The 261,055-nt window shown below is 62.6% G+C and overlaps 8 protein-coding genes across 10 annotated transcripts in view; 5 read left to right on the top strand and 3 right to left on the bottom strand.

Moving 5' to 3' along the window:
• Positions 1 to 14,844: 14,844 nt before the first annotated feature.
• PRDM12 (PR/SET domain 12) lies at positions 14,845 to 27,940 on the top strand. The gene is made up of 5 exons (XM_004613452.2): positions 14,845 to 15,067; positions 16,650 to 16,840; positions 18,547 to 18,702; positions 26,585 to 26,696; positions 27,525 to 27,940. Exons 1-5 carry the CDS (start codon positions 14,845 to 14,847, stop codon positions 27,938 to 27,940), a joined length of 1,098 nt encoding a protein of 365 aa, XP_004613509.2.
• A 139-nt stretch (positions 27,941 to 28,079) lies between these two features.
• On the bottom strand, positions 28,080 to 29,986 carry LOC129400876 (uncharacterized). Its single transcript, XM_055124141.1, has 3 exons — positions 29,980 to 29,986; positions 28,499 to 29,111; positions 28,080 to 28,464 (listed from the first exon to the last, which is right to left on the bottom strand). The coding sequence occupies exons 1-3, from the start codon at positions 29,984 to 29,986 to the stop codon at positions 28,140 to 28,142; spliced, it is 945 nt and encodes a 314-aa protein (XP_054980116.1). The 3' UTR covers positions 28,080 to 28,139.
• A 3,425-nt stretch (positions 29,987 to 33,411) lies between these two features.
• EXOSC2 (exosome component 2) lies at positions 33,412 to 46,502 on the top strand. Its single transcript, XM_004613269.2, has 9 exons — positions 33,412 to 33,540; positions 35,266 to 35,367; positions 36,917 to 36,962; positions 37,149 to 37,238; positions 37,984 to 38,049; positions 38,306 to 38,374; positions 39,582 to 39,758; positions 39,967 to 40,095; positions 40,513 to 46,502. Exons 1-9 carry the CDS (start codon positions 33,419 to 33,421, stop codon positions 40,591 to 40,593), a joined length of 882 nt encoding a protein of 293 aa, XP_004613326.1. The 5' UTR covers positions 33,412 to 33,418; the 3' UTR covers positions 40,594 to 46,502.
• Positions 46,503 to 47,284: 782 nt separating this feature from the next.
• Positions 47,285 to 143,125, top strand: ABL1 (ABL proto-oncogene 1, non-receptor tyrosine kinase). 3 transcript variants are annotated; one of them, XM_055132731.1, is made up of 11 exons: positions 47,285 to 47,905; positions 122,628 to 122,801; positions 123,159 to 123,454; positions 131,651 to 131,923; positions 135,342 to 135,426; positions 135,850 to 136,027; positions 137,496 to 137,680; positions 139,334 to 139,486; positions 140,458 to 140,547; positions 140,692 to 140,856; positions 141,274 to 143,125. In XM_055132731.1, exons 1-11 carry the CDS (start codon positions 47,770 to 47,772, stop codon positions 142,989 to 142,991), a joined length of 3,453 nt encoding a protein of 1,150 aa, XP_054988706.1. In that variant the 5' UTR covers positions 47,285 to 47,769; the 3' UTR covers positions 142,992 to 143,125. The 3 variants fall into 3 exon arrangements, with proteins under 3 accessions (XP_054988706.1, XP_054988716.1, XP_054988710.1); XM_055132741.1 differs by lacking the exon at positions 47,285 to 47,905 and adding an exon at positions 83,082 to 83,160; XM_055132735.1 differs by lacking the exon at positions 47,285 to 47,905 and adding an exon at positions 106,771 to 106,940.
• A 3,124-nt stretch (positions 143,126 to 146,249) lies between these two features.
• QRFP (pyroglutamylated RFamide peptide) lies at positions 146,250 to 146,639 on the bottom strand. The gene has a single exon (XM_055124136.1). It carries the CDS (start codon positions 146,637 to 146,639, stop codon positions 146,250 to 146,252), a length of 390 nt encoding a protein of 129 aa, XP_054980111.1.
• A 3,592-nt stretch (positions 146,640 to 150,231) lies between these two features.
• Positions 150,232 to 170,871, bottom strand: FIBCD1 (fibrinogen C domain containing 1). Its single transcript, XM_055136768.1, has 8 exons — positions 170,340 to 170,871; positions 169,700 to 169,812; positions 165,460 to 165,939; positions 163,402 to 163,561; positions 163,151 to 163,287; positions 156,212 to 156,308; positions 151,359 to 151,538; positions 150,232 to 151,032 (listed from the first exon to the last, which is right to left on the bottom strand). Exons 2-8 carry the CDS (start codon positions 169,769 to 169,771, stop codon positions 150,773 to 150,775), a joined length of 1,386 nt encoding a protein of 461 aa, XP_054992743.1. The 5' UTR covers positions 169,772 to 169,812; positions 170,340 to 170,871; the 3' UTR covers positions 150,232 to 150,772.
• A 34,645-nt stretch (positions 170,872 to 205,516) lies between these two features.
• LAMC3 (laminin subunit gamma 3) lies at positions 205,517 to 249,769 on the top strand (the record flags this gene model as incomplete). The annotated part of the gene is made up of 28 exons (XM_055124076.1): positions 205,517 to 205,901; positions 216,689 to 216,993; positions 219,245 to 219,375; positions 221,183 to 221,349; positions 223,147 to 223,335; positions 223,408 to 223,525; positions 224,592 to 224,690; positions 225,742 to 225,878; positions 227,974 to 228,087; positions 228,708 to 228,897; positions 228,992 to 229,095; positions 230,784 to 231,002; positions 231,878 to 232,063; positions 233,548 to 233,793; positions 234,639 to 234,798; positions 234,941 to 235,083; positions 235,544 to 235,722; positions 236,740 to 236,881; positions 237,633 to 237,838; positions 238,109 to 238,191; positions 239,270 to 239,404; positions 240,129 to 240,273; positions 241,586 to 241,735; positions 243,444 to 243,546; positions 245,922 to 246,121; positions 247,465 to 247,611; positions 247,697 to 247,796; positions 248,663 to 249,769. Coding segments are annotated over 28 exons (4,746 nt in total), but the record flags the coding sequence as incomplete, so codon positions are not given.
• A 5,561-nt stretch (positions 249,770 to 255,330) lies between these two features.
• Positions 255,331 to 261,055, top strand: part of AIF1L (allograft inflammatory factor 1 like) — a 19,589-nt gene continuing 13,864 nt past the window's right edge. Inside the window, exons 1-2 of the mRNA XM_055140326.1 lie at positions 255,331 to 255,445; positions 255,546 to 255,607. Coding sequence (XP_054996301.1) covers positions 255,415 to 255,445; positions 255,546 to 255,607 — 93 coding nt within the window. The 5' untranslated portion in view covers positions 255,331 to 255,414. The remainder of the gene's footprint in view (positions 255,446 to 255,545; positions 255,608 to 261,055) is intronic.

Raw genomic sequence — 261,055 nt, 5'->3', positions numbered from 1 at the left:
TGCCAAAACAGCATTTGGCATGGTTCACAGGGAGCGACTGTGTGATAATGAACCCTAAGGTGTCCCTTAATTGAAGACTGAGCATTGCGGTTTGTGCCAAGAGTCATAAATGGTGCCGGCTTGCGGGAGGATGCATTTTCTTAAATGTATCGGTAAGTACAGATTAGCGTGCGTCCCCAGTGAAATGCCCATACTATAAATTATGGAGATCTCTCTCTGATGCGGCCTTTTATGGGGGCGGGGGAGGGGTAGCGTGCAGCAGGAGCGGGGGCGGGGGGTGGGGGGAAAGTTTGCAGGCTATGAAGTTTGGCCTCATCACCATGGCGCCCGCCCATCAGTCTGCCGGCCCAGCGGCTAAAGTGCTTGAAATGCACGGAGTTGAGCCCTGGCGGAGGGCCATTAAGGATCCTGCGTGGTCATCACGGAGGACGGGGCAGGGCGGGCTGGGGCAGGGCCTTCTGAGGACTCCTCCGGCCAGCACCCTGCAGGGCCCCGGGTGTTCTCTGGGCCACCTCCCTTCCGGTCAGCAGGAGGCGCTGTGACCTTGGGGGGGGGGACGTGTCTCTGCTGGGGGGGAAGGGGCAGCCCCCACGTTCCTTGGTACCCCCCCAGGCGGTGCCAGTTTGGCAGGGACACGGAGCACTTCGCCTGCTCCCCGAGACCCTAGCTTCTAGCAGTTTCTGGGCCCCGTTCCTGGTCCCCTGGGGCCCAGCTGGGGTTTTGCAAATGGGCCTGATGGACTCTCAGAGATTAATGGCCAGAAAGTGGGTTGACACCCGATTCCACAGGGGCCACGTCCGATGTCGGGCAGGCCCCGCCGAGACCTAATCGGGCTCCTCCTGGCCAGGGCTGGGAGCCCTGGGTGAGCCTGCGGGCCGTCCCCGGCTTCTGCCCAGCGTCAGCGGGGCCTGGGAGCAGAGGGCCGAGAATCGGGGACGGGCCTGTTCACAGAGCCGAGGAGGCCACGCGGAGCCACGCTCGGGGGTCAGTGGAGCTGGGGCAGGCGCTGAGGGCCCAGCCAGGGGCGCACGACCACCCTTAGTGCCTGGCCGCCCTGACGCTCCCGGGACAGCTGAGTGAACGCCGCGCTGGACAGAGGCCCTCGAGCAGCACCCCCGCCCTGTCTGGACGGTGCCCGCCCCATCTATGACCGGCTCCGGGGCCCGGCAGCAGCTGGCCATGGCCAGTCCCTCAAAACTGAGACTCCGGGAACCTCTGCTGTGAGCCTAGCCAGGACGGGGAGCAAGTGGCCGCCTGCCCGTGTGGTGCCACCTGGGGGTCATGCTTCTGCTTTCTGTGCCCCTCGACACTGAGAAGGACCCCCAGCCCGGTGCTGCGTGCCTCTCCCTGAGTCAGCGGAGATGGTGAAAACGCGAGGGCAGGAGGACTGGAGCGACCGTGCAAAGGGAGGGACTGGCCTTGCACACGGCCCGCCTGGGTTCAATGCCCAGAGAGATCCCGGGCCCGGCCAGGAGTGATTCCTGAGCGCAGGGCTGGGAGGAAGCCCTGAAGAACAACACAAGGCAAGAAGGAAACGCATGTGGGGTCTCCAGAGAAGCTGCGTCGGGCAGGGAGGGCGCTGGCCGTGCGTGTGGCAGACATGAGTTTGCCCCCCCTCCCTCCGCCCCACAGCCGGGTCTCCCGAGCCCTGCCAGGAGTGATCCCTGAGTCTGGAGCCAGGAGTCAGCCCTGAGCACTGCCAGGTGTGGCCAGAAAGGCAAAAAGAAAATGCATGTGTTTCGAGAGCTTCGCTCAGGCCGCAGCCGCCGTGCCGTTGGCCGTGAACTCCAAGTGAATGAGCCAATGATACAGAGTGAGGGAGCCAGGAACGGGAGGGGCCTCCACGGGGCGGGGCACGCACTCAGCTTGCGGAGGGCCCGGATTCAGCAGCAGCATGGAGCCTGGCCAGGGCAGCCCGGCGGCCTCAGAATAGTAGTAATAATAATAATAATAATAAACAACTAAACAGGGTTGGAGAGTACAGTGGGCAGGGCACTCGCCCTACAGGCCTGCAGGTGGCTGACCCCCGGGTTCAGTCCGGATCACATGGTCCCGGAGCACAGAGTCAGGAGTAAGTCCTGAGCACTGCTGGAGGGAACTCAACGATCAATAAAACAAAATGATCCGTGTTGGGCCAGAGGTGGTACCTACCCGCAGCGGAGCACGTGGGAGGTCAGGGTTGATCCCAGCACCCTGTGGCTGCTCGGGCACTGCAGGGAGCGACCCCAAGCACCCTGGTCTGGCCCAAAGACCACAGCGGAGACGCAGCTCCGGGCCTGGAGATGGTCGACCAGCCACGCACGAGACAGGGGCTCGCCCCACCAAGGGGAACAGAAGGGGGAAGTGGCGTGATTTATTCATGTGGGTTCTGGCCCGCACCCAGGGGTGCTTGGGACGTTTCCAGCTCAGGGCGGGGGGTCTCTCCTGGCCGCGCTAGACGACCAGACCCTGGCCTTCTGCGGGTGATGCCTGGGCTCAGCCCCTTGACCTCTGGCTGGAGGGCCCGGGGACAGCTCGGTGACCTTTCGCCAGCGAGGGCGCCAGCTCACTCCTGGCCCGGCTCCTGCTGCCTGAGCTGGACCTGCAGCCAGCAGGCTGGCCAGGCCCCTGGGCACAAGCAGGCGTGCGCGAACCCCACCGACACTGGGCAGGGGAGGGGGAAGGAAGTGGCCTTCGTGCCCACGTGCGCCCGGCTCTTCTCCTGGTGGGCTGTAGACATGGGATTGATTGCAGGGGGGCGGGGGCGGGGGCTCACACCAGCGGTGCTCAGCGCTTACTCCTGGCCCTGTACTCCGGGCCCCTCCTGGCCACGGGACCCTAAGGGACGCCTGAGATTGAACCCAGGGGGGCCGCGTGCAAGGCAGGCTCCCTCCAGTCCTCTCTCTCCACACCCCAGAGTCTGTTTCTGAAGACCGACCTCGAGGCCGGCAGCCCTGCGACGGTCCGTGAGACCTAGCGGGGTTTCGATCTCTCCCCAGAGCCAGCCCGCGAGTGACCCGGGGGTGACCTGCCAAGCCCTTCTGCTGCTCTGCCTCATGGCCCACACCACCCGCCGTGAGAATGGGAACTCTGGCCTTGCTGGTCTCGAGAGGAAATAGTTCAGCCATCCTCCGCTCATGCTACACACACACATACACACACACACAGCACACACGCATGCACACACACAGTACACACACGCACACACACGCATGCACACACACAGCACACAAACGCGCACACACATGCACACACATAGCACACAAACGCGCACACACACGCATGCACACGCATGCACACACACATGCACACACACAGTACACACATGCACACACAGCACACAAACGCGCGCGCGCACATGCACACACACACATACACATGCACACACATGCATGCGCACACACGCACGCACACATGCATGCACACACATGCATGCACACACACACACTCTTTCTGTATGATTCTGGGGTCACACCCCAGAGTGCTCAGGGCGTACTCCTAGCTCTGTTCTTAAGAATCACCCTGGCAGGCCCCGCGGGTCGTGTGGGGTGCGCGGGATCAGACTGGGCTGTCTGTGTGCAAGGCGACCCACCCACTGTGCTGTCACTCCAGCCCTGTACACACACTCCTTTTGTTTGTTCATTTTTGGGGGGTTGCTGTTATTTGGGATTTTGGCTTTTTGGCTTTTGAGAGGTTTTTTGGTTTGGTCTAGTTTGGTTTCCAGGTCATACCCAGAGATGCTCGGGACTCACTCCTGACTCTGTGCTCAGAGATCACGCCTGGCAGGCCTCCGCGATGCCCTGCTATGTGATGCCAGGGACTGAGTCCCGGTCGACCACATACGATGCTGCACCCTCCCTGCTAGATTGCTCCAGCCCCCAGAGATCCCTTGGGTAGTATGGGGGCAGGGGGCTTGCCTTGCATGTGACCAAGCCCAGTTCGATCCCCCCACCACATACGGTCCCCCAAGTGCCACCAAGGGTGGTCCAAATTCCCCCCATGCCCCAAAAAGAAAGTTTCCTTTTTCTTCTATCTCACCTGGTTTGTCGTGAATGGGCATCAAGCTGTTCAAATGCCTTTGCCAGAGGAGACACTGAGTGACAGAGGGTGACACTGTGTTACAGAGCATGACATCGTGCCCCAGAGGGTGACGCCATGCCCAGAGGGTGACACTGTTATAGAGTGTCACACCATGCCATAGAGGGTTACACCATGCCCAGAGGGTGACACTGTTATAGAGTGTCACACCATGCCATAGAGGGTTACACCATGCCCAGAGGGTGACATTGTTATAGAGGGTGACACCATGCCACAGAGGGTGACACCATGCACAGAGGGTGACACTGTGCCATGAGGGTGACACTATGCCACAGAGGGTGACACTGTTATAGAGTGTGACACCGTGCCACAGAGGGTGACACCATGCACAGAGGGTGACACTATGCCACAGAGGGTGACACTGTTATACAGTGTGACACCATGCCACAGAGGGTGACACTATGATACAGAGGGTGATGCTGTTATAGAGCATGACATCATGCCACAATGGGTGACACCATGCTATAGAAGGTGACACCATGCTATAGAAGGTGACACCATGCTGCAGAGGGTCACACTGTGTTATAGATGATGACATCGTGCTACAGTGGGTGACACGGTGTGACAGAGATTGACATCATGTGACAGATGATGATACCGGTGACACAGCAGGACACCATCACCTTGTCCTTTGCCATCTAGTAAGTCCCACGGATTCTGAAATATTAAAGCAACTGAGGGGGCTGGCACGATAGCACAGTGGGTAGGGCGTTTGTCTTGCACGCGGCCGACCCAGGTTCGATCCCCGGCATCCCATATGGTCCCCAAGCATCGCCAGGAGTAATTCCTGAGTGCAAAGCCAGGAGTAACCCCTGAGCATCGCTGGGTGTGACCCAAAAAGCAAAAAATATATAAATAAATAAAAAATAAAGCAACTGAGAATAACTGCATTCTGAGAATAAACTTTCGTACCTATTTTATAGGTGTGACTTGGCAGGATCATGCGCGTCAAGGCCATCGGGTTGATTTTGCGGCTATTGTGTGCGGGAGTTGGGGGCTGGGTCTGTGATGGGCCTGTCCACCTGAGGGGCTGCACCTGTTCACCCTCCTGCTGAGGAATATTCTGATTTTACTGTTTTATTTTTTTTGGGGGGGGGCTGGAGCGATAGCACAGCAGGTAAGGTGTTTGCCTTGCACGCAGCCAACCCGGGTTCGATTCCTCCGCCCCTCTCAGAGAGCCTGGCAAGCTACTGAGAGTATCTCGCCTGCATGGCAGAGCCTGGCAAGCTACCCATGGCGTATTCAATATGCCAAAAACAGCAACAACAAGTCTCACGGTGGAGACGTTACTGGTGCCCGCTCGAGCAAATTGATGAGCAATGGGGTGACAGTGATACAGTGACTTGGGTGGGGGAGGGCTGGGCCACACCCAGGGCTGCCCTGGGTCCTGGACTGCTCGCCGAGAATGCTCTCACTCGCCACTCATCTTCTTTTTTTTTTTTTTTTGCCTTTTTGGGTCACACCCGGTGATGCACAGGGGTTACTCCTGGCTCTGCACTCAGGAATTACTCCTGGCGGTGCTCAGGGGACCCTATGGGATGCTGGGAATTGAACCTGGGTCGGCCATGTGCAAGGCAAATGCCCTACCCGCTGTGCTATCGCTCCAGCCCCTCCACTCATCTTTGAACCCGGGATACACTGGTCTCCACTGGCACCCACAGCCCAGTGCTCACTGCTCGGCTCACTCCTGAGCTCAGTGCTCAGTGCTGTGCCACAGTGCTCCTGCCGGCCTGCTGGGCCCTTGGCCCCGCACAGAGCACTCATGAATGTGGGGAGCACTTGCCGCTTCTCTGACCGAGCCCGGCCCCCTGAGACGGCAGGTCGGCGTCTTGGGTCAGCCTGGGGTGGGCCCTGAGCACCCCAGCTGGGGGCAGCGGCCACCCTGCGCCGCCCTGCAGGGCACAGACGCTGCTCTCGTGGGATACTCGCCACGGCAAGGCAGAGCGTGTCACTGACAACCGTGTGTTTATCCGTCTCGGGCCCACACGGTGCCAGCGGCTCAGAAACAACCAGGACACGGGGCTCCCGGGAAGCCGTCACCCCGCCCCGCTGCCATCCGTCACCGCCTCGCTGCGGTCCTGTCGCAGCCCGGCATCTGCGGGCGGGCACCGCAGCAGCGCAGACCCCGGGCTGAGGTCGGCTTGGCTGTTGCTCTCGTGCTTGTCTTCTTTCATGGCGTATTTTATTTTGTTTTGGATGGTTTGGGGTTTTTATTTTGGGGGGGCTGCCACACCTGCTCTGGGGCCAGCCCTGTGCCTGGGGACCACTCCTGGTGGTGTTTGGGAGTGACCGGTGCTGGGGATAGAACCAGGGCCGGCCACGCGCAAGGCAAGCACCTTACCTGCTGTTTGGTCTCTCTGGCCCTTATTTTAAGTGTTTTGGGCCTCCCCGGCGGCCAGGGGTCTGGGGAGCCCCCCCCCCAAGATACTAGCCCAGCTGCTCAGGCCCCTGGTTGTGGCACTGATCCACCCAGCAGTGCTCAGGGGCTTCGAGGCCCTCACAGAGTGGCCCGGAGCACTGTGAGGGGGGTCCAGGGATCAGACGTATACACTGGGAACACCAGGCACGGACCTCAGTGCCCAGACTCTGGTTGTTTTGCTTTTTGAGGCTTCTGGAAGTTACTTCTTCTGGGCTGGAGGGAGCACAGCAGCTCGGAGCCTGGCCCTGGCGACTGTCTCCTGGCCGAGGGGGGGCAAAGGGGGAGAGGAATTCCCTCCCAGCTGGCCTGAGCCTGGGGCGAGACTGACTCCCCGACAGCATGTTGGAGAGAAGGTTCTGGGGCTTGCCCCGCCCGCCCCAGGGATACTGAGGTACCGAGGATCTTCCACGCTCCTTTTGGGGTGTATGTGGCGGGAAGTCCGCTTAGCCTGGCAGTCCCAGGAGTTTCCCCCCGCAGTGCCAGTCCACGCCCCGCTCCCTGCCACTCTGCAAATCCCAGCGGAAGCGTTTCTCTCTGCCCGTGACCCCCGCAGCGGCCGAGGGGCGCAGAGGGGGCCGTGGTGGGCCCGACTCCCATCTTCTCCCTGGATTGCAGGGGACAGGCTGCCCTGCAACCTCTATTCTCTCAGGGAGTCGAGGCAAATTATTGCTTTTCAGTTCGTCCCGCTTGCTCCCACTGCCGGGCCCAGACTGCTGACACACGAGTCCGTTACCTGGCGGAGGGGGCGGGGCGTCTGCGGCCCTGCGGTCTGCTTCCGAATCCAGCGGCTTCAGAAAACACCCTCCGAGGGGAATTGCAGGAGTCACCCCCATTGGAGCGTCGATCCCTGCCTCAAGCGGCGTGGGGTGCTGGTCCCTGATCCAGCAAGGGGGTGGGGGGCCCCGGGGACGCCTCACTGAGAGCTGCAGGGGACCCAAGGCTGCAGCTGGGGCATACGAGGTGACCTTTCATCCTTTTCATTTATTTCTGTTATGTTTTGATTTGGGGACAGTGCTCAGGGATGGCTCCTGGCGGGGCCCCGTGAGGGTCTGAGGGTGGAACCCAGGTTGGCCATGAGCAAGGCAAGCACCATCCCCGCTGTACCACCCAGCACTGTAGCACTGTCATCCCGTTGTTCACCGATTTGCTCGAGTGGGTACCAGTAACTTCTCCATTGTGAGACTTGTTGTAAGTTTTTTGCATATCGAATATGCCACGGGGAGCTTGCCAGGCTCTGCCGTGTGGGCAGGATACTCTCAGTAGCTTGCCGGGCTCTCCAAGAGGGACGCAGGAATTGAACCCGGGTTGGCCATGTGCAAGGTGAATGCCCTACCCGCTGCGCTATCGCTCCAACCCGTTACCTCCCACCTGACCCCTTTCTTTTTCTTCTCTTTTTTTGGTTTTGGGGCCATATCCGGCGGTGCTCAGGGGTCCCTCCTGGCTCTGCACTTCAGGGGCCATATGGGATGCTGGGAATCGAACCCGGATTGGCCGCATGCAAGGCAGGAGTCCCACCCACTGTGCTATCTCTCCGTGCCCCCTTTCCTTTCTTCTGTCCCCCCCCCCCGCCCACCTTCTTTCCATGGTTGTTGATGTTGGCGTGAGCGGGGTCGTGTGTATCCGCCTGTCATGGTCACACACTCGGCCCTGGGCTCCTCCAGGGTTGTTCCACCCTCAGTGCCGGCATCTGCACCCGTGATCACTGGAGGCGGCACTCTTTAGGCGAGGCCGGGTCAGGGTTGCAGGGCTGGCCGGGGGCCGCACCCTCCCTGCGGGTGGAACTGGGGCTCCCGGGGCTGTTCTTGGCACGTGTGGGAGCGCGGAGAGCTGAACGCCTGACCATACGCTTGTCCAGCAGGTGTGCCCAGCCCCGGTGCTGTCCCTCTGGACGCAGAGCAAGGATCTTCTTCTTGAAATTTCAAAGGGAAAAAAGAAACAAAAACTGAAAGAAATGTCAAGGAGAGGGTCCTGAGACCCCGGGCAGCGCCTGCAGCCTGGCCGGGCCTCTTCACTCAGGACATCTCTGCGGATGGACACCTGGTCCCTCACTCTCACGCCGGCTGCCACCACATGGTCCTCGCAGCTGCTCAGTGATGGCTCCCCGGGAACCCAAGTCTCCAGGGACGGAAGCTGCCAGGCAGAGGCGGGGTCCCAGGGACCCCTCCCCTCGCTGGGACTGCAGGTTCAGCCCAGCTCTGTGTGCAGTCAGTACCCGCTCAATTAACACAGCAGCTCTGCCCTCGCCAGGCTGCAGGGATGCGGGGGCGAGGGGGTGCAGGGAGCAGGGCCCCAGCCTGCCTTGCACGTGTGAGGCCTGGGGTCCGATCCCCCAGACGGCAAACTGTGCAGGCCACCCATGCAAAGGAGGACAGGGCCACCGAGCTCTGCTCGGCACATGCCCGTCCACCAAGCCCAGCCGAGCTGCCCCTGGCACAGGCCCCCGGGGCCCCAGCCTCGAGTCGGCACCCCTGGCTCTGCAGCTCAGCCCTGCTGTCTGCCCGTCACGCGTGGCCCTGGACCTGCCACTGGAGCCCCGTCTGCCTGGAGCTGGTGACAAGGGGGGGACCCCGGGCACCCCGGGCAGGGCACGTGCCGCCTCTCACCTGTCTCCAGCCCCCCTGGGCTCCGCAAGGCCTGGACCCCGGCTGACTCGTGGCTGGGGTGTGCACAGGGAGTCACAGCGAGTCTCCATCTTCCGCTCCTGTCCCTGTCCCTGCGGGCCGCCTGGCTCTCCCCGCCGACCTCCACGTGGTGCCCTAGGACCCAGGGCTCAGGGCAGGAAGCAGCCGGGATTGCGGGAGCTAGGACTGTGCCCCAGAGGCAGGTCACCGAGGCCGCCAGGTGAGGGTGAGGGTCTCTGGAGTGGGGGGCGCATTGCACAGACACCTGCCCTGTGGGTTCACTCACCAGCTCCCCAGGCTTTGGAGCACAGGCTGGGTATGGCCCCACTTTACAGAGGCCCTGAGAGCCCCGTGCGTGGAAACAGAGCCACAGACTGCCCGGGGGCTGGGGGCCGCCTGCAGGCTGGTGTGACAGAGCAAGGAAGAAGCAGCCTCATTGGGTCATCCTGATGTGGCCAAGGCCATGCACATGGCCTGGCACACAGCAGGCGCTTAATAAATGTTTGCAGTACCTAATGGGGGGAGGGGGCTGGGAGGGTTCCCAGTGGGAACAGGGGCAGCGTGGACGTCTGTGCAAGGATGGACTTGTGTGCATGTGTGCTGTGCATGGGTGTGTGTGTGTGTGTGTGTGTGAGCATGTACACATGCCTGCACGTCTGTCTGTGTAGGCTGACCTGTGCATGTGTGAATATGTATGAATGTGTGTAGGGGCATATGTGTGAGCGCATGAGCATGTAGATGAGTGTATGTGAGAGTGTGCATTGTAAGCCTGACTGCGTGCATGTATGTGTGCATGTACTGCATGAGTGTGGATGTGAGTGTGCGTATGTGTGACCATGTGCATGCATGTATATGTTTGTGAATGTGGATGTGTGTGTGTGTGTGTACGCATGTACAGATGTGTGCTCAGATCTGCTCCAACTCTGTCTGTCTCTGCGTTCTGGAGGAGCTGGTGGGAAGGGGTGTGAGGCCTTGGGGTTCCTCCCGCTGCCCCCAGGGGCCCGGAGAGCAGTGGGCAGGGCCAGAGGTACCGGCCGCCCCTCTTCACCCTGCCTCGGGCTTTAACCTCCATCTTGGCCTCAGTGCCTCACCCCCTCGTCTTCGTGCCACCGCAGCTCCCCAGTACTGGGCCCCCAGCCCCCACCCAGCAACCGTCTGCCCTTCGTCCCGCCGCATTGATCGCCCCGACTCTGCGCAGCTTTCTGCGGGCCTGGGGCGGGGAGGCGGCGGCCGGGCGCACAGGGACTCGCGTGCCAGTCACCTGCCAGCCGGGCTCCGGCTCCGCGCCAACGCGCTGGACAGGGACGCCCCGGGGCGCGCCTTTGTCTCGGCGGGCCGCCGGGGATAATTAGCCGCGGGGAGGGTGGGGTCCCCATCCAGCGCGAGGGGCCCCGCGCGGCCCGGCCCAGGCACGTGCATGGAGGCCCGCGCCCCACACTTCCCACGCGGCCTCCCCTTTGTGCGCGCCGGCCGGGCCACCCTGGGGGCCCGAATTGTGCAGAGACTGGGGGGGAGGGTGCGCTGTCCCCGAGCGGAGGAGTAATGTCCCCAGACCCCGAGGGCACGGGCACCCGAGAACAGAACCCGAAAGAAAACCGGAGCGAGGAACCCGGAGGAGGAAGCAGGGGGGAGTGCGGCCGCGGGGAGGGGGCCGGGGAGCGTGTGGAGGTGCGGGAGGGAAGCGGGGTGTGGGGAGCCGGGCGCCGACCCGGGCAGCGCATCGGCGGCGGCGGAGGGAGAAGATGGGAGCCGCGAGGGAGCGAGCGAGCGGCGAGAACGGGGGTTCCGGCGCCGGAGGAGAGAGCTGGCGGCCAGCCGGGACGCGGAGACGCGGAGCGGCCGCAGGGACGACGGGGCGCGCGCACCGCGCGGGGGGCCCCAAACCCGCCGCGGGGCTGGGGCGCAGGGGCCTGGGGTAGGGGGGCCGGGGCGCGGCGGGTCCACATTCCTCGTCTTTTCTTCCCCGGCTCTTTCGGGCCGATCGATACCTGCGCGGGACCTGCACCTCCCACCACCCCGCTAATATCTTTTTAATGAGTTCGCGGGGCTTAGGCGCGCCCTGCGCTTAAGGGCGGATTTTTCCCCGGCAGATGTTTGGGGAGGAAGGGGGCGCGCGGGCCCCCGGGAGGAGGGCGGGGGGACACACAAATCTCTCGCTCCGAGAGGCGAAGGCACAAGACTTTCTTCTAAAGTTCAAAAGAAAGACGGGCTTTCACTCGGCCCCCAAAAATGTATATTTCTCAGCGGACAATGGGCTCCTTTCTGCGCCTCCCCGGGGCGCATGGGGGCCTGGCAGGGGCGGGGACCGGTGCTCCTGGGCCGGCCTGAGCGACTCGCGGCCCCCATCGCCTCCAGCTGGGCCGGAGCCCCGAATCCCGCGTCGCTTGCGAGCGCCCCACGGCCGCGCGCTCTCGGGATCGGGGCGGATCCAAGCGCGGCGCGATGAGGAACGAACACGCCCTGCGGAAGGGGCCGCGGGGCCTGGGGAGTCCTGGCTGCACCCCCCCACACACACGCGGCTGCTCGAGGGTGCGGCCGTCCGGGGCGCCGGGGCTCGCGGGAAGGGAAGACAGGACAGCGGGTGCGGCCGGGGACCCCCGTTCCGCCGCGCTCCGCCAGGAGCCGGGCAACAAGTAGACGGTGCGCGAACAACGGCGGCCCCGCGCACCCGCTCACCTGCCCTGCCCGCGCCCCCCATGTCTCTCCCGTGGGCTCGGGGAGCAGGAGGACGGTGACCTCCGAGGAGCCGCGGCCGATTGATTCGTTCCGCCCGGAGCCCCGGCGGCGTGAATGGGGCCCGGGCGGCGGCGGCCGCGGCGGGGATAAAGATGTTGTCCCCGGCGGGGGGGAGGGGGCGCGGGCGGGAAGCGGGGCCATTCACTCCTGGCCCGGCCCCTCGGGAACCCGCGCCGAAGAAAGGGGACCGGGGCCTATTCAAGCCCTACCAGCCGCCCACAATGGGCCGATATACTGGGGGCCTCTCTATTAACGCCCATGAATATTAAAGAGATCGCAGAGCCGCGGCCCGCGGGCGCGAGGGGGCGGCGCCTGCGAGCCGGCCCGGGCGGCCTGGGGAGGGGGCGCGGGCACACTGCGCCCGAGACCGCCGGCCGCGGGGACGCCCCGATCGCGCGCGTCCCCTCCTTCTCCGGGGAGAAGCAGGCGCAGGGTGGCTGCTGATTCCGTCGGAGCCGATTCCATCGGACGGACCCCGACTCGGGGAGATCCCTCTGCTCCCCGTTTCCTGCGCTCAGCATTTCTTTCCTGGGATTTGGGCTCCTGGGAAAGCAATCGAGGCAGCCCGAGTGTTTCCACCTTCTGACCCCAAGTCTGGGACCTAAAAACAGCGGGAACTTTTCTCTGTCAGGGGGGTGGGGATTGGCCTCTTGACCGGGCGATGAGGAGAGTGACCTAAAAGATGAGCGTGGGAAAACGGGGACACCAGGCCCAGAGAAGCCAAGGGCCCCTCTTCACTCTCCTAGAGGCATCGGGAAGCCGTGGGTGCAGGGACTGAGCTCACCGTGGCCCCCAGGCGCATCCCCCATCCCCAGTCTTCTGAGAAGCTCCTTGGGACTGCCCATTTCAGCAGTTGGTGCTGGTGCCCCCCCACCCCGTCCCCATCCCGCTCCCAGATTCTGGGAGGAAGCGACCGGTCTCCAGCCCTGCTCAGCCTGGGGCGCGCTCTGGACCCCTGGAGGGAGCGGATTGCCGGGGCCCTGCGCATCCCGCGCCCTGGCTCCTCCCAGCGCCGCCCTCTGCTGGCGCTGCGGCCCGGCCACCCTCTCTCGGCAGCTTCCCCGCAGCCGGCGCAGGCCGTGGCGGCCCAGGCTCCGGGCGGCATGCCTGCGCTCTCTGCCTTCCTCAGCCTCCCCGGCTCGCTGAGCCAGGCGCACCTGGGCCGCCAGGCCGACCCCCAGCACGGGAGCGAGAGGCCTGGGGCCTGTGAGGACTGAGAGTCCTGTGGGTGGACGGAGGCTGGAGTTTCTGCTCCCCACCCCCAAGTCTCCGAGTGCCCAGGAGGGGCCTGGAGGGCTTTTTCCAACGAGCCCCCTTGGAGCCCAGCGCGAGCCCCAGGGTCCAGAAAGCCCAGCTGCGTGTTCGAAATCTGAAACGTCGGGGCAGGTGGGAGAGGGAAGCCTGTGGCCCTTTTCCCGTCGGGGCTTGAGGCCGCTGTGCCTGCAGGAAGGGGGGTGGGGAGGAGGGAGGCGGCCGAAGGGACTCTGCTCTTTTTCTCCGCAAAAGGCGCTTGCAGTGGCTCTGGGTGTCTGGAGGGGGTGTGGGAGGGAAGGGAAAAAGGGGTGGGGGGAGGCCGGAGAGAAAGGAAGCGCCGAGAGGCAGGCGGAGGAGTTACCGCCGGCTCCCGCGTCCTGCCTAGCAAAGGGGCCGCGAGCGGAGGTTCGAGCCCCGCCAGCCCGTTCAGCGGGGTTTGCTCCCAAGCGCGGCCGCTCCACTCTCGAAGGTGGGGGGTCCTTTCCGATAACCCCCGTATAGAGCAGAAAAGCTGCTTCCGAGAGGGCGTTTCCGCGAGCCGGAGAGAGCCGCGAGTGCACCACGCGGCCGTCAAGCGTCTCCCCCGGGCTCAGCCCTGCAGCGCGCGGCGCCGGGTGCGACTTGCGCTCGGGCCGCCTCGGAGATCCGGACGGAGGCGCCGGCCCGTGTGAGACGAAACGCGGGCGCCGCTGCGCCAGCCGCCAGGAGACCAGCGCTGCCCGCATCCCGGGCGGGGATTCTTCGGGGCGGCTCTGGCAATGTGGGGGTTCGGAGCGCCCAGAAACTCTGGAACCAGGCCCGACCCAGAGGCCCTGCTAGCGGGGAGGAAGGAGGCGAAGGCCTGCGGGACTGGGAAGCGCAAACCAACCTGAGTCGGTGGGTGGGCGCGGCCCCCGGGGGGTCGAGACCTGGAGTCCCCCAATTACCCGGTGGGGTTCTGGGAACCTCAACGAGGCTCGCTGCCATCCCCCTCCCTGGCCCGGCTCCCTCCTCTCCTCGCCGCGGGCTGAATCCCCCCTCCCTGCCCCGGCGCTTCCCACGGAGAGAGAGGAGGAGGAGGAGGAGGGGGGAGGTAGGGCCGCGATGGGCAGGAGGAGGAGGGGACGGTGCCGAGTGGCCCCGCGCCCCCGCCCTCTGCGCTCTCGCCGCGGAGCCTCCTCGAGCCCGGCCGGGTACTCCAAGTCTGTCGTCGGACGTCAGGGGGTCATTAATAACCAATTAGGAGGGTCGCTGCGGCTCCTATAAAGGCGCTGAGATTTTGCCAAGGGGGAGACGGTCCGGGCCGGGTGTGCGAGAGGCGAGCGCGCGTCCGAGCGCCGCCGCGTCTCCGCAGCCGCCCGCCTCCCGCCCGCCCGCACCCCCGCCCCGCACCCGCCTCCGCCTCCACCCCTGTCTGCAGCCCTCGGCGCCGCCTCTGCCTTCGCGGCTGATTCCTGCCTCTCTCCCTCTCTCTCTCTCTCTCTCTCTCTCTCTCTCTCTCTCTCTCTCTCTCTCTCTCTCTCTCTCTGGTGCGCTCTGCCTCGCTCCCCCTCTTCACCTTCCTCCCTGCCACCCCCTCTCCTCCCGCTCCCTCCTGCGTCCCCGTCCTGATCGCCCCCCGCTCCGCGGTTGCCTGTGGTCCCCGCGCCACAGCCCTCGGCTCGCGGCGCCGCTGCCCGCGCGCCCCGCACCGCCCCGCGAAGGCGCGGCCCGGCCCTTCCCGAACCGCCCGGTGCCGGCGAGCCCCCCGGGCCGCCCATGATGGGCTCCGTGCTCCCGGCGGAGGCCCTGGTGCTCAAGACAGGGCTGAAGGCGCCGGGGCTGGCGCTGGCCGAGGTCATCACGTCCGACATCCTGCACAGCTTCCTGTACGGCCGCTGGCGCAACGTGCTGGGCGAGCAGCTCTTTGAAGACAAGAGTCACCACGCCAGCCCCAAGACCGCCTTCACGGCCGAGGTCCTGGCGCAGTCCTTCTCGGGCGGTGAGTCGTCGCGCCGTCGAAGCTGGCCGCGTCCCCGCCGCCTGGCGGCCCCGAGTCCGCGGTGCGCGCGAGGCTGCGGAGGAGAGCGCGGGGGGTCGCGACGGCCGCGCCCACCCGGGCATTGCAGAGGCTCCGCGGGCCTCCGCGTCCGCGCCGGCCCGAGCCGGGAGGAGCGGCCAGAGCCGGCAGGGCCGGGAACGGCCCCGCGCGCCGCGCCCCGCAGGCCCCGCGCGCCCCGCAAAGAGGAGCGGGGATGACGGAGGAGGAGAGGAGGAGGAGAAGGAGGAGAGGAGCCGGAGCGGGGATCCCGGCCCCGGCCGGCCGCCCGCCGCCCCCCGCGTTCCCTTGCCCGCCCCTCGCTGCAGCGAGACGGCGGTTCCCGGCGCTCACTGCTTATAGGCGTGTAATAGCAGTTGACTGAAAGAGAACGGGTTTTAAATTCATTTAGTTAACTTGGGCTTGACCCGCGAAAGTTCCCACTTAAAGCGAGAACTTTAAAAGACAGCAGGGGGCCGGGGAGGGGGCGGAGGGCGGGCGGCCAGAAAAGGCGGCGGAGCGAGCCCGGGGGGCGAGGAAAGTTTCTTTTCTCTGCGATGTCTCAAGTGCTCGCTCCTCATTCATCAGCCGGCGAACAATATCTCTCGCGGGCGCTGGCATCTCTGCCCGGCGCCGGCGCCCCCCGCCCCGCGATCTCTGTTCCTCTCCTAATTCACCGTGAACACTGAATCCACTTCCATTCACGCTGTGTCGACCATCTGATCCCCGCTTTTTGTGAGGGGAATTCCTCGGCCCCTTTTAAACAAGTCCCCTCCGCATTGAGCTACGATTTACTGCTACAGCATTCTTCCCGGGCTAATGAATTTAGAATTAACCATTGCTTTCGAATGGGGCGCAGTGAATAAGATCACGTTAACAGCGTGACGAATCGCCGGCCGCGCCGCTGTGGGCACCGTTTAACCCCGCTTCCAGCGCGCTCTTTTCCCAGGTAGCTTAGAGGGGAACCTTGTAAGACACGGGGCCGCCCCCGCCGCCCCCCGTGCCGCTCCCTTCCTTCGGGGACAGGGGGACCCCGGGAGTTGTGCGAGGTAACTGCACCGGCTCTTCTTCGTCCAAAGAGGCCCCTGGAGGGCTCGCCGGGGTCTGGGCTCCTCGGCTGCCGGACACAGGATCCGATCCCGATCCCGGGCGCAGAGGAGTCGTGCTCGGACCCGCGCCTCCGGCGTCCTGCCGAGCCCGAGATGGCTTTTCCCCTACGCAGCCGCCCCGGGGCAGCGCTTCCTTGCCGGCCCTTTCTGGGTGGGGGTTCTGGGCGGGGACTCTGGGGTGGGGGTTCCGAGAACTCCCAGCAGGGAAACCACCTGGAGTCACCTAGCGCCTCCGACCACGGCCTTGGCTGTGCACGGTGCACCGAGATTTTTCCACGGCTCACGAGTCCCTCGTGAACCATCAGTTCCTTCTCATGGAGCTGGCCTCAGTTTACCGGTTTCTAAAACCACGCCCTGCTGCCTTGAAACCCTTCTGGGAAGGAAGGCAGGGGCCGGCCGTTGGCGAGGGACTGACCCAGCCTCCTGCTCCCCTCCAGAGGTGCAGAAACTCTCCAGCCTGGTGCTGCCCACCGAGGTGGTCATCGCCCAGAGCTCCATCCCCGGAGAGGGCCTGGGCATCTTCTCCAAGACCTGGATCAAGGCGGGCACGGAGATGGGTCCCTTCACCGGCCGAGTGATCGCCCCGGAGCACGTGGACATCTGCAAAAATAACAACCTGATGTGGGAGGTACGGGGGGGCCCAGACCACCGAGGGTCTCCGGGACGGGGGGGGGGGGTTGTCTGAAGGTCACTGTCCAGGCCAGCTCCAGAACACCGGCCCCCCTTCTCATGAGCAGCCCGCTGTGGCCCCCATTGCATGAAGGAGCACAGACATCCGCAGCAGCCTTGTCCTCCCCTGCACGCCCCACCCCTGCACAGCCCAGGGGCCTCCCCAGCCTCCTCTCTCCCCTTCCCTGAGCCTGCCCTGCCGCAGGAGACTAACGGGATGCTGGAGGCGGAAGGAGGCTGCCTGTGGGGCCGCATCCTTGGCCCAGGCCACCGGTGGGTAATGAGTAGCGGTAGCTCAGCGGGAAGGCACTTGCCTTGCACGCGGCCCACCCGGGTTTGAGCCTCAGCATCCCATGTGGTCCCCTGAGCACTGCCAAGAGTGATCCCTAAGTGCAGAGCGTGGAGTAAGGCCTGAGCACTGCTAGGTGTGGCCTCAGAGCAAACAAATAATACAGTTTTAAAAGGAGCAGGGAGGAGGGCTGGAGTGACAGACAGCACAGCGGGGAGGGCGTTGGCCTTGCACAGGGCCAACCCGGGTTCGATTCCCAGCGTCCCATAGGGTCCCCCGAGCACTGCCAGGAGGGATTCCTGAGTGCATGAGCCACGAGTAACCCCGGAGCATTGCTGGGTGAGACCCAAAAAGCAAAAAAAAAAAAAAAAAAAAAAAAAAAAGGACGGGGGGAGGAACTGGCCCTGAGGTGGGCCCTGAGCCTTGTGTCTGCATCACAGCAGGAAGGCTAGTCCTGCCCCCAGCAGTGCCAGAGCAGGAGGGCCCTCCCCGGCCCTTCCCCGGGGCACTGCCCCTGCTGACCTAGGCTGGCGCACCCCTTCCCGGAAACTAGTTTCACCCCCACCCCTCCCTGCAGCCCCCACCTGGCGCACACACACACTGACACACACACACACACACACACACACTCACACACACACACACCCCAGAGACAAAGCCTGCAGCTGGTCAGGGCACCTGAGGTGGACAGTCGGAGCCCCGGGACTGGACCCCGCTGGCCCAGGCCGGGCAAAGCTTCTGCTTCCTACAGCCGTGACCAGGGCTGGACGTGGGGACCAATGGGTCTCTGAGGCTTTTTGTTTGTTTGTCTGATTTGTTTTGTTTTGTTTGGGGGCCACACCCAGCAGTGCTCGGGGCCTCCTCCCCTCCTCCTGACTGTGCTCAGGGATCACTCCCGGAGGGGCTCTAGGGATCCTGTGTGGTGCCCGGGGTCCAACCCCGGTCAGCCACACGCAGGGCAGGTGCCATCCCTGCTGCTCCGTCTCTCCTGCCCCCCCCGCACCCGTCCCCCTGGTGGCTCCCACCAAGAGGCTGACATCTGGCAGAGGGCCACAGCCGCCCCCTCCCCCTACGGCGTCCTCTACGGAGGCCATCGTGCTCCCGGGAGCACTTTGCATCCTGTGGGAGCTCGTGGGCGCCAGGCTGTCTGGTCAGCAGCGGGCACCTTCCCCGGGGGGTGGGGAGAAGGTGGCACCAGGGGCCCGGGGGGCCTGTGCGCGGGTACTCCTGCCCCCAACCAGCCCTGGACGTGGAGGGGAGAAGAGCCGTGCTCCCCCCTCTGGGGCGGCTGGCAGAAGGAGAGAGTGTGATTGTGAGGGGCCGAGGGGACAAGACCCCCCCCCCGCCCCGCTCACCCGGCCGTGCCCTGCGCCCAGGTGTTCAATGAGGACGGGACCGTGCGCTACTTCATCGACGCCAGCCAGGAGGACCACCGCAGCTGGATGACCTACATCAAGTGCGCACGCAACGAGCAGGAGCAGAACCTCGAGGTGGTCCAGATCGGCACCAGTATCTTCTACAAGGCCATCGAGGTGGGTGTGCGTCGGGCACGCAGGGTCCTGCCTGGGGCAGTGGTGAGCGGAGGGGCATGGCCCCGGGGCCAGAGGCCACGGTGAGGGTGAGGGTGAGGGTGAGGGTGAGGGTGGGGACCGCTTCCGCCCTGAGGCCCCAGTTCTGCTGAGAGCGTCCTGGGCTGGACGTTGGTCTCCAGAGAGCGAGAGGCGGCTCTGTTGGGCCAGAAAGGCCAGTGCCTTGGGGGACCCTCTCGGCCTGTGGGGCGTCACCTTCCTGCCACTGGCTGCTCTGGATGTCCTGTGTCCCCTGGCCGCTGGGTGTGTGCGTTCAGCCCAGGCTTCAGCCCACGGCGGGCCGGGGCCAGGATGACCTCACAAGCAGGCAGCCCAGTCGGGAGTGGGTGCTCAGGGCAGGGGAGTAGCGGATGGGGAACTGCAGGGCGGGGGCTGAGCAGGCCCGGAGCAAGGGACATGCAGGAGTGGACAAAGGGGCGTCAGGATGGGGAGGGGCTGGCCGGAAGCCGGGACAGGGGCCGAGTACAGCAGCTGGCCGAGTTCTGGCTGGGGGCCGGGGGACCTGGACAGTGGTCCGCAGAGGGACATTTGCTTGGCACCTGGCCCTGGACTGCAGACCCCGACTCCCTCCGGCAGGCCGGGAGAGGCGCTGAGTGTGGGGCTGCCCCACTTTCCTGGCCCTTCTGGTCCTCTGCAGGGGCAATCGCGTGTCTCTGGGTAGGGGTGAGTCTGGAGACTTGGGGGACCTGATGAGCCCCCACCCCAGGCTGGAGAACAACCTTCCTTTAGTCTGTTCACCCCCCAGAATGCAGAGCCCCAAGTCTTTCTAAGGGCCTGAAGGGAAGGTTCTAGAACCAGGGTCAGACTGTCCCCAGATATCCAGAGCCCGGGATTCCCTCGGTCAGCGCCGGTGGCTGAGTGGGTACGAAGGTGGCAGGTAGAAAGGTGAGAGTGTGGCTCCTGCGAGTGGGACAGGCACGAGGCCGTGAGGGCAGCTGGAAGGTGGCCCCAGCCGAGAGAGAGCTCGCCGTGACCACTGCCCCGGGGCACGTCCTCCGCGTGGCAGTTGGACTGTCCCAGCTCACACGCTCCCTCTGCTTCTCAGCCTGACACTTGTCCACTCACACGCACATCCCACTGCCCGCCCTGCCCTGGCACACTGCACAGGCACACAGTGCCCCACACGTGTGCATACACAAGGCACACGTGTATGTTTGCAGACACGGGACACGCATGTATACAGACACATGTATGTACACAGACCTGCAATATACATGTATACAGGCACATGCGTGCCTCACACAGGGACATATACACAGGCAGACATACAACCATATGGCCACACACATGTATGCACACAGGCACACAAAAAGCCATGCAAGTAGAGTCGGGGAGATGGTACAGTGGGGAGGGCCTTTGCCTTTCACACTGACCCAGATTCGATCCCCAGCGTCCCATCTGGTCCCCCGAGTCCATCCAGAGTAACTCCTGAATGCAGGGCCAACGGTGACCCCTGGACATGCTGGATGTGTCCCAAGAAGCCACACAAGGAAACACACAACCACGAATGCACAGGCACACACGCACATAAACCACAGGCACACAAGCACACACAGCACAGATACACATGCTCACACACAGGCATACATATGCACATGTGCATGCATGCAGACACACAAGTGACATACACGCACACATATGCACATACCGACACACACATATGCATGCACACAAGTGCACATATGCACACAGGCACACTGATACACGTCTGGAGAAAGGACAGAGGCCGGCTTCCTGCTGCACCACCATGGGGCCCCCGGGCCCGTTTTGCCCTGGGCACCGGGACCACAAGGTGGGCGGAGGATCGGCCGAGGAGCACCAGCGGGCGCTGTGCAGAAATGCAGGCCCAGCGGGCTGGCGAGTGAGCGTCTCCCGGGAGGGTCGGAGTCCAGCAGATGGAGAAAGAGGGTCGGAAACTTCCGCTGATAGCAGAGGGAGAGGGAGGGGTCCAGGGCACAGGCCCTGTGCGGGGTGGGGGGGGCGCCAGGCCTCTGCCCGTCTGGGGAGTCTCCTCAGCAGACTCTCCGCGAGACCCTGGCCACGGCTCTCACACTGCGACCCGCCTCCAGGACAGACGCTGCTCGTGGGGCGGGAGTTGGGGAAGAGCACCAAGCCAGGGGCCCTTCAGGAGCTCCTCCCCCTCCTCCTCCTCCCCCATCCCCTCCTCCTCCTCCTCCTCCTCCTCCTCCTCCTCCTCCTCTTCCTCCTCCTCTTCCTCCTCCTCCTCCTCTTCCTCCTCCTCCTCCTCCTTCTCCTCCTCCTCCTCCTCCTCCTCGTCTTCCTCCTCCTCTACTTCCTATCCTCTTCCCCTTCTCTTTCTCCTCTTCCTTCTCCTCCACCGTCTCTTCCTCCTTCTTTTCTTTCTCCTCCTCCTCTTCTTCCCCTTCTCCTCCTCTTCCTCTTTCTCTTCTTCCCCTTCTCTTCTCTTTCTTCTCTTCCTCCTCCTCCTCCTCCTCGTCTTCCCCTTCTCTTTCTCCTCCTCCTTCTCCACTGTCTCTTCCTCCTTTTCTTTCTCCTCTTCCTCCTCCTCTTCTTTCCCTCCTCCTCCTCCTCCTCCTCCTCCTCCTCCTCCTCCTCTTCCTTCTCAGCTTGGTTTTTTGGTTTGTTTTGCTTTGTTGTGGGCCACACCCAGCTGTGCTTCCTCCTGGCTCTGCGCTCCGGGATCATCGCTCCTGCTAGGGCTCAGGGGGCCACAAGCGATGCCAGGATGAACCCGCGCCAACCACGTGAAGGCGGCTGTCTTAGCCGCGGTCCCGTCTCTCTGGCCCCTGGCCTCTGTTGTTTGTTTCTCCCCTGGCAGTTCTTCCTGTTTTGTAGCTGCTGTCTCTGTCTCTCCCGTGCCCTGGAATGGGGAGAAATGTCTTCGTTCCATCCGCAGGCTTCAGCTCTCTCCTGTCCCACAGCTGCACCTCGACCCCCTCCAGCCTGATTCATGCCCAGGTGGGGTTGGGGTCGGGGCAGGCTGGGCAGAGGCTCACCGAGGCAGGGAGGTGCTCAGATGGAGGGGGAGTGCTTTGTGTGGGCCAGGGAGCCCTGGCTCCATCCCCGATTGCCCCATAACAATCAATCCATCCATTTCAAAGAAAACATGGACCTGCATCTGATAACTACAAAGAAAGAAAGAAAGAAAGAAAGAAAGAAAGAAAGAAAGAAAGAAAGAAAGAAAGAAAGAAAGAAAGAAAGAAAGAAAGAAAGAAAGAAAGAAAAAAGACTGTTACCGGCTGCCCGCCTCCCCCAGAAAAATGGACTCTCAGCCCAGGTCCCTGAAGGATATTTCTGTAAAGTGCCCACTAAGACTGAGTGGGCGCCAGCTGGAGAATCATAAGAGCTTCCTGCAGGAAAGGGCTAGGAGATTTGGATTTTTTCTCCCAGTGTTTTTATTCTGTTTGGGCCACATCTAGCAGTGCTCAGGGCTTCCTGCTGGCTTTGTGCTCAGGAATCACTCCTGGCGGGCTCAGAGGGTGCGAGGGACAGAACCCAGGTCTGCTGGCACAAGCTAGCACGTTAAGCCTGGACTATCTCTCGGCTCCGGTTTAGGATTTAGCAACTTTCCAGGGCTGGAGTGACAGCACAGCGGTGAGGGCATTTGCCTTGCACGCGGCCAACCCGGGTTCGATTCCCAGCATCCCATACGGTCCCCTGAGCACCTCCATAGGTAATTCCTGAGTGCAGAGCCAGGTACCACCCAAAAAGCTAAAAAAAAAAAAAAAAAAAAAAAAAGGATTTAGCAACTTTCCATTTTTCCCCTTTTCCTTTTCCTAGTCTGGGTGTTTTCTTTCTTTCTGTTTCTTTCCCTCCGGTGTGGGGCCATTGAGATTCTGGTTCCTGGTGTCCCTTCGCCGTATTTGCTTCTCTTGGCTGGGCCAGGCCAGGGGTGCCTGTGGGTGTTCTGGTTAAGGACTGGCTCAGAGATGACGCAGCCTGGGCAGAGGGCCTCGGCGCCGCAGACTCGCAGCCAGTGCCCTGGGTACCGCCCCGGCCTGATGGACAGAGCGCAAGGGTCAGGTTGCTGGTAGGAGGCTGATCCCGCGCCCTGGGGCCTCCCTGTTTGCTGAGTCTCTATTAATTGGTGTGTCAGGACATCTGAGCTACAGTGGCAATTGATACTCGTCCAGATGACGCGGACTCCTTCTCCGCTCCGGCTGCTGTCCCGCCGGGCCGGGGAGGGCCCTGGAGTCTCGCGGGAGCCTGATCCATCATGTGCCAGGAATTTCTATTAGGGAAACAGCCCCCGGACCCCATTACTTTGAAAAAACCAGGAATGGGGCTGAGGCAAACTTGTAGCCTGGAGGCCGGGTTCGGAAGTGCCCGTTGAGCACTCACGTCATTATCCGGGAAAGGCGCGGGGTGAATACCGCCCTCCCCCCCTCCCCCCGCCCGGTCTTGGGGACACATGATGTGGGTGCTGGGGTGGGCTCTAGGCTGCTCGGCCCTGCATAGCATGACCTGAGCCAGTGCCTGCTGCTTGCGGGAGAGCCTGGGCACTCGCCCGGTTCTCTGAGCCTGGGACTGAGACCCTGACTGGCTGTAGCGCAGACCCTAAGGAGATTGTGTCCTGGGGGACCTGGGGGCGACAGCCACTGCTCTTAGGAGTTAACTGCGGGGAGCCGGGAACCACCGGATAATAGTAATCACAATCCTAGGAAAAGGTTGTTGTTCCCTAGGGTTCCTTCCCCGGAGTGGCGGGAGGGACCCCCAGAGCAGTCTGCAGGGGCAGCTGCTGCTTCTCAGAACTCCGAAGGGGTCTCCTCTCCCTCGAGAGACCCCAGTTCTGGGCCTCTGTGCAGACGCAGCTGCCTCCAGGACCACTGGCTCTATCCCACCCTTCTCTAGCTCAATTCCAGTGGGGTCGGGTCCCAATAGACTTTCTTTAAAAATGCTTTGGGGGCTGGAGCGATAGCACAGAGGGGAGGGCGTTTGCCTTGCACGCGGCTGACCCAGGTTCGATTCCCAGCATCCCATAGGGTCCCCTGAGCACCGCCAGGGGTGATTCCTGAGTGCATGAGCCAGGAGTAACCCCTGTGCAACGCCAGGTGTGACCCAAAAAGCAAAAAAAAAAAAATGCTTTGATTTGGGGGCTGGAGCAGTAGTCCAAGGGGGAGGGCATTTGTCCTGCACACGGCTGACCCAGGTTCGGTCCTGGTATCCCGTGTGGTCCCTGGGGAACCGCCAGGAGTAACTCCAGATGCAGAGCCAGGAGAAACCCCTGAGCATTGCTGGGTGTGACCCAAAAGCAATAACAAAAGTGTTAAAACTTGGGGGTCAGGGAGAGAGTTCGGAGGGTAAGGCATCTGCCTTTCATGCAGCTGACCCAGAGTTGATCCCCACCACCCCCTCCGATCCGCATGTCTGCCAGGAGTGATCGCTAAATACAGAGCAGGAGTAGGCTCTGAGTGAGCTTGAAGGACCAAAAAAAAAATATGTTTAGGGGCTGGAGCAATAGTACAGCGGGGAGGGCGTTTGCCTTGCACGCAGCCGACCCGAGTTCGAATCCCAGCATCCCATATGGTCCTCTGAGCACTGCCAGGGGTGATTCCTGAGTGCAGAGCCAGGAGTGACCCCTCTGCATTGCCAGGTGTGACCTATAAAGCAAAAAAAAAATCTTTAAAATAATTTGGTATAAAAGCAAACAATTTTTAAAATTAAAATTGTTATTATTATTATTATTATTATTACTACTATTATTATTTTGGTATGGGGACTACACCTGGCAGTGCTCAGGACTTACTCCCAGCTTCCCACCAGGGCTTACTCCTGGCAGCGCTTGGGGGACCGTATGTGATGCCAGGAACCAAACCCGCACTCTGGATCTCTGGCCCTGCTTATTTGGTTGCTGTTGTTTGTCTGTTTTGTTATGTGTGCCACACCAACTGTACTCAGCGCTGACTCCTGGCTCTGTGCTCAGGGATCGGTCCTGGAGGGCTCAGGAGACTGTAGAGGCAGCTGGGGGTTGAATCCGGCCGGGAGCCAGGCCAGTGCCCTCCCCAGCCCCCGGCCCCCTTGTTCTATATTTATTGGTCTGTTGGACACATCGGTGGTGCTCAGGGCTTATTCCTGGCTCTGTGCTCGGGCTCGGGGGACCCTCGGGGGTCTCAGGGAACAAGCCTGGGTTGGCCGTGTGCAAGGCGAGCCCCCTGCCCGCTGCAGGTCACCTCTGGCCCCAGGCCTTATTGTTTTTAAAAAGTCAGATGCATGGGGTAGGGACAGAAGCTTTCCCGCACCGTCTCACTAGCCCTGAAAACAGTATTTGGTTTTTCGGCCACCGCAGGGCTCCGGGCTGCCACGAGCCGAGCCGACAAGGGCTCGGGCCCCTCTCGCGGGAGTCACATGATCCGGCTGTGTGTCTGCCTCAGTGGGGTCATTACTTCAAATTAGCGGAATTCATCTCCGTCTGTTTAGAAGCAGGTCATCCATAAACGACGCGCTCCCGGGTGCAGTTACGGCCCCGGCTCTGAGAAACGGTCTTCCCGCTCACTGCACGGAGTTTGATTCAGGATCTGGGCCGAGCCATCGGCACCCGCCTCCTCACCCCTGCGACGGTCTCTGCGAGGCTTTGACAGGCCCCGGGACCCGCCACTTTACTGGCAGTGAAGACGCTGTGGGGAGGGGCCTGGAGCGACAGCAGTGGGTGGTCTGTGGTGCTCACTGGACCCCCCTTACCTGTGCTGACCTGGGGGAGCAGGAGGGTGTGGCCACTCGGGCTGCTGAACCCCAACAAGCATGTGGGGAGGCTGAGGGGGCCCCCCAGTGCAGCTGAGTGCATCCCAGTGGATGCAGGGGTCCCCTGGCCCCGGCACCTCCACTTACACAGGGGGTCTCAGAAATAGTTTCCTCTCTTTTCATCCCTTTCCTAAGGGGTCCGACCAGAACTCTCCCTGTGCCCCGTCCCAAACCTCCCTGCACCCCGACCAGGCCACCAGGCCAGTCTCTCCTGGGCTTTGCCCCCGGCCTGGCTTCTCCCTCCCTGACCCTGAGGCCTTTGGGAGCACTGGGCAGGGCTGACCCAGCCCAGGTGGGGTCAGGAGGGGCAGCTGCGGGGCACCCTGGCACCTCTTTGGCCATCGGGGTCCGCTTTGGGCTGTGCAGGGCTCAGGGGCTCAGAGCCACTCGGCTGAATGGTGCAGACCAGAAGCTTCTAGAAGGTGGGATACCTGCAAGCCAGACCAGAAAGAGGGGCAGGGCCTTCTGGCAAGGGGCACTTCTGGGGGCCGTGACACCCCGATGGAATCCTGTGTGCTTTCGTGCCGTCACTCTGGCGGGCGCCCCCTCTCCTCTGCCCCCCTGGACTGGCACTGCGGGCCCACATGTGGGAGTGTGGCCGGCTCTCCCTGAGTGCCTGGTGGGCCCCTTTAGGGTGGCCCAGGCTGCAGGGGGGGCGGTGATCAGATCCCCCTCTGAGCCCAGTCACCCTTGATGGGGCCATCTCCATCCAAGACAAAGTGCCACCGATTCTGTTCCACGCAGGCCCTAATTTCAGCAGCGTTTGCTAGTCTCTGCCACGCGTGCGTCACGCGCCCCGTGGCTGGGGACAGAGGGACAGATGACAGGCTGCCGTGTGTGCACCAGACTGTGTCCACCACCCAAGGCCCCCCGGATATGCCGCCCACTTTAGCTCCAGCCCCCACCTGGGGCCGTGTCAGCTTGGAGCGGGTTGGGTTCCCAGCAGCGGGGCGAGGAGGCGGGCGGGGTGGCGGGCTGCACAGCTCCTCCCCACGCCCCTGCTCCTTGCCAGCATGGGGGAGGGAGTATTGGGCTGTTGGCTTGGTGGAGGTCGCCCTGGGCCGGTTGGGAGGCGGAGCCCCCTGACCTCTGGCCTCTCCCGTAGATGATCCCCCCGGACCAGGAGCTGCTGGTGTGGTACGGGAACTCTCACAACACCTTCCTGGGGATCCCGGGCGTGCCGGGGCTGGAGGAGGAGCAGAAGAAGAACAAACATGGTAGGTGGCTGCAAGGTGATGGGGGGGCAGGGAGCCCAGGTTTGGGGACACCCACCCCCCCTCCCGGATCCCCGAGAATTCAATCTCTAGCACCATGGAGCAGCTTTGACTTTCTTTTTGTGTTTATTTCTGGGCCACACCCGGTGCCGCTGACTCCGAGCTCAGGAATCACTCCTGACAGTGCTCAGGGGACCATATACCTGTGTTCCCAGCAGCCTTGATAGTGTCCCCCGGCCCAGGCAGGGGTGGGAGCAGGCTGGGGGCAGGCAGTGGTGGCGAGGGGGCGGGTCCTCAAGCAAGGAGCCGGGCGTGGGGGGCCTGGAGAGGCGAGGAGAGCTGAGACGGTCTGGGAGCTTCTTCCCGGCCCCGCCCTCATGCCGTCTCCCGGGAAGCCGCCCCCACGGGACCCACCTAGCGGGTGCCAAGTCTTGGGCTCAGCCTCGCCTTTCCACGGCACGACCCTACTTGGGGACTCGGTGCAAGTCCCGTGGGAGGGGGTGACCCCCTCTCTTTCAGAGACGGTTCCCGGGACCCTCCGCAGCGCCAGTGTCTCCCGTTTCTCCGGGAGGGGGAGCTCGTGGGCTGGTTCTGTGACCGTCTCCCACCCAGGGCTGAGAAAAGGGGGGCGCAGCTCCCTGTGCAGAGCGGGGCGGTGGCGGGGGGTAGACGAGTTACCGGGAAGGGCAGGGAACCTTCGAGAACGTCCGGGGGGTGGTGGTACCCATTTCACAGCTCCGGACGTTGGGGTTGCGTGAGTCCCGGGAGCTCCCCCGGCCTGGCTGTGGGGTCCAGCGGGCTCTAACGCGGCTGCCCTTTGTCCCCCCCCAGAGGACTTCCACCCCGCGGACTCGGCGGCGGGCACGGCGGGCCGCATGCGCTGCGTCATCTGCCACCGCGGCTTCAACTCCCGCAGCAACCTGCGCTCGCACATGCGCATCCACACGCTGGACAAGCCCTTCGTGTGCCGCTTCTGCAACCGCCGCTTCAGCCAGTCGTCCACGCTGCGCAACCACGTGCGCCTGCACACGGGCGAGCGCCCCTACAAGTGCCAGGTGTGCCAGAGCGCCTACTCGCAGCTGGCCGGCCTGCGCGCCCACCAGAAGAGCGCGCGCCACCGGCCGCCCAGCGCCGCGCTGCAGGCGCACTCGCCCGCGCTGCCCGCGCCGCACGCGCACGCGCCCGCGCTCGCCGCCGCCGCCGCCGCCGCCGCGGCCGCGCACCACCTGCCCGCCATGGTGCTGTGAGCGCGCCCGCCGCCCGCGCGCCGCCGCCGCCCCGCGCGCCCCCGCCGCCCCGCGCGCCCCGCCCCGCGCGCCTCGCCCAACGCGCCCCCGCTCCCGCGCACCCATCTCGCGCGCTCCCGCCCCGCGCGCCCCCGCCGCCCCGCGAGCCCCCGCCCCCTGCGCACCCATCTCGCGCGCTCCCGCCCCGCGCGCGCCCATCTCACACCTCGCGGGTACACCTGCCCGGCGCGCGCCCATCTCGCGCGTACCCGCACCTCGGGCACACCCACCGCCCCGCGCATCCCCTGCGCGCTCTGCCTCGCGCGCCCCCGGCCCGCGAGCACCCCTCGAGGGCGCACCTGCCCCGCTCGTACCACCTCGCGCGCACTTTCCACGCGCCCCCGCCCCGCGCGCTCCCCTCTCGGGCGCACCCGCTTCGCGCACCACCAGCGGCCACGGAGGCGGGAGCGCGCCCCCCACCGCTCCGCTGTTTTTGCTCTTCTGCCCGGTCCTTTGGCCCCCTCGTGGCTTCGGGGGACCCGCACCTCGGGGGGACCCGCACCTCGGAGTGACTCGCACCTCGGAGTGACCCGCACCTCGGAGTGACCCGCTCTTCCGGGCAGACGCTCTTTGCCCCAGGTCTCAGAGGAACCACTCCCTTCCCCGGCTCTTGGGAAGGGGGGTGTCCCCCGGCTGATCCAGGGACGGAGCCCCCACAGCCCCGGGGGGAGCTGGTGAAAGGAGGGCTGGGGCAGGCAGGGGCGCAGAGCGGCCCCTTTCCATCCTCCCTGCGGTGTGCAGGGTCCCGTCGACCTTGCCAGTTGGGGGTTGCCCGCGCAGGGGCCGGCGGGCGGGGCGGCGTTTACACCCTTTCTGGCCTTCGTCACCCCCCATGTGTCACCCGGGGCAAAACGGACATTCACGGCGGGATCTCGGGCAAGTCCCGCCTCTCCCTGGGCCTCAGTTTCCCCCTTTCTAACGGTAAAATGAAAGCTGGACCAACGCGCCTCCAGCTCTGCCGTCTCGTTTAGAAAGGGGACGTTTCCCTGCTTCTCGCCACCCTCTAGCCAGAGGCGGGCCAGATGCACCTTCCTAGCTGCAAAGTGCTCCCGAGCCGCGCGGGGTGCGCAGGGGCGAGACCGGAGGGGTCCGCCGTGCGCGTCCACGCCTGATCGGACCCTTCCTGGGTCCCCTTACTCCGGCTGCGCGCGCCCTCTGGTGGCGGGTACCCCACATTGCAGTCATTTACCCGAATTCTCTTCGGCGTTTTGTAAATTAAAAAAAAAACTATAATAATATTAATGAAAGTATAAAGTGTATAGAGTTTTCAAGAAACTGTGTTCTACTTCCATAAAATGGTCACTTTAACCTTGTAAATATTTATCTAAAATGATATTTACGAAACTGTGATATATATTATTTGATTGTATATGTACAACTGTAAATACATTTGTACCTCTCTTGTATCTAAAATAAAAATGACTTGGAACATTTATCGCTGTCGTCTGAGTGGAGCGAACCCTGCTGTTTGGAAAGGAAACGGCATGGGAAGGTTCTAGAAGCGCCAGAGGGAGCGCCTTTGGTCCGGAAAGCCATCCCTCATCCCCGAGCAGATGCTGTTACAGCTGACGTCAGCTCCAGAGCCTGTGGCAGGAGGCAGCAACCCCGAACCTCAGGAGGAGGGGGCTGGGAAAGTCCTGGGGACTTGCAGCTGACTTTCAAACGTCTGTTCCCCCTTGCTCCTTCTACCCCGCCCGCCAGTTTTGGGATTTGGGTCCCATCCAGCCATGCTCAGGGCTTCCTCCTGGCTCTGCACGCAGGGATCACTCCTGGCCGTGGTCAGGGGCCATACACCGGCACTGGGGATCGAACCTGGGTCGACCACGTGCAAGGCAGTGCCCTCCCTGCTGTGCTGTCGATCCAATCCTTCCCCGTCTTTCCATGGACAGCATGAAGGACGCCAACCAGCAGTGGCGGTGGGTCAGGAGGACCCTTCTCCAGTCTCACTGTTCCCACCTCTCCTGGTCCCCACTTCTTGACTCTCTGAAGACCAGCCGCACCCGTCATACCTGACCGCTAGGGGGAGCCCCTTCCCCACAGACCTGGATTCACACTTATCCACAGCATCATTCCAATTTGTAATTTCACATGCATATTCCCAAAGCCGCCTGTGCTTTTTATTTTATTTTATTTATTTATTTTGCTTTTTGGGTCACACCTAGTGATGCACAGGGGTTACTCCTGGCTTGGGGACCACATGGGATGCTGGGAATTGAACCCTGGTTGGCCACGTGCAAGGCAAACACTCTACCCGTTGTGCTATCGTATTGCTCCAGCCCCCCTGCCTGCACTTTTAGTTAAGTCTGGGGCCGGAGTGATAGTCCGGATGGAGGAAACTTGCCTGCCATGTATGTGGCCGACCAGGTCCCATCCCTGGCATCCCATATGGTTCCGTGAACCCTGCCAGGAGTGAATCCTCAGTGCAGAGCTGGGGATAAGTTCTAGGCATCACTGGGTGTGACCCCCCCCAAATAAAGCAAAAATAAAATGAAGGAATATAAGTTTGACTTGGGGGCGGCAGAGCTAAGACAGGAGGGGCCCAGGCACCGACCTGCATGCTTACAGTGTTGGTTCCACTCCAGAACTGCATGTGGACCTTGGACCCAGAGCCGGGAACAGGCCCTGAGCACTGCTGGGTGTGGTCCCAACTCCCCAAAACATTTTATTTATTTTTGTTTGGGGTCCCACACCCAGACGTGCTCCGAGCTTGCTCCTGACTGTTCAGTGATCACTCCCAGTGGGGCTGGAGGGACCCTGTGGGGTGCGAGCAATTAAACCCGTTTGCCCTGTGCAAGGCAAGCATCTTGCCTGTTGCACTATCCCCCAACCCCTTAGTTGGGCATGGTGACCGTGCTAGCAGTGCTCGGGGACGGAGCCCAGGCCTCCCACGTGCTATCAAGTGCCTTAGCCTTCCGCCTATGCCCTCGGCTCCACCCTTGTTTTCTCACCTTATTGCCTACGACAGGGCCTCCAGGGGTCCCTTTTATGGGGGCCACACCTGGCACTGCTCTGGGCTTACTCCGGGTGGGCACCAGGGGACCATATGTGTTATGTGTGTGTGTGTGTGTGTGTGTGTGTCTTCTCTGAGCCACATCTGGCTGTTCTCAGCACTTATGCCTGTCTCTGTGCTCAAGGACTCATGGGCTCGGGGGCCATATGGGTACCAGGGATCAAACCCAGGTTGGCCTCATGCAAAGCAAGCCCCCTGCCTGCTGGACTATGGTCCCACGAGCTTATCTCTCTCTCTCTCTCTCTCTCTCTCTCTCTCTCTCTCTCTCTCTCTCTCTCTCTCTCTCTCTCTCTTCTCTCTCTCTTTCTCTCTCTCATCTTTTTTGGGTCACACCCAGCGATGCACAGGGGTTACTCCTGGCTCTGCACTCAGGAATTACTCCTGGCGGTGCTCCGGGGACCCTACGGGATGCTGGGATTCGAACCCCAGTTGGCCGTGTGCAAGGCAGACGCCCTCCCCACTGTGCTGTCGCTCCAGCCCCACCACGAGTTTATTTCTGACTGCTCAGTTTGGGGGATGTTTTTGAACAGTTTGAGCTGATATTCCTAATCCCAACCGTGACCAACTCCAGAAGGGCGACGAAAGTGCTCGGGAGCAAGAATGCAGGTTGTGTCGGCCTCTGCGGGGAGAAAGCTGACGTCAGCCCCTCTTCTGTCCTTCCTCCCCAAGGACAGGGCTTCGGGGCTCGAAGGACACTACCGCCCTCTAGTGGCCCAAATCGGCCTGACAGCTAGACTCATTGCACGGGCCCTAGGCTGGGAGTCGCTGGCCCGACCCCTCCCTGGAGCCGCTCCGGGGACACAGACTTTGCATCGTCCACTTCAGCAGAGGGTTGGTGGGTTCTACCCAGGGCACACGAAAGAAAAGCTGTCCTTTGGACATCAACCAAGCCACTGATGCCCTTGCCCAGCGTTCGGGGCTGGGGCAAGTTCTTTAATTTATGCTTCTCTAAGTTCCTGGCGAATTGCCATCAGCGGGGGGCACTGGGTTTGTGATGGGCAAAGGCAAGGGAGAGGACGGTGGGAGGCAGAGAGGAGGGAGGGGGCTCCTGAGACCAGGCCGCGGTGGCTCCCCGCCCACACAGCTAGCGCCTGCCCCCTACTTCACTGGGAGAGCCGGGAGGGAGCAAGTGTGGCGATGCTGTCTGTCTCCCCTGCCAAATACACCTGCATCGCCAGCCTTCAGTGTTCCTTTTTTTCTGTTCTATTTTTCTTGTCATTATTTTTTGGTTTGGGGGCCATTCCAGGGGGTGCTCAGGGATTACTCCTGGCTCTGTGCTCAGGAATCACTCCTGACAGTGCTCAGGGGTCACTTTGTGGTGCTGGGGATTGAACCCGGCTCAGCTGTACTATCTGCCTACCCTCACCCCAGTTTCTTTTTTTTTTTTTTTTTTTAATTATTATTTTTTATTTTTTTTATTTTTTGCTTTTTGGGTCACACCCAGCAATGCTCAGGGGTTACTCCTGGCTTTGCACTCAGAAATTACTCCTGGCCGTGCTTGGGGGACCATATGGGATGCCGGGGATCGAACCCGGGTCGCCCGCTTGCAAGGCAAACGCCCTACCCGCTGTGCTATCGCTCCGGCCCTCACCCCAGTTTCTTTTTTTTGAACGAGACTTTTAAATTTAATTTTATTTTTTGCTTTTTTGGGTCACACCCGGACATGCATAGGAGTTACTCCTGGCTCTGCTCTCAGGAACTAACTCCTGGCGGTGCTCAGGGGACCACATGGGATGCTGGGATTCGAACCCGGGTTGGCTGCGTGCAAGGCAAACGCCGTACCCGCTGTGCTATCGCTCCAGCCCCTGAAAGAGATTTTTTTTTTTTTTTATAAAGAAACATCTTTAAATCAGCTCACTAAAAGAAACCAGTTAGGAAGAACAGAACCAATACTTGGAGCATTGTTAGGAGCAATAGGTGACGGTGTACCCCTTAAGGAGTGTACTGCAGATTACCGGGACCATAAGGAACAGCTTGGAAAGGACTTTTCTTCCGGTTCAAATGCTTCCTGCAGAGCCCACCTCCCACCCACTTGTGCGCTCTCATGTAAAATATCAGAGTTCAGCAACTTAGAAGAAGACTGACATTTCTCAATGGCTTCTCAATGACTTCTAATAACTGGTAAACAATAAATGGGATGATAAGTGCCAGGCAGTTTTGGTAGAAAATCATTCACTTGACATCCCTAGATTTTATCAGTTCGCAGATGCACCCTTGCCAAGACTAAACATGGCCACCTGACTTTCTTCGTCCCTGTTAGATGCCCTAGTGCTTGCCAAGAGTCAGCATGGCTGCCAGGCCCTGCGTTTCTATTGGCGGCTTCCGTGAGGCCCCGCCCACCCCGCGCCCCCGCGCGCCAATGGGGACTCGCCGAGCCTATCCCCGCGGGTCGTGGCCGGGCTGCGCCTGCGCAGGCCCTTGGCGCCAAGATGGCGATGGAGATGCGGCTCCCGGTCGCTCGCAAGCCTGTTGGCGAGACCCTGGGCCGCGACACCAAGAAGCACCTGGTGGTGCCGGGGGACACGATCACCACGGACACCGGCTTCATGCGGTACGCGGGGCGTGGGGGCCTCGGGCCCGCGGGGCGCCGCGGCCTGCACGTGGCCTGCCGGCCAGACCCGCGCGGGCTCGTGCGTCCTGTTATTTATTAAGAAGAACGTTTTGGTGGTGGTGGGGGGCTCGGGGCCGGCAGGGCCCGGCGGGGTCGCCGGGGGTCTTCCGCGTGTACGCTCTGCCTCCCGGCGGCGGCGACCCGGGTCCGAGACCTGCCCCGCCCGCGCCTCCGCGTCGGAACCGGTTGTTTGGGCTCGGGTTGGACCGGCAGGCGGCCCGCCGCCGCGGGAGCCCGAGGGGGCCGTTGGGGGGTCGGGCCGCTGCCGGTCAGTGCCCGCCCGAAGGAGACCGGGGGCAGCGGTAACGGGTGCGCGGATGGACGAGACCGCGGCCAGAGGCAGCCACACCCCCGCCCCCTGCCGCAGGGGTCGGCCCCGGGGAGCGCCCCGGTGTTCCAGCTGCTGTGGTTCTTAGTTTTATTCTGGGGGGAGTGATGGTACGCCTGCAGAGCACCGCCCCTCCGCCTCCGAGTCTGAGATGACCGGAGCCAGGAGCCCTTGACATCCAGCCTCCTTCGTCCACGCCTTCGAGATGGGTTTGTAGGGCCCCCCCGGAGTGGCAGGAACCAGCCGGCGCTGGGCTGGGAGACTCCCCGGGCACCCCACGGAGAGTCAGCGTAGTCAGAGTGCAACGTGTGTGTTTATTTTTATTTTATTTTATTTTTTTTTGCTTTTTGGGTCACACCCGGCGATGCACAGGGGTTACTCCTGGCTCTGCACTCAGGAATTACTCCTGGTGGTGCCGAGGGACCATATGGGATGCTGGGAATTGAACCTGGATTAGCCGAGTGCAAGGCAAACTCCCTCCCCGCTGTGCTATCACTCCAGCCCTGTGTGTGTTCATTTTGTGTGGCTGGGGTTCAGCAGAAGACAGAGTCGGTGCTGGAGAGCGCACAGTGGGCAGCGCCTTGCCTGTATGAGGCTGACCCGACCCCGGGCGGCCCCCTGAGCCCCGCCGGGAGTGATCTCCGGGTGCAGAGCCAGGAGTCAGCCAGGCCGGGCTGCCTGCACCCTGAGCCATCTCTCCGGCCCATGGCTGGCGGGGGCGGGGAGGCCACAGGAAGTAAGTGCTGGGCTCGGTCTCCGGGGGTGTGTAGCCGAATGGTGGTGGAAGGAACAGGGAAGTGGAGGGTCCTGAGTGTCGAGTGGGGGGCACCCTGCGGGGTGGCAGGAAGGACGGCTGCTTGAAAAGGCAGTCTGGGCGGACTGCTGGGTGCGGAGGCCTTCGGGGTGTCAGGGAAGAACTCCCGCGGCTCTGGAGGAGTCAGTTGCTGAGCATGTTGGTTCAGGGGCGGGAGGGGCCGACCAGTGAGTACTGTGCTTTCTCTGCACGCGCCTTGAGCACAGGACCCTTGAGCACAGAACCAAGAGTAAGACCTGAGCGCGGCCAGGTGTGCGCCTCCTCCAAGGTAACCGGTGTGCAGAGTTAAGGCTTTCCAAGAAAGCCGCCTGCCTGTAAATAAAGCAGGGGGGCTGCAGGGTCTGGGTTCCGTCATTCTTTGGTGGGGGGTTTGCACCGCACTCCGTGACCCTGGGTGGTAGCGGGCGTCGGGCCGGGAGGATGGGCTGCAAGGCAGGTGCCTCAGCCTCTGCTCTCCGGCCCGGAGCATGTCATCTGTGGTGGGACCGTGTGTCACCCGTCCTCTCTGCCTTCCCTCTCACAGGGGCCACGGGACCTACATGGGGGAGGAGAAGCTCATCGCATCTGTGGCCGGCTCCGTGGAGAGAGTGAACAAGCTCATCTGTGTGAAGGCTCTGAAAACCAGGTGAGAACGCGGAGTGTGTCTCCCCCGGGGCCACGCGCTCCCCGGCCCAACCCAGCCTCCCCGCCCCCCCGCCCCGGCCTGCCCGACAGCTCACGCCTGGGTTTGAGCATCGCCACCGGCTGGGGGTAGTGAGTGCGCTGTGTGTGCCTCCGAGATGCCCCCCGCCGTCCAAGCTGTGCAGACCTGCCTGTCGGGCCGCAGTTGCTGGTCCCAAGGCGCCGGTGAAGGTCAGCCCCAGCCAGTGGGGTCAGGGACCTCATGGGCCCGGGGTCATTCGGGTCGGCCCACTCGGCCTAGGCTGCAGGCGGGTCACTCGGGCTGCCGGCCTGCGGGGCAGCCGAGGTGAGTGGCGGCGAGTCCTGCAGAGGTCTCGGTCTCCGGGGTCCCTCGGGAGGGAGCAGCCACGCGTGTCCTTGCCTGTGTCCTCGGGCAGGGGAACCCGAAGCCACAGGCCGGCCCGGAGCAGGACGCTCGAGGCGTTTTCTTGCTTCTTAGGTTGTTGTTTGTTTATTTGTTTGTTTGGGGGCCACAGCTGGCGTGCTCAGGGCGTACCCCTGGCTCTGTACTCCGGGATCACACCTGGAGGGGCCCCGGGGGACGTGTCGGGTACCGGGGATCTAACCCGGCTGGCTTGTCCAGGCTAGTGCCCCGCCGCTGTCCTGTTGCTCGGCCCCGAGCTCTCTCCTGAGGTGGTTCACGCTTGGAGAGAATCCGTCAGTGATTGGGGAGTAGGGGGGCTTTGGGCAGGGGTGGGGGTGCTGGCCAGCGGCGGTGGGGCTGCCAGCTCAGGAATGGCACATTCCCGAGGGTTGCGGGAGGGGGTTCATTAAGTCACATGGGCCCACCAGGGGCCGAACTGCACCAGGTCCGGGCTGGACTGTGCTAGGGCCCCGTCATGTGCACTGCGCTTAGGAGCTAGCGGAGGGTCCGGGGTGCACGGGCGGGGGCGGGGCGAGGCTGGCTGTTTAGGCGCGTGTTCTCTGTCTCTGAGCCCCAGTACGCCAGACTTACCACGTAGGCTTTGACTTTTTGCGGAGGGGGCGGGTTGGCGCCACACCTGGCAGTGCCCGGGGACCCCGGGACCATACGCGGTGCTGGGGGTCGGAAACCCGTGTGGGCCACGTGCAAGGCCAGTGCTCTCCCCGCTGTGCTCTCCGGCCGGGTTCAGGTGCCCCTTCAGGCAGTGTCTGGCGCTCACCACACACAGGACTCTTTGCTTTTACTTTCTGTTTTTGTGTCACACCCAGCGGTGCCAGGGCTTAGCCCTTAGGGATCACTCCTGGAGGGCTCGGGGGACCATGTGGGATGCTGGGGATAGAACCCGGGTTGGGTACGTGCGAAGCAAAAACCCTCCCCCGCTGTAAAACTGTCCGGCCCCACACCCAAGACTGAAGCCACCGGCTGCTGAGAAGTGAGTTGGAGGAGCGTGGTTCCGAGTTTACTCAGCGGGGGCCCCGCCAGGGTCCGCTCCTGTCCAGCCGGAGCCTCCGATGGCTCCTGGACCCCCCGAGATGCCCCCGCGTTGACAGGCCCCCGTCTTCCCTTTCAGGTACAACGGCGAGGTGGGGGACATCGTGGTCGGGCGGATCACCGAGGTAATTGGCTCCCGGGTCGGTCTGGGCCGAGCCAAGGCCAGCTGGTGACTGGATGAATGCGGTTCTCTCTTGCCTACGGCACGGTGGGCGCTTGTGTGGCCGTGGGTGTCGGGCCCGTTTACTGGGGGTCACGTGCGTTGGGAGCGCTGCCCGGGCTCCGTGGCCAGGCGTGTACTTTCTCTGTAGGTCCAGCAGAAGAGGTGGAAGGTGGAGACCAACTCCAGGCTGGATTCGGTCCTGCTCCTGTCGTCCATGAACCTTCCTGGAGGGGAGCTGGTGAGGGCCAGCGGCGGGCTCCGGGCACCACCCGGCTAGCTCCAGTCCTGGGGTCCTTGGTGCCACCAGGGAGCTCAGCTGAGCTTTGTTTTGGGGCCACATCCAGCAGGGCTCGGGTTACTCCTGGCTCTGTGCTCAAGAATCACTCCTGGTGGTGCCCGGGGGACCGTGTGGGATGTGGGGATGGAGCCCGGGTCGGCCGTGAGCAAAGCAAATGCTGTCCCTCTGCACCCACCGCTCCGGCCCCAGGGAATGCTTTGTCCAGAGGCGGCCCCCTGAAGTGGGCGTCTGGGGAGACCCACCTTCAGGCCCCTCGCTTGGCCGGGCTCCTGCCTAGGCTGCAGGCACCCGCGCGGCTCCCTCTCGGGGCAGCAGCCCTGGGGGGGCATTGCAGGCCTCCCTGAAAGGTGGCGCCCCGTGGCTCAGGCCCGTGGAGTGGCTCAGTGCCCGGGAATGCGGCCTGGCCGGGCCTCCAGGTACAGTGCCGGACCGCCGGACTGTTGATCCGAGGAGACGGCGGGGTGAGGCGCCCTGGCTGTGCCCGGGCCCCCGAGAGGCGAGGTCCCCCTTCCTGTCCCTGAGGGGCACCCGGGACCCGCCGCATTGCATTGTGGGAGTCCAGTGGCTGCTTTCAGAGCGTTCACAGAAACGGACGGGGCTGGGGACGGGGCTGCAGAGGGGCAGGTGGGGGGCGGGGCCTTTCCACCTCTTCCGGTCACATGCGCCTTCCGCGCGTGTATTTCAGAGGCGGCGATCAGCGGAGGACGAGCTGGCCATGAGAGGCTTCCTGCAGGAAGGGGACCTCATCAGCGTATCCTGCGCGGCCCGTCCCGGCTGTGGGGGGGACTGGGGCGTGGCGCGTCCCGTGCGGAGGCGCTGTCCAGCCTCTCCGGCTCGCGCTCGGTGCTCCGGACTGTGCTTGGGTCGCGAGCAGGACCAGGTTTTCCAAGTCGCGGCCCCTGGGAGTGGAAAGGGGCTGTTCTGTCCCGGCACGGGGGGCCCTGGGCCAGGAGGGGCGGCCGGGGAGGTGGGGCCCTGGAAGTGTTTGCTCCTTCACCCCGGGCCAGGCCGAGGTCCAGGCCGTGTTCTCTGACGGCGCCGTCTCCCTCCACACGCGGAGCCTGAAGTACGGAAAGGTGAGTCGGCCTCTGCGCGGCCTGGCGCGGCCCCTGCTCGCCCAGCTCCCATCCCGGGGGTCGGCAGAGCCCCAGGGTTGGCCCGGAGTGCCTGCTGGGCCCGGGCTCCCCGAGCACCCCCTCCCCGCCACCCGCGGCTGTGGCCCCAGCACCAGAATACAGACAAGCAGGCGGGTCCCGGGCTGGTGCTGCTCCCCGGCGTGCTGCTCTGTGGGGACGGTGACCCAGAGCAGCCAGCTGCTCGCCTGGGAAGCCTCGCGCTGTGCTCTGCAGGCCGCCCGGTAGCGCCGGCCAGAGCGGGGCTGGGCCTGGGGCCGCCTGGGCCACCCCCACCGTGCTGGGCCCCCCAGAGCCTCACCCAGGTGCTGGCAGCTTCCAGGGCTGCACCTGCTGCTGCTCAGGGGACCCTGCAGGGCCAGAACTGGACCCAGGCGGGTGCCCTCACCGCTACCCTGCCCCTGGGGACAGTGGGCGTGGCCTCGGGCGCCCAGCGGTGAGGGGACGTGGAGGCAGCAGCCTTCTGAGCAGACCCCCGCCTGTCTCTGGGCTTTCTCAGGCCTTCCTCCCTCCCTGTTTTATGTTGTTTTTGCTTTTGTTTTGGGGCCACACCTGATAGTGCTCAGGCCTTACTCCTGGTTTTGTGCTCAGGGATCACTCCTGGTGGGGCTTGGCGGCTGTGTTATTTCTCTGTCCGCGACCTTTTTTTTCTTGTGCTTTTTGGTGATGGGGGCCGTTGGGCCGTACCCAGTGGTGCTCAGGGCTTTGGGGCGCAGGGGACCACGCAGGAGTCAGGGATCGAAACGGTCAGCTGCATGCCAGGCAAGTGCCCTGCCCGCTGTGCCTCCACTGCGGCCCCCACACTGAGTGCACAGACCCCTCTTACCCTTCGTGGCCTTGAGCGTGGCCCGGGAGGTGCCTCATGCGCGCACACCCCTTGGGCGCCGGGCCCTGCAGACCCTCGGCCCCAGGGTGCACTGGGCGCGGCCTGCTGGGCAGGGAGGGACGGGCCCCTCTCACAGCTGCACCAGCCAGGGCGAGGCGTGCGGGCTGGGCTGGTGCGGCGGGCGCCCGTGCTCCTACTCCCGTCCCGGGCGACGGAGAGAGAGGGGGCTGGCCGGCGCGGTGGGACCTGGGGCCGTGGCGAGCCAGGGCACGCCGAGGCGCCTTCCCTTCCCGGGCCCTCAGCGCTCTCTCTCCGCCCCCTCAGCTGGGCCAGGGCGTCCTGGTGCAGGTGTCCCCCTCCCTGGTGAAGAGGCAGAAGACTCACTTCCACGACCTGCCCTGCGGGGCGTCCGTCATCCTGGGCAACAACGGCTTCATCTGGATCTACCCCACGCCCGAGCACAAGGACGACGAGGCGGGGGGTTTCGTGGCCAACCTGGAGGTAGGGGGGGGTCTCTGGGGTGCTGCTGGGAGGAGGGGCTCACCGGGCTCCTCGTTCCTTCGGGCTCTGAGCCCCGGCGTGTTGGTGAGCGGGAGGTGAATCCGGCCTTGGTCTTGGTGGAGGAGTCGGCAGGGTCGTGGGGTCATCGCCGAGGGTGGCCGGGAGCCGGCGGTGGCCACAGCCCTGAGGCCTCTCTCTTCTCTGCCAGCCCGTCTCGCTCGCCGACCGGGAGGTGATCTCGCGGCTGCGGAACTGCATCGTGGCGCTGGTGACGCAGAGGATGATGCTGTACGACACCAGCATCCTGTACTGCTTCGAGGCGTCTCTGCCGCATCAGGTAGTCCCGCGGCCCGCGCCGCCCCCGCCTGCGCCCGCTCACTGCGCTTCTCCCCCGTCTGGGCTCCGCGGCTCCCCCGAAGGCTGGGAACGCCCTCGGCGTCGCCCGTTGCTCTCAGACAGGGCTGGGGGCCAGGCAGGAGTGGAGCAGCGGGGTCCCCTGTGCAGTGCTGCTTCCTGAGCGCCCAGTCAGCAGGACACGCAGCTGGAGCCACGACCCCGGCTTTCCCCGCGTAGCTCCCAGGAGACGCAGGGCCCGGCCGGCCTTTGCCCTTTCCCGTGGCTCCAGGCTGCTCGTGGGGCTGCGCCTGTGGTGCTCGGGCAGCTCGGGGCTGGAGGACCGAAGTCTGTGGGCTGAGCCTGCGCCCTGCAGCCCGGGGCGGCTTTGGGGAACCAACTCCTGCCTCTTCCCTCTCAGATCAAAGACATCCTCAAGCCGGAAGTGGTGGAGGAGATCGTGATGGAGACGCGCCAGCGGCTGCTGGAGCAGGAGGGCTAGGGAGAAGGCGCCGGCACCCGCGCCCGGCCGGGAGCGGCTCCGAGGAAGCTGTGGGTGAGCCAGGCCCCCGCCGCCCGCCTGCAGACTGCTCCCTCCTGCTCGGAGGCAGCCCGAGGAGGGAGCCCCCCAGGGCCCAGTGCCCAGCCTAGGGGGCCAGAGAGTGCTCCCGGCCGCGGACTCTCGTCCCGAAACCCTTCAGGGAGCCTGGTCTTCTTTGGTCACAACTCCGCCACCGCAGGGTGCCCTGGGAAGTCGCGCCGTGGCCTCCCTGGCCCCGGGCTCTCCGGCCTTGGCTCCCACCTGCCGTCCTGCACCGGGGTGTCGCTGAGGAAAATGGGGAGAGTCGGCCCGACGGCTCGTGGAGGAATAAAGTTCCCGAGCAACCGTGTGGAAGTCGCGTTGTCGGTGATAGGAGCTTCCGGGTCTCTGACTGAAGTGATTGTCAGAGCTAGGAGGGAAGAGGAAAGCTGGTTCCTTCTGTACCGACCACCTTGAAGTAGTTCAAGCGCTAAGAAGACGGGCGGAAGCGAGAGCACAGCGGGTAGGTGGTCGCCTCGTACGCGGCTGACCTGGGTTTGATCCCCGGCACCCCGTAGGACCCCCGAGCACCACCAGGAGTGACCCCTGAGCACGTCTGGGTTCCCCACCCTCCCGGATTGCTGAGTGGCGGTTCCCGCTGAGGACTGCTGGGCTGCTTTTCCGGGGAGCAGCGGCCCCAGGCGGGCTCCAGGGCGATGCATCTCCAGGTCAGGGCGCCTGCCTGGCCCGTGCCAGGCCCAGAGCACCATGGGCGGAGCCCGCTCTGCCGGGGAGGCCAGTCAGTGAAAGGTGCCTTGGTTTAGGTTTTGGGAACCTTGGGGGAGTCTGGGGGGTGCCAGGGATCATGTATGAATTCTGTGTTCTGTGTGTGTGTGTCTGTCTCTGTCTTTCTGTCTGTCTGTGGTGGGGTGGGGCTCTCCATGAGACCCCGGGGGCTGATGGGCTTCTCCAGGCTCGGGGGACCCAGAGATGAAGCCAGGCCTCCTGCATGCAGTCCACGCTCCAGCCCGAAGCACCGCTTCATTCCACACTGCGGGGCACTGTGTCACACTCGGCACCCATGGACCTTCGCTGTGTTCTGTGGTTGAGGGGGGCAGTTACAGACATGCAGGTGCATCTCCTAATGGCTCTGTCTCCTCGCCACGTGCAGCTGTGATTGCAGAATCAGTTTGGAAAGGAGCTTGGTTTGGTTTTGGTTTTGAAGCCCCCCGTGGCAGTGCTGGGGGCTTACTTCTGGCTCAGGGATCGCTCCTGGCGGGGCTCTGGGGACCGTTTGGAGCGCTGGGGCTTGAAACGGGGCAGCTGCATGCAAGGCAAGCTACTGTGTCCAACCCCAAAACTTGGGGACTCTTTTTTTCCTTTTTGGTTTTTGGGCCACACCCAGTGATGCTCAGGGTCACCCCTGGCTCTCACTTAGGTTAGGGATCACTTGTGGCAGGGCTTGGGGGACCATCTGGGATGCCTCGGATCGAACCCGGGTCGACCTCGTGCAAGGCAAACACCCTCCCCGCTCTACTCTCGCTCCAGCCCCGGGGAGCTATTTCTGACTCTGCCTGGGGCACCCTGTGGCGCTGGACATCAAGCCTGGGCTCCTGCATGCAGGAAGTGTGCACTCGGCCCTTCGAGCCTCTCCCTGGGCCTGAAGGGCCCGTCCCTGCCTCTGACAACACGGCGCAGGAGGAGAGATGTCTCTCTCGTCTCCCAAGCATGTCCACTTCGAGCAGTTTGCACAGACCCTGTCGTTGCTTTCCAGCGGCTCACTTGTCGGAATTATTAGGAAAGAGAATGCGGACCCTTGGGTGCCGGAGTCCTAGCTTGGCCTTGTTCAGGTCGTGTGTGAGCCTGAACCCCCCCTGGCCCCCGAAGCTCCTTTGGCTGGCTTCTCTCCGTGTCCCCTGGCTGGACACTCTGGAGAGCGACCATCTACTTCATGCGGCCACCAGAGGGCGCCCGTGTCCACTCATTCCACTGAAGTTCTTGGAGTCCAGAGCGACTTAGGGGTTCTGCTTTCTGAAGGCGAAGATGAAGTTAGATTGGACGGAAACGTATCAAGAATAGGTGAACTAAGGGACGCTCCCCAATACCCGGCAGCATCTAGCTCTTCGGATTGTCAGGCGTTTCCTGAACTCTGATGTCTAGTTTTAAGTCCTCCGGGGTGTTTTGAGATACCCCCAGGGCTGGGGTGCCCGGGAGCCCATCTCCAGCACGTGTCTGGTCCCTGAGTCTGGAGCTGGGGGCCCCCTCACGCACCCCCAGCCCTGCTTCGTGTATGTCCAAAACCCTCCATAGCACACCTAGGCATATTCTACGGGACTGTTGGGAGTGAAGTCGTATGACGCAGCTCCGGGTGAAATAGTCGGGATGGAAAGACGGCAGGTATGGCCCCAAAGAAAGGAAATTATAAGTATAGATAGGGGTGAGGTTCGTGTCAAAGCAAGGGTGAGTGGAAAATGGGGATGAGGATAAACCACACGCTTCTGTGAAGTCTCAGTTGTCCTGGAAACCAAACATCGCCTCATTTGATCCTGGTGAAGATCACAGAACTACCCTTTAGAAGTGCATGGGAAGGGCCGGAGTGATAGTACAGCAGGTAAGGGGCTTGCCTTGCACACAACCTGCCTAGGTTCGATTCCCGGCACCCCATATGGCCCCCGAGCACTGCCAGGAGTGGTTCCTCAATGCAGAGCCAGGAGAATGCCCTGAGCATTGGTGGAGCATTGCAAAGTGCATGGGGGATGTCCCATCAGCAGGCCACAGGACGTCCTGGTATATGACAGGCAGAGACAGGCTTCCTGTCACCTGCCCCCAGCCGGGCCCATCCGCCTGTCCTGTATGGCCCAGATGTTGGTATGGATGTTCCTATGGGTCTTGGCAGAAAAAGGTGCCCCATCCCGCTAGCTTCCAAGGCTGATCCGTATCGTTAGCCCCGGTGCTCACTGATGGTACTTGGTTCCTTAGCTTGAGGGAGGCACCTCCAGAACAGTGACGCGTCTGTCTTCACACACCCTTGAGGCCCAGCGCCTAACGCAAACGCAATTCATGACATGGGGACTCAAGAAATGCCGAGTGAATTATTCTGATTCTTCCACCTTTCATGAGTGGTGGAATGTGGAAGGATGTGCAGGGAATGATTGCACGATTAGGAGTGGGAAAGGGCGACAGCTGGACAGGGAGTGGAGGACTCGGTTAGTGCACTGCACGCAGGAGAGGTTCAGGTTTGGTCCCCAGCACAGCCGGGAGCGACTGCATAGAGCCAGGAATAGTGTGTGCCCCATCCCCAGAGCCACTGGAAACCCCCCCACCCTCCCCCACCCCCGCCAAAAAAAAGATTAAGGGCAGTGAAATTTTAAAAGAACAGTACTAAGTACCTGGTGGCCTGGTGGCCAGACTGAGAGCAAAGCTAGCTCGACTCCGAGGCGAGGGACGGCGGTCACAGCTCAGTGCTGGAGGACTGGCATGTAAAGAGGCCATGGATTCTAGCTCCGCAAACGTAGAGAAGAAAGAAACTACAAAAAAAAAGGAAAAAACAAGCCCAACATGAGTTTATTAGTCCTAAATTTGATACTTTAAAAAAAGTTTCTTATTTTTGGGATCTATCCGACTGTGCTCAAGTCTTACTCCTTGCTTTGTGCTCAGGAGTCATTCCTGGCAGTGCTCGGGGGGACGCCATGGGGTCGGTGAGTGGTGTGGAACCTGGGCTGGCGCATGTGAGGTCAACATCTTACCCCTGAACTGTGGCTCTGACCCCTTTTTATTTTCCTGTTTTGATTTTGGGCCACACCTGGTAGTACTCGAGGTTTATTTCTGATTGTGTGCTCAGGGGTCACTTCTGATGGGGTGCTGGGGATCAAAGGTCACCCAGGCAAGTGCTGACTCCCTCTCCTATCTCTAACCCCTGGCCTCTCTAATTTTTTTTTTTTTTAATCTTTTAGAACAATGTTGGGGATTGAACCCAGGGCCTCACACTTAAGGTATACTCAGCCGAGCCACGTCCCTGGCCTCTGTGTGACTAATTCTTAGGGGAAGTCATTGTCAAATCAGTGCCTTTCCGATTCCAACAGAAATGTTCCCAGAGATAAGCCACAGCCATGTCAGGCAGCTGTGGTCTGCCCTGCCCTCAGTAGCCACTTCTTTTTGGTTTATTTTACCTGGCGATGCCTAGTGGGTCCACTCCTGGCTCTGCCCTCAGGAATGACTCCTGGTGGTGCTGGGGACCGTATGGGATGCCGGGGATCGAGCCCAGGTTGGCCGCGTGCTGGGCAAGTGCCCTCCCGCTGTACTGTCTCCCGCCCCAGTGGCCCCTTCTGAAGGCCTATTGTCTGCCAGGTTTCCCGTCACTTGGCACTGCGTGGTATGTGGGAAGACCAGGGGCTTTGGAGCAGGATGACAGGGCTCAGAGGGCGACTGTCACAGCTGGATTGTGGCTTGTGCTTTTCTGTGCCTTGTTGGGCGAGGGAGAGTGTTAAATGACAGTCTGAGAAGGGTCTGACGGGTGCTGCAGTGCAGCGTGGGGCTGCCGTGAATGGGTCTTTTTAGAAACGGACATTTGGGTCAGGCAGGTGCCCGTGCTGGGTACAGAGTGAAGAGGGGGCCCTGGGGCTGTGGACGGTTTTGTTTTTTTTTGCTTTTTGGGTCACACCTGGCGATGCACAGGGGTTACTCCTGGCTCTGCACTCAGGAATCACTCCTGGCGGTGCTCAGGGGACCATATGGGGTGCTGGGGATCGAACCCGGGTCGGCCACGTGCAAGGCAAACACCCTACCCGCTGTGCTATCACTCCAGCCCCTGGACATTTTTTTTTGTTGTTGTTGTTTTTTTTTTTTTTTTGCTTTTTGGGTCACACCTGGCGATGCACAGGGGTTACTCCTGGCTCTGCACTCAGGAATTACCCCTGGCGGTGCTCAGGGGACCATATGGGATGCTGGGAATCGAACCCGGGTCGACCGCGTGCAAGGCAGACGCCCTACCCGCTGTGCTATTGCTCCAGCCCCTGGACGGTTTTTTTTTTCATTAACTCTTTTTCCTGAGGAGGCCACGCCTGGCTGTGCTCAAGGACCGCTCCTGACTGTTCCCATTTGCCGTCGGTGATTGAATCTGGGTTGGCTCCTTACAAAGCAAATGCCTTACATCTGTATTCTCTGGTCATAGTTCTGTTTGGGATCCCACCCCACGGTGCTCAGGACTTAATGGCTCTGACGTGGGGATCATTCCTGGTGGGCTCAGAATACCATATGGAGCAGGGATTGCACCCAGGGTTGGCTGCATGCGAGGCAAGCTCTCTACGCAGGGTACTATTGCTCTGGTCCTCTGGCTGTATTTTTTGGGGGTGGACCATTCCCATCAGTGCTCAGGGCTCACTCCTTGTTTTGTGCTCAGGTGTCATTCCTGGGTGCAGGGAGGGAACCCAGTCGGCTTCATGCAAGGCTGGCACCTTACGGGCAGTGCTCTGACCTCTGGAAGCTTTGTAGTTGCAGAAGATGCATTATTGGCAAACTAGACGGTTTGATGTGCCGGGACGTTGGCTGGCCCGCTAACCTCACAACCGGGGCTTCTTCTGGGCTAATAGGATGATGATGATGATGATGATGATGTGTGTGTATAAACGTGTGTAAATGAAAGTTGATGTTCACTTATGAAGCGAGCTCTTTATTCCCTTTTGGTTTTGCTATTTGGTCACACCTCATGGTGCTCAGGGCTTACCCCTGGCTCGGTGCTCAGGGATCACTCCAGGCAGGGTACAAAGCAAGCGCTTTGGTTTACTCTTTCCAAACTCTTGAGTGACTAAAACGCAATTTACAAATGTAGTGTGTCGAATGAATAAGCCTCCCTTTGCTACAAAGAAACAATAAATTCGGTAGTGCGTACCAAATTTTCCAGTCGTCTCTTGTGGATAATTTAATCATACTTTTTCTGGGGAAAGGTGGACATGTGGGCGGGTAGTGGAGAGCCACCAAATTCCGGGTTTCCAGCAGAGGGAGAAATTTTCTCCTCTTGAGTTTGAGTTCTGATCAAGGAAGTCCTCCAACTCCGGTCCTAGGAAAGTCCAACCCGCAGTTTTCTCCTCGCCACCCTTACTGCCCGCGCCGGGAAGGCACTGGCTCCCTCTGCGCGACGCCGGCTGCTGTCCGCGGGCACCCCGAAGGCGGGACCGAGGTTCAGGAGCCCGGGGCAGAGGGCAAGAAATCCCAGGGTGTCTCCGTGGGGGGCGGGCTGTGCGGAACTACAACTCCCGGCAGGCCTAGCGGGCTGCGCCGGAGGTGGTTGGCCGAGAGCGCCGGCCGGACCGCCTGCTCTGGCCAATGGCACGGAGGGGAGCGACCGGACCGGACCGCCGGGGACCAATGGCAGGGCCGAGGAGGCGGGCGCTTCCTCGGCGCTCACCTTGCGCTCGGAAGAGCCGCACTCGGGAGGTCGGGCCGGACCGGGCTCCGGCGGGCCGCGCGGGCGGGCGGGCGGGCGCGGCGGCGGCGGTGCCGGGGGCGGCCGTGCGGGGGTCCCGGGGCCCGCGGGGCGCGCGCCGAGCCGCGGGGGCGGGGCGGGGGGCGGGGCCCGGCGCCGTGCGGAGAGGCGCCGATCCATCATGGCGGCCGCGGGGGTCGGCGTCCGTCCCTGAGCGGCGCCCGGGCCGGGCCTGAGGCGGGGGAGCCGCGGCGCGGGCCGGGGGCGCGGGCGGGCTCGGCCGCGGCGCCCGGGGCCGGTGACCGGCCGCCCGGCGCGGCGGTGTCTGGGCGGAGACCCCCGGCCGGGGGCCCCCGCAGCCCGGGCCGGGACGCCCCGTTTCCTGAGGCGCCGAGGCGCGTCGCCCCTCGAGCCCCCCGCCGGCGCCTCATGCCCTGACCCCCTCCAATGTCCCCGCCGCCCCCCTGTGTCCCCGCGCAGCCCACAACTTCGATGCGGAGGAGGCAGCCGGGCAGGTTCCACAGGCCCTTTAAAAAGCCCACTTAAAAGTTGTCGCTCGCGCCGGGGCGGCGGACGCCGGCGGGGGGCGACCCCCGGGACACGTGCGCGCCCCCCGGCCCCGCCCGCCGCGCCCGCGACTCGGCCCCGGGCCCGGCCCCGGGCATGGCGTGAGCCCCGCCGCGAACCTCGGGAGCCGCTGGGGCCGTCCTCCGGGAAGGGGCGCCCGGCCGTGCTTTATGGGGCAGCAGCCTGGAAAGGTGCTCGGCGACCAGCGGAGGCCGAGCCTGCCCGCCCTGCACTTCATCAAGGGGGCGGGGAAGAAGGAGCCGGCGCGCCACGGCGGACCCCACTGCAACGTCTTCGTGGAGCACGGTGAGTGCGGCGGGCCGTGGGCGCGGGCCGTGGGCGCGGGCGCCGGCCAAGCGCCCCCCTGGGCCCCGGCGGAACTTTGTCCGAGCAGCGTGACTGGTGCCCTGGGTGACACTCCGGGTGGAGCCTCGCGTGCCAGGCGTCCTCCCGCCGCGCTCCTGCCCGGGGCAGGCCGGGTCACACGGGGCCATATGGGGTCTTCGACGGCCCCGTGGCCCGCGGCCAGCCTGCCCCTGCCCTGCCCCTCGAAGGCGGGGAGAACTGCGCATGCCGCTCGGCGTTTCTGCCCCTGGACTTGGAACTGCACCTGGGGGCGGTGTGGGGCGAGGGAAGCACTGAGCCCGCCTCACGAAGTGGGGAAAGTGGGGACCGAGGGTTAGTCCCGCCCACCGGGGCGCCCGCGGCACGGAAGGGGGGCTGGCGTGTCGCCGGGTTACAGGTGCTGGCGGCTGCCGTGCTGCTCGTGAGCAGTACATTTTTAGGAAGGTCTTTTTAATTGAGGGGCCAGAGCGACAGCACAGCGGAGAGGACGTTTACCTTGCACGTGGCCGACCCCAGGTCCGTCCCCATCACCCCATGTGTGTCCCCCCACCCCCAGCACTGTGAGGTGTGATCCCCGAGTGCAGAGCCAGGAGCCCTGAGCACTGCTGGGTGTGGCCCAAGTCCCCACCCCAGCCAAGTTTTAAAAAATTGAGTCTGTGGTTTACTATGGCATTAATAGTGGTTTCTCATGCAGGTAATAATTCCAGCACCACCCCCATCCTCAGTGTGGCCCCTCCCTCCCCAAGCCCCCAGCCCAATTCAGCTGTGTGATTCTGTTCGCCCCTTATGTGGCCTTTGGCCCTTTACTGCTCCCGTGCTGTGTATCTTGGTCCCCCAAATGAGGAATCACTCTCCCTTTCCTTCTGACAGTCCCTCGGCATGAGAGCCTTTGGCCCCTGTGCTGCTGGAAATCGCATGATTTAGTTCTTTCTTAGAGCTGCATAGTATTCCTTTGTGTATCATGCAGTTATTTTTTTTTCCCCCTTTGGTTTTTTGGCCACACCTTGCAATGCTCAGGGGTTATTACTGGGTCTGCACTCAGAAATTACTCCTGGCAGTGCTCAGGGGACCACATGGGATGCCAGGGATCAAACCCGGGTTGTCCGCATCCAAGGCAAATGCCTCCCTGCTATACTATCACTCCAGCCCCATTCTTTGTGAAGTTTTAAAGCTAAGCGGCAAGGCTGGAGAGATCGTGCAGTGGATAAGTAAGGCCTTTGCCTCACACGTGGCCAGTGTGGGTCGGATCCCTGCGCACTGCCAGTGTGGCCCCAAATAAGAAGAACCACCGAAAAATCAAGCTCAGGATCTCCTTAGACTGAAGTCAGCCTAGACTGAGATTCAGCGGTAGACTGAGGTCAGCCGCAAGCCAGTTGATTGCTCGGGCTATGACAGTCGATCGGTTTCCAACCATGGCCTGCATAGGAAGTGACCAGCAGAACCTAGTGACGAGTATAAGATGACCACACATGGCAGGGACTGCAGGTCACGTCAGCCCCGTGGCTGGGTGCCCACAGTGGACGGCCGGGCTGTGCATGGGCTTACACAGACGGTGAGGTTTGAGTTTCTTCTGGAAAAGTGTCCCCTCATCTAAACAATCTGGGTTCTTGGATTTGACTTTGAGACCGTTTAATTCTAGCCTTGTTTTTAGAGAAGCGGTTGTGGCGATGTGTTCCCGTGCGTCCCAGAGTACAGACTTGTACAGTGAATTATTTGCCTTTAGACCGGTGATTGTGTTGAAGTTGGAGCAGACTTCTGGGCCAGACATCAGAATGTCAAGTGCGTCTCAGGGACGAGTCCGCTCGCCACTAGGGCGCTGGCCCAGTTTAGAGGCGTCCCCTGGCTGTCAGGCGCCTTAGCGGCGGGTGAGAGGTCAAGCTTCAGTGGCTCTGTGAATAGTAGCAATGCCACAGTTTTCTTCCCTCAAACCACACAAGTCATGCGGTTCCTTTGCGTGGCTGGAGGCTGTGGCCCCTGACTCTGGCAGCCAGAACATAGTTTCACTTAGGAATGTCCTAGGTGGGACTGGAACGATAGGACAGTGGGGAGGACACTTGCCCTGTATGTGGCCCACCTGGGTTTGATCCCCAGCACTCCCTATCGTTTCCTGAGCACAGAGTCAGGAGTAATCCCTGAGCACTGTTGGATGTGGGCAAAAAAAAATAGTAAATTTTAAAAATGTCCTGGATGGAGCAGAGAAAGTACTGATTTTATTGACTCCTTTTTTTTTTTTTTCCCACTCCCGTGGGCCCGGGATCACACCTGGAGATCAAACCCGGGTCATCCACCTGCAAGGCAAGTGCCCTCCCTGCTGTCCTATAGCTCTAGCGTGATGATTTTATTAGCTCTGGCCCCTTGGGTGTATGTGTTTCTATACGCTGGGATGAGTGGCAGACACTCATTTCTTTCATTTTGTGGGGGCAGAGTTTGGGCCACACCCGGAGATGTGCAGGAATCACTTCCTGCGGTTCCCAGGGGACCTTGCCGTGCTCTCCAGGCCCAGCACTCCGCCCTCTGAGCTCACTCTCTTCTTGGAGGGGTGGTGGGTGCCCGTGTACTGATACTCAGGGGCTGCCTGGCACAGTGCTTAGGGACCACACCCAGGGTGCTGTGGGCACCAGAGATTTGAACTTGTCACATACACTAACCATATGCCTTGCACTCATCCTTTAATCCCCAGAAATCATTCCTTTTTCCCCCTTTTCTTTTGTCAGGGGCTCCTGTCACGGACTGAGCATAAGTTTTGTGTGCAGGTGGCCTGGGTTCGATCCCCGCCACTGCAAAGTCCCTGAGCCTTTCCAGGAGTGATTCCTGAGCACCAAGCTGGGAATAGCCCCGGAGCATTCCTGGGTATGCCCAAACCCACCCACAAAAGGGGGGGAATCTCTTTTAGGGGAGTTGGTAAGGCAAGATTAGAAGCATTCACTAGTAAACACTTTCCTCCTTTTTCATTGAATCGCCATGAGCCCCTGGTGAACTTCAGTAGCTTTCTTTCCTTTAGCATCTCCTTCTTTCTTGAACCAACGTGTCTTGAGCACACACTGTGCCGGGTAGTGTTTCCGTCTGATGATACGCTGGTGACCGGAAACATGTCCCTGCCCTCTGACCGTCCGTGCCAGTGGCAGGAGTTGGACGGGACCGGGTATGTGCAACAAGTGAGATGGGGAGAGAAATCGATGCTGGGAAGGGCACCGGGACTGCAGGGGCCGTGATTTCAACCATGGGGGCTAGAGAGAGCCCCCCCAAACTGAGGTGGCATTTGAATGAAGACCAGAAGGAGGGTGGGGGAGTGAGCTCTAGAAGGGAGATTGGTCGGGACCGAGCTCACAGGCACTGGAGTTGGGGCGGGCCAGCGGGGCGGAACCCTGGGCAGGCTCTGGGTCTTGCTGCCTGGGCCAGGAGCCGCTGTGCTCTGGAGAGCAGCTGAGGCAGCAGCATTATCCCTGCACTCGGTGACAGCGAGGTGGCCGGGCTGTGGGGCGCCTCCATGCCGCCCCTGGAGGGCCCTCGGGTTCCCCGAGACACGGAGGCGAGCAAGGACAAGGGCGCACCTGAGGTTTTAGATGGGTCACTGGGAAAATGGGGTTGCCCTCTGCAGAAATGGAGACCAGAGGAGCAGGGGTGTTGGGGGCAGGAGCCTGCTGGTGGGGCTGTTGAGTCTGAGAGGTAGAATTCAGGGAAGCCGTCCAGGTGGAGGTGGCCAGGAGGCATCCTGGGAGCTGTGGGGTGAGTGGTGTCCCCAGGCGAGAGGGCTCCTCCGGGCCCGTCTCCTAGGTGTACCAGCACGTTCCTCTGGTGTGTGAAATGAGGATGCGTGTGTGTGCTGGGATCACACCCAGGGCCCACACCAGCGAGTGTGTCCCTGCTGAACGCCGTCCCTAGCCCAGGACTTTACGTTTTGATACAGGCTTGATTTGAATTTTCTTGAGGGGGTAAAAATTTAGATTTCGTGTGGAAATGACTAGTTCATCTTTCATGGGTTTTTTTTTTTTTTTGGTTTTTGCTTTTTATTTTTCGGGCCACACCCAGCGGTGTCAGGGATAATTCCTGGCTGTGTGGTCATTCCTGGAAAGCCTCAGGGGACCGATCAACCTAGGTTGTTTATCTTTGTACCCTGCTGTCTCTTTGGACCTCTTCTTTGAGTTTTAAGTCCACTTTCTCTGTTTTTACCCTAAATTGAAAAATTGCAGGGGCTGGAGTAATAATAGCACAGCGGGTAGGGCGTTTGCCTTGCATGCGGCCGACCCAAGTTCGATTCCCAGCATCCCATATGGTCCCCCAGCACCGCGAGGAGTAATTCCTGAGTGCAGAGCCAGGAGTAACCCCTGTGCATCGCCAGGTGTGACCCAAAAAGCAAAAAAAAAAAAAGAAAAAAAAAGAAAAATTGCAGATTTGGTGGGCCAGAGCATAAGTGTGTCGGGTACTTGCTGTGCATGTGGCCAACCCAGGTTTGATCTGACACACCATGTGGTCTCCCAAGCTCCACTGGAGCTAGAGGTAAATTAGTCCTGGGCACTGCTACGTGTGGCCAAAATCAAAAAATAAATTGCAGAGTTTTTTTTCATAATTTTTGTGGTAGTGGCTGCTTTAAGTATAAAGCAGTTTCAATTTAAAAGATTTATAATTGGGCTGGAGAGATTCTACAGAGGTTAAGACACTTGTCTTGCAACTCTGCCCGCAACCCTGATTTGAATCCTGGTATCATGTGTGGTCCTTGAGCACTGTCCCAAAAAGAGAAAGTTCTGTAATGCCTACCAAGAAAAAGGTAGGCATTTTTAAAATGTTTTTCTCTGGATTTCCTCTGGGCGGCACTTCCCAGGCAGTGCTCAGGGAGCCTGGGGGCCTCTCCTAGTGGTTCTCAGGCAGCTGGGCTGGTGGTCAGTGCTAGGCCTGAGCAGTACCCTGTCCTGGCCCCTCCAGCAGAGTTTGGGAGATCCGGGGCAGCATCTAGCTGTGTTTGGAAAACCGGGTGCCACAGAAACTGTCTCTGGTTCAGAGCTGGTTCATCATTTTCAAGTCCCACCTTGTTCAGGGGAACGGGTCCTGGTCGGCTGGTCCTGAGGATTGCCCTGAGGCGCTCACCCAGCAAATCTGGGCAGTCAGAATCTCTTCCCTGTTTGTTTCGGTTTGGGGGGCCACCCTGGCTGTGTTTGGGGGCTGCTGGACTTGTTGCTCGGCGTGGCTCCGGGGATGCTGGGGGACCATGCAGTTTAGGGGAGCAAAATCCAGGCTCTCGCCTGGAATCCGTACTCCAGCCATCGAGCTGTTTCCCTGGCCCTCACTCAGGTTCTTGAAGAGGCTGCCTGGGGAGATTCTGTGTCCAGGTCAGGGGCTGGATTATGATGTATGAACTAGGAAATGCAAATTGGACGTCATTGTTTGTTCGTTTTGTTTCTTGGGACCACGCCTGCAGTGCTAGCCCCCCGTGGTACTTGGGGGTCCCTGTGGGACCAGGGTTCCCGTTTTGCTCTTCCTGTCCGAGCTGTCTCCTTGCCCTGTGTCCGTATTCTAGGTGCCCGTTATTTCCCACAGTCTGCTATCCTCTGGATGGTTTTTCTGTTCCTTTCATGAGCGCCTACTGCTCTCTGTAAGGGAGATGCTTGCAGGTACCTGAGAAGAAAATGGAAATCACGGTCACGGGCGTCAGTCAAGGGGGACGGGCACACACAGGAGTGCTGGGAGGTGGGGCTGACAGCAGTGTCGCTTTGAATTAGTTTGGTGATCGGGCCACACCAGGCGATGCCCAGGGCTACTCTGGGCTCTCTGCTCGGTGACGGCTCCTGCAGGGTCAGAGCTTGGAGCCCGGCCTCCTGCACGCAAAGCCGGTGCCCAGTCTGCCCAGCCTCTCGCCGACTCCCGTCTGGGAGCGAGATTTGGTCAAAAGGAGCAACTCTCAGCCTGCTCTCTTGAAGGAGTGTTCAGCTTAAGAACTGTTTCTTTTCCTTTTTCTTGTTTTCCTTTTTCCTTTCCTTTCCTGGCAGTGCTCAGGGTTTACTCCTGGCTCTGCATTCGGGAGTTAACTCCTGGCAGTGTTCAGAGGACCCTCTGGGATGCTGGGGATCAAACCCATGTTGGCCACGTGTATGACAAATGCTCTCCTGCTGGACTATCCCTCCCTTCCCCATTCTGAACTTTATTTTCTGCTTCTGTGATATCATATAATAATTTCTGGGTTTTGGGGATTTTGTGTTTCATTTTTTGAGTCCCATCTGGTGGTTGCGGGGGGCCTGTTCTTGGCTGTGTGCTTTGGAGTTGCTCCTGCAGGTTCTCTGGTATTGGGGGTCAAACCAGATTAACCCATGTACTATCTGTTCTGCTTTTGGGCCCGCTCCCAGCTGGACACGGGTTCACTCCTGGCAGAGCCGTGTGTGATGATGGGTCAGACTCTGGTTACGTGTGCGGCCAGTCTCTCCGGCCCCTTACGATTCAGTGCAAAATTCAGTTTCATCATTTTCATTTTGGATCACGCCTAGTGGTGTTTGGGGGTTCCTGTCGGTGGTCCTGGGATAGGGAACACCGTGGGGTGCTGAGGACCGACCCCGGGGCTCCTGTGTGCCCAGCCTGCACTCGAGCCCTTCCGGCAGTCAGCCCGAGGTTTAATAGTTCAGTGTGGCTAGTGTGTTTTGGATTTAAATCCCAAAACTGGATTATAAGTGCATATTCCAAGACCTTGCTCCTGCCCCACCCTCTGTTCCCTTCATTCCTCCACTCCCTCCGGATGGCCATGCCTACTAGTTTCTTTTTTATCCACCCGGTGTTACTTTTTGCAAGTACAGAGAAACAGAGGCGCGCCTCTGCTGTGTGCCGCTTTTGTTCTTCACTTGTGTGCCCGTGGGGTGCCCTTGGGTCCGTCCGTGCAGGGGGCCAACACCGCTGCTCTTTCCCTGGGGTGGCGTTGCGCTAGTTTGGAAGCATCCTTAGGTTTTCAGCCGCTCCCTTCTGTCACATTCAGGTTGTTCCCAGTCTCCAGTTCTTTTCCGGGGGAGCGTGTGCGCGTGTTGAGGGGCTCTGTGCTCAGGAGTGAGCCCCAGCAGTGCTCGGGGATGGGTCTGGGGTCAGCAGCACGCAAGGCAAGTGCTTCACACCCTGGACCATGTCTCCAGCTCCCGGAGCCTTCGGCTCCCACAGACACAGCTTTCTAGCTCGCCTCCGTCCGCCTTTCTGACTGACGCCGCCGCAGCTGTGGGGGAGAGTCCTGCACGTGGGGGCGCCAGGCTAGCTGAGGGGGGGGGGTGCTTTGGGGATCTTGATTAGTAGAAGGGGTTAGATGTTGCTCAGCGTCGAGCTCTGCTAATTAGTGACCAGAAGTTACTCAAGTTGCTACATCGGTGGTCGTGGCTCCCAGGTTCTCTTCACTGAGTGGGTACGGGTCCCTGCTCCTGTCACCTCGCACGTGCAGGTGTGGCCTTGGAGCCTTCCCAGGAGGGCACTTTGGTGGGACTTTCACCAGGCTGATAAGCGCCATGGAGCAGCTTGGTCTGGTTTGAGTGACGAGCTTGCTGTGGCTGAGGCCGAGCCCTCTCTCGCAGAAGGGAGGTCCAAAGTCCCCTCTGGGAGCTGTCCTCTGCCTGCTGGGCTTGGATGGAGGATGGGCAAAGGCCTCCTGGGCGGACCCCGTCCCTGGCTCCCTGGCAGCACAATGGGGGCTTTTCGGGAACTTAAAAAAACTGGGTCCCCGTCTCACCCCAGCCAGGGAGTGAATGGGTCTGGGGGACTGCCTGTGTGCCAGTCTGCTCTCCCTCCTGTTTTGGTTTGGGCCACTTGCAGTGGCGTCAGGGTCTTCCTGGCTGGGGACTCCGGTGGCTTCCAGCATTGCTCGAGGAATTTTTGGTTGGCTTTGAGCTAGGGTTGTCTGCATGAGAGGCAAGTAGCTTAACAGCCCTGTAGAATTCCCTAGTCCCAGTTTTGTTCTGTCCTTCCTCCCTTCCTTCCTTCCTTCCTTCCTTCCTTCCTTCCTTCCTTCCTTCCTTCCTTCCTTCCTTCCTTCCTTCTTCCTTCCTTCCTTCCTTCCTTCCTTCCTTCCTTCCTTCCTCCCTCCCTCCCTCCCTCCCTCCCTCTCTCTCTCCCTTCCCCCTTCCTCCCCTTCCTCCCTCCCTTTTCCCCCCTCCCTCCCTCCCTCCCTGCTGAGATACTTTACTAGAAGTGTGAGAGCACTGGGCGAGGGACAGAGTTGAGCCCACTCTGGCCTCTGGTTGGGTTTGGGTTTTCACTCTGGATGGCCTGACAGGCAGCAGGACTGAGAATCGTGGGTTTGAGACACTCACAGGCATCCCGAGTGGGCCCAGCCTGAGGCGTGCACAGCCTTTCCTTCCGTAGGGTCCAGGGATGGGGAGCAGGTCCTTGTTCCAGGGGTAGCCAGGGGGGCAGCGGTGGCGGGGAATGCTGGAGCCTGGCGCCGGGCAGTGCGGGGTGCTGGTCCAGCTGCCCGTGGACTTTGATCGCGTCACGCTACATTTCCTTATTGTTGGTTTGGGCGGTCGGAGTTGGCGCCCGTCACTGTTTCTTGCACCGCTGCCATGCTCATTGAAAAGGGAAAGTGTTTCAGCCCGGCCACTTTTCCCCCTTCCAGCTTTGGAAAGAGCAAGGCCGTAATCCACCGCCAGGTGCTGTTTCAGTTCCTGACTTTCATTTGTCTCTGGTTTACACAACTCTCTGTTTCACAAAGTTAGCAGAATCGTGTCTAAGACAGTCCTACCTTTCCCTCCACGTCACCGGGCCGGGTCCGGTGCATTGCTGCGTGCCTTGTGAGAGGTGACTCAGTGTAGAGCTGGGATTGCTAATTACAGCGTCTTTTAGAACTCTGTGTGTGTGTGTGTGTGTGTGTGTGTGTGTGTGTGTGTGTGTGTGTGTGTGTCTGTCTGTCTGTCTGTCTGTGTCTGTGTCTGCGTCTGTGTTGCTGAGTAATGTCCCGGAAACCGTGTGTGTTGGTGTGTGCTGGGGCTACGTGCGGGGTCTACAGCCTGGCTGAAGAGAAGCCCATTCACTCTTTTTTTTTTTTTTTTTTCAATTTGCCCACTCAACTCTTTCTGTGCTTCTCGACTTTCCTTGAGCCGGATGGGCTAAGTTCTGGACCCCACGGCAGACCTCAGTTTCAGAGCTTTCCCATTGTGTTGAGAGGAAGCGCTGGTGCCCATTCTTGCTGCCCCCAGGTGGGCAGTGGCTGAAAATTCTGCTCACTTGGGGTCCACTGTTTGCCTGACTGTTAAATCAGCTTCTGCTCACAGTTTTTTGATGCCAAGATCAGTGCCCATTTTGGAGGTATGATGGTCAACTAGAAGGAAGGAAACACAAAAAGTAAATCGCCGTCAGTGCAGAGAGCCATGTGGTCTGAGGTGCCACTGGGATGGGCGTGAGGGAAGGGGCTGGTCGCCGGCGGGACGGTGTTACTGTCGTTGGCCTTGCCTTTCCCGGAGCGATGTACCCGCAGGTGGAGGCAGGCCGTGCCCATCTCTTTTCACGTCAGCGTGAACACCAGCCTGGCCTCTCAGGAGGTGGTTTTATTCAAGTGGTTGGAGGTGGTTTGTAGGGATGGATGTGGATGTGGCAAGTGCTTAAACACGGGGCAGGGAAGGTGGCTCAAGAGACGGCAGAGGAGCCGAGCTGGCAAGCACGAGGCCCGCGTGTGACGCTGGCACTGCCAGCCAGAGCAGCACAGAACCCCTCCGTTAGAGCACTGAACCGTCAGGTCTGTCCTGCCAGGATGCAGTTCTATGTAGCGTTCTATGTAGGGGTGGGGTGGGGCACACCCCACTTTGCGTAGGGCTTACTCCTGGCGCTGTGCTCAGGGGTCACTCCTGGTGGTGCTGGGGGTGGGGCGGGAAGGGGGGACCATGTCAGGTGCAGGGATGGAACTCAGGTAAGCATGTGAAGGGCAGTGCGCCTGCTGTGTTCTCTCTCCAGGCCCTTCTTTTTGTTTTGTTTTGTTTGCTTGTTTTGGGGCCACACCCAGTGATGCTTACCCCTGAGCACCACTGGTGTCACACTAATTTTTATTTTTTTCTTTTTGGGTCACACCTGGCGATGCACAGGAGTTCCTCCTGGCTCATGCACTCAGGAATAACTCCTGGCGGTGCTCGGGGGACCATATGGGATGCTGGGAATCAAACCGGGGTCGGCCGAGTGCAAGGCAAACACCGTACCTGCTGTACTATTTATTGCTCCAGCCCCTAATTTTTTTTCTTTCAGTTTTCAGAGACACCTGGCTGTGTTAGGGCTTACTTCTTCTTTTTTTTTTTTTTTTGCTTTTTGGGTCTCATCCGGCGATGCACAGGGGTAACTCCTGGCTTTGCACTCAGGAGTTACTCCTGGCGGTGCTCAGGGGACCATATGGGATGCTGGGGATCGAACCCGGGTCGGCCGCGTGCAAGGCAAACGCCCTACCCGCTGTGCTATCGCTCCAGCCCAGGGCTTACTTCTGGCTCTGCACTCAGGGCTTGCTCCTGGCGGGGCTTGTGGGACATGGGGTGCCGTGGATTGACCAGGGTCGGCCATGTGCAAGGCAAACGCCCTCCCCACTGTACTATTGCTCTGACTCCATGGCTGCTCTTTTTTTTTCTAAGTTAAGACAGGGGCTGGAGCGATAGCACAGCGGATGGGCGTTTGCCTTTCACGTGGCCGACCTGAGTTCGATTCCTCCGCCCCTCTCGAGAGCCTGGCAAGCTACCCATGGTGTATTGGATATGCCCAAAACAGTAACACTAAGTCTCTCAATGAGAGACGTTACTGGTGCCCGCTCGAACATATCGATAAGCAACGGGATGACAGTGATGACAGTGAAGTTAAGACAGGACATTCTGAGGGCTGGAGAGATAAAATAGTACAGGAGTTAAGGCACCTGCCTTTCGTGTTCAGTTCCCAGCAATGTTCAGTTTTCCTAACAGCACAGGAAAGACTGAGATTCTGAGTGCAGAATCAAGAGGTTCCCCCAAGCACCACCTCCAACCCCCTCAAAAAAAAAAAAGACACATTAGAAAGTGATATATTCTGGATAATGGTAGTAGTTATTACTCCTTCCCGAACCAGGATTGAAATCTATTGTTTAGGGGCTGGAGTGATAGCACAGCGGGTAGGGCATTTGCCTTGCATGTGGCCAACCCGGGTTCAATTCCCAGAATCCCATATGGTCCCCCGAGCACCACCAGGGGTAGGTAATTCTTGAGTGCAGAGCCAGGAGTAACCCCTGCGCATCGCTGGGTGTGACCCAAAAAGCAAAAAAAAAAAGAAAAAAAATAAAAGAAATATGTTATTGACTGGATACAGTGTAAAGAATACTTTTCCCTTGGAGAACTGTGTCTTGTGCTGATAGAGCCTTTCCAACGCTGAGCCTGCATCCCACGGCCAGCCCAGCCAAGCCACATCCGGTGCTTGGGGGTTCTCAGTGCATTTTGTTTCCTTTCCTGCCCCTTCCCTTTGCTGTCCCGGTGACTGGAGGGTGTCTCCCGACTGGGCTGTGGTGCTTGCTGGTCTCACACACGCTTGCCTGTGCATGAGGTCGCACTGCAGTGTGCTCGGGGCCAGGCAGCCGAGCTCGGAGCTGTGGGGCTGTGGTTGGGGCCCGTGTGGGTGAAATGGGAATCCAGCCCCGGCCTCCTGCTTGTAAGGCAGAAGCTCTGAGCCTTTCAGCCAGTCTCACCCCTCCCCTTCCTCCCTCCCTCCCTCCCTCCCTCCCTCCCTCCTTCCCTCCCTCCCTTCCTTCCTTCCTTCCTTCCTTCCTTCCTTCCTTCCTTCCTTCCTTCCTTCCTTCCTTCCTTCCTTCCTTCCTTCCTTCCTTCCTTCCTCCCTCACTCTCTTCTTTCTTCCCTCTCTCCCTCCCTCCCTCCCTCCCTCCCTCCCTCCCTCCCTTCCTTCCTTCCTTCCTTCCTTCCTTCCTTCCTTCCTTCCTTCCTTCCTTCCTTCCTTCCTTCCTCCCTCCCTCCCTCACTCTCTTCTTTCTTCCCTCTCTCCCTCCCTCCCTCCTTCTTTCTTCCTTCCCTCTCTTCCCTTACCTTTCCTCCCTTCTCCCTCCCCTCCCTGGGTATCCTTGCCTCCCCTCCTTCCCTTCTAGTCCCTTCCTTTGGTGTTGGGGCCACAGCTGTTGGTGCTTGGGACCAGGTGGTGCTGAGGGTTGGGCCTGGGCCCCTGTTGTCTGTCCCATTGCACTACCTTTCTGCACCCACCCCCACCCCGGCAGAGCTAGGGGCCTGGAGTGGTGGTTCTCTGCCCAGCTGTGCTCCGGGGCTGCCAGGACTGCACCCATGGGTGCTCAGGCAGCAGGCTACACTTGGTGGTGCTCGGGGCCCTTTGGGGATTGAGCTGGGGCGCGACATTGGGAACCATAAGGACCTTGTCCATGCTAGGCACATGAATCGTCTCCCCGGACCCTGATTCCTTTCCCCTTATTGTGGGGTGGTGGTGCACGTCCAGTTGTGTTCAGGGCTCACTCCTGGCTCTGTGCTCAGGGATCATTCCTCGTGGGGTTGGGGGGCCATGTGGGGTGCTGGGGATTGAACCCAGGTCAGCCTGGTGCAAGGCAAGCACCCTACTCTTCTGTGAACGACTGTCGCGCGTGGTCTTGCCTCAGGTGAACCCCTGGGTCATGGCGGACACATGCCCTGCAGCATGAGGGCTGGTCTGGCTGGCCCACTACAGGCCCGCGACCACTCTGGTGGGTGCTGAGCAGCCTGTGACTGTCACTCACCTAGTGGGGCCAACCACTGAGCTATCTTTCAGGCCCTCTAAAAAGAATTTGTTTTCTTTTATTTATTTATTTATTTATTTATTTATTTTTTGTCTTTTGGAGTTATAGCTAGTGATGCTCAGGCTCTGAACTGTGGAATCACTTCCTTCTGGCTCTGAACTGTGGAATTACTGCTGGCTCAGGACCAGATGGGATGCCAGGGATCAAACCCGGGTTGGCCCTGTGCAAGGCAAACACCTTCCCTGTTGTACTACCGTAGCTCCAGTCTTCTGAACAAATTTTTTTACATATTTTCATGTTTATTTAGCATCTGTATTTCTTTCAAATGCCTGTTTAAGCCTCTTGCTCATTTTTTCCTTTTGGTATTTTTTTTTTCTTTTTGGGTCACAGCTGGCGATGCACAGGTATCACTCCTGGCTCTGCACTCAGGAATTACCCCTGGTGGTGCTCAGGGGACCCTATGGGATGCTGGGAATTGAACCCGGGTTGGCCGCGTGCAAGGCAAACGCCCTCCCCACCATGCTATCGCTCCAGCCCCTTCTGAACAATTTTTGAGCAAGCCAGTCAGTCCTACCTATGTATTTACTCTGTCTTTAGTCTTAGGTGCTCAGAGAACTGGAACTATGCTTTGCATGTATGTAGCAGCCTGAGTTTGAGGTCCAGCACAGCAGCACCCTTAGTTCAGACCAGGAGTAGCCCCCTCCCAACCAGGTGTGGTCCAAAAAGATAAAAAGCAAGCCACATGCGCACACATACACACACACCCCACACACACATACAGAAAAGCATGTTGTATATTAGAGGTGGTGCTTGGGGGCCTCTCCTGGCTCTGTATTGGAGGGTCTCATGAGAGCAAGTGCCTTAACTCCTGTGCCCTTCTCTGTGGCCCTCAGTCCCCAGTTTGACCTGCAGCACTACTTTGCCCATCCGGCCATCACTGAGCTGTCAGGCCTCAGTGGCAAGGGGAGTAATGCTGGGACTGACCCCTCGGGCTCCAAGGCACCGTTGTGCAGCGCCCATCCCTGCAAAGAAAGAAGGGAAGGAGGAGAAGGGGAAAGGGAAAGAAATCTTGGTTTGGTGTAACATTTGCCACCAACTTTTTGTCTTTTTTTCTTTCCGGCCGCACCTAGGACCATGTGGTTCTGGAAGACAGCCTCTCGGCATGCGCTCTGGCCTCTCTGGTTCCCCAGTGCTGTTTTGAGATTTGACTGTTCATTTGTTGGAAACTGAGTTTTCAGCCCGGAAGCGCGAGCCAGCGACTGCTGCCCCCTGGTGTCTGCCGGGCTTAGCGCGTCTCTGCCAGCCTGTCCACGGCTGCTTCCAAGAGGCCAAAAGTTGTTTGTTTTTTTTTTTTTCCCCAGTTTTCAGCCTGAATTCTTTTGATAATAAACTCTTTATTCTTTAAAGTCCAGGAGCCGAGAGATAGTTCAGAGGGTAGGGCGCTTGCCTTGCACGTGCCAACCCAGGTTCTGTCCCCAGCACCTCATGTCGTTTCCCAAGCACTGTCAGGAGTAATTCCTGAGCGCAGAGCCGGGAATGACCCCTGAGCACCGCCAGGTGTGGGCCCAGAACAAACACAAGAAGTCACTGTAGCCAGCTGGAGAAAAGGCTGATTTCTGAGCCACTCCCAGCCCTGTGCTTCTCTGCGGCCAGCTGCGGACTGGCCTGCTCTTGACTAAGACCAGGCTCGGGAGGGGTCGGGCTTCTCTTGTCCCGGACGATTCCCTGCTTTGGTGTCTCTGTCCTGGTCAGGGAGAGGTGACAAGTCTTGGTTGCATCTGAGTTCCGTTCCTGGCTCCTGCTAAGGACGCATCTTGCCCAGTCCTGGGAACCCAGCGAGGTCATTCCCCCGAGGCTGGTGCTGGGGCTTTAAAGGGGGCTGTGAGGGAGAGAAAGGTACGTGTTTAAGGGAGAATGACGCACGGATAGTTGAGCGCCTGCAGCGTGCTTGTCTTGCACAGTTAGTTCAGACACGCAGGGCGCGTGTCTTAAGCACGGCTGGCCCAGGTTTGATCTCTGGTCCCTGTATGGTCCCCTAGACCCACCAGGAGTGATTCTTTTTTTTTTTTTGGTGGAGATGCCGGGGATCGAACCTGGGGCCTCATACAAGCAAAGCAAGGAGTGATTCTTGAGCACAGAGCCAGGAGTAAACCCTGAGCACTTCGAGGTTTTGCCCCCAAAAACATGGGGGGCGGGGAAGAGAGAGGGTGAGGGGAGGGGAGGGGAGAGAAAGAGAATGGATCTGGGCTTCTCCAGAATGGAAGACACATAGAGACATAGAGACAGTAGGCAGGATGCATGTTCAGGGCAGAGCACGGGCGTGGAGAGCGAGCCTGAAGATGGGATGATTGCATGGGGCGGTCCAGGAAAACATCTCCACAGAGCATGACTCACCCCAACAGGCTCCTCGTTGCTGCTGTTATTGATAATGAAGAGGCCAGAGAGGCTAAGCCAGAGGCTGTTTAAGATCCAAGGTCTAGCGGCCACAACCCCGTGCTGGGTGCTTTGCTGCTGCTGAAGTTGTGCCTTGGTGTCAGGGCTTCTAGCCTTTGTGAGTTCCCGCCGGGCCTGTGATGCCATTGGCTTGCTGCAGAGAAGCCCCTAGTGTACAGAAACGTTTTGAATGAAGGGTTTCCTGTCGTGGCAGAGGATGTGCCCTGGAGAGACGTGTCCATGCCTGCAGCCTGTGGCCAGCACTTCCCCTGATACTCCGGAGTTGGTTTCCTCTGAGTCTTGGCTTGGGCCTTCTTGTCAGGAGGAGTCACATGCTCTAACCCAGGAAGTTGCTGTTTTGTCATTTTTAACTTTTTTTTTTTTTTGGCGGGGGGTGGCGGGGGAGGCATACCCAGCTGTGTCGGGATTTACTCTTGGCTCTGTACTCAGGGATCACTTCTAGTGGTGCTTGTGAGACTGTAGGGGTGCCGGGGATCAAACCCGGGTCGGCCGTGTGCCAGGCAAGCGCCTTACCTGCTGTACTATTGCTTTTTTTTTTTTTTTTTTTTTTTTTTTTTTTTTTTTTTGCTTTTTGGGTCACACCTGGCGATGCACAGGGGTTACTCCTGGCTCTGCACTCAGGAATTTCCCCTGGCCGTGCTCAGGGGACCATATGGGATGCTGGGATTTGAACCCGGGTCGGCCGCATGCAAGGCAAATGCCCTACCCGCTGTGCTATCGCTCCAGCCCCTGTACTATTGCTTTAACTCCCACTTAGTACTACTTAACTTTTTTGTTTTGGGGCCACACCCGGCAGTGCTCGGGGGTTACTCCTGTCTCTGCACTATGAGATCCCTCTTGGCGAGACGCAGGTGACCATATGACGTGGGTTGGCCACATGCAAGGCAACTGCCTGCCTGCTATACCACATCTCCAGTTCTTTATTACTGTGTTTTGTTTTGTGTTTCAGGCTATGCTCAGAAGTGCTCAGGGCTTACTCCTGGCTCTGCACTGGGGGATCATTTCTGGTGGTTCTTGGGGGGGCATATGGGGTGCTGGGAATTGGACTCCGGTTCTGTAGTCTAACGCCCAGCCCTTTATTACTTTTTTTTTCCGTTTTATTTATTTATTTATTTATTTATTTTTAATTTATTTATTTATTTATTTATTTATTTTTTAATTTTTTTTAATTTTTTTTTTTATTAAATCACCGTGTGGAAGATTACAATGCTTTCGGGCTTAGGTCTCAGTTATACAATGCTGAAACAACCATCCCTTCACCAGTGCCCATATACCACCACCAAAAAAAAAAAAACAAAAAAAAAAACCCACACAGTACACCTCCCATCCCGCCCCCCCACCCCCTACCTTGTAACTGATAAGTTTCATTTTACATTCTGTTTACTTTGGTTACATTCAATATTTCAACACAAACCTCACTATTGTTGTTAGGAGTACCCCACTAGATTCAGACCTACTGTGAAGACAAATAAGGTCGCGCGGCCGCAGTAGTGGCCGCATGGTTTTGAATTTCTGTACTTTAACAAGAAGTCCAGGGAGATTTCTTCCAGATATTAGATAATTGCAGGCTTGAAAACCCAATCTGTGGTCGTCTTAATATGGTGGCCACCGCGCCCTTCATCCCCGGAGAGAAAGAGGCGAGAGAGAGAGAGAAATACCTTTCCCCTCCTGGGCGGGCACGGGGCCGAGGCTTAGTTCTCAGGCTGGAGACATTCTGCGAGGAGTTGCTCACACCAAAAGAGGTTTTGCTGGGTCTGGATTCACGCTTGTACAGCTGCGGAGAGCCCTTTATTACTTTTTAAGTTTCGCCAGCGGGATTCTGACACTGTTGGCAGCAGTTTCAGACATGCCGTGTTCCCGACCCTGCTCCTTTCTCAGCCCCCCCCCCCCCCAGGTTCTACTTAGGAATCACACTGTAAGGAAGTCGGAGTTGAGAGTCACAGGCTCCTATTTGGGGGTTCGTTGGCTCCAGGTGAGTTCTGAGTTCTAGAGGCCTGCCTGGTGAGTGGGAGCTGGGGCATTCAGTTCCCAGTGCCGGCGCACGGTCCGGGGGGGTCCCGGCAGATCTGCCCTGTGGCACAGCCAGAGTGCCACCCCAGGCGAGCCCCACGGCCTGACGTGCCAGCCTCTTGCAACACTCAGTGAAGTGCGCAGACCCTGGGGCTCGGTGTGTGCCCCCACATCCTGCGGCAGGAACGAGACTGGGCGCACTGAGGAAGAGTTCTGGGCCGGGGAGAGGGTCAGAGGGCCTAGCGCATGCTCTGCTTGTGGGGGCCCTAGCTTGGTTCCTGGCACCGCGTGGCCCCTGAGCACCGAGCTGAGAGTAGCTTCCAGGCAACCACAGGGTGTAGCTCCCGAGCCAGACGGGGGAGAAGGTAATTTTGACTCGTCTTAGGGTTTGCGCTTGCCTGCAGAGGCTAGAATTCCATAGGAGAGAAAATCACCAGCACTCCTTCACCCGAGGACCACGCCGTGTCGTAGTGGTTGGTGGAACTTTCTTTTCTACACCCAGTGTATTTTCCGGTATGTGGTCCCGATAGCTGATTTCTCGCCCTGCCTCTGGGAGTCTGTCCATTCACAGGAATTTGAAGTAAAATCTCCATTTCTGAGAGGAGCCTGGGTGGGCCACGTGCAAGGCAAGCACCTCCACTGCTATAATAACTTAAGTTGTGAAAACTTCATTTTATATGAAGATGTTTCGTGGGAAAACATTTGCTTTTCCTTGGTTATTGCTTTCTGAAGTTTGAAGAGTGAACGGCTTAGCTCAGGAGGAGCGTGGCTGGCTTTCGTTAGAATCGTGTTGAGAGCTTCCTTAGAAACTACAGTGCAGGGGCTGGAGCAGTTCTCTTTTATAATCACTTGGCAACGAGTAATAAAAATTTAAGTCGTACTGATTCTCTACTGAATTGCCTTTATTTTAGAGGAGGATCCAGCCCAGTGATGCTCAGGGGTTACTCCTGGCTCTACGTTGCCTGGAGGTGCTGGGGCTGGGGGAACCATATGGGATGCTGAGAACTGTCCTTGTAAATTAAAAATTGTCTTTTTAAAGTTTAAAAAAAAAATCTTCAGGGCTGGAGAGATAGTACAGCGGGTAGGGCACTTGCCTTGCACCCAGCTGACTGGGGCTTGATTCTTGGCATTCGATGTGGTCCCCTGAGCCTGCCAGGAGTGAATCCTTTGGGGGGACACATAACCTAGTGGTGCCCAGAGATTGCTTCTGACTCTGTACTCAGAAATTCCGCCACTAGGGTGGTGCTTGGGGATCATACGGGGCGTCAGAGATCGAACCCAGGTCGGCCATGTGTAAGACACACACCCTACCAACTGTACAATGGCTCTGGCCCCCGCCAGGAGTGATTTTCGAGTGCAAAGCCAGGAGTAGCTCCTGAGAACTGCTGGGTATGATCCAGAAACTAAATGTGCATGCACGTACACGCGCCCCCCCCCACACTTATTTTTACAATAAAAAAGGTAGTTTTGGAGAGATAGTACATAAAGAATTTGCCTTTCACGTGGCCAGCCTGAGTTCAGTCCCCAGCACCACATATTGTCCTCTGAGCACTGCCCTGCCCAGAGTGTCCACTGGGCACAGAGCCAGGCCTAAGCCCTGAGCACATCTGGCTCTGGCCCCAGATAAAAAAATAACACTAGCGGGGGCTTGAGCAACAGCACAGCAGGTAGGATGTTTGCCTTGCATGTGGCTGACCTGGGTTTGGTCCTCGGTATCTGGTCTGGTCCCTGAGCACAGCCAGGAGTAACCACTGAGCATCACTGGGCGTGGCCCCAAAACAAAAACAAAATAACAACAGCAAAAAGATATTTAGAACCAGTGGTCCATGTCTGGGTATGGTAAAGCACATTATTTAAAGTGGTCATGTCCTGATTCTCAAAAAACTAGAAATTGAGCTCCCATTTGACCCAGCAATACCACTTCTGGGAATATACCCAGGGGCCCCCAAACAGCAGAAACACCATCTGCTCTCCTGTGTTCATTGCAGCACTATTCACAATAGCCAGGATCTGGAAACAACCTGAGTGCCCGAGAACAGACGATTGGATAAAGAAACTATGGCATTTCTGTGCATCGCCAGGTGTGACCCAAAAAGAAAAAAAAAAAAGAAACTATGGCACATCTATGCAATGCAAAACTATGTAGTTGTTAGAAAAAATGAAGTCATGCAATTTGCCTATTAATGGATGATGGACATGGAGTATCATGCTGAGTGAAATGAGTCAGAAGGAGAGGGAAAGGCATAGAATGACTGCATTCATTTGTGGTATATAAAAATTGTGTAGTAAAAGACTAATATCCATGGTCAGGAAAAACGGGTTAGGAGGACTGGCCAGTGGTTGGGTCTACCACAAATGTGTGTGGGGCTGAGGGTAGGTAAGATAGAGAAGAGTATGACAATAATAGCTAGGAATGATCACAGTGAACAAGATCTGAGGGTTAAAAGTAGGTAAGCAATACATTTTAAAAAAATTTTATTTTAATGAATCACCAGGAGATACAATTATGGACTTAGAAACTTTTGTGATTACACTTTAGTCATACAGTGTTCAAGTATCTGTCCACCAGTGCCCATTCTCCACCATCAGTGTTCCCAGTATCCCTCCCGCTACCCCCACCCCTTCCCATCCCCTGCCTCTGTGGCAGGCACATTCCTTCTTACTCTCTCTCTCCTTTTGGGTATTATAGTTGGTAAGCTATATTCTTGATAACCTTTCAGTATCAGTGTTGCAAACCACAATGCCCAAAGGGGGTGGGGAGAGAAGAAAAGTACCTGTCATAGAGGCAGATACGGGGTGAGGGGTGATGTACCTGGGGACACAGTACTGAGAAATGTACATTGGTGGACGGATGGATGCTGGAATACTGTATGATTGAAATCCAATCATGAACAGCTATGTAAGGGTCTATCTCACAGTGATTCAATTCAAAGTTAAAAAGAAATAAAATGATCATGACCCAGAAAGTGGGACCCCCTGTCATTTCCTCCCTGAGATATCCAGGACCACCTCTCCAGATACAGTAAAGGTGATGTGTGAACATTCCTTTGGTCAGAGACACAGAGATAGAACCTCGAGATCCAAAGGGCCTCCGGATCAATTAATTATTCTTCTCTCGGTTCTATCTCTGCGTCTCCGACCGAAGGAATATTCACACAACAGGTTTATTTACACAGTTGTTGGAGTAATCTGGGCTTAACTCTCTCGTAAGTGTTTGTCCCAGCTCTGGTCCTGCGCTGCAGGGATGCGTGTGAAGCCTTCTTCTCTTGGAGAGTGCCCTTCATTGATCCAGAGAATCAGTCCCAGATTTCCCAGCTGTGGAATGGGGGGAAGGCGAGGCATTCCCTGGCAGGTGGCAGATGTACCAGGCCACTGTCTGAAAGAACGTCGGGAGTTGTGGTGTGCTTGATGAGTTACAGGAGTTCTGTTATTGCATGAATTGTTCGTGCATTTCCATAATTGGAGTATAAGTCTATTCAAACACTAACGTTTGTGGAGGATCTTGTCTCTTGAATATTTATTGCCAAGTCAGATTAGATACTTAGGTGTTGGTTAGTAAGCGCTTTCCCATCACAGATGTTTTTCTAATTTGACAATTGACTAGTAGAGTAGTTTCCACCTATAATGTACTTCTTTTTCTGTTAAGCTGCTCGTGGTGGTAGAATCTGGTTGATGAAAGGGAGTGTAGAGAGAAGGGAGTAGGTTTTATTCTTTCTGAAATATGTTTAGAAACACGCAAAACAGTATAATTTACATATGTCATAATGTTTTAGAATTCCTAAAGAATGTCATCCTGCAAGTGGAGCGATAGCACAGCGGGGAGGGCGTTTGCCTTGCACGCTGCCAACCCAGGTTCCATTCCCAGCATCCCATAAGGTCCCCTGAGCCAGGGGTAATTCCTGTGCATCGCCGGGTGTGACCCCCCCCCCCCAAAAAAATGTCATCCTGAACATGTCCTATTTTTTAGCTTTGCAGCATGCGTATTTTATTTCACAAATTGTATTTCACCAACTTAAATTAATTTCTACCAATAATGGAGGAACTTGGGGGAATTAATAGATGATAACTCAGGCTGTCCCACCGGCACAGCAGAGCCTAGCAAGCTACTGATGGCTTATTCGATATGCCAAAAACAGTAACAACAATTCTCACAATGGAGACATTACTGGTGCCCACTCAAGCAAATCGATGAACAACGGGACAACAGTGCTACAGTGCTACAGTGCAACTCAGGCTGAAATGTATGTTTATTTTATTTTATTTATTTATTTTGCTTTTTGGGTCACACCCGGCGATGCACAGGGGTTATTTCTGGCTCATGCACTCAGGAATTACTTCTGGCAGTGCTGGGGGGGGGGGTCCCGATGCTGGGATGCTGGGAATCGAACCCGGGTTGGCCACATGCAAGGCAAACGCCCTACCCGCTGTGCTATTGCTCCAGCCCCCTGTATGTTTATTTTTTGAGAGGGGAGTTTGGGCCCATACCCAGTGATGTTCAGGACTTACTCCTGGTTCTGCACCCGGGGATCACTCCTGACAGGGCTCCGGGGCCATTATAATGTCGTGGGGATAGACCTGAGTCAGCTGTATGCACGGCCAGTGCCTTACCTACTGTACTATCTCTCTGGCCCTGCTTTAATATTTTAGGCCCTGTGAGATGGACTATCAGGAGTGTCCAGGATTGAAGCAGACCTTCCAGCGGGCTGAGCTATCTCTCCGGCCCATCTTTTCCTATCCACCTTCAGGAAACAGCTTCAGTTCCTCCTCTGCCTCTTAGCAATGCATACAGATATTTTTTCAAGCTGAGTAAGCCTCGGCTGAGGACCTGGCTCATGTCAGAGTCCCTGCTCTGCAGCCGTGAGACTGAAATGCAGCCCCCGTCCCAGCCCGGGGAGATCCGGGCGGGCGCCACTGTCATTGGCATCCCCAGTGCCACAGCTAAAGCACCCCTGTGTCGTGCAGGCACTGCAGCCAAAGGACGTGAGGCACGGCAAGTAGTGTGCCAGGGCGTTGAGCAACAGAGAGAAGGGGAGAGCAAATGAAACGAACCTCTGGTTATTTCGGCACGGAGGTAGATCCTTCACACGAGGACCCTGGAGATGAGCCAGCGAGGAGCTCCTGATTTGAGCACTTGAACGGGCTCTGCCCGCCCTCTGTAGAGCCGGGACAAGCACGGTGCGCACGTGCAGAGAGTCGGAAGGGACGAAGGAGAGCGTCAGCACTGGGCAGGGTGTATTGTATAGCTTTTCTTTTTTTGGGGGGGGGGTCACACCCAGTGATGCTCAGGGGCTACTCCTGGCTCTGCGCTCAGGAATTACTCCTGGTGGTGCTTGGGAGAGCATATGGGATGCTGGGAATCGAACCCAGGTCAGCCGCGCGCGAGGCAAACGCCCTCCTCGCTCTACTATCACTCCAGCCCCGCTTGTCTTTTTCTTAAGGAAGAAAATGCCTTTGACGTATTTGGGGACCAAATGAATTGCCCCTCTCTTGTGTCTGTTCAAGATGATTTGGATTTCTTCAGGGTCTGGTCGTTCCCTTTTGTTTGGGAAAGCGGCATCTCTCTCTCCTCCAAACCAAGAGCTCTTCCCTTCCTAGAAAGTCTTTTTTTTTTTCCTTTGAAGCTTTATTAGGACTTACAGAACAAAGCAGAAGTGCAGGGCCGGGGGTGTCTCAGAGGGCCGGAGCACAGACTGTGCGTGCAGAAGGCCCAGGTTCTGCCCTGGCAGAAGACATGTTTCCCTCAGCACTGCCAGGGGTGACCCTGCAACCGGGAGTAGCCCCTCGCCCTCTCCGGCGCCCGAAACTGGGGAAGAAATGCTGAAACAGCCTGAGCTAATCAGCTTCCCTTCTCGGGTTTGAAATCTTTGTCCGGGACCCGGGGATTGCGGAGAAGACAGGAGCCCATTGCCTGGCAACACAGGGTCCCACTTCTATCCCAGCACCGGTGACTCCCAGCACCGCTCGGGAGGCCTTCAAGAATAAAGATAACATATTTATTAAACTTCAGCCAGAGGGAGAACAATTCTCCTTCCACGTTTTCTTTTCTACCTGGCAGAAATGTAGAAACATAGTCAGGGAACCAGAAGAGAGCACAGGTCTCTGAGTCCCTCTGCTGGGGCTAACCCCTGCTGCTGGGTGCAGTGGCTGTTCGTCCCCGCTTCCAGCAGTCTCCTTGCTCACGGCTCGGGAGCAGAGAGGCCACATTTTTCATCTTCTGCCACATACAAAAGCGCTTTTCCAGGCCACTGAGTATAAGGTCTGGAGATCTTATTTTGGGTGGGAGTGTGTTTTGGGTTGCACCCTGTGGTGCTCGGGGGCTACTCAGGCTCCGTGCTCAGGGCCCAGAGGTGCTCAAGGGACTGTGTGATGCTGGGGATCAAAGTGTTGTTGGCCGACTGCAGGGCAGGTGCCTTCGCCCCTGTACTCTCCAGCCTGAGATTTTATTATTTATTTATTTTTGCCTTTTTGGGGGTCACACCCGGCGATGCACAGGGGTTACTCCTGGCTCTGCACTCAGGAATTACTCCTGGCGGTGCTCAGAGGACCCTATGGGAAGCTGGGAATTGAACCTGGGTCGGCCGTGTGCAAGGCAAACGCCCTCCCTGCTGTGCTATCGCTCCCGCCCTCTGAGATTGCATTTTTTAGCACACCTGGCAGTTCTTAGCCTGCCACAGGCTGGAGGTGCTTGGGAGCCACGCTGGGGCCCACCACGGCAACACCCACCAGTGTTTTGTGAGGTGGTGAGGATCAAACTCAGTACCCCGAGTATTGCTCAGCACCTAAGCAGTACTCGGCCACTTGCACTGTCTTTCCTGAACCGGTAACTTGTAACTTTGTGTCCTGCACCGGATGGTACACGGTGATAGCCATTTTGTCTTCTTTTGGAGGGGGGTTCGGGCTACCCCCTGCAGCACTCAGGGGCTGCTCCTGGCTCTGTGCTCTGGAGAATGTGTGGTGTCTGGGACGGTGCCTGACCCCCTGAGTGTCTGTCCTGCCCTCGGAGGCGGGTTCACCCTGAGCCTTTCCCGGGGGTGGCGGGGTGCATGTGGCGTGCCAGGCCCTGGGCTGTGCTCGCACAGGAATCGACTCTGCGTGCCGTCGTCACTTCCTCTGGGGCGGGCGATGGCCTTCTCCTGGGCCTCTGGCTTTCAGTCCTCTGCTTCACCGCTTCCTCCTCACGCAGGAGCCCGTATAATCTTCCAGGAATGCAAATGAGATCATATTGCTGCTTGCTTCAGCCCTCTAGTGCTCGGCTGCACGGAGCTGAGTCAAGCTCTCGCCTGCCTCCTGCCTCCCTGCCCGGCCGCACGGCCCCTCTTTCCGTCCTTGACGGGGAATCGCCTGTTTTAACTGCAGGGCATTAGCCGTTCCTCTTGGTGCTCAGGGGCTACTCCTACTTTGGTGCTCAGGATTTCATCCCAGTGGAGCTTGGGGGACCATCTGGCGCTGGGGATCGAACCCAGACGGTCACCCTACAGAACCTGTGCTCCGTCTCTGGCCCTAATGATCCCTTTTTGTGTATGAAAAAAATTCATACACAAATTTCTCTCTAGAAGTGAGATTTCTGCCTCAAAATAGCAGTATTTGGCGTGTGGGGGACGTGCCACCGCCAGCTGTGCTCAGCACTGTACTCCTGGGTCGTTCTGGGTGGGGCTTGGGGCACCCTGTGCAGTGTCGGGGCTGGAGCCAGTGTGCCGGGCAGGCGCCGTTCCTGCTACCTCTCCCTCCTGCCACAGGACTCAAACCATTCGAGGCTTTCGTGGCTGTTTGCGCTGCCACTCTGACGGTGGGGGGGGGGGGGTGGCCCGTGAGCTGACGGTGACGCTTTCTGTGTTGGGGAAATCTGAGTTGTTTCCAGCCCTAGTGTGACCTGACAGCGCTGGGTTTTCCCGTCTCTTCTTATGCCCTTAACAGCTTCCTTTGTGCTTGTTCACTGCAAACCTTCAAACTTTGCAGGTGTGCCCATCTGCTTTTGCCTAAGGGCCTGGCACGCTTTCCTTGCCCTGGCACTGGCTCCAGGTCACAGCTAGGGGGCACAGCCTCTGACTGGCAGGCTTGGGTAGAGAAACAGGCCCGGGACCGGGGCCCGACCACTTTCCGAGCATTCCCCCGAGGAGGGGAGAAAGAAAGCAAACTCGGGGTAAATTCTTGATTGTCTGGGAGAACAGACCCGGTGGGTGCAGGGCCACTGCCCACGGCCCTGTTCCCAGGGGGGCTGGCACTGGTGTGCTCTGGGGAATGTGACCTGTGGCATTCCACAGACACTTGCCAGGCCCACTCAGCCTCCCTGGGGCCCCGGCCAGCCTGCTCTCAGCCATGCGGAGAAGCAGAGCAGCCGCAGGGCAGGGCACCGGGATGCCAGCGGTCTCCTGGGGCCTGACAGGCTCTTGGCTCGGGCAGAAGCAAGAGGATCGTGGGCACCGACCTGAGCAGAGAAGGGGCAGCTGCGGTCAAGGCCTCATTCACCGGGTCCCGGTGGCAGTGTTGGCAGAGCACAGGCTGTGTGTGAGGCCGGTTCAGCCCAGCGCTGCGTGCTCCCCTGCACAGAGCCTGCAGTCACCCCCAAAACAGCAGCAGCAGCAAACAGACTGAGGTTCTCTGGGGGCTTTTTCTTCCCGGTTACTGGCCTTCACGGCGCTGTGTTTGATGTTCTGTGCCGCTGTCCTTTGGTTGCTGTTCAGGACTTCCCAGCACCCCCCAGTCTCCCCTCCCTGGCTGGCACCTGTCTCCTGGACCTGGGGGCTGTTCTCCAAGCAGCCTCTGCGGGAGGAGAGGGGAGCCCCTGAAACCTGTTCCTCTGGGGAGGAGAGAGGAGCCCCCAAACCTGTTCCTCTGCACAGCTGGTGGGGGGCAGAGGCATCAGGGCTGCTGTTCCGTGCGAGCTGGACAGCTGGCATGGACAGGGCCAGAGTGTGCCCTGGAAAAGCAGGTGTGGCCTGAGGTGCAGGCAGGGTGGGCAGAGACTAGAGGCCTGGGTGGAGGAGTGGGCACGCTCAGGAGGGTGTCCCTCAGCGTCTCGCCTCTCCCCAGGAGCAGATGAGAGGTGGCGAAGGGGGCTTCCACTCGGTCTCCCTCCGAATTGACCCCAGCTTGGCCAAACTCCTAAAGAAACAACAGTGCCTGTGCAGTTACCTAGGAAGCTGTGACTAGTTAGAAAGTTTATAAAGGCCCCAGTCTAGAGAGAACAGTGTAACAATTATTTAAGGCAACTTCTTTTGTTTCTGAGAACATAGCCAGTCTTTAACTTGGTGATCTATATTAATGGCCTTGTATTTTATTTCATTAGTGTGAGGGGCCTGGGTTGGGGTTATACCCCATAGTGCTCAGGGGCTACATTGTCCTCTTTGCCCAGGGGTCACTTCGGGTGGTACTGGGGGATTTGAACCAGAGCTGACAGCATCTGAAGCAGATGTCTTTATCCCCCCCTCCCCTGCCATTGCAAAAGTAGTACTTTCTATTTTTTTTTTCTTTTTTGCTTTTTGGGTCACACCCGGCGATGCACAGGGGTTATTCCTGGCTCTGCACTCAGGAATTACCCCTGGCTCAGGGGACCATATGGGATGCTGGGAATCGAACCTGGGTCAGCCACGTGCAAGGCAAACACCCTCCCCGCTGTGCTATCGCTTCAGCCCCTCTAGTACCTTCTTGAGTGTTTGTTCTTTTATGTCATACTGAGTATGGACTGTTACTGATACATTCTGAATCATCATAAATATCAGCAGTTTATTTCTGGGGGAAAATTACCGGATTTTTTTTTTCTTTTTGGGTCTGTAGGGATCATCACTCCAGGTGGTGCTCAGGGGACCATATGGGATGCTGGGAATCGAACCCAGGTCGGCCACGTGCAAGGAAAATTTCCTACCCTCTGTGCTATCGCTCCAGCCCCAAAATTACGGGATCATTTAGATGTTTCATGTAAGATTATTGAGAAGGATTGAGATACTTTTGTGCACTCTCTAGGGTAAGCTGAACATTGGTGTCTGTATCAGACATGTACTAGCCACATTCACCACGTGGTGGCAGTCTCGTAAAGAAGCCAACTGAAAACTAGCGCCCAGCACCCAGTTGAAGTTCTCTTGGATTGTTTTCCCATAGGTTGTCAGGGGCTGCTCCCTGCACAGTACTCAGGGTTCTCCCCGCATCGCTCAGGGCACATCTGGCGCCAGGTTGAACCTGCAGTTTACAGAGCATGCGCGCAGCCCTTGGGCGGCGGTTGTGTTCTGTACTCCAGTGCTTTGAGCCCGTGGAGGAAAGTTGAGAAAGAGGCCAGTCATTTTATGGGCTGAGTTCCAGGCAGCGGTCACACTGTTGGGAACATTTGTTCTTTCTGGAGCACTGTGACACACTCATATCTGATGCTGTGCTTTAAGTATCCCACATTTCTCAAGAAAGAAGCTTGTATCCTTTCTTTTTTTTGTTTTTTGGTCTTTTTAAGTCACACCTAGAGATGCTTAGGGATTACTCCTGGCTCTGTACTCAGGAATTACTCCTGGCAGTGCTCAGGAACATATGGGATGCCGGGGATTGAATCTGGGTCAGCCGTGTGCAAGGCAATGCCCTACCCGCTGTACTATCGCTTCAGCCAAGAAGCTTGTGGTGTTTTTTTTTGGGGGGGGGCGGTCATACCCAGCGATGTACAGGGGTTCCTCCTGGCAGTGCTCAGAGTACCATATGGGATGCTGGGAATTGAACCCGGGTCAGCCAAGTGCAAGGCAAATGCCCTTATCTACTGTACTATAGTTCCAGCCCCAGAAGCTTGTGTTCTTAACAGAAAGAAAAAAAAAACTATAAAGAAAGCACGTAGTATTTCTTAAAGAATTAGCACTATTGGGAAGGGTGTTTGCTGTGCATGTGGCCAACCTGGGTTTGATCCCCGTCACTCCATTTGGTCTCCTGAGCACCTCCAGGAGTGATCCCTGAGAAAAGAACCAGGAGTGAGGCCTGAGCACTATTGGGTATGATACCCAAACAGAACAGAAGTGGGGTGGGGGGGGAGGTAAAATGGAAAGTCCTTCCCGGTGGTTCCTGGAGGGGGAGCAGTTCCACTGCGTCCACCCTGGGTCCCGGGAGCACTCTGCTCTCACCTTGGAAAGCGGAATGGGTGCCATGGGGACCTGCACTGGCGTCATTTTCATCACCGTGTTCGGGTTGCCTCCTGACTCAGTGCTCTCCTCTGCCGCCTTCAGACAGGGCTCACAGGCATTGTGTTGGTCAGGGGCTCCCGACCTAGGTGGCCTGTTGCCCCCTCCTTGGGAAAAATGCCCCACCAGCACCCCAGGAAATCCACCGCCTTCAGGTGAACCAATAGAAAATGCCCCCCCCCCGGTTTCACCCAGAGTTACCGCCACCCCCACCCCCTGCCGCACTGCTCCAGCACCTGCAGGGGAAACACCCGGGAGATCCGAAACAGCCCCAGCCCAACAGATGCTGAAACCCCGGACATGTGGTTCCCTCCGGGTACTGTGTGTTTCACGCGGAGAACCTGCGGTGAGCGGGAAAGGCCTGCTTCTGGGGGTGCAGGCAGAGACGCGGGAGGGCCAGGGAGGGGTCAGGAGAGCATCCAGACGCAGAAGCAGGTCCAGGGGCAGGAACCCTGAGTACGCAGACGTGACCAGGTGTTACTGCTGAAGGGAGAAAGGGGGCAGCAGGCTGTAGTGATAACACAGCAGGTAGGGCGTTTGCCTTGCATGCGGCCGACCTGGGTTCCATCCCTGGCATCCCATATGGTCCCCCAGGCCCGCCAGGAGTGATTCCTGGGTGCAGAGCCAGGAGTAACCCCTGAGCATCACTGGGTGTGAACCAAAACAGCTAAAATTTTTTAGAAAAGGGATGGAAGGAGGCGGTCTGGGCAGAGTTCCACCTGATGGGCCTTGAAGGAAGCGGACTGGTTGGAGACTCGATTCCGATCCAGCTGTTTGCCCAGGGGTCTGATTGTTGGTGGGTCCAGGTGGGGGTGTGGGAGCAATGTGATTTTTTTTGTTATTCTTTGGGGTGATTTGGCATCACGTTCCAACAGTTTAGTGAGGTTGTGTTTGCTGGCATGATGCTGCTTGGTTAGCTATGCTGAGAATTCACCTGTAAACGTTCAGTCCTCAGGCCCAGACTGGGGCAGGTATCTCTTTAATGAGTCGTTGAACCTGCAAGAAAGGAGGGAAGTCCTCAGTAGCCCCCAGATAAAAGAGGAGCTAGAGCACCCATTTTAGCAAACGAGAAGGAAAGGCTGGGGGATGTGTCTGCTGGTATCAGGGCCACAGGCTCCTGAGCCCCAGAGCCTCGAGTCGCCGCATACCTGACGCACAGGAGGGTTTGCAGGGAGCTACCGAGTCCAGTGGCTCTGGTAGAATCTAGGCCTGTATTTCCGGAACCATTCCTGTGATTCTGGTGACAACAGCAGGAACCCTCCCAAAACGCTGCTGCTGAAAGACCCTTTGCAGTCTTCCTGGCTCATTCCCTTTCGTCCCGTCACTGCTGAGCTGGTCTCCCTGCTTATCAGTTAGTTTCCAGTCATCACAAATCCAGGAAATGAAGCCATGCATGCATGCATACATACATACATACATACATACACACACACACACACACACACACACACACATACATCTCTTGGCCGATCATTATTCTGAGATTTGTGCATGTTGTGTATGTGCCTGCAGTTTAGACTTCGTTATTGGTCAGTATGCTTCTGTTGTCCAGATAGACCATAAGTGATTTTTCGTCTGAGCATTTGGTTATTCCCACACGGGGTTGTTACCGACAGCTGCAGGGACACTTGTGAGCAACCCAAGAACCGACAGGGTCTTTCCTTTCCTGGGGAACCCACTTGGTGGGCTCCCTGGCAGAGGTCTGTGACACTTGGGTTTTCCGGGTTTGAGACATCAGAGATAGTCTTGGGCTCCTGGTAGACAGCAGGCTGAAACTGAGTTCATCATGTAAAGCTGGGCAAAACGGAGAATGGGAAAAAATAACAAGCCTGTTACCAGAGTTAGCACAGAATGTGGTCGGAATGGCCTGCGCTTTGAGATCTCTGTCTCTTGGGGAACTGGAGAGATAGCACAGTGGGTAGGGCACTTGCCTTGTGCACACCGATCTGGGTTCGATCCTCAGCATGCCCCAAGCCCAGCAGGACTGATTCCTGAGTGCAGAGTTAGGAGTAACCTCTGAGTACTTCTGGGTGTGGCCCCAAACCAAAAACAAACCAAAAATTTCCCTTGGATTGTTTTTTTTAAAATATTTTTTTATTGAGGTACTGTAATTTGCAAAGTTATTCATAGCAACCAACTTTACAATCAGCCATGATCAAATTCCATGTGTACAGTTTTCCCGACCTCAGACCTCAACCCCATCATGCCAGTATCAGAGATCACTTCCGCCTGGGCTCTGGGACCATGTTTGGTGCCAGCGGCTGAACCCGGATCAGTGCATTGCAAGGCCATAACTGCTGTCCTGTCACTCTGGCTCCTCCCTTGGATAATTTATCTTTGTTTGAATTTATCTGATAGATGTGGCTGGAGGATTCCAGATGAAAAGTTACCTTGCAGAGCTTCTGGGTTGGTGGAGTCTTCAGACACCTGACAGAAATCAGTACACAGTCTCTTTGCCCAAGCCCCTCCCTGTGCGTACCTGGGTATTCTGTCTGTCTATACCAGAGTGGTCCCCATAGAGCTTCTCAGACATGCGCTCATCCAAATCCTCGAGCCGGCGAGAGACAAGGACTCAGGCCCCGACTCTGTCCCCGGCATCATATATGGTGCCTTGCACAGTGCCAGGCGTCTCTCCGGAGCACAGAGACCAGTATAGCTTGTGAGCACTGCTGGTTGTGCTCCCCCCAAAACAAAACAAAACTGAAAATACAAGGAAATAACCACATACAGCAGTTACAAGAGGCAGCAGCAGTGTAGAGTAGGACGTTAGGTATTACAGGACCAGGTTCAGGATGAAGGAGGATCAGGAAATGGGGAAACCAGCTTGGCATCTCTACCGAGTGAAGAGCCGTAGTGGCTCTGGAGAAGTTCAGCCAGCTGAGAGCTGTGCATGCATGCACCCTGGGTTTGAGGCCTGGCACTGCATGGTCCCCCAAGCACTGTAGGGAGTGACCCCCAAATACAGAGCAGGGAGGAGCCCCAGCTCTGCCTGGTATGGTCCCCAAACGAGGCACACATAAAAATACCTGAAACCCAACACCTACTTTTTTTTTTTTTTTTCAGTTTTTGGGTCACACCTAGCAGTGCTCAGGGGTTCCTCCTGGCTCTGCAATCAGGAGCCACTCCTGGCGGGGCTCAGGGAACCATATGGAATACCTCGGATCAAACAAGTTGGCCACATGCAAGGCAAACTCCCTAACCACTGTACTATCTGTCCAGCCCCTCAAAACCCAACATGTTAATGTTAAGTAACAAGTCAGATGCTGCTGAAGAGCCATTTATCACAGATCAGTAGCATAGAAAGGTAGATGAAAGCTATGGGATACCTAGAAGGACGGAATGGCTAGGTCTGAGGGTTAAAAGTAGGTAAAGGGATTTTCTTGATAACCTTTCTGTATCAGTATTGCAAACCACAATGCCCAAAAGGAAGTGGGGGGGAGGAGAGAGAGGAGGGGGAGAGAAAGAGGGGAGGGGGAGAAGGAGAGAGGGAGGAAAGGGGAGAGAAGGAGAGAGAGGGAGAGGGAGGGAAGGGGGAGAGAGAGAGGGAGGGAGGGAAGGAGAGAGAAAGAGAGGGGGGAGGAAGAGAGGGAAGGGGAGAGAGAGGGAGAGAGGGAAGGGGAGAGAGAGAGGGAGGGAGAGAGGGAAGGGGAGAGAGGGAGGGAGAGAGGGAAGGAGAGAGAGAGGGAGGGAGAGAGGGAAGGAGAGAGAGAGGGAGGGAGAGAGGGAAGGAGAGAGAGAGGGAGGGAAGGAGAGAGGGAGCGAGAGCGCTACAGAAGCGGGCAGGGGGTGGGGAGTGGGTGACGGGAGGGAACCTGGACACTAGTGGTGGGAAGTGGGCGCTGTGGAGGGGCGGGTGCTGGGACCCTGTGTGACTATATCCAATCACAAACAGCTTTGTAAGAGTCTGTCTCACAGTGATTCAATCAAAAAGTTTTACTTATTTATTTATTTTTGGTTTTTGGGTCACACCCGGCGATGCACAGGGGTTACTCCTGGCTCTGCACTCAGGAATTATCCCTGGCGGTGCTCAGGGGACCATATGGGATGCTGGGATTAGAACCCGGGTCGGCCGAGTGCAAGGCAAACGCCCTACCCGCTGTGCTATTGCTCCAGCCCCCTCAATCAAAAAGTTTTAAATAAATAAATTAATTAAATAAAATAGAGGCCTCCCGGCTTGAGAGAGCTCCGTGGGATAAGCTTAGCCTCACAGAGCAAAAAGGCAGAAAGATCTTCCGAGGGAAATGGGTTGTTTCCTGGGCCGAGGGCGGCTGCGGGGGGCTTCTGTCCAGCAGCAGCAGAGTCCGGGCTTGCTGGAACCGCATCTTGGGAGTGCCGAGACTCCTGCCAAGCTAGGCCCTTCTGCTTGTTCTTAATGCTGGAATCCAGCAACAAGGGATCTGGGGTGTTTGCTCTCTCAGATAAACAAATCCAGGCTTCTCCCCCCCCCCAGATTAAAATAAATTAGAAGTATAAAATACTTTTTCTTTTATTTTCAGATTTTGGACCACAACCATTGGTGCTTAGGATTTACTCCCAGCTCTGTGCTCAGGGGCCCGTGGGTGCAGGGGGTTAAGCCCAGGCCCGCACTGAGCAGGACCTGTAGCCTATAGAACAAATGTAATTTCCCCCATGAGAGTCAGTAGCCCCCAAGGAGGAACGTGTGTGGGGTTCGAGGGGCCTGGCGTGCGCTCGGCCCAGGGTCTGGGGGTGGGGGCTGTGGTGTGGAGGCCATGCTGGGCAGAGGGGCGGGGCTGTGTGTGCCTGCTGGCTCTGGCTTGTACCAACTCCAGGAGATCTCCTGGGCTATCTTTAGCTTTCTATTAATTCTTTATTTGGGCCGTTATATTCTTAACTACTACAGCTCCTTCCTATTCACACACTTTTTTTTTTTTTTTTGGTTTTTGGGTCACACCCGGCGATGCACAGGAGCCACTCCTGGCTCTTCACTCAGGAATTACCCCTGGCGGTGCTCAGGGACCATATGGGATGCTGGGATTAGAACCCGGGTCGGCTGCGTGCAAGGCAAACGCCCTACCCGCTGTGCTATCGCTCCAGCCCCTCACACACTTTTTTATAGCCCCAAATTCTTGTTTTCCAGTCAGTGGTCTTTATGAGACTGAGGATGGGAATTAAAGAAGAGTTATGGTTTTGGTGTTTCGGTTGCTGGCGGAGCTCATGCATGGTGGCGGGGACCCCCCTTCTCCGCCCCCTACTTGGGGCTGGGTTACTCATGGCCATGGACTCGCTCCTTCGTACGAGACGAGGGCTCATGCTTTCACTCTCTTTGCTGACCAGGACCTGTAGCCTATAGAACAAATGTAATTTCCTCCAGGGAACAAAGACTTTAAGGGGCTGGAGAGATACTCCAGTGGGCCAGGCAGCCCGCAGCTGACCTGGCTTCAGCTGCCCGCCCCTAGGGTCCCCCAAGCCCGCCAGGAGTGATACCTGAACAGAGCCAGGAATAAGCTCTGAGTACCAGCAGGTATGACCCCAAAGCAGCACCCCCACCCCCATCCCCCCCCCAAAAGTTTCCATTTGTAGTAAATAGGGAAGAAAAAACGTGTAGGTAATGGAGAGAGATGAATGAGACTTTGTGACATTACAGAAAAAGATCTGAGAATTGCTTTCACATTGCTTGTCGCCCGGGTGACCAGAGAAGAGCCCTCAGCCTGGGGAGCCCCAGGTGAGAGAGAGAGAGAATCAGTGGCTGGGCAGGGACTGGGGTGCAGGCTGTGAAGTTTGTTGAGCCGGGTCTGACGGTTGTCATGGCAACAGAGGCCAGCAGCCGGGGGTGGCAGCCTTGTGGGGAAGCAGCCGCACATTTCAGGAGTTGTTTACTAGAAAAATTCCAGCCTTTACCTCTTTGCTGCTCCCCGCCATTTCTGTCTTCGACTGGGGCCGGTGGGTTCCTGGGGCAGCCCCGGTCCTCTGCTCCCCTGAAGTCTGGAAGGTCTCGGGCCATTCCTAGATGCCCAGAGCAAGTCAGGACGGGACCTCCCACTGCGCGGCCCTTTAACCTCGGGGCTGGGCGCCTCTAAATAAAAGTCTAGAAAGAAGGGGGCAGGGGACATGTGGGTGAAGGGCGAGGGTGCCCGCTCTCGGCCTGATGGTTGCTGGTCCTGTGGAGGGTGGGGGTTGCTGGGTGCTGCCGGCGAGGCCTTGCGCTGCGCTGGTCACTTGGCGTCGGTTCTTTCCCGTCATGGAGCCATAGCACCAGGGTGGGGCGCTTGCCTCGGGTCAGTCCCTGTGGGCACCCAGCATCCTTCCTGCAGGCCCCGAGAGCCCTCGGGACACTAGACTGACAGGCTGCCCCCCAGGGCCTTGATGAGTTGCTCTGTGTCGGCTCCGCGGAGCCCGGCCTGAACCCAGGCCACTGTTCTTCTCTCAGGCCAGCCGGGCAGGTGCGCCCATTGCCAGGGGCCTCTTCTCTGGGGGCCTTGAGGAGGGCAGATGGGCATTAAGAGGGTTGCCTGATGGGGTGCCTGTGAGGGCCGGAAGAAATGCGGAGTTCTAGGGCACTCTCCGGTGCTGTTGTTTGGGTTTGGTTTGGGTACCACACCTGGCAGTGCCTACCCACTGTGCATCACTCTGGCCCCTCCATTGCTTCTGCAAGTGGGTGGGAGGGCGCGGAGGATGAGAGCAGCTTTCGCCTCCACAGGGGGAGTTTCTTTAGAGTGAACGAGAGTGGGGAGAGGCTGCTCAATCCTGGCCCCACCAGGAGCGATCCCTCAGGGCAGAGCCAGGTACGCGAGCCCTGAGCATCGCCAGGTGTGGCCCCAAAACTAAAAACGACAAAAGGGAGAGAAAGCTGAGCCGAGGGAGTTCGGATGCGTGGAGAAATCCGGAGAGCTCGGGGCATTTCCACATGTGCATGGACCAGGGACCCCGGGCCCGACCTCAGAGCCCAGCGTGCAGGCGAGTCCCCAGCGGAAGAGGTAAGTGGGGGGGTCTGAAGGCCGCCCCTCCACCTGGGGCCACAGTGGGGATGGCTGCGGCCAGCCCTCCATGGGTGGTGGCCTTGGACACACGTGGAGCAGTTTCTCCCCTTTATTTCTCTACTAAATTTACTCAATGGGGTTGGGGGATAGTACCACAGGTAGGGTGTTTGTCTTGCATGCGGCAGACCCAGGTTCGATCCCCAGCATCCCATATGGTCCCCTGAGCACCTCCAGGAATAATTCCTAAGAGTGCAGAGCCAAGAGTAACCCCTGTGCATTGCGGGATGTGACGCCAAAAAAAAAAAAATTTTACTCAAATAGGACCCAGAGTGGACTGGAGCGATGGCTCAGGGAGTAGGGCGTTTGCCTTGCACACGGCTAAGCCGGGTTCGATTCCTCCGCCCCTCTCGGAGAAACCGGCAAGCTACCGAGAGTATCTTGCCCACAAGGCAGAGCCTGGCAAGCTCCCCGTGGTGTATTCGATATGCCAAAAACAGTAACAACAAGTCTTACTGGTTGCCCACTTGAGCAAATTGATGAGCAACGGGAGGACAGTGACAGTGACAGGACCCAGAGTAGTGCGTCATTGGCAGGCACAGCCCTCAAGCATGGTGTCCGTCACCGTGCTAGAGCCCCGACGCCCACGCTGCGCGGCCAGCTGCTCTGGCGCTTCTCAGGCTGCCACTCTGGTTTGCCTGAGCACTCTCGACCTCTGGCTGCAGCGACATGCTTTGGACTTTCCAGTGGAGAACAGCCTGTGCGTTTCACTTTACCCCGCCGGTCAGATTTCCGTCTATAGTTTCAGCCCGAATCTGGCCCGGGCGTCTTTTCCTAGGAGCGCAGATAACATCTTTGCTGTGACAGTCATCGAGGGGGTCATCCAGATTCCTACTTGAAACTCTTTCCTACCAGCTCGTTCCCCAGCTGAGGAGCAAGTGTGGGTGTCTGAGGCCATACTGTTTGGGCTTACTTTGAGATTGGGAAATTCCCCGTGGAATGTTCCCCTCAGCCTCTCAGCCTGCGTTGCTCCCCCAGCTCCAGGCTCCTCAGTAGTGAGGCTTTGGGGGAAGAAAGGAAGGGGGTGGGGAAGGGGAAGGTGGCGGCATGGATGGGTGCAGGGACTTTTGAGCATGTCAGTGTATGCGTGTGTGCGTGCGTGCATGTGTGTAGCATCTGCGTGCGCATGTGTGCGAGCGTGTGTGGGAAGTCTGAGTTCATCCTTCCCGAGATCACAGAGCAGGCTGACGTTTTCCCCTTTGTTGTTTTTTCAGATTCAGGCACCGTGACTTCTAGAGTTGCTCAGAGTTGAGTTTCAGGTTTTCCCACCCGGGTCCCCCCGCCGCTCGTGTCGGCCCCTTCCGCATAGGTCCGTCTACCCTCCCGCCCGCGGACAGACACATTTTTAAGTCCGGGTCTCAAGCTTTCAGTTCTGTGGGTTCTGTGGTTCCAGTGCATTGTTAAGTCTTGCCTCTTCCCCCCATGTGTCTGTGCCCCCTCCCGCCCTCCCCCCCTGCTTCCTCGCCCCCTCTCCTCCGGGTGGACGCAGGCTGCCTGCCCCGGCTGGATGCTCCTTGTGTGGAAGCACATGGGCTGGGCCCAGGGCCTTCCTGTGGCTGCCCGAGGGCCACCCGCCAGTTGCTGGGCCATCTGTCCCCCTCACTGTGCCCCGCCAAGGCCGCTCTCTCACCTGCTCCTTGGGCCCCGGGCTCAGGGTCTGCAGGGAGCCCGGAGCCTCCCGGCAGGCGCAGTGTTTCTCTCTCCCCACCATGCGGAGAGGGGAGAGTGCCCTTGCCACCCCCGCTTGTTCTTACCTGACAGTTGTTGTTTTTAACCGTTATACAAGTATTCAAGCCTGTTGTTGAAAATCCCAGGCACAGAAGGACCCATCCACTCCTCATGCACGCTTGTGGCTCTAACGCACCTCCACCTGCACCACTGCTCTGCTCACACCCGGGCGCCTTGCCGGGTCCCGAGCCCTCTTCCCGCTTCTCGGACCCGAGCTAGTCAGAGCTCAGGGTTTCCTGGTTGTCCACAAAGTTCCTCCTGGAGGTGAAGCTGAAAGTGACCGCCCAGGACGGGGCAGCAGCTCTGTGCTTCTTTGGGCCTTCGGAGAGCTGATCGCTCAGTGTGTGCGTGTGTGTGTATGTGTGTGTCTGTATGCGCGCACCTGTGTGTCTGTGTGTGTGCGTGTGTGCGCGTGTGTGTGGTTGGCCTGCAGTGATCCCCCACTTTAGGGAGCAGAGAAGCCCAGCGGCGGGAGGCCCAGGTCTCCCTCAGTCTCACCCCTGGGTGCCCAGCTCTCCCTCTCTGTGCCTGCTGCCAGTCCCCCAGCCCTCGTCTCTGACCTCTGTCCACACTGCAGCCCAACTTTGTGACTCAGGCTCTGGCTTCTGGAAGCTGACGGCTCGGCCGCTGGTCCAGCCTTGGGCTTTGCGAGTGACCGTGTTGAAGGGGCGGCCACAGCTCCAGCGCGAGGCTGCTCTCCTTCCTGCCGTGCGGCCGTGGTTTCCAGCAGCCTGGTGTGCAGGGACCCCAGAACATTCCGCAGCCCGAAACCACCCAGCACGCCCTCCTGTGGGCTAGCCCCATGCTTCCCAGCGCTGGGTGACCACCTAAATAGTCTAAAAGCGGTTTCCAAACCCATCTGGGAAATGGTCAGCAGCCAAGTCCGCTTGTGTGTCTCTCTCTCCCCTTTGGGAAAGACGAGACTGGCCACTTTCCTCGCTCCGTGCTGCCGTGAGCTGCTCCAGCCTTTTCTCCAAGACTGTGGCTTCCCTGGAGTTCAAGCTTTACAGAGACACTTGTGACCACTGCCCGTTTCTCCCCAGAGCGAGCCCCAGGCCTGTTGCCGCCCACTGCGCCTCTTGGCCAATGGACATCTCCAGTGCGCCTTGAGGGAGGGTCTTTTGTTTTTCTTTTTGGGTCACACCCGGCGATGCACAGGGGTTATTCCTGGCTCTGCACTCAGAAATCACCCCTGGCGGTGCTCAGGGAACCATATGGGATGCTGTGAATTGAACCCGTGTTGACCGCATGCAAGGCAAACGCCCTACTCGCTGTGTTATTGCTCCAGCCCCCTTGAGGGAGGGTCTTAACATGGTCCCGAAATGTCTTCCTGTAGAACTGTTTTTCAGTTTCCAGAGAAAAGCTGGAGGGGACAGATAGGGACTGAGTTCACTCCGGGGAGGACCCAGCGGGCGAATAACTGATGCCAGAGACACAGGAAGGAGCAGGAGAGCTGGTCCCTAGGGGGACGCTGGCCCTGGGCAGCTGGGGGCGGGGGAGGGCCAAGAAGGGCCCACTGTGGCTGTGTAGAGGGAAGCGGTCACTCCGGATGGGACTGGGCGCTGACAGGCGGTGATGTGTCAGTTCTGTAAACCTCAGCGCCTAGAGGGGAGAAAGGAAAAGGAAAAAGTGCCTGTCCCAGAGGCAGGCTAGGGCGGGAGGGAAACAGACACTGGCAAAAGGGCTGATGTTGGAACATTGTGCATCTGAAAATTACAAACAACTTTGGAGCACTGATTCGGTTTTTTAAAAAATCAAGAGAGGGGCTGGAGCAATAGCACAGCGGGGAGGGCGTTTGCTTTGCACACTGCCAACCCGGGTTCGAATCCCAGCATCCCGTATGCCCCCCCCCCCCCCCAGCACAGCCAGGAGTAATTCCTGAGTGCAGAGCCAGGAGTAACCCCTGTGCATCGCCGGGTGTGACCCAAAAAGAAAAAAATTAACAGACTGTGTCATTCAAGAGAAAAAACTAACAACTCGGCACTGCCCAGGGAGAGAGGAAAGGCCAGCTGCCCAGCGTAGGTGATGCTGGCAGCGCCCCGCGCCCCAGGCACACCTCTTAGGTGCTTCTTCGATTGAGTCTTAACAGTCTCTGGGGATTTTGTAGAAACTACCCCTTGCTGTTGTGCTCCTTTCCTTTCCTCTGACGCTGAGTTGGCCGCACAAATGGTGAACCCCGTCTGCCCTTCCAGTGCCCGCAGGCCAGGGTCTCTGGGGGTGTCCGGCTTCCTGGAACAGCACAGCTTTCGTTTCTCCGCTCTCCTTTCGCGTCTCCTTCCTTTCCAGTTCCCATCAGAGCCTGCTGCCCCGCCCGTGCTTCTTCCTTCCAGGCTTCGCTTGGAGCCCTGTCCCCAGCGAGTGGGCCCCGGGGTCAGCTAGGGCCAGGGGGAGGGGGCGAGCTTTGGGCTCAGGAGTGAGCCCTGGCGGTGTTCGCGGACTCCCTGTGGGGGCCGGGCAAGTGCTGTGCCCCTGCGCTGTGTCCCCTGCCCCGGATACGGCTTCCGAGGTGGCAGTGCCACGTTGGAGAGGGTGCAAGAGGACTTAAGACGTGCGAGAAATGCTGCGTAGGGCATTTTAAGGGAGAGTCTGAGAAATGCTTTGGCTTCTGTTTCTGCCTTTACGCCAGCAGCATCGGTCAGGTGACACCATCGCTTTTGCTTCATCTGTTCTTGTCCCAACTCATTCAGCTGATGGGTAGGGCCTGGATCCAGTGAGTGACTTTCAGGAACTGTGATCGTGACACCGGGAAGTGGCAGGGCCCCGAGCTTAGACTCCTTCTTGGCATGTTTCTGATCGGATGCTCCCGTGCCACCTGGGCCTGGCACATAGAAAGGTTGAGCAAAGCTTGCTGAAAAGGGGTGCTTTATTTATTTATTTCTCACGTTTTCTGCCTTGAACTTGAGGCAGGCCAGAGTCACATGCTTTTAAATCATTATAGTCCAGGTAATATGATTCACTTCTGTTTAGTTGCACACCTGCCCCCAAATGCCCGTGACACCCTGCCTCCATCCTTCCATCACGTCTGGGCCTGGCTTCCTAGCCCCAGGCCCTTCCCCCAACTCTTCATTGGCTGACAGTTCATGGTCACCATGCGGGTGCATAGTGGTAACTCGCTTCACACCCCCGTTCCCTCACCCTCCGCTGTGCCTCCGTCCTCTCCCGCACCTGTTTCTCTCAGGTCAGTGGGAATGACGCTGTGTCAGCTGTGGGAATCGGAGGGCCTTTGCTTAGTGTAGTGAAGTATCCTGTCGGTGTGGACAGTTTCCGCCCACATTTCCCCGTGCTTTTATTCTGCCCCCGTCCCCCAAACTCCTCCATTTACAAAGCATCTTTCTCCCATTCTTCCTCGTAAGTATGCGGGAGTTCTAACCAGGGCCTCAGTTAGATTCTAAACTGGTTACATTCAAACGAGCCGAGATTCCCAGTCCTTTAGAACCCTTAGGACCTTGTGGGAGCCACTCAGCAGTGCTTGGGGGGGATCCTGTGCACTGTTGAGGTTCACACCAGGGGCCCCTGCTTACAAAGGAAGTGCCTTAGCCCCATACTCTCTCTCTCTCTCTCTGGGTCTCTCTCGTGGATTTAGGCACATCAAACGCAAGGTTTGAATCTACCCTTGGATTTTTTTTTTTTCTTTTTGGGTCACACCCAGCAAAGCACAGGGGTCACTCCTGGCTCTACACTCAGGAATTACTCCGGGCGGTGCTGGGGGACCATATGGGATGCTGGAAATCGAACCCGGGTCAGCCGCGTGCAAGGCAAACACCCTACCCGCTGTGCTATCACTCCAGCCCCCTACCCTTGGATTTTTTAACCTGTGAAACTTAAAATTCACAGACTGTCATTCGTATGAGATTCTGCCTTATGAGCTAACTGATTTATTTTGTTCAGTTAGTGAGCTTGGGAAGAATTTTTTTTTTTTTTAAGGCCAAGTTGAAGATACCTTAGACAATAAAAATATGTGTATTTCCTGGCTATTCTATCTCTTGAAGGCCAGATTTCATCAAAACAAATGATTCACTGTTTTTTCTTCCCTCATCATCCCCTAATTGGTTTCCAAAATAAAATGATTAATGACTGCATTTCTCCACTGCATTGTTTGGATTACAGTCCCCACTGACTGTCGGGCCATGCGTTGGGAAACACTTTCCAAACGGGTGTTCCTGGCTTACTGGGTCACAGGCCACACGGCTTCCCCAGCTGCGCCGCTGGCCGCAGGGATGTCTCCAAAGGAGTGAGTGCACACTTGTGGGACTTTCAGAATCTTTTCTCTCTCATTTTTTGTTGGGGGGGTGTGTCATGTCCAGCAAGGCTCAGGGGTAACTCCTGGCACTGTACCCAGGGATCACTCCTAGAGAGAGGGGCTCAGAGGACCATATGAGATGCTGGGAATCGAACCCGGGTCAGCCACATGCAAGGCAGCAGCCCTCCCCACTGTACTCTCTCTGTCCACCTCGCACGTGTGTTTAGAAGAGGGGAAGTCAGGGACTTAGAGCAGCAAGTGCTCAAGATTCGAGCCCCATTTTCCCAGAGATCGCTCTTCGTTTCCAGAGGGCGAGCAGCATGTTTAGTGCTCCCGGGCACGTAGTGGTTCTTGAGGTGTTTTCCCATCAGTTTGTGTGGGTCCCTGCTGTCTCAGAGTTGAGCCCCAGGCAGCAGACTGCAGGCCCCTCCGCCCCTCGACAGCAGCTCCCTTTGGGGGTCGCAGCCCTGGTTTGGTGAGCGGCAGGAGCGGCAGGCCAGGCACATCCAGGGGACCCCCTTGGTGCTGTCCCCCAGCGGACTGGCTTCAGGTATTTCATCCAGCGCAGCAGGAAGGAGTCATGACCCCCGATAGGACAAGGTGGGTGGCTCTGGGGCTCCCCTGCCGATGGCATTGACCCCTCGTGCAGCTGGTTTCACTTAATGCATTTTGTTTAAACAAACCCTGTTCCTGGAAATGGTTTCAGAAGAGTCTGTCCTTGTAGCTGTTCCTTAGCTCTTATTTTTAAAACGTTTCCCGATAATATCGTAAGTGCCTAAGCACAGAGGCTTAGAAAATTCCCCTGGAAGTTACTGCACTCACGAGTAGCGTTGTGTTTGGGTCGGCTGTGTCCATGGCCACATTCAGTGGCTTAAAATGGGATTCGCTGCTTCTTTTTTTTTTTTTTTTTTTTTTTTTAACAAAGCCGACCAAAGTGTGTTGTTTAAGGACATTCCTCTTGACAGGATTCGAGGTCCAGAAATTGAAACTGCCCAGATAGATTGAATATTTCTCACTTACTTTGAAAACATGATCTTCCCCCACCCTGGTTTTTGAGCCATGGACTGGAGCGATAGCACATCGGGTAGGGCATTTGCCTTGCACGTGGCTAACCTGGATTCAATTTTTTCACCCCTCTCGGAGAGCCTGGCAAGCTACTGAGAATATCCCCATCACATGGCAGAGCCTGGCATGCTACCCATGGTGTATTTGATATGCCAAAAACAGTAACAAGAAGTCTCACAATGGAGACATTACTGGTGCCCACTCGAACAAATCGATGAACAATGGGACGACAGTGCTACAGTGCTAATTGGAGGTGCTCAGGGCTCTGTGCTTATGTGTGAGTCCTGGCGATGCTGGGGGGCCAGGTGTGGGTGTAGGGGTTGGGGTGTCATAGCCACATGCAAGGCAAGAAGTGTCTTGCCTCCTGTTCATCTCTGCCCTCTCATGAAACCTGGTGGTGCTCAGGAGTTACTCCTGACTCTGCACCCAGGAATCACTCCTGGCGGGCTGGGGGCCATATGGGGTGCCGGGGATGGAACTCAGGTCGGCCACATGCAAGGCAACTTCCCACTGTACTATAGCTCCAGCCTCCCGTCCCTTTCCTCCCTTCAGTAGTAACACTTGGTCACGTCTGCGTGTTCAGGGGTCCTGCCCCTGGACCTGTGCCTGTGTCTAGATGCTCTCCTGACCCCTCCCTGTTGGCCCTCCCACATTTCTGCCTGTGCCCCCAGAACAGGCCTACCCTGGACTATCTCTTTGACCCTCTCATGAAGAATTCTTTTCTTTTTTTTAATTTTTAAATGTTTGATTTATTTTTTAATTTAATCACAGTGAGATACAAAGAAGAAGAATTTTTTTTTCTTTTTTTTTTCTTTTTTGGGTCACACCCAACGGTGCTCAGGGGTTACTCCTGGCTTTGCACTCAGGAATCACTCCTGGCAGTGCTTGGGGGACCATATGGGATGCCGGGGATCGAACCCGGGTCGGCCACGTGCAAGGCAAACGCCCTACCCGCTGTGCTATCGCTCCAGCCCCAGAAGAAGAATTCTTAATAAAATTAGCAGCCTGCAGCTGGAGTGATAGTGCACCAGGAAGGGGGTTTGTCTTGTGTGGTCTGACCTGGGTTTGTGCCTCGGCATCCCATATGGTCCCCCAAGCCCACCAGGAGTGATCCCTGAGCCCAGAGTCAGGCCCTGAGCACTGCCGGGCATGGCCCAGAGTCCAAAATAAATAAGATAGGCCTGGTACTTCAGGAACCAGCACAGTATTTCCAGGAGGAATCTCGATTTCTGTTGTAGATCTACAATAGAATATTATAGAACATTACTACTGCAGTACTAAAAATCACACTCAAAAAAGACTGACTAGGGCCCGAGAGACAGTACAGAGGTTAAGGCACTTGCCTTGCATGAGACCCACCTGGTTTGATCCTTAGGAACCACTTAGGGACCCTTGAGTGCTGCCTGAAGGGACCCCTGAGCAGAGAGCAGTAAGCCCAAAGCACAGCTGGGCATAGCCCCCAAACAAAGACTGACTGGAAATGTGAAATATTTGTTGTCTCAGGCCAGCAAGAGTACAGGGGGTAAGGCACTGGCCTTGCACACAGCCTGCCCGGGTTGATCCCGGACACTACACGGAAGCCCTGGAGCCAGGGATTCCTCCTCGCCACAGAGCCAAGAGTGGCACCTGAGCACTGCTGGATGTGGCCCAAGAAATAAACACCAGAAACAAAGATACTAGTAGACTGTGGTTTTCCTAACAAAATTTGTAGTGTTTTATTTAACATTTGTAACGGGAGAAACTTTCAGAATAGACACTCATCAAACAGATGGAACTCATTAAGCACATTTTATATAAGCTTTCATATTCCTATAGAGTGTGTGTGTGTGTGTGTGTGTGTGTGTGTGTGTGTGTGTGTGTGTTGGCCACACCCGACAGTGCTCGGGGCTTCTCTTGGCTCTGCTGAGTGATCACTCCTGGCATGCTCGGGGTGATACCTGGATTGAACCTAGGTTGGCCACATTCGAGGCAAGTGCCGTCTCTCCAGCTTGGCCAGCTGAGCCGGAAGTCCAGTGCGAGGACCCGAGCATGCAGTGTGACTGGGGAGTCAGGCTTACCCGAATACTCGAACCCGCTCAGGCGTGCTTAGCACCCCCACGCCCCCGCCACCCTGCCATCTCCCAGCCTGATAACTAAGAATCTTTAAGCAAATCAGGAGCGACCAGCAAGAGGTCGGGGAGAGGGCTCAGGGGATTGGGCACAGAGCTGGCCTGCACTGGGTCCTGGGTCCAGTCCTTGCCACCTCACAGTGCCCTGCCACGCCGGGTGTGCTCTGTAGCCCGGCACCTTTGTGGAGGCTCTCTTGCCAATAGAACACTGGTTCAACTTGTTTGTTTGTTTAATTGAATCACCATGAGATACACAGTTGCAAAGCTGTTCATGATTTGGTTTCAGTCTTAGAATGTTCCAACGCCCATCCCTTCACCAGTGTACATTTACAACTACCAGTGTCCCCAGCTTGCCACCCGCTCCAGCCTGCCTCTATGGCAGGCACTTTTCTTCTCTCACCACCCCCTTCTCTCTCTCTCTCTCTGGTTTGCAATACTGACTGAAAGGCCATGATGTATATTCCTTTCCCTCCTTTCAGTACTCAGTACTTGTCTAGAGTGATCGTTCCGTTCCAGCTCTGATTAGAATACTGTTTCTTGAGATTGGAGCGATAGCACAGTGGGGAGGGCGTTTGCCTTGCATGCGGCCAACCAGGGTTCGATTCCCAGCATCCCATAGGGTCCCCCAAGTACCACCAGGAATGATTCCCGAGTGCAGAGCCAGCAGTAACCCCTGTGCATCACCGGGTGTGACCCAAAAAGCAAAAAAAAAAAAAAAAAAGAGAGAGAATACTGTTTCTTTAGAAAAAGGGAAAAGGAATGGCCAGAGCTTTCTTGCTGAGAATAGTGAAATCCAGGGCAGGCTGTGAGCCCCGGGGCGCTTCCCTCCAGGCTGTTTTTACTTCTGGAGAATCCCGCGGGGTGCAGGAAGGCTGCTGCACAGGACAGCGGGGAGACAGGAGCAGTCCTCACCCCCATGTGCAGAGTCCCCTAGGGCCCTCTTCTCATCTGTCAGCCTGCTGGCCTGCGAGTTCATGTCCGAGCCAGCTTACGGTGCTCAGAGAGGACGCTCCTGGAACCCATCCTGGTGTGGTGTGGTGTGTGCAGTGACACACAGTGACACGGTCGCCCTCTCCTGGGCCACAGGTGGTTGGTGCTGTGCCTCCAGCACTGTCGTCCTGAGCCTTGGGGCAGCCCCTTCCGAGAGCCAGGCCATTCACTGACAGCACGGGTCTAGACTTGAAATGGCTTCCTGAACCGCCTTGATAGAAACGGGGGTCCAGGAGCAGCTGTAAAGCTGTGGGCTTGGGTGCTGCGAGGCCACTAAGAGCAGCCCCCCCCCACACGCAGGGCTGCAGAGTGGACAGCATCCAAGTCCTGGGGCGGGGGGGCGGTGGAGAGGGAACTAAGAAGCTAGCAGCTTGGGGTGTAGGAAAGAGCACAACAGGGGTGCGTGGTTGAGAGCGTCTCGCTCTAAAGTGACCCATGTCCACAGCCTGCACAGTCTTCAGTACTTCAGGGTTTGTGTTTTTGTTTTGGGGCCGCACCCAGCAATGCTCAGGGGTTCCTCCTGGCTCCGCACTCAGCGATCACTCCTGGTGGGGCTCGGGGACCATCTGGGGTGCCGGGGATTGAACCCGGGTCGGCCACATGCGAGGCAAACGCCCTCCCCGCTGTGCTGTCTCGCTGGCCCCAGAGGTCTTCCTCTTCTTTGCAGGGATGCACATTGGGGCCCGGGAAGAGGCTCAAAGGCGGTGGGGGGCTTGCCGGCCCTGCACAAGGCCCAGGTTTGAGCCCCGGCACTGCGAGACCTCGTGAGCACCCCCAGCCAGGTGTGACAAGAACAGGGAGTGACAGTATGGTCTCTCCCAGCACGGCTGGGGCGACCCCCAAATAAAAACCCAAGGAGGAATGAGAGAAGCAGCTCCCTTCCCACTGGCCTGGAGTCCCTTCGGCGTGCTGTCGCTTCGTCTAGAGACCGTCTGCCTCCCTGTGGCGCCGAGATGCGGAGGGAGGACATGCGCGGCGTCAGAGCATGTGGCGGGTGTAAAGCGAGGTCAGCCGGGAAGTCGGTCCGTGAAGCCGCGAGCACCTGCTGCCGCCCTGGGGTGCCCCTGCCAGCAAGGGTCATTCCCCGTGGCTCCGGGGCAGGACCCCGCTGGAGAGGCGGCCACGGCCTGTTTCTTTGCCGGGTGTTTGTTTGGGGATGCCTCCCCGTGCTCCAGGTGCTGGGACCGGACTGGAGTGAGTCACCCGTGGGGCCAGCGCCGTAGCCCCCATGCGGTCCCTCCCTGTGGCCCCCCAGGCCCTCTTTATTCCATCCCTTTATGGATATTTGTGTGTCTGTTTTTTGATGATGATGAATAAAAGTCACTGTAAGCTGTGCAGATCCTAGTGGAAAGATAAGTTTTTACTTCTCTTGGGTAAGTAAGAAATCATACTTTTTCTTTTTTTGAGTAAAAAAAGTGGAAGATCTTTTTCTTTCTTTCTTGTTTTTGAATGCTCAGGGGCTATTCCTGGTTCTGTGCCTGGTATCAGGGGTCCCCATCCAGTGCTGGGATTCGAACCAGGATCAGCGGGATGTGGAGCAAGCCCCTAACCCCTGTACTGTCTTCCAGCGTGGGCAGATGGCTAAGAACAGAATTGCTAAGTCTGCGTACCTCGTCAGGTACCACCTGTTTTACAAAGTGAATTGACGGCCTCGTTCTGTGGGCCCCCACCCAGTGGTGTTTTGGCTTCTGGCTCCATGCTGGGGTCACTCCCGTGGGGCCATGTGATGTTAGGGCTTGAAGCAGCCCTGGCATGTGAGGCAGCCCCCTAGTCCCCAGGTAACTTTCATACTGTCACTCCCTGTTCTTGTCACGCCTGGCCCTTCCTCCAGTCTGCATTGGCCTCTCTTCCTTACCAGGTGGCTTTGGAAGACCGGCAGCTTCACATTTTGCCTAAGTCCAACTTTCTAGTTATTCCTTCGTGACTCTGGTCCCATCTGGAAGGTCACTAGGATTTTCTTCCTAGTCTCATGCCTTTTCCGTCGAGCGTCCCAGCCTGTCTCTCAGTCAGCCTTCAGTGTGTGTTGGAAGCAAGTACCCAGCCCGGAGGCTTGCTCACGCTCTGGCGCTTTGTTCAGAAGCCATCCTCTCTCCACTGAATCGCCTTTGCACCTTTGCGGATCAATCCAGCGCACACTTGTCTGCTTTTAATTGGCTTCAAGTTCTGAAAGGAGAAAGGTTCAAAGAAGAATCTTCCCGCTTCTTGGCACTGCCGCCTGCTGCACGGGGCCCCTTCCTGACCCCTCTCGGCTGAGCGGCCTCTCTGGGCCCCTGGCCTCTGCTCACGTATCTTCCCACCGTCCTCGCCTTGGGAGTGCGTGCCTTCGGTTCTGTGCCCCTCCTCCGCCTTCACCTCTCTGCTGAGACTGTCTCGAGGATGGGGTGTTCCTTGCTTTCTGTCATTGTTAAAAGAAACGATGTGTTTGCCAAATGAATGACCCATCTCGGATCTCTGATGATGAATAACCCTTTAAAATTTTTGTTATTTTTTTTTGTTATTTCTGGGCCACACCCAGAGATGCTCAAGGGTTACTCCTGGCTCTGCACTGAGGCAGTGCTCTGCACTCTGGCAGTGCTCAGGGAACCATATGGGATGCTGTGGGGACCAAACAGCCGTGTGCATGGCAAGTACCTTACCCACCATAGCATCTTCCTGACCCCCATCTTCTCAGCACTTTGCAAGCAGTTCCTAATTATTATTTGTTGGGGAGGGGTGTCTGGGGCTGTACCCGACTTACTCCTGGCTCTGCAGTCAGGGATTAACTTCCAGTGGGGCTCCAGGCACTGTATGGGATTCTGGGGGTGGGGCCCGTGCAAGGTAAACGCCCTCCCCACTGTACTATTGCTCCAGCCCCTGGAAGCAGTTCTTCCCTGTGTGGATACTGTCCAACAGCAGATCCTTTGGTTTTATCCTGCCACACCCACAGTGCTAAGGGCTTGCTCCCTGTTCAGTGCTCTGGGAACCATGTAGTGCTGGGGGATGGATTCTTGGGCTCTCAGCATGTGCCCCACAGCCCTTTGAGTTGTCCCCCATCTCAACCATTCTTTCCAACATTTTGATCTCAGCTAGTCCACTGTGACTCCCTGGCCTAAGAGAATGAACTGTGTGGGCCGAAGGCGCTGGTGGAGTCATGGTGTGAAATGGGCACTTGGTGGCCTCAGATGGCACCGTTGCCCGGGAGCACATCCAGGAGGGGGATGGTCACGTCTCAGCCTCATCTCCACCCCTGGGAAGGCAGCGTGTCTCGGAAGCCCCTAAAGCAGGTGGCCTGTGTCTAGCAGCACCCACAGTCTGGCCTTCCTGGGTCCCTGCAAGGAGAGGGGCAGTGGGTGGGTCGCGCTTCTAGCTGTTTGTTGCTGCCCCACACCCCCTCCCCGCCCCCCCCCCCCACACACCGTGTTTGACAGCTAGCTAGGAGAAGCAGACGGCAGCCAAGACAGCGGCTTTCTTCCTTGTTATCAGCAGGGAAGAATTAAGAAGGAGTTGCAGACTAGGAGGTCATTTGCGCACTGTGCGCCGTGAGCTGTGTTCAGGAGCAGGCCAGTGTTTGCCTGCGTCGGTGGTGTGCAGTTGGTGGTCCTTCCGCTTCGACCCTGCCCCTCACCTGTCAGGGGCCTGGCAGGAGCTAGAGCCAGAGGGCGGCAGGGACTTGCTTTGCATGTGGCTGGCCTGGGTTTGGTCCCCAGAACTTCATAGGGTCCCCTGAGCCCTCCAGGAGTGATCCCTAAGCGCAGAGCCAGGAGTCACCCTGAGCACCGCCACGTGTGACCCCAAAACCAAACCAAGAAAGGAGTCTGGACAGATGGCTCGGAGGGCTGAGGACCTTCAGAGCCCCAGTTCGGTCCCTGGCCCTGCGTTTCCCACGCACCGGCTGGGAGTAGCCCCTGGTCACTGCTGGGCATCATCCCAACCCCAGAAAGAAGAAAGAAAGGGAAAAAAAGACCTCTGGTGCCCTTTTGCTGTCGGGTCTACCTTCTGCCCGGCAACCACTCATCTCCTTTCTGTCTGGATAGCTTTGCCATTTCTGCACGTTTCACAGATGAAATCATACGATCTGTGGGCTTCTGCGAACAGTGTCTTTCGCTTTACAGCGTGTGTTTTTCTTTGTTTTTGTTTGGTTCCTTTTTATTCCTGGCGATGATCCCATTCTTAGGACGTACATTTGATTTCTGTTTCCCGATCGATGGACGTTGGGATTGCTTCCGGTACTGGGCCCCGGTCATGAACGTCACAGGGAGCATTCGCGTACAGGCTGTGGCTGTGGGTTCTGAGAATTGATGGACCTCGTGTTTAGCTTTGCTGGGGGAGGTTGAGCACCCAGCCGTGCAGGGGTCAGACGCGGCCTCACTCACGCAAGCAGGGCAGCCTGCCTCCAGGTCACAACCCCAGGCCTTCCGTGTGTTTAACTTTGAGAAGTTTGCCCAGTGGGGCTGGAGTGAGCGTGCAGGGCTGAAGGTGCTTGCCTTGCACACGGCGGCCCGTTTCGCTCACGACCTGCTAAGAGGCCCCTGAGCACCTCTGAATGTGGCCCGGCACCCAGAAAGGAAGAAGAGGCAAGAAAGAAGACGGGGGCTGGGGCTGGAGTACTCCAGGGAGGGGGCTTGCCCTGCGCGAGCTGGGCAAGTCCGTGTGGTCTGTATCCCTAGCCCTGCCAGGGTAGGTCCTGAGCACCGCTGGGTGTGGCCCCCGGACGAGAACAAATTGCCAAGTAACTCTCATTTTCCTTTTGCTGTGATTTGTTCGGGGGCGCCACACCTGGGGTGCGCAAGACCTACTCCAGCTTGGTGCTCAGGGAACCGTGGGAAACTGGTGACTGAACCGGGCCTGTGGCACGGGAAGCCTGTGCACCGGCCCTCTGAGCTGCCCCCTGGTCCCCAGATGATTATCTAAAGTGGGAGTGTCCCCCTTTCTCCCTCTCCCCACAACACGTGGTTTGCTCCGTCTTTCTGGTCATTCCAATTAGAGGGGTATCTAATTGGGTTCTGGTTTCTGTGCCTCGTGGCCAAGTGTCTTTTCATGTACGTTGTAGTTTGTTTTTGAGCCATACCCAGTGGTGCTCAGGGATCACTCCTGGTGGGGTTTGGAGGACCGTGTGGGACGCCAGGAGTCAAACCCAGTCAGCTGTGTGCAAGACAAGCGGCCTACCCGCTGTCCTGTTCTCTCCAGCCTCCAAATTTATTTATTCATTTGTTTTTGGTTTTGGGGGTCACATGTATTCTGTTCAGGGGCTACTTCTGTTTTTTTTGTTTGTTTGTTTTTGTTTTGCTTTTTTGGGTCACACCCAGCAATGCTCAGGGGTTACTCCTGGCTTTGCACTCAGGAATTGCTCCTGGCAGTGCTCAGGGGACCATATGGGATGCTGGGAATCGAACCCGGGTCGGCCGCGTGCAAGGCAAACGCCCTACCCACTGTGCTATCGCTCCGGCCCCTCAGGGGCTACTTCTGACTCTGAACTCAGGGATAAATCCTGACAGTGTTTGGGGACCCTGTGGGGTACCAAGGATCATCCTGGGATCGGCTGCATGCAAGGCAAGTGCCCTAACCGCTGTACTACCTCTCCAGCCCCTCATGTGCTTTGTAGCCATTTTGCAGTTCGTCTCTGTGGCCCTGCCAGTTCACATCTTTCACCCATTGTTTATTTGGTTTGTGTGCTATCTCCTTATCCACTCTTTAAGTCCAGTGTATTCTTTTTTTTTTTTTTTTTTTTGCTTTTTGGGTCACACCCGGCAATGCACAGGGGTCATTCCTGGCTCATGCACTCAGGAATTAGCCCTGGCAGTGCTCAGGGGACCATATGGGATGCTGGGATTCGAACCCGGGTCGGTCGCGTGCAAGGCAAACGCCCTACCCGCTGTGCTATCATTCCAGCCCTAAGTCCAGTGTATTCTTTACATAAGCTGTCAGGTATGTGCTGGGACTTGTGGGGTGCAGACCGTCACACATACATAGCACCCACTGTACTGACTCCGCCCCCACCCAGTGAACACTTTACTTTTCATTTTTATCACTGTATCACTGTCATCCTGTTGTTTATCAGTTTACTCACAGGCGCCAGTAACGTCTCCATTCGCCCCAGTCGTGAGATTTTAGCAGCCTCTCCTTACTCGTTTTCCCCAACATTTGGAGGCTCTTTCCAGGGTCAGGGGAATGAGGCCTATTATTGTTACTGTATCTGGCGTATTGAATACGCCACAGGGAGCTTGCCAGGCTCTTCCATGTGGGCGGGATACTCTGGGTAGCTTGCCGGGCTCTCCGAGAGGCGTCTATGTATATTTCCCCTTACGATGGTGTGTCATGTGGCCACAGAGCGGCAGCGCGGTCCAGGAATATGTTCGCTCATGCGTGAGGCTCAGCCCGAGCCTGTGGAGAGCGGCCTGGAGTGTGGCGGCGGTGGGGTAGTGGAGGTCGGCTGCCAGGGCTGGGTCCCGTGGGGCGGGGAGGGCTCTCACCCGCCCTCTGGGCCACCCCTGGTGCCGAGTCCGGTGGCATGGTTACGGGGGCCTCATTTCATGCTTCCTTCCGGGAGAAGCAGCCGTGAGTTCTGGAGGGTGGCCGATGAGGTGGCTTTCGGGCGTGGCCCCTGGTCTCCGGAGAGTGGGGGAAGCAGGCAGAGGATCTCTTCTCCCGGGTCCTGTGAGCCCAGAGTCCAAGACCACAAAGTTCCGCATCACAAAGCTCACTCATTTTCATCAGTGAGCAATTTTTTGTTTTGTTTTGGGGCCCCACCCGGCAGTACTGAGAGTTTACTCCCAGCTTTGCACTCAGACTCTGCTGGGGGGACCCCGTGGGGTGTCCTGCCCGCTGTACTGTACTACCGCTCTGACCATAGTGAGAAGTTTTTATTTTATCTTCTCAGCTTTATTTTCATAAAATTGTTCATAATAATTGATTACATTCAGTATTTCAACACCAGTCCCACCGCCATTTCACCTGCCCTCCACCATTATTTCGAATTTTCTCACCACCACTAAAGCCTGACCCACAGGCAGATGCTAAATAATTCATTTTGTATTGCTTGTTATGAATAGTATAGGATGTCACATTGCCACTTTGCGGCCACGCTCTCCTGGATATCCATGACAGCCAGGACACTGGATGGGCGGGGAGATGGCGAGGGACGATCCGTTCCCACCTCCATGTGGCCCCCGTGTAACATTTTTTAATAGTACTTTTAGTCCTTTATGAAAGGAAGTGGTCATTTCTGTCTCATGGTATTTGTGCAGTAATATACTAGTTGCTGTGCCCATTATTATGCTTTTCCCGTTTGGGGGCCATACCAGCAGCGCTGCTCGGGGCTTACTCCTGGCTCTGCTCAGGGGTCACTCCTGCAGGGGCTCAGGGACCCCCCTGTGGTGCTGGGGTCACTGCCTTACTGCTGTCCTCCCTCTCCAGATCCCCGTCATTACACTGTAACAGCCCAGGTGGATCCCAGCCCCAGAGTCCTCCGATGCCTCTTCCAGGCACTGCCACTGCGGCCTTAATGGCCCCCCAGGTGACTTAGATGACCGCACCAGGCCCAGAAATCCAGGGCCTATTTCCAGGACGGGCCTTGCTCCCCTGAGCACTCAGGAGCCCCCTTTTCTCCCCCAAACAACAAAAAGCCCCCAGAATGAAAGTTGTGGGTGAGAGGCAGTGATTGGCCTGAACTTGACTGAGGAGCTAATTTTACTATCACTTTAGAATCACACCAGTTGTCAGTTGTTACTATAATAGGCTTCGTTGCTTGAAGTGGAGCAAACAATGATTTTTTAAAACATCATGGAGCATTGATACTTACATTGCCATAAAGATGAGTATTGCTTAGGGAATGTAAAAATAGCTGAGCGATTAAATCAGTTCTGGAGTTTCCTTACGGAGGCTGCATCTTCCCGACCAGCTGGTGGGAAGGGGCGGAAGGAGGGTGGCCTGGGCCGGGCCTGGAGCCCAGCTTTCCCAGCCAGGTCCTTCCCGCCGCCGCGGTGCAGCCGAGCGGCCTCTCCAGGGACGAGGCTTTCCCAGCCCTGGCGGCGAGAGCTTCTGGATCCGGTTTGTCCTTTGTGTGTGTGCAAAACCTTGACAACAAAACAGATCGGGCCTGTTGGGAGAGACGGACCCCAGGCCTCGGGAACTGCTCCCCGGGGTCCCCCCTCTGCTCACAGCCCCTCTGAGGTGCCCCAGAGATACCTCGCGGGACACCGGCTGCCCCAGCGCCCCCCATCCCTTGCACCCGGGAGAGCGCCGGGAGACTTGTTTTCTTTCCCTCGCAGCCTTCTCCCCACACTCGCCTCCAGCTGCCTTCTCCCCCCACCCCCCAAGTAACGTGATCTCTCGGCCGCTCTGCGATCTGCTTTCCAGATTCTTTCAGTCTTAGCGAAGAAGAGGACAGAAGTTAACCCTTGGTTCCCCAGCTCAGCCCTAACCAGAGTGTGGCAGCCCGCAGCAGCGCGGTCAGTGTTGCTTGCTGGCCACAGCGCGTGGGCGTCCATCCGCGCTTTCTCCTTACCTGTGCTTTCACTCTTTGTTCTCACGAGAATCATTTGAAGGCCTGAGGTGTTTTGCGACATGGCTATTTTCTTGCTTTGTTGGCATATTTTGTTCTTTGTTCAGTTTAATAAAGGCTAAACGTAGACAAAATGCAAATAGATAAGACCAGATTTAAAGTGAGATTGCGTCGTATTTCAAAAGTTAACCAAGCCTTTGAGTACTATTTATTTTTGGTTTTGGCAGTGCTCTGGGGAACCATATTTGGTGGCTGGAATTGAACCCAGGTCAGCCGCATGCAAGGCGAGTGCCCAGCCCACTGTACTATCTCTCCAGCCCCTAATACTGTTTATTTGTTGGGGTGATGCTGGGGATGAACCCAGATAAATCAGAACCTAATTCAAGCGCAGTGCTTTGCTTTTGAGCCACATCAAATTGTACTATTTTTAATTTTTTTTTATGTGTTTTTGCCTTTTTGGGTCACACCCAGCAATGCTCAGGGGTCCTGGCTCTGCACTCAGGAATCAGTCCTGGCTGTGCTTGAGGGTCCATACCAGGTGCCGGGGATCGAACCCCTGCCCGCCGTGTGGAAAGCAAGTGCCCTACCCACTGTACTATCATTCTGGCCCCATGTATTAATTTTTATCCTTGTGTCTGTCACTTTGATATCACATGAAAATAAAATGGTCCTGTGAGTCTAGTTTTATCCTGGAGAAAAATAAATTGTTTCAGTTGTCTTAGAGTTCTAAAATACTGAGTGGATTTCCTTGAAGTCTGCTTAGTTTGGCCCGGAGCTGGGGGGAGGGGTGGCCTAGAGACAGCAGGAACTCAACTGGGGGTGGTTAGCAGTGGGGGGGGGGGCTTGGGGGGAGATGCTCTGGTCCCAGCGCTGTTCCTGCCCCAGGCTGGCTGGCCTGGCCAGAGCAAGTTCTCTTGCCCCTCGGCAAACCCCGTAGGCTGGTCTTGCTCCCACCCGGGCTCTCTGGGCCCTTCTCACTTCCTGTGCCACTTCCTTCACTCCACTTAGTCCCCGCCGGACTCCGCCCACACCGGATACTCTTCCCGGGGTCCTCTGGGAAGCACTCGCTGCGGCTTCCCCTGGGCACTTGCTTACGTCTGACTTTGTGACTAAGCCCGCGGACCCCAGTTCGGGTAGGGAAGCTCCCGGCCAGCCACGAGTGGTGATTGTATTCTCAGCCCCGGGCCTGTGGGACACTTGACCAGTAAGCGCTGCTGGCTGGCTGGCTGGGCACTCGGGGTGTCAGGAGCTGTGTGTCTGTGTGTACACAGAAGGAGGGCTGTGAGTTTCACTGCTGCTTCCAGGGCCCAGAGAGCTAAAGAAGTTGGCAGGCGGGCTCTGTGCCATGCTGCAGGTGGGCAGTGTGTGCAGTGGGACAGTGGGCAGTGTGTGTGCAGTGTGTAGAGGGATGGTGGGCAGTGGGCAGTGTGCAGAATGAGAGGGGGGTCCGGAGAGGGAGGGCATCACTGGGACAGTGATGGGGGCAGTGGTCGGTTTGGATGAGAGCTGGGTGAGCAGGTGTGTGTGGGACCCTTTTCAGTGATAGTACCACAAGCCTCAGTGCCTTGAAGGAAAAAAGAAAAGGGAAAGTGCCGGCCACAGAGGTAGCCCGAGGGCGGGAGGTGGGGGGGTGGCTGCTGGATCACTTACACCTGAATCTCAGTCGTGAAGAACTTTGTAACTCGCTAATTCACAGTGGTTCAATTAAAACAGGCCCACGGTACCTCTCCACTGCCCCTTGAGGCCCACAGTGACAAAAGACTCCGGTCCTTGTGCTCAGGCCTTCCGAGGGATCTCCGTTGGCAGCTCTTCTGAAGCTCCGTCCTCTTCAAGTTCACACGTTGCTTTCCGTGTGAACGGTCAGTGCCGTTCAGAGTGCCCACTCCTGCCTGTTCCGTCCCCAGGGAAAAGCCGCAGCCTCTCCCTCTGCTCCCAGAGCGCGGTCAGGCGGACGCGTCCTCGCAGATCCTCAGGGGCCGGCAGAGATGCAGCCCCCCCACTCGCACCCGTGCATCTGCCACGGAGCCCGAGTGCGGACCGTTCACCGTCCAGGGCCCAGCTCGTCAGAAACGTGCCCCAGTTTATCTCTGATGACACTTTCTCCCAATGCCAATTCTTTACTTCCTCCTTTGGCCTTGTTGCATTATTGCCCCTTTTGCTTAAACCATGGCCACTCGGGAAAGTTCCAGGGCTCCACTTTACTCCCCCGCTGTGTGGATTTGAACGGTAGCCGCACCGCACCCCATTTCCTTACCTGTGACTTGGACTCAGACCTAACATCCTGGGGTCATAGCGAGCCCGAGAGTGCCGGAGACACCTGGAGGGGCTCCTGTGATTCAGGGGATGAGAGCAGGTCAGGGGGTCCTTCCTCCCGCACAGCTCCGCAGCGTGAGGAGTCTGGGGCTCCTGTCTTTGTTCTTCTCAGGCCCTGACTTTGGGCTGCAGAGACAGCGCAGAGTAGTTCCGCCCGTGACTCAGATCCAGCCCCCAGCGGCGTATGTGGTCCTCGAGCACCGCTGGGTGTGGCCCCCAAACCAACCAGACAGAAAAAAGCATCCAACACCAGCTCTGCAGAGAATGCCCATGGTGCTGTCCAGTTTGGCGGTCTGCTAAATTCCCAAAGGCTTCATCGCTGCTAACGCAGAGCGTCCTGCAGACGTGTGGCCCGCGTGGGCTGGGAACTAAATTGCAAGTTTTGAACACAGACTTTATTTTCATTCTCAGAAGATGAGGTCCCAGTGGTTCCTAATCTTGTTTAGCCCACTGTTCCCTTTTCAGAAAACAAGACACAGCCTCCCAGTGACTCCCTGGAAGCCAGCAGCGTCTCTTCCACCCCGTCCCCCATGCTGGAGGCTAATACACCCCCGTCTGCCGCGCACCTCACACGGAAACCCCGTCCTAGGCTCCGGAACATCAGTCATTGTCATTAGCTTTGAAAAAGACGCGTCCCAGGCTGGGGAGAGGCCCAGAGGGCTGGAGCACATGCCTTGCGTGTGGTGCCTGGCGTTCGGTCCCTGCCACCATATGGCCCCCCAGCAGTCCCCCCACCCCCATTCCCCATGGTCCCCAAAAGATTTTTTTTTTTTTTTTTTTAAGAAATGCAGGGGTCGGGCCTGTTGCTCAGCCTCGGAGCACCTGTCTGGCATGTGTGAGGCCCCGGGTTCAATCCAGCACCACCCTCAGAAAAATTGAATTTGAAAATAGAAACTTGCCTCCCGATACAAAGAACAGATGAAAATGTGTTTTTTTTATTCTTTTTTTAAAAAATTTTAATTTTGGGCCGCACCTGGTAGTGCTCAGGGCTCACTCCTGGTGGGGCTCTGGGGATCATATGGGGTCCTGGGAGTCGAACCCGGCTCGGCCGAGTGCAGGGCCCCATAAAAATGAATGAACCCGGAACAGTTGTCTTCGGGCTCTGGACACACTCACGTCCCCAGGGTGTTGCTCGTGTCTTCAGGGACGGGACTGCTTCCCTGGCTGAGCCCGCCTCCTGTGCCTGGGCATCACCTTGGGGCGGGAGAAGCGCCTTTTGTCCCCAGATCTGAATGTACCAGGGCGCTTCTGGAAAGTGAACGAACCCTGAGCTGAGGAGCCTGGTGATAACACCCTAGCCCCGTCCCGTCCCGTCCCGTCTTGACTTGGTGTTTTGAATGGTTCCTGTGCTGTTTGGGGCAGGCCTGAGTGAAGCTCAGGCGGCCCAGCTGGTCCTTGAGCATTGAGAACGCAGGTTTTTGTCCTTAAGGCCCGGGCTGGAGAGTGTAAGTCTGGAAGCCATCACTGTTTAGCCAGCATCTCCTGACCAAGGCTTTCTCCGAGACGCCGGGCCTCCTAACCCTTCAACCAAAGATCACCTGATAATCGAAGGTTCTGTCCACTTGGAGCAAACTCCTTTTTGGGGGGGGGGTGAAGCAAATCCGGCCATGCTCAGGGGTTACTCCTGGCCCTGCACTCAGGAACCACTCTGGTCGTGCTCGGGGACCCTATGGGGTGTCAGGAATCAAATCCAGGCCAGCCACGTAGGAGACAGATGCCCTCACCTCTGTCCTATCCCTTGGCCCCTTGGGGTAGACGCCTGCTGGACTGGAGCCCCACCTGTCAGACTGATCAGGCTCAGGGAATGACGCTCGCAGTCTCTGAAGTTAGGGTTTGTACCTGCCCAATCCGGGTAACTCCGTCCAGAGTGCTCCTGGAAACCAGATCTCCGAGCACCGCACGTGGAGTCCCCCTGAACTCTGCGTGCTCCCGCATGGGGCGAAAGCCTTTTCCTCCCTCCACACGGGGGGCGCGCAGCTCTCCGACACCGTTTATTAACTAAATTCCTTTCCCTATTGTGCCTGAAATTTATCTGACTTTTATTAAATGATTCGGTACGGTTGGGTTCCCTGGTGTTTCCCACAGATGCAGATATCTGATTCGTGCCAAGTAACACATTATTGCGATTATTGTTATTTTAAAACGTTCGAGTGCCTGTTATCGGCCTGAACCGAGATCGGCGCCCACAGATGGGTGTCGAGCAGCCCTAGCTGGGAGCCAGGCAGGGGAAGCAGGAAGGCGCGGGCCCAGCGGGACCCCAGCCCCCTTCCCCCCGCGCCTGTTGGCGCCGGACCGCGCACGTCCGGGCCGGAGCCACCAAGTGTCGCCAGGCTCTGCGCTGTTGGTCGTGTGGGTCCCGGCCGGGGTGTGCTCGCTCCGCAGACGCCCGCCGGGCCAGGGGCGCCCGGCGAGCAGGGTGGGGAGAGGGGTGGGCTTGCCCGCCGCCCGGAGCGTGGCCCCCTGGCGCCGGGCGGGGCGGGGCGCGGCGCGGCGCGGCGGCGGGCCGGGCGGGCGGGCGGGCGAGGGCCGGCGCCGAGCGGGTTAAGGCGGCGGGGCGGGCCCGGGCCGGGGCTGGCGGCCCTTTGTTAGCGGGCGCGTCCCGGCCGAGACGGGGCGGCGGGCGCGGGCAGGCGCGGGGCGCGGGGCGCGGGGGGCCAGCCGGGCCTGAGCCGGCCGCCGAGTCAGCCGGGGCCGGGCCCCCGCGCGCGGGCCGGGAAAATGTTGGAGATCTGCTTGAAGTTGGTGGGCTGCAAGTCCAAGAAGGGGCTCTCCTCGTCCTCCAGCTGCTACCTGGAAGGTAAGCGCCCCACAGGCCACGAGTGGGGCCAGGGGGCCCACCCCGGACTCCCGGCCTTCCCAGGCCTGGCCGCGGCCGCCCGCCCGTCCTCTCTCCTCCCTCGCTCCCTCCTTCTCCCCCTTCTCCTCTCTCCCCCTTTCTCTCCCCCCCCTCTCCCCCCTCGTCTTTCTCTTTTCTTCTCCTTTCTACTCTCTCCTCTTCACTCTTATCTTTTCTCCCCCCCCTTCATTTTTTCTCTCTCTCTCCCCCCCTCGTGGGGAGGGTGCGGCCACTGCCCGCAGAGACCCCATGGGGATGGCGGTGACTCCACCCCGGGCCCCCAGCCCGCCACGGGGCTCCCGCCGGAAAAGTTTGAGAAAGCCCCACTCGCTCCAGGCCCCAAGGTCCCCAGGAGCCCACGCTGCAGAGTTTCCACCAGGGCTGGGGGTTGTGTGTTTGTCAGGGCGCCCCGGTTTGGAAACAGATGATTTTCATTAAGTTTGGTGCACAAAGGGAGCCCCACTCTACCATTTATGGCTACAGAATTGCGAGTGATCTTATACCCTCATACTCACCATCTTATCTGCAGACCATGGACACACACACACACACACACACACACACACTCACGAGAAACACATATCACTGAAAGTCTCAGGAATTCGTCCACTTTGCAAGGTTGGGGGAAGAGAAGTTGCAGCCCATTTTTTAATGAATTTTTGAGTGAAGGCGTTTGGACTGGTCCCTGGGAGCAGGAGGCGCCGAGGCTTCACTTTTCCTTTCTTTCCTTTCTATTCTGTTTCTGTTTGGGGGCCACACCCAGCAGTGCTCAGAGCTGACTCCTGGCTTTGTGCTCTGAGGTCACGCCTGGCGGAACTTTGGTGGGCTGCATATCAAGTGCTCCCCCCACTGCCTGTATCTCCGATCTGCTCGTTCTCCTTTGCTTCTCTTATCCCGCCACCCCCCTTACTCCCCTTTAGTTTTTGCCCTGGAGAACTGGACAGTAGCTTCCAGAAGGATCTGGAATTGCCCCGAGGTGGGGACAGGCCAGTGCGTCCTGTGCGTGCCCCTCCCCGACCTCTCAAGTCTAAGAGCCTCATTCTGACTCTGACTCTGACTGCTGCTGGGGGACTGTGTGCCGCAAGGATTCTCTTTGGAAGAGGAAGAAGTAAATGGAGGACTTGGTCCTGACTTCCTGCTGGGGGGTCCCGTGCTGGCGACATGTCTCAGCCCTTCCTGCCAGAGCTGTGTCCCGGCGCGAGGGGATGGAGCTCCCCTCGCTAGCGTTGGGAGGGAAGAGACAGTTGCCTCGCCCCTAAGAGTTGGCACCGGAGCCGCCCACACCATCTTCTGCTCTGACTGCGCCCGTGTTCTTGCTTGCATCCGTCACGAGTCCGTGCCAGGCGTTCTCATCTCCATTCTGCAGCTGGATGCCTGAGGCCCTGGGGGTGAATGGACCTGGGGGCCAGGGGGCGGGCGGGGCGCAGCCGAGCTCTGGCATTGTTCTCTTTCCTGGGGGTGCAGACTGGAGATGACCCTGGACCCGGCTGGTTTAAATGTTGTTTTCGAGCGGGAAGAGACTGAGTGAGGTATCTCATTCCATGACGTCTTGAGTAGCGTCTGCTCTCAAGTCCGTGCCCCCCAGCCCCACCGAGGGAAAAAGGAAAAGAGCGACAGACTCTGGTCTAGCGGGTTGCCTGCATCATATCTAGGACTGCGTCACTACATATGGAGATTTTATTCATCATTTTTTTCTTTACCTGCATTGTTCTGTCTAATTAGAGAAAAGTAAATGGGATTGTTGGAGAGCTGAACAAATTTAATAAAGTTGTTTAACCAAAAAAAAAAAAAGACTCGATGCGTCAGGAGAAAGGGGAACTCAGCTTTTCCACGCTACTAGCCCTCTGAGCTGTCCCCGGGAGGGCCGGTCCTCCTGGTCTGGGAGAGTTGAATGTGGCCCAGTTTCCACTGTTCTCACCATGACTGACCGGTGCCCACCGGGGAGGTCGGCACGTCTGTTTAGACTTAACTTGTTTCTCATAATGACCCTAGGATTGCTTCGGTGGACGGATAGGGAAACTGAGGCACAGAAGGTTAGGAAACTTGTCTAAGGTGACAGAGGTAGTGCCCGAGGGGTGGGAACCGTGTGAAACGCTGCTGCTTTTAGGGTCACGGCTGTGGTGGGGATGTGGCTTCATCTCCGGAAACGGCCCGAGGATGGCTGAAATAGGGTCCTTTTCCTTCTCTCCTAGAAATCAGGTGAAACGATGGCCTTTGGCAATAAAGTTAAAAAAAAAATTCAGTGTTATAAAATAGCAACTTATGATTTTGTCTGTTTGTTTGGGCCATCCCTGGTGGCTCCCTGGGCTTACTCCCGACGGGCTCTGGGGACTGCGTGTGGGCCCGGGATCAACCTGGCACAGATGCACCAAGGCAGACCTGCTGTACCCCTGCATGCCAGGCAGTATGGCAGTCGTGTGCAAGCAGCCGACCCGAGTTCAGTCCTTGGTGTCCCCAATGGTCTCCTGAGCACCGCCAGGGATGACCCCTGAGTGCAGAGCCAGGAGTGACCCCTGAGCCTCGCCAGGAATGACCCAAAACAAACCCAAAAATAAAAATGAAAGGCAGTTCTGTCTCCTTGCCAGCGCCCCTGTCCGGAGCGCCCCTCCGGGGGCGTTCGGAGTTGAGGAGTGTTTGCAGCAGGCCCCGCTTTGGGCGACTGTGTGTCCCCCCGTCTTCAGTTCCCCTCCTGCACTGAATTTCTAGTACTCGGCCCTGGCGCAGGAAACTGCGGGCCGTGGTGTCCTTCTCCTGGTTTGCTGTGTTTGGCACGTGTGTCCGCTGTGCATGACCAGTGCCCTTGGACTTGTTTTGTCGCACTGGCATCAAAAATGGATGGCGGTGTATTTTTCTTGAACTTGCCAACCTTACTTTCAGGGCCTCTCGTCAATACCTGTGAGCTTGTCGCTTTCTGCCTGATGCGTCCATGGGCCCGCCACCCCAGTACGCCTTAGTACTGGTGCCCTCCTAGGGTCTCTCCCCGGAGGTCATCAGACACCCCCCTTGTTTAGTGGCAGAAAGCGGACTCTTGGTGTGAGCTCCTAGGAGCCAGTTGCCCTCTCTGTGTGGGGTTGTGTTGTGTTGTGTTGGAATTGCCAGGTCCTGACCCTTATGCCACCAGCCTGGTGTTGGCACTGAGCAGGGCACAGAGAAGTAGGCAGGGCGCCCAGGTTGCTTCGGAGGCGGCTGGTTTTGTGTTTGGGCTACACCCAGCAGTGCCCAGGGCTAACTCCTGGCTCTGCACTGGGGATCACTCCTGGCAGTGCTCAGGGGACCCTATGGGGTGCCAAGGATCAAACCTGGGCCGGTTGTGCACAAGGCAGCGCCCTCCCCGCGGTCCTATTGCTCTGCCCCACCCCCCCTCGCTTGGTTGGAAGTACTTTCATTTCCTGGTGGTTTATTTATTCAGTTTGGTTTGGGGGCTGTTCCCGATGGTGCTGGGTGGATCACGTGGTGTCCAGGATCCTTCAAACCCGGGGCTCTCAGATGTCAAACCTGCACTCTGGAGCCAGGAGTCCCAGCTCATCGTTTCCTCCTGTCCAGACTCTCAGACAGAACTGACCTCTGTCCAGCCTGCCCCAGAGGCTTGCCCGGCCCGGAGGACCGGTAGGGTGTGAGGGTTGGGAAGCCGGAAGTCACACCCACACAGAGGCCCTGGGGCCGCCCGATGCTCCCCTTGGATCCCTTTGTAAGCCGTTGCCCACTCCTCCCTGCCCCGGGGGTTTGTGCGAGGTGCATGAGATATTTCACTGAATTGTTTCGCGCAGTGTCTGGCCCCGAGTGAGAATCAAGCACATGTGAACCGTTGTCTCAGGCAAAAATTCAGCATCAGAGATGTCGGCCTCGCCAGGATCTCCACTGCCGGGAGTGGCGATTGGGTCGAGCAGAACCCACCCGTTTTCCTGATTGTCAGTGGGACAGTTTGTTTCCAAGTTTGCTTTCATGCCGATAACTAACCCTCCCTACCCTTGACTCGGAGAGGAGCGTACCTTGCCTCCCTCGGACCCGCTCCTACTCCCACAGTGGATATTCCAGCTGTGGAAGAAAATGTCCCAGTGGGTCCACGGTGGAATTTTATTTCTCCCCAGAGGTTGTATTTCCAAGGCCCCAAACATGAAATCTGAAAGTCTCACACTGCTTACTACCTCGTTGTAAAATCATGTCGGAGTTTTGCTGATCGAAAATAGAAACCGGAACCAAGCAGCAGGCTGGGCTTAGAAACATGGAGTGCTGTTGTCGGACACGGTGACAGGCCCTTGAGACTCGGTGAGAGACGCTCTTCCAGCTGCTCCCGAGGAAAGCGTAGCGGTGTGAGTGAGGGAAGGCTTGCGATCGTTCTGTTGTACATACGTGTCTCAGATCTTTACGTGGGCACCTTCAGCTTCGGGGTGTCACGTGAAATACCTAATGAACCATGAACCTGGGGGACGTTATTTTATTACCCTAGAACTTCTGTATGCCTGAGACAAGAACTAAAGCTCAGATGGGCCCGTCGGAAGAGCTGTGCTTATCTTTGCAGTGGCGGGTCACGGTTAAACACAAGACAAGGGTTCCATTGAGACTAGAGCTGGGGCGGGGGGCAGGGACTCCACTCCCCATGCAGCAGTGAGGTCAGCCCCTCCCCGGCCTGCCCGCCAGGTGCTCCACCCCTGACCCAGGGGCGCAGTTGGGTTCTGCGAGCAGGAACACAGTGCACGGGTGGCAGGTGGGATTGTTTCCCTGCCTCTCGAGACGGTTCAGCGGGAGCGCCACTCGCTGGAGTAGTGCTCGCCCATAGATCACATGAGCGGCCACACTCCGCAGTGGCTTTTCCAGTCCCGCTTTGCAGACCCACGGCGCCGGGACTGTCCGAGACCGTGTGGGGTGGGAACTGGCGTGGGCAGGGGGGGGAGGCGGAGACAGGAGCGGGGAGCACAGATGAGCTGGAACGGAGACGGAGGGAGGACGAGGGCAGAGGGTGGGCGAGCGAGAGGGTCCTGGGGGAGAGGAAATGGAGCAGGATCGGGGGAGAGGTGCAAGGGTGCAGGTTGGCGTTGGTGGCACGGGCGGACGCTGAGGGCGGGTGCGTCCCCTCACAGGAGCTCGGGGGAACAGGACTGTGGGTTCATGCAGAGTGAGGCTGTGCACCAGGAGGGGCCCGTGTCTCCCAGTACAGGAGCTGGGACCCTCGGACACACCCCTAGCGCCTCAGGGCCTAACCCTTACCCGCAGCGCGAGCACTCTGTGCTGAGGACCTAAAGGTGGAGCTTACTGGTCACTAGGACTGACCTCCACGTCTTGGAGCCAGAGCACCCTTTGGGCCTGGTGAGCATTGAGACCACCCAGGGCTCAGGAGAAATGACCTTGGGCTTGGGTCTACGCTGAGCCCTTACACGCAATGGGCTGGTCACTGGGAAAGACCCGGCAGGCCCAGGGCCTCTGCCCAGCGTGCAGCCTGGGGTGGGCGGCGGCGGGCGGCTATGTGGGTCTCTGGCCAGTGCAGGCCCCTCCTGGTGAGTCAGGGTCTGTCCCCACTGCTGTAGGGGCCTGGGACCGGCTCCCTGCTTGCTTATTTCTATTGTTGGGGTCACACCCCACGATGCTCGGGACTTACCCCTGGGATCACTCTTGGCAGTGCTTTGGGGGACCGTATGGGGTGCCGAGGATCGAACCCGGGTCTGCAGCGTGCAGAGCAAGCACCCTGCCCACTGTGCCATCTCTCTGGCCCCAGCGCCCTGCTTCCAAAAGCACGACAGATGGATTTCTCTCCCGCCTGGTCTGAGGGCCTGGCCGTGGTCCCTGTTCACTGTCCGGTTCCTTTCCGCGCTGCTGCCAGTCACGCCTGCTGTTTCTACTCTGCTAGGGCAAACTGACGCCCCCCCACACACACCCCCTCCCTGCAGGGGCCAGGGGTCCTGAGTCCAGGGCTTTCTGACCCTTCGACCGGCATCACCCCTGGCATTCCCGCCGTGCGCGCTCCGGGCTGCTCAGCGCGGCCTGATGGCACAGCCGTGAGCCAAGGGTGAGCCGGGGGTGTGGGTGCTGGGCCGCACGGGGGGCTGCAGGGGAGCCCAGGGCCTGTTGGCGGGTCGCTCTGCAGGCCAGGGGCCTTGGGGGCAACCCCCAGGCATGGCTCCAAGCCTTGGCCCCACCCTGCAGTCCTGAGTCGAGCTGAGCCCCCTGGCTGCCCACTCGTGCCAGGCGTGGGCCTCGGCTGTCTGCGAGCTGTCACTGCCACAAGTCACAGCAGGGGTGTGTGACCCCCCACCCCCGCCCCGGGCGGTCCGGAAGCCCTCACTGCAGTGAGGAAGGGAAGGGGAAGGAGGAGGTGAAGGGTGGGCCATGGCACAGTCCAGGCAGACGCCGAATGGCCTCTTGCGCCTGTGTGGACGCTTCTGGAGCACCCCTCCCTGTCCCGTGACAGGCCCGTGTCCTGCGGGAGCTGCCGCGGCCCCCGCGATCCCCGTACCGGCCTTGCTTTGCCCTGTGCGTGCCGCTGGCTCGTGGAGAGCCCGGCCAGGCGCCCTCCTGCCCCCGCCACCTCCAGGGCGGTTTTTGTTTTGTTTTCATTTGGTTTTGGTTTTCTCTATTTCTGGGTCACACCCAGCAATGCTCAGGGGTCACTCCTGGCTCTGCGCTAGGAATCACTCATGGTGGTGCTCGGGGCACCCTTTGGGATGGCCGGGGTCTAACGCCGGTCAGCCGCATGCAAGGCCCGTGCCCTACCTGCTGTGCTAGCTCTTTGGCCCCCGTCCAGGGTGTTTTTTGAGGGTTTTTGTTTGTTTTCTGTAGAGCCCCTGCTCTGCCTTGGGCAGACCCCCTGGTGGCAGCACGAGGGTGGGGTGAAGGGGCCGGAACAGACGTCTTTGGGGGCGATGTGGGCTCGGGAAGGTCAGGGCTGACCAGAGCTTTGGGGGAGGGAGTCCCCCTGTGGGGCAGGGCTCAGAGGGGCTTGGGGTGCTGCTGTTCTGGGGGCTCTTCGTGCTCACTGCCCAGGCACGTGGGCTTCAGAGACGGCTGGCCCCTCGAGCACTTACGGCTGTCTGTAGTTTTCACTTTGGGGGTGTCAGGGCTTTGCAGGAAGGGATGAGGGTGGAGAATTGCCTGGTGATGCCCAGCGGTCAGGGTCCTGCCCTCGGTCATGGCACCTCACAAACAATCCCCCAGAGGGACCCTGTTACCTCCCCACTCCTCCCTTCAACTCCTAATCCGCACCCCCCCACCCAAACAAAACTGTCTGAAAGTATTAGAATGTGAAAAGATTTTAGTAGCCTTTGGGGCGGGGCGGGAGGGGATGTTATTTTTCTGAAGCCGCTTTCTCTGGAAACCCTCTTGGTCGTTGCCTGTAGCAAGTGCGAGGTAACAAAACCGCATTCCTGTCTGCAGAGAGGGGCGTCGTTTGATTGGCCGGACGCCCCTCTCCCTCTCAGATCATTGGGGCTCTGGGAACCAGGTGCATAGTACCTGAGCGGTGGAACCGGAACAATAGTACCTCGGGGAGGGCATTTTGCCTTGCTCGAGGGTGACCTGGGCTTGACCCCTGGCACCCCACGTGGTCCCCTGAGCCTGCCGGGAGCGAGTCCTGAGTGGTGAGCCAGGGGTAGGCCCTGCGCGCTGCCAAGTGTGGCCCCAAAACCACCAACCAACCCCGTAGACCCAAGCAGTGACCTGAAGGTCCTTGAGCTCTCGGAGCGAAACTGGGGCTCCCTTTCCCCGGGTGGAATGAGTGCCGAGGTGGCTGGGTGCGAGCAGCCCGTGTGAGGGTTGGGGCGGCGACCGGTGGCCTGGGCGGTCACGTTCCAGCACCTCCGGGCACGCACGGCACGCTGGCCAGCCTGCCCGCTCCAGCCTGGCCATTCTCCGCCCGGGTGTCCCAGGGACGCCCGCAGCGTGAGACTCGGCGGTCAGAGGGAGGGCGCCAGGCCAGAAGGGGCCCAGGGCCGGGCAAGCTTGAGAACCCTCGAGACCCTCCGCAGCTGTGTGGACCCAGCCCGTGTTCTTCCACGTCAGGCCAGCGCTGCCCTCCGGAGACGTGCCGGGGCTGCGTGTCACCGACTCTCCCATGAGGACAAGAGTGTCCACCCCGCCTGCCCGACCCCACTTCCCAGCGGCTGCCCGTTTCTGGGTGTGGACAGGTTTGGCTCAGAGTGTGGCGCTCATACCCAGGCTGCGTTTGGCCGACTTGACCTTAGAATGCCCTTCGTAGCTGGGCTGCAGCAGGGCACTTGCCTGGCTCTCCGCAGGCCGAGGTCCGATCCCCGGCACCCCATCGGGGTCCCCCGAGCCCACTCAGGAGTGAGCTGTGCTGGGTGGGACCCAGAAACAGAACAAAAACGACTTGAATTGCGCTGTAAGGGTCTAAGCGACAGAACAAGGGCCCGTGGGTGCAGAGGACAGGGCTCTCCTCGGGTTCCGGGTGGCACGAACATGGCTCCTTTAAGCTCTCTTTCTGAAACGTTGACCGAAACAGTTCTGGACTAGCTGGAGAATACCCCGGGCATGATCTCATCGTTGGAACTGTGTATGAAATAAACACGGGGCCTTGCCTTCTTGAAGGATCTGTTTTATAGATTTTTAAATGACAGAGATTCCTTGAGCTGGAGGCGAATAATGAAAGCCCCACAGAGGAGATAAGAGTAAAGCAACAAGGGATTAAATGATGGAAAGCCAGCCAAGTGCAGGGGCCGCCCCCCTAGCCCGCCCTGCGGACAGGCCTACTCCATGGGGCGGGCCCCCTGTGGCACCCACGCCCGTGGAGGCTTCCAGGGGCCCCGCTCCCATCCTGGAGTGTGGGTGAGCGTCTCTTCCCACTCGCCAGTGGGGGCAGGGGGCGGGGGTCACCGCCTCGGCCCTTGCGGGGCTGGGCCGGATAGGCCCTCCAAGAAAATCCTTGGTGAACGTTTTTCATCAGTGATTCATAACCTTGAGAAAGGATGATCTTGGTGTTAAATGATTTTTGCTTAGTAGTTTGGAGGTCCCACCTTTTTTTTTTTTATTTGCCATGAAGTAAAGATTTATTTATTTGAATGAGGGTATTCAGACCATGCCTGGCAGTGCTCAGGGCACACTGCCAGCTTGGCGCCTGGAGCCATGCAGAGCATGCGCTCCGACCTGCTAGGGATTGCTCCAGGTTTGGGGGGTTTTGATTGTTTGGTGTGTGGTTTTTTTTTGTTTTTTTTTGGAGGGAGCATCACATCCAGGCAGTGCTCAGGGATTACTCCTGGCTCTGTGCTCAGGAGGAAACCATATGCAACTTTCCTTCTATTATCTCTGGTCCCTCTCCAGATACATTGTTTTGTTTTGTTTGGAGGTGGGGGTACACCGTGCCATGCTCAGGGCTTACCCCTGGCTCTCTACTCTCAAATCACTCCTGGCGGCGCTCAGGGGACCATACGGGATGCCAGGGATCGAACCCGGGGCAGCCTCCTGCAAGGCCAGAGCCTTACCCCCTGTTCTGTCGCTCTGGCCCTCTCCAGATACTTCGAATTGTGAAATGTCGGGAGACCGTTGATAAGGGACTGATATGTTTTCGGGGCGTAGCGTTGCCCACCAGCGTGCTGACATCCCTGCCCCGCTTGGGTCCCCTAGTGCCGTTGTCCAGGAGGCAGCCCAGCGGCTTCTCTTGCGGGGTGCTCGAGCTGGCTCTTCCTGCTCACCCCTGTACGGGGTTGGGGCACATTTCCCCCCACCCCCGGGCTTTCTGCTTTCTGCTCTGACTTCCTAATGCAGGCTTCCCCCACACACACCGCCCCCAGAGAACTGCTTTAGTTATTCATTTACGTATTTGGTTGGTTGGTTTGGGGGCCACATCCAGCAGTGCTCAGGCATTGCTCCTGGCGGTGCTCGGGGGAACCTACAGGATACTGGGGGCCAGACCCAGGGCGGCCACAGGCGAGCCTTCCCCGCTGCACTCTCTCTCTGGCCCCAGAGGGCGTTCCTCAGGGCAGAAAGGTCAGAAATGTCTTTATTCACTAGACAAAATCACAAAGGGATTTTAAACGGGTGAAGTGGCCCTTTCAAAGAGGCGAAGCTTAAATATCTTCTTTGCATCTTTGGGGGCCACACTGGGTGGGGGATGGAACTTGCTGCAGGCAGAACCCGCATCCGGCCCCCAAACTCAAATATCTGTAAAGCCTGCCGCGGGGGCGGGTGGGCGGGGACGTACCCACTGCCGCAGTGACGACAGAGAATGACTAAGTCTCTTGGACAAGAGCGATGGGCACGGCAGCCAATCGGAGGAGCTGATGAAGGGAGCGGATCTGAACCTCCTTTTTGAATGCAACCCGGGGCTCCTCCAGAGGCCTGGCTTCCTGGCACGGAGGCTGGGAGGAGGGCGGCCTCACAGCCGAGAGACAGGAACGTTCTACAGCTCGGGCCTTGTTCGCCGGAACCAGGCACAGCCCCCCGGGAAACGCAGCCAGGAATCTGGCGTGTATGCGCCGTGAGTCAGTTTTGACATCAGCCTGGATGGGGAGTCGGCGGCGGGCCCGGCCTGGCCTGTGGCTGCACCTCAGGCCCGCCTCGCTCCAGGCGTGCGTGAGCAATCCTTCCCGCGGGGCGCGGGCCGTCTTGGGACGGGGCAGGAGCATGGGGCGGAGGATGGCGTGCCGCTCGCCTGGGACCCTGGCATCCTGTGGAATCCAAAGCAGGAGGCCCCTTCCTTCCTGACAGCTGCTTGTCCCCCGGCATGAGGGTCCCAGTGCCTGCCGCCCCGGGCAGAGGCATGCAGGGGAGGGGACCTGCTCTGCGGGGCCCACACTTGAGGTCCCTAGCGGACCCCAGGCCAGTGTCCATCTCCTGCCCACCCCAGGTGCTTTCCAAGCGCCTTCCCCTGCTCAACTCCAGACGCTGCCTAAGATTGGAGAGGTCAGAGGGCACTTGAGAAGAAAGTGTTTCTGTCTGCCTGACTTGGGGCTAATTTCCTGTACAGCCTCATCTGCCAGTCCCGAGCTCTTGGCCTGGGATGGAGACCCCAGCGGGCAGTGCAGGGAGCCGGGTCAGAGCCTCTCCCCCCTCCCCTCCGCAGACTTCTTTCTGGTTTCTGTTTAGAAGGGCAATCCCCAGCCCCTGGTGAGCGGTTGGCCCGTCTGCATTCACCAGGCAGAGCCCCCCCAGTGTTTGCCAACCCCCCCAGACTTACTGAGTCGTCCCTTTTTGGGGGCAGGGGGCCATACCCAGCAGTGCTCCGGACTTGTCCTGACTGCGCTAAGGGCCCACCTGCTGTACGCGCCCTCCGCCATTCTCCTGGGGGTTCGGGTGCCTTTCGCATTCTTTTTCAGTCCTTACAAGATTGGCTTCGCGCTGTCGAGAGACTGGCTAGTAACGCCAGTGCTTCTAAAGCGTGTTATGAGTCTTCCCAAACGTTTTTGAACGGCTTTATGAATTTACTCGGTTTAATGGCCAGACCACAAACTAACTTTCCTTGTTTTGAGGGTTTGTATGTTTCCATTTCTGTCTCAGCATTTCAAAATCAGTCCATACAGGCCCTGTTGGGGTCTTACAGTCAGGTCCTCAAGGGCAGTGGTCTGGGGGTGGGGGACTGGCTCCCCGGTGGTGTTTCACAGCTTTGAGCCCCCTGCAGGACTCACCCTGCAAAGTGGGCCTGCTGGTTCCGTGCTACCCAGCAGTGCCTGGGGGTTGGGGCCAGGGTCACGTGGTTCTGGGGACTGGATTTGGGGCTGGAACACCCCTGTCGTAGGCTCTCCTCAGCCCTTCGATGCAGACTTCTCCAAGCCTTCAGTTTGTGTGTCCAGCGACCATCCTGAAGTGTCACAACAGTTGTACCCATTCCACGGATTTCTCACGTTCACTATCAGCCTTAAGAAACGGCGCTGTCAGTTTGCTGGAGAATTTGCAAGGGTTCGGTTGGGTTTTTGCCTGGGATCCCAGCCCAGGCTCCCTCCTGCAAGGCCTGTGCCCCTGGCCTGCCTGCGGGGCTGTCCGTGCATTAACATTGTAAATGCTTGGTTGGGATTTGTTCCCATTTCTCCAGGGTGAAGGGATTTACTGTTTTCTTATTACGCAGGAGCTCTCGTGTCTTGAGAATCCTTGGCCGGGACCGTGGCTTTATAGCAGGTGCAAGGCCCCAGGTTTCATCACTGGCATAGCAGATCCCTGCCCCGACCTACAAGAGGGCCCCCATGACAGTCAGACACAGCGTCCTTCGCAGGGTCTGGCGAAAGGCCAGGGTACGGGGCGAGGTGTGCGCCTGCCGTGAGGCTGCACTTCAGCCCAACACCGCCAGGTCCAGAGACGACCTTTTGTTTGTTTGTTGGCTTTTTGGGTCACGCCAGGGCTTCCTCCTGGCTCTGTTCTCAGGAATCACTCCTGGCAATGCTCCGGGAACTCTATGGGATGCCGGGAATTGAACCTGGGTTGGCTGCATGCAAGGCGAACGCCTCCCCCACTGTGCTCCCGCTCGGGCCCCCACAGAGATGATCCTGAGGTGATCTTTGCCTCACCATTTAGACGACAGGTGCATTTCCGGCCTGCAGAGTGGCCTGGGCGTGAGGTGCGTCTTGCGTGAGGTGCGTGCTCTAGTCTCTGTTTGTCTTCCCTCTGGAGGCTCTTGAGCACACCCCTCCCATCTCTCCTCCTGTGTCTCTACATAAACCGATTTTCTTGACTGAACAAAGTTGCAAAGCAGAGTGACAGCACAGTGTGCCTTGCTTTGCCTTGTGCTGTGCTGAAGGACACGTTGCCCGAGTCCAGAGACACCCTCGCCAGAAGGCCCGTTCCTGAAGCTCTGCGGTCATGTTTCTGGAAGGTCAGCCTAGACCCGGCTTGCCCAGCGGGTCCCAGTGGCCCCCAGGATATTTCCAGGAGACCGTGGGTGTTAAAATCTCGTGAACCGGGGCGGAGCAGGGTTCAGGCATGAGACCTGGGGGCCCTCTGGTGGGATGAAGGGGGCCACGGTGGGGAATGGGCTATGAAGCACTGGCCTTGACCGTCAGCTGTCGCTGGGGCGCCTGTTGCTCTGTTTTGTGATTGGGGGTGCACGGTGGCAGGGCTCGGGCTGCTCTTGGCCCTGTACTTGGGGCTCACTCCCAGTGGTATTTAGGGACCACGTGGTGCCAGGGATCCAACTAGGTGGGCCAAATAGGTCCGAGGCACCGCCTCCTGCCTGGTCCTGCCCTGCGATGGGCGCCAGCCCCCGGGAAGGCTGCCTGGGGGCCCTGGACCGCCGCAGAGGAAGAATGAGACGGTCCTGCGGCACCTTCCGTGTCTGACACAGCGCAGCGCCCGGCAGCCCTCCCGTCCTCTCCCGGTTAGAACCCGTACCGCCTCTTGCCAGTCTGCTCTGTTACTGTTCTGGCGCCACATCCAGCATGCCCAGGGCTTCCTCCTGGCTCCGTGCCCAGGGGTCTCGCTCCTGGCAAGCGCTCTTTCTGGGGCGCCAGGAATCAGACCGGACCGTCCGTGTGCAAGGCGGGCGCCCTACCTGCTGTACTATCTCTCCTAGCCCCCCGGTTTGCTTTTTCTGTTCAGGTGTGTGTGTGGTGGGAGGGGGTGTGCTTTCAGTGTTGGGGACCTCGGGGCCTCTCCTGGAGACGCTTTGTCACAGGCCTGACAGGACCGCCTCTGGCAGTGCTCTGGGGGCTGTAGAGCTCAGGGCTCAGGCTGCCTTGCCCGCAGGGCTCTTACACCCCGCCCTGTCTCCCTGGCTGAGTTTTTGTTTTGTTTGGGTTTTGGGCACCTCATCCTCTGGCCCTCGGGGGCTGCCCTCTACTTGGTCACGGGCCTTATACAGGCTGAGCACTCAGCCCTCCCATCTGTCTTCCCAGCCCCAGGATCCCCCCCTCACCCAGTGTGGGGGGTCAAACCCAGGCCCTCCAAGTGCAAGGCACATGCTCAACCCGAGCCACGTCCCTAGCCTAAGTTTGACTTCCTGTCATTTCCCCCGATGAGGATTTCAAGTTCCCTCCATCACAGGTGGCCGCAGTGCGTCTCTGCTAACCAGAAGAAACACTCGTGTGTGTGTGTGTGTGTGTGTGTGTGTGTGTGTGTGTGTGTGTCGTCACGAGCACACATGTGTTTGTTGTCAGGAGCGCACATGTGTTGTTATGAGCACACATGTGTTGTCATGAGCGTGCATGTGCATTGTTATGAGCACACATGCGCGGGAGCACAGGTTTGACTTTCACCACACCCTTTTCAAAAAAAACAATCCATCGCTCAGGACCCTTTGGAAATTAGCTCCTTTAAGCAAACAGAGAATGCCTCCAGTTGCCCCCAGGCTGTCCCCAGCCCCCTCCGTCCTTCCAGGGCCATTGGGGTGGGGGCTGCAGGGAAGCGGCGCAGCCCAGGGCGGAACTGGGAAAGGTGACCACGGGGTGTGGGCGAAGGAAAGTGAGGGAGAACCTCGGCGGGAAGGGAAACTGACTCGGGACGGCAGTTGTGATAAGGTGTTTCTCAGCTGGTTTCTGTGTATTTGGGGCGCGCGGGGGGCGCGCTGTGCCCGGCGGGGCTCAGGGGCGGTGTCGGGGCCGAGCCCGGCTCTGCTGCGTCCAGGCAGGAGACATGCTGCCGGACGGCAGACTCAGAAAGGTAGACAGAGGGCAGAGCACTCTGACTGCCGGCTCGGGGGATGGACGCGTCTCCCGCTGGCGGGGGCCGCTGCCGAGACCCCGCGGGAGACCTGACGGAGTCCATAGTTGAGGCCGTTCCTAGCTGGGAGCACGAGAGAAAGGGTGGAGTCTGCCAGTGAGAATGCAGGGCTGCCTAGAGGCAGGAGCAGGAGGCCTGGGGCGGGGGCAGTTTGGGTCTTCCCCAGGTGGGCCAAGCCCTGGCCCGCAGGGTGTGAGTTTCCAAAGAAAAGCATGGGGGCACACGAGGGGTCTCGAGCGTTCAGTGACCGAGAACCGTTCCCCTGGCCAACCCACGGCAGCGGATGGACGAAGGACGGGGGGAAGGGAAGGCCAAGGCCCCAGGCCTGTCATTAGCCCGTTTATTTCTCTCTCCTCAGCGTAGTCCGATCTCTCTTACAGCACAGTTGTGGTCGTAGGGGCGCTGCTGTGGGAGCAGGGGCAGCCCAGGGTTACCCGGCAGGGGGGCTGGGAGAGGGAAGGGAGGCACTTGTCTCCTGCGGAGTGTCGGCCTCCGCTGGAAAATAAAGGAGGCTCTTGGTGAGGAGCGAGAAAGTTTGAGTGTTGATGTTTCACTTCAGCCCTCTGTGTTATCTGATGGGGTGGGAGAGAGAGTGCAGGAGGATGGTGACTGCCCTGGCACAAACCCCCACACCGCATGTGCCATGTATGGTCCCCTGAGCACCGAGCCAGCGGTGAGCACTGAGCACAGAGCCAGGCGCGAGCCCTGAGCACTACCGGGTATGACCCAAAAGCCAAAGTGTGTGTGTGTGTGTGTCCACATGCATATATACTATTAGATGGTGATTTTGATTTTTTTTTAAGGTAACACAAGCCTTGTCAAAGACGTGAAGACTGCCTGTTTCTGGCTGAAGTCATTTTAATGTTTTCATTGAACACGCGTCATGCGCTGGGGAATCGTAGTTAGCACCTTGGAACGAAAGTGCGTGTTTTCCCCAGATCTGGACAAGCAGACGTTCGCTTTTCGGCCCTGGCCCATTAAGCCATGAGGTGTGCAGACGCACCAGAGCAGCAGAGCCGTGACTGTGTGGCCCTGACCTCTTCCTCCCTCTTCCTCTTCCAGAAGCTCTCCAGAGGCCCGTGGCGTCTGACTTGGAGCCCCAGGGCCTGAGCGAGGCCGCCCGCTGGAACTCCAAGGAGAACCTCCTCGCTGGGCCCAGCGAAAATGACCCCAACCTCTTTGTTGCCCTCTACGACTTCGTGGCCAGCGGGGACAACACTCTGAGCATCACCAAAGGTAATGGGGCTGCGGACAGGGAGCAGGGGGCACTGGCGAGGCTGGCCGCCCCGGCCACTTGGAAGCTCCGAGTTAGAGCCGGGAGCAGCCCCTTCCCTTGGGGAGAGCACTCGGCACTGACAGCCTTCCCGTCCCCCCCGGAAAGGACAGCCAGGCTGGGCACTGGAAACAGAGAGTGTGTCCCCGAGGATCTCCCTCGTGTTCAGGAAGAGAGCCCTTGAGTGAGCGTAACAGACGGGTGGGAGGAAATGCCGTACGGCTGCGTCCTTGGTGCACACAGGAAGTGCCCTGGGTCGGCGTTCCCGGTGCCTGTCGCCGCGCTGGGCCAGGAGTCTGATGGAGCTCTTGTCTCGGCAGGTGAGAAGCTCCGTGTCCTGGGCTACAACCACAATGGGGAGTGGTGCGAAGCCCAGACCAAGAACGGGCAGGGCTGGGTGCCCAGCAACTACATCACGCCCGTCAACAGCCTGGAGAAGCACTCCTGGTACCACGGGCCCGTGTCCCGCAACGCCGCCGAGTACCTGCTGAGCAGCGGCATCAACGGCAGCTTCCTGGTGCGGGAGAGCGAGAGCAGCCCCGGGCAGAGGTCCATCTCGCTGCGCTACGAGGGCCGCGTGTACCACTACCGCATCAACACCGCCTCCGATGGCAAGGTACATGCCCGGCGGGGCCTCGCTCTCTCCCGGCTGGGTGGAGTGTCAGTGCAGTCTGGACATACCTGCCTCTCTCGGGGCTGGAGAGAGGACAGAGGCCAAGGCACTCTCGTGCGGCTGGCCGGGCCTACGGTCCCCAGGTACCGCCAGGAGAGAGCCCTGAGCGAGCACACAGCCAGGGGCACGTCGTGAGCACTGCTGGGGTGAGAGCACTGCTCGGTGAGATTGAACCAGGTCAGCCGCATGCAAGGCAAACACCCTCCCCGCTGTATTGTCACTCTGGCTCCTAATTTAATTTTTTTTTTTTTAATTTGGTTTTGGGCTCATACTTGACGGGGCTCAGGCTTGTGCTCCTGGCTCTGTGCTCAGGGGTCACTCCTGGCAGGGCCTGGGGAACTGTGTGGTGCTGGGGAGTGACTCCAGGTCAGCCATGTGCCAGGCAGGTGCCCTACCCTCTTTGCTCTCTCCACCCCTTTGTAGATTTTTTTTTCTTTTTGGGTCACACCCAGCGATGCACAGGGGTTACTCCTGACTCTGCACTCAGGAATTACCCCTGGTGGTGCTCGGGGGACCATATGGGATGCTGGGAATTGAACCCGGGTCGGTCTCGTGCAAAGCAAATGCCCTCCCCGCTGTGCTATCGCTCCAGCTCCCCTAGTAGATATTTTTTCTTTCTTTTTTAATTTTATTTTATTGAATCACTGTGACAAAAGTTACAAAGCTTTCAGGTTTAAGTCTCAGTCATATAATGATCAAACCCCCATCCCTTCACCAGTGCACCTATTCCCCTACCAAGAACCCCAATATACCCCCTTCCCACGCCCCACCTCCCCCACACCCCACACCTGAGTAGCCAATGATCTTCACTTTATTCTCTCTATACTTTGGATACATTCAATATTTCAACAGACAACTGACTATTATTATTTGGAATTTTCCCCAACAATCAAACCTGCTGAAAAGGAATCACTTGACAGTTTGTTTTCCATTGCTGAGAATGACGATTATAGGAGCTCTTGGAGTTCTATTGTTTTAGCAGAGGGGCCGTGTTGTGCGTGGCTGCTCTAGATCTCATCTGGGCGAGGGTGTGCCGGTAACACCCCCATCCCATGATCTCTTGCACGCCACGTCAGGACAAGCTAGTACCTCTGGGTTGTGAGTCCTAGAAAATGGCGGACGCCACATGGGCACTGCTGCTGGCGCTGCCTCTGCCATCTTCCCCGTAGAAAGAAAGCGTTGGGGGAGAAAATCCGTCTCCTCCCCCGGCGGCATGGGGTCGTAGCTCAGCTCACAGTCTAGATGCATTTCTGTAAGTCTCTGGGTGCCAAAATGGGTTAGTAGCCCTCCCGGATCATATTCTTTAAGGAGCAAGGGGCCGTGTCATGCGCGGCTGCTCTGATCTCATCTGGCTGAGGCTGTTGATTCTTAATGTAGATTGGGGGATGTTGAAATTATGCCACCGTTTAGTCAATCTTCCATCTTCCTCATCTCCCGCAGTCCTAGATCCGTCCTCTCTCTGCATCTACCTTCACTCTGGATTCTCCCTCCTCACTCCCCTAGTAGATATTTTTAAAATGAAAAACTGCTTAAAAGCATTTCCCTCAAATAAAGCTGGTACCTGACCTTCTACAGAGGGATAGAAGCACAGGGGGTGTGTTCATAGCATGTACACAGAGTTCTAAAGCAAATGGAATCGCGTGCTACTTCTATTTCCTACCCTGAATTCTAGACTTAGAAAGGAGTTGGTGTTGGGTGTGTGTGTGTTGGGGGGCGGGGGTGTACTTTTGTGGTCTTCTAGGTCCTAACAACCCTGTCAAGTCCACGAGGAGCGAGAGCAGTGAGCACTCACCGCTTCCCTCTGTGGGGGGCGCTTTCCCGCCCTCCCTGCCGCCGCAGTTAGAGCAGAAACGGGCAGAAAAGGAGGCCTGGCTGGTGTTTCTTGCCTGCAGCAAGGTCGGGGGCCACCCTGGTGTCCAGGCGCTGCAGGTGGACGGCCTCGCCCAGGGCTTGTTCTTACGAGCTGTGACGCACGCAGATGGTTTCTTCACGTCAGAGCAGGAGGAGCCAGGTGCAGAGTGGCCGTCTCCGCATCGTCCTCCCCTGCCCCGGGCGACCGCTGCGGCCAGTTTCTAGCCGGATTTCCCTGGCTCCGCTGGTCTGCCGGGCGCCATGAACGGCCCGCCTGACCTGCGCTGGCCTCTCCCGCCCCGGTGTCCCGCCATCATTTGGTGGCGCCACTCTCAGAGCTGCCTCGTCCTTATTAACAGCCGCCGAGCGTGCTCCGGCCCCTGCTGTCTTGCTTCTTTTGGTTTCCAGTCTGACACCATCTGGTTTATTTCCTTGATCCACCCGTGGGGTCTCGACCTGCAGTTTGAAAACCCACGGCACCTGCTTCTTGGGGCCCAGAGCGCGCGGGGGGAGAGGTTCACGCAGGGCTGGGGAGAGTGTGAAGCCACTGAGCTTCCTCCGCAGACTGCAGGCGTGTTGGGGGTGGGAGAGGGGGAGCCTGGGCCCCCGAGTCTTCCCAGCCCTGGGCCAGCATTGCTGACCGCACGACTCTCCGGGTCCCCTGTGGGTCCCCAATGTGTTGGATCTCTGATCTCCCCCTGCCCGCCAGAGCCTCCAGGGCTGGCTTGTCTGTCGGTGCACGGTGGGTACCCGGCTCCTCTTGTCACTCTTTTTTACCTTCCGGGCTCAGAGCCGCTTCTTGCCTTTTCTAGAGCTTTCCTGGCCGCCCTTACACATTGACCTGCGACCCACAGGCGCGCTGCTGCTTCACACACTCCCTGCCTCACTGGCAGTGGCCGGCCCTGGGCTTCCCGCGTCGGGCTCCCTGGCCGGCGACAGGACGGCCCCGGGCTTGCCTCTGAGTCAGTGTTCTTCCCCGCGCTGTGGAGGCCGGTGTCCTGCAGTCCGTGCGCAGAGGGGCCCCGCGGGGGACTGCCTGGAACTCACGGCTCGCACCCGGGAGGAGGTTCCCGAGGCCTTGCCCCCCCTCCACAGTCCTCCACGGGGGCTTGCACAGAGCAGAGTGGGGGCCCGTTCCTGAGGCTTGTTGCTCAGCATCCTCGGGTTTCTCCGAGCAACATTCAGACACTTGCTCTGTCTGCGTGTGTGAGGCCTTGGGTGCAAGACCCCGCTCCAGAAGAATCTAGACTTTTTTTTTTTTTTTTTGCTTTTTGGGTCACATCCAGCGATGCACAGGGGTTGCTCCTGGCTCTGTGCTCAGGAATTACTCCTGGCGGTGCTCAGGGGACCATATGGGATGCCGGGAATCGAACCTGGGTCGGCCACGTGCAAGGCAAACGCCCTCCCCGCTGTGCTATCTCTCCAGCCCAGAATCCAGACATAAATTAGTGACGTGCGGAGGAGCCAGGCATGCCTTGATGTGCAGGACTGGGGGTTGTTCCAGAGCCAGCAACGCTTCTGATAGAAGCAGCTCACGCCCGAGGGGCTCCCTGTCGCGGGGAGAGACGGGGAACTCCTGGGCACGTCCTGGATCCGGCGACAGGAGGACAGAGTCAGGCCGACTCTGAGGCGGGCACTTGAGCCTGGCTGGGTGGGGCCTGTCCTGGGACAGGGGAGGTGTCCTTCCAGAGGCCGCTGGCCAGGGCCGCCTGCCCACCCGCTCGCACAGCGAGAACTTTCGCTTTCTTGCTGGGTCGGTTGGCTCAGGGGCCGTGGCCTGCAGTGCTCAGGGCTTACCCTCGCTCCCTAGCTCAGGAGACCCCCTGGGCTGCCGGGCCTTGAACCCTGATCCATCAAGGCAAGCGCCCTCCCCGCTCTCCCGTCTCTCCGGCCCTCCGCGCAGGACTCTGATGCGGCTCTGCTCGCGAGGCTGGCGGGAACGTGTGCGTTGACTTCCTGTCTCCTCCTGGCTGTGTTCTGCAGGCAGCTGCGTTGCGGAGAGCCTGTTCCAGGCCCCAGAGCCCTTCTTCCCGCCTCCGCAGTCTTGGCCGAGGGCACTTCTCCCCTTCCAGTCCCCGCCTCTGTGGTTCCTCAAGGCCCCTGCCCACCCCCGCCCAGGCCCTGGGCCGTGGACGCTGGGGCGGTTGTTTCCGTTGGCCTTTAGACAGGCCCACTGCAGACTGGGCCCTGGCTGCCTCTCTGTCCCCGGGTTCGGTGTTGGCGGCTCCCCTGGCTGCGTGCGAGGGTCCCTGTGGCAGCCCAGCCCCACTCTGAGTTGTTCTGCTCCTCTCTGTTTCCGCCGACCTCACTCTGGCATGCGACTGCCCCGTTCACGGCCCCAGGCTGCCCCCACTGGGGTCTGTCTTTGTCTTCAGAGAGATGCCCCCTTGGACGTGGGTTTTCCCACTCTGCCGGGGTCTCGGGGCCAGGCAAGAGTGGAGCTGGGGCTCCGGTTTCACAGAGACGGCTGGACACTATGGCACCTGCTGGCCGTGGGTTGGCTGGGTTTTGAGATTGGGGCCACACCTGGCGGTGCTCAGGGCTTCCTCCTGGCTCAGTGTTCAAGCATCACTCCTGGCGGGGTCCAAGGAACTGTATGGGGCGCCAGTGATTGGCCCCGGGTCTGCCCGTGGCAAGGCAAACGCCCTCCCCGTTCTACTGTTGTTCCAACCCAGGATGCTCTTTTTATTTATTTGGGTTTTTTTGGTCACACCTATAGAAAACTAAAGCACGCCGATGGGCGTGTGCACTCGCGGGCTCTCTGGGCCGGCTGTGTCTCACCGCCCGCGTTCGGTGCTCTGGAACCACTGTGTATGGGCTGGATTGGGACGGCTGTTGGCCAAGGACAGGCGAAGGAAGAACGAGGACCAAGCTGGTTGCTGATTAGTTACCGTTTATTCAATCTTCCATCCTCCTGCACTCTTGGCTCCGTCCTCTCTCTGGATCTACCACAGCCTTCAGCTCTCTCTTCCAGCCTAGTTAAATGCCCCCAGCATGAGGGGGTTGGGGCGTACACATAGGTGTGGTCACCATCAATAAGGGTAAAGTTCTTTTCCTTCATGGGATGCTTCTCCTAGGACAGATTCTCCTTCAGCAGGACCATCCACCCAAGGGCGGAGTCCCATGAGTGTGTTTCTCCTCTCCTCATCCAGCAAACACATAAGCATTCACAATATTAATCATTTTGTATGGGCACAGTAAGAAATGCATTAAGCTTATAGAATTGCTCTCCTGGGGCCATCTCGATCTCAGACTACAGTGCTCAGGCCAGATTAATCTTTCCTATCGCTAGCAGGGTCCTAAGTTTCATCATTACTTTTGGATCATGACAGCATTTGTCCATGACCAAGCTCTTAACTTACAGTTAAGAATTAGGCACTTTGGCCAGGCCCATCTCGATGCCAGGGTAGCACATAACTCACCGCTTGCCCTGGATCCGTCCCGTCCCTCGTCGGGACCCTGCTTTTGGGGTGCTAGGAACTGAGGGCAACTGAGGCTTAAGTAGAGAAAGCAGGTGCCTGGGAATGAATAATATTCGGAGCCAATTAAGTCACAAGTTACAAAAGCATACTGTCTTCTTGTGTCTATACAAAAAAGGACATTGCCTTTTTTTTTTTTTTTTTTTTTTTTTTTTTTTTTTTTTTTTTTTTGCTTTTTGGGTCACATCCGGCGATGCACAGGGGTTACTCCTGGTTCTACACTCAGGAATTACCCCTGGTGGTGCTCAGGGGACCATATGGGATACTGGGAATCGAACCTGGGTCAGCCTGGCTTGGCCGAGTGCAAGGCAAGCGCCCTACCCGCTGTGCTATTGCTCCAGCCCCCAAGGACATTGCTTTAAAGTATTCAAAAGACATAAGGAGAGGAGAAAGGCAATATTAACTTAAAATATCTAAGTTCAGTGTGCTAGAAAGGTCTGACTTTACAAATTAACAGTCAGATTAGGGGGAAAAGCTGATTAACTGTTTGGGGAAGACAGCATAGAGAAGTAGTTACAGATAAACCAAGAAATGGGAGTGACTCGGGAGCACCTTGGTGGGTGTGACCAGGATGAACCTAAGCTCCTTGTGGCAGGGGGGAATGGACAAAGCAATGTCATCCTGCACACCCCCAACCATGCTCAGGAGTTACTCCTGGCGGTGCTGCGGAGTCCCTGTGAGATGCTGGGGATGGGCAGGGTCCGCGGCGTGCAGGGCAGCGCCCTCCCCGCTGTGCTGTCGCCTGCCCCTGGGCGTGCTGAGTGGTCAGTCTGGCCTGCCCCTCCCGTTGGCTCAGCAGATGCGGGCACACTGGCCCGGGGCCCGCTGTGGCATCTACCCTCCCTGTGTCAGGGGATGCGACTGCAGAGGTGCCCGAGTCAGGCCCCGCTTCCCTGCTGGGAGCCGCCCTCCTGCCGGGCTCAGGCGGCTGTTGGGGAAGGGGCTCCTGGAGCCGCAAGTGTCTGCGCCGGGCCTCGGGGGCTCGGCACAGGGGGACAGCCGGCGAGCCCCTCCACATGCCCAGGCTCCCCGGTCAGCAGACACCGTTGGCATGCGGGGTGGGGCGAGCACCAGGGTTCCCCGAGCACTGCCGACATGAGCCGGAGGGAAGGGACAGGAGCCGCAACAAGGCTCAGAGCAGGCCTCTGTGAGCAAGCAGCCCGGGAGAGTCTGCAGCCGACCGGGCGCACGAGCCCTTGTCCACGTGGGCTCTGGGTGCTGGGGACCATGCCCGGCCCTGACTGGAGCACGGCCTGTGCCAGCTGCGGGTGCAGCAGCTGTGCGGGCACGGTGCGTGTGTGGGGCATCATGGGCGTCTGGGCACCGAGGGGGTGCGGGCAGCGGTCATGCGTGCAGAGGCCCTGCGGCACTCACTTCCGCCTGTGTGGGGTCCCGCGGAGCCTGTCCCGAGTACGCCTTGGTGTCAAGTGTGAGATGGGGACAGGGCCTCACCCGGGGGCGAGTTTCCTGGGACCGTGGTGGCATCTTGGCTCACTTAGAATCCTTCTCTGGGCGTCGCTGCCAAGTGTGTCTAGACGGTGACCCTCGAGCCAGAGGAGGCCTTTGGCTTGCCTGAGGTTTGACGTTCTGTTTTGTTGGGGGCCACAAGCGCTGTGCCAGCGACAGGCTCGGGTATAGTGTGGGGCTGAGCCTCGAGCAGGCCGAGGCATGCGCTCCGCTGTTTGATCGGGTCTGGCCGCGTCTGGTGTTAAGGGGGGCGCGCTGCATGGTCCGGGGCCCGGGGCCGTGTGCAGCCACGCCCCTGCAGCTGTCTCCTGGCCCTCCTTGCTCGGCTTTGGGGGTGAGAATATGCAGGCGGAGCAGAGAGATCGTACAGTGGGCAGAGGACTTGCCTTGCACACGGCAGACCCACGCTTGGTTCCCCGTACGAGCAGAGCCAGGAGTAAGCCCTGAGCACCACCAGGTGTGGCCCAAAATCTAAAGCTAAAAGAATCCAGGGGGCCTGAGTGATAGTGCAGTGGGGAAGGCGCTGGCCTTGCACACTGTCAGCCCAGGTTTGACCCTCAGCATCCCATACGGTGCCCTGAACCCGCCAAGCGTGAGCTGCCGCTGAGCTCTGCTGGGTGTGGCCCCAGCCCCTCCCCCCCCACCAAATGCACTTATGTTGTACCCAGGGATTTGGCAGGCTGACGGGCCCAGGCGCCATTGTTGCTAAGGGGCCTCTTTAGCCCCCGAGGTTATCAGTGGAACCAACTGTTTGTTGTTATTTTTCTCTTTGATGTTGTCTGTATTCTGGAAGAGCTCGGGGGCCCATGTGGGATGCCGGGGATTGAACCCTGGTCGGCCTCGTGCAGGGCGAGTGAGTGCTCTGCCCGCTCTGCTGTTGCTCCAGCCCCGAGTGACCGTCCCTGTCTGAAGCGAGACTCCAGAGCCACAGCTGGCTGGACCCCTCCTTGTCCTTCCTATGTTTCCCCCATCACCCTCCTCTTCCTTTCTCCACAGGGAACAGCATGGACATGTCACGGGGCTCGGAAGGCTGGGGGCGGGGGCTCAGAGAGAGCAGCAATGGCGGGAAGGCCCCCTGGGCCCTCGCGTGGCATCTCCGAGCCTCTGCTCTGTGGGCTGGCCGCTGTGGGCTGACCTGCTCCCCGGGACGGCCACTGCCCACTGCCTAGGGCTGATGCTGTGGGCTGGCCAGGCTCTGCCCAAGGCAAGCGCTTTCTGTTCCGTCCACGCCCGGCCCGCGTCTGGTGCTTGGGGCCCAGGACCCAGTGTCAGCTGCTGCCCCGGGCTGACGCTGTCCACAGCCAGCCGCTGCCATGTGCTGATGTGGTTCCTCTCTCCTCAGCTCTACGTGTCCTCGGAGAGTCGCTTCAACACCCTGGCCGAGCTGGTGCATCACCACTCCACCGTGGCCGATGGGCTCATCACCACACTCCACTACCCGGCCCCCAAGCGCAACAAGCCCACCGTCTACGGCGTGTCCCCCAACTATGACAAGTGGGAGATGGAGCGCACGGACATCACCATGAAGCACAAGCTGGGCGGGGGCCAGTACGGAGAGGTGTACGAGGGCGTGTGGAAGAAGTACAGCCTCACGGTGGCCGTGAAGACCCTGAAGGTGGGTCCGCGCGCTGAGCACTGTGCCCCGGGAGGCGGGGGGCTGGTCCGGGGTGCTCTCAGGAAGTGGGCGCTGCTCAGGCCTGCGTCCCCGTTCCGGCTCTTCCTGGGGTTTAGGCAGAGGCTCATCTGCCCAGGCTCCGTGCCGCACCCCCAGACTGCGTGGGCGGTGTCCCAAGCCCACTGCCCTCTCCCCATGACTGGGGTGCAGGTGCCCAGGCCTTAAGTGTGGAGGGAAGGAAGGATGTTCATGTGCGACTTCCTCCAGAATATTCTCTGGGCTTCTGCCCTGCATTCTCACCCCTTGCTGGAATGGAACTCGGGTTGTGTGGACAGAACCAGTGGCCCCCACCCCAAGGACAAGGGGGGCTCGGGTGGGCACTCAGACATGAGGGGCTCCCTCATGCGGAGACAGGAAACGGGGTAGGTTTGGGCTGATAGTGCAAGAAGACCCAGATTCAGAGGCGGTGTCCTGAGGCTCCGCCGTCCTCGGAGCAGCCGGGGCAGGGCCAGCACCCGTGACCGAGGGTTGCAGGCGGGGTTCAGGGTGAGCCTCCGAGACTCCAGGATGTTTTCCAGACCGAATCTTACTATTGGTTTAATTGTTTGGGATTTAGGGCCGCACCCAGTGGTGCTCAGAGGTCACTCCTGCCTGTGCCCCCCACCCTTAAACTCTGCTCCCCTCTGAACCCCTCAACCTTCCCGCTGAGCCTCTGCACCCCAGGTCCTGATGCCGACTTGGGCTGGCACAGAAACCAGAAGAGACTGGAGCTAGCCTGACCCCTGCAGGAGGGAGGCTGCAACTGCACGGCCTGTGTGGGCTGCTGCCTGCCAGGCCCAGGCCGGACTTGCCTTCCCCTCCTGGGAGCGGGGCTAGGGCGTTGCGGGGGCTTGAACCCGGGGCCCCAGCGCGCAGGGCTCACGCTCCAGCCCTCTGAGCTGGCCCTGGCTCCAGGAGCGCAGCCCTCTGCGGGCACCAGACTCACGGGCTGCCGGCCTGTCCCTGTCCTGGGAGTCGGTTGTTCTGACGGGCTTTGGCCGAGTCTTGTTGGTCAGGGCATGGCGCTGGGGTGGACACGTTCCCTGCTTCAGTCACCGCAGCCCCCTGGGGAATGTGGCCTAGGACGGCACCGTGGCCGCACGTGCCCAGCACTGCCGTCCAGCGTCCAGGCTGTCTGTCTTGTGCTTGTTCCTTGTCTGAGCACCTGCTCGGGCCCTGTGCTGAGGGAGGGGTGCTGGTCCCTGCTCGGGCGCTGTGCTGAGGGAGGGGTGCTGGTCCCTGCTCGGGCCCTGTGCTGAGGGAGGGGTGCTGGTCCCTGCTCGGGCGCTGTGCTGAGGGAGGGGTGCTGGTCCCTGCTCGGGTGCTGTGCTGAGGGAGGGGTGCTGGTCCCTGCTCGGGTGCTGTGCTGAGGGAGGGGTGCTGGTCCCTGCTCGGGCGCTGTGCTGAGGGAGGGGTGCTGGTCCCTGCTCGGGCGCTGTGCTGAGGGAGGGGTGCTGGTCCCTGCTCGGGCCCTGTGCTGAGGGAGGGGTGCTGGTCCCTGCTCGGGCGCTGTGCTGAGGGAGGGGTGCTGGACCCTGCTCGGGTGCTGTGCTGAGGGGTGTGGTCCCCATGGGGCGCTGTTTTTAGCAGATGGAGTAAAGAAGGACCTGAGCACAGAGCCAGGAGCGAGTCCTGAGCACTGTCGGGGCTGGGGGCTGGATGCACACCCGCTTGCGTAAGGAAACCGGGTGTGACTGGCGGCACCACGACCTCTCCAGCACCCCTGGGCGTGGCCCGGGTGGCCCCCATTGTGTGTTTTGTCTTATACGAGAGTACCTGGGGGCTGGGGGGGGGAGTGGAGACCCGCGGTGGCGAGTGTGGCATCTGCGAGGGTCAGGAATGGAGAGAGCGCCTGGGCACGGCTCCAGGGGAAAGAGCCCGCCCAGGGAGCTGCGCCCGGGGCTACTCTCCAGCGTGCCCAGCCTGGGGCTGGCCGGGCCCCCCCAGCGCTGCTTTGTCTGAGAGCGAGAGGCCCCCCCGGCTCTCACAGCGCCACCAGCCCAGCGCTGGCCGCCTTCAGCTCCGGGTGCAGCCAGGCCCAGCCCAGCAGGGGGAGACAGGCGCCCGCTGATCTTCCTGCGGGAGAAGCCCCTGAGGATGCCGCGCTGCCAGCGCAGGGGCACGGGGGCGGGCCGCTCCTCAGAACCAGGGCCGCCAGCCGTCAGCGTCCCTCCTGCACCCATCAGGGACCCGAGAAAGCAGAGACCCCTTTCCCGCGAGCGCCCCCGAGACGCCTTCTGCGGAGGCGACCAGGCCCTGAAAGCCCGGCTCACTCCCCCGGAAGCCCCTCCCCGCCCGAGGCCCGGTGGTCTGCAGATCGGGTGCGCGAGAAAGAGGGCGGCAGCCACAACCGCACCCCCCCACCTGACCCCCACGCCCCCCGTGTTTAATTGATGGCGGGCAGCGGACCGTTTACGGCGCGATCAATTGTTCCCAAGCCTCAGCCACCGAGCCCTGAGCCCCGGGATAACAGCTGTCACGGCTTCTCATCGGTCACGCTCCGTTTGCAAACCTGATTGCCCAAAGCCGGAGAGCGGGCGAGAGGGTGGCCCGTCCTCTGGCGGGGGCAGTGCGCGGGAGACGCTCGCTCCTCTGAGGCCCTGCTGCCTCGGCGCTGACGGGGCTCGCGGGACGTGCTCCCCCCCCTCGGCCGCCTTGGCTGCTGACGCTGGCGGGCGGGCGGGCGGGCGAGGCACCGGCTCCTTCCTCTGCCGGACTCACCGATGCGTTTCCCCGGCCCTGCTCTCGGCGGCTGCTCTGGAGGGCAGCGGCCTCACCCACACGCCGCCACGCCAGGGGTCCCTCCAGGGCCGGGGGAGGGGACAGCGGGGAGGGCGCTTGCCTTGCACGCGGCCGACCTACTTTCCGCCCCCAGTGCTGCGTCTGCTCTCCAAGTGCAGGAGTGGCCCCTGAGCGCCGCCAGGTGTGGCCCTGAAACAGAGTCGGAGGGTTCCCAAGCCGGGCACCCCGCAGGCAGGCAAGGATGTAGGAACGCCTCCCGCTCGCCTCAGCTGTGAGCGCGCTGGTGTGTGCCCGCCACAACAGGTGCCACCTGCCCTGTGGAGGGTGGGGAGAGCCGCGCGTGGCCTCACATCCTCCCTGCAGCTGGGGCTGCGGCCTTCAGGGACGGCGAGGATTGGGCAGCCCTTGGGAACCTGCTGCTCTTTGGGGCGCCTATACCCCCGCCCCCCGCGTCTGTGTGCCAGCACACATGGGAATGTGCAGCCCGAGGCGCTGCCCCAGGGGCCAGCACCCCCCAAGTCCAGGGCAGCTGGGAGGGGCCCTAGGGAGAGTCCAGAATCTGGACACGGGGCTGAGGGTGTGGCCTCTTCACTTGCTCCTTCCCTTGTGGGGTTCACGGCGCCCCGCATCCCGGCAGGAGGACACCATGGAGGTGGAGGAGTTCTTGAAGGAGGCCGCGGTGATGAAGGAGATCAAGCACCCGAACCTGGTCCAGCTCCTCGGTGAGCGTGCGAGTCTGCGGGGCAGGCGGGTGTGTGTTTGGGTGCATGTGTGTGCAGGTAGATGTGCGTATGCACGTGTGCTTGCATGTGTGTGCATGTGTGAGTGTGTTTGCATGTGCTCACGTGTGCATGTATGGGTGTGCATGTATGGCTGTGCATGCATGTATGTATATGAGTGTGATGTGTGCATGCGTGCGTATGTGTGCCGGTTGTCCTGGGCTCTCAGACATGACCTTTGGGGGTGAACTAACGGCGCTATTTGATTTCACGTGAGCCTGACTTCTACCACTAAGCTTTCCTGCCGAAGGTCAAGTTTGTTGATTGGGCGGTGGGAAAAGGGAGGTCGCGGCGCCCTCCACCCGGGCCGGGGCCCGTCGGGGCCTGGTCCAGAGCAGGCTGTGGAGGGCCTCGTTGTTGTTGCAGGGGTCTGCACGCGGGAGCCCCCCTTCTACATCATCACCGAGTTTATGACCTACGGGAACCTGCTGGACTACCTGCGTGAGTGTAACCGGCAGGAGGTGACGGCCGTGGTGCTGCTCTACATGGCCACGCAGATCTCCTCGGCCATGGAGTACCTGGAGAAGAAGAACTTCATCCACAGGTACACGGGGGCGCAGAGACCCCCGCTCCGCTGCGCCAGGAGACGGGCAGACGCCACGTTCCTGACGTGGCTGTCTTGGGGTGCAGCCGGGCAGTGCTTGGCCTGGGCCCCCCTTAAACCAGGCCCCTCCTGGCAGCCACCGCTCCCCTGGCATTGGGGGGCGCTGTTTCTGCGGGGCTGGTGACCTTCCCAGGGCCTTGGTGCCGCCCCCGGCTCTGCTCATGCCCACAGCTGGGCCTGGTTCCACTTTCGTGCTGGACGTTTCCCTCCTTTCTCCTGATTATCGTTTCCTCTTCCACTTAACCGCCGTCGTTTCCGGGGTAGCGTCGTGTCCGTGGCGGGTGAAGCGCTCGCTCTCCGCCTGTGAGTGGCTTGACCTTCAGCGGGCCACGATTAGCTGCACCCCGCATTCTTGGTCGGTGGAGACGGCCTCCTGGCGCCGAGCCTCTTAGACAAGATGTTTCCACGCCGCCGAGGCGACCTTTCCTACCCAATTAACTCAAGTATGAAAGCGGACATGAGCTTCCGCAGCGAGGCCCCGCAGCCGTGCGGGAGATGCTGGCAGGTCCTTGTCAGACAGTCTCGGTGCCCCGCGGGCCTGTGCTTCAGCAGCTCCCGTCAGTGCCACGGGGAGCCCCCGAGGCTGCGAGTTGAGAATCCTTGGCTCCGGTTCGCCGTGCGCATCTGGGCCTGTCCCCGCTCCATTTGAGCAAACTGGAAATGCTCTGCCCAAGTCCGATTAGGGTTCCGCTGTTCTGCATTTGGTTTTCCTGATTGCTGCGGATCACGGTCTTGCGCGGCCCTCGCCTCTCCTGGCTGCAGTCCTGTGTGACGTGTGATTTCACGGTTCACGCCCGGGAACCAGATTAGTTTCCCACCTTCCCGACAGCCAGGTGTGAGGATGCCCATTCTCCTGGGCAGGAGTTTCAGGATGCGTTGGCTGAGTGTCGGGAGAAGTGGGGGAGGAGACAGGTTGGCACGCCGTGACCTTGGGCCGGAGCCTTAGTCCAGCCCCCAGGGCAGTGGGCTTGCATGCAGCCGACCCGGGTTCAATCCCCAGCGTCCCATCTGGTCCTTGAGCCGTGCCAGAGCCAGCATTGAGCAGCAGCCGGTGTGGCCCGTAAACAGCAGCAGAAGCCACGTGGCGTGTAGTTCGTCCTCGCTCCCTGTCGGTCACTCGCTGGTGCGACCCGTGTGGGAGGTGGCGGGGCTGGAGGCGGGAGGAGAGCACGTCCCCGTGTCAGTCCAGCAACCCCAAAACAGCCTGCACCGCTGGTATCACAGGTGGTGCCCGAGTCCCCGGCTCATGGGCTGAGGGGGCCACCCACTCCGCGCCCCAGCCTCGAGGCGCTGCACTCGCAGCGCGAAGCTCACGCTCAGACGTCCCCTGGGGCCCAGCTGGACGGCGACGCGGATCCGGGGAGTGGGAAGGTCACCAGAGCACTCACGGCCTGTCCTCTCCCCGCAGAGACCTCGCAGCCCGCAACTGCCTGGTCGGGGAGAACCACTTGGTGAAGGTGGCGGACTTCGGCCTGAGCAGGCTGATGACGGGGGACACCTACACGGCGCACGCGGGCGCCAAGTTCCCCATCAAGTGGACGGCGCCCGAGAGCCTGGCCTACAACAAGTTCTCCATCAAGTCGGACGTCTGGGGTAGGGCTGCCGTGGGCCACCTCTCCTGCCTGCCTCCCTCGCTCCCTCGCTCCCTCCTTCCCTCCCTGCCGTCCTCCCTCCCTCCCTCCCTCCTCTTTCTTTCCCTTTCTTTCATTCTTTTTCTTCCTTCCTGTCTTTCTCTTTCTCCTTCCTCCCTTCCTTCCTTCCTCCCTCCCTTCCTTCCTTCCTTCCTTCCTCTTTCTCTTTCTCCTTCCTTCCTTCCTTCCTTCCTTCCTTCCTTCCTTCCTTCCTTCCTTCTCTCCCCAAATAATTCAGATTAGCTGTCATGCTTTGTGTTGGGGCCACACCCCCACAGTGCCCAGGACATGTTCCCAGCTCTGTGCCCGGGTCCTGGTGGGGCTCACGGGACGCAGGAGCCCTGACGCCTGTGCTCTGTGGCCTGGGCTGATTGCAGGGCCGGGCAGGGTGTTGTGTGCAGAGTTGCCCTCCACGTGTGGAACTGTCACGGTGCCATGCTCAGTCTCGCGGGACTCGGGAATCCGTTTCCCATGAGTGAGGTGGAGCCCGAGGCAGAGAGGTGGCGCGGTGGGGAGGGCGTTTGTCCTGCAGGCGGCCGGCTCCACGATCCTGCCACCCCAGGCGCTCCCCTGAGCACAGCCGGGTACGGCCCAGGACCCAAAACCAGAATGAAACAGGCGGGCTTTGCTCCCCCGCCTTCTCCATAGTGTCTGACAGGAAGGGGCTGGTTTCTTTGGGGGGGCACGGGGGAGGGTTTGGGCCTCGCTCCTGGCTCTCTCCTGGGGTTCTGGGGGACCGTGTGCAGTCAGGGGTAGTAGCAGGCGCCCTGGGAGTGGGTGTCACCTGGGCTTCAGCTGCCCCCCTCTGGGGAGTTAGGCGGGCCCTGAGGCCCGTCTCTGCCGTGTGTGGCCGGCGGGGACGCCGTTGCTCCAGGTTCTGTTGACAGGACCTTGTCGTCTGGGAGTGCGTGGGAGTGGGTCGGACTCCAGACTGGGCCAGAGCATGCCTTGGGGGCTTAAAGGACACCCCCTCCCCCAGTACAGTTGTGAGTCTGGGCCCTGGAGCCACCACGTGGCCTTGGTGATGAGACATTCCCGGCCTGGGCCCCCCGGGAAGGGCCTGTTGGCTGCCTCTGAGTGAGCTGGAGCTTTGGAGGAGGAATTTCCCTTCTTTCTTCTCTTTCTTTTTGTTTCCTTTTTGGGTCACACCGGTGACGCTCAGGGGTGTCTCCTGGCTCTGCACTCAGGAATCACTCCTGGTGGTGCTCCAACGAACCGTACGGGATTCTGGGGATCGAGCCCAGGTTGGCCGCGTGCAGGGCAGATGCCCTCCTCGTCGTCCTGTCGCTCTGACTCTGGGATTTCCTTTCCCTCCGGGCCCCCATTGCTGCGGGAGCTGTTGGCCCGTGGCCCGCTCCAAAGAAGAGCTCCCCCCCCCCGCCCCGTTTCTGGAGCCGGGACTTGGAGGTGACCCTGCACACCGAGTGGCTTGTGTGGGGCACAGTGGGCTGGCCCCAGGCCTCGGGACAGAAACAGGCTCCTGGGTGCCCTGTGGACGTTCCCCGCCAGCTCACCCTTGCTGGTGGGCCTCGCGGGGTGAGACATGCGTCGGCCCCGGGCTGCGGGGGTCAGCGTCGTCTCCCTCCCGGTCAGCAGCCCCTCTGCTCCCTTCCAGCCTTCGGAGTCCTGCTCTGGGAGATCGCCACCTACGGCATGTCGCCGTACCCCGGCATCGACCTGTCCCAGGTGTACGAGCTGCTGGAGAAGGACTACCGCATGGAGCGCCCGGAGGGCTGCCCGGAGAAGGTGTACGAGCTCATGCGCGCCTGTGAGTCCCCGGCTGGCCCCTCCCCGCCCCTCCCCTGCGGGCCGTGTTCTCCTGCTGCCCGGGGTTGCCGCCAGGGCGCTCGTCGTCGAGTTCGTTGAGAAATACGGAGCTGGGGGCTGGAGTGATAGCACAGCGGGGAGGGTGTTTGCCTTGCACGTGGCTGACCCAGGTTCAATTCCCGGCATCCCATATGGTCCCCTGAGCACCGCCAGGAGTGATTCCTGAGTGCAGAACAGGAGTGACCCCTGAGCATCGCCGGGTGTGACCCAAAAAGCAAAAAGAAATACGGAGCCTGGGTTTCTCATTCGTAGACTCCACTTCTCAGCCCTGCGTCCAGGTGTTCCGGAACACTCTCCCCTGTCACCCCGGCAGCCTGTGTTTATCTGTTGTTCCTGGTGGGGGTGGGGCTGCCGCAGCCACACTTGCCAGTGCTCGGGAGGCCGTCGCCGTGCGTCTTATGAGCCCCGTTCATGGCACGGGCATCTGTCCTGCCCAGAGAGCAGCGCACTTCCCCCCCCCGCCCCTCCCGCCGCTGGGTACCTGCGGAGTGATAGGAGCAGTGCCAGGGCAGTGCTCGTGGGGCCCGACAGTGCCGTGATGAACCCAGGCTTCGACACACGCAGCTGCCCACCATCGCTGGGTGTCTCTGGGCCGTATGAGGCCACCTGTGCGTCCGCGGGGGGCACTCACCCCGTGGTTCCCAGAAGGCCGTGTGACGGCCCCTGTAGGGGGGCGGCTGGCGGGCCCCATGCCTCCCCACCTGCCCGGAGATGCTGGGGAACGGGGTCGGCGCCGGCCTGGCTGTCCGTGGCCTGAGCTTTCCCAGCCTGCATTCCTGCGAGTCCCCAACAGCTCCCTGTCCTGGAGGTCTGCACAGGGGCACGTGCGTGCGTCAGTGGTCACGGCCGGCCGTGTCAGGGGGCTGGAGCGCAGGGCCGTCGGCAGGGCCTGACCTGGGTCTCGTCCTCCAGGCTGGCAGTGGAGCCCTGCTGACCGGCCATCCTTTGCGGAGATCCACCAGGCCTTCGAGACGATGTTCCAGGAGTCCAGCATCTCCGATGGTAAAGTGCCCGCGTGAGGGCCGGCGGGGGTCTGGCGGCCCCGGGGGCAGCTCGGTGGGACTCTGGAGACGGGAGTGTGGGGGCCCCGTGCCAACAGCCCGTTTCTGACGCCGTGGGTTTCCTCTTGGTTCTGGCGGGCCGCAGAAGTGGAGAAGGAGCTGGGGAAGAAGGGAACGCGAGGGGCCCCGGGGGCGCTGCTGCAGGCCCCAGAGCTGCCCACCAAGACGAGGACATCCAGGCGCGCCGCGGAGCCCAGAGACCCGACGGACGGGCCCGAGACGGCCCACTGCCGGGGCCCCGGGGAGACAGGTGGGTGCCTTCCGGGCCGGGAGACGCTGCCCTTCTGCCGGAGGGGACCCGGGCCAGCCACAGTCACGCCGTCTGCGCACTGTGGACGCTGTGGAACCGGGTTCTGGGACTCGGGGGTGCTCGGAGCTCCTGGTCCCTCCCCATCCCCTGTGCTGTGGGCACAGACGCCCGTGAGGGCCGAAAGGTCACCCTGCAGCCGTCTCCAGTGTAATTGCCCGTTGTCACTCAGCCCCGCGGCACAGCCTCCCGCCGCTCGGCCTCGTCAGTCTCCCGCCGGTGGACCCGGATCGGGGGCGGGCAGGCGGGGGGGGGGGGGGGGGGGGGGGCGGGGGTCTCAGCGTCGCCTCCGGCCCGGCCCGTGCTTCCGGGAGAGGCTCCGCGGCCCCCTCACCCGGGCCTGGGTTCCGTGTGTTCCAGACGCCCTGGACCCGGAGCCCGCCGTGTCCCCGCTGCTGCCGCGCAAGGAGCGAGGGCCCCCCGAGGGCGGCCTGAGCGAGGACGAGCGGCTGCTGCCCAGGGACAAGAAGCCCAACCTCTTCAGCGCCCTCATCAAGAAGAAGAAGAAGACGGCGCCCACGCCGCCCAAGCGCAGCAGCTCCTTCCGAGAGGCGGACGGGCCGCCCGAGCGCAGGGCCGCGGCCGACGAGGACGCCCCGGGCCGCGAGCTCAGCAACGGGGCGCCGGCCCTCGCGCCCCCTGACGCCGCCGCCGCCGAGCCAGCCAAGGCCCCCAAGGCCGGCGGGGGCGCGGCCGTCCCCAACGGGGCCTTCCGGGAGCCCGGGGGCGCCGGCTTCCGCTCCCCGCACCTGTGGAAGAAGTCCAGCACGCTGACCGGCAGCCGCCTGGCGGCCGGCGAGGACGAGGCGGGCGGCAGCGCCAGCAAGCGCTTCCTGCGCTCCTGCTCCGCCTCCTGCGTGCCCCACGGGGCCCGGGACACCGAGTGGCGCTCGGCCACGCTGCCCCGGGACCTGCCGTCCACGGGCGGGCAGCTGGACACGGCCACCTTCTCCGGGCACCGCAGCGAGAAGCCGGCGCTGCCCCGCAAGCGCGCCAGCGAGCACCGCAGCGAGCACGCGCCCCGCGGCACAGTGACGCCCCCGCCGCGGCTGCTGAAGAAGACGGAGGAGGCGGCCGATGAGGTCTTCCGGGACCCGGCGGAGGCCAGCCCCGGCTCCAGCCCCCCCGGCCTGACCCCCAAACTGCTGCGGAGGCAGGTGATGGCCCCCGCCTCGGGCCCGCCCCACAAGGAAGAGAGCGGGAAGCCGGGCGCTGCGGGGACCCCGGCCGCTGCCGAGCCCGCGCCCCCCACTGGCAGAACCGGGCCGGGAGCGACCGGAGGCGCCGGCAGGGCCCCCGCCGAGGAGACCCGGGGGAGGCGGCACAAGCCCTGCTCCGAGCCCCCCGGCAAGGACAAGGGGAAACTGGCCAAGCTGAAGCCGGCGCCCCCACCGCCCCCTGCCGGCCCCCTGGGGAAAGGGGGGAAGCCCGCCCCCAGCCCCGACGCCGCGGGGGAGCCGGGCGCCGGCCGGAAAGGGGGCTCCTCGGCCCTGGCCCTGGCGGCGGACTCGGGCAGCTGCGAGGCCAAGCCCGGGCCCCTGGGGGAGGGCACCAGGAAGCCCGTGCCCCCCTCCGCGCCCAAGCCGCCGTCCTCCGCCCGGCCCGCGGGCGCCACGGGCAGCCCCGCGCCCGCCGCGCCGCCGTCGGCCACGTCCGCCCTGGCGGGGGACGCGCCGTCCTCCACCGCCTTCACCCCGCTCATCTCGACCCGCGTGTCCCTGCGCAAGACGCGGCAGCCCCCGGAGCGCATCGCCAGCGGCACCGTCACCAAGGGCGTGGTGCTGGACGGCACGGAGGCCCTGTGCCTGGCCATCTCCAGGAACTCGGAGCAGATGGCCAGCCACAGCGCCGTGCTGGAGGCGGGCAAGGACCTGTACACCTTCTGCGTGGGCTACGTGGACTCCATCCAGCAGATGCGCAACAAGTTCGCCTTCCGCGAGGCCATCAACAAGCTGGAGAACCACCTCCGCGAGCTGCAGATCTGCCCGGCCACGGCGGCCAGCGGCCCGGCCGCCACGCAGGACTTCAGCAAGCTGCTGGGCGCCGTGCGGGAGATCAGCGACATCGTGCAGAGGTAGCAGGGGCGGCGCCCGGCCCCGGGAGCACGCGCGGGGGGCCTTCTCCCAGGAAGCGAGGGCCCCGCCGCGTCCCCGGGCACGGACAGCTCCAGGGGCGCAGGGGTGACCGGCCACCCTCCGGTCACGGGCGCGGGGTGCCCTCCCCGCCCTCTGCGAGTGACCCTGGGGAACGAGAGGGCCCGCGGGGCTGGGACTCCCGCGCCGCACACGGCCCGGGAAATTGGGGCTCTGCGTGACCCCGGGCCCACCGCCACCAGTACTCACACATGCGCACGCGCACACAGACGCACGTGCGCGTGCGCACACGTCCAGGGTTCTGAGTGACCCCTGGCCTGCCGCCACTACAGCCAACAGACCCGCGCTGGAGGAGCCGGGGGTCCCTCCGGCAGCAGTGCCCGCGTGGCGCCCCGCTCACGCCCACCCGCAGCCCCGCCTCGCGTTACCGTGGGGGCGTCGGGGACGAAGACAACCGGTAGGGGCGCCCCCGGCACCCGTCCGACGAGCAGGCCTTGGTGTCACCCCTGCACCAGGGCCCCGACTCCTGCCCTGGAGTGGCCGCACGGCCGCTCCGCGCTGACCACCGGAACTGGCCTTTCCTCCGGCTGAGGCGGTTGCCCCCGCGGCCGCCCTCAGCCCCGCCTCCGCCTGCCCCTGCCCTGGACGGGGCTCGATCACCACCAGCGGCCTTGCAGACTCCCGAGCCTGTGTCTGTCCTCGGCGTCACGCCTGCTCTCAGCGACGGCCTCTGCCACCTTCCATTCCTTCCGGAACGCCTCTGGGTCGGCTTCCTGTGTTGTGTTTCTTTCCCTTTCGGTCCAATACATTTTGTTTCTGTGTCTGGGGTCCACCTCTCTGCTCCGTAGCCTTTTTTAAATAAATGTTTACAACATTCTCACTCGGGCCGGCTCTGGTCCCTGATTGTCGTGCGCCTGGCGCCTCGCGGTGGGGCCCGCCTGCTGACGGTGTTTCCCGGCCCCGGTGCCCTGCTCCTTCCTTGGCCATTGGCCTCATTTCCCACTGCCCGGGGGGCTGGGGTTATGGTGTCGTGGGCAGGGCGCTTGCCTCGCGTGAGGCCGCTCAGGGCTGACCCCATCCTGTGTGGCCCCTCAGGCACTGCCAGGGGTGACCACTGTGCTGCCCAGCCCGTGTCAGCATGAGTGGTCTCTGGCTCGTGCCCACACCGGGCAGCAAGGGGCAGCTGTGATGACCCTCCTGCAGGGACAGCTCCCAAGGCTGACGACAGCGAGACCACTGGCCCAGCTGATAGCCGCTCCTGACCATCAGTGCAGCAGGGCCGGGAGAGGATGGGCCGCCCCCTTGGTTCTTGCAAGTCCAGAGCCAGTGTCAGGGCCTGTGGTCGAGTGGACACCCAGAGGTGCTTGGGGGCTGTTCCAGCCTGGCGCCGGCCACCGAGCCCAAGGCCTTGCACGTGCTCCTGTGAGTGACCCCACGATCTCCCAGAACTCCCAGGCCACGGGGAACACCAGGGGCACCTGTGCAGGGCGGGGACAGTGGACCTGGCACCGCTCGCTCCTGGAGCAGGGCCTCCACTGAGGGCCCTCTGCACTAGGGGCGCCATGTTGCTCCCAAGCAGTCCCCCTTTTCTGCGAGGAAAGTGGGGTCCCACTCGGGGCCAGACAGGTAAGAAGCTGCACGGAGGCCACCCGCCCCTTGCCGGCTGGCGTTGGGCTCCGTGCAGGCGTGATGCCAACCAGTGTCATGGGTTGCCCTTGGTGTGGGGGGAGCAGGGCAGGCTGACCCCAGGAGCCAGGAGGGGCTTGTCGAGTGACCCCCGCCCCCTTCTCTGGCATCTCCCACGGCGTTCTGGGCGCAGAAACCCCCCCCCCACGCCGAGCAGATACTGGCCCAGATGGAGCCTCGGGTCCACGCTGGGGGACTGCGGGGGCCTCCCCTGCCCCCACCACCCCAGAGAGCCCCAGGGACAGACCAGGCCTGGACAGCACCAGAGTGGACTCAGGCACCGATGAGCCCGCAGACCCCTAGGAAGGAGTGACCCCGAGAACAGGTCCTCGCCCCTCCATCCGCTCAGCCCCCTGCCCCCACGCCCCGATGGCTCCTCTGCCTGGAGCCCAGAGTGACCCCAGTGAGGCTCCCCCTGTTCAGACCTGCCCTCCTGGCCTGGCTCCCGCGCTGGTGGCCCCAACCGCCCCTGTCACAGAATCTGGCTGAGGTGAGGGGGCGTGAGGGGCCCGCAGGAGGCCCCGTGGACAGGCACCAGATTGCCGTGTGCGCTGTGCCGGCCCCAGCTGTCGGCCCCCCGTGTCTGCCCCCGGCCCACGTGGGGCTCCTCTGTGACTCAGATCTGGCACCCCATAATGAAGTGGCGCTCTGGCCACTGCGTCGGAGCTGCAAGCAGGAGCGTCCGTCCCTAATAGCATGGAAAATGCTGGAATGCTCTGAGGAGCCAAGCTGGGCCCAGCCCAGTGTGGTTCTAAAAGGCTAATAAAAATCCCCCAATTAATGGTGACAGCTCAATGGAAAATTGTTCGGTTGTGAGCAGGGGCCGGCAGCGGCTCTCGAGGGGGCGGGGAGATGTCTCCATGGCAACATCAATAGCGGCTCTCGTCCAAGACGGGGGTCCGGCACCTTTGAAGAGCTGCGCCCCTCGCCCCGGGCGCCCCCTGGGCTGGAGTCGTTGCCAGGATTCTCGGGCCTGAGAGGAGCGGGGAGCCCCCCGCCACCTCGATCCCCTGCGCTTACCCCACACGCATGACAGATCGGACGGGGCGCAGGTGGGGGGTCTGGCCCGTGTACCCCCTGCGGCCCGAGATGCGGCAAGAGTGAGACCAGAGCCCCCGCGAGGGCTGGGCAGCTGTTAACAACGTTTATTTGCAGCGGCCACCGTGCACATTCATGGTCGTGCACAGGAAAGGGGGCCTCGCCCGGGAGGCCGGCCCCCTCCCCAGCTGGGCAGTAGCCCGCCCCACACCCCTCCCTGCCCAAGCCGCCAGGGTCAGGGGGCAGGAGACCGTATTTCCTTTCCGTCCTGCAGGAAGTCAGACACCCAGCAGGTGCCACCGCCAGGCCCGGAGGAGGCGCCGCCTGCGGAGGTCTCGGGGGGGGGGGGGGGGGGGGGCCTTGAGGGCTCCACCGCCCCGAGCCTCCGCCTCTCAGCCCACAGCAGCGCGGCCCAGGCTCTGGCTTCCGCCGAGTGGCGATCAGAGGACACCCCGGTGGTCCCTTCCTTAGTCTCTGAGGCTGGAGGGGGGCGGGGGACAGGCACCTTCCCCGGGACCCCTACCCGCGGCCGAAGCGGAAGCTGAAGCCGCCTTTCTTCCTGCCGTAGCCCTGGAGCCCCTCCACCAGCGTGCCCAGCTGCCCGGGCGCCTTCCTGCCGTCAGCCGGGGGGACGTCGGGGGCCTCCTGGTCGTCTTCACGCCTTGCCGAAGGGCCCCCAAAGCCGGCCTGCTCTCGGCTCGACAGCTCTCTGGCTGTGACCAGCAGGGCGGGTGCCCGGGGGCCTCTCAGCCACCAAGCGGTGCCCCCCAGGACACGGCGGCCCCCTGCCACGTGGGCCCAGGTCACCGGGCCCGCCCGGACACCCCCGGGTTCTTCTCTGTCCAGCAAAGGGGAGCAGGTGGCCAGTGGCAGGAGGAGAAGGAGGCGCACGGCACACGGGCTGACCATCTGGTGTGGAGAGAGAAAAGTCAGGCTGGATGGAGCAGGGGGTCCCACACATCCCCCCTGCCCACAGCGTCCAAAGGCGGGGCCCCGGTGGCGGGGGGCCCTCAGGAGCTCTCGGCATCCCTCCCGGCCACGGCCGGGGCTGACAACGGGACGGGGCGGGGCTGGCCGAGGACTCTGCAGACTAACGGGCTGAGGGCCGTGCACGGGCCAGCGCGGGCTCTGCTCACGGGGGCACTGCCCTGCCCCTCGTGTGGACACCCCCCGCCTGGGTCGGGTCGTGGGCGAAGCCGAGACACCACGCAGAGTCAGGTGTCCCCGTCACGCAGACTGTGCTCTTCTCACCAGACTGTGCTCTTAGAGCCCCTCAGCCCGGAAGTGAAGGGTCTGGGGTCCGAGGCTGGTGGCCCGCGGGCAGCCCCCCGCCATACTGCGCCCCCTCCACACCCCACGGGGGAAACGAACCACAGGTGACGCCATGGCCCGTGCCGAGTCGGGGTTCTGGTCCCCAACGTGCAAGGGGGCGGGGGCCGGGCAGCAGCGGGACCCCTGGGGCGGGGGGGGGGGGCGGACTCACCGTGCTGTGGTATCTCCCCAGGAGCAGCCGGACCCCGCGGGCTGGAGGGCAGCTGGGGCGGGCGGGCCGGGCTCCGCTTTATAGGCGCCCGCCTGATGGCGCCGCATTCCTGTCCCCGGGTTTCCATTGCGGGCGCGGTGGCCAGGACGGCCAGTGCGTTAATCAACCCCCCCGCCCCGCCCCCGCCTCCCAGGCAGGCGCAGGAGGTGGGCCCGCCCCGGAGACCAGGCCAGGACTGGCCTTCCCTGGAGGAGGCGCTGCTCGAGGGGCGGCCTCCCCCACCCCCCGTGGGTGGACACGTGCGCGGGGCCCACAGTGCGCGGCCCAGAGTCCCCCACCCTGGGGGGTCTGATGCGAGCAGGTGCTCCGGGCCCATGCGGGGACCACAGGACCCTGGACGTGCTGGCCCTGCCCCGCCCCTGCCTGCGCCCCACCAGGGGAACTGCGGTGCCGGGTGGGGTGGGGGCACCCTTGGGGCGAGTGGGAGGCCCCCACCCTGCCCCTCAGCTCTAGCAAGTGCCCACACTGCCCCCTCCCCAGGCCACGAGGCATCCCAGAGTCAGGCTCGATCCCCGCCAGAGGCGTCTCCACCTGCACTTCCCAGGACCAACCACAGGCTGCGGGGGCGCTGTTCCCCACGTCCCTGCCGACTTGGCTGCACCTTCAGCCTGTAGGACTTCGTGGAGGAGGCAGCATTGGTGGTGGCTGGCACCCCGACAGCGGGGCCATTTTCCAGCGACCCTGCTTGGAGCCATCAGTTCTGTTGTCTGGACTGTGCCAGGGAGTGTCTGGTCTGGAAGCTTCGGCTCTGGGCCTTGCTCCCGCCGCGGCCCCTCTCCCAGGCACAGCTCCAGGCGCAGCCCCCTGGGACAGAGTGCCCCAAGGCGCCCACCGGCTGGCACCCCTGCCAGGGCCGTGCAGGGGTCAGCCCCGCCTGTAGCCCCAGGGGGCCTCGTGCTGCTGGGGGGGGTCAGAACTAGCTGGGGTTGAGCAGTGGGGGGCGTCCAGGCTATCCTGGGCCTGGTGACCCCACGGAACGGTCAGTCCCCGGCCCACGCTGCAGGCACTCAGGCCAGCACTCCGGGCCTCGGCCACCCCGGTGTGGCCCACTGCGGCCCCTTCGTGGGTAAGCAGCGAAGGCCTGGACGCCGCGGCCACGGGGCCAGCGGTGATCTTGGCTCTGAGTTCCGGGCGCCCCTCTCCGCACCCAGGGTGCCGTCCAACCCCCAGGGGACCGAGGTGTGTGTCCCCAGGGGGGCCACTGGCATCCACTCTGCCAGGCTGGGGCTGGGCTGGCACCAGGACATGCGCCGCTGCCGAGCAAACACCCTCACTCACGCCCGGGTACACGGGCCGGGGGCCATCTGGGCGGGCTCTTGGCTCTGTCTTCCCCTCCCAAGAAGCACAAACCCCCACACCTAGACCCCAGATGGGCCTCCCAGGGTGGGGGTTCTGTTTAACTCTCAGAGCTGTGCCCAGACTGGTTCCCAGAGAACCTGTACCTGCTGCCTCGGGGCAAGTTTCCAACCCTGACCCCCACCCCCACTCGCCACACCCCCCACCCCCGGGAGGGAGGAAGGGGAGAGGCCTTGGGTGGGGGCCACGGGGTAGCCACAGGCGCCCCTGGGGACAGGCCCCTTCCTCACAGACCACCCCTCCCTGGGACCGTTGGGCGGGGTGGGGTGACCTTTGGGAGGGGGCGGTGGCCTTGGGGTCCCCATTGTGACGAGTCCTGAGTTGGGGCAGGAGCTCGGGCTTGGTCAGTTTCCCCCAGGCCCACAGGGGCCAAGCACAAGCCCTGATCCAGCTACGCGGAAGCGAGCAGCATCGGTGGCGCCTTGGCATCACGCCAGCTCAGTAGCCCCCGGCACCTTCTCAGCCCCCGGCAGGACTGGTTCCCCCCGGGCTGTTTGCAGGGGCGAGGATGGAGGAGCCAGCAGGGGGGTTCCCTTCATCCCCGCGTTCTCACACCTCTCCCCACCGTCACGCAGGGGGTCCTTGCGGCACCCCACGTCTCCTGGGCGCCCCTTTGCTTCCAGCCTGGAGCCAGCGGAGGGGACATGCCCGTGTCGTACATCCAGGCAGGGCTGGGCCACACACATGTCCGGGAAAGCTTGGCGTCAAGCTGATGTCCAGGAGAGGCAGAGGGGACAGTGCCCCTGGGGCCAGTGACACTTGTGTGGGGACGAGGGCAGCTCTGGGGGCAGCCTTCCAACCCCTCATTTGTCGGCTTTAGAGGGTCTAGTAGGGACACCCCCCTTCTTGTCTGCAGTGGGAAGACCCCCACCAGGCCCCAGCTGGAAACCTCAGCTCATTCCCACAGCTGATGCATGTGGTCCAAGGCTGACAAGCAGAGGCCGGGGGGTCGCGGTCCTTCCCTGGACCCCGAGGTCAGAGGGGACGTCAGCAAGGAGAAGTCCGTGTGTGTTTGCAAGCCTCACACCCCTCCCCCTTAACCCAAGGACTGAGCCCACCTTTCCCCGCCTAGGTGCAGCACCTGCCACCGCCAGCAGAGGGCAGCAGTCTCAGGCTGTGGTGCCCCTCACCAAGCCTCGTCCCGGTCCCTGGGAATTGAGGGGCGCCGGCGTGAGACCCGCTGTAGCCCCAAAGATCTAGACGTCCTCAAGCCCAGAGCAGCGGTGCACGAGCTGCTCTGGGAGAGCCCACTGCCCAGGGAGGCGCGGATGGAGACCCCCGAGCCCCAGGGCTCCACCTCCGGAAACGCACGGGATGAAGCGGGGATGGGGGCGCTCCAGGGAGCACCTCGGCCTCGTAGGGGCTCGACCCCCGCAGGCAGCCGCGCCCCACCAGGGCCTGACTGGACTCTGCGCACAGTCCGGGCCATCGGACCTCTGACCTTGCCTCCAAAGGTCCGAACACTCGCTCATCTGCCAGGACCCCCGGAGCGCCGTGTGCGCCCGGCTCGGTGCCCCCCGCTCGGTGCCCCCCGCAAAGTGGGGGGTCGCGCGGACGCAAAGAGAGCTGGAACAGACCGAAATCGGAACAGCAGGAGTTTGGGTGATCGCGTTTGCTCTTTTCCCCCACGGCAGAGGTCAGTTGGGGTGAGGGGCAGTAGGAAGGTGACTGACACACACCCCTAGCCCGCCCAGTGGGACTTGATGTCGGGGTGAGTCTGGCCCAGTCGGGTGGGTGCAAATTTCGAGCAAGACGCGGCGGCAGGAAACCATAGTTGGAAGCAGGACGGTCCTGGGAAGGTGGGCGGGGCCTGGGGAGGCGGGGGTGTTGAGTGTGGGCGGGGCTTTGGGCGGGGCCGGGCAGGCGACGGGGCGGGGACCAATTTGGCGGAGTGGGGGCTGTGGGCGGGGCTGTTGGCAGTGGGCGGGACGGTGGGCGGGGCCGGGCAGTGGGGCGGGGCTGTTTGCAGGGGGCGGGGCTGTTTGCAGGGGCGGGGCAGTGGGGCGGGGCTGTTGATAGTGGGCGGGGTGGTCCGGGGCGGGGCTGTTGGTAGTGGGCGGGGCGGTCCGGGGCGGGGCTACGGCAGTGGCCGGGGCGGGGCCGGCAGGGGCGGGGCCGGCCGGGGGCGGGGCGGGGCGCCCGGCTAGTGGTCCTCCCGGACCGGCCGGATCTTCATCTCGGAGAACTTGAGCGAGTACTGCCAGCCGGTCCAGGAGGACCACTCGACGCCGTCGGCGTAGGAGGTGTGCGCGCCGCGCAGGTACTGCCCGTTGAGGTTCGACGTGTGGCAGTTGCGGTACCACCAGGCGCCGCGGTAGAAGGCGGCGCAGTTGTTCTCCGAGTGGTCGCTGTCGCGGTCCTTGGTGGTGAACCTCATGCCGCTGTGCTTCAGGAGCGAGTCCCCTGCCGGACGGACGCACGCGGGAGTGGACTCGGCCCCCACGCCTGCTCGCACGCACCCCGGTCCGCTGCGGGTCTCTGCAGCCCCCAACCCTCCTCCCAGCGTTCCCCTTCGCTCCTCTGCTTTCTCTCCCCGAGAAACCCAGCTTGGGGGCTGCAGCCACGGTCCCGAGAGGCCTCTCAGAGCCCCAATCCCGGTGTCCGCATTCCTGGCTCTGGCCTCACTTTTCACATCTGCAAAATGGGCAGATAACCCAGGGGTGCAGGTATTGTGGGTGGAATAAGGGCCAGGTGGAATCAGGGTTGCCCTCTGTGGCCTGGGGCCTCACCTGCAGTGCCCGAGTAGTCCGCTACGGTCAGCGGGTACCCGTCCTCCTCAGGGTCCACAGAGAACAGGCCGACGCCAAAGCTGCGGTAGTGGGCGAAGGCCGTGCCGTTGTCGAAGTCCTCCAGGTCCACATGCAGCTCGTAAGTGGCCTGTGTGGTCAGGGCGTGGATCCGCCTCAGTCCTGTAAGCATGAGAGTAGGGGACAAGCTGGGGACCCCAGGAGATGGCCCCCTCAGCGTCGGGCAGGAGCCCAGGGACCAGCAGCTCCTCCTGCGGGTCTCCTCAAAGCCGCGAGAGGGCATCTGGTGGAGGACGGCGGGCGGGCGGCGTCGGGCCGCTGGGGGGCGGGCGGCAGGGGCCCCTCGCATGCCCCTCAGCTCCAACAGGGTGGTCCTGCTCCCACTGCAGCTCCCAGAACTGGCCTCTGAGCCTCCCTCTGGTCCCTCCGGGAAGGGCGGCCAGGCGGGGCAGGGACACGGGCAACCCCGTCGGTGGGAACTGTGTTTCTGCACCTGCCGGGGGCTGACGGCTCATCGTGACAGCTCGCCTGCGAGGTCTGGCGGCCGCGGCGCACAGTAGGTGCTCAGTGCATGCTGGCGGGGTGGACGAGACGCCGACAGCCTGTGGCCATGGTCTGGACTTGTGCCAATCCAGACACACACACTCAGACACACACACACACTCACACACACACTCAGACCCACACACACACTCAGACACACACACACACTCAGACCCACACACACACTCAGACACACACACACACTCAGACCCACACACACACTCAGACCTACACATACACTCAGACACACATACAAAGACACACACACACTCACACACACACACTAGACATACACACTCAGACCCACACACACACTCAGACACACATACAAAGACACACACACACACACTCAGACCCACACCCACACATTCACACACACAGACACACACACTCAGACCCACACACACATTCAGACCCACACACACAGACCTTCACACACACAGACACACACACTCAGACATACACATTCAGATACACACACATACTCAGAACCTCACACACACAGACCCACATACACACTCAGACACACACATACTCAGATCCACATGCACATCACAGACTCACAGACATGCAGATACACACAAAACACACAGACCCACACCCTGACCCACTTCCCCCAGCTCGTGTGGCCCACAGGAGGCTCAGCCAGGCCTCCCGCTCCCTACGCGCGCACACACACACACACACACACACACACACGGTGCTTCCCTGCAGTCTGATCACCTCCGGACCACAGGGCGCCTTAATTAAGCCTCGCAGGTCATCAGCGGCCGGTGACACTCACCAGCCCCCACAGCCCCCTCCGGCCCCTCCGCCTTCCTCTCAGACTGTGCCAAGCGACCAGCACTGAGCTCCCCTCCCCCTGCCCCCCGCAAGCCCCCCCAACACCCCCCGCTGAAGCTCCGGGACCTGGAACTCGGCCCGAGGCGAGAACTGAGCCAGGCCCGGGGTCACCGGCTAGTCCTGTGCCTCTCCCGGGGGGCCCCAGGAAGCAACAGGTACTGAGGCTGGAGCGGAGGGTCCCCTGCCCTGCAATTCCCTCCCCACGGCCCCGCCCTCACCCAGCCGGGACAGGACGCCGGGCTGTGAGGGGCCGTCAGCCCTGGGGACCAGCAAGCTCTGGAGCACTGACCGCCTCGGGCAGCTGGGGAGACCCCCCCCCGCCCCCAGGGCCAGCAGCTGCGGACAACTGGACGCCTACGGTGCCACTGCCCCAGGCAGAGGGGCACAGACAGGCCGGGACCCTCGCCGGCGCAGGGAGGGGCACGGGAAGGCCGGGACCGGTGGGGCTCACGGCTAAAGTGGCCGAGCTGGGGCCTGACCCCAGCTTGCCCGAGGTGTCCTGGCTCTGTCCAGCTTCCCGGGGCCAGAAGGCGCCCAGCTGCCCGCCCCGGCTCCGTGCCGCCTGTGGATCTGCCCCAGGGGCCGCCCAGACCCCCAGGAGGCTGCGGCTCACCAGGCCCTGGGGCTGCTCTCAGCCTCCCCCGCCCCGGCCCGCACCCCCCTGCCCCGGGGCCTCTCCGGCCTGTGCTGACCAGCCCACCCCCAGGCCGCTGCTCCCCCACACCCAGTCCCACCATGCGGAACATGAGGGCATCGTGGATGGGCAGAACAAGCCCCCGAAACCTCCCGCAGCCAGAAGGAGCTGGACCAGCACGGGACACACAACACGGGAAACGCTCAGGCCAGCACGGGACACACGACACGGGAAACGCTCAGGCCAGCACGGGACACACGACACGGGAAACGCTCAGGCCAGCACGGGACTCACGACACGGGAAACGCTCAGGCCAGGCTCGCCATCCCGCCCCGCGCCCAGCCGCTCCGCACGCAGGGTCCGTGCTGGGCTGGGCGAGCGGCTCCTGCCTCTGTGAGAAAGAAAATGGGGCGGGGGTGGGGGGGAGCAGGGCCCAGATCCCAGGTGGCGTGAGGGGACGGGGACAGGAAACGCCGGCCTTCTGGGAACTGGGCTCCTGCCCGACGCCGAGGCTGACGGGCGCACCTGGGGGGTTGCTGCGGCCTGTCCCCCAGTTCAGGGTCAACGACCTTAATATGTAAAGAGCGTCTGTGGCTCAATAGGAGAGGCAAGGCCCCGGTGGGCCCGCGGGAGCGGTGCAGCCAGGCCGGCCCGTCCTCAGGAGCCGACATTCTCATTCTCCTCAGGGCCGGGCTGCCAGGAGCTCATCAAGGCCCCGCCAGCCTCCCGCCCGCTCAGGCTGCCGAGATTTCAATTAAGATGCAAAGTGCTCGTCCCGCTGCTCCTGGTGGGCGGTGCGGGGACGCCCCCCGGCCCCCACTGCAACTTCTCCCCGTCCTCACACCCCGGGGGACGGGGCTGCGTCCCCTCAGCCCTCAGCCTCTCTTTCAGCTCAGCACGCGCCTAGAGCTGGGCTGCAGGCCCCCGATACCGCAAAGCATCCGAATGCACACACTCACACACACATATACACACTCAAATACACACGCACAGCCACACACATACACACACTCAGATACACATATACACATGCACACCCGCACACACACATACACACACACTCAAATACACACACATGCACACCCACACACATACACACATTCAGATACACACATACACATACACTCGTGCACACACATATACATTCACATGCACACATATACATGTATACTCACACACAGATACACACATACACATGCGCACACTCACACACATACACTCAGATACACACACAAACATGCACACCCGCACACACACACATACACACAGATACATACATACACATGCACACCCACACACACACACACATACACACTCACATGCACATATACACACACATGCATACACTCACACACACTTACATGCGCACATGCACTCACACACACACACACACACACACACACACACGGGCTTATGATGCGTTACTCCAGATCACATCTCTCGGGGGCCGCCTCCTTATCCCTAAGAGGGGGGCCGGCAGCTCCCCTTCTTGGCCGGGCAGCTGGGTGCCCACACATGTCTTCTGCCTGGTGCCCTGCGCATGCCCGGGTGGTGCCCCAGGGGCCTGCCTCCAACCCCCACCCCTCCTCCTGGGGCCCTCCTGACCCCCCTGGGGCCCAGACCTTGGCTCTCAGCCCACAGGCAGTGCCCCTGCGGTCACACCCCTGCTCAGCCCTGCCCACTGCCCCCAGCCTGCTGGAATGTTCTCTTGGACCCTTGCTGGGGAGGGCCAGTCATGCGGGGCAGCGTGTGAGGACACAGCAGGAAGAGGCAGGTGGACGGTTCAGGGTGTGCACAGGAGAATGTTCTGGAATCAGGTCAGATCACGGTTTCACAGCTCTGGGGCGACCCCAGAATCACTAGACAGTGCTCTGAAATCGTGCGGCTGGGCTGGGGGCATGGCTCAGCAGACCGCGTGGGCTTTGTCTGTGGGAGACCCGGGTTCGACAGGAGTGATCCCTGAGCACTGAGCTGGGAGCAGCCCCCGTGCTCTGCCAGGTGTGGAGAAACACGCGACATGGAGTCAGAACAGTTGGGAAGCAGCCAGGTGGGGGCTCTTTGGGGGCCACACCTGGCGGTGCTCAGGGGTCCTCGTGGCTCTGCACTCAGCCTCGGTCCAGGACGGGAGGAGGGGACACACGGGGATCGGACCCGTGTCCACTCGCGCGCAAACGCCCGCCGTGCCGTGGGAGCACTGCAGCCCGTGCTGGGAGGAGGACCCAGGTAAGGGCTGGATGCTCGGCCCCTGGCCCCTGACCCCGACACGGCCTCGCGGCGTGTGAGCCGTGTCTCACCCGGGGGGGGGGGGGGCAGGCAGCGGCCCCGCCCTCAGGCACGTGCCTTCACGTCTGGGTGCCCAGCACGGGTCCGGCCCCCAGCAGGGCAGAAAGCAGGGGCAGAGCTGCACGGCGGGGACTTACCTTGCGCCACGCCGACCCGGCTCGACCCCCCACCCGAGTGCTCCCCACGCAGTGCTGGGTGATCCCTGAACCCAGACCAGGGGCCAGCCCTGAGCAGGGGCAGATGTGGCCTGAAAGCTAAAACGAGACCCCCCCAAAGGCAAGAAAAACCCCCCAGGTCCCCACGCACCGCCGGCCACAACGCCCTCCCCAGGCACGCTGGCCCGACGGCTGCTGCTCTCCCGGAAGCCAGACCCCGGGTGGCCCCCGACCCCGGGCACAGGGCGCTGTGAGGGTGTGTCCAGCCGCCCGCGTGCCTGGCTCAGCTCCTGGGAACCCTCCCCGGGGCCCAGGCCACAGCGGTGTGGCGCCACCAGGGACACTGACAGCTGGGCGCCCAGGGGGCAGGTGCTCACCTAGCCAGTGCTCCCCGGTGAGCTTGCCGAAGCCGTCCCGGTAGGCCTCCCAGCCGCGGAAGAAATTCACGGAGCCATCCTGCCGCCGCTGAAACACCTGTGTATGTTGGGGGGGGGAGGTGAGCACAAGCACCCCCACCCCCCGCCACGCCCCCCACTCACGGCCCTGCCGACCCGGTGTTCAGACGGGGCCGAGCACGGCGGCTGCTGTGCAGAGGCCACTGTGGGACCCCGGGTGCCTCCAGCCCGGGCCTCGGTCTCCCCGCTCCTTAAACGGCGGGGCAGGCTCCCCACAGGCTCCCCGGGTGAAGAGAAACCGGGATGGAGATCAGAGGGGTGGGCACGGAAGCGGGGGTCCCTAGCCCCCTCGGAGTGCCCGTGTGCTGTGAGGGAAAACAGAAGCACAGCGGGGAGGGCGTTGGCCTGGCACCCGGCCAACCCAGCTGTGATCCCCGGCATCCCAGAGGGTCCCCCGAGCACTGTCAGGATGATTCCTGAGTGCAGAGCCAGGAGGGACCCCCGTGCATCGGTGAGTGTGACCCCCAAACAGGAAGCAAGCGGAAGCGTGAGTCAGCTGCCACGCGAGAAGCAGCCCAGCAGGGCCAGGACAGGGGCGGGCAGAAGCTGCCCTCGGTGCGGGGTGAGGGCGGCGGGGGGCCGGGCGCGGCAGGGCCGGGGACGGGGGGCCTGGGGCCCCGGGCCCGAGACCCTGTGAGGGTGGTCTGTGAACCACGGAGCCAAATCAGGACGAAACCGGCCCCACCCTCTGCGGTGGTTCGGTTTGGGGACTGCACACGGCACTCACGGAGGGCTCGAACCTGGGCCTCCTGCACGCCAAGTGTGTGTGTGTTCAGGCACACCCACTGGACACCCCCGCACGAAGACGGGACCCTCAGCCTCCCGGGCGTGAGCCGGCGGCCTCTGCGCCTCATTTTAATAAGATTCTTGTTGTGGGAGCCGGGGACCCCACCGGTGAAATTGCTTTGGAATAAGCCCCGCTGGCCGGCTCAGCTGCCGAGCGTCTACGAGACCCGCTGACAGCCCCCCTCCGGGGGGGCCCGGCCCTTTCTGGGTAACAAGCCCTCCCCTCCCCCCCACGGCAGACGGCCCGGCCCGGCCCTCCTGACTAAGCACCTTCACTCCGGAGGCCCTGGGGTGGCGTCTAGACCGTCCTGGGGGCTTGCCGGGCAGCGGGGTGCGGGGGAGAGGCGCCTGCCAACACCCAGCGGTGCTCAGGGCTGGCTCCTGGCGGGGTCCCCGGGAAGGCAAGTGCCTCCCCCCGCCCCACTTGCCCCTGTACTGTCTCCCGCCCTCCGCCCCCATCTCGTGCTCCTGCACCTCAAACCGGGCCTGGCCTCGCGCTCAGGGTGAGTCCTGGAGCCACACGGAGAATGTGGACACGGCGGGGCCAAGGCCGGGTCCTGGCAGGTGTCCGGAGCCCCTGAGTGGGAGCGGGGAGCCCCGGGAGGGTGGGGGGGGCAGCAGCCACAGATCTGTGGCTTCCTCCTTTCCTAGCCTCAGTTTCCCCATCTGTGAGTTAGAGATGGCGGCACCTGCTCAAACCACAGCCGTCACCGGGAATAAACTAGGGCTCAGTCTTGCCCCCCAAGTCTTGGAAGGATTCAAATACTCTACTAAGCACTTCCCAGGCAAGTGGCTAGGAGCAGGCTGGGGAAACTGAGTCAGGAGCCCCCCCCACCCCCAGGCTGATGTGAGGGGGGACAGGGAGCAGGCTGGCTTCTGGGCTGACCCTGGAGGGTGGGAGGGGTCCCTCACTGCCCGAGGAGCAGACAGCCGGCAGCGATATGATTACAGCCGTCGTTGTTGTTTACGCCCTGACGGGGAGTCTAGCCTTGGAAACTGGTCGGCGGGGCATGAGGGGCAGCAGGAAGTACGCCGAAGGGAGGGCAGCTAGGGGGGCCCATCCTATGGGGTCTGGGGAGCCCGGCCTGGCGGGCATGGAACTTTCCAGAAGGAAAGTAAGAACTTCCAGTTGTGTCGGGGTCGGGACCAGCCGAGCCCCAGCTGGAGCCCTCAGCACCGGGCCCGCCCACCCCGCCATGGTGCCACTCGGGGCCAGGCCCGGCTGCCCCCTCCCCACCGAGCCCCCCAGGCGGCTGCGCTGGACGCGGGTGCGGGCGTGCCAGGCCCGGGAAGCTGCTGACCGAGTCCCGGCCCTGACGCCCCGGGCACCAGCTCAGCAGCTCGGGAAAGTTCGCCGACGCAGCACTTGCACCCGGGTGACCAGGCATGGCCAGCGCCCCCGGAACAGGGGCGCGAAGGGGGCGCGCAGGCCTGGCCGGGCTCAGGGCAGAAACCGGGGGCGGCGCCCGGCGCGAGGGTGACTCTCGGGGTTCAGCTTCCGTCTGCCCGGCCGCAGCCACTCGGATTTATTTTTCTTTTGTTTGGGGCCACACCCGGCCGTGCTCGGGGCCCCCTCCTGGCGGGGCTCAGGGGACTGAGCTGGGCTGAACGGCCGGGTCGAAGCCCCCAGCCCGTCACGGGGAGGAGACGGGGACCACCACCAACAGCCCCGTCGCCTGTCTGCACCCGGGAAAAACAACAGAGCCACGGCCTGGACGCCAGCGCTGCCCACTGAGCTGCCCTGTGCCCAGGGCTCGCCTCCCCCTCCCCCCCCCCGTGCACGTGGGGCGCTGGGTGTCTCGGGCGCCGGGGCCCAGGCCTGCCGCAGCTGTGGCCGCAGGCTGCCGGGAGCCAGCTGCCCGGAGGGAGGCCGGCGGCAGCTGTCACCTCGGGCAGGAAGGCCTCAATTACAGACCAGGCTGGCGGGGCAGGAAACAGGGGGAGGGGGACCCTGCACTGCCCCCCGCCACGATCCAGCCCGCACTGCGGGACAACACGGTTCCACCCAGGGCCCAGATAAGCACGGCCAAGGCCTTGCTGGACAATGCCGTGCTCGCTCGCCGGGGACGGACAGACGGACAGACGCGCGCCTTCAGGGAGTCGCTCCTCAGAGCCCCCCCGCTTCGTGCCGCTGTCGGGGGCTGGGACTCTGCTCTGAGAGTTGGGGGTCCCTGTGGGGGTTGGGGGCTTCCGCCGAGGGGGCACAGCCCACACGGCCCTGCAGAGGAAGCCCCCTAAGCCAGAGCCGGTGGCAGGAAGGGTCCCAGGACTGGCAGCTGTGGCCCCTGGCCCCACGGAGACCAGGGCCCGGGGCCCACCCAGGCCCACCCCGGGCACCAAGCCCAGGATTTATACAGGCTGGACCCCACGTGCCCCGGTGCTGGCGGGACCCTCGGGCCGGCTGGATGACGGGGGGCTGCAGCCAGGGAGGTGGGGCAGCTGCCTGGCGGGGATACCCAGGGCTGAGGTCAGGTGCACTGGGGTGAGAAGGGGGAGATGGGCACTGGGGGGCCCCGGGGCCGGGTGCCCGCTGCTCCCCTGGTCTTCGCCATGGCGGGGGGTCAGCAGCGTGTCCCTCGCCGCCCGCTCTGCGTCTTTCTCCCGCCCTGAGTGGGCTGCAGGGCCACCCCGGCCCTCGAGAGCGCCCAGCCCAGGAGAGCGGCCGCAGGGCTGCCGGGTCCCCAGCCTGTCACCTCCCTTCACCTTGGGCCTCCGGTTCCTCATGCGTAAAATGGGGATTGATCACAGTCCCCAGGATCCAGCGACGGTTAAACACGTGGGTCGATGCAGGGCGCCGGACGGATAATGGCAACAGCCGTGAACTATTGCTGAGCATTCCAGGAGGAGTCACCTGGCGGGGCAGCTGCCCTGGAGTAGTCCTGGAGGGCTTCCTGGAGGAGCCGCTCTGTTGAACTACACTTAAGCAGGGCTGTGGGATGCGGGGGGGGGGGGGGAGGTGAGCAGGTCCCCCTCAGAGCAGGTACAGGGGTCACGCACGGATGCCCCAGTAGGTCCCTACAGGCAGGTGGCCCGGGCAGTGGCTGTGCTTCATTCTTGCTCAGGACAACGCCAGCAGGGGCTGGAGCCATCACAGAGCAGGTCGGGTCTTGGCGTAAAAGCAGCAAGCCAGGGTTCGATCCCTAGGATCCCCCAGGGTCCCCTGAGCCCCACCCGGAGTGAGCCCTGAGAACAGGGCCAGGGGTCAGCCCTGAGCATCGCCGGGTGTGACCCAAAGAGAAAAAAGAAATTAGTGAGGGCTGGAGAGCTTATTTAACGGGCCGAGCACTCTGCACAGAGGACTCCCGGGTTCGACCCCTGGCACCACCTGGGCCCCCAGCAGCACCAGCGTGTCACTCCTGGGCCTGCGGACAGGGTCCCTCCAGACACCCCCAACATAAAAATAAAGGACTCGGTGCGCAGGCGAGGGGACGCCTGGAGGCAGCCGTGCCTGACGCCCACACCCGAGTCCCTCTGGCCGGTGCTCCCCAGAAGGCTGGGCTGGAGTCTCGCACACGAGCCACAGTGAGCCACGGAACTTCCTGAGCCTCAGTTTCCCTGCACGGTCCCTGCTCCCTGCTGGAGGGGGAGGCCTGGCCCCGGCGGCTCCTGGGCCTGGGCGGGGCCTACACAGCACAGGGCGAGGGCCCAACTCCAGGGCCCCGGGGGGGGTTTCCTCCTGCCGGAGGGAGACACGGGCACCGCAGGGAGGGGTCTCTCCGACGGCACAGCCCGTGGCGGGGGTCTGAGTCGGGCCCTGCAGAGTGGGGGGGGCTCAGGAAGGGGGAGGTTGCATACGTGTGTGTATGTGTGTGTCTATGCTCTATATGTGCTGTGTTCATGTGTTATGCATGCATTGGCACACATGGGCGTTGTACAGGTGTGTACATGTGTGCATGTGTGTGTATGTTTGTGTGCAGGGGCTGTGGCCCTCCCAAGGGTGAGGTGTGGAAACAGCCCATTTCAGGGGCCTGTGGCCCCCTGGGGGTTATGGTGCAGGGAGGGGGGCCCAGGGGCCCCGACAGGCTGGGGATGGAGCTCACCCCTCTGCGCCTGGGGACCCTGCCACTCTGGGGGGACCCCGGGGAGCCCATTACCCCTTCCCGGGAGCACGGGGAGAGCGGGCCTCGGGGCGCCCAGGCCCTCCATGGCACCAAGAGTGCACAGACGGCACGGGGACCCCAGGCTGCATCCCCGCTGGGCCTGGGGGTCACAGGATCATGGGGACCCCCTGACCTGCCCACGCCCGGGAGCTGACGGGCCCTGAGTGCCACGTGCCGCCCGAGACCAGGCCTCCGGCCCTCCGTGCCCACGGCCACTGCACCCGGCTCCTGACTCCCACAGCCGGCCTATGCCCCGCCGGGGCCCAGGGAGCCAGGGTCCCAGGCACCTGCACCCCCAGGCGCTGCCCCAGCAGGACCCCCCCAGCCTCCCAGGGCCCCCACGTTTGCCTGGCACTCGCCACCCCGGCGGGTACCGCCCTGGGAGAGGCCTTCCTTGTCCCCGGGGCCAACGTGGGGTTTCCCTGAGGCCCCCACAGGGGTCTGCACCACTCCCGTGCCCACCCAGCCATGGGGACACCACAGCCTGGCCCCCTCTCCGCCCTCTCCGCCCTCCCTGAGCCCGTCCTGAGGGGCCCTGGGTGGAGGCGGGCGTGCGGGGTCCAGCCCAGCGGGGGGCACTCAGCGGCGTCTGCACAGGCTGAGGAGGATGGGTGGTGTGGGCGCCCGCGGTGGGCGGTGGCGAGGCCCGGAGGCTCCAGGGCGGCGAGTCGGCCATGGCAGTCCAGCCTGCAGGCGCCTGCCGCGTCCCTCAGCTCGGCCCGACGCACAAATGGAGATTAACGACGGAGATTCACGGTCCAGGGCCGCGCCAGGCGTCCTTCCTGCGGGTGCCCGGACACCCCCGCTGGAGTTGCCCAGCCCTGGCCCCAGCTTTCTGCGCCCCCCCCCCCGGCCCCTGCGAGCCCCCCCGGCTGCCTCCCCGCCCCCCCCTGCGGAAGGCGCCGTGCAGAGGCCGGTGTCTCGCTCTCCCATTACGTCTGTCCGGCCTAACTCTGATTTCTGGGCTCCGGCTGCTGCCCGCCCGCCCGCCCGCCCAGGGGCTCCCCGAGGCCGCGATCGTAACTCAGCTGTCCTGAGTTAGGGAAACAAAGAGCTTCGCGCCCCCTGAGGCCGCCGCTCCTGTCTGCGCCAGGCGCTTGTCTGAGCCTGCACGGAGCTTTCCAGAAACTTCCATGGGGGAGGGGGAGGAGTCGGTGGCGCCTTCACGCCTCCTGCAGGCGGATGAGGCCTCAGAATGCCCCACTGCCCACCCTGGCCTGCCCGCCTCTCCCTCCGCCCCCCCTGCTGGCCCGACGACGCAGACGAAGGAGCCTCTCTCAGGGCCGACCTGGGCCGCGCTCAGCCTCCCTCGCACCGGCTGCTCCCTCCAGAAATTTCTGCCTCGGGGGGTGCACGGAGTCGGCACCGCAGTGCTCACCCGGCCAGGCTGGGCCAGAGCACAGAGACGCGCGCAGGGCCGCGTCCACGGCCACCAGGTTCTGACGTGCACGTGTGGCCTAGAGCCCACAGGCCGCTTTGGGGACACAAGACAGAAACCCACGGACCCGATCTCGGCGTCCACCGCACACGCCGGGCACAGCCACGGCCTCGCACCTGAGCAGGCAGCCCCCGAGGCTCCCCTGCACCCCTCTCCCGGGCTCCGGGAGACCCCGCCCTCCCCTGCTCCCGCCCGCCCCCAGGATGCCGAGGGCTGTCCGGGCCCCCCCCGCCCAGGGTCTCTGCGCCCCATGGCAGCGCCCCTCACGGGCACGCGCCATCGTAGTCCTGATGTCTCGCGGCCCAGAGGTTTCTGGGAAAATTCAGCCTCGCTCGCACCCCCCAAAACCACAGCGGGGGGCGTCGGTCCAGGCTCTGCTGGGACCCAGAGTGGGCGCCCACCCTCCGCCGGCCGCTTCCTGGCGGTGTGATCTCTGGTTTTAGGGGCCCATTGGACCCCAGGGCGGGCCAGGGCCAAGGCTGGGAGCCCCCCCCCCAGCCCCTGCACGCCCACCCGCCCCCCAGCCCAGACACTCACCGTCCAGCCACCCCCGTCCGTGCGCATGTCGCAGTAGACCTGGAAGCCGGCGGGGTAGTGCGTGGGGAACACAGAGTACACGCCGTCCTCCTGCTGGCCGCCCAGGAGCACGTCCAGGCAGTCCCGGGGCCGAGGGCCTGGGGGGGGGAGTCGGTCAGCGCCCTGCACTCTGCCGGGCGGGGCCAGGGGCCGATGCAGGAGATGGGGGTGGGGCCCCCTGGAGCAGACACCCCCGTCCCCCCCAGACCCACCCCCGGGGCAGCTCCGGGGCCGCAGAGCCCTGCCCAGGGCTCTCTGCAGATCCGCCTTGGTGCGGGGCCGGCCCAGCCCGCGGTCCCGCTGCAGTGCGTCCAGGACGTCCCCAATGGAGCTCGCCAGCTGGGCCACGTGCTCCTGGCTCTCGGAGAGAAGCTGCGAGGACAGAGGGTGCAGGCAGGCGTGAGGGGCACTCAGCCACTGCCCCCCCCCCTCAGGGCACCCAGCCCCAGGCACGGGGCCCCAGGGCCTGAGTCCCCTGTCGCCCACGAGAGACTCAGCCAGCTTCAAGGCGGGGAGCAGGACGGGGATGTGGGCCAGGAGTGAGTCCAGAGCACTGGGCCAGGAGCAGCCTCCAAGTGCTGCTGGCTGTAGCCCCCAAACCAAACCCACCCTCCGGAAACTGGGGACACTGGTGGGGGGAAGTGTGCACTGGTGAGGGGACGCGTGTCGGGACGGCTGAAACCCGGCCATGGGCACGTGGAACTGTGTGTCTGCTGGGGACTCGATAAACCCAACACGTCCCCTCTCACACGAGGGACCGCCCGGGCTGGCCCCAGCTGCCCCCAGCACTCCGGAGGGGGGGACCCCACAGTTGGACCTGCCCTTTGCACCCCCCTCCCCGGGAGCTCCCCACTGCCTCCGAGCGTAGACATGGGCGGGGGGCCTAAGCCCCTCCGTCGCACCCCCAGACCAGGGCCCTGCTCCCCACTTCCTGCAGAGTGCAGACACTGAGCGCACGCCCGCAGCCCCCGCCCACGCCCCCAAGGGAGCACTGGTGTGGAGCCGAGTCCCCCGCCCCACTGCACCTCCACCGCCAGGACAAGCAGGGGGAGGCTGTGGGACACCAGGAACCTGCTGGGGGGTGGGGCCGGAGCGACGGCACGGTGGGGAGGCAATTGCCTTGCACGTGTCAAGCTGGGTTCGATCCCCAGCACCCCGTAGGGTCCCCCGAGCACCACCAGGAGTGACTCCTGAGTGCAGAGCCGGGGGTAACCCCTGAGCATCGCCGGCGTGAGCCCCCAAAAGGGGGAGTTGGCCACGCCCGCCCATGGCTCTCTGCTAAGGAAGGCCTGGGGCCCCCACACCGGCTAGCAGGGGCGGCTCTGCGCAGGGGGGCGGGGGTCACCCTCGCATCCTCCGCCCGCGGCCCGCAGCGACAGGGAAAACCCAAGGCCAAACCGTGCAGCTCTGGCCAGGGTGCGTGGGGGTCGCCCGGAGACCCCCAGGTCTGGGCCAGCCAGGGGTCGGGCATGGGGCCGGGGGCAGCGGCCTTGCGCCTGGCGCCCTGGGGGTGGAGGTGCAGCCCCAGGTCCCCGTGGTGGCCCCCAGACCCTGCTCCTGGGGGCGCGTATCTGCGGGCAGGCCTGGGCTGGCCAGCCCTGGGGAGAGTGGGCGGCTGCCCTGACCACCACGAGGGGCTGCAGGAAGGGGGCTCTGCACCCCCTCCCCGTGGGGGGCTGCGCAGGGGACCCCACGGAGGGCGCTGCGGGGGCAGAGCTGCAGGCGGTGCCTCTCCAGCCAACACCCCTGCGCGCGGCCAGTCTCTCTCCAGGGCTGCAGACGACGGAGCCTCCTCTCAGAAGCCTCCACGCGGGGCCAGAGGGATGGCACGGCAGGGAGGGCATCTGCCTGGCACGCGGCCGATGCGGGTTTGACCTCCAGCGCCCCATGGGGTCCCCTGGGCACCACCAGGAGGTGATTCCTGAGCACAGAGCCGGGAGGAAGCCCTGAGCATCCCCGTGTGGCCTCAGAACAAAACAAACAGGCAGCCTGGAGGCCAGCCGGGCCTCCTGCGCCCCCCATCAGCGGCCCCTGGGGGCCTGACCACGGCCCCCGCCCCCCACCGCCCACGGGGAGCCCCTCAGCCCTGCTGTGACCTGCACGGGGCCCGGGGCCCTGGACGGACGGACAGACGGACGGACGAGCAGCGCAGGGAAAACCGGGCAGGAATCCCGGCGAGGGCTGACCCGGGATTTGTCTGCCGAGCCGGGCCCCCCGTGTGGACAGAGTTGCCGGCCACCCCGCGGCCCCGGGCCCTCGAGCCGCCTTACCTGGACGAGGTGTCCCAGCTCGCTGCGCAGGGAGCTCAGCCCCTGGCCCAGCGCGCCCTGCCCCCTCCGCAGCTCCGCGCACTCCGCCTGCAGCTCCGCCGCCCGCGCCCGCAGCCGGGGCAGCTCCGAGGCCAGCGCCGAGAGCAGCTCCCGCTCCTGGGGGCCCCCCCCCGGCCGCCGCGCCTGCTGCTCCGCCAGCGCCCGCAGCACCGACGTCTGGGCGTCCTCCAGGCGCGAGAAGCCGTCGGCCAGGTCGGGGCAGCGCGGGTCGATGAGGATGCTGAGGCCCGAGCTGTCCGCCCGCTCCACGGTGACCAGGGCGCTGTTGGCCCCCGCAGGCCCCGTGCTGACCACGGGCGGGGGCGCCGAGCCGGGCACGTGGCTGTGGTTGAGGAACAGCACGGCCCCCGTCACGGCCACGGCCAGCAGCACGGCCAGCGACAGCAGGACAGCGCACAGCACGTAGCCGCAGCTCGGCCGCTGGGGCCCGCGGGAGGGGTGGACAGACGGACGGACGGGTGGCAGGCAGATGGACAAAGGGACAGATGGACAGACGGACCGACAGATGGACACAAAGGGACAGCCAGATGAACGGGTGGATGGACAGATGGACAAATGAACAGACACATGTATAAAGAGTAGGCAGACGGACAGATGGACGGACAGATGGACAGACAGACGGACAGAAAGAGAGAGAAGGGACATCGTCAGGAACAGGGGCGGGTCTCCCGCTCTGCTTGGGCAGCCCCAGCTGGACACAACCCCCAGGGCCCCCTTCTCGGGTGTGTGGGGGGCGGCAGAGAGACCACAGACCCCCCGGTGGAGCAGGAGCAAGAGCCGCCGTGGATGAAAGGGAAACTGAGGCAGGGAGCCCGATGGGGCGGGCAGCTTGGCACTTAGCCTCGCGCTGTCGCTGCCCTGCCCGGTGGGCCTCCCCCATCCTAGTCCCCCAGCGCCCAAGGTTTTGGGTGAGGGCCCCTCCCCGGTTCAGGGGGTCCTGCAGCGGGAGGGACGTGCCTTGCCCCCGCGTCACCCCTGCCAGCCCCAGAAGGCAAAGGGTGACAACATGGGCTGGGATGGGGGGCTGGAGCCCCAGGACTTGAGATGGGGGGCTGGAGCCCCAGGACTGTGAGATGGGGGGGCTGGAGCCCCAGGACTTGAGATGGGGGGGCTGGAGCCCCCCGGAGCTGTCTGTGCTCCAGCCCCTCCTGAGCCCCCGAGGCCCTGAGGGGGGAGGGGTGCGGGAAATGGGGTTCAGGAGGGGGTGTAAGCGCCAGGGCCCTGCCCCGCCCTGCTGTGTCCTGTGGAGTTGGGGGCAGTGCTGGGCACGGGGCCACACTCCCCAGGCCCGAGAGGGCATGGGGACAAGGGCACGCGCCGGACACTGCGGGAGGGAAGCTTCCGGACAGTCCCCGGAGGGATCGGCCGTCCCACATACACACTCTCACATGTTCTCATACGCATGCACATACATACTCTCACACGTGCCACCTTCCACACACACACGCGTGCAATCTCCCACACGCACACACACACACACTCACCTCATACAACCTCGCATTTGCACACACACTCACACACATGCAATCTCTCTCACATGCACCCTCCACGCGTGCAATCTCCCCTGCACATTCACACACTCACACACAAGCAACTGACTCGCGCACACACTCACACTCAGATACTCCCGCCCACCCTCCTGATCTCTCACACTCACACTCAGTCTCTGCCCCGGCCCGCCAGCAGCCCCGCGCCCAGACCTGGCAGGAGCTGCCCGCGCCCACCTCTATCGGGGAGCAGCCAGGGCCCCGGGGCCCGCACTGGGCCAGACACAGTCCCGGCCGCTCATCGGGGCCCCAGCCTCCCTGCCCCCGGCCCGAGCAGCGCCCTGCGGAGGGGCCCGGCTGGAGCGGGAGGGAGGATGTGCTGATGGTGGGCTCGGGGCTGGCGGGGTCGGGGGTGCCGCAGTGCCCTGGAACCACGGCTGGGCGGGAGCGTCCCGCACACCCGCCCCAGGAGCTGCTCCCGGGGCCATGGACGCAGTCAGGGCCCCCTCGCTGGTCCCTCCACGGTCCACCAGGGAGGGCGGGGAAGCCGGCAGCTGCCCAGGGCCGGGACGGGCCCCTCTGTCCCGGCAGAAGCCTCGGCCAGCGGCCAGAGAGATGGTCCAGCCGGTAGGCGCTGGCCTAGAACTCAGCCGGCCCCAGTTCGCTCCCCAGAACCACCTCTGAGCCCCGGCAGATGCAGCCCCCGAGCACAGAGCCAGGAGCTGCCTCTGAGCACTGCCCAGAGTGCCCCACCCTCCTGGTGGGGGCCCAAAGCTCCCTCCTCTTTCCTGCTGGGCCAACGGGTGCCGGAAGCCACACAGGGGGACGAGCTGTTCAGAGCGCACCCGGCCTTTACAGTCTGCAAAACACCGTCCGCTCGGCTCGGGCTCAGAAAGCAAGGATTGTTGGCCCCATTTTACAGATGGAAAAATCGAGGCCCATTTTTGGGCAGATAACAGCCAGAATCCCACAGTCCGTGAGTGGCTGAGAAGCCATGGGGGGCAGGAGGCAGGTACGCCAGCCCGGCCCGAGGGGGCAGGCTCTCCGTGCATGGCCCGGGAAAGGCCCGCGCTCACAGCAGCCCCCGAGGCAGGGGCAGGCGGGCAGCGCGGCAGACCGGCCGGGTCCCTGCAGAGACACCCGCGGCTGGCGCAGCTCTGACCTGGCGGAGGCTGGGATGGTCCCCGGGGGGCAGCCCAGCGAGCCGGCTCCCCGAGGCAGGAGTGGGTGACCCCCGCAGCCCCTCTCCCCCAGGGGGCCCCCAGACACCAGCGAGACTGAGACAGGGGTGCAGGGGCCAGAGGGAGCCCCGGAGGGAGGAGGGACTCAGGCTCGGGGTGAGACCCTGAGGTCAGGACCACACAGACCAAACACTGCCCAGATTTCAAAATTCAACCACGGGGCTGCAGGGGAGGCTTCCCGGAGGAGGTGGCATTTGAGTAGGTTTTGACGTACTTGTAGGTTTTCTTGAGTGTGTGTGTGTGTGTGTGTGTGTGTGTGTGTGTGTGTGTGTGTGCTGGGGAGTTTGGTGGAGCCAACAGGACGCGAGAGCAACGGCTTGGGAATCGGGAGCCCACGTGTGTGGAACTGGGGTGGATAAGTAAGGAGGTAGAACTCCCCTGCGCAGGGCAGGGCTCCCGCAGCTGTGCAGAGCACTTCTGCCCGAGGAAGGCATGGACGGACCTTAACGGGGGGGGGGGGAGGCGGGGGGCAGGGCCTGGGTCCCCTGCCAACTCGCACCCGCAGCCTCTGAGCCCCGGCACTGGGTGTGTGTGGCGGGGGGGGGGAGGTTCTGGGGAGCCCCGGGACTGACCGGGCACGGCGGGAGGTGGCCCCAGGGTAGCTGATGGCTGGACAGACTTGGGGGTGCAACGCCCTGGCGCGACCAGCCAGGGGCTGCGGGGGTCAGCGAGCAGCCCGGCGCCCCCCACCCCTCCTTCCCCAGTGGCATCTGTCTGGGAGAAATCTGAAATGTAAAAGGGGGGGCGTCACCCGCCCTCTCCCGCGCGGGCAGAGCTGCTCAGCGCCCCCAGCCCCCCGCCCTCCTCTGAGCAATCCGGGCATCCCCCACCCGCTCCCCTTTCTCACACCGCGGGCACCCTCCAAGCCTGGCGTTGCCCTGCGAGGGGCGGTGCGGGCAGGCCTGGAGCCCACAGTTTGCTTCAAATCTCCGCAGCACCAGGCGGGGCGGGGGGGGGGAGTCCCCAGGCAGCGGCAGCCCCCAGCACCCGCCTCTGCACAGGGGTCTCAGCCCCTCTGCACTGTCCTGACCGCCTGAGGATCGGCGAGACGGTGGCAGGCTGGTCCTGGGGGCGCAGCCCGGGTCAGAGGCGGGTGGACACTCAGCAAGGGTCACGGTGCCGATGGGGAAAGGGGGCGTGGGGGGTGTCAGTGGCCCCCGAGGGGGCCGCTCAGAGAACTGCGGGTTTCCGCTCCCTCCACACCCCCGACTCCGGGGATCTCTGGGGGCGCCAGGGGAGGGTAACTCCAGCCACCGGGCCGGCCCAGGCGCACCTCGAGCCCCAAGTTCAAGGCCCCTTTGGGGTGCACGTAGCTGGGGTTTCCAGAGCCTGGCGAGGGGTTGGTGCGCCCCCAACTCCGGCCTCGCGCCCGCAGCGCCCGTGGCCGGCGGCCGCCACCTCGCCCGCCCGCCCGCCCGCGCCCCCGTCCCCGCGCCCCGGGCTCGCGCGTACCTGCGGCTTGTCGCGCGGCCGCTCCTCAAGTTGGGACGCGGCGCCCACGGCTTTCCAGCGCTCGTTGACCATCCTCGGGCCGGACCGGTGGGGGTGCCCGGCGAGGCGCGCCGCTGCGGGAGCGCAGAGGCGCCCAGGTGGCCGCGGGCCCGCGCGCTGCCCGCCTCCCCGCCCCGCGCCCCCGGTGGGCGGCCGGACCCCGGGCGGGCGTGCGCGGCTGCGGCTGCGGGTGCGGGTGTGCGCGCGGGGTGCGGGGCGCGCGGGCGCGGGAGCCCCGGAGCCGCCGTCCGCCCGCGCCCGCCGTCCCCGCTCCCGCGCGCCCCGCGCGCTCCTCGCCCGCCCTCCGCCCGCCCGCCCGCCCGGAACCGCGGCTTTTTGTCTCGGACTCTGCCTCCGCCCGCGCCCGCGACCCCCTCGGACACACGCGCGCGCACCCGCACCCGCGGGAGGGAAATTCCGCCCCCCACGCAGCCCAGAGGAGGGGGCGCAGAGCCGGCCCCCCGCGTCCCCCGGGCGCGCCGGAGGGCAGCGAACAGCCGCGAGCGGGCCCGCTGCCCCCGCCCCCCCGCCCCGGGCTCCCCAGAAGCCCCCCGCGGCGCGTCTGCCCAAACTTCCTCCCGGGCCGGACTCGCCAACTCACCCTGCGCGGGGGGCGCGGCGCCGGGCGGACCCCCAGGGCGCCCCCTCCGGGCCGTCGGCGTCTCCCGGGCGCGGGACGCGCTCCTGGCGCCTCCCCCTGGACCCTGGGCTCACCCCGAGCGCCGCCGCCGGGCAGCGGGTGGCGGCGGCTGGACTGCGCCCCCTGCAGGGCCCGGGGCGAGCGCGGGGGTCCCCGAGTCTCCAGCCTCCTGGGGGCGCCCGGCCCGGGTGCAGCGGGCGAGACGCTCAGGGACCAGCCGCTCCGCGCCCTGCCCGCGCCCCCGGCGCGCCCCGAGCCGGCGCAGCGCGCGCCTCCGCCCCGGGCCCGGAGGCAGGAGCGGGGCGGCGCGGGGGGCTCCGAGTGGCCGCCGCTCCCCGCCGCACTTTTCCCGGCGCCTAATCCGCCCCGAGCAGCCCGCGCAGGGAATTGTCAAAAGTCCTTAATCGGCGCTGGAACCCGCAGCTCCCGCGGCTCCCGGCCGCGGCGCCCACGCCGGCCCCGCGCCGAGTCGAGTCAGCGCGCCCCTCCCCCGCGCCCGGCTCCCGCCCCCCGGCTCCGAAACCCACACCCCCATCCCCGCACCCACCCACCCCCCCCCCCGTTCTCCCCGAAGCTGTTTTCCGGCTCCTCGGGGCGCCTGGGCCCGCCGCGCTGTTCCCTGGCACCGGCTCCGTCTCTCCCCCACCGGCTGACAGTCTGTCGCCCCGACTCTGTCCCCGCTCCCGGCCTCGTTCGGCACCGCGCCGCGGGTGTGGCCGGCTGCGGGCCGCCTGGATGGGGACACGCCCCGGCCCCGCGACCCCCCAGCAGCGACGGTGGGGTTCAGGCATCCCTGGGGCCGCCCCACGGAGCTGGGAGCCCCGAGTGCCAGACGCTGTCCCCTGCCCACGCCAGTCTCCCACGGACTAGCGGCGGCTGCGGGCCATCAGACTTGGGGCCTGGCCGAGGGCACTGTGTGGTCCTGAGCCTCTACCTCCCCGGGGTGCGGAAGAGCGCCCAGCGCGGGACCAGGAGTCAGACTTCCCCAGGGCCACCTGAGGCCGAGCTCCGGTCCCTGTGCTCGGGGACGTGCCTTCACGCGGCCCTGTCTCTCCAGCCCTGGCCCCCCCAATGGGGAGCCTGAACTGATAACGGAGGCTGGTGGGGTGCTCCGGGTGGCGGTGGGCTCCAGGTGGGCATGGAAGGGGACCTGGAGAAAGGGGGCCGAGAGGCCGAGGAGTCGGCACGCCTGGGTGCTGGGGAACAGGCAGCCCGGTGGGGGTCCCCAAAGCAGGGCCAGGGGCCTGTGGTTCCCACCCTGAGCGCGGCAGGTGCCCTGGGAGAAGCTGGCCTTGGTCCTGCTCCCGGCTGGACAGGCAAGTGTGGGCACTGCCACCTGGTGGCTCCTCCTGGCACTGCAGAGGGGGCCGAGATTTGGGGTGCCCTGGCCAGCTGGCCACCCTCACTCCGGGAGGACGCCCTGGCCAGAAGGGCCAGGCTCTTCACCCAGGAGAGGGCTGGGCCCTGCAGCTGGTGCCCCCTGTCAGCAGCTCCCTGACGTTCTGGGGTCACCCGGGCCCGCCGGACCCTCGGGGGCTCTGGGGCGGGTGTAGGATGGAGTTGGGTCCCGGAAGCGAGGCCAACCCTGCCTGGAGGCAGAGCCACTCACCTCCCCAGAGGAGCGGCGCCCCCTCCCTGCTTTCCTCAGACCCAGCGGGGGTCCATGGAGCCCCAGAAGCAGCCGGACCCCCTTTCTGTCCCAACCCGCCTGGGACTGCCCCGCCCCTTCAGCACCACCAGCTGGTGGGCGGCCTGGCTCAGTGGTGCTGGCCTGGGCAAGGGCCAGTCAGGGCTGGGCCGGGCATGTGGCTGCTGGTCCTGGCTGCGGCCGTCCATGGGATGCCGGCTGGTCAGCCAGCACAGCACGCGACTGGCACTCCCGGCCGGTCACCTGTTGTTGGCAGTCTGGTGCTTGTGGTGCCCGGTGGTGCCCAGAGCTGAGCCCCTCAGGGCTGTGCCCTGCAGTTCTTCGGGGGCCCTGGAGTGCCAAGAACTTGGCTCCTTACACATTCATGGCCCATGGCACTAACCACTGAGCTATCTCCCCAGCCCCAGCATGAGCCTCACCCAAAACCTCTGGGGGCTACTAGCACCCCATTTCATTTTTTTTATTATTTTTTTGATTTTTGGGTCACACCTGGCGATGCACAGGGGTTACTCCTGGCTCATGCACTCAGGAATCACTCCTGGCGGTACTCAGGGGACCATATGGGATGCTGGGAATCGAACCCAGGTCGATCGCGTGCAAGGCAAACGCCCTCCCCACTGTGCTATCGCTCCAGCCCCAGCACCCCCATTTCATCAACACGGCAATGGAAGCCTGAGAGGTTAAGTAACTGGGCCAAGGTCACACAGCAACAGATAAATGCAGATTGGTTTTGTGTTTGGGGCCACACCTAGCGGTGCTCAGGGGTCACTCCTGGCTCTGTGCCCAGGAATCACTCCTAGTGGTGCTCGGGGGACCATAAGGGATGCTGGGGATCGAACCCAGGTTGGCTGCGTGCAAGGCACACGCCCTCCCCGCTGTGCTATCGCTCCAGCCCCTGGCGCTGCAGACTCTGAACCCAGCATCTCTGTCCCGAGGGGCCCCACTTCCCTCTGTCACTTCTACCCACCCACCCCCGGTTGGGCTGAGCTGACCCTGAGCCCGCAGGTGTGCCTCTTGGGGGCTGGGGGGGGCCTGGCCGGCAGGAGCCGGGGTCCGAGTCCGTCCGAGCAGCCGGCGTCTCGGGCTGCCCAGGGCTCCTGCCGTCGGGCCGTTTCAACTTAACTCTGACAGCACATTTATCAGGAAAAATAAATGTGTCTTAGCTTCCCGTGGCCTGGAACACGCGTGTGCGGTGATTCAACGGCCCGTCACCTCTCGTGGTTAGGCACGCGCCGCGCGGGCTGGACAGTCTCCAGCGCCCGCCCCGCCTCTCCCCAGCCAGCCCGGCTCCGCGGGCTGACATTTAATTTAGAATCCGGCATACCTGACACAGCCGTAACACAAAGGCGGGCGGGGAGCCCGTGACAGCGGGGATTTTTTTTCCCTTTTCTTTTCTTTTGCTTTGTCAACACAGACCAGAGTCCGCGGGGAGAGGTGAGAATCCGCACGGCAGGGGGGTCCGTGCACCGCCCACCGGGGAAAGGGGGACACCCACCCGTGGCTGTGCCCGTGGGGGGCGCCAGCTGGGTCCGCTGGGATGCCCTGCCTGGGTGCTGCCCGGAGCGGACACCGGGAGCAGGCCGGGTGGAGTGGCCGCTGCTGGCCAGTGTCCCTGCCCTTCCCACGGCCCCTGACACACCTCGGTGCTCGTCAAACACGCGGCTGTTTTCCAGCACAAACTCCTCGCAGGCGCTTCCGTGGGAAGAGCTGGGCTTCGGGGGGCCGGCGGGGGGGGGCGGAGACTCAGAGGGAAAGTGGACAGGAGCAGAAGGGCGGGGGCACTGGGCACAGGGCAGCTAGCAGGGGGTGCGGGAGGGGCTCAGGACTGCGCGGGGGACCCCCACCCCCCTGTTCCGGCCGGCCCGTGTCGGCGTCTGCCTGGCTGGGACTTGAGCTGTGCGGGGAGCTGAGAAGCCCCCCGACACGGAGACGGACCCCAGACCAGAGGCGGGAGGACATGAGGCGCCTTGGGGACCCAGAGTTTGGCAGGAAATGCCCCCCACCCCCTCAGATATCCCGGTGGGGGTCCCCGGGAAGGATGCTCCCTTCCCAGTGGAGTTATTCCGGCATCTGGGCCACCCCTCACCCCAGTCCGTCTGGGACCCCCCCATCCCGCAGGGACCCCAAAGCCAGTGACACTTGGGGTTCTTGGTGTTTGTCTGGGGCCTAGAGAGATAGTTCAGTGGTTAGGGCTCTTGCTTTGCACATGGCTGACTATGCTACGATTCCCAGCACCCCCGTGGTCCCCGGAACACTCCCAGGGTACTTCAGTCGGCCCTGGAGACTGTCAGGGGTAGCCCCCAGCCCAAAGCAGACCCTAAAACACAAGTGTTGCCAAAGGAAGGGACTAGGGGTCGCACAGGACTGCGAGGCCAGCACCACCCCACAGGGCTGCAGAGACAGGACGGCAGACAGGACGGCAGAGGTCCTGCATGTGGCCGACCCGGGTTTGGTCCCCAATACCTCAGATGGTCCCTTGAGCACCACCAGAGGTGACCCAAAAATTAAAAAAAAAAAGACTGCCATGCAAGGCCGCGGTCAGTAGCCCGTCGAGCCGTCCAGCCATCCAGCCTACTGCCCAGCTTTCTACCCTGGACCCCGCAGAGCCCCACTCGGGCTGAGGGTCCCGGGGTGCTCCCTTCTCCATTGGGGGCCGTGCTCTTGCCCCTGCCAGCCTCACCTGGGGGGCCCAGCAAACTCTTCAGCAGTTGCTTCCGTTTCCTTTTCTTTCCTTTTGGGTGGCGCCCGGCCGTGCCCAGGCCTTGCTCCAGGCCCTGTGCCGGGGTCCCTCCCAGTGGTGCTCAGGGCCCCCTGGGTGCTGGGGCCGGACCCGGGTCCCTCACGTGCAGAGCACGCGCCTTCCCGCTTCCCTGCTGTCCCCTGGCCCCGGCAGGGGCGGGGCGGGGGCGGGGTGGGGGCGGGGCGGGGGCGGGGGGCGGAGTCGCCGGGCCCAGGGCCACCTCTCACCCCTCCCGTCCCGTCCCGTGCGGAGACCCGGGATCCCAGGCACAGGTTTTGGGGAGGCGAGGAGCAGGGTCTCTCCGCCCCGCCCGCTCCGCGTCGCTTTATTCCTGGCGCTCCTGGCTGCTCCTTCTGTTGGGAGCCGCGCTTCCTTCCCCAGGCTGTTTGGCTGATCGCGGCCAACTTCTGTGGCTCTTTCTTTTTCCATCGTCTGCGTCGCGTCTGCCATGTTATCGCACACAAAAGGCCCTTCTCCCGCGTTATTGTTCTTTTCCCTGATGTTAAACACGGAAGCGAGGCGCATTTCCAGATCGCGGCCAGCCCCGCGCCCCTGGGCTGAGTCTGAGCACCGCGTCTGAGAGTCCCTCCCCGCCCGGGGCAGGGGCTCCCCATTTTCATCCTGAGAGCCGAGCTGGGCTGCCTCCTGGGCCCTGTCCAGAGGAGACACGTCCCGGGGCGGGGGTGGGGTGCGTTCTGTGGCGCCGGGTCCACGTGGCGCGTGGGCGCCTGCTCCCGCTCTTGCCAGGACTACCCCACCTCTGCCGGCACGTGTGCCGCCGCGTCGGGGCGGACAGCTGGGCTGTTTCCCGGGGGTGGGGCGGGGGGGGGGCTGTTCCCGTGCGCGTATCCGGGTGGGGGGAGGCTATGCTGGGACAGAAAGGGTCAAATCTCCCCCCAGTGTGGCTGGGTGGGGGGCGGGGCCCATCCCGCAGGGCCTGGGGCGGGGCCCAGCACCCACTCCCCGCTCCGCCCACCCTCCCAGCCCACCGACCTGTGCACCTTGAGTGAGCCTGACCTGCAGGCCACACTCTGGCCTCACCGGGTGCCTCAGGGCTCTCGGCGTAGGGGGGCCCGTTCTCTGGTCCTTTCCAACCCTCCAGCTAGACCGCTGAGGTCCAGCCCTGGAGGGTGGCCGGGCAGTGGCCAGTCACCGAGGAAGCCGCGTCTTGGAGGCACCTCGGGAATGTCACTTGCGGAGGGCCTGTCAATCATCTTTGATTCCCCACTGTCCTCCCCGCGCCCACCCCCAGCAAGAGCCCAGGCCTAAGCCTGAGCAGGACCGCGATGGCCTTCCCAGGCTCGGGGACCCCCCACACGTCCGTGAAGGGTCCCCAGCCTGCGCCCTCCTCCACGGGCCGAGGGTCGTGGGTGCCGCCCGCGGACCTTCCCTGGCTCCTGGGCTCCGCGTGCGGGTGGAATTGTCCATCTGCCTGTTACTGGCCAGCGTCTGTCTGTCCTGCTTGGAGCCAGGCACCCCGTCCCTCCGGGGGACAGCCACGCCCCCTCGCCCTGGCTCCCCCGCCAGGGAGAGACCCCTCCCACTGTCTTCGTCAGAACCTTCCAGAAGGGCTGCAAGCTCGGCCGCAGGGCCCCAGGCGGAGCGGAGAGCTCAGGGTGCAGAGGAGCGGGGTGGTGGGCCACTGCCTCTGAGGAGGGGTCTCCCTCCCGCTCCCCGCACGCGTGCTGATATCTGTATCCAAGCCCGATGGGGCCGTCGGCCCTGCGCTCCGCGGGTCAGCAGACGTGTGGTGTGCCCCTGCCTCCCCCTTCCCGCCCCCCCAGCCCCTGACAGGAGCCACCCATTATCTCGGCGCCCATCAGGGGTGCTTCCTTCCGGTCTTTCAAAAAATGGAACTTCTGCGGAATTGGCACCAGAGTTGTGGTGGAGAGTCTAGCCATATGTGCCAACTGGCAGCGGAGCCAGGGACGGGAGGGGGTGCTGGCAGGCTGGGGGGACGCTCGTGGGCAGCCCCCGGGTGGGGACTAGGAAGTGCCTATTTAAAGTGGCCTTGGAGCACACAGGCAGTGGGCACTGCTGGCTGCCAGCCCAGGCGGGCCCTCGGTGCCCGCCCAGGAAGGGGCCGTGTGCCCGCTCCGGCCCGGGCAGCCCTGGGCGCCCAGGGAGGGGGGAGGGGGCCCCACGGCTGCCCAGACGTTGCTGGGACTTGGAACCGCAGCCCATGCTCGGCGCCTCTGCGGGGGGGTGCTGGCTGCCCACCCCCCGCAGCTTCCCGGGATCCCCTCCAGCTCACGCTCTGTTTACCTCTGCTCGGGGCGGCCCGCGCCAGACGAGCAGGTGTCTGGTGCCCGTCTCACGTGCGGCTCCCATGCCTTCTCCCGGCGCCCGGCCCCGATCAAGGCCCGCGCAGGCCCAGGCTCGGCCCGGAGGAGGGCCCAGGCCTGAGCTGAGCGGCCCGTGTCCGGCCGGGGCCCGCGTGCTGAGGGCCCTCCCCTGCACGCCTGGCGGGAGGATGTTCCCGTCCCAGAATTCGCCCCCTTTGCCGGCCCGTCTCGGCTCTTCCGGGACGAGGAGAACCAGGGGCAGGAGCTGGCTTGGCGCGCTGCTCAATCCCGGAGGCAGAGGGGAAACCGAGGCACCAAGTGCTCACAGGAGCCCGGTGCTGAGGTGCAGGGACACGGGGCCTTGAGCCCCGGCTCGGGCGGCTGCTTCCCTCTCTCTGGGCTGCCGCAGCCTTGCCCTCGGCCTGCAGCCTCGCTAATTAGCTGCCTCCCGGGGCGGGGGATTCCCAGGGTCGAGGCCTAGGACTCTGCACCCACCCGCCCCGCCCTCACGGACCAGCCGAGCAGAGGGGGACGCACCTGGCCTTGGCCCCCAACCCGGCCCCTCCTGCCCACCCCGGCCTGGACTCCAGCCCACACCTGCAGGGGAGGTGCCGTGGGGTGCCCAGGGCAGGGAGGCCCCCGGAGATCAGCAGGGCGGGGCTCAGCCAACTTGGGGAGTGAGGAGGGGCGGGGTACACGCACCCCAAGGCTCGCCGCGGTGGCCCTCGCTGGCACCATGCAGGGCTGGGGCGGCCCGAGCGGAGGATCAAGGGGGTCGCTTCCCCTCGTGGCTCTCGGGGGCATCCGACGGCCCCCGCGGGGGTGGCTTTCCCGGCACCTGAGGGGACACGAGGGACATGCCAGGCAGCAGGGCCTCTGGGAAGCCGCCCCGAGGCCCCCACAACACCCTCACCGCGGCCCAGGCCTGTGGACCCCCCAACCCCCAGGGCTGCCCCCGGGCAGGCGGGCCGAGCCTCCTGGAGGCGCCTGATGGCCAAGCCCGGGGGCAACTCCCCTGCTCTGTGTGGGAACCGAGCACCAACTTAGTGCAAGCACCCAGCATTTAGTGCAAGCACCCAGCACCAACTCAGTACAATTCCCCCCAGCACTGACTGTGCAAGCAACTAGCACTGACTTATTGCGAACACTGAGCACTTAGTCCAATCACCCAGCACTGACTGACTTAGTCCAATCCCCAAGCACTGACTTAGGACCATCGCCCACCCTCAGGGCCCTGCGTGAGGCTAGCCCCGGCCGCCTTTTGGCGTCTGTGCTTGTGCACATGGCAATCCCGGCGGGCTCGGCTCTGCTGAGGAGGAGGCGCTGGGGGCAGCCTGCACCACTGCAAGGCCAGGGCTGGGCTTAGAGGCCCCAGGGCATGGACAGACGTGGGGGGTGGCCCCGGGGCCCCTGCGGGTCTGCAGCACAGCCATGGGGGGCTCTGAGCTCGGCCTCGGCGCGAGGGGGCGACGGCCACCCCGGCGGCACCACTTTCGGGGGAAACCAGCTCCCGGACGTGTGCCCGACGCAGGCCTGCCTCATGCCCACCCCCCGGAAGCCAGACCCCCTCATCCTGCCCCCTGGGCCAGCCCAGCCGCGCCCGGCCCCCTCACGCTGCTCCCTGTCAGGGGGGTCAGGAGCCCAGAGGGACTCGAACCCGTGCAGGGACCCCCCAGACTATCCTGGAGCTGAGCCCTGGCTCCTGCCTGCCCTGGCACTGGCCAGTTCCCCTGAGCTTGGCCCGGGGTGCTGGGGGTCCCCCGGGAGTGCCCTGCGGGGAGGGGCAGACGATCCCCCAGTGCCAGGCGGCGGCGGGAGAGGAGGGGCGGGGCCTGTGGGGTCTGCTCGGGGGCGCAGGGATGTCGGAGGGTCCTGGATGCCCCCAGCTCTTAGCACCAGCCCGCGTCCGCCTGGCGCCCCGTGACGGAGCCGGCGCTCGCAGCCGCGCTAATCCTGCCCGGGCCGGTGGCCGTGCCCGCGGGGAGCGGGGACCCGGCCTCGCGGGACGCTGGCGCGGAGACCCTTTCAGTCGCAGATGGCATCCTGGCGCCACTCGGGGATTACGCACGCCCGGCTGGTCCCCAGCGCCCGGGAAGGCGGCACGCTGGGAAGGGCGCGGGCGCGCGGGCGGCGGGGGCGGCTAATCAGGCGCCTGATTGGAACCGGCCGAGGTGCCGGCCCCGCGGCCCGCGCCCAGCCCCCGCTCCCGGCTGCGCCCTGCCGGGATGGCGCTGGGTAATGTGCTCCGGACATAACTCTATTTAAATTCACATTTCCACCCTCCCCGAGGAGCGCACGCCGGGCTCGGGCCTGAGCTGGGAGGATTAGCCGGGCGGGCGGGATTTTCCCCCTTTAGTTCCCCCCCCCCCCCGTGGTGGAGGCGCTGGGGGCTGCTCGAGACCCCCGCCCCCGCGTTGGTCTGCAGCGCCTGTGCGAGGCCCTTGAGGTCTGACGGGGACCCCCACCCGGGCAGCAGCCCCCCGACCCGGCTGGCCTCTTCCCAGACCAGCCCCGTCCCGGTGTCAGGACAGGCCGGGCTGAGGGCCGGGCCGCTGCCTCTCTGCCAGGGCACCCTGCCCGCCCCGCCCCGGGCCCTGCTGCGGTACCCCTGAGCCCAGCCATGACTCAACCCCCACCCCGGGGCACAGCAGAGCCCTCGCTCGCTCCGCAGGAGGCCCCCGGGACGGCAGAGGGCACGGCCTCTCCAGAGTGATGGAGGGGCAGAGAGGGGCTGCAGCCCAGGGCCGGGCTCCCGGGGGACACCAAGGCGGGACTGCGGCTAAGTGGCCATGGAGATGGGGTGAGAGCAGCTCAGACAGGGCCTGCAGGAGCCGAGGGAGCTGTAGGGGTGCGGGCTGCAGTGGTGGGGTCAGCAGAGGTGGGGTGGGGGCCGCAGGGGTGGGAATGGGAGCTGCAGGGGCAGGTGGGGGCTGCAGGGGTGGGAATTGCAGGGGTGAGACAGGGCTGCAGGGATAGGATGGGAGCTGCAGGGGTGAATGGGAGCTGCAGGGGTGGGTGAGGGCTACAGAGGTAAGTGGGGGCTGCAGGGGTGGGAGCTGCAGGGTTGGGACAGGGCTGCAGGGTTAGAATGGGAGCTGCAGGGGTGAGTGAGGCTACAGGAGTGGATGGGAGCTGCAGGGGTGGATGCAGGCTACAGGGCCGAGGCGGGGCTGCAGTGGTGGGATGGGAGCTGCAGGGGTAAGTGGGGGCTGCAGGGGTAAGTGGGAGCTGCAGGGGTAGGAGTTGCACGGGTGGGACAGGACTGCAGGGTTAGGATGGGAGCTGCAGGGGTGAGTGAGTCTGCAGGGGTGGATGCAGGCTACAGGGGTAAGGCGGGGCTGCAAGGGTGGGATGGGAGCTGCAGGGGTGGGTGCAGGCTGCAGGGGTGGGATGGGAGCTGCAGGGGTGGGTGCGGGCTGCAGGGGCGCCGCCCTCCCGAGGTGTCCCGGGGGTGGGGCCGGCAGCTGGCAGCGGGAGGAAGTTTGCTGTTTGGGATGGAAGGAGCCAGAATGTTCCGAGGAGCATCTGGTTTTGTTGGCTTTTTTTCCCCCCAGATTTCTCCTGATCAGTAGCTGGGTGCCAAGGAGAGGGGGCGCCCAGACCCTCTGCCTGGGCCTCATGCCCCTGCTGACAGCGGTGGGCCCCTCACCCCAGACTCTGCCCCGTGGGGGCTCCCTCCTACACCCCTGTCCCCCGACCCTGCCCCAGACTCTCTCCTACACTCCATGGCCCAAGTCTCCTCATGTTCCATGGCCCGTGCTGAGTTCTGACTCCAGCGCAGAGAGGGTGAGACACCCACCCAAGGCCTCACAGCAGACTGTACCCTCAAAGCCACTCTGCGCTGTCCCCTCGGGTGCCCCCGTGGCCTCAGGGAGGGGCTGGGGAGATCCTGGCTGAATCACCACCCTGGATTCTTGGCCCTCACCTCCTCAGCCCTGCTCTGTGACCTCCGCAAAGTCACGCCCCTCTCTGGTCCCTCACCTCCATCACCACCACTATCGCCGTCCCCACCCCCAGCACTACTGTTACCCCCACCTCCGAGTCTAGCCCCCTCACCCCCCAGGGCCTGATGGGTGCATCAGACCCCACTGAAAAGATGCCCCCGGCACTCTCCGGCCGGCCGCCCTCCCGCCAGCCCGTGGGGGTCTCCCCAGGGGGCTGCTGATTCGAGGCTCCCATGGGCCACCCACCCCCACCCCTCTGCCCCCACACTGGTCCATGGCGGAGCAGTGGGGACCCCCGGCGCTCGGCGGAACCAACTGTGACACCCGGGCTCCTCCCCTTGGGTGCCCCTCGGGCCCGGGAGGCCACAGAGATGCGGAAAAGGGGTGCAGTCGGCGGGGCACTGCCGGGACCTGGCACGTGTGCCCGATTCCAGAAGGTTCCCTGGACAGCTCTGCACTGCCCACAGCAGAGCCGGCCGGGGAGGCTCCACTGACCCCCGTGTGTCCCGTGTCCCTGCTGGAGGCGACTGCCCCCTCCCCCCTCCCCCCCCGCCCCCCCCCCCCCGGCCAGAAACCCGCCTGGCTCCCGGCCCTGCCAGCCTTGCCAGGGAGAGGGAGGGGCCGTCCCCAGGGCCTGCGGGTCCCTAAGCCCCTCTCCAGAAAGCAGAGCTGAGCTACCGTCGTTCTAGAAACTTCCAGTGGCTCCCAGCTGGCCGCAGAGCCCGTGGAGGAGGCAGAGGGCAGAGCGAGGCCAGGGGGGCTCTGCCCAGCCCACCCGGCTGGCGGGACGGGCTTCTGGAACCTTCCAGACCCGGAGTCAGGGAATCAGAGGCCTCCCAGGATCTCGGGGGAATCTTCCCCCAGAAAGGGAGACAGCGAATGGCAGAGGGTTTGGGGCGCCGGGCGGTGGGTGGGCGCCCGAGGGGGCGGGGCGCCGGCTGCCTCTGGGGCCGGGCCAGGCGCTGCAGACGTCCCGCCCCCTCCGCTCCCCGCGCCTCAGGCCGGGCGGGGCCCCAGCTGGGCCCCCCACGCACCCGCCCTCAGGTGAGGGGCCGGGTCTCCCGCGAGACCCCGCAGACGCCCTGGTGAGAGACCTCCGGCCGGGGGCAGAGAGGGGCGGGGGGGCGACCGAGGCCGGGTGCCTCCGCCCTGGGACCCCCAGCGCCCGCGGGGCGGGGACCTCGCAGCCTGTCAACTCCGGCTCCCCGCAGGGGCGCGCTGTCGAGCCAAGAGCCACAGTGCCACTCGGGGGGACCCTGGACCCCGAGATGACGGGGTCTCCCGGCTCCCAGCTTGCTGCCAGCTCGGGGTGGGGGTCTGCCCGAGGAAGGGCCCTCCGGAGGGGGGCGGGGGTGCTGGGGGCCCGTGTGGCGGTCCTTGGGGTGCAAGGCCGGGCTCAGAGCAGAGCTCACTGGCCAGGGGGGTGAGCGACCCCGTGGGAGCCACTGCGGGAGCCGGGGCTGGGGTCACCCACAGTCAAGGCCGCGGGGGTCTCTTGGGGATGGAGCCCCTGCGGGGCAGGAAGTCCTGGGGGGACAGGGCGGGAGCCAGGGGGAGCCCGGGCGGGCGGGAGCCCTGGGGGAGGGACCAGCACGGGGGCGCCAGGAGTCAGGGCAGCCCTGGGGGAGGGGGAGCACTGCGGGCCTGAGGGCCAGGTGGAGCACCATGGGGGCGGGGTGGCCCAGGCAGGATGAGCCACGGGCCTCTGAGTCCTGGAGCACCCTGGAAGGAGCCCTCGCAGGGTCACTGGGGCCCGGGGGGCCAGGCTGGGGACAGTGTGGGCGGGGCCTGGGGGGTTCTTGCCTCAGGCCAGACAGGCAGCGGGGTCCCCCCACCAGAACCCGGGGCCGCTCACAGGGAGCCCCCCGGGGTGGGACCTGGGGGTCTGGAGCTTTGTGATGGGCACGTGGGCAGGAGCTGGTGGGCCCCGCAGTCCTGCCCTGGGGCGTGGGAACACACCGGGCCCTGACCCCCGATCCTGGGACAGTCTCCCCAGTGGCCGTCCGGGGTCACGGCGGGTGGGACCGGAGCAGCCCCCCGCCGCCCCCCCCCCGCCCGCCCGCCCGGGCCGCGTCCCCGCGCTGCCGCAGCCCCTCCGCCAGCCGTCCCCGTGCCATTAATAATGAAAGGGCAGCCCCCCCGGAGGCGCGGGCGCGCTTGGCACCGCAGGAGCCCAGAATGCCAAGTTGTGGCGGGGATGCCACGGCAGACAGATGAGGGGCCCGGCGGGCGCCCCACCCCCGCCCGCAGCCCGTGCCCGCGCGGCCGTCTGGGATGTCTGAGGACACTTTGTTAGCCCATTAAATATGCATCACCCCCCCGTTAAACTTTAATGTCCCACGTTGCGACTCCAGATTTGTCACCTCCTCCCGGACGGCGTGCAGGGCCGGGAGAGCTGCTGAGCAGCTGAGGGGCCCGCGGGGCCCGTGGGGACCTGGTTCTCCATCCCGGACCCCCGCAGCTCCGGCCAAGCTCCCGGTAAGGCCAGCGCGGAGCCGGGAGCCAGGGGGACCCGCGCCACGCCTGCCTGTCTCTGATTCCCGCCTCGGACCGGGGAGGCGCCTGGCACCACCCTGAGCTCCCGCGGAACCAGCTGGGTCGGGGCTGTACGGGCCCCGCACGGGCCAGTGTCTGGACGGGGGTCAGGGGCGCCGGAGCGGCCACCAGCCTGGTTCCACGGCTGCGCGGTGTGGCCGCGGCGTCCCCCGCAGGGCCCACCTGGCACGGCCGCTCGCCAGCGCCCCCCCGAGATGTGCCGGTGGACGGCGTGGGCGGTCAGCACACAGGACGCGGGTGTCCTCTGGGCCCCTGCCCTCTCTCGGGCCCGCCTGGCCTGGGCCTGCACCGGAGCTGCGGGGGACAGGCCACGGGGACCCAGAGCGCCCAGTGCTGGGAGTCGGGAGTCCGCTCTCCCGGGCGAGGGGGCCACGGCCAGAAGGGAGTCCAGCTGGGGGGGCTGCAGAGGGGCGGCGCCCATGCCCCGGAGGCCACGCCCCCATGACCCCGCCCCCACACGCCACACCTCCCGTGTGCCCACACCCCCATGTACCCACGTGCCCCGTGTACCCACACCCCCATGTGCCCACACCCCCCATGTGCCCACATGCCCCGTGTACCCACACCCCCGTGTACCCACATCCCCCAAGTGCCCATATGCCCTGTGTGCCCATATGCCCTGTGTACCCACATGGCCCATGGACCCGCCCCCATGCCCCGTGCCCCACGTCCCCCTGTGTCCGCATCTCCCCCCAGCCCCCCTGCGCCCCTCCCTGACTGCCCCCGGCTCCTGCCACAGTCCCCTTGGAGCGCCAATGGACACTTTAGAAGTTTCCTCCACCCCTGCCTTTCCCCTGCAGATGGAGAAACTGAGGCTAGACGTGGCCTGGGGGGACCAAGGGAAGCCCCTGAAACTGCGGGTGACCTTGGCCCGTGCCCAGAGCTTTGCAGCCTCTCCAGGGAGGCCTGGACCCCACAAATGCCTCCGCGCCGGCGGGACCCTCTGCCCGTGGCTCTGGCTCCGCAGCCGTCCCCGACCCCTCTGGAGTCTGTCTGTCTGTCTGTCTGTCTGCCTCTGTCTCTCTGTCTGTCTCTGTCTCTCTCTCTCTGTCTCTCTCCCTCTCTCCTCTGTCTGTCTCTGTCTCTTTCTGTCTCTGTCTCTGTCTGTCTGTCTCTCTGTCTGTCTGTCTGACTCTGTCTCTTTGTCTGTCTGTCTCTCTCTCCCTGTGTGTCTCTCTCCCTCTCTCCTCTGTCTGTCTCTGTCTCTGTCTCTGTCTGTTTCTGTCTCTCCCTCTCTCCTCTGTCTGTCTCTGTCTCTCTCTCCCTGTGTCTCTCTCCCTCTCTCCTCTGTCTGTCTGTCTCTGTCTCTTTCTGTCTCTGTCTCTCTCCTCTCTCTCCCTGTTTCTCTCTCCCTCTCTCCTGTCTGTCTGTCTCTGTCTGTCTCTGTCTGTCTCTGTCTCTCTTTCCCTGTGTATGTGTCTCTCTCTCTCCTCTGTCTGTCTCTGTCTCTGTCTCCCTGTTTGTCTCTCCCTCTCTCTTCTGTCTGTCTGTCTCTCTGTCTGTCTCTGTCTCTGTCTGTCTCTGTCTCTGTCTCTCTCTCCCTGTGTGTCTCTCTCCCTCTCTCCTCTGTCTGTCTGTCTCTGTCTCTGTCTGTCTCTGTCTCTCCCTGTTTCTCTCTCCCTCTCTCCTGTCTGTCTGTCTCTGTCTGTCTCTGTCTCTGTCTGTCTCTGTCTCTGTCTCCCTGTTTGTCTCTCCCTCTCTCGTCTGTCTGTCTGCCTGCCCCCTCCCCTGCTCTCTGCTCTCTCCGGGTCTCTGCGGCCCTGGGGGAGCTGCCTCCCTCCCCCCCTCTCCGGCGCAGTATTGATCTCTGGCTTATCGAGCCCGGCTTCCTCAGAACATTTGCCTTTGAAATTTCCGCAGCCGGGCCTCGAGCCGCCCGGGCGCACAGCCTGCGGGGGGCGGCCACAGGGGGCTCCTGGTCCCAGGGGCCCTCCCTGGCGCAGAGCCCAGCCCTGCCGTCCCTGACCCCCAGCCTGCACCTCCCGGCCCCCCACGCCCACGTCCATGTGTCTCAAGACTGAGCCGTGAGGAAAGAGAGACAGCCGGGCGGGGGCTTGCTCGGGGCGGAGGGTGCTCGTGGGACCGCTGAGCCCGCCCCGTCCCCCCACCACGGGCTCCTCCTGAGCTCTCCGAGCACTGCAGGGTGTCCTGGGCCCCGAGTACCGCTGGGTGGCCTGGGGTCCCTGGCCCCACCCCACTGAACTGTGTCCTGCTTGGCCGAGGATCACCAGGAAGACCCCGGGGGCCCTGAACGCCACTGAGGAGGAGCCCCCCAAAGTCCATGCGCCTGGTGGTAAACTGAGGCACCACTGGGGCGCACACAGTGACCTGCAGGCCCCCAGGGCTGAGCTCCCTCTGGTGACCCACCTGCGCAGGCACTGGGACACCCCCCACCCCACAGGGGTCCCCGGCCCCCGCCCCTCAGCCCCAGCACTGACCAGGATCTCCCCTACTCGGGCACCCGCCAGCGACTAGACCCTCCACCCGGGGCTCCCGCACCAGGGGGGTGGTCTCCCCGGGAGCCCCCAGAGCTCATCACAGGGCCCCTCCCGGGGCCTTCGAGGGGCCTTGACCCCAGCTGTGCTGCCACTGGGGCTGTGGTCACTGTTGCCTCCTCCACCACACAGCCCTCCCAGACTGGCTGTGCTCCTCCCTCCCCACTGGGGAAGAGGAGAGGGGGAGACGAGACCCCCGCACGGCCCCCTTCCAGCTGGGCAGAGAGTCCTGAGGAAGCAAAGGCAGAGTAGAGGCATTCCCGCAATCCCGCGCCCCACCCCTGAGGGACACAGAGAGGGAGGGGTGAGGGGTGACTGCCCGGACTGACCCCCCTGAGCACCTGCATTCCTGGTCAGCAGCCCAGCTGGGAGGCCAGGGGGGCAGAGACCACCTGCCCCCCACTGGGGAGGGTGCGGTTTTGCCCCCGTTTTGCCTTGCCAGGGTGGAAGGTTCTAGAAGGGGAGATGCGCAGAGTCTGGGTAGAGGAAGGCTGGGGGCAGGGAAGCTTGTAGCGCAGGCAGTGACGGACAGACGGACGCACACAGACACACACACACATGCACACACACACACATGGACTCAGGCACAAAACACAGACACACTCATGAACACATACACATGGACACAGGCACACACGTGAACATAGACACACATGTGAACACAGGCACACACAGACACACATGGACACCCATGAACACAAGTCACATGCATGCACATGCCCATGTATACACATGAATATGTGTACACAGGAGTGCACATATACATGTTCACGTGTGCACACTTGAATATAGACATGCGCATATTCACATGAACACGTGTGCCCAGGCATGGTGCTCACATACACACACGTGTGTTCACACTCACACTTCCTGGGTCAATCCCTGGTCTCCAGAGCCCCCTCCCCCTCCCCCCCAGGAGTGTGGCAGCCGCTTGGGCACAGGAGATGAGACCTGAGGCAGCTGGGCGCAGGGACAAGTGTGGTGGAGCAGGAACAGCCCATGCGAAGTGCGAGTAGGAGGGCGACGTTCTCAGGACTGAGGAAGCAGGCGCTGCAGGGCGGGTCTCGGTGTTCCCAGACCTCGGGCCAGTGCCACATGCAGGGGCGCCATGTGGGGGTCACCGCATCAAGCAGTGGGTCACCCAGGCCCAAGGGGGCCTGGACAGTGGGCAGCGGGCGCTGGGGGCCAGACAGTGGGCAGAGGGCCCTGGGGGCCAGACAGTGGACAGCGGGCCCTGGGGCCTGGACAGTGGGCAGCAGGCCCTGGGGGCCCGGACAGTGGACAGCGGGCCCTGGGGCCTGGACAGTGGGCAGCGGGCCCTGGGGGCTGGACAGTGGGCAGCAGGCCCTGGGGGCCCGGACAGTGGACAGCGGGCCCTGGGGCCGGACAGTGGGCAGCGGGCCCTGGGGGCTGGACAGTGGGCACCGGGCTTTGGGGCCCGGACAGTGGGCAGCGGGCCCTGGGACCTGGACAGTGGGCAGCAGGCCCTGGGGGCCTGGACAGTGGGCACTGGGCACTGGGGCCTGGACAGTGGGCAGCAGGCCCTGGGGGCCAGACAGTGGGCACCGGGCCCTGGGGCCTGAACAGTAGGCAGCGAGCCCTGGGACCTGGACAGTGGGCAGCGGGCCCTGGACAGTGGGCAGCGGGCCCTGGGGCTGGGGTGACCTGCTCTGGTGTGGGGAGCGGCTTGTGGAGGGCAGAGGCAGGAGGCTGGGGACAGTGGACAGCCCCCAGAGGGCCATGGGAGGGGACAGGTGGCTTGGCGCCCAGCCTCGCGTCCCTGCGTCCCTCCCAGCCCCATGCCTCAGCCCCCCCTTCCTGTGGTGACCTCGGAGTGACAAAAGTCACTCCCTGCCATTCAGTGTCCTCTAGGCAGGCCCCGGGAAGAGGAGGGCGGGCGGGAGAATGAATCAGTGAGCCGAGGAGCTGAACCCAATCCAGGGGGCTGGGCTGGGGGGCAGCGGCGGGCGTCAGCAGGGGAATGAGGGGCTCAGGCCCTCCGGATGTCAGGGCGCAGCGAAGGCGTCCCGGGCCTGGGGCACTTCGGGCAGGGAGGGTTGGGAGCGGGAGCGACCCGGAGCGAGACTGTGCAGCGCAGTGCGGGGGTGGGGTGGGCGGGGCCTGCGAAGTGCGGGGATGGGGTGGGCGGGGCCTGCGAGGTGCGGGGATGGGGTGGGCGGGGCCTGCGAGGTGCGGGTGGGTGGGGTGGGCGGGGTCTGCCAGATGCGGGGGGGGGGGCCCTGCGAGGTGCGGGGGTGGGGGTGGGCGGGGCCTGCGAGGTCCAGGGGTGGAGTGCGCAGGCCTGCAAGGTGCGGGTGGGTGGGGGTGGGCGCCCCGCGGGGTGTCCAGCTGACTAAGGTCCTGGTCCAGCTGTGAGTGGACCTTAACGTGGCCTCGGGGTATAGCTACACCCGCGCTGGTATAAGCTACACCTGCCACCCGGCTGCACCCATCGATCGGTCGCACGGGGGTCCCCGGGCAGCCCCCGCTCGGTGACCGGAGGGTTTCGGAAGGGAAGCGAGGGCCGAGCCGTGGGCAGCAGGTAGGCGTTTGCCGTGCACGCAGCCGACCCAGGTCGATCCCCGGCAAGAAATACAGGCCCCAACACCCCCAGGAGCGATTCCTGAGCACAGAGCCAGGAGTAACCCCGAGTGCTGTTGGGCGCGCCTACAAAACGGACAGAGAACCGCGAGAGGGCAGTGCAGGGCCCCGGAGACTCAGCAGCCCAGTGCCCGCCTGGCACAGGGCCTGTGATGCCCAGGGGTGCCCGGGGGTGCAAGCAGGTCCTAGCAGTGTGCCGTCTGGTCTCCCTGACGTGGCAAGAAAGCGTGGCCCAGGCACGCCGAGCTGGGGGTGCAGGCACCGGGCAGGGCGGGCAGGGGGGCCGGAGTGTGCGGGAAGGGCTCTTCAGTGCAGTCCCGAGGGAGCCTCTGGCCCCGCCCTGCTGGCCCTGACCCTGGACTTCCTGGCCGAGGACAGCAGCTCCTATTGCGGGACCATCTCGCCCCCATGTCCATGTGAACAGTCACTGTGTCATCAAGGGACATCGTGTCCCTGCCAGGGTACCTGCCCAGGCACGCAGGGCCACACTGGGCCCCAGGAAAGGCCAGGAGGGGACCACATGGGCCTGGGGTCCCGTGACCCCCAGGGGACAGACTGTCCAGGGGCCGGAGAAGGTGCTTGGTGCACTCCAGACGTGTGTCACGGCCAGAATGACCCATTCTACGGACGGGCACACGGAGGCAGAGCTGGGCGCTGACCCTGAGGGCCTGGTTCCTGGTGCCAGCGTTGCTCTTGGCCACGCTCCTCTCCCTCTGCGTCTGCTCCGGCCACCGGGCAGGCTACGTGGGCAAGCGGCGGGCGGAGCTGGACTTTCTCCTGAGAGCAGAGGGGTGGGGGTGGGGGCCGGGGGCGTTGCAGCCGTGCCACAGCACTTGCCTTGCACGTAGCCAATCTGGACTCGATCCTCGGCATCCCCAGAGCACTGCCAGGGGTGACCCCTGAGCTTGGAGTCAGGACTAAGCCCTGAGCACTGCAGGGCGTGGCTCAAAAACAACAATAACGACATTCACGGAGGACAGTGGGGGTGAGCTGGCGGCCCCCCGGAGCTGGGGGCTGGGCGTCCTGGCGGTGCCTGGTGGAAGGGGGACGGGGGAAGGAGCAGCCTGTCTGGGAGGGGAGGGGTGGGGGAGCCTCTCTCCGGGGCCGCCCTGGCCCACCCCATCAGGACCCCCAGGACTGGGGTGCGGGGCTGGGGGGCTGCTGGGGAGCCGGGATGAAAGCTGCTGCGGCCGCAGGACCTGGGCAGAAACCAGCCGGGCGGAGCCCCCCAGCACAGCCTGGGGCTGCCCTCCCCGCGACCCTCCCTCTTAACTTCCCCCAGAGGAGCCGGGTAATCGGGTCTCGGTGTTCACTCGGCAGTGAGCGCCCCGAATCTTTCATCTCGCCTGCTGACTGCATCAGAATTCCCGCGGTAATCGGATCAGGCGCGGCATTTTCCATGCGGATATTAAATCAGGCCCTGCCCGCATCCAGAGCAATTGGCGGCGGGGCATAAAGACGCGGAGGATGCATTACCCCAGCTCCGCGCGCGGCGCTCCGCGTCTCAGCCACCGCGCCTGTGTTTGTCACCTGCAAATGGGGTCATCCTCCCCGTGGGGACCTGAGGGAAGGGCTGATCCCTGTGGGGCGCACAGAGCGCCCTGAGAGGTGGGGGGGGCGCGGAGGGCAGGGGGCGGGGGGCGGGGCCTCGGGGGCGCGGGGGGAGGGCGGGGGGCGGGGCGCCTGGGACTGGCTCATCTTCGAGATGAAGCCCGCCCCCTCCCATCCCTCAGTTTCCCCTTCCAGCCCGTGGGAAGGTCACACAGGAGGGGCACTGAGCACTCAGCTGGGAGGGACGCCCTGCCCAGCCAGCTCGGGGGGGGGCGGCGTTTTGCCATCTGGAGGACACAGCCAGGTTCCGAGTGTCTCGGTTCCGGGAGCAGGAGATGGCCCTATGTCAGAGCATGTGTCTAACAAGAGCGAGGCCCTGAGTTCGATTCCAGGCACGCCCCACCCAACACTTGCAGAGGAGGCCCTGGTGGCTCTTGAGCACTGAGGGGTGCACAAGATAGGGGTGACATTTTCAGGACCACACCGCCAAAATGTCTGCTGAAAAAGATCACCCCATCTAGGGCCAGAGGCAGTTCGATGAGTAGGGTGCTTGCCTTGCATGCAGCTGACCCGGGTTTGAGCATCCTGAAGGGATGCATCCTGGGGAGCATCCTGAAGGGCCCCTGATCTCCACCAGGACAGATCCCGGAGCACAGAGCCAGGAGTAAGCCCTGAGCACTGCTGGGTGTGGCCCAGAAACCAAAACTGTCACTGTATCACTGTCATCCCATGGTTGGTCGATTTACTCGAGCGGGCACCAGTAACGTCTCTATGCCTCCCAGCCCTGAGATTTTAGCAGCCTCTCCTTCCTTGCTCGTCTTTCCCAACGATTGGAGGCTCTTTCAGGGTCAGGGGAATGAGGCCTATCGTTACTGTTTTTGGCGTATCAAATACGCCATGGGGAGCTTGCCAGAAACCAAAACCACAACGAAAAGCACTCCCTTTAGCGTTCGGTGGATCTCATCCCCTTGAAAACTCAGGAGCCCGAGGCACCCGGTAGGTGCTTTGTAATTCTGGTCCCTCGAGGCCTGCCGTAAATGGCCCCCTGAGTGCCCCCAGGTGTGGCCCAAAATCCAAAATAGGTAAATTAACATGTAAGTGAGAAAAAGAGGGAGGCCTGTGTTTGCTGTGCCCCCATCCCAGGCGAGGCTTGCTGACGTCACTGGGCGACTTGGGAACAGGAGGCACAGCCCCCCCCACCTACTGGGAGGGTCTCACAGCCCCCCCCACCAGGAGGGCCTCTGCAGCCTCCACACTGACCTGCCCCTCCTTGGGACCCAACCACAGCTCTGGGAGCACGTGTCCCTTGTGGGGACCCATGACAGACTTACTCAACAGATTCCATGGTGCTCACGGGTATTCTTCCGTCACCCTGCGAGGACAGGCAGAGAAGACGGAGAGAAGCCTGCAGCTCATCCCGCCTGCCTCCCCAGGGGTTAACCACAACGCTTCCCCCCAGCACAGCAAGGACACTGGAAAGCCGATGGGGAAAACACGTAGGAGCCCGCCAAAGAGCAGGACCAACACCACCGACGACATAAACCAGAGCAGCAAGTCCTCAGACGGAGTCTTTAGTGACGTCTGAGGGGGCTGTTCACTGAGCTCAAAGAGACAATCGCACGGGAGTCGGCAAAGCGCAGGTGAGTACGAGCGTTGGAGTGAAAAATCTACTACAGTCAGAAATGAAGAACAGGTGGGTGGCATGAACCGGTCGGTAGAAGCTCTGAGCAGCAGAGTAACGGCTGCTGAGCAGAAGATCGAGGAACCGCAAGGAAGTTCCTTGCGGAGAAGGAGGAAACCACTAGGAAAGGGCAGAAGGTGGGAATAGCCTGAGGAGAAATGAACAGCACATAAAAAAAAACATGGGATGGGCTCATGAGAAGGAATCTAAGAATTGTCGGGGTCCCTGAAGAGCAGGAAGGCAAACGTGATGAAGGGACATTAAAGAAATCGCCTATAAGAGCTTCCCAGAGTTGAGGATTATGGGAACTGAGATCCAAACGGGTCGAATGTCCCAGTGAAAACGGGTCCGATTAGGAAAACCCCAAGACACATTATACTCAAAAGAACAAAATCCAAAGATAAAGACAGAATATTGAATGCAGCAAGATCAAAAAAGGAACTTACATGCAAAGGAAAGCCCGTTAGAGGTACAGCAGGTCTATCGAATGAGACTCTACACGCCAGAGAATACGGAAGGGTATTGTATAAAAGCCCAGTGCAATGGGCACCTCACCCAGAATGTTCTGTCCAGCTGGACTGTCGTTCAGGTTCGAAGGAATCACACAGAGATTCATGGACAGGCAACAGCTTAGGTAAATCGTAGCCTTGAGACCAGCTCTACAAGAAGCACAAAAAGAGCTTCTCTAAAGGACAGGAGAAACTTCCCATTGTGTGGCATTTAGTCTGGCGCTCACCAGAGGTGCTCTTGGTTCCCCGCTCCTGGTTAAGAAAGCGAAAGGCATGCAGCAATTCATCATCACCAGTGGACTTCTATTGATTTATTAGTTGATAATTCTATTTGCCATTCCTTTACCTTTTATTGGGCCAAGTAATACGAAATAAATGTGTTATATACAGCCAAGGGGGCAGAGTGGGGAGTGGGGGGGGGTAGAAGGGAATCTGGGAACATTGGTGGTGGGATTGGTGTTGGAATAGTATGTGCCTGAAACAAATCCGCATTCCTGGGGGGAGGGGCGGGGAGGGAAAAACGGACAGGAGAGAGCACAGTTGATCAGACACCTGCATTAAATGCAGCTGCCTCCATGACCCTGGCACCACATTTGGTTTCTTGAGCACCACGAGGGGTCGCTCCTGAGCACTGGGCTGGGATTAGCCCCTGAGCACCACCATGGGTTGCTCAAACAGGGGTCGCTCCTGAGCGCCACCAGAGGTCGCTCCTGAGCACAGGGCTGGGACTAGCCCCTGAGCGCCACCAGGGGTCCTCCTGAGCACAGGGCTGGAACTAACCCCTGAGCGCCACCAGGGGTCGCTCCTGAGCACAGGGCTGGAACTAACCCCTGAGCGCCACCAGGGGTCGCTCCTGAGCACAGGGCTGAAACTAACCCCTGAGCGCCACCAGGGGTCGCTCCTGAGCAAAGAGCCCAAATAGTCCCTGAGCACTGCAGGGTGTAGTCCTGCGGGAATAATAGCAGCCAGTTCCCACCCTGGTACCCGCTGTGGACTCAGCTCCCCAGTGTCCATGTCCTGGCCAGGCACGGGGCGAGGTGGCCAGGAAGTGAGGGCCAAACAGACCGAGGTCTCGCTCTGGACACCTGGCGTGCCCCTGCGGCGGGATGAGGGCACCGTGGGGGAGCAGGTGTGTGGCCGGAGGTGAGGCGGGAGAGAGAGTGAGGTGGGGCCTGTGGGACACACCCCGAGGATGTGACCCAGTGGTGGTGAGAACAAAAATGAAGCCCACCGGGACCTCACTGCACAACGCCCCAGTGGCAAACGCCAGACCACGTCGAGTGTCGGCGCGCATCTGAAACGTCACCCTCCGGGGGTGCTGGGGGCGTGGCCATCAGCTCGGCCCCCTGGAGACTCGGTTGGCGATTGCTGGTGGAGTGGACGCACATGGACCAAGCAGCCAACTGGCCAGCAGGGTGCGCTAGAGAAAGGAGAACACAGGGCACACAGAGGAGCGGCTGGAGCAGCACTCGTTACAGTTGCTCCAGGTACCAACCAGCCTGGATCCCCTTCCACCAGAGAGAACAGGGACCCGATGCAGTGGAATACTACACAGCAATGAAAAAGAGAAAAGGGGGGGCCCACTATTTGCCAGACACGATGGTTCTCCTCTACATCAAGGCCAAATAAGTTGAAAACAGACAAAAGAGAGGACCCAGCAGTGAGCCCACGGTCTGAAGTTCTAGAACCCGCAGGCTGATGGGTAGCTCTGGAGAGCAGGGGGCCGGAGGGGGCTCGGGTGACCCATAATGCGTGAGATATGGATTCTCTCATTTCCGCGCTTCTTTGTGTGTTTCGCGGTTCCACTCACAAATGAGCCGAGCGGAGGTGGGGCGGGGACGAGGTGGGCGGCCTGGGGCAGACCCCAAGACCCTGTTTGCCCAGGTCTGCCCATGGGCCGGGCGCCGGGTGGCCAGGCCCCTCCCCCCACCCCCCGTGATCGCGGCTCCCTCCGCGGCAGGAGCACTGCACGGGCGGGGCCGAGGAAGCGCTTATTATTTCAGGGCTCGCCCGCGTGTCTCCGGGGGGCGCTGTGCCACGCCGCCGGCCGGGCCGGGTCACACGCGGCCCTCGCGAGCACTGATATTTATGGAATAAACACGGCGGGATTTATGGCGGTATCTCCCGCTGATGTCCCATCTGATATGCAATTCAATTTCTTTTATTGTTTCTGGGCCTTCGCCACGACGGAGGAGGCATAAATAAATATACGGCGGGTGGCAGCCGGCCGGCCGGCCCGCCGCCTCCTGCCCCCCAGCCCGTCCATCACTCCCGGGGAGGCCGGAGCCGGGCCCCGCGGGGCTGGGACCGGGCGACGCCGCGCCAGCCGCTCCTGCTCCTCGGGGCCTCGGTGGCAGCCGCGGTGGCCGGGCCACCCCCCCGGGGACCCAGCGGGCTCTGCCCCTCGTGTGCGGGAGCCGGGCACGGCCTCCCCGCGGGCCCTGCCCAGTGCCGAGTGACCTCCACTCTGCAGGCAGGGCACGTGCCGACCGCCACCGGGGTCTCCTGTCGCTGAGGGCTGAGCCGGCTCCCTCGCTGTCCCCCGCTGCTGACAGGCTCTGTGCCACGGACGCACAGTGCCCCGGGAACACATGCCGTCCAATACCCACGGACACTCAGTACCACAAACACCAGTACCCACAAGCACTCGGTACCCACAGACTCCCAATACCCTCAGACACTCAGTACCCACAGATACCCGATACCCTCACTCAGTACCCACAGATACCCGATACCCTCAGACACTCAGTACCCACAGATACCCGATACCCTCAGACACTCAGTACCCACAGATACCCAATACCCTCAGATCTCAGTACCCACAGATACCCAATACCCTCAGACACTCAGTACCCACAGACTCCCGATACCCTCAGACACTCAGTACCCACAGATACCTGATACCCTCAGACACTCAGTACGCGTAAAAACCCAGCACCCACAGACAGTACCCACACACACTCCACACCGTTTCCACATACCATGTTGTGTACATACATGACACAAATACCACACATTCTTCATGGTACACACCACACAGTGCACACCCCCTGCATAGTACACATGACACACCTGTTACCATATTCACATACAACACAGTCACACGTGTATGCGGCATAGGGCATGTTCTGGAGCACCCCTGCCGTGCATGTGAACACACACACTCCTGCACATATGTCCCCACACACCCCATGATGGACACAGACCCCACAATCCAGTCACCCCCCATGGATGCCACACGTATGCACCCTACCCCCGGCCAGCGTCTGGAAGACAGCGGCTCCCACACATGCCATGGATGGTGGGGGTGGGACAGCGGGGCTCACTGCCAAGGGGGTGTGGCGAGGCGGGTCCCAGGAAGGGGTGCAGGAAGCAGGGGTGCAGGGAGGAGGGGTTCAGGGAGGACGGAATGCAGTGAGGAAAGGGTGCAGAGAGGAGGGAGGATGCATGGAGGAGGGGTGCAGGGAGGATGGGTGCAAGGAGGAGGGGGTGCGGGGAGGAGAGGGTGCAGGGAGGAGGGGGTGCAGGGAGGGGGATGCAGGGAGGAGGGGTGCAGGGAGAAGGGTGTGCAGGGAGGAGGGGTGCAGGGAGGAAAGGGGCAGGAAGGAGGGGTGCAGGGAGGAGGGGGTGCAGGGAGGGGATGCAGGGATGAAGGGGTGCAGGGAGGAGGGGGCACAGGGATGAAGGGGTGCAAGGAGGAGGGGGCACAGGGAGGAGGGTGCAGGAAGCAGGGGCTGCAGGGAGGAGGGGGTGAGGAATTAGATTGTATAGAGAGGAGGGGTGAAAGGACGAGGGGGTACAGGGTGGAGGGGGTGGAGGGGAGGGGTGAAGGGAGGAGGGTGCAAGAATGAAGGAGTATGGGAAGGGGTGCAGGAAGGAGGCAGGTGTCCTGGAGGAGGGGAGGGGTGAGCCCCAGGAAGAGGGGCGAGGGGGCAGCAGAGGGACCCCCTGGGGGAGTTGGGTCCCTGGACAGCAGGTCGTTCTGGAAATTGGGGGGCGCAGAGTCACGTGCTGGGGGCTGCCCAGGGCCCTGCTGCCAGCCGGTTCCTGGGGCCCCTCATCCTCCTGAGGGCCTGGGGTGTGTCAATCCCCCTTCCGGGGGGCAGCCACGGGGGTCTCGGGCCCGCCCCGCAGCCCCCTCCTGGGCAGAGCTGGCAGCTGCGACTCCCGCTCCGGCGCGGCGCCTCGGCCCGCGGGCCCCGTGCATCCCGGCGGAGACCCCGTTAGCGGGACGCTAATGGCCGCGCGGCGCCTTCCTGACATTTGCAAAGTTCACGCTTTCAAAATAAAGGCACGTGAAGGGCGAGGTGCTCTCGTTTATCACGCCGGGCCGGCTCCGCGCACCGCCCTGCCCTTGGCGTCACCCTGGGAGAGGGCCCGGGGTCTGGCACCCCGCCCCGCCCCCCACCCCCCCCAGCCCGTGCCCGAAGCCGCTGTTCACTGCTCCAGCCGCTTACTTGCACCTGGTGGCACAGGCTGTCAGCAGGGCACAGGGTGGGCGGGGGCAGAGGTGGGATGAAGGGGTGTCGGGGCCCTGCAAACAGGCAGGGCTCCAGGGGGCTTCCTATGGCCTGCAGTAGGGGGCAGGAGCCCATTTCGGTCAGGGGCACCGGCAGGTGCAAAGGTCCTGGGTCAGGAGGAGCGTCTGGAGGAAGCAAGCCAAGCGGTCCGTGCTCTGGGTCTTGGCACTTGCACGAGGGGCCGCTGTCCCCGTGGGGTCCCAGGGGCCCCGGCGGTGCTGGCAGTGCTGAGCAGAGTGCGGGGGCCGTGGCGGTTCTGCTCGCTGCGCTGGCCGGGGCCGCGCTGACTCGGGCCTGCCGTTTCCTCGTCCTCAGCACAAAGTCAGGAACCGGCTTCTGCTTCAGGCGATTCCCAAGGCAGGAGCTGTGTGAGGGTCAGCGCGGGGGCCAGGGGCCGCGCTCTGCTCTGACTCACGCTTGCGGCCCGGGCCTGGGCCGCCCAGGGAGAGGCATCGAGGGAAGTCAGGCTGCAGTGCACCTTTGTCACAGTACACGCAGCACATATAGAACATACATGCAGATTGCATGGCATGTACACAACATGCAGTGCACAGAGCACACACAACATACATGCAGACCATGCGGTACACACAACATGCAGTGCTCACAGTACACACAACATACATGCAATCCATGCAGCACATACAACATGAATGCAGTCCATGCAGCAACCACAGTACACACAGATCACAGCATACACAGTACACAGCAACAAAACATGCATGCAGTACACATAGCACACACAACATACATGTAGCACACATAGCACATACAACATACATGCAGTACACAGCACACAAGCATACATGCAGTACGCACAGCATGCACACACAGCATACACAGGCATGTGACCTCTTTTTTAAAATGTAAGTAAAAATTTTATTTAAATCTTGTTCTTTGGGTCACTCCTGGCTCTGCACTCAGGAATTACCCCTGGCGGTGCTCGGGAGGCCCTATGGGATGCTGGGAATCGAACCCGGGTCGGCCACATGCAAGGCAAACGCCCTCCCCGCTGTGCTATGGCTCTGGCCGAGGCATGTGGCCTCTTGGTGCGTGTCGCGGGACGTGCACACACTTACACGCTTGGGTGACCCCAGGGACTGGGACCGTGCGGGGCTAAGGCACGTGCAGGACCCGGCCCCAACCCCGGTACCTCATGGGCCCCTGAGCACTGCCGGGTGTGGGCAGAGGAGCACCATGGCCCCAGTGGCCCCTGCCCCTGCGCCCGCCCCAGCGCCCCCTCCTGCCCACGCCCCCCCCTCAGCCCCTGTGGAAGTTTCTAGACCTTCCCACGCCACTCAGGCTGCCCCAGCAAACCTGCCGCAAACCTTCCCGGCTCCCGGCAGCCGTCAGGCTGGGGTCCAGGCTCTGGGCCCCCGGCCCCCTGCACCCGCCCCTCCCCACCCCTGCCCCTGGCGCCTCAGGCTCACGGGCTTGCCCCCCCACCATCCCTGCGCCTCCTCTCTGGTCTCTCCCCCACTTGGGGGCTCTGCAGAACCCCCGCCTCTTTGGGAAGCCTTCCGTCACCTCTCCAGCCTGGTGGGCACCGCCTCTGTGTGCTCCCTGCCCCGGTGCTCACTCTGCTCCCTCCAGCTCTTCTCCGGGCCCCCCAAGTGTGCAGTTTCCTCATGGTTCATTGCCCAGAGACTGGAGCGGGCAGCCTCCCGCCATTCCGGCACCGCCCACCAGGGGGCGCTCCTCCACCTGTGCCTTTCCTTGGGCCGCCAGGGCAGTCCCGGAGCCGCAGGGAGGGGAGTGGGGGAGCACCCGGGGAGCACCCTGCGTCGGCCGGATGAGGCAGTGCTGGCCTGAGTGAGTGTTGCGGGCTCCCGAGGCCAGCTGTGTCCCTGGCCTGTCTGAAGCGCTGTCATAAGCCCCTGTCAGTGCCTGGCTGGGGGACCCTGCCCCCGCTACTCTCACGGCCCCTACCGCAGTGCCACCTCCTCCAGAAAGGCCTCCTGATTTCACCAGCCCTCCCAGGCTGTCTCCAGCTTCCTCTGTGTCTCTCCCGGGGATGTCGCCATCTGATTCCTCGGCCCCCTCTCTGGGGAGACCCGGAGGGATGGGCAGGGCCAGCCCAGAGCAGGAGCCAGGAGGCAGGAGTGAGCGAGCAGGCTGCCTTAGGCAGGTAGGAGGGGCCGGGCCCTGGTGGGCCGGAGCCTGTTTCCCTGTCAGCGTTGTGGGGAGAAAGATGGTCCGACCCGTGTGGGGGCACGTCTGGCTCAGGGCACCCCTCGGCGGGGGCAGACACCCCTTACCCAGTGCTCCCCCAGGGCAGTCACTCGGGCGTGGGCGCTGGGGCCCGGGCTGGGGGTGCCGTGTTGGACCCGCCCCCACCCGGCTCCCCAACCTGCCCCCCACAGCAGGGACGAGACCCGGCCTGCAGGGACACCGAGCAGCCAGGCCGGCCCCTCCCCGGGCGGGCACGGGAGCTGACGGACAGGGAGGGGTGTTCCCCCTGGGTGCAGCCCCCGGGCCTGACTGCTCCCCCCGAGGGGTCTCTCCCATCGGCCCCCCGGCCTGACTGCTTCCCCCGAGGGGTCTCTCCCATCGGCCCCCCGGGCCTGACTGCTCCCCCGAGGGGTCTCTCCCATCGGCCCCCCGGGCCTGACTGCTCCCCCCGAGGGGTCTCTCCCATCGGCCCCCCGGGCCTGACTGCTCCCCCCCAGGGGTCTCTCCCATCGGCCCCCGGGCCTGACTGCTCCCCCCGAGGGGTCTCTCCCATCGGCCCCCCGGCCTGACTGCTTCCCCCGAGGGGTCTCTCCCATCGGCCCCCCGGGCCTGACTGCTTCCCCCGAGGGGTCTCTCCCATCGGCCCCCCGGGCCTGACTGCTCCCCCGAGGGGTCTCTCCCATCGGCCCCCGGGCCTGACTGCTCCCCCCGAGGGGTCTCTCCCATTGGCCCCCCAGGCCTGACTGCTCCCCCCCAGGGGTCTCTCCCATCAGCCCCCCGGGGTCTCGCCGCCCGTGGCCGTCACTGGGCTCCGCTGGCAGGTGGGACCCCGCTTCTGTCGCCCCTTCCCCTGGAGGCCCTTAGCCCCAGCGGGAGCCTGCGGGGGGGGGTTCCGCCCACGGTGGCAGCCCCAGGGGTGCCCCAGGTCCCCAGCACAGGCACAGGCTCCGCCAGCCACACCCAGAGAGTGGCCCCACCCCCACTGCCTCCGTGAAGCCCTCCTGCATTTCATCCGTCTTCCTAGAGAAGAGAGACATAAGCTCATGGCTGGCCAGACCCGAGCCCCTGGGGTGCGGGACAGCACAGGGGGCCTGAGAACCCAGCCGGGCCTTCCTGCCCCCCCCGGCTGGCTCGCACAGTCTTGGCCTTGAGGGCCCTGCAGAGCCCACCGGATGCTGCCCCCAGCAGCCTTTCCCCGAAGCCCCCTGCCCACCGGGCCTGCTGCCCCTAGGATCCATGCAATGGAGCTCGCGTGAGACACAGGAGTAGAGCTGCAGGCAAGGCAGCAGTGACCACTGGGGACTCCAGGAACAGTGCTCTCAGGGCCTCAGGGTCGGGCGCAGGAGCACAAAGTTTTGTCGGGCCTGGCTCAAAGCTTCACGCTCCAGGGAAAGTGCGGTGTATGTGCATGTGTATGTGTGAATGTGCGCATATGTGTTTAGGCGTGTGTAGGTGTGTAGATGTGCATTTGTGCATGTTTGTATTTGTGTGCATTTTTGTGAGCCTATATAGTGTCTGTGTGCACATATCTATTTGTATGTGTGCATGCGTGTGTATATGTGTGCATGTATGTACACATGTATGCGAGTATATGCATGCATGCACGCAGTGTGTGCCTGTCTGTGCATATGTGCGCATGTGTGTGTCTGTGCAGAGGGAACCCTGGGTGCCGTGTCCCCCCAGGGCTCCTGCTGACCGACTCTCCCCTCCAGGCGGGTGGGGTGGAGCTAGGCGGATGTGCCAGCCTGTCGGGTCTTCAGTGGCCCCTCAAGTCCTGCTTGCTCCTCTGGGGTCTCTGGTCAGCGGTGCAGCCCCCACTTGACACCCTTCCCGCCTCCCAAAGCAAACCACTTCCCCTCTGTGCCTCAGTTTCCCTGTCCATTGCCTGGCGGAGTTCGTTTATTTATTATTATTATTATTATTATTATTATTATTATTTTTTTGCTTTTTGGGTCACACCCAGCGATGCTCAGAGGTTACTCCTGGCTCTGCACTCAGGAATCACCCCTGGCGGTGCTCAGGGGACCATATGGGATGCTGGGAATTGAACCCGGGTTGGCTGCGTGCAAGGCAAACACCCTACCCACTGTGCTATTGCGCCAGCCCCTATTATTATTATTTTTTGCCTTCTGGGTCACACCTGGCGATGCTCAGGGGTTACTCCTGGCTCTGCACTCAGGAATTACTCCTGGCGGTGCTCAGGGGACCATATGGATGCTGGGAATCAAACCCGGGTCGGCTGCATGCAAGGCAAACGCCCTCCCCGCTGTGCTATCGCTCCAGTCCCAGTTTTTTTCCTCTTTTTTGGGGATGGCGGAGTTGTTCGGGTCCAGGTCCTACTGGGGCAGAGGGACCCGGAAGGACCCTGAGGGACGGCACCACCTGCGGGTGAGAGGGAGCAACGCCGCCACCTAGTGGACGATGGGGGAACGCACAGGGGAAGGAGCCAGCGCGGAGAAAGGGGCGCCTTGGGGGTGCGAGGTGACTTCTCCAGGGCCCCTCAGATAATGTCTGAACAGAGATCCTGGTAATGTCCCCTAATCCACGGCACCCCTCAAGTAACCTTCCAGGAGAGGGGCATGTTTCGCCGCAACCCCCTCGACGTCCCCAGGGCCGCCTCACCCAGCAGGCTGCGGGTGGGGCCGGGTGGGGGAGGGGCGTCAGCGTGGGGTGCAGTGCCCGACTGTGCCCGACTCTCGCCCCGTCCCGCCCTCCCCCAGGCTGTGCTCCAGGACCCGCTGGGCTCAGGACGGTGCCCGGGCTGTGAACATCCTTGGTTTCCCCCATGAATATCACTCAGTGTCTGAGAGGGCGGGAGGAGGAGGGGCTACTGCGTGCTGTGTGTCTGTGTGTGTGCACGTGTGCGTGCACATGAGTCTGCATGCCCACGCGTGCACGCGCATGGGATGGGATGGAACCCACAGCCTCACCTGTGCAAGGCGAGAACTTTACCTGATCTACATACCTGGTCCTGCTTTTTTTTCTTCTTTTAAGTTTTAAAAGTATTATCATTTAGGGGCTGGAGCAATAGCACAGGGGGGAGGGCGTTTGCCTTGCACGCGGCCGACCCGGGTTCGATTCCCAGCATCCCATATGGTCCCCTGAGCACCGCCAGGAGTAATTCCTGAGTGCAGAGCCAGGAGTAACCCCTGTGAAACGCCGGGTGTGGCCCAAAAACAAACAAACAAACAAAAAAGTATTATCATTTAGAATTGGGGCAAAACATCCCCCTTTCCTTTGGAAGGTTAATTTGAGGGGTGAGGCAGCGTTTCCAGAGTTCGAACATGATCTGAGGGGCCCGAGAGATAACACAGCGGGGACGGCGCTCACCTTGCACGCTGCTAGCCCGGGTTCGATCCCCGGCATCCCATAGGGTCCCTCAAGTACTGCCATGAGTAATTTGTTAGCGCAGAGCCAGGAGTGAGCCCCGAGCATTGCTGGGTGTCACCCAAAACCGAAACAAACACGCAAACTTTATTTAAGTTGTTCCTGAGAAGGAATCCTTTACACGGGGTAACACACAATCCTCCACGAGGCGGGTGGGCCGCATCCAAGCAGGTGAAGACCTCAGCTGGAAGAAACCCTCATACTGCCCTAAAGAGCAGGGGCTGGGGGGCTGCCTTTGAACTTGAACGGAAACTTCCCCGGTCTGGGGCGGCCTCCCCTGGGGCTGGGCTCCGCCAGCCTCCACAATCGCACACACCTTTTCTTTGTTTGGGGGCTGACTCCTGGCAGGCTCGGGGAGCCATGGCGGGTGCCGGGAATCGAACCCGGGTCGGCCACACGTAAGGCAAGCGCCCTCCCCGCTGCACCATCGCTCTGGCCCTGAGGGTTTGGGTTTTAGCGGGGCACATCAGGTGCTCTCAGCGGCTCTCCTGACAGTGCTCTGGGCCTCAGCTGGGGGACTGGAAACTTGAGCCCCGTGCGGGCCTGTGGGCTGCCCCACATCGGGGCTTGGTTCTTTCTCAGCGGTGAGGACTTTGGGGCTCGGGGCTTCTGACCAATCAGCACTGCTCAGGGGAGCCCCAATTTCAGCCCTGCACCCCACAAACGCGGGGGCCTGGGCGTGGCCCTCCCCTTGCACCTCTACCCCGCCAGGCCCAGCTCTGTCCCCAGCGGACACTCCTCCCCCCTCTGCCAGGGGGACAGAGGGGTCAGGGCCAGGGGCCAGGGTGCTCTGTGGCTTTGCTGGGCCCCAGGCACTTTCCCGAGTGACCTGCGGGTCTGACCGGCCACACACTGATCTGACACAATGTATTTCAGGGAGGCGGGGGTGGGAGGAAGAGTTCCCGGGACCAGAGTTTCAGGTTCATTTTTTTTTTTGCTTTTTGGGTCACACCCGGCGATGCACAGGGGTTACTCCTGGCTCCGTACTCAGGAATTACCCCTGGCGGTGCTCAGGGGACCATATGGGATGCTGGGATTCGAACCCAGGTTGGCCGTGTGCAAGGCAAATGCCCTCCCCGCTGTGCTATCGCTCCAGCCCCTCGGGTTCATTTTGGTTTTGGGTCACACCCAGCGAAGCTCAGGGGTCCCTCCTGGCTCTGCACTCAGGAATCACTCCTGGTGGTGCTCGGGGGACCCTACGGGGTGCCGGGAATCGAACCCGGTAAGCACCCTGTCCATTGTGCTATGGCTCCGACCCCCCAGGAGGCAAAGAGCCCTGGGGACGGAGGGTGGCGATGCCCACTGGCTGCCAAGGACTGGCCGAGGTGGGGCGGGCGGCGGCTGGGCACGCAGGAGGCCCTGCGTTGACCTGTGGCATGGCCGGGCCCCCAAAGCACGGAGCTGGGAATGAGCCCTACCCAGCTGCGGGTGGACCCCTCTCCGAAACGGGGGGCCACGCAGGACGTGGGTCAGACCTGGGCTTCCCACGGCCAAGCAGCCTGAGCTGTCTCCGGCCCTCCGCTGGTGCTTTAATTGGGGAAGAGCGACTCGAAACCCTTCAAAGGCGTTTAGATCATTAGAATTCCAGGAATCCTGCTGGATTCTTTCTTTCAGCTGTGTAATTTCTGGGGCTGCGGCGAGAGGACAGCGGGAGGGCATTTGCTCGCATGCGGCCCACCAGGGTTTGATTCTCAGCGTCCCAGAGGGTCCCCCCCCCCCAGCCCTACCCGGAGAATTCATGACCACAGAGGCAGGAGGAAGCCCTGGGCATGCGTTGCCGGGTATAGACCAAAATCAAACATAAAAATAAACTCATAACCTTAAGGGTGTGATTTCCTTCAGATTGATGCTGTGTTGCACCACACTTTCGGCCATTCTGTCCTTTGTGTCACTGCTATGAAGGGGACCATTTTCTCTGTTTTCTAAATTGTTGTTAGTGCCCCTGGTTTTTGCACTTTTCCCTATAATTGGTCACTTTTTAAAGCTCTGATTAATGTTCGTCATCAGATTGACTCTCCCACCAGCTCCTGCTCAGCATCGGGCGCTGATGGTCCTTCCTTCCCGGCCTCCCTGTCTGATCGCGTCAGCCAGCGCCTTCAGAACACGCTTAAACACACACGCGCTCCCCTGCGGGACGTTTGGGAGGTGACAGGAGCCCTTGGCCACAGCCTGGAGTTAGGTCTCCGGTTGGAGAGCAGAGACGCGTCAGAGCTGGAGCAGACAGTGGAGACGGACCTGCCGGGGCATTGCGGAAGGGACTGGACACCTTCCTTGTGTTGCTTTGTCACATTGTTATGTGGCCTGCGGTGGTTATGTGGGGTTGTTACACTTGATACACTATGTTGTGTTGTTATGTTACATTGTTATTTTATATTACCTTAAGTCATTTTAAAGTTATGTTGTTATGTTGTCCCAGAGGTGCTCAGGGCTCACTCCCTGCCCCGTGCTCAGGGCTCACTCCCTGCCCCGTGCTCAGGGCTCACTCCCTGCCCCGTGCTCAGGGGAGCTTCTGCAGAGCCTGCGATGGAAACCCCAGTCCCGTCGGTGCAGGCGAGGCAAGCGCCTCACGCACTGACCTGTCAGAAGGACGCAGGTGACGTGGTGGCGGGGAGGTCGGTCACCGGCACCCGGAAAGACCAGGTCAAGACCTTCGCGCCCTTTCCTGGGGCTCTGGAAAGGTCCTGCGAGCGGGTGGCACAGAGGCCGGCAGGCCGGGCTCCGCCGAGCCGGGCACTCCCCGACCCGTCCGCCAGGTGGGGTCGGCGCCCAGGGCGGGCCGGGGGGCGCTGCCGCCGCGGGTCCCTCCCCCGTCCCGCCCGCAGGAGGGGCGGGTCCCGGCGCCCCCAAGGCGCGGTGGCGCGGCCGGCGGGCGCGGGGCGCAGAGCGCGGCAGCAGGGACGCGGGCAGCAGGGGCGCGGCCGGCGGGCGCGGGGCGCAGAGCGCGGCAGCAGGGGCGCGACAGCAGGGGCGCGGGGCGCGGGCAGCAGGGGCGCGGGGCGCGGCAGCAGGGGCGCGGGGCGCGGGCAGCAGGGGCGCGGGGAGCATGGGCGCGGGCGCGGGCGCGCGGGCGCTGCTGGCGCCGCTGGCGCTGCTGGCGCTGCTGGCACGGCCGGCGGGCGCGGGCATGGACGCGTGCTACGACGGCGCGGGGCGGCCGCAGCGCTGCCTGCCCGAGTTCGAGAACGCGGCGTTCGGCCGGCGGGTGCGGGCGTCGCACACGTGCGGGAGCCCCCCCGAGGACTTCTGCCCGCACGTGGGCGCGCCGGGCGCGGGGGCGCAGTGCCAGCGCTGCAACGCCTCGGACCCGCGGCTCCACCACAACGCCACCTACCTCACCGACTTCCACAGCCAGGACGAGACCACTTGGTGGCAGAGCCCATCTATGGCCTTCGGGGTGCAGTACCCCAACTCCGTCAACCTCACCCTCCGCTTGGGTAAGCGCCGCCGCCGCGCGCCCCGACGGTCCGCGGCGCCGCCGCCGCGCGGACGGGTGGAAGGGGGACGCGGACGGGGACTTGGGAACCTATGAGGGCGGGGGAGGCCCGGAGGAGCTGGGGGTCTCCCGGAAGCCCCGGTCAGGAGCAGAGGCTTCAAACTCTCAGGGCTGTTTGGGGGGGGAGGTGGGGAGGGGACCCCCGGGCAGGCCAGCTCTCTCTCTAGGGCCCGGGGCCCCCATCGCGGGCGTCTGGTCCCCCTCCCACCAGGCTCCAGGCCATCCCTGGGTGCGTTCCCGGGCTCGGAACCCCGCTTGGTGCCTCTGCCACGGGGCAGGAACGCTTTGTTCCCAGGGGATGAGAACCCAGAGCTGGCAGCCCTCCCTCCCGGCCAGCCCATCCCCGCTCTTCACTGAGCCCCCAGACGGCCTGCCAAGCCCTCCCTCCGCTCACGCTTCTCTCGGGCTCCCTCCCCCAGCTTTGAGAACTCAGATTCTTTAAAAAATAGTAATAATAAATAACCCGTCCTGACCGCTAAACCCGGCCCAGGCTGTGTCTGGCCCTGGTTTATCCTTGAGCCGGTTCCTGCTCCTTTTGTCTCAGCTGGGCCCTGGGTGGCCCCACGAGCCTGGGGCTAGCACGTGCCCCACTCCCAGCGCTGCCCCGAACCCGTGTCCCGTCAGAGGGGAAGAGCGAGGCTCCGAGAGGGCCGGGCCCGGCTGCCCAGGGGCCCGCGCAGCCTCAGGCACCGGCCCAGCCCTCACCCTGATGTTGGGCTCCGGGGACAGCTGGGAAAACAGGGGTGAGGTGGGGTGCAGCTCCTCCGAGACCCCTGGCAGGCCAGTGCTCCCCAGGGACTGTCCCCTTGTCCCCTCGGACCACCAGGGGGATGACTGACGGGGTGGGGTCTCCTCCCAGGACCGGAAACTGAGTCTGGGGGGGGGGAGCTGTCCGGCCGGGGCTGGCAGGACCCCAAGGCCACAGGGAAGGAATGTGGGACGGGGTGTGTGGGGGGGACACGATGTTCCTGGCAGAAGGTGCAGAGCTGGCTGGTGGGCTCCGAGACTCGGGAGGGCGCGGGGCGGGCTCAGGGGCCACGGGGAGGCGGCAGCCGCAGCTGTGGGGTGGGGGGCCCCGAGTCGTGGCTCTGGGGGGCTGTTCCCGCTTGCCAGCTGGTGGCGCGGCAGGGCTGTGTGTCCGCCTGCGGCTGGACTCCGCCTCGAGCCCCTGAAAGCGTTGGGGGGATGTGGTGGCCGCAGTTCACACACACAACCTTCCCTGCTCACACACACCCTCGCGCCCACCCATACGCCCATTCCCGCCCGCACACTCACACTCACATGCTCATTCCTGTACACTCACCCACACACACCCCGTTCCTGCCCACGTTCACACCCCTACACGCATTCCCGTGTGCGCACATACACTCATCAGTGGATGCACGTGACACAGTTCACTCAGTCACGCTCACACACGCTTTCGTGTTCACTCACTCAATTCACACGCACGTCTGTACATACATGCTCACACGTGTGTACTTACACTCACACCCTCTCACTGGTGTTCAGCACACGGACTCACACATATTCATGCTCACGCATGTACTCACATACATCTGTGTTCTTGCACATGGACGCACACATGCCTGTGCATGTATATGGGCTCAGACCCTTCATGTCACATGTGTGGACCCGCACCCTCCCCGTGTCCGGCCCTGCCCTGGTGGCGTAGCTCCACCCCTGCTCTGGGCTTCAGAGCCGGGTGCCATCAGCAGCCTTACGCCCCCGCAGTGCCCGGCCCCGGGCTGGGGTGTGGGTTTCCTGACTCGGGCTGGCGCAGTGCTCCCGGGTGGGTGCTCCCTGAGTGTGACCGGAGTCATCGCTGAGAGCCGCGAAGGCTGGGGTTGCCCTTGGGGTGGCCTCAAGCATCGGCCAGCTGGCCCCGAGAGGGCTCCTGGCCGGGTTTCCACACGAGGGGACGCCGAGGCCCACAGCGGCTGAGCCGCGGCCCCTGGGTCACGCTGCGCTCCAGGCGAGACCGAGGCTTGCACAACAGGGGAGCGAGGCCGGCCACGCTGCGGAGGCGTCCAGGGCTGGGTGCCAGGCTAGGTGGGCTGGGGGCCCTTGCTGGTCTCTGCCCCCCACGGCTTTGCACCCCCTCCTGGTGGCCAGGGCGGTGGCCGGGGTCCAGGTTTCTGGGGAACAGGCTGGGGCCGGAGGAGGGCCCGGTGGCCCGCGCGGGGGTCAGTCCTTTCCCAGCCCCCGCGGGCTCAGACATCTGTTCTGAATCCCCCCGGCCTTCCCGCCTGGATGAAAGGCACCAGCGGGTGTGGCCGCTCCCAGCCTCGCTGCCACTGAGGCTGAGACAGGGAAGGCCAGGGCGGGGGCGGGGCAGGGGGGGCCCGGCACCTCGTGTCCGTGTCACTAGATAGGGCTGAGCCTGGGAACGAAAGCTCTCCCAGAGCCAGCTGCCCCGATGGCCGTCGGGGCCCGGGCCCACCGGATGGGCGAGGGGGCTCCCCCGGCTCTGTGCTCGGGGCTCCCCCCCGGGTGCGGGGATGGAACTGGGCCTCCCACACGTGGCACCCGTGCTCCGCCCCAGCTCCCAGCTCTGCCTTGCATGTTTGAGAACCTTCTGGAAGCGCAGAAAGACCCCTGAGCCCCTGAGTCCCAGGAGGGAGGGTCCCCCCCGCCCGCCCCCGCTTCCTGCAGGCAGAGATTGTTCAGGGCGGGCCCAGGAGGGGGGCAGCAGGGCCGGGGCTGAGTCTGGGCGGGGAAGGACTCTGTGTCACCAGGAGGGCCGGGTGCAGGGGACAGCGCGGCCAGTCCCGGCCGGGGCCCTGAGATCCGGCAGCCCCCGCCTCGCCGGGCCAGCGGGTCTCCTGCCGAGTGGGCGGCCGTGTTTGGGCTGGCCCGAGCGCAGCTGTGGGCCGTGACCTTCCCTCTCCCTGGGGGTTCTGGCTGCATCATGGCGCCCGGGCGGGTCAGGGGTCAAGGCCATGCTGGCCATTCTCCACCCCCAGAGGCAGCCCTCGCAGAGCCCTGGCTCCCCGCCCGAGTCTGATGCGGGAGGGCCGGGCGGGGGGATGCTGCCGTCTCCAGCCCCACTGCCCACCTCCCACCCCTGCGGTCAGGGTGGCCTGGAACATTCTCTCTCGCCTCCCTGCCTAGTCCCGCACCTTTGTGCCCCCAAACACGCTCTCATTCATGAACAGACTTAACCGTTGTCCACTGTGCGCTCCACTCAGAGGTCACCTCCTCCAGGAAGCCTTCGGGCATCGTCCTCCCTGTCCCAGCATAGATCTGATGCACTGAGTGTGTGCCCGTGGCCAGTTCCGAGCTGCTGGAGGGGACGTGTGCTTCCCCCCACTCCCCTGCACCCCACGCCCTGCACAGGGGTCCCCGCTGGGAAATCTCATCCTTGGGATGGAGCGAACCACCACCTTTGCCGTCCGCTCACCCTCGTGCTCTGCGGGCACCGGCTCAGGAAGCATCGTGCACGCAGGGAAACCGAGGCACCGTCGTGTTTCAGGCTTGTGCCCGGCTAAGTTGGAGGAGGTCGGGTCGGATGCTTTGCTGGAAGCTGGGGTGGGGTGGGGGGGCTGGGTGCTGGCCTGCGGCCTAACTCGGTCCCCCGGGAACAAGGGGCTGAGAGCAGGAGCCCCCGAGCCCCTAAGCTGAGGTGTCGTCTCTGGGCCATGCAGCCTCCCCCCTTCCCCTCCCCCCAACCCAGCACCCTCCGCCCATGGTCAGCGCCCACCTAGGGAGCCCGAGCTGCGGCCTGACCCCTGACACGCACCCCCACCCCTCCCTGCCCCGGGAAGCAGGACTCGAACCCTGCAGACAGGATCTGAGTCACAGAGACGCCCGCGGGCGCGGTGCGCGGGAGAGAAACCAGACCCCGACGGTGATCCCCTAAGACCCTCTTATCTCCCGGACGTCAGAATCAAAGCGAGCAGCACGGGGGCGCCCGGCCCGGGGCTGGGAAAGGGACAGTGTCTCACGGGAACGAGCCCCCCGGGGAGCCGGGAAAGGCCGGGGCGGGGCGCTTGCACCGCTGAGAACGCGCTTCCGGGTGGACACGCGCTGCCGTGGCCACGAGGGGGACGTCCGCATGCCCGTGGGAAGATGGGAGCCGGGCGGGTGGCCGGGCCGGAGGCTGGAGCACAGGCTTCGCGTGCGGCAGCTGTGGGTTCTCCCGCTGCACCTCGAGGACCCCCGAGGCCAATACAGTCACCCGGAGTTTCAGTCTCACCCCCCCCGCAGCCGGAAGCGGCCGGGCCGGGGAGCGGCTCAGGGCTCAGCCACGTGCTTCCTGTGCAGGCCCTGGACTCAGTGCCCGGCACCAAAGGACACGCAATCCGCCAGATGCCCTCCGGGGCCTCGGAGTGCTGCCTCCGCCGCGTCACTGGACCCTTCTCTGGAATATTCTGTGTCATCCCTCCATTCCCTCACCCCCACTCCGCCCCACGCCAGGGCTGGGCTGTTCTGCAGTGGCCACACTGGGAAAATGTGTCCTTGATTTGCCGCCGTCACATCGCTTGGGTCCGACCTTGGAATTCCCAGCAAGAACCTAGCAGGCGATCAGCTGCGGGGCGCCCGGCGGTGCTGCCCGGGGCTGGGGGAGGCTGCTGGGCGGGGCCGCTACCCGGACTCCTGGAGCAGAGAGGGGAGCCCGGGGCCGCAGGTCTTTGCTGGGCACACGCTGCCCCGGATTCGATCTCTGGCACCCCACGTGGTCCCCGCGCCTGCCAGGAGTGATCCCTGAGCACAGAGTCAGGAGTCAGCCCTGAGCACTGCCGGGCGTGACCCAACCCCCCCCCCCACACACACTCTCATAAAACCAAAACACCGGGCCAGAGCGAGCACAGAGCGGAAGCACTTGGCTCCCAGCAGCCCGCCGGGGTTCGAGCCCCAAACCCTGACACGGCAGGGGCGTGGCCCAAAATAAACCCACAGATCAAAGCCTCGCCATGAGCCCGGCCGTGACTGGGGGTGCGTGGTGGCGTCTGGACGGGGTCTCGGGGACCCCCGGCTCCTCGCGAGAGCCGCTGAGCTTTGCGCTGGCAGGAGGCAGGTGTGAGGGGGGGTGCGGCCGCCCTCCCCAAGTGCCCCCTGCGGCCAGCCCAGCCAGCCTGCTCCAGCCCCGTCCCCACCCTGCCCCGCCCCCCGGCCCACTGCTCCCCAGATGGCTCCAATTAAAGGGCTTTGTTTTGTTTCTGTTTTCCCAAAATATGCCTCTCGGCTCCATCAGGAACGGCTCTGCCGGCCAGTCGGTGCCGGATGTGGGCCGGCCGGGTTTCGCGGCTGCCCCCGTGTCACTCCTGACAGCCTCCACGTCCCAGCTGGTGGGCGAGGACAGCTCGGGCGGCGTGGCTATGGGGCCCGGGCACCCTCCTTGGGGAAGCCCCTTCTCCCTGGCACCCACCAAGGGGAGCTAGTGCGGCAGGAGGTAGCCCAGGGGACAGACGAGCCCACGTGTCCTGGGTGGCCTTGAGAGCCTCCAGCTTCTCGTCTGTACAATGGGTGCAATGAACACGGGACTGTTTGCCACCCTCAGTGCTGGCGGGGGCCGTGCGGCCTCATGGGGGCCCCAAGGTGAGGGGCACCGGCTTAGTCCGCTCCGCAGAGGTGCAGATGTTTCGTCTGCTCCACCCAGTATGTGCTTTTGGGGCGTCTTCTGTGTGCGGGTCACTGAGGTGAGGACCCGCGCCCGGTGCCCAGGGCATCACGGACTTGTGGGTAAGAGGGTGGAGGAGCAGGAGAAGGAATCCAGGGGCTAGGGAGCGGGGCGCCCACGGGCAGCGCCCCACTGGGTAGGGGAGATGCTGGGAGGCCCCCGGTGCGGAGAGGGAACAGCATTCTGCAGAGGGAAGGGCGCGCTGGGGGCTCTCAGGCAAGGGCGCGCTGCCCCGGTTCACTGGGAAGCGACACTTTGGCTCAGCGTTTCTGCGGGGAACGCGGCTGCGCAGTGTGGAGGGGCCTGGATCTGGCAGGCGCCAAAGACTGGCAGGTGTCAGGGTCTGAGAAGAAACGCAGGAGGTCTGGGTGGGACTGGAGGCGGGACCCTCCCAGCCCTGGCGCCTTTGGCAGAAACCTTTGCCCTGAGACCGGAGAGACACACAACGGGCTGCACTTGGCTCGGACCCGCGTGGTCTCATCTCCGGAACCGCATTTGGTTCCCGAGCACCCTCACGAGTGGCCCCTGAGCACAGGGCCGGGAGTGAGCCCTGCACACCGCCGGGTGTGGCCCCAAACCCAGAGGAAGAGCCTTGACTCTCAAAACGGTGCTCCTGCTGCTTGCTCCCTCCTCCTAGCTAACGCACCTGCTCACTCGCTCTTGTGACCTGTTTTGTTTGTGTGTGTTTTGGTTCCGGGGGTTCTTTTTGCTTAGAGTTTTGGGTCACAGCCAGCAATGCTCAGGGGTGACTCCTGGCTCTGTGCTCAGGAACTCACTTCTGGTGAACTTGGGGGACGCTGTGGGATGCCAGGGATCGAACCCAGGTCAGCCTTGTGCAAGGCAAACGCCCTCCCCGCCGTGCTATGGCTCCGACCCCTGGTGACAGCTTGTGAGCCGTGTGTCAGGGAGGCTCTGGTCTTTCCCCGGCCCGGCCCCCCCGCCCCGCCCATTCACCTCCAGAGCGACGCTTGCTGAGGCGTGTTTGCGTGGGGTCCCCCAGCCCGCCGGGCGTTTCCCCTCCTGCTCCCCGCGGCCGCCCAGAGGCTCTGGGCTCCCCTCCCTCAGACGACCCTGCGGCGGGGGAGGGGCGCGGACGCTCGTCCCGGCCAAGCCCCCGCCTGCTCCCCGCAGAACCCGCCAGCGACACGCTCCGTGCCCCACACATGCTTCCTTTTACGACCCTCGAGGGGAGCGCCAGGGCCCGGCTCCGAGAAACATCTGAGAACCTGGCACGGGCGATGGCACTCGTGGGGTTTTTCCCCAGTTTTTAAATGAAAACAAGCTTCCGGAGAGAAAATTGGGAGGAAACAGAACAATTGAACTGGGAAAGAAAAGCCCTGACGGCCCCATCCTCCTCGTCAGCGTGGCCGCGGAGGCCTTGGTGGGGGTTCTCGAGGGGCAGTTCCATGCTGCCCCCCCCCACCGTGCCCCCCACACCCGCCCCCCCCACCCCGGCCGCGGGGTGATGTCAGGAGCTTTGATGAGCCGGAGAATTGACGCGCTCAGGGACGCAGCCGTTCCACTTGCTTCACTTGTATGAGAAACGCCCTTGGGCAGCTTCGTGCTGCGGGGTCTCTCCTTGACTCGTGGCCCAGGAGGGGGAGCGGGTGACCGCAGGCCCGGGGTACTTGCACAGCGTCGCCTCCCTGTCGCCCCCGGCGCCCCCCCCCAGTCCCCTTTTATTGTGGTGAAACCCACAGCAGGGACCAGTTCCCCGCAGAGCCTGGCAAGCTCTCCGCAGGAATGAAGGGCGTCCCGGGCCTGGGCCCCCCACCCGAACCTCCGGCCAGGAGCTCTGTGCTTGCCCCCAGCTGACTCGGAGGCCGGCACTCCCGCCTGGCGCCCCATCCCCTCTGCCGCTCGGGACCGGGCGCCCCAGGAAGCCACACGCGGGCACAATCAGAGTCTTGTCCTGCGATAACGCTTGGCTTGTCGCGGTTGAGCCGGGAGCAGAAGCGCCCCCTGTGTGCCCAGAGCTGCCCGCTGCCCGCTGCCCACCCCCCCCAAGACCCTCTCCTCCGTGCTCTCTGGGGGTCCGTCCAGAGCGCGGGGGCTGGACCGTCCAGGAACGCTCACCTCAGCACTACCGAGCTTTCTTCCTGCGGGAATGTCTCTTCCGTGTCCTCCAGCCCTGCAGGAGTGGTCACTGTTTTGCCCAGCTCCTTGGAAACAAACACTTGATGCTATTTTTTTTATATATATATAGCTATTTTATTTTTTACTTTGGACGCCACCCAGCACCTTTCCTGCTGTGCTGTCTCCCTGGCCCTGGAAGTCACTGAATGAAGACGATGTCTAGTTCTTAAAACACAGCTCACAGACTCCCTGAAATCCAAGCCATCCTATAATGCAGAAGTTTTCCGGGTCCGAGAGATTGTGCAGTGAGTCAGGTGTTTGGCTCGTGTGTGCTCAGCCCTGGTTTGACCCCTGGCACTGCATAGGGTCCTCGGAGCACTTCCTAGAGAGCTCCCTGACCCTAGAGCTGGGAGTAAGTCCCGGGCACTGCTGGGTGTGCCCTTCCTTACCAAAATAAAAACCAAAAAACAAGGGGCCGTAGCTATCGCAGAGAGGAGGGGGCATTTCCCTTGCATGCAGCTGACCTGGGTCCGATCCCCAGCATCCCATAGGGTCTCTTGAGCACCACCAGGAGTGATTTCTGTGTGCAGAGCCAGGAGGAACCCCTGAGCATCGCCGGGTGTGACCCAAAACGCCAAAGAGAAAAAAAAATCCCTAAAGTATACAATTTAATGGTGCCTAGACTTACAAAGCTCTGCACCCAGGCCACCATCTGTTTCAGAATATTTTCCTCTCCCCCCCACCAAGAAACTGTACCCATTAGCGGCCTGCCCGCCCCCAGCCCTGGCAGCCACTAATTTTCTTTCTGTCTCAGTGGATTTCCCTGCTGGCGACATTTCCCGTAAGGCCGGCGGCCGGGCGCCGGTGCCCGAGGCCCCACCACCCCCGTGTGCGGGACCCCCCACGTTGCCTCGCCCTGCTGTGGGCTGCGTTTCCCACGCTGGTTCCCGGTTGGCTCCGGCGCCCGGGATGAGGGGTGTGCCCCCCCACCCCCGGCAGGACGGTCGCGTCTCCCAGGGCCTTACCGCACAGACGTGCTGCTCTCCCGTCACTCCGCGCTGGCGCTGAGGTCACGGATCGTCGGGAGGGCTTTGATGTTGAGTCTTGTCACCGGCTCACAATCTTCGCTTGTGGGAAGACGGGGCGGGAGGCGGTCACGGCCCCCGCGGCCTCTCCTGGCCAGCCCGAGGTCAGCGCAAGGGCCAGGGGATGTGGTGCTGCCCGGGGCCCTTTGGAGCTGGGGGTCCCCGAGCCACCCCCTCAGGTCGCACCTGTGGTACTGGAGGGTCCGTGCGGGGCCGGGGCACAAACCTGCGTTGGCAGCCGCATGCACGGCCAGCGCCCATCCCCCACGCTGCCCCCCGCCCCCGCCTTTGTCTTTCTCTGCTCAAGGGTCTGCTTAGCTCTGGCCCCCTTTTTTGCTTTTTGGGTCACACCCGGCGATGCTCAGGGGTTGCTCCTGGCTCTGCACTCAGGAATTACTCCTGGCGGTGCTCAGGGGACCCTATGGGATGCTGGGAATCGAACCTGGGTTGGCCGCGTGCAAGGCAAACGCCCTCCCCGCTGTGCTGTCGCTCCAGCCCACTCTGGCCCCTTTTGCTTTCACGATGGAGCTGAAAAGCTTCTGTGTTCCAGACGGTTCTCAGCAGCCCTGCTGGCCCCTGGTGGCCCTTCTCCCTCCCCTCCCCCGTGGGGTGTTTGGGGACCGCCCTGTAGTTGGCTGAGCTCGGGCTGTTGGGGGGTCACGTGTGCTTCGGGGGTGCTGTCTAAGAGCCGGGTCTGCCCCGGGCCATGGAGAATCACCTGTTTTCTCTCCGCAGTTGGGGATGCCCCCATCGGGCGCCCAGCCCGGCGGGGGATCGCGGTGGGCTCCCTTGGGGCAGGACGGGGTCGGGGTGAGGGGCTGGAAGGGCAGCCCCTCTGGGGTGTCTGGGCGGGGAAGATGCTTCGGAGAGGGGAGAGCCGACAGGAGCAGGTCGCTGGAGCCAGGCCTGGCCCTGGGAGGAAGGGTGCCCCGGATGGCCCTTCATTCATTCATTCATTCATTCATTTATTCACTCATTCATTCACTTGTCTACGTGTGCGCTTGGCTGGGGTCATGCTGAGGACAGTGAGGTCCTGGGTCTGGGGTCCCTCCGGAGAGGTGGAGCCGAGAGCCCTGGGGAGGGGGGCGGGGAGTGGGGAAGCCCAAGATGCGCAGGCTCCGTGTGGTACCGGGGCACTCCTGGGGCGGGGTCAGCGCCGGAAAGCCGTGTGAGGAGCCTCGCAGGCTCTGCCCCTTGTCCCCCCCCCAGCCTCCCACTCGACGTCCCCTCCACCGCGCCCGCCTCCCCTTGTCCCGCCTCCCCTTGTCCCACCTCCCAGGTCGCGGGATCTGTGTCTGAGACCCTCGGCCTTCGGGCCACACCCACGAGGCCGGGCCAGAGTGGACGGCATGGGGGGGACCCTGGCTGGGCAGCAAGGACAGAGCCAGTGAGAGGCCAGACCACGGGGGCCGAGGAGGGGACCCCCGGGGCTCCCCAGGTGCCAGTGGTGCAGGAAGGAGGGCGGGGCGGGGCAGGTTCTGTTGAGTGTCCCCGAGAGGCTGGACGGCAGTGGGACGAGGGTCCGGGTAAGGTGGGGCTGTGGGGTTAGGACGAAGAATAAGCCCCCTGCACCCCGCCGGGAGAAACTGGGGCCAGAGGAATCAGGCGGAAGCTGGGGGCTAAAAGGGCCGCAGGTCATGGCCTCAGGATCCCACGGGCTTAAGAGATGCCCGGACCCCCGGGCTGGGGGCCACCGGAAGGCATGAGTCCAGCGTCAGCCTGGCTGGGCCATGGAAGCGGGCTGCTGAGGTGCGTGGCCACAGGCTGGAGCTGGCCGCAGAGACGGCCGCCTGGAGGGGGCGGGGGCAGGTTCTTGGGCAGGGCGGGCAGAGCCGGGGAGGGTCAGCGTCGCGGGTGCCTGTGCCCGTCCAGGGCCGTGTCCCCAGGACACTCCCGCCTCGCCCCGCCCCTGCCCTCCGCTGACGCGCCTGCCCCTCCGCCCCGCAGGGAAAGCCTACGAGATCACCTACGTGCGGCTCAAGTTCCACACCAGCCGGCCCGAGAGCTTCGCCATCTACAAGCGCAGCCGGGAGGGCGGCCCCTGGGAGCCGTACCAGTACTACAGCGCCTCGTGCCAGCGCACCTACGGCCGGCCCGACGGCCAGCTCCTGCGGCGCGGCCAGGACGAGCGTGTGGCCTTCTGCACGTCCGAGTTCAGCGACATCTCCCCGCTGAGCGGCGGCAACGTGGCGTTCTCCACGCTGGAGGGCCGGCCCAGCGCCTACAACTTCGAGGACAGCCCCACGCTGCAGGTGACACCGCGGGGTGGGCCTCGGGGCCGCGGTCGGGGTCCACGCTCCGGGCCGCAGACGGACCTTTGTCCTTGCACACGGCAGAGCCGTGTTGGTTCCCTGGCATCCCATAGGGTCCCCCGAGCACTGCCAGTGCAGAGCCAGGAGTCCCCTGAGCACCCCGGGTGTGACCCCAAACCAACCCAACAAACAGACGTTTAAAATAGAAGATCAGGGGCCGGAGCAATAGCACAGCAGGTAGGGCGTTTGCCTTGCACGCAGCCGACCCGGGTTCGATTCCCAGCATCCCATAGGGTCCCCTGAGCACCGCCAGGGGTAATTCCTGAGTGCAGAGCCAGGAGTAACCCCTGTGCATCGCCGGGTGTGACCCAAAAAGCAATAAATAAATAAATAAATAAATTAAATAAAACAGAAGATCGGGGCCCTGCCCTGAGCCTGCCCTGGGAGAGTAGGTAGGCGCTGGCCTCACAGTGGCAGACCCAGGTTCGCCCTCGGCATCCCATATGGTCCCCCCAACCCCTCCTGGGGTAACCACTGCGTGTCTCTGGGTGTGGCTCCCAAAACAGTCGGAATCAGACTAGGTGGTCCTGAGGACCGGACCCCCCGCCTGCCGCTTCTGGCAGGGTCCCTGTCAGCCCAGAGGCCCTGCAGCCTTCGCTGTGACCATTCCCAGTGGGTCCAGCCCTGGGCCCGCGCACTGGACCTTCTGTTTGTGCCCAGATGAGGGCGTCGGGATGGCCCCAGCCGTCTGGCCTGTGGGGACCAACCCTGTCTCTCCCCAGCTCCATCCTGGCGTCTCAAGGAGGCTTTGGGTTTGCTCTGTTTTGGGGTCCCACCCAGCAGTGCTACTCTGATCTCTGCATCAGGAGTCACTTCTGGTGGAGCAAAGGGACCATCGGGGCACCAGGGACTGAACCCGGGTCGGCCACGTGCAAGGCAAAGCCCCCCCCCCTGCTCCCACCCACCAGGGGTAGTTTTGACCTCTTACAACCGCACCGTCTCGGCACACGGACAGGGCCGGTCGTGGCCCCCCAGACAGATGCGGGGTCCCCTGCTTGCTGGACCCCACTGTGAAGGCACCACCCTGGGGGAAGACTCAGGAATTGGGGGGCCCCAGAGATAAGCCTGAACCCCAGGTCCTTCGTGCACCAGAAAATGCTCCCTGGAGACGCCTCTGGGCTGGTCCTCACCGTCCCCGTCTGCAAAGCCTTGGAGGCTTAGAGCTGCCGGGGCCGGGAGTGGGGGTCCCAGCCCCAACCTTGTCTCCTTGAACCCCCAGATCCGCACCACGGACCCCGACACCCGGGCTGCATTTTACTCTATGCAGTTTGAGGGGGTGGCGGTGCTCGGGGCTTGCTCCTGGCTCTCTCAGGGGTCACCCGGGGGGCGGGTGCAAGGCAAGCGCCTGCCCCGCCATCCCCAGCTGCTCCGTGAGAGACCCCCGAAGGCCAGGCCGCCCCTTGAGGAGTGATCCAGGGACTCCAGGCATGAAGGGGTGGAGCCGGGGGAGGGGGAGCGGGCGCCCTCCGGCCCGAGTCACGCTGGGCCCGAGACAGACTTGGCCAGGAGTTTATGTTCTGTCCTGATGAGGGTGATTGCTAGGCCAGGGGCTCCTGGGCGGAATTAAAATGCCAATTAAGCTTCAGCGGAGCGACCTCTGATTATAGCGGCGGCGGGCGGGGGCAGTGTCAGCCGGCCCGGCCTCCCCGCACCTCTGCGCCCCCCGGAAGCAACTCCACCAGCCCTTGGCAAGTGGCAAGCGTTTCTCCTGGGCTGCGGGCAGGGCCGGGGGCTGGAACTAGGAGCCCCCAGCTCACTCCTGGGTCTCAGGGCGCAGACAACCCCCCTTGGGCCTGTCTGTGGGCGCTCGGGCCTTAGCCCACGAGGAACTCACAATCGAGGGGCCTCTGCACCCAGCCCAGCTGGCAGGAGGGGAGCGGAAATGTCCGCCCTGGTTCCCGAGTAAACTGGGGGGCGGGAGGAGGGGGAGGGTCGGGGGGTGCACGGCCATGGTGGGTGGCTCCGAGCACGTGGTCACTAAGCCAGACCCTGTGCTGACCTGGGGGAGGTGCTGACCGTGGCCGTCCTCCCTGAGCCCTGGACAGAAGGACACAGGAGGACAGTCCAGGACATTGTGTCATTTCCTCCGAATGTCCGGCCCGTCTGTGACCCTCGCCGGGCAGCACGTGCTCCTGCCAGTGCCCGGGGACCCCCAGCCCCGGCTGACGCCCCCGTCCCCCCGCCCCCCCAGGAGTGGGTCACCAGCACGGAGCTCCGCATCTCGCTGGACCGGCTCAACACGTTCGGAGACGACATCTTCAAGGACCCGCGGGTGCTCCAGTCCTACTACTATGCCATCGCCGACTTCTCCGTGGGCGGCAGGTGGGCAGGGCCGCCGGGCAGGACGTGGCTGACGTGGGGGCGGGACTCCGGGAGCTGGTCTTGTTGGGGAGCCACTCCCTGGCTCTGCGCTCAGGGGACCGACCACAGGGGATGCCGGGAATCGAACCTGGGTCAGCCACTGCCAAGCAAGCGTCTCCCCCTGTCCGATCGCTCCGGCCCCTGCAGGAGCTTGTCTCCGGGCCCCCGACCCCTCTCCCCAGGCCAGACTGGGGTGTCTGGGGACGCCCCGGGCTCTGCGCCTTGGTGTCCCTCCCCCCCTCTGATCCCTCGAGGGCGCCCCGCGCCTCAGTGCTCCTGCTTTGAGGAGAGGGCTCTCGGTCAGCCCCAGGGGACCACAGCTGGGGCCACTCCGTGTGGCCGCCGCGCCCAGCCCTGGTCTGGGGCATGTCCGGCCGAGCCCCCGGGGCCTGTCCACACTGCTGGGGAACACGAGGGGCCCGGCAGGAGCAGGGGGAGGCGGAGGGCGAGGGGGGGGAGGACCAGAGCTGGGCGGGCACGAGGCTGGGGCCAGAGTGGGGCTCGCGTGGGCGCCCGGCTGACCCCTGCCCAGGTCAGGAGGAGGCTTCATGCTGGACAGTTCTGGGGGCCTTGCTCTGTTCATTCTTCTATTATTTAAAAAAAATTTAAATTTGGTTTTGGGCCCGCCCAGCAGTGCTCAGGGCTTCCTCCTGGCCGTGCACTCAGGGATCACTCCTGGTGGCTCAGGGGGCCCTCGGGGTGCCAGGGGTGGAACGTGGGCCCGCTGCCTGCCAGGCAGGTGCCCGCCCTGCTGTCCGGTCGCCCTGGACCCCATTCATCCTTCAAAGGCAAAACCCAAAGCGTGGGGCTGGCGCGACGCTCCAGGGTCTGGCCAGCGACTCCGGGGCCAGTCCCCGCCGTGTGGTGGGGGGGGCGGAGGGGGTGTTGAGCCTGGCCCCTCAGGATGGAGCTGCAGGGGTCCCGGGGGGCTCAGGGGCGCGGAGTCTGGGAGGGGCCCCAGCTGCCTTCACAGGGCAGGTTGGTCTCCCCCCATCCCTTGGGCCAGGCCAGACCCCACGAGGGGGGGGCTCCCAGGGCTGTCAGATAAAGGTGGGGGGGCTCCAGGCCCAAGAACATCTGGGCCCCAGCTGCCAGAGCCGGACCACCCTCAGGCCAGCGGCCGGCCCTGCGGGGACGGAGAGGTCCTCGTCCGGGCTCTGGGGGCACCGTGTCCCGGGACCGCCCCTCCAGCTGGAGTGTGGGGTGTCCCCTGCCCGGTGTGGGGAGGGCCGTGCCCCCCGGCCCCGCAGCACTGGGCCCCGAGGAGAGGGGTGCGGCCCAGGGGACGGGGGCCCAGCGGGGTCACGCTCAGCCCTGCCCTCAGCACTCACCGCCCCCGCCCGTGCCCGGTCTCGGCCACCCCCTCTGTGAAAGGGGCGTCGTCATCCCCCAGGCTGCCAAGGAGTGGGGAGGGGGCTGCGGGGGGCTCCCCGGGCCAGGCGCCCCCCGGGCACCTCTGCTGCCCCTCCCTCACCGCCCGCTCAGGGCCGAGTCGGGGACCAGCCTCTCTGGGCGGGAGTGGCAGCGCCCACCCAGTGACCCCACGCCCCAGCCTGGGGCTTCTTCCTGCCTCCCTCGTGGACGTGGCCTCGTGGTGGCCACAGGCCCCTGCTGCGGGCTGAGGCGGCGGCCCCGAGCCCAGGGCAGCCTCGGTGCTCGCTCGCCTGTGCTCTGGCGGGCACGCGGGGGCTGGGGAGCCCCTGGGCGGGGGCAGGAGGGGGCGGGGCTGACGCACCCACTGGCCTCCGCCCCCCCTGTTCCTCCCCAGGTGCAAGTGTAACGGCCACGCCAGCGAGTGCGGCCCCGACGCCAAGGGCCGCCTGGTCTGCCGCTGCCAGCACCACACCGCGGGCCCCGACTGCGAGCGCTGCAAGCCCTTCTTCCAGGACCGGCCCTGGGCCCGCGGCACCGCGGGGGACGCACACGAGTGCCAGCGTGAGTGGGTCGGGAGAGGCCCATGGGCGGACTCAGGAACACACAGGCTAATCGTGCGACACACATGTGCACATACACACATGCACACACATTCACATCCCCATCCGTGCAAATGCACACACCCACATACTAGCACACACATAACCATACATGCAGATGCATACATACAAATACAAACCCTCATATATGTATATGCATGCAACATGCACACATATACACACCCATGCACGGAAATGCATGCAACATACATGCACATGCATATACACACCAGTGCACACAAATGCATGCACTCATATGCACACACCCACACTTTCACACTAGCTTGCATACTTACACACATACACACCTGCATATGCCCACACTCACACCTATACACACAAATGCACTCACACACAACCCACAAGCACACACATATAAACCCATATATATACACGCCCACACACATCCATACATGTACACACCCACACACACTTATATACTTACACACAAACGTACCCACTTGCACATACATACATGTCCACACACAAATGCATGTGGCACACACACATATACAAATACGCACACACATACATACACACATATAAACACATGCACACACATTCACCATGGGGGACGGTGCACTGCTCGTAGGTGGTCCCAAACCCAGTGGGGGCTCAGCAACATGCACAGGTATTCAAGCACACGTGTGCCCTCACACATGTGCACATGCATGCACACATGCACAGATACATACACGTGTCAACAGCATATGCACACACACAGTCGTGCACATCACCGTGGGGTAGGGCAGTACTCTGGGTGGGCCGGCCCCCTCCTGGGGCTCAGGGACACACTTGCCGCCCCCTGTGCGAGCCGCTCGTCAGCCCGCTGGCCTGTTTGAGCAGCCCTGGCCGCGGTCACTAGTGCGAGCCAGGCGGCCAGGTTCTGGGTGCGACCTGCCACCAGCCTGGGGGGGGCGGGTGGGGGCAGGCAGCGCCTTGTCTGATCCTGGCCTCAGGCACGCAGGGGAGGGTGGGGCTGGGGGCCTCCTCGGGGGGTGATGGCCTTGAAGCCTCTGCTTCCTCCCCGCACCCCCAGCTGCCTTCTGGGGCCCTCAGGCTGCGTGCTGTGTGCAGGCCCCTGGGGCCCAGGCAGATTCCTGCTGTGCGGGCTGGCTGCCTCCTCCAGGAAGTCCTCCTGGACCAAGGAAGCTTGACTGGCCCCTTGTGAGCTGGAGCACCTGTGGGGGTCCCCACGGCACTCACTACCCTTGAGCCTCACCTGGGGGAGCATCTCAGGCTTCACGCCGACCCGGCCCCGGCCCCCAGCCCCGCCGCCCTGAGCCCTGAGCTCACGGACCCGATGCTCTGTGCAGCCAGAGCCGAGGCCAGGCTGGGGCCCGGGGTGACTCGGTGCCCCTGCTCCTGCCTGCAGCCCCCAGGTGAGGCCCCTCGGCTGCCCTGGCTCCGGGGGCCCTGCATGGCCAGGCTCGTGGCCCCCCGGCCCCCCACGCAGCTCAGCAGCCCCCCTGCCCCGTTCACGCCCTCCTGCTGCCCATCCCAGTGCCCCTCTCCCCACCCCCAGATTCCTGCAAAGGCTCCTCCCGCCACCCCGGCCCGGAGCCCCCTCCCCTGCCTCCAGGACGTGCCGCTGGTTCTTGAGATGTCAGTTTGGAAGCCTCGGGGCCGGGCTTCAGCGGCCTTGATCACGCTGTGCCTGAGCTCCATCATGGCCGTCGGCACAGGCGGGTGAGGGGCGCAGGCGCCCCCTGCCCGCGTGCAGAGGTGGCTCACCCCCGCCTGTCCCCCCCCCCCACAGCCTGCAACTGCAGTGGCCACGCGGACGCCTGTGCCTTTGACCGGGAGCTCTTCCGCCTCACCGGCCACGGCGGCCGCTGCCTGAACTGCCGCAACCACACGGCCGGGCAGTTCTGCGAGCGCTGCCAGGAGGCCTTCTACCGCTGGGACACGCGGGCTCCCTGCCGGCCCTGCGACTGCCACCCGGCCGGTGAGTGGGGGTCCCCCCGCCCCGCCCCCTCGCCCGGCCTGGCCTCACCGCCCGCACCTCCCCCCGCCCCAGGCTCCCTGCACCTCCAGTGCGACAGCGCGGGGACCTGCAGCTGCAAGGACACCGTGACTGGCTGGAAGTGTGACCGCTGCCTGCCCGGGTTCCACTCGCTCAGTGAGGGCGGCTGCAGGTGGGCTGGGGAGGGGAGGGGGCGGGGAGGGCGCTGGGCAGTTAGCGGCTGACCAGGCCAGCAGGAGTCGGGCGTAGGCTGGGCCCCGGCCCCTCAGCCCCCTCCCCTGCAGCTCCAGGAGAGGCAGCTGGGGTGCAGCAGGGCCTAGGTCCTTGGACACCCCGCGTGTTTCGGGGGTGCAGGGAGGGCCCCCCGGGGGACACGGCTGGGCCACAGCTCAGAGGCTGAGCAGGGAGAGCGGCCACAGGGGGGTCAGGCGGGGCCCGGCGGGACTGTGGGTGGACGCAGGAAGCAGGAGCGGGCTGAGGTCAGAGGCCGGAGCCAGGCGAGCAGTGGGGAGGGGGCCGGGGAGGCAAGCCCTGGGGGGGGACAGCAGACCTAGCAGGGCCTTGTGGGGGCAGGGCTGGCTGGCTGCGCGACCCCAGAGGGCCAGAGGGGAGGAAGGCGGCCGGGCTGTGCTCGGGTCTCTGGGAAGCCGTCCACCTGGGGCTCCGTTCTTTGGTCCTCAGCCCCGGGCCCCCCCCCCAGAAGCCTCCCCCTTGCCCAGCCCACTCTCAGGCCTGCAGAGGGTCAGATTACAGGGCTGGGATGGGTCCGAGAGTGCGGGACAGGGGTGGGGAATAGATGGACGGGCAGACGGACGGGTGGGTGGACAGCTGGGTGGGTGGGCGGATGGGTGGGTCGTGGACAGAAAAATGCCCTGTGGGGAAAGGGCTTGCCTTGCATGCAGCCAACCCGGGTTCGACCCCTGGCACCCATACGGTTCCCCGAGCCCTGCCAGAGGTGATCCCTGAGCACAGAGTCAGGAGTGAGTTTTGAGCACGGCTGTGTGTCACCCACCCCCGTCCCCAGTAAAAACACGGGTGACACGGGAAGCGGGTGCTAAGCAGGCGCCGAGGGGGCAGCCGGGCTGCCGGGTGCTCGGTGAGGGCTGGGCGGCCTCTGGGCTGGGGCACGGCAGGGCAGGGGCAGCGCTGGGCCTTGGGCGTGGGGGCGGCAGCCTGCTGAGGAGGAAGGGCGGTCTGCACTCGGGACTGCCGACACCCCCCCGCCCCTCTCCCGGCAGGCCCTGCAGCTGCAGCCCCGCGGGCAGCGCGGGCACCTGTGACCCCCGGAGTGGACGCTGCGCCTGCAAGGAGAACGTGGAAGGAGGCCAGTGCGACAGGTGGGCAGCGGCCGCGCGAGACGCCCTCGAGGCACCATCTGCTGGCCACGGGCCCCTGGTGACGCCTCCCACAGAATGTGGATCCGTGCCGGGCCCGTCTAGACAGAACCGGTGCCAGAGCTGCGTGGCCGGCCCCGACCACCCAGGGCTGCCCTCGCCCACCCGCACGGGGCTGTGGGCTCTTCCCCAGGGGCCCCGCGGGAGCCACATCCCGCCACGTCCCCCTCGCACCTCGAGCGGACCTCGGGTCCCTCCGGCCACACTGCCCCCGGGAGGTGGGTGCGCTGAGTGACACGGGCCCCTGTTCCTGGCAGTGGCACGTGCCCACGTCACCCGAGCACTCGGTCCCTCCTCCCAGGGCCGGGGGTGAGGGCCGGGGCGGCCGAATGCAGGAGCCGCGTTGAAATGCCGAGCAAGCCCCAAAGCAAACACGGAGGCCCCGTGCATGGAGGGGGGTGACCACAGGAGCCCCCCGCATGCCCCGAAAGATCCCACGGGCTGGGCCAGGCCCAGGGGCAAAACCCACGGTGACGCAGGCATCGCGCCCAGGATGGAGCTGCGAGGGGCGGGTCAGTACGTGCCCAGGGCAGGCGGGGGCCGCTGAGCAGAGCCTGGACGAGCAGGAGGAGGGACAGGCCGGCGGCCGGCAGCTGCCGACCCGGGCTCTGCGGGACACAGCATCTGGCGGAGACGCGGGTCGCTCCCGCCCGCCCGTGTTTACTCCTCCGACGGCTCCAGCTTCCGCCCTCTGTCCTTTGTCACAAGCCCCCTCGCCCCAGGGCTCCCGACCCGAAGAGGGACCCCAGCGGGCAGCCCTGACCCGACTGGTCTCAGCGCCCCTGTCGTGCCCCGGTCTCCTCCCCCTCTCCCGCCAGCAAGGGCGGACCCCCGGCACCCCCAGATCCGGAGGCTTCCCCCAGATGCCTGCTGGCCCGGGGGGCGGGGAACGTGATCTGACCGGTCTGGGGTTCCCTGAGGGACACGAGCTGGCCTCCAGCACGGGGAGCCCCCCGCCAGGTGCTCTGACTCGCCCCCGCCCGCCCGCCCGCAGGTGCCGCCCCGGGACCTTTAACCTGCAGCCCCACAACCCATCCGGCTGCAGCAGCTGCTTCTGCTACGGCCACTCGCGGGTCTGCTCCGCGGCGCCCGGCTTCCGGGAGCACCAGATCCTGTCTGACTTCCTCCAGGGTGAGTCGGGGTCCCTGCAGCCCCCAGCCCCTGGGGAGAGCCGCGCCTCGCCGGGCGGGGGCTGTGGGAGGGATGAACCCCCCTCTTTGGTGCTGTGGGCTCGGGCTCTGCGCCCTGGCCCTCGTCTATTGAGCACCTGCTGTATACAGGCCCCGAGCTGGGCTGTGCGCTGTCTTCCGGGGGAGGGGGGCACCAGGTCAGGCAGACCTACTTTCTGTCTCTCCCCCACAACTCTTTATTTCTGGTTTGGTGCTGAGGACTCACTCCCGGCTCTGTGCTCAGGGACCTCTCCTGGTCTGGCTGTGGGGACAGTGCTGGGGACTGGGTCAGTCGTGTGCAGGGCGAGCGCCCTCCCCGCGTGCTGTCCCCCAGCCCCCTACACGGTCCCTCTGGCTGCGCGGGCCTCCATGGGTGCTGGGGCCCGGGTCGGTGCTCTGGGGGGCCGGGGTGGAGTACTCGAGGCCGGGTGGGCTACTCTGGGGGCTGGGTGGGGGTACTCTGGGACGCTAGGGTAGGTACCCGGGGGGCCAGGGTGGGATTACTCTGGGGGCCGGGCTGGGGAGCGCTCTGGGTTCCCACCTCTGGGTGACACAGGCGCGTCCTTGGGGCGGGACCGTGTGTGACGCTGAGCACGGCCTGAGAAGGCGTGGAGGCAGCGCCCTCTGCTGGGGACAGGGCAGACAGCAGGCAGGAAGCCGGGCCTGATGGGACCCCGCGGGGTCTGTGTCGGGCAGGACTCAGCGGTCCAAGAGCACTTTTGGGGGGTTGGGGCCACACCGGGGCGGTCCTGGCGGGACTGATCCCTGAGCACACAGGTGTGTCCCAACACCCCCCCCCCCACTAACCTTAAATGCCACGACTCGGGCAAGGCCGTGCCACAGCCAACGCGGCACCTTGCTGCTGGGGAAATCTTTATATATATTTCTGTTTGGGGCCACACCCGGCAGTGCTCAGGGCTGACTCCCGGCTCTGTGCTCAGGGATCACACCTGACGGGGCTTCGGGGGCCTATGGGGTGTGCGGGATGAAGCCCAGGTGGGCCATGTGCAAAGCTGATGCCCTCCCCCCACACACACACACACCGTGTCCTTAGCAGCGGCCTCTGGCTCCTCAGGTGCCCTCTAGGGCCGGCCCTGCCACGTCCCCGGAGACCTGGCACAGCTGTGGCTCCGGAAACTGCCAGTGCCGCTCCCAAGAGGCGGAGGGGGGGCAGGAGGGGCCCCCGGCTGAGCACCCGCCTCGTGTGTGTGTGTGTGTGTGTGTGTGCATGTGTGTCTGTGTGTGTGCGCGTGTGTCTGTGTGTGTGTGCATGTGCGTGTGTGTGTGTCTGTGTGTGTGTCTTGTGTGTGTGTCTGTGTGTCTGTGTGTGTGTCTGTGTGTCTGTGTGTGTGTGCATGTGTGTGTGTGTGTGTGTGTGTGTGTGTGTGTGTGTGTGAGCCCTGGGCTCCGGCCCAGCCACCACAGAAGGGGGGAAAGTGCAGAAAAGCATCTCCGTGGACTTGAGAGTCTGACCTCTGACCTGACCCGGAAGGGGTCACAGGGAGCTCCAGGGCATCTGGACCTTGAGAAAGGGTCCGGGGCCACACGTGCTTCCATTGTGCAGCTCAGAGAGGTTGAGTCACCGCCCAGGGCCACACAGCCCTCGAGGGGCAGAGCCTGTCTCGCACCCGTCAAGACCCTGTCTGCTGCTCTGAGCCCCCGCAGAGGTGGACAGGGTGTCACTGGCCACCCGAGGCCGACTTCCGGCCCTGGCCCTCCTGTCCAGGGGCCTCCTGGCTGCAGCCCAGGCCCTGGCAGGACCGGGGTGAGGGCGCGGCCACGGGAGGACGCTGTCCCGTGGCCCTGATGGCCCAGTTCCAGCGGGGAGTCCCTGTGTGTCCCATGTGGACACGGGGGCATTGGGAACCCCAGGGGGCAGACCCTGAGCTCCGGCTTCTCCCAGGGCGCTGCCACCACCCCTCCCTGGGACGGGACCCCGTGCCACCCCGGCAGCCCCTCCCTCACCCCTGCAGCCTCGGGGCCAGGGCGGGTGCAGGGGCGGGGCTGCGGCCACCGTCCGGCCTCACGGGGGCTGTGTGTGCGCGTGTGTCCTTCAGGGGCCCAAGGCTGGCGGGCCGGGAGCGTGGGCGGCCCAGAGCGTCGGGCACAGTGGAGCCCCCAGGGGCTGGCCCTGAGCCCCATGAAGAAGGAGGAGGAGTTCATAGCACCAGGTACGGCCCTGCCCACCCTGCGCCTCGCCCTCGCCCACCTCCTGCTCTGTAACGGGGGGGGGGGGGTCTGTCCTGCCCCAGAGCCATTGGGGGGAGAAGGAGCATCTAGATCCTGCCCCGCGGGGCTTCTGCTGCACAGGGGCCCCCGCCCCACAGCCCTGGGCAGCCCCAGAGGGCCGGGCAGCGCGGAGTCGGGGCGCACAGTCCCGGCACCCCAGTACTGCCAGGTGCAGGCCTGGCGCCTGCCGTGCGGGGACACTTTTGTGTTTTTCGCTGTTTATTCTCTTAGTCGCCGGAGGGGGGGCACGGGGCTGTCCTGGCTCTGTGCTCACAGTGGCCCTGTGGGTCTGGGGGCCCCTCTGCCGTGCCCGGGGTCGAGCCTGGGGGGCTGCAGGGAGGCGCCGCCACCCCTGGCTCTTCTGCTCTCTCTGACGCCACACCAAGAGATGACGGAGGGGGGCAGGGGGGAGTGTCGTGCAGAGCACGTGCTGCAGCCGGGGGCCCTTGGATTTCCCTCTTCGCTCTCCTCCTGCCCTGCTTGAGCGTTTAATCGCCGACGGAAATCGATGGGGGCGTTGGGAAGGGCGCCCAGCCGCGAGCCTCCTCTGTTCCCCTTGCAGACAAGTTCCTGGGAGACCAGCGGCTCAGCTACGGGCAGCCCCTCACCCTGACCTTCCGGGTGCCCGCCAGGGTCACGCTGCCACCCGTGCGGCTGTGGCTGGAGGGGGCCGGCCTGGCCCTGGCGCTGCGACATGCCAATGTCTCCGGGAGCCGGGCCGGGCGGCCGGGAGAGGTGCAGCTCCGCTTCCTGTGAGTCTCCTGGCGGGTGCGGGGTGCGGGCACCTCGGCTCCCCACCCCCACCCCGGCCTGGGCCTCAGCGTGGCATGCCCCTCTCCCCGGCAGGCTGCAGGAGACGTCTGAGGACGCGCGGCCCCCGCTGCCCGCCTTCCACTTCCAGCGGCTGCTGGCCAACCTGACGGCTCTGCGCATCCAGGCCAACCTCTCTGGTCAGTGGTTCCCGCAGTCCCCCCCGGCGTGCTGGGCCCGGCTCCTTCGTCCACAGCCCCGTGAATTCCAGCGGAGAGCGCAGGGCCGGAGCGGTCGGAGTCCCATAGGGTGGAGGGGCTGTGCGGGGAGGGGCCGGGGGCTGGGCGGCTCCAAGGCTGGAGATGGTCAGGGACGCAGCCCACCCTGGCTAGGTCCACCTCGACTACACGTCCATCCCCTCCCGTGTCCCCGCCCCGGGTTTCCTGTCCTGTAGTTCCCCCCCGTTCTCTGGGGGGCTTCAAATGGAGAGATCCCCCTCCCCATTTCCAGAAGCTGCACAGCCTGCATTGGTGTCCCTGTGTCCGGGTGGGAGTACCCGACCCCCCCAGCCACTGTCAGATGCCACCCCCGGGGCGGGAGAGACAGGACCCAGATTTTACCCCAGACACCCAGCATGTCCCTCCAGGCCCCCAGGAGTGACCCCTGAGACAGAGCCAGCAGTGAGCCCTGAACACCGCGGGTGTGGTCCCAAACAAAAACAGCACTGTGGCGCTGTCACCCCATTGTTCATTGGTTTGCTCAAGTGGGCACAGTAACGTCTCCATTGTGAGACTTGCTGTTACTGGTTTTGGCATATTGAATATGACACGGGGAGCTTGCCAGGCTCTGCCATGCAGGCGAGACACTCTCGGTAGCTTGCCGGGCTCTCCGAGAGGGACGGAGGAATCGAAACCGGGTCGGCCTCGTGCAAGGCAAATGCCCTACTCGCTGTGCTATCGCTCCAGTCCAAACAAAACTAAATAAATAATAATGATGAAACGCGTCCCCCTGGGCCGTTACGGCTCGCCCTACATGCAGCCAAGCCCGGTCTGCTCCCCTGCACCTTGCAGGGGTCCCCAGCCCGGCCAGGCAGCGACGCCCCTGCTCAGAGAGCCGGGAATAGCCTCTGAGCCCCACCAGGTGTGGCCCCCAGACCAGATCAGTGAGAAACTAAACCGCGTCCCATCAGGGCTGTCTGTCACTGCTGCTCCGGTGCCTGTCAGAGGCGGGAGGTAGCAGCTTCCTCAGCCGGGCCGGCCGGGTCTTTCACTCTCAGAAAACGGCCTGTTCTGAGTGATGGGGCCGCGGGCAGGGCGCTTGCTCTGCGCAGAGCCACCCAGGGCTCGAGCCCCCGCACCACATAGCGTCCCCTGGGCCCCGCCAGGACTGAGCCCTGAGCACCACTGGGTGTGGCCCCAAACCGACAATCAAACCAAAAACAGGGGTCATTGAGCCCTGCCCCACACCTGTGCCCCGGTGGTTGGGAGAAGTGACTCTCTCCCCCTCTCTCTCCCCTCTCGCTCCCCCCCTTCCCTCTCCCTCCCTTTCTCCCTCTCTGTGTCTCTTTCTCTCCCCACTATCTCCCTTCCTCTCTCCTCCTCTCTTTCTCTCTCTCCCCATCTCTCCCTCCTGCCTTCCCTCTCCTTCTCTCTCCCTGTTCTTCTCTCTCTCCCTCTCTGTCTTTCTCTCTCTCTCCCTTCCTCCCTCTCTCTTTCCCTCTTCTCTCCTCTCCCTCCCTCCTTCCCTCTCCCTCTCTCCTTCCCCTTCCTTCCCTCCTTCCCTCTCCCTCCCTCCTTCCCTCTCCCCCCTTCCTTCCCCCTCCTTCCCTCCTTCCCCCTCCCTCCCTCTTTTCCTTCCCCCCTCTCTCCCTCCCTCCCCCTCTCTCCAGGTCAAGTCTTCCTGAAGGACGTCCAGCTCACGTCTGCCCGGCAGGGGCTCTCCCCACCCGCCTCCTGGGTGGAGACTTGCTCGTGCCCCCCGGGGTACACTGGCCAGTTCTGCGAGTCCTGTGCTCCTGGATACAAGCGGGAGACCCCACTGGGGGGTCCCTATGCCAGCTGTGTCCCCTGCACCTGTAACCAGCATGGCACCTGCGACCCACACACCGGTGAGTCTCCTTCTGTGGCCAGGCCACTGACTATAGGCCAGTGACCTGGCAAAGCCGAGTCCGGCCGTGTGCACAGAGACCCCTCCCGGGCCGTGCTGCCTGGCGGGTGCCCCCAACACTCAGACACACACCACATGCGTGTCCTGCAAACCATGGGGGCCAGAGGTGCAGGGAGCCTGTCCGGCCAGTAGGTGGCAGAGCAGCCCCACCCGCAAACTCGTTGCCTGCTGTTCTTCCCTTGCCCGGGGGAATGCTGGATCATGCGGGTGGGGTCCCTAGGCCAGGATATGACCCCCCCCCTTTTCTCAGACGGACACTTTTGCTGACAGTTGGACCCAGCGGCGCTCTGGGTCCAGCCAGACCCACCTGTCATCCTCACAGTGCTGCCCCCACTGGACGGAAAGGGGTACTACAGGGGTGGTGCCTCATCCCAGTGACCAGCCTCTCTGAGAGCTCGTCCCCCCTCCCCAGGCTCCTGGCCTTCCTGGGTACCCGGCCGGGAGTTGTGCGGGTGGGGCCCTCTGAGAACCAGGGGCCTTGCTGACTCCTGGTGCCTTGGGGCTGAAGAACCTCGTCTGCAGGGTCCCCCACCCTCACCAGGCAGGGCCCGGAGGGGGTCCGCCTCGTGAGACAGGGGCCTTAAGCACCCCACAGGTGCGTCCACGCGGAGCTCTGCAGACCGGAAGCCTGGCGGGGGGCAGGGGAAATCTCCCTCTGGTCCTTGAGGTGGGGTGGACTCAGAACTCAGTGCTCTCGTGTGGCCTTGGACCAGACCAAGGCCCCTTGGGCATTGTTCGGACCCACAGACCGGTGCTGCCCAGGTGGGGCAGGCCTTGCCCCGAGCGCCGAGGCAGCCGGTGATGGTCTTCCCCCAGGGATCTGCCGGTGTGACCACCACACCGAGGGCCCGTCCTGTGAGCGCTGCCAGCCAGGCTTCTACGGCAACCCCTTCGCGGGCCGGGCCGACGACTGCCAGCCGTGCCCGTGCCCCGGGCAGTCGGCCTGCACGGTCACCAACAGCAGCGAGGTGGTGTGCACCCACTGCCCCCCGCGCCAGAGAGGTGAGAGGGGGCTGGGGGCGGCGGGCTACTCTCCAGGTCCCACTGACCCGGGGACGGGGACGGGCCTCGAACCAGGGCCCTGGCCGGGGCAGGACCTCACTGAGCTGACTTCCGGGGAGACGCAGGGCAGGACCGGAGGGGCCTGCGGGCCTGGGGCGGGCCTGGGCCCAGACCCAGAGGCACAGGTGCAGCCGTGAGCCCCCGGACACGGCCCGAGCGCCCCCCACTGGGGGAGGCCACGGAAGAATTTCTCTATGCAAGAAACATACAGACCAGGGGCTGGAGCGATAGCACAGCGGGGAGGGCGTTTGCCTTGCACGCAGCCGACCTGGGTTCGAATCCCAGCATCCCATAGGGTCCCCTGAGCACTGCTGCCAGGAGTAATTCCTGAGTGTAGAACCAGGAGTAACCCCTGTGCATCGCGGGGTGTGACCCAAAAAGCAAAAAAAAAGAAACACACAGACCCACGCTGACTGCGGAGTGTCGGAGTGTCGGAGAAAAGGACACTCCACCCTGTGGAGACTCGGCCTGGGGCGGGCCGGCCGCAGCCTCGTGCAGAAACCAACCGTTAAAGGAGACATTCGAAATCGGAAAATGGAAAAGCTGCGGGAGGGGGTGCGGGGCTGCAGAGGCCGCACAGTGGGGGGCGCGGGTTCAACCCCACCACTGTACGGCAATGGGCACCGCCAGGAGCGGCCCCTGAGCACAGCTGAGTGTAGCCCAAACTCCCGTACACACGCACATACCGCACACATACACACACCTCATACACCACACACACACACACTACACACATACACACACATACACTCATACAAACCACACACACCACACACACTACACACACACCACATACACTCACATACAAACCACACACACATATACCACACACACCCCCACATGCCATACCACATACACCACACACACACATACCACATATACACTATACACCACACACACACGTGCACACACCACACACCACAGATGAAAGCGCAGCAGGCCAGGGAGAGGAGGCGGCGGAGGGGGGCACGGCAGTCCAGTGGTGAGTAGGGCTGGTCAGGAGGCTGTCCAGACGCCCACGGTGACTCCGGGTGATGAGGAAGGCGATAGTGACCGTGGGCACCAGCAAGACGAAGCGGCCGGTGACGAGACGCTGAGACTGAAGCAGCGGGTGCAGTGGGGGGGCCGGTCAGGGGGGTGGAGACAGGGATGGGGATGGAGATGGCACGGGCTGGCAGGGAGGTTGCAGGGTGAAGGCGCTGGGGGTGGCACGGGTGGGGGTGGGGAGGGTGGGGGGAGGCTGGTCCGCGCTGTGAGGACTCGGCGGGACAGCGGGCGCCGCGGAGACTTTGCCGGGACCCCAGCCCGCCTGGCAGGGGAGGACCCAGGACACGCACCCCGGGTGGTGCCCCCAGCTCTGGCCCCCCCACCCCTCCCCTCCACTGTGGGGTGCGCGCCCCCCAGCCCTCCGCTCTCCCCCGCAGGCCGGCGCTGCGAGGTCTGCGATGACGGCTTTTTCGGGGACCCGCTGGGGCTCTCTGGGCGCCCCCGCCCCTGCCAGCGGTGCCAGTGCAATGGGAACGTGGACCCGAACGCGGTGGGCAACTGCGACCCCCACTCGGGCCGCTGCCTGCGCTGCCTCTACAACACGACCGGGAGCCGCTGCGAGCACTGCGCGGAGGGTTTCTACGGGAGCGCGCTGTCTCCGCGGCCCGCCGACAAGTGCCAGGGTCAGTGCCCGCCCCCATGCCCGCCCCCGCCCGGCCCGAACCCCGCCCTGAGGAGCGAGCGCCGCCCCCAGCCCCGCCCCCACACCCGCAGACAAGTGCTGGGGCCAGTGGGCGCCGCCCCCACCCGGGACCCTGACCCTCAAGTGGGGGGTGAGCGATCGTCGGACCTTCCCGACCCGGGCGCCCTCCGCAGACACGTTCCGGGGGCTCTGCCCCACCCTGGAGCCCCAAATCCTCAGACAAGCATGGACGCTGCCCCCGTCCGCCCCCAGCTGTCCTCCCCAGCCGCCCAGCCCACCCGCAGACAAGTGGCCTGGATGAGGCCACTCCCACCCCGAGACCCTCATGCAGGCCCCACGCCCCAGAAGGTTTGGCCCCTCACTGCCGCTGCCCCCAGACGCTGTCCTGCTGCCCCCCCAGACACTGCCTCTTGCTGGGCCGTGTCACCTCATCTCACCCACCGTTGGCGCCGAAAGTGTCCCCTCATGGCCTGCAACCCTCTTCCTGCTGTCCCTCCCCCGCGCTGGCCCGATGGCTGCTGGTCACACTGGGTCAACCCCTCCCTGACTCAGGGGTCCCCCAAAACCGTCCGGAAATCATGTAGGACCCAGCCCAGCCTCGGTGCTCCTGGCCCCTTGGCCACTGGCTTCTCATTTCCCAGGACCAGGCGGTACAGTGGGGTCCCCCCCCCTGACCCCCCGAGGGGGTCTCAGGCCTCCCCCGGGGTGCTGGGCCCCCTCCGAGGGCCTGGCTTCCGTCCAGAGCTGCTGTGGGTTCCCCCTCTGCGCCCCCACTTGGACGGATGACGTGTGGGTCCCCAATGCCCCTGTCTGCTCCTGTCTCAGCCTGCAGCTGCCACCCCGGGGGCTCCGTGGGCGCTGGCGAGGACGGAGCCTGTGACCCCGTGACCGGCCAGTGCACCTGCCTGCCCCACGTGGAGGGCCGCGACTGCAGCAGCTGCAGGCCCGGCTTCCACGGGCTCCAGCACGGGCGCGGCTGCCAGAGGTAGGGGGGCGGGGCCTGGGGGGTCACACCTCGCCTTCCCCAGGGAGGGGGCCGCTGACCCTGCTGGCCCGAGGGAGGGGTGTCCCTGTGGGCGTCCCCCTGCAGGCTTAGAGGCCCGGTGGGATTCCTTCCTGTCTCGCAGCTGTAAGTGCCACCCGCTGGGCTCCCGGAGTGACCAGTGCAACCCCCAGACTGGGCAGTGCCCCTGCCGCCCGGGGGTCGGGGGCCCCGAGTGTGACAAGTGCCTGCCCGGCTTCTTCGGCTTCTCCATCAAGGGCTGCCGGGGTGAGGAGGGGTCTGGGGGAAAGACAGGGATGGGGGAGGAGAGGTCAGGGGTGAGAAGGGTCCTGTCCGGGGTCGGGGGTCTTCGAGAAGCACGGCACGAGGTCTCGAGCAGGTGCTGGAGGTGCTGAGATCCACTGAGCCCCCCGTGGCCTGGGATGGGGCCACCTCATTTCTCATCAGCATGGGGGAGCTGAGGGGTTCGGCGGGCCCAGGACTGGCCCAGGGCTGGGGAGAGCACAGGGTTAACCCCACCTCCAACCCCTGATCCTGAGCCCACCAGGCGTGAGCCCCCTCCCCCCCCCCCCCCCCCCGAGCGCGGGGTGTGGCCCCAGCCCGCCCCACTCCCAGTGTGCACCGACCTCAGCCTGAGCTGGAAGCTCTCACCGGGGCGCCACAGCGTGTGGGGGGCAGGGGGCTGGGGCAGCCCGGGGCGGCCCGGTGCCAGCTTCGGCCCCTCCAGCCTGCAGGTGCTCCCCGCTGGGCTCCGTCTCGGCCCAGTGTCGCGAGAACAGCACGTGCGTGTGCCGGCCCGGTTTCGTGGGCTACAAGTGTGACCGCTGCCAGGAAAACTTCTTCCCCGCCAAGCACGGTGCCCGCTGCCAGCAGTGCCCGACCTGCTACGGCCTGGTCAAGGCGCAGGTGAGCGCCCACCCCTTTCCGGCCCCCCCCAGCCCCTTCCAGAACCGCCCGCCCAGCACGGCACCCCATTTCTTAAGCTCGCAGTACCACAGACAACCTTGCGGGGGTGCAGGACAGGAAGGGGAGGCCTTTGGGGGGCTCAGGAGGGGTTCGAGTGGGGGTCGGTGACGCTAGCAAGCAGGCAATGGCCTTGATCCGCCTGAGGGTCCCCTCCGGACCCCCAAGTGGAGGAGGGGGCTCACCCCGCTTTCCTGCACCAGCGAGGCCAGCTCCGGGAACAGTGGTGCCAGTGGACACTGGTGTCCGCAACCCCCCCCCGACACAGCTGCAGGTCGGGGTTCCTGCCCCCCCCACCCCCCCGTCTCTGCCCACAGCAGCTATGACCTCCACCCTTTGCCCCCGAGGACCTCGGGGTTTGTGCAGCTGCTTTGTGGGCGGCTTCCTGGCCTCCCGGACTCGGGAGTCGAGGCGGGCGCAGCTGGGGCCCTGGGGTCCTCACAGCGGGTGATTCCGGGGTGCCCGTGAGCCCGCGAGTGGCTGGCGGGCTCCCCCGCCGGGCTGTGCACTCTGCTTCTCAGGGCGCGGCCGAGAGCTCGGGGAGAGGCCTGGCCTTGCTACAGCTGCGGCTAGGCCCGGGTTCAGTCCCTGGCACACCCCTGGCCCCCTGAGCACCGCCAGGGGCCACTCCTGAGCACCGAGCCAGGAATAGACCCTTGGGTGTGACCCCCCCCAACAAATAAATCAGTAAATAAAAGTAAAGCCCTGGGCGGCTGAGGTGTCTGCACGCCTGCTCCGGCTGAGTCCTGGCTGTGCGGCCCAATGGTCAGCCTGCCGCCCTCGGAGGACACGGCGGTGTGCCCGCCCACTGCCGCGTGCCGAGGGTGGAAGTCAGAGATGTAAGGGGGGCGGGGGTCGCTCCAGGCCTCCGGGTGCCGTGCGCTGAGGCTGAGGGCAGGCTGAGAAAGAGCCCCCGGGAGCACGCCAGGCCCTGACCTCACGGCGCTGCCCTCTGTCCAGGCCGACAAGCTGAGGGCCAGGCTGGCCCTGATGGAGAGCTGGCTGCAGGGCTCCGGCTGCAGCCGGCCCTGGGGACCCCTGGACGTCCTGTACGGAGATGACCCCCGGGGTGACGCCTTCCATGGCCACCCCCTGCCCCAAGGTGCGGAGACCGGGAGGCCAGGGCAGGGCCGGAGGCTGGGGTCGGAGGGTGGCTCTAGGGCCCTCGGGAGGAGGTGCTGGACTCAGCCCCAGCCCCCACGGGCCCCACAACCGCCCACCCAGAGCAGCGGGGCCGGGCCGTGTCCCCCACCCCACCGGGTGCCCGCCGCCTGGCTCTGTCCGTGGTGCTGAATCCACGCCCCGCTGTCCCGGCGTCGGGAAGAAGGCGCGTGTGCGAGGACCCCTTGGCCCCCGCCAGCTGGAGCCTGGCCCGAGCACTGACAGCTCACCGGGGACCGTACCCACGGCGTGTTTCAGAGCCGTGTCCCTTCAGCACACAGGTGACTGAGTCCTCTCCGCTTGACCGATCTCGAGAAGGCCAGCGGCCAGGTGCTGCTAGTCAGAGGCCAGCCAGGCGCCTCTGTGAGCACCAGAGCAGGGAGTGTCAGAATGGGGAGGAAGCCGGATCCAGCCCTTTCTCACTGTGGCTCCAGAGGCGGCTGCGACTGGCCTCTCGGCTGGGGGGGGATGGAGAGGAGAGTCGGGGGCTTCCGTTCAGGATTTGCTTTCTCTGGGTCTCGGTCTTTGCATCTGTGAAATGGGGAGATGCTCCCTTTGGCATGAACGGATGGATGTTTGGGGGCTGGAGATGGAGGTTAGCAGTACCAGGAAGTGGGGGGAGGCACACAGATGCCCCCATCCCTGAGCACGAGGGACTTCAGTGTGACCCCAGGATGGTGGGTTTTCTGCAGAGGTCCAGGAAGCCTTTCTGGAGCAGGTGATGAGGCTGGAAGACGCGGTAACGGCCATTCAGCAGCAGCTGAGGGGACTGAGCGGGGCGACCCACTGTGTCCAGGCCGGGGCCCAGAAGACCTGCACGCAGCTGGCGGAGCTGGAGGCCACGCTAGAGTCCACGGAGGAGGAGATCCTGCACACCGCCGCCGTGCTCAGAACTCTGGTCTGGGGGGGCAGCCCTCTCCACTGAGCCCCAACTCAGTGCTGTGGCCTGGGGGCGGGGTCTGCTTGCCTCTCCCCTTGGGAGGCGGGGTTTCCTCATCTCCGTGTGGGGGGCCACGCCAGGCCTGCGCCCTGGTTCAGGGACGGGCCAGCCCGGCGGTGGGCGTGGTCACGCGGACGCCCCGCCCACCGGGGGCTGCCACTCCCGCTCCTCCGGGTCCCGCGTGAGTCTATGGGCCTTTCCTCACTCCCTTTCCCCGTCTCGCTACAGGAGATTCCTCTGAAGGTGGAAGCGCCCGGGCAGCTCAGCAACTGGAGCCAGCTGGCCATGGAAGCTGGGGCCCTGGGCAGGAGGTGAGCGCGGGGTGGGTGGGTGTAGGGACCAGGATCATGCTCAGGCCCAGAGACCCCCCACACACACACCAAACCCAGGACCTGGCATCAGGGCCGGGGCAGAAAGTTAAGTGGAGGCTCGTCTCAGCGGGCGCGTCTGGGGGTTCCACTGCTCGGATGTTTCTCTTGTTTGGGGGCAGCACACAGGAGTGGTGCTGGGACTCACTCCTGGCAGTGCTCGGGACCTTCTGTGGCGCTGGGGACAACTAGGACCAGCAGCATGGAGGGCAGATGCCTGGACCCCTGCGCTTTTACAAATAGAGCTTTCTCGGAACCAGAACTACAGCACAGCGGTAGGGCCTCTGCCTTGCACGTGGCCAACCCGGGTTTGATCCTCTGCATCCCATAGGGTCCCCTGAGCACTGCCAGGAGCAGTTCCTAAGCGCAGAGCCAGGAGTAACCCCTGGGCATTGCTGGGTGTGCCCAAAAGCCAAAAAGAAAAAGAACCAAAGGAAAATGCTTAAGAATCTCCAGGCCCCAGGGGCCGGAGCAATAGCACAGCGGGGAGGGCGTTTGCCTTGCACGAGGCTGACCCGGGTTCGATCCCCGGCATCCCATATGGTCCCCCAAGCACCGCCAGGAGTAATTCCTGAGTGCAGAGCCAGGAGTAACCCCTGAGCATAGCTGGGTGTGACCCAAAAAAAAAAGAATCTCCAGGCCCCAGCTCTGCCACAACTCCCCACTTTAGATCTTCCTCCAGGGACTCCAGCCCCTAGTCCCATTTTACAGATCAGAAAACAGAGCCAGAGAAGTGAAGTGACTTGTTCAGGGACACACAGCTGGCGAGCGACAGGCCCAGGGTGCGAGCCCAGGCTGTCTCGGCCCCCTGTCTTCACTGGCGTGGCCGCATGGTTGAGAGCTGAGAGCGTATGCAGTGCCAGACCTGATCACCCGTGGCACGCCCCCCCACAGACTGTTTCACAGACACGTGAGGGGCGTCCGGCATGAGACCGTCCGCGTGTCAGGAGAGGGAGATGGACCGCGGTGGCAGGCGTGCGGCCTGCGGGCAGCGGGGGTGATGCCCGGCACTCTCTTGCAGCCACAGGGAGCTGGCCCTCAAGGTCGAGAACACCGCCCGGAAGGCCCTGCTGGCCTCCCACACCGGCCACAGGCTCCTCCAGAGCCTGCTGCAGGGGAGAGCGGCGGGGGGCCCGCGGCCGCAGCTGGAGGACAGGTGAGACCCTAGGCTGTGGCGGGGGGAGCGGGCAGCGCCCTCCCCCCAGGCCTGGTGGCCTCTGACGGGGGGTCGGGGGGGCTGGTGAGTTGCGGAAACACGGGCGCGGGGCGGCGTGGGAAAGGGGGTGCGTAGCCTCAGCCTTGCACCCTGCCCCTCCCACGGGGCCACGGTGGCCCCAGGTCTGGCGAGCACCAGGTTTATTCCCTAAGTGAATCTGATTGGCTCAGGCCAGCGGCCCTGAGCCAATCATATGCTGGGGCGACGTCACGTGCCCGCTTTGGGGGTGGGCGTCCGGGCGGTGGTGGTTGGGGGTGCCGGCAGCGCTCCCCGCTGGTTGGAGCAGCCGTCTGGCCGTGTCGCTCAGTGGTCTCCGCTTAGAGGCGGGAACCCCGTGGCCCGGGCTGCCCAAGGGCGCGGCCACAGGCGTCCCCGGCTCCGGGTCCTCGGTCCTCCTGAGGAGCTGATGTATGAGCCTCTGACTCCCAGGGGGCCAGCACGCCCCCTCCAAAGGGCCTGCCAGGGCTGGGCCTCTCCCGCCGCCTCTGTTCGCCCAGCCCCGGGGCCGCTGCTTCCCAAACCCGCGCTGGACCCAGACAGCTGGGCGGGACCAGCCTCCAGCGCTGGGGCTGCGGTGGGGCTTCTCCGAGGGGCGCGGGGCCAGGACGGGGGACGCAGGCCCCGCGCCCGCCCTGAGACCCACCTGGGCTCTGTCCGCTCGCAGGTACCAGGAGGTGCAGGCGGCCTGGAGGGCGCTGGACGCGGCCCTGACCCAGGCGCTTCCCGGAGCTGAGAGTGTGCTGGACGCCGTGCAGCAGATGGACGTGGACGCGGCCCTGCGCCCCGCCGCGCGGGCTGCCACGGCACTGGTGGGCCCGGCCTCCCTGGCAGGGCGGGGCTGGGGCTGGGCCCCGTGTGCTCCCCGGGGATGGGGAGACGACGTAGGGGTCAGGCACGCAGGCCTCGCTGTCCACAGAGGCGCCTTTGGCCCCCACGCACTGTCGGGTGTGTCCGAGGCCCCGGGCTCCAAGGGGGGGCCTGGCTGGTCTCCGGCACCTGTACCTAACAGGCCAGCCCCATAGACCGTATTGCTGGGAGTGGCCCGAGGCCCCTGAGCACTACTTGGGAGCCCCTCAGTCCCCCCAAATGCATCGTCCACCCCCAGGCTTGACGGTGGCCAGCCTCTGTGGGTTGAACGGACTCAGACCAGTGTGTCCGCTGCACTGCTGTGGCATTAGCAGTGAGTGGCCTGGGCGGCCTTGGGGTCAGATCCCAGTCCTGCCGCTCCGTGGCCAGGACGGAGGACTTGTCCACCTGGTGCCTCAGCCACTTGCAGACCGGGAGGAGCTGCCCATTGGGTTATTCTTAGGCTGCGCCCTGAGGCAGTGAGAGAGGCTTGGGGGGGGGCCTTGCCCCCTCTGTGCGAGTCTACACTCCCACCACCGGGGCTTCTCACTGGCCGAGCTTTAAAAGATGAACCTTGGGGCTGGAGCAGTAGCACAGCGGGTAGGCGTTTGCCTTGCATGCGGCCGACCCGGGTTCGATTCCCAGCATCCCATATGGTCCCCTGAGCACCACCAGGAGTAATTCCTGAGTGCAGAGCTAGGAGTGATCCCTGTGCATCGCCAGCTGTGACCCAAAAACCAAAAAAAAAAATTAAAAAATAAAAAAATAAAAATGAATCTTGGGCCAGAGAGATAGTCCAGAGGGTAGGGCTCTTGCCTCGCATCTGGCCGACCTGGGTTCGACCCCCACATCCCATATGGCCCCCTGGGCACTGCCAGGAATAATCCCCGAGTGCAGACCAGAAGTAACCCCTGAGTATCGCAGCGCGGGACCCAAAAGCGAACAAAAAGGAATAAAGCTGAATCTTATGCAGATGTGCCTGGAATTCAGTCAGGGCCCTCCCCGCAGGCTGCTCCCTGGGGGCAGGAGGTCCTCCGTGGGCACGGGAGCTTGTGCCCCTGAGTGCTGCCCAGTGCTGCATCTAGAAAGTTCTGAGCTCAGAAGCCAAGGGGACCCTCCAAGGGAAGGCAAGCCAGGGAGATTGTGGAGGGGTGCGGAGACAGGTGCGATCTGACCTGGCTGCTGCCCAGTCCCTCGGTCTCCGCGGCCGGCGTGCAGCACTCCCCCGCTGTCCTTGGGTGCCGGCCCCTGCCTGACCACCCTGTGTCCCCGCAGGCTGAGAGCTCCGAGGCCAGGGACCTGGAACTGAAGGCGCAGACCCTGGAGGAGATGGTCTCGTGGAGAGGACCCGCGGTCTCCGAGGCGGTCCAGGCTGCCCAGGCTGCTGCCCTGGCCACGCTGAACCAGACGGAGCCTCTCACACAGGTGGGCTCTGGGGGTGGGGCCGGTGTGGGAGGGGCGCGGCCGGAGGGGCGGGGCCGGCGTCTGAGACCGGAAGTCCTCCCCAAACTCCGACAAAGGAGTCAGCAGGAAAAAACCACAGCGTGAGTCAGACAGACAGACTGGCAGGACCCACGGCCCCGCTCCCTCCCCTGTGCAGGCGTCCTTTCTGTGGGGAGGGGCTTGCTCCTTCCTGGGCGCCTTCACCTCCTCCCTCACCCAGTGCTTGGCCTCTCGATGCTCCCCTGCTCGATGAGTGTGGTTTTTGTTGATTGGTTTTGTTTGGTTTTGGCTTTTTGAGTCATACCCGGCAGCGCTCAGGTTCCTGGCTCTGCACTCGGGAATCACTCCAGGCGGTGCTCAGGGAACCCTGCGGGGTGCTGGGGAATTGAGCTTGGGTCGGCTCTGTGCAAGGGGGATGCCCTCCCCGCGGTACTATGGCTCCGGCCCTCAGCCAGCCTGTCAGATATGTGTGATCTAGAGGCGGTGAGGGCTCAGAAAGCGGGCAAGAATCAGGGTGAATTTCGCCGGCCCCAATAGTTGTAACTTATTAAAGTATTTTTAAAAATGCTTCACTGGGTCAGGGCGATAAAACAGTGGGGAGGGCATTTGCCCCTCATGCAGCCCACCCGGTTCAAGCCCCAGCACCCCATTTTGATCCCCCAAGTACCACCAGGACTAATTCCTGGGCACAGATCCAGGAGTAAGCCCTGAGCATTGCTGGGCGTGACCCCAAACCAGAAACGACCAAATAAAACCTTTCTTACCCAAAGATAGAACAAATATAAAGAATTCCCACGGTTGGGTGCTGGGCAAGGCTCCGTTGGGGGTGGGGGGCGGGTTCCAGCTCCGGAACTGCACGGTCCCCTCTGTCCTGTGGCCGCGCTCCCACTGCACTCTCTCTCCAGCCCCCGGCCTATTGCTGCGAGGGTTTGGGCCTCACTCACAGTGCTCAGTGCCACGCCCAGCTCCGTGCTCCCGGCCAGCTCCTGGCAGTGCCTGAGGTGGAACCACGTGGTGATCGGGACTGAGCCAGGGTGGTCCACAGGCCTGGACCCCCTGCACTGTGTTCCAGTCCCGGGATTCCCCGATTCTATGCATTTCACATGAAGCAAACTGTGTGCTTGGTGGGGCTTTGGGTTTGTCTTGGGGTCACGCCCGGTGGTGCTCAGGGCTTAGTCCCGACTCTGCGCTCAGGGGTCACTCCCGGCAGGCGTGGGGCACTATGGGGTGCTGGGGATCAAACCCAGGTTGGCCACGTGCAAGGCAAGCGCCCTCCCGGCCGTCCTATCTCTCAGACCCCCGCTTAGTCCACCGTGGCTGGCTGGTCTCTAACACCCAGTTCTGGGGGGTTCAGCCACAGCGTACCCCGGGCCAGCACTCCCCCACTCCCCAAGGCGGGTGGGTCTCCGTGAGGCCGAGCTTCTGGTGGCTCTTCCCAGCCTTGTCCCGCGGCGTCCTGGGAGAGCCACAGGTTCACGGGCTCACAGGCCGGCGGCCTCCAGCCACGCCCTGCCCAGGACTTACCTTCCTGTGCTCCTGCTTTCCCTTATGCTTCCTCTGGGGGGGCAGAGACTCCCGCGAGCCAGGTGCTCCTGGCAACGTGCTCCCGGCAACAGAACCAGCTGCCAGCGCGGGGGACTGCCGGGGGCTCGATGGGCAGTAGCTCACCGGCCCCTTCTCCTCCCCCCAGCTACACCAGGAGGCCAGAGCTGCCCTGGCCTGGGCCTCCTCATCTGTTCAAGTTGCCACGCTGACCGTGACAGGTGCCAAGACCCTGCAGGCTGACCTGGAAGGTACGTGCGACCCCGAGGTGCCCAGTGCCCACGCGGCCTGGACTTTCACCAGCAGGGCAGAGACAGGGTCCAGGCTAGTGGGCAGCAGCCATAGGATCATCCCTCTGCCTCCTGGGACCTCATATCCGCCCACGTGGCCAGGTGCAGGGACTGAGGCCAGTGGCCATGAACTCTGGTGCCGACGCCATGGCTCTGTCCAGCAGGGCCTCAGGGGGGGGACTCTGTGTTCTCTGATTCCTGTCCAGCTGTCTTTTTTTTTCTTAATTAAAAATGTTTGGGGGGGGGGAGCGATAGCACAACGGGTAGGGCGTTTGCCTCGCACGTGGCCGACCCGGGTTCGATTCCCAGCATCCCATAGGGTCCCCTGAGCACTGCCAGGAATAACTCCTGAGTGCAAAGCCAGGAGTAACCCCTGTGCATTGCCGGGTGTGACCCAAAAAAAAAGAAAAAAATGTTTATGGGGGGCTGGAGTGATAGCACAGCTGGGAGGGCGTTTGCCTCGCATGCAGCTGACCCGGGTTTAATTCCCAGCATCCCATATGGTGCTCTGAGCACCGCCAGGAGTAACTCCTGAGTGCATGAGCCAGTCTAACCCCTGTGCATCATTGGGTGTGGCCCAAAAAAGCAAAAAAGAATTGTGGGCTTGAAAGATGGAACAACAGATACAGTGACTGCTTCGAACACGGTCAACCTGGTATTCCATTCCCAGCACCCCACTGTCGCCCAGGAAGTGACCCCTGAGCACAGAGCCAGGAGTACACCTGGAGCACTGCTGGGTGTGACCCCGACAATTTAATCAAAAAAGCATAAATGTTTTAATGGGGGGCTCCCCAACAGTGCTCAGAGCCCCAAGGCCACGCCCAGTGTCCTCAGCTGGTTCGGCTGGGTGGTCAGTGCTGAGGCAGAAGGAGGCGCTGCTGGGCCCAGGGGAGGGCATTTGCCTTGCACATGGCCAGTCTGGGTCCTACCCCTGGCACCCGATAGGTGGTTCCCCAAGTCCCCCAGGAGTGACCTCCGAGTGCAGAGCCAGAAGCAAACCCTGGGCACCACCACGTGTGGCCCAAACCATACCCCCTCCTCCCAAATAAACAAAATAAAAGAAATTGTCTTATTTGGACTTAACTGATATTTTGCCCTGGCATTTAACAATACTCTGTAGAAACAGGATTCCTCAGACCTTTAATAAATGCCGATTTGGGGTCAAAGAGATGGTCCAGGGGGCATTGCATTTGCCTTGCATGTGGCCAACGCCAGACCGATCCCTGACAGCGTGGATTGTCCTTGGAGCATCACCAGGACAGATCCCAAGCACAGAGCCAGGAGTAAGCCCTGAGCACCATGGGAAGTGACTCCATCTCCAAAAATAACAAAAACACAGACAACAGAAAAGAATTCTGGGGGTTATTGTTAGATGTGTGTTTTGCTTTGTTTTTGAAGTGCGAGCATTGAACCTGGGGCCTTACTTATATGAGACAAATATTCCTGAGCCACGTCCCTGACCAGGAAATATTGGGTTGTTTTTCTTTTTTAATACTTGAAGCAAAGCGTATCTAACACCTGGGGTTAGAACAGTTCTGTAATATTATGCCTCTGAAACTAGAAAATGTGATTTAAAAAAAAAAATCTGAGTTTGGGGAGCACATGTCTGGTGTGTTCAGACCCTGAGCTTAATCTCGGCACTGCCAAAAATAAGAGCTAATGTGAGGGTGTTGGCTGAAGCCGGTGTGGCTGGGATCAACTTCCCTGTCTGCGGGGAAAGAGAATGTCACACGCTTCTCTGCAGAGGTACGCAGGCTCCTGAGCAGATGATTAAACTTTACTTATGTGAATATTTACCCTTTTTTGGGTCTTTTTTTTTTGCTTTTTGGGTCACACCTGGTGATGCTCAGGGGTTATTCCTGCACTCAGGAATTACTCCTGGTGGTGCTCAGGGGACCATATGGGATGCTGTGGATCGAACCCAGGTCAGCCTTGTGCAAAGCAAGCGCCCTGCCCACTGTATAATCGCTCGGGCTTTTTTTTCTTTAAATCTTTGTTCGGGCCACATCTGACCATGCCCAGGGCTTCCTCCTGATTCTTGCTCAGGGCTCACTGCTGGCAGGGCTCAGGGGACCTTCTGGGGAGCAGGGGTGCTTGGTGGTCTCTGGTCTCCATCCCCAGCTTGTGATCTGGGGACTCCACAAGGTGTCCCTACAGATACTCAGATCACCGGGCTGTGTCTCCTTCATGGCTGTTGCTTTCACCCCGGGCAAGACATTTTTCTGCTTATCTCCAGCTTCTCAAACCTCCCATGGTCAAATGGTCTAAGGGTGAGGGGCTTTGCAGACCCATGGCCGGGGCACGACCCTCCTGACGCAGCCACGGCCGGTTTGCAGGGATGAAGCTGCACTTTCCCAGACCCCAGGACCTGGCGGCGCTGAGTGGGCGCGCTGGCGTGGTTCGGGACAGGCTCCTGGCTGACTCGACGAAGAAGATCAAGCAGGCGGAGAGGATGCTGGGAAATGCAGGGTCTGTCTCTGCGGCGGCCCAGAAGAAAGGCAGGGAGGCTGAGCTGTTGGCCAAGGACAGCGCCAGGGTGAGTGGCTCACGCGTGATCACGGTGGCACAGACTTTGGGGTCTGTCGGGCGCTCCTAAGAGCCCGTGTTGTGTTCACTGCCAAATACTCAACACTGGCTGGTGGATCCCCAGCGCATGAGCCTCCTGAAACCAGCACGGGGGGCCCTGAGGCCCAGCCTGGCCCACTCACTTAACTCCTAGAGCTAAGGCTCACACCCAGTTTATTTATTTATTTTTATTTTACTTTTTGGGTCATACCCAGCAGTTCTCAGGGCTTACTCCTGGCTCTGCACTCAGGAATTACTCTTGACGGGGGACCCTATGGGATGCTGGGATTGAACCTGGGTTGGACGCATGCAAGGCAAATGCCCTCTGTTTTATCGTTCCAGCCCCATGATATTTTGTGCTACTCCTAAGCTTCTAGGCTATCTGAGGGAGGGGGCCTGGGGGTTTTCTCGTTTGCTGGAGAAGCCCCAGCACTCACCAGCTACGCTGCTCAGCTGCGAGTAAGCCCTGAGCCGCTGGCACAGCGTGCTGGATTTGAAGGCGGCATCCTCGGATTTGATTTCTGGTCTTGGCACTTGGGTTTCACTTGGCTCCACTCTCTCACCAAGCTTTTGTTTGCCCGTGGATTCCTCCTCTGGGGAGAAAGAGCCACTGGCCAGCAGTCACCACGGTGCTGGGCACTCAGCCTAGATCCACCAGCTAGTTGGGTACATGATAGATGGATGCATGCTGGCGTGCTTGGATAGATGGATAGGTGGATGGACGGACGGATGGATGGATATCACTGCATGGGTGCGTAGATAGATGGATAATGGACAGACAGATCAATGGATGGATGGAAGGATGGATGGACAGACCAGTGGATGGATGGATGAATGGATGGATAGATGGATGGATGGAAGGATGGATGGATGGATGGATGGATGGATGGATGGATGGATATCACTGCATGGGTGCATAGATGGATGGATAATGGACAGACAGACCAATGGATGGATGGATGGATGGATGGATGGATGGATGGACCAATGGTTGGATGGATGGATGGATGGATGGATGGATGGACCAATGGATGGACCAATGGATGGATGGATGCATTGACAGACCAATGGATGGATGGATGGATGAGAGGAAGCACGGATGCATAGATAGACCAATGGATGAATGGGTGATAGATGGACGGACTAATGAGTGGAGGAAGGATGGATGAACAGATAGATGGATGAATGGATGAGCAGACTGAATGATGGACAGATGGACGGATGGACAGACGGTGTCGGGCTGACTGGATAAGAGGCTGAGGGGTCAGTGGCCGCACTCGCTGAGCTTCACCCACCGGGTGTGCCCCCTCCCAGCTCGCCAGGTCCTCACTGAGAAAGGGCAGGCAGGAGATGCGGCGGGCGGGCCGGCTCTCCGACCAGGCGCAGGCCCTGCTCCGGCGGGCCACCCGGCAGACGCTCACCGTGGACGTACGCAGACAGGAGCTGGAGGAAGTGGGCAAGGTAGGTGTGCCCAGGCCCCGCCCCGCGTCCTGGCCGGGGAGCCAGCCGGCAGCCAGCGAGCACGCCCCCTCCCCGCCCCCCCCAGGTGGCCTCCGGCCTGGAGGAGACGGAGCAGCAGATCAGGAAGTCCCGGCTCTTGCTGGAGGGCGACATCAGGGCCTTGTCCGAGCTGCTGGCCAGGCTGGGTAAGGAGACGCGCGAGGCGGGCTCGGGGCCTGGGGAGCACTCCGGCGTCTCCTGGGGACGGCCCCCTCCTGGTGCCCCCACACCAGCCTCCTGCAGCCGCTCTGGGGAGCAAGTTAGCCTGGAGGGCTGGGGGCTGCTTTCCCACCACACGCCCCCCAGCCAGGATGCGTCTCTGATGCTGCCCCTCCGGGCTCGCTGGTCTTGGGGAGATCACTTTGCCTCCCTGGGACTCAGTGTCCTCATCTGTGGAGTGGGCACCAGAGTGGGGACCTGAGAAGGTCCTGCTTCCTCTGTGCAGTGGGTGTGGGTCAAGAGCAAGGAGCCCCTTTGGGTGAGGAGACACAGGGCCCTCACAAGCCCCCGAGGCCAGCCGCAGAGTGGGGTCGGGAGGGCGCCATGTCTGAACAGCGGAGCTGAGCCGAGCCACACACTCTTCGCTCACAGCAGGAAGTCTCTAGAGGGGCCGGGAGGGTGGCCCAGTGGGCTGCGCAGGCCTGCAGGGACCCCTGAGCGGTGCCCCTGGGAGTGACCGCAAGCAGAGTCAGGAGTAGCCCCTGAGCACTGCTGGCTGTGGCTCCCAAACAGGCCAACCCCTGCTCCTAATCTGCGTAACATAAGGTTGCCACCTGAGCTGGGGTTGACAGCTGGGGTGCTGGACAGGGGAGGGGCGTGCAGCCACCCCGCGCTCCCCTTCTGAGCCTCCCCCAGCCGACCCTCATTGGCCCCCTGAGAATCCTCAGAACGGGGCTCCCAGGCCCGCCGCCTGGCCCCGGTGGCGCCCACTCGCCGCGGCCGCGGCGGTCAGCGGGTTTCTAGGGGCTGGGGGCGTGCGGGCGCCGCCTGAGGCCTCTGCGCCCCTCCGCAGGGTCCCTGGACGCGCACCTGGCGCCGCCGCAGGCGCTGGCCGAGGCGCGGCTGGCGCTGGGCCGGCTGCAGGGCCGGCTGAGCCCGCCGGGGGCGCTGCAGGGGAAGCTGGCGCTGCTGGAGCGCGAGGCCCGGCTGCAGGAGCAGCAGCTGCAGCAGTTCGAGAGCGAGCTCGCCACCGTCCGCCAGGACAAGCGCAACCTGGAGGCCATCCTGCGCAGCCTGCCCCAGGGCTGCCCGCGCCTGGGCACCGCGGGACCCTGACCCAGCCCCGCCCACATGCGGGAACGCGCGCCCCGAGCCCAGCCTGCAAAGCGCGCACCCGGGGTGTGTGCGGTGCAAGGCGTGACCGGGCTCAGACTCCTGCTGCATGCCGCCCTCGTGGCCCTGGCGTGGCCCGTGTCCCGGGCGCCTGCTGGGCATGGGGGTGGGGGATGGGGGGCGGGAATGCCCAATGGTGCGGCCCAGCTCTGGAGGCGGGCTGAAGGCAGCTTGGACCCGGGGAGGCTGGGGGTCCCGGCTGCAGAGATGCCAGGGGGGATCGGTAAAGGTCAGACCCAGAGCTGCCCTTGCTCCGTGCCAGCGCAGCCCCCCGCCCCCCTCCTCCCCCTCCCCTCGGCCCAGCAGGCCAACGAAGCTTCTGGAAATGGGCCTGGACTGCTGGGGCCCCAGAGCAGCCCGCACAGGCTCTGCCCCATGAAATCCCTCCTTCTCCAGGGCTCTGAGCCCGACACCCCGGGGGCTTTCCTGCCCGCCTCCCCCCCCACGGCTCCTTTTCTTCTTCCTGTTGGAGAGGATCCCCTCTCTGCCCCTCGAGACTCTGGGGACTGATTGGCAGGTCCCAGACCTGCCCTGCAGCCCTGCCTGCCCCAGGGAGGCCCCGTGGGGCCCGGCGGCCCTTCCCGTCCGACCTGCTGGGGAAGCCTCGGTGGCCAGGCCCTCGCCTTCCTGGCACTTCCGCCCGGCACCCCTCCCCGGCCTGGGCCTGCAGCGTCGGGGCCCTGTGCCCTGGGAGGGAGGGCCGAGCCTCGGGAGCCCAGCCCCTCCCGTGCCGCCTCTGTCTCCCTCGGGAGGCAGCAGGCTGGAGCGTCCTGTGAATAAAGGAGCCTTCCCTTGTGGACGCGTCTGTCACTGTCCTCCCGAGCCACTGCACAGGGGCCCCGGCGTGGGGCTGCAGATGTGCACACTCCAAGAACACACTTGTCCCAGCACCCCGGGAGTGTGAAAGGGAGGGGGAGGCTGGGAGGGGGCAGGGCTGAGCTCACCGGCGTGCCCACATCTTACCCTCAGCGTCTTACCCGTAGGCTCCTGGCTGCTCCCCCTGCAAGGGGCCGGCTGGGCAAGGGTGGGGGCCGGACCCTCCCGGCAGCTGACCTCTGGTGCTAGGCTGCAGACACGGAGGCCAGAAACGATTTGGGCGGGATTGGGGGGAAGGGGGATACCCACGGGGGGTGAGGGCTCATAACTCAGAGGGGGCAGCAGCCTGGGGCCTGCGGGGTTCAGTGGGTTCCCCTGGACACTCGGGAGCCCAGGAAGGAGCCAATGGATGACTCAGTGGAGCCTCCTGAGCTGGAACCCATGGGGGGGCCTGGTTGGGAGGGTCTCTCGGATCCGGGGATGTGGAGGGTCTCCAAGCCTGGGAGACCAGCGGGGGGGCCCAGCGTCTGCCCTCTCCTCTTCCTGATTCGCCCCTGCCCTGGCCTGGCCTTCCTCCTGCCTATATTGTTTCCTTGGCTTGGGGGCTTCGCCTGGCAGTGCCCAGGGAAGCGTGACGCTGGGACCGGAGCCCAGAGCCCCCCGAGTGCCTTCTCCCTCTCATGTCTCCGGCACTAGCGGACCAGCATGCCCCACCGCCCCCAACCTCCACAGGGCCCAGGACTCCATGCCAGCAGGGCAAATGTTTGGCGCACACGCTGGCATCGAAGTTTCCCAGGAGACGCCCCCGGGACCCCTAGACCGCCCCCCCCCCCCCCGTGCACACCGCCTGCTCTGAGCACTGAGGGTCTCCAGGGCCCACGGCCGTGTGAGAGATGGAGTATCTGCGCACATCCTGAGGAAGCACTCCGAGAAGGGGGGCTCTGCCTTGGAGAAACTGAGGCCCGCTGGGGGGGGGGGCTGACTCGGGGTCTCCCGAGGGGTGACTAGGGACATCTCTGAGGGAGCATGGAGGGCAGGCCAGTTCAGGGGTGCCGGGGAGATGGGGGGTCTTCAGGTGCCTGCGACGGGCCTGCCGGCTCCTCCCCCCACTCCCCAGTTCATTCTGCGGCTGGCTCGGGCACCAGCCCTTCTGGGCTCTGGACACACGCCTCTCGCCAGCCCGCAGCCCTGGGTCTCCGGCCTGCCGTGACTCAGGGGTCACTCCCTGCCCAGTGTGGCCACAGTGGCTGGTGGAATGTGGCAGCTGCTGAACCTCTGGTGAGCAATGCGGCCCGGCCACTGAGCGGCGGGAGGTGGGTGGGCCCCGCCCTGCCCTGCCCTGCCCCGTCCACAGACGACTGCGGCAGGAACGACAACAGGCCCGGGAGTGTGACGCCCTGTTCTAAGGCCTCAGCCTCCGATGGAACAACCCCCACTAACAAGGGTCGAAATGCCTCCCTGAGCCCGTTTCTCCGCCGCGGGCACCCTGGAAGGAAGGAGAATGTAGGGGCAGCCTCTCCACTGCTGAGCATCCCTCTAAGGGACGGCCTGGAGCGACCGCACAGCGGCGAGGGCGTTTGCCTTGCACGCAGCAGACCCGGGTTCGATCCCCAGCATCCCTGAGCACCGCCAGGGGTAATTCCTGAGTGCAGAGCCAGGAGGAAACCCCTTCTTGGGTGTGACCCACAAAGCAAAAACAATAAATAAATGTAAAGAATAAATTTTTAAAAATAAATAAAAGAGGGGATGGAGCGATAGCACAGCGGGTAGAGCGTTTGTCTTGCACGCGGCCGATCCAGGTTCGATTCCCAGCATCCCATATGGTCCCCTGAGCACTGCCAGGAGTAATTCCGGAGTGCAGAGTCAGGAGTAACCCCTGTGCATCGCTGGGTGTGACCCAAAAAGCAATAAATAAATAAATAAATAAATAAAAGAACGTTGGGGTCCGAGTGACAGGCCGGAGAGGGTGCTGGCCCGGCACACAGCCAACCTGGGTTTGATCCCCACCATCCCACTCCCACGCAGTGTCAGGAGTAATTCCTGAGTGTAGCGCCAGGAGTCATCCCTGAGAACCACCTGACGTGCCCCCTCGGCCCCCCAAAGACTACCAGAACATTGCCACAGGCAGAGTGAACCAGAGCACTGAGGGGACCGGGAGTTATGGCGCCGAGACCCGGCCACATGCCCATCCGTGCTGACGGAATGGGATGGACAGGCGCGCGTGCCGTGGAGTGCTGGGCTGTACTAATGAAGATGGCATGCGCGGGCTTGAGGGGTGGGGTGCATGCCTCGCAAGCCGAAGGCCTGGGGTTGGTCCCTTGGGCCACGTGTGACCCGCAGAGCTGCTTGGTTGGTCCCCAGCATCCTCCAGCCTTCAGGCTTGGCTGAGGCTGCCCTTGTTAGAAAAAAGGGCTGGAGCCATAGCACAGCAGGGAGGGCATTTGCCTCGCACCTGGCTGACCCGGGTTCCGTCCCCAGCATCCCAGATGGTCCCCCGAGCACCGCCACGAGCAGTTCCTGAGTGCCAGCTGGGAGGAAGCCCTCAGCATTGCTGATGTGTGACGCAAAAATGAACAGAAAGGATTTTTTGCCTTTTGCAAAATGGAAGAAGCTCTGGGGCGTTACACAGGCAAAGTAAGGGAAAAAAAAAACCAACAACAAGGGCTGGATGAGCTCAACTATGTGTGCGATGTAAGGGTGGGAAACTGACCAACATACGAAACAAATTAAACGGATACAAGAGGGGCCTGGAGCTACAGCCCAGCGGGGAGGGCGTTCGCCTTGCACAAGGCAGACCCAGGTTCAACCCCCAGCACCTCATCTGGTCCCCAACACTGCCGGGAGTGACTCCTGAGGGCAGAGCCAGGGGTAAGCCCCGAGCACTGCGGGGTGTGGCCCCAACCACAACAAAACAAAAAGGACAAAGTAAACACTATTGGCCAGAAAATAGTCTCTGAGAAGCAGAGGAAGACAAAAAGAGGTTGTGAAAAAAATGCTGCAGTGTTTAGGGGGGTGAATTAAGGGTGGGTGTAAGGGGGGTTGGGCCACACCCGGTGATACTCAGGGCTGACTCCTTGGCTCTACACTCGGCGATCACGCCTGGTGGAGATGCTGGGCACCAAGCCCAGGTTTTCGGTGCCTTACTCCCTACCCTATGTCTCTGGTCTCTGAAAATATTCCTTATCTCAGTGGAATAGCAATCCTCAAGTCAGAATCACATTGTCCGGGAGAAGATAGGAAAATTATCAGGGTGATACCCGATCCTTTCATCTGCGTACCATACAATTGTTACTACCATCATCGCACCCCAAGACGTTCCTAAGCCAGTGGGAGGCGGGCCCCTAGAAGAAGAGAGCGCTCAGGCAAGCGTTAGTGCCGCTGGGGAGGTGCTTGCCTTGCGCGAGGCCGACCAGGTTTGATCCTCGGCATCCCACAAAGGCTCCCCCAAGCTCACCAGGAGTGATTCCTCGGTGCAGAGGCAGGAGTAACCCCTGAGCACTGCTGGGGTGGCCCCAAAACAAAAAAGCAGAGAGAGAGAGGAAAGGGGGAGAAAAAGAGAGGGGTAGAGAGAGGTGAGAGAGAGGGAGAGAGAGAGAGGGAGAGAGAGAGAGGGAGGGAGAGAGAGGAATACAAAGTCCCCTGCCCTGTGAGAAAGCTTCCACCCATTCTGCAGCCCGGGGACCTCCGAGATGGCTCTGTGAGCTGGAGTCTATTTATTTAGTTTTGAGGGAGGGCGTTACTCCTGGCTCTGCACTCAGGAATCACTCCTGGCGGTGCCCGTGGGACCATATGGGGTCAAACCCGGTGGGCTGCGTGCAAGAGTGCCTTTCCCCCTGGACTGTCGCTCCGCCCCTGTGGAGCCCAACTTCACATGCAGGGGCCCTGAGTTTGATCCCTGCTACCACAAGGTCCGCTGAGCACTGCCCGGAGCAATGCCTGAGAACTGAGCTGGGAGTCACTCCTGCACCCACACACCGGGCAAAGCAACACATTCCGCAGACCAGGACTCAGGCCCAGACAGTTCAAGGGCTTTGCCCAAGGTCACACAGCATGGGCAGTGGTCAGTCGAGACCCACAGGCAGGAGCCCCCAGAGTGATCGACCGCGAGAAGCCGGGGTCGGCTGTGTCGGGGAGGGGCGGCAGCGCCCTGGCGTTAGTCCTTACAGGGACACCCCATTCCGCCCAGGCCCTCTCTTCTGGGGACAGCTGGGACTTCCCCAGGGACAGTCACAGGGGAAATAAAAAATGCTGGATCCAGGGTCCCAAGAATCAAGAAGGAACAAGTGTGCTGGGAATGTGTGTGTGTGTGTGTGTGTGTGTGTGTGTGTGTGTGTGTGTGCGCGCGCGCATGCCCTGGAAAGTCCCTTCTGTGCTCGTGGCCCTTAATTATGATCTGGCTTCCTGGTCATGCTTTTGTCAGACCCTGAGTCCCCACTCCTCTGGGGGTGCAGGCGGGGGGGTTTGTGCACCCTAGGCTCCTCTGCCCCTGTAACTTCTGTAAGACGCATGTTCTGCTTCTGTCCTCCTTTGTTTGTTTTGGAGCCACACCCTGCAGTACTCAGGGACCACTCCCGGCAGGGTCAGAGGCCCCGTGGGGTGTCAGGGATGGGCCTGGGGCAGCCACATGCAAGGCCGCTGCCCTACCTGCTGTCACCTCTCCAGCGCCACACTTCTGAAGGATGTGAGGTCATAGCACCTGCCCGCCTCGCGCACCCTGACCTGGCAGGTAGGGTGTGGACGTGTTCGGGGAATGTGCACGAAACAGATTCCAGGGCCTGAGGGACAGGACAGCAGGCAGGCGCCTGCCTGGCATGCGGCCAAACAGGGTTCCATCTCCCGCACCCCATATGGCTCCCAAGCACCCCCAGGAGTGACTCCTGAGTGCAGAGCCTGGAGTAGCCCCCCTGAGCATTGCCCGGCGTGCCCCCCCACCTTAAATAACCAAACGGATTCAGGACAGAGAGATAACCTGGGGTACCTTGTGTGTGGCAGACCCCAGTTCAGATCACAGCTCCCCCTATGGTGCCAGAGGGTCTTCCTGAGCACGGGGCCCAGGAGCGGCCCCCCAAATAAATCACGGGAGGCCGGAGAGACAGTTCAGGAGGCAGGACCCTGCCCTGCGCGCTGCCCACACTAGCTCCCACGAGGCACCCTTAGGGTGGCCCCCTAGCACCCTGGGGTGCGGCTCCCCCAGACCCGAAAAAACAGCATCACGATGTCCTGGTGGCTCCGTCTTCCTGCGTTTTCTCGAGACAACCTCAAAACCGCCTCTAACGCGCCCGAGTTAATATTCCATCAGGAGCCGACGCTCGCGCCAGCACGTGACCCACCCCTGGCGCTGTCCGGGAAGTTTGGAAGTTGTCCTTTTGTTCCTTCAAGACCCCCAAGCGCCCCCGAGGTGGGTCCCCGGTGCCCCCCGCGCCGTGCATTCCCCGCGCTCTCCAGCAGAGGGGCCGCGGGGCGCCCCGCATAATAGCCGCTTTGATGCCCGCGGCCGCGCGCGGGGCGGGGAGGGGCGGGGGGCGGGCCCGAGGGGGCGGGCGGCGCGGCCGGCGACTCCCGGGGCCCCGGCGTCCGGCCGCCACACGCCGCCCAGCCCCGAGCCCGCGGCGCGCCATGGCCCTGACGCTCGGCAGCAGGTTCCAAGGTAGGCGCCGCGGCCGCACCTGCGCGCGCCGGCCCGAGGGCGCGGGCGGCCGGCGGGGCGCGGGGCGCACCCGCTTCCCGACCCCCTTTGTCTCCCGCAGGAGGGAAGGCGTTCGGCTTGCTCAAGGCGCGGCAGGACCGGAGGCTGGCGGAGATCAACCGGGTAAGCGCGCGGCGCTCGGCGGACGCCCCCGCCGGGCCCTGCGCCCGGGTCCCCCGCGCCCCGCTCCGCGCGCGCTCCGGCTGCAGGTTGTTAAGTTGGACTCCGAGCGGGCCGGGCGCGCCGCGCCGGCTCCCGGGGGTCCCCCCACCCCACCCCACCCCACCCCGGAGACCCGCCGCAGGAATCCGGCGGCGGGAAACCCCCGCCCCCTCCCCCGGCCCGTGTCTTTCAACCGTCCCGACTGCAGCCGCGGAGGGCGGGAAGGGCGGCTGGGCGGCGCGGGCCGGCCAGGCGCGGGGTGTCGCGGGGGGTCGGAGCTGCCCCCTAGGAGAAGTGCCGGCCTCCTGTCGCCCCCACTCCGCCCCTCAAATCTGTTGCGACCCAACTTTCAGGAAAGATTCTCCTAGTTCCTCAGCTCTCCTTGCGGGGCCTGGACGGTTGCTAGACAGTTTTCAGGCTGTTTAAAGCTGGGCGCACAGTAGGGACACGGTCCACTGCCCGGTGACCTTGTGGGTCCCAGAAGACAAGAAAGAACAACCCAGGGTCGGTCCCCACTGGCCAAGCCCTGTGGCCAGTGGCTTCTGCACCAGCTGGACTGGGGGGCAGGGGTGGGGTGGTCACAGTGGTTGATTTACACTGGGGCGATCATGTGATCTGTGAGGTTTGGGTTTTTTTCTTTGGGGGCCACACCCAGCAGTGCTCAGGGCTTGCTCCTGGCTCTGCTCTCAGGGGTCACTCCTGCGGGGGCTCTAGTTACCATCTAGGATCCGGGGATCGAACCTGGGTCAGCCACGTGTTCGCTGCCTTTTGGGGGGCTGCCTGGATCTCACTGGGTTTTACTCAGCATCGGCTGAGAGGACCCCACGGGAGGCTCGCGGAGGGAGGGAGGATTTCTCCGGGCCAGCTTCAACGCCCCTGGCCCCCATCCTGGGCCTGCTGGAAGGAAGCCCAGAAATCTGGGTGGGGTGTCGGGGGTCAGGCTGCTGGCTGGCTGCCCGGCTCATTGCGGCCCGCCCACCGGGTCTGGACGGGCCTGGGACCTGACCTCACCCTGCCCCGAGGGCACTCAGCCAGGGCAGGGGCACCAGGCGGGTGGGACCACCCTCCGCGTGGGACCCTGAACCGGAGGCCTGGAGGGGGCGGGGCTGTGCGGGGAGCGCAGGTGCTGCGTGTGTGACTCGACTCTGTCCTGCCCGCCCTACCCGGTGCGGGGTCATGGGCTGTCTGGGCAAGTGGCCTGGCTGGCGGAGGGCACGGAGCAGCTGTGACTCCCGGGATGTGACCCCCACGCCGCCGGGCCTGGAGGCATCTCTCTAGAAAGGCCGTGTCTGAGCCTCTCGGTGTCCAGTGCTCCGAGGGCACACGGGAACCCCCGGCAGGGCTTGCTCGAGTGCTGAGCACCACCTGTGAGTCCAGGCTGTGGGGGCCTTTCGGCTCAAACCAGAAACCACGCTGCTGTCCACTGGCCCCGTGGCCCGGGGTTCCCACCATGGGTGTCTCTCCACCTCTTCCCCTGTGGCCCCCTGATACCAGTTGGGCCCCTAGTTCTGTGCCGTGGCCCCCTTGGGCCCTGCGTGGCCCTGAGCCTGGCCCTGTCCTTGGGTTGTCCCGGGACTCGGCCCTGGGTGGCTGTGGTTTCCGGGGCGCGGAGCCGGCTGCGCGTTTGATTGTTATCTTGGGTCTGGGGCTGCCGGCAACCCCGAGGACCCTCCTGGGGAGTTCCCCGCCGCCGGGGAGCCGGGCTTCTGAGTGGTGCCGGGTGGCCTGGGGGAGGCCTGTCCGTGTGAGATGGGGGTCAGAACTCAAGCGTGTCCGAGCACTGGGGCCACAGCCGTGCCCGAGGCCGCCGGGCAGGGTCCAGCCAGGCTGGCAGCTCCGTGGACTTCTCTGGGCCACCTCCCCCCAGCTTCCCTTGGCAGCTTCTCCCCCGGGGCGGGCTGCCTCAAAGCCAGGAAGGGGGCTGTGGGCCCCTGTGACGAGGCAGAATAGAAGGGGCCCAGGGCCGGGGGTCCTGCAGTGCCTGGTGAGAGCCCCCCTCTGCTTTCCTGGTGTTGGCTCCCTGTCCCGGGCACGGTCTTTGGGTGTGGAGCCCCGGGAGCATCCCTCGCTGCTCAGGCCGGGCCCCACCCCCGCTCAGGCTGGACCCTCATCCCCCGCACTGAGGGTCCCTATCTCCAGGCCTGCCTGAGTCTCCTCTGGGGGTGCCTGCGTCCTCAGCTCTGGGCTGTGGGTGTGTCTGTGCATGTGTGTGCATGTACCTGTGTATGCCCATGAGTATGTGTGTTCGCACATGTGTACAAACATGTATCATGTATGTGTGAGAATACACGCTTAACTATGCACATGTGTGTGGGAGTATACATATGTATCAGTGCACATGTACACATGCACGTGCATGTGTGTGGATGTGTGTGCATGTATGTGTGAAGGTACATGTATGGGTGTGTATGAGCATATATGCAGGTGTATGTGAGTGTATGAGTGTGTGTGCATGAGTGTGCATGTGTATGAGTGTGTACATGAGTGTATGTGCACGTGTCTTCTTGTGTGCATATGTATATTAGTGTGCATATACGTGCATATATGTATGAGCATGTGTGGATATTATGCATATGTGTATGAGCGAGTGTGTATGTGAGTGCGTGTGCATGAGTGTATTGTGTATATGTGTATGTGTATGAACGTGTGCGTGTGAGTGCATGAGTGCATTGTGCATGAGTGTGTGCATGTGTATTGGTGTGTGTACATGTGTGTGGTGTGTGTGAGTGTCTGTGCGTGTGTCTCGCTAGAGCGGGCAGGGCTGTCGGGCGGCTCTGACTCCCCCACATAGCTGACATTCTCCTGCTGGCAGGGCAGGTGACCCCTGGCCAGTCGGGCCCGGCCTTATATGGCAACAGGACGAATTCTCTCCAGCTTCCCACAGGGACGGGTGGCGGGCAGGCGGGGGCGGGGAGCGCCCCCCACCCTGGGGACGGAGCAGGATGGGGCCGGCCAGGGCTGCGCAGGCTCCGGAAGCCGAGAGCGGCCGGGCTTTGGGGCTTTGCTGCTTCCTCGCCGCAGTCTGCGCCCTGGCGTGAGTCTCCTGCCGGGACCACCTCAGGGAACAGGAGCGAAACCTCTATTTTTTTTTTGCCACACCTGGCGGTTCCCCCTGGCTCAGCGCTCAGGAATCAGTCCTGCTGGGGTCAGGGGGCCATGTGGGGTGCCGGGACTGGACTCGGGTCAGTGGCGGGCCAGCCGGCACCTGATCCGTGGCACTAGCTCCATCCCTGTTTGCAGGGTGCCCGTCCCAGCCACGCTCAGCCTGGGGTCACTCCTGGCACTCTGGAGAGGTCAGTGCTGGGCCTGGCCCTCAGCCCTGCTCGTGCCAGCAGGATGGAGGGGCCCGGCGGGGCTGGCGGGGCTGGGGGTGGGACGCGGCCCCCAGGCCTGCTCTCAAGACCGAGAGACTAAGGCCAGCTGGAGGCCTGAGGCAGTGGCGGGGCAGAACCCTGACTCCGGCGGTGACACAGGCCTCCTGCCCACGTGATAAGGATCTCTGGCTCCGGGTCGAGCGGAGGGCAGCCGAGTTCGGGGGCCGGGCAGGTATTTCGGAACCCCATCAGGCTGGCCGGGAAGAGCGGGCCCAGCAGGCCGCTCACTCCGAGGGGATCGATGTCCCTCCGCCAGCCACGGGGCACCTCTGAGACCTGACCCAGGTGTGTCTCTTCCCCCTGTGTACCTGGCGGGGCCGAGGTGGCCCTGCCCAGGTGAATGTGCCCAGCTGGCATCGCCGGCCACCCGGCTCTCTTGCTCTTCCTTAATATATTATAAGGGAGATGGTGATCAGAGGCCACGTGAGCCCTGGGGATCCAGTGTCCCCGCGGGTCCGGCCAGTCATGACCTCGGCGTGGCCGTCTCACAGGAAGCTGGAGATGGAATTTCGGTGGGGGGGTCTGCCTGTGTGTTGTCCGGGGGGGGCGGGGTGGCACTCGTGTCCTTTTTTGGCGAGGACACGGTGTCCGGGTAGCAGAGCAGCACAGAGAATGTGAGCTTGGATTGAGGGTGCTGTGCCCAGGGTGCTCTCGCTGGGTGACCCCTCTTCCAGGGGCCAAGGACACAGCCAGGCTTGCCAGGAGGGCTCAGAGAGTTATGGGAGGGCCTCCTTTCTGCCCTCCGTGGCCCCGAGTTTGGGGGACCTGGGGGCCAGAGAGAAAGCACAGTGGGCAGGTCCCTTGCCTTGCATGTGGCAGACGCCCCTCATAGCGTCCACTAGGTCCCACCAGGAGGGATCCCTGAGCACAGAGCCAGGAGTAATCCCCTCAGTACTGTTGGGTGTGACCCAGAGACAAACAGAAAAGTTGGGGGGGGGGCGCCAAGCACATCCTGATGGTTGCCCAGGACGTGTGCCCAGAGCCTGCTCTTCCTCGCGTCTCCGCCCCAGACGCCCGGGGACAGAGCTGCCCGTGTCAGGGGCAGGGGGCCGAGGCCAGAGTGGGCCGTCGTGGCCAGCTCGTGCCTAGCTGAGCCGACTGACTAGGGCAGATTTTGTGTTGGAATTTTGGGCCATACCTGGTGTGCTCAGGGCTGACTCTTGGCTTTGTGCTCAGAGGTGACTCCTGGCATTGCTCAGGGCGCCGTAGCAGGGCTCAAGCCAGGGCTGACGACACGCAAGGCCAGTGCCCTACCTGCTGTATGTGTCGTCCCCGATTTGTTTGTTTGTGTTTTGGTTCACACCTGTCAGGGGTTACTCCTGGCTCTGTGCTCGGGGACCACTCCTGGCGTGCTTGGGAGACCAGGTGGGTTGCCCAGGCTGGCGGGTGCCGGGCAGATAGCCTACCTGCTCTACTGTGTCACTTTGCCCCCCAATTTGTTAAGTCGCTGCTTAGAAAAATCACAGGAAAGTTTTGTTTTGTTTTGGGGCTATACCTGGGGGTGCTCAGAGGTTACTCCTGGCTCTGTGCTCAGGGCTCACTCCTGGCTCTGTGCTTGGGGTTCACTCCTGGCTCTGTGCTCAGGGGTTACTCCTGGCTCTGCTCAGGGCTCACTCCTAGCTCCATGTTCAGGGCTGACTCCCGGCTCTGTGCTCAGGGCTCACTCCTAGCTCCATGTTCAGGGCTGACTCCCGGCTCTGTGCTCAGGGCTCACTCCAGGCTCTGTGCTCAGGGCTGACTCTTGGCTCTGGGCTCAGGGCTGACTCCCCGCTCTGTGCTCAGGGCTCACTCCAGGCTCTGTGCTTAGGGCTGACTCCTGGCTCTGTGCTCAGGGCTCACTCCAGACTCTGCTCAGGGCTGACTCTTGGCTCTGTGCTCAGGGCTGACTCCCCGCTCTGTGCTCAGGGCTGACTCCTGGCAAGCTGGGCTTATCTCAGTTCCCTGATCAAAGTGGATTTTGGTTAGGCCTTTCCCTTAAGGTTTTGTTTGTTTGTTTTGGGGCCATCCCTGCAGTGCTCAGGGATTTGAGCTGAGC

Source organism: Sorex araneus, chromosome 1 (assembly GCF_027595985.1).
Source record: "Sorex araneus isolate mSorAra2 chromosome 1, mSorAra2.pri, whole genome shotgun sequence".
NCBI lineage: Eukaryota > Metazoa > Chordata > Mammalia > Eulipotyphla > Soricidae > Sorex > Sorex araneus.
The sequence above is the reverse complement of the archived record's forward strand: the minus strand, read 5'-3'. Positions and strand labels throughout refer to the sequence as shown.

Coding starts and splice junctions, on each gene's coding strand:
- EXOSC2 (XM_004613269.2), top strand. CDS start 33,419: ATGGCGATGGAGATGCGGCTCCCGGTCGCTCGCAAGCCTGTTGGCGAG. Junction 35,368..36,916: donor GTGAAGGCTCTGAAAACCAG/GTGAGAACGCGG, acceptor CTTCCCTTTCAG/GTACAACGGCGAGGTGGGGG. Junction 37,239..37,983: donor ACCTTCCTGGAGGGGAGCTG/GTGAGGGCCAGC, acceptor CGTGTATTTCAG/AGGCGGCGATCAGCGGAGGA.
- ABL1 (XM_055132731.1), top strand. CDS start 47,770: ATGGGGCAGCAGCCTGGAAAGGTGCTCGGCGACCAGCGGAGGCCGAGC. Junction 137,681..139,333: donor CATCAAGTCGGACGTCTGGG/GTAGGGCTGCCG, acceptor GCTCCCTTCCAG/CCTTCGGAGTCCTGCTCTGG. Junction 140,857..141,273: donor CCGGGGCCCCGGGGAGACAG/GTGGGTGCCTTC, acceptor CGTGTGTTCCAG/ACGCCCTGGACCCGGAGCCC.
- LOC129400876 (XM_055124141.1), bottom strand. Junction 28,465..28,498: donor GAGGTGCGGGTCACTCCGAG/GTGCGAGTCACT, acceptor GGTCCCCCCGAG/GTGCGGGTCCCCCGAAGCCA.
- FIBCD1 (XM_055136768.1), bottom strand. CDS start 169,771: ATGGTCAACGAGCGCTGGAAAGCCGTGGGCGCCGCGTCCCAACTTGAG. Junction 163,562..165,459: donor AGCTGGGACACCTCGTCCAG/GTAAGGCGGCTC, acceptor CTGTCCTCGCAG/CTTCTCTCCGAGAGCCAGGA. Junction 151,033..151,358: donor GGACTACTCGGGCACTGCAG/GTGAGGCCCCAG, acceptor TCCGTCCGGCAG/GGGACTCGCTCCTGAAGCAC.
- PRDM12 (XM_004613452.2), top strand. CDS start 14,845: ATGATGGGCTCCGTGCTCCCGGCGGAGGCCCTGGTGCTCAAGACAGGG. Junction 15,068..16,649: donor GGCGCAGTCCTTCTCGGGCG/GTGAGTCGTCGC, acceptor GCTCCCCTCCAG/AGGTGCAGAAACTCTCCAGC. Junction 16,841..18,546: donor ATAACAACCTGATGTGGGAG/GTACGGGGGGGC, acceptor CCCTGCGCCCAG/GTGTTCAATGAGGACGGGAC.
- QRFP (XM_055124136.1), bottom strand. CDS start 146,639: ATGGTCAGCCCGTGTGCCGTGCGCCTCCTTCTCCTCCTGCCACTGGCC.